This window comes from Giraffa tippelskirchi, chromosome 9, assembly GCF_054371585.1.
Source record: "Giraffa tippelskirchi isolate mGirTip1 chromosome 9, T2T-mGirTip1v1.2.pri, whole genome shotgun sequence".
NCBI classification, from domain to species: Eukaryota; Metazoa; Chordata; class Mammalia; order Artiodactyla; family Giraffidae; genus Giraffa; species Giraffa tippelskirchi.
The window spans coordinates 133,736,068-134,024,425 of record NC_137283.1 but is presented as its reverse complement, the minus strand read 5'-3'; the positions used below and the strand labels follow the sequence as shown (position 1 = coordinate 134,024,425).

The 288,358-nt window shown below is 39.2% G+C and overlaps 2 protein-coding genes, 1 long non-coding RNA gene and 1 other non-coding gene across 12 annotated transcripts; 1 reads left to right on the top strand and 3 right to left on the bottom strand.

Annotated features, from left to right (window-relative positions):
- Positions 1-114,075: 114,075 nt before the first annotated feature.
- On the bottom strand, positions 114,076-127,270 carry LOC145521296 (uncharacterized). Its single transcript, XR_014065301.1, has 3 exons — positions 127,170-127,270; positions 114,587-114,749; positions 114,076-114,502 (listed from the first exon to the last, which is right to left on the bottom strand). It is a non-coding gene; the product is annotated as an uncharacterized LOC145521296 (long non-coding RNA).
- Positions 127,271-157,098: 29,828 nt separating this feature from the next.
- AKAP7 (A-kinase anchoring protein 7) lies at positions 157,099-278,051 on the bottom strand. Of its 9 annotated transcripts, none has more exons than XR_014065103.1 (9): positions 277,963-278,051; positions 270,299-270,427; positions 263,193-263,332; positions 255,382-255,518; positions 249,652-249,812; positions 233,660-233,772; positions 214,073-214,215; positions 211,226-211,373; positions 157,099-159,110 (listed from the first exon to the last, which is right to left on the bottom strand). XR_014065103.1 is itself a non-coding variant. In XM_081529045.1 (8 exons), exons 1-8 carry the CDS (start codon positions 277,979-277,981, stop codon positions 158,914-158,916), a joined length of 1,044 nt encoding a protein of 347 aa, XP_081385171.1. In that variant the 5' UTR covers positions 277,982-278,051; the 3' UTR covers positions 157,099-158,913. The 9 variants fall into 9 exon arrangements, 7 of the variants coding, with proteins under 7 accessions (XP_081385171.1, XP_081385170.1, XP_081385173.1 ...); XR_014065102.1 differs by having other exon boundaries at positions 157,099-158,235; XM_081529045.1 differs by lacking the exon at positions 214,073-214,215.
- LOC145521919 (uncharacterized) lies at positions 277,980-280,921 on the top strand. Its single transcript, XM_081530881.1, has 3 exons — positions 277,980-278,566; positions 279,882-280,005; positions 280,772-280,921. The coding sequence occupies exons 1-3, from the start codon at positions 277,980-277,982 to the stop codon at positions 280,856-280,858; spliced, it is 798 nt and encodes a 265-aa protein (XP_081387007.1). The 3' UTR covers positions 280,859-280,921.
- A 2,021-nt stretch (positions 280,922-282,942) lies between these two features.
- TRNAE-UUC (transfer RNA glutamic acid (anticodon UUC)) lies at positions 282,943-283,014 on the bottom strand. The gene has a single exon. It is a non-coding gene; the product is annotated as a tRNA-Glu (tRNA).
- Between the last annotated feature and the right edge of the window lie 5,344 nt (positions 283,015-288,358).

The following is a 288,358-nucleotide window of genomic DNA, read 5'->3' as shown; positions in this document are numbered from 1 at the left end:
TGGTACATATTTCACAAGATTATGATAAGGATTAAATGAGGTAATGAGTACAAATAGGCAGACCACCATGCCTAACACATAGAATAACTACTATTATCATTGTTATTACCAACCCCAGTTAGTTCTGTACATTTTTGCTATCCCTAGAAAAATCCAAAAGATAATCATTAAGACTGAAAATAAAATATAATTAAATAGGGTGAAATGTTTTTAATTTTCTGAAAAATTTCCCGGAGTATATTTTATTACCTGAGGTAAAGGAAACTGCTTCTTTACCAAATATATTTTAAAATAAGACAAGAAGACAACCCACTGATTGGAATTAATGTGCTGTCTCTTCTTTTGCTAAATTTGACTGTCTTGTTATTTTACAAGTTATAAACCCTTCAGCATTAGGATAATTTGAGACTCTCAGAGTAAAATGTAAAACAAACTGCAAATATGAGAGCATCGATAGTCATTGTATCTGTGTTAGACGAAATGAGGGAAACACTATCTGACCATATTATCTCTAATTTTAAATTTACAGATTCATGCATCATACACATGAATAAATTATGTGTTGTGTTGTAAGTGTTCCCAGGGAAAGAAAGGCATTTTTGTTTATCTTTTTGTTTTTGGCACCTAATTTTACACCTACCAGATAAAAGTTTCTTGCTACTGGTCACAAAAACCAAATAAACAGTTTCTAAATGCTAAATGCTCATAACAAGTCTCATATGACCTGTGTGAACTATTAAATCAAAACCTCATGAGAGCACCATAGCCTGAGCTTTCAAGCAAAATCATAGTACATTGTTTAGTAACTCTGGCTTTATCACAAAAAAGTTAAGGCAAAACTGGATAGAATGAAACCGAATATTCTATTTATAAAGTATGTCTAATGGTCGGAATGGGACTAAGGACAGTACGTTGTCATGGTGACAGTATGTGGGTTTGTTAAGCACAATGACAGTGACAGTGTGTGAAAGGAGATTATTTGGAGAAATATTCAATTATTCTTTTCTTATTCAAGGGTCCTAACAACCATCATCCAAGAATGATGATAATGTAGCAAAGTAGCCAGGGATTTAAATTTGAGTCTGTGCTCTCTGAACTTCAATGTAACAATCGTAGAAGACTGGGTGAGTTATTCACTCAGTAGGCATTTAATGAGTGCTCCCGTGTGCCAGGTGCTTTGAGGTTGGGGACCAAAGAGCTAGGATTCTCCACTAATGTAAACCTACTGGTACTGATAAGGGAGTGTCTTAGTCCAGATGGGCTGCAGACGGGGTAGCATACAAATAAGAGAAATTTATTCCTCGCAGTTTTAGAGGCTGGAAACCCAAGATCAAAGTTCTAGCATAGTTGGATGAGGGCCCTTTCTAGAACGTAGATTTCTCACATGGCAGAAGAATGGGCAAAGAATCTCTCTAGAGTCTCTTTTATAGAGGCACTCATCTCATTTATGGGCTTCCCTGGTGGCTCAGCTGGTAAAGAATCCGCCTGCAATGCAGGAGACCTGGGTTTGATCCCTGGGTTGGGAAGATCCCTGGTTGAGAAGGGAATGGCTACCCACTCCAGTATTCTGGCCTAGAGAATTCCATGGACTATATGTCCGTGGGGTCACAGAGTCAGACACGACTGAGTGACTTTCACTTTTATCCCATTTATGAGGGCACCATTTTCATGACCTAATTACCTCCCAAAGCCATCACCTCCTAAGAGCATCACCTTCTAGGTCAAGATATCAACACATGAATTTTAGGGGTACACAAGCATTCGGGGGATAGCAGGGGGTAATGTTAGAAAGTTACTTGGTTTCTTTGAACCTCAGTTTCCTCTCTTGTTCTATCATTATACCTACAGAGGATATTGTTAGAATCCATTCAGGGCCCTGTGAGTTTCCCTTTGTCCCTGGAATCCAGTTGTCTTTAGAGTTTATGTTGTTCATTTGACATGTTACCTGTGGCCCTATACATTATAATAACCACATCATAATCATGAAATAACATGGGCTGCATGAAGTAACTGTAGTACGTAACTTGTTAAAAAAAGAAGCTAAACAAACAGATATGAGAGAGGAGGAAGATGAGCAAGGACTAACAAAAGTAGAGGACTATGCACGTGAAAGCACGATGGAGAGGCAGGCAGGTAAAGCAGAAAGGTGAAAAGAATGAACTCAAAAATGGAGGTGGGTGGCCTAAAGCAATGAGGTGGAGAGGAGCCGTTCTCCAACACGGACTATGTTTGTATTTCTGCATTCTGACCATTTCGTATTTTGACTCTCTCTTCTTCTTGCTCTTATTCCTTTAATAAACTTTTTATTTAAAAATAACTGTCAACTTACAGAAAAGTTGCAAAGATGGTACAGAGAGTTTCCATACACCTGTATTAGCCTGCTAGGGCTGCGACAATGAGATACCATGGTCTAGGTGGAAAACATTTGTTTTCTCTCAGCTCTGGAGACTAGAAGTCTGAAATCAAGGTGCTGTCAGACTTGGTTTCTGGTGAGGCCTCTCTTCTTGGTTTGTAGACAGTAGCCTTCCTGTTGTGTCCTTCATGGCCATTTTGTGTGTACAGAAAGAGAAAGATCTGGTGTCTCTTCCTCCTCTAATAGGGCTTTCCAGGTGACACTAGTGATAAAGAACCTACCTGTCAGTGCAAGAGACATAAGAGACACAGGTGCGATCCCTGGGTTGGGAAGATCCCCTGGAGGAGGGCATGGCAATCCACTCTAGTATTCTTGCCTGAAGAATCCTATGGACAGAGGAGCCTGGTGGGCTACAGTCCATAGTGTCGCAAAGAGTCAGATACAACAGAAGTGACTGAGCACACCTCTTCTAATAAGGCTACCAGTCCCATCAGATTAGAGCACCACATTTATGACCTCATTTCACCTTAATGGTCTTCCTAAAACCCTGTCTCCAAATACAGTCATGCTGGGGGTAGAAGACACAATTCATAGTCCATGGTAATACCCTGCACCCAGTTTTCTGCTATTCTTGCTGGCAGGATATAGCTCATTGGCTCACAATCTCTCTTTGGGGAAGGTGGACAAAGAAAGGGTAGAAGAAAATCCTACACACTTCCTACTAAGATTTCCTTTTAGTTGAAAAGTTATGTGCTCAGCTTAAAATCAAGATTTTCTTACTAAAGGAAAGGGGGAAGTAAATATTGTTAAGTAGGCAGTGTCTGATACAAGGTCTAATATAGTTTGGTATTTGGCAACTCCTAGTTCTTCTGACTCCGAAAGCAAGAATACATCTGAACTACATGGATACAGATGAATTTAAAAACCACTGAATCTTGAATTGGTAATGAGTGGTTACTTGTAAAGGGAAAGTGAAATTGGGGAAAAAAATTCAAAAATGGTTGAGTCCAGAATAAGCAAAAGTAGGAGGTTTAGTGATCCATGAGGAGATAATAGAATGGAAGAGAATATTGTGAGAATTTTCAGTTTAAGAGGTTTTGTGGGGTTCAGGTTCTTGGGGCCGGGGAATGAAAGATGGCGGATGTAATGAAAACTGCTGAGCGTGGCTGAGAGCAGTACATATAAATGCTTCATTTTCTGGTTTGCATGAAATGTTGGGACAAGTTTTACATGTTCTGCATTCAAATTCAGTAAAACAGACATCTGATCCCAAAGGAATCTTAATTCAAGGAGTTGCTTCTCTGTAATGGTCTATTAATTGTTGAAGCCTGAGACAGGGCCCTTCATTCCTAATTCAATCTCATTTATTCTCCATAAGTTATCAAAATGGCAGAAGGATAGATCGTGTTCCCAATGGCATAAAAACCTCTTTCTGTTCATGAGGAAACTGCCTTGTCTCAAGAAGGGAGAGATTAGACATTGTGACGTGGGAAGTTCATAGCTCTGGATGGAAGAAAACGTATCACTGAATAACAAGATCTTTCATAAATTTGAATTTAGAATTATAACCTTCTGAATAATTATTTTCCTAGAAATCATGAAGCTCCTGATTCCTGTAAAACAATTTGACAACAGTCTGAGCAGAGTAGATCTACCTAAGCACCATTAAATATACTAGTTTTATTTCCTTTCTGTCCTTTATGCTCTACTTACTCTAAACATCTTTAAATTATTCATTGCACTGCAGGGAAATCTCTCAAAATGACTGTCTTTATGTTATCACTCATACTAAATGAAAGTGGTCCCTCCTCTCCCAACTTTGTTTACGGACCATTCAGAAGTCCCTCTGTATCCAGCAGCCTCACTCTCCACCACATGCCTTGCCACCAATTTGGACATCTTTCCTACCCGTGTTGAAAATTTACCACTCAGTTATCTCGGCTTCTGGACCTTATCGGTAAATTGAGAGTACTCCACAGAGCCAAAGAAATTAATAAATTAGAAAGCAAACAGAAAAGTAGAATTGAAAAATAGAATCAGAGCTTTTTCTTCTAAAAAGACAGTAAAAAGAAAAAGGATAGCTAAGATTAACCAAGAGAAGAGATAAAACAAAAAAGGAAAAATTATCAATGAGAAAGACAGTAAAACCACAAATAAGGATACATTTGAAAGATCATAATAAAGTATCACATGTAGCCTTTTGCCAACAAATTTGAAGGTCTGGGTGGAACTGCAGATATTTCAGAAAAATACTTTTTATAATTGATTCAAGAATGAATAGAAAATCAGAATAGACCAATAGTCACTGAAAAAATGTTTAACATATCAAAGATCTACTTCTAAAAATGTGTCTTAGTCAAAGAACAGATGGCTCGTCTTTTGCTGAACATGCAAAGATAGAAATCTTTAGCATTTTGGAAAACTAGCATGTCTCATATACTAAATCTGATATAGATAGACAGCACAAGAAGTAAAACATAGATCAATTTCATTTATGAATATGGTGATTTCTTTTTTTTATTTTTATTTTTTGGTGTGCTTTCTTAAACAATGAAGTTTTGGATGGAATTTCTATGCCAAATAACTCCAGCTTTCTTCCGCTTCCCTCATAAATCCTCTATTCCCATGCTGGGGTATGATGGAAGGTTAAAGGAATAGAGAGTGGAATTTGGAACGCCAGGAAAGACAAAGGCAGACCCCAAAATGTAGTTTAAATAAATTCTGAGGTGTTTACAGATGACTTGGAAGTTATCACAGCCATGCTTTCAAAACTAAAAGCTTGTGATTGATTAGCTCACAAAGCTGTACTGATGATTAGCAGTTTGTCTAGATTCTGGAACAGAGGGTTCCTCTGGCATCTAATGCGTGATGATCTGAGGTAGAGCTGATGTAATAATAATAGAAATAAATTGCACAGTAAATGCAATGTGCTTGAATCATCCGGAAACCATCCCCCGCCCCTCCTCAATCCATGGGAAGCTGGTCCCTGGTGCCAAAATGGTTGGTTACCGTTGCTAGAGGTTGCAACCAAGAGACTCAGGTCTCCCAGGAACAAACATCTTCTGCTTCAGCTCATGCAGTCTGCATGTGATGAATTTCTATGTGCGATTCTCAATTTCAGGATCAACACATCACAGTAATCAGGTCAGTGACTGCTTCTTAGCTTGACCCAAGACAACTTATTTTTTCTGGATCATGTGCAGAAAATATGATCCAGGGAGGAGTAGATGGTAATATGAACACAGAAGTACTTCCTAACAGCTGGCTCTAAAGTGAAAGAGGAAGACTGTCAAATTCAGGTGGGAAAGCATTAGAAATCAGACACACACACACACACATTCTCTCTCCAAATCATGCAATGGCTAAGATGATCTAAACAGAGGTTAGTAGCCCACTAGGTTGCTGCAACAACCCCTCCCAGCCCACGTTCTCTCTTGTAATATAATCTGGTCATTCCCTCATCAAAATGTGGAGTCTGTTTCCTCTCCTCTTAAATCTGAGCTAATCCTGTGACTTATTTCTTTGTAAACTTTTTATTTTAAAATAATTTCAATTTGTAGAAGAACTATAAACATACTACAGTGGGTTCCTGTGTACCGACTTCACCCAGCTTCCCATGATATTAACATCCTAGATGAGCAGGATACATTTCTCTGATATATTTTGATCAGAAACCATTTGGAATTCAATGGTTTGTGTGTACTTTCTTAGACTAGGCTTGGAATTTCTTAGAGCCCAACATCCACAAAGAGAAAAGCCAGGTATCCATGTGAGAGAAGAACCAAGGCTTCAGCCAGTAATTCCAACTCAACTCCTGGCTGGCCCCTGGCGCCAACAGCCAGCAGCTTGAGAGAGGCCATTATGACCCTTCCAGCCATCCCAGTGCTCAGCTGACACACCAGAATGCAGGAGAGCCATCTGGTCAACTCATAGCATTGTGAGACAAAATAAATTGCTGTTGCTTTAAGCCTCTAAGTTTGGAGGTAATTTATTATGCACCAGTACATAACTGAAACACCAACTTTAGCTAGTTTGACATTTGTACTGAGAACTAAATAAAGCTACTGCAGGCAAGCTGGGTCCAAGAAAGAAGAGGATATGATACAAATAAAAAACAGTTTGGATAAGCAGTATTCTATCCCTCTAATTCAAGCATGCTAGTCATTCTTATTATTAGACTAAATATAAAGTCAAGGTGTTTTTAAGCGATAAATCTCAGCCTCAGTGATGGGAGACTCAAAGATAACACAACTACTGGAGAAAGGCTGATAAGAAAGTCTTTTAAATTCTGATTTGAATTAAATAATGTATATGTTTACCTATTCAAAACTTATATTTAAAAAAAGAATCTGCAGACACCTGAACTAATTTGGTTAGTCACACATTTCTTCTAAGCTTAGCAGTGAAATTAGCAGTTACAAAAATGGCAAAGAAACAGAACCCTTTGAAAATTTTCTTTCAATTACCTAGATCAGGAGCCAGCAAACTTTTTCCGTCAATAATCAGACAGTTTAGGGTTTGCAGGCCAAGAGACAAAATCAATGGTATTATATAGAAAAAGAGAGATTTTCATTAATAAAAGTCAAGGTCTACATGGCTCAGGGGTAAAGAATCCAGCTGCTAATGCAGGAGACACAGGTTCTATCCCTGAGTCAGAAAGATCCCCTGGAGTAGGAAATGGTAACCCCCTCCAGTATTCTTACCTGGAGAATCCTATGGACAGAGGAGCCTGGCAGGCTACAGTCCATGGGGTCACAAAGAGTCGGACATGACTGAGCACGCACACATACATGCAAGGTATAATCATGAAATTTTTTCTTTGTAATATAGGTCTATTAATGAGAAAGGTAGAACTGTTTTTGTGGGGCGTAGTAACTTCCTTATTAGGGGTTCAAATGTAAAACCAACCCTTAGCTCATGGATCACACAAAAACAGGTAGCAGCCAGATTTCATGCAGTGTGTAGTTTGTCACCCTCTGCTCCTTTGGGAGAAGCAATTTTGTCATGGGTCCTGAGCAGTCTTGCACATCCTTGCTTGGTATGTCAAGACTGCAAGACCCTGACTGATATTTTCTAGGCCATTTTCAGGATGGTGTTTGCAGGAAGTGATCTTGAGTAATGAGGCACATCTCCCCAAGACTAAGAGTACAGTCACTCTAAGAGTGGGAGATTCCCCAAGATCTGTGTTCTCCTGTAATGCAACTCAATGTGTCTACAGGCATCCATCAAGGGCTCTTTGCATTGCCCCCAGACTTGAAGGTTATGGGAAACTGATACAAATGAACCTGAAAGTCTATCTGCTGTTTTGTTGTAATATCTCTCACCCCAGAGTCTCACGTCTTCTGCTATCATCCATGATAACTTCTTAGCTTGTTAGTAGGATTAAAGTCTCAGACCCTTCATGGTTCTTGCTATGAATCCTAAATATAAATTAAATAAACAACAAGAACCTACTGTATAGCACAGGGAACTATACTCAATTTCTTGTAATACTCTGCAACAGAAAATAATCTGAAAAACAATATATATACATATATGTGTGTGTATGGAGAAGGCACTGGCAACCCACTCCAGTACTCTTGCCTGGTAAATCCCATGAACAGAGGAGCCTGGTAGGCTGCAGTCCATGGGGTCACTGAGAGTTGGACACGACTGAGCAAATTCACTTTCCCTTTTCACCTTCATGCATTGGAGAAGGAAATGGCAACCCACTCCAGTGTTCTTGCCTGGAGAATCCCATGGATGGGGAAGCCTGGTGGGCTGCCATCTATGGGGTCGTACAGAGTCAGACACAACAGAAGCAACTTAGCAGCAGCAGCATGTGTGTGTATATATGTATATATATATATATGACTGAATCACTTTGCTGTACACCTGAAGCACTGTAAATTGACTATACTTCAATTTTTTAAAAAGAGCTAAGGTTTTTGAGAGACAATCAGTTCCACACTGGCTGAAGTAAGAAAGCAGAGAAGAGACCGACCGAAGGGCTTTATGCCATATCAGGGTCATAATGGAGAGCTGTGGAGGTGATATTTGGTGGAGCAGAAGGGCACAGTAAACATGGCCAAGGTGTCTATATCACACACCCTCTGTCTCCCATCCCCAAGAACATCTTTCCCAGGTGGTGGTTACAGGTCCTCTTCCCCGGCTTCTGCTCAGCCCCATTTACCTGTCTCCCTACTCACTTATACGCTCTCCCTTGACCCACATCCTGGTCAACTAACACCAGCTTCAACCCCTTTCTCTTGACATCTTCCAGCCACAATACAGTCCTGACCAACAAGTGGAGGTGTGTTGAGTGGGTCATCTAGAAAAGTTTGCTAACCTAATAAAAAAGCACAGGCTCAGTTGACACAACCCATTACCCTTTCCTGAAGTTTTGGTGTGGATTTTGTGGAGCAGTTGGCAAACTTAGTATAAAGAGTTCTTATTCTTCAGATGAGTACACTGTTAACCCTAGTGCACAGCTGGTGAGAATGCAAGTTGATACCGTCACTATGGAAAACAGTATGAAGTTTCCTTGGTAGGTTGGAGATAAGGAACATAACGTACCTGCCATAGTCCTTGGCACCATAGTGTTTGCTGAGTAGATTACTTCCTGTAGGCATTATTTTTTTTCACCTTGCAAGTTGGTGATGGATGGAGAAGCCTGGCGTGCTGCAGTCCATGGGGTCACAACGAGTCGGATACAACTGAGCGACTGAACTGAACTGATAGCATGTGGGATCTTAGTTCACTGACCAGAGATCAAACCCATGCCCCTTGCAGTGGAAGCACAGAGCCTCAACCACTGGACCACCAGGGAAGTCCCTGCAGGCATATTTCTAAGTAATTTATTGTTTCATGATTTAAGTTGAATAGTCCAGACAATTTAAATCTATTGATCCTGAAGAACTGACACAACACAGGGAAAAGACAATGTTTTTCTTCGCGTGTATTAAAACGTATCTATGTTTTTGTTTTTTAGTACGTGCCCACTGATAATTGGCACTGGAAATTTCTTACTTCTTCCCATGTTGTTACTATAAGCTGGGTGTTGCTGGCGTAAGAGGTCATGTAATAATATACTGTAGGAGCATCTGTGTTGGCAGCTTCTCAAGACTTGAAGAGGAACTTCAGGAAAATTAATCAGTGTCAAATGACAGGGCGGAGAGGAGAAATAACTTAGCAGTTCTCCAGGAAAGTGATATAAACGTCAGGCCAAACTATCCCACCTACATGAGTAAGGTAAGGCTGGTCATGTTCATCCTGCAAACCCTATCTGATAAGAGTCTAAAAATTTTGGTGAAATTGTGCCTTTCTTTTACAAGTTTTTGTGTGTGTTAATCTTTTTTTTTTTTTGCAAGAGAAGACAATATTGTATCCAGGAAAGCACTGGCAGGAAAACACGTGGGACCGTGACACTTGGAAATAGCTGGAATCTTAGGGAAATACTGCTCTTATTGGTCTGGTATGCTATTAAGGAGGGGAACTAGCAATTTTTATTTTAAAATGCAGTGTTATTCTAATTTCAAGTGGACAGTTTAGAAAAAATACTATACTTAATGCTGTTATTCACTGTTGCATAAATTTTTCCAACTCATGACTATTTTGTATTCTTTTACATAAACTTTATTCTTTGGGAGAAAACAGATTCATTGTGTGTAGTAAATTCAACTATAGAAAAGTACAAGTGTTACTCTCTCAGTCATGTCCAACTCTTTGTGACCCTATGAACTGTAGCCCATCAGCCTCCTCTGTCCATAAAATTCTCCAGGCAAGAATACTGAAGTGGGGTGCCATTTCCTTCTCCAGGAGAGTTTCCTGACCCAGGGATTGAACCTGAGTCTCTTACAACTCCTGCATTGGTGAGTGGATTCCTTACCACTAAGTCACTGGAGCTTCCTTATTACATTTTAAAGTGCACCCTAATTTGTTTAACTAGCTTTCTGTTCCTAGATATATAGGTTGTTCCCAATTTTTTGCTATGGCAAACAAAACTGAAAGTAATCAGTTCAGTTCAGCCCAGTCGTTCAGTTGTGTCCGACTCTTAGCAACCCCATGGACTACAGCACACCAGGCCTCCCTGTCCATTACCAATTCCTAGAGCTTGCTCAAACTCATGTCCATAGAGTTTGTGATACTATCCAACCATCTCATCCTCTGTCCTCCCCTTAATAACCTTGTGAAAATATACTTTCACTTGTGCTCTAATTGTGCTTAGTCGCTAAGTTGTATCCAGCTCTTTTGTGACTCCATGGGCTGTAGCCTGCCAGGCTCCTCTATCCATGGGATTTCCCAGGCAAGAATACCAGAGTGGGTTGCCATGCCCTCCTCCAGGGGACCTTCCCAACCCATGGATCAAACCCAGGTCTCCAGCCTTGCAGGTGGATTCTTTATCATTGGAGCCACCAGGGAAGCCCAAGAATACTGGAGTAGGTAGCCTATTCCTTCTCTAGGGGTTTTTCCCTAACACAGGAATTGAACCAGGGTCTCCTGAATTGCAGGCAGATTCTTTACCAGCTGAGCTACCAGAGAAGTCCTAAAGAAGTGCTAATTTCACATGAGGGTAAATGTACTTCTAAGTTCAATTCCTATAACTAGAATTGCTTGATCAAAAAAGATACCAAATGACCCTTCATAAAAGTTGTACCAAGTAGATAACCATTAATAAGCATCGGGGAAGTGAACTATCTACTACTATCATGTATTGGAATGATGATGTCATTTCTCCACACTTGCCAGCACAGTGTGTTATCAAGTATTTTTGGTTTTGCCATCTGATGGAAGAAAAATAGTATAAAATAGTATAATTTTCACTTTCATTTATCTCAAGATGTGTGAAGCTAAGCCTCTTTTATATTTAAGATATATTTTTTTTGTTTGAATATGTCCATACATTGTATTTATTTGATGTGTTTCTTTTTTTTTTAATTGATTTATTTACTTTAGTTGGAGGCTAATTAGTGTTATTTCCTTTTCTGTGAATTGTCTGTTTGTGGAATTTGCTTAATTTTCTACTTGTTTGTTATTTTCTTATTGATTTGAAGAAATTCTTACTTATTAGGAAAGTAGCCCTTTGTGATGTGAATGATAAACAATTGTTTTTTAAACAATCAAAGAAAAAGTATAAAAAATGTTCACTCAAACAAGGTACGCAAAGATCAATGTGGGTTTATTTTGTTGTGACTTAACAGTACAGATGAAACATTGGTTGGAATGTAAGGATTAAACTTGACTGGGTGTGACTCTGGGCTTGCTGTACTCATATGCAAACTAGCTTAAGCAAAAAAAAAAAAAAAGCTATTTTATGTAAGAAGAATCCCAGAGATGGGCAGTTTCAGAAGTAATTCATCCTCATCAGGACCTAAGTTCTTTCTGTCCATCTAATATTCTTTTCCATACATCGTAATAAAGCTGGTTCCTTTTGCAGTTGTGAGGTGGCTACCAGTAGTGACTATGGCTATGTGCCTCCCAGTTCAACCCCACTGGGAGAGTGAGACTGGCTTTTAAAACAAATTAAGATCTTTCTTCTCAAGATTCCATTAAGCATCTCCTCATTTCTCCCTGACCAAGGATCAAACCTGCATCCCCTGCATTGCAAGGCAGATTCTTAACCGTGGGGCCACCAGGGAAGTCCCTAAAGGATGATTTTTACTATTATTTACTCATATTCTGCTATTAGAGCCCCCCTAACCCACACCTTCCTTCTCTCCTTCCTGCTTTCCTTCCTTCCTTCTTAGAATCTTTGTACATGAAAACTTATTTTACTGTTTTTTTTTTGTTTTTTTTTTTTTATAATTTAGGCACACTAGATCAGCAATCCACATTTCTCAAACTTAGTTTTTCAGGGGAAAAAAAACCCTTTCCCCCTACAAAGACTACTAACTAAAATCTCAGATTCTAGGAAATAGAAGAGAGCAGAGACCTTGGGGTTTCTCAGATGGCCACACCTAGTTTGCCTTAATGTTGAAATGCTATTTATTCATATGAATGAATTATCATTGTAGAGCTTCTGCTATTTTCTGCCCATTTTCATTTCTTGTTCTTGTTAATTTCTAGCCTCCTAAAATTAGTTAATAAATCAAAAATAGCTAGAGGCCTTCCTACCAGGAAGCCTTTTTGTTTTTAAATGGTAGCAAAACACTGACACTGCAGTCATTTAGCTGCAAGAGCATAAAGAGAAAATGCATCCACTGGGCCATGTCAAACTCCCTTGAATGGTTCCCCACCATGACACAGCTCAGCCTGCCAGGGTTTAGGACTATGAAACTCATTTCACATTTCATTCCTATCCTCTCTGTTCAGCACTCCCTTCAGATTCTTGAAACCAAGAAGCCTGCCACAACTGATCCCATTCTAAACACATTTTTTCCAAGCAAGTTGACTCTGTATGTAGAGGGTGTTTGAAAATTGAAATTATCACCCTAAATCACAGTGATCGTTTTTCCTCTTGAGCCCCCTTAACTGTGGTAGGTTATTTTCAAGAGCTGCACAAAGCACATAAGACAAAGCAATGAGAACGCGGTATTTGGAGTAGAAAGAGGGGATTGACATGGAGGTAGTATGAACTGATAAAAGGTAGGGCAACCCTGCAACTTCATCAGAGGCAGATCAAGCAAATCTCTCTCCAGACCCATATTATAGGACACAACTAGTGAGATCAAAGCCAGCTGAATGTAAGGGATGGCAACTTTGCAATATTAACACACATCAAACATTGTGCATTCTTCAGGGCATTTCACTGGAACCAAACAAAATTCTATTCCTGAGGGTATTTTACAGTAGCCACTGAAAAATGCGGGTGATAGTTTGTATGTCAGTGAGCTCGCTTTGAATTCTTAGAGTCTTAATTCTCTATTATCTTATTTAGATAGAAAAACCAGTTGGAAAACAATACAATAAATGCCTCTTTATCTGGAATCAAAATACCCAGAAAGGCAAAATGAGTTGAGTGGCAAAAACCATGATAACTGATTATTTACAATGATGACCAAAAACACTAGTGAGAATGTAAAATGCTTTCCGACCCTTGAAAAATTATGAGCAGTATAATTTTAGTGTGAAGAGCTGACTTCTTATATTCAAATTCTTTGAAATTAAACATTCAGTCAACAAGTATTTATTCAACATCTACCAATTCTTGTTTCAGTGGGGAGCAACGGACAGAATCACCCAAAAAGTAGGATCAAGATTAAGATACCTGTAGGAGTTAATCAGATAGAGTAGTGCTACTGCTGCTGTCGCTTCAATTGTGTCTGACTCTGTGTGACCCTGTGGACCGTAACTCACCAGGCTCCTCTGTCCATGGGATTCTCCCAGCAAGAATACTGGAGTGGGTGGCCATGCCCTCTTCTAGGGGATCTTTCCCACCCAGGGATCAAACCTGCATCTCCCTCATTGCAGGCGAATTCTTCACAGCTGAGCCACTGGGGAAGCCTAACCAGATAGAGTAGTAAGATAAGACAAACAAAAAAAACTTGGTCCCCAAACCTGACTGAACAAAGAAGGTTGCAGGCCTGCTTGCATCTTTTCTTAACAAACTGCTCTAAAAAATGTCTTCTCTCTATTGCTCATCTTGTCCCATTCATTTTGAATGACTTCCAAGCCATCTATACCAGATAAAATCCAAACCTTTGTTAAAATGCACTTCACTTAAAGAGTGTACTCATTCTGTATTTGTTGAATTGAGTATAGAAGAACATAAAATATTCTCCATAGCACACTTATCTGTTAGAAAAATTCAAAAAAATCGTTAATGTAAGACCAGAACATTTCACCTTTGAGTTCAAGAGGTGGCATCTGTGGCTCATTAGCAAATAAAGTACAGAAATACTCTTATACGTAATTTCATCAGGTAGAATATTCTTCCAAGGTCACTTTACCAAACGAATGACCTTTCAAAGTCATGAACAGATTGTGAGACCATGCTATGCAATATATCTAGAATTTAATCAGATGTTGTTTTTATACCTACATGTTTATAGCCTATAGGAAGTACTTGAAAATAATGCACATCAAGTCAAAGATCTTTGGAGTTAAATGGAAAAGACCTTTAATTATGCTAACAGCTCTCTGGCAGGTTTAAACTGTGGTCACATATTTGTCGACATTTCTGCCGTAGGAAGAGGGGGGTGTCTATGTGCTCTTTTCTTGAATATGGATTGGGTTGGTGGGCTGCCGTTTATGGGGTCGCACAGAGTCAGATACGACTGAAGTGACTTAGCAGCAGCAGCAGTGTGACTCTTCAACCAGTCAAGTCCAGTGGCAGGTACAGCCTTTGGGACTTCTGAGGTTAGATCACAAAAGCTTATGCAGCTTCCACGTTGCTCACAGGAGTGCTTGCTTTTGGTGCCCTTAGGGTCCATGTAAGAAGTCTGACTACCCTGAGGTCACATCGCTAGAGACCCCACATGGATACACTCCAGCTGACAGTCCCAGCTAAGCCCAGTCTTCTAGCCATTCTCCCAAAGTTTGAGACGTCGCAATGAAACCACTTTGGACTTTTCAGACCATTTTATTAGATTCAGTTTTGTGCACCAGGAATGCTGTGGGGTTCAGCTGGATAATCCTTCTCTTCCGTGTGATATTAATGGAGGTCACCTGATAGAAGAATGAACCAGTTGGTTCCTGCCCAAATTCCTGACCCATAAAAATTACAAGATATAATCAAATAGAGTTTTTCTTAGTGCCACTAAGTTTTGAAGTAGTTTATCATGTAGAAATAGGTAGCTGGTATAAGATTCCTCAACCAGAACCCCTTGGAAGAAAAAAAAAGGGATTTAAGAGAATAATTTATGTACTGCTGAATGGGAGTCTCATACTACGTGAATAGATAAAAGAATTGGGTAATATACAACCTAATCATAGGAATAGGGCCCACAAGTACCATCAGATCACCCTATTTAGAGGGTCTTGATAAAAAAAAAATGTCCTATCAATGTCATCCACAACAATCTAATCAGTGTCACTGCTGAAATCTTCCATTCTTACAGAATTTCAACAAGCAGAGATCCTTCAAAATTGCTTGCAAAGTCATAATTATTTCATTGACAGGTAAGCATTCTTTCAATTCTGTAAAGATTTAGAATTAAATATAGACATGCACAAGTAAACAAAACCATAGTATTAATATTTGTGTTAATGGAACTTGTGTATTTTTATTATTTTGTACTTGTTAAGCTTATAAGACTTTAGACAATTAAAGTAACAGATCAACCTTGTAATTTCAATTTAAAATGAATAATTGGATAATTAATTTACACTTGTGATTTCAAAAGGAAATCTTAATAAATTTACATACAGTTTGTGGACATTTAAGAAAATTTAAGTTTCTCTAATATTGTAGCTTTAATTTTTTAAATACTTTTAGAGTACTCAGGAAGGTTTCTTCTAGTTGTTACCTAGTTTATATAGCAAATGAACTTAAGTGAGCCCAAAATATTTGAAGACATTTCATTAAGTTTCCAAAATGGGACAAACACTATTTAACATCAGTGTATTTCCTAATTTAAACTCCTTTATAAAAGAATTTCCTCTTGCGGTGAATTTGCTGAGAGCTATTCTTATCCTTTCTCTCCTAGGAATTTCACTAAGCTGTCAAAGAAGTAGACTGGTCACTGCCAAGGACAAGAAAAAAAGGTTGTTCTCCCTGAACAAGGGTGAAGAAGAGCCTGTTAATTACAGGAATAGAGGCAAGCTCAGCAATTCCTGAACAAAGAAAGCTCTGCCTTGAGAGCACCCATCCCCTATGAGTGCTCTGAGCTCTGGGCTCAGGGTGCTTTCCCTGTCTCTCTGCTGCATCCAGATAAGGAGACGAGCACCTTTAAACAAGAAACACCACAAACAGCACTCGCAGAGACTACCTGAAATGGGAAAGGGACCTGTTAGCCGGTCTACCCTGTTAAGTGACAATAGCAATGTAAATCTTTGTTTCTAGAAGTCTTCTTTTCATTCCACCTCCAGAAACAAAGAACAAAAGAAGTGAAATATATATGAAAGAATTAGAATAAGGAAACAAATATATTCTTAAAATCATCAAGTCTCACTATTAGGCTTAGCCTAAAAGGAAACGGCAACCCACTCCAGTATTCTTGCCTAGAAAATGTCACGGACAGAGGAGCCTGGTAGGCTACAGTCAATAGGGTCGCAAGAGTCAGACACGATTTAGCGACTAATCCGCCACCACCACCACCCTTCCCATATGATGGCTTCCCAGGTGGCTCAGTGGGTAAAGAATCTGCCTGCAATGCAGGAGACTGGGGTTCGATCCTCAGGTGAGGGGGATCCCCTGGAGGGGGACCTGGCAACCCACTCGAGTATTCTTGCCTGGGAAATCCCATGGACAGAGGAGCCTTGTGGCTACAGTCCATGGGGTCACAAAGAGTCAGACACGACTGAGCAACCAAGCGCGGCAGCACAGCACACTCTCCATATGTTTCTAGAAACGTGAACATATCCTTTTGTGGGCCACAGCCTGATCTCTGGTGTTTGTCTAAGTTGTGCCTCTTTCCTTACATCTTTCCTAGGTTATTCAACACATTTTTCTCTGTGCTTCAGCTCTCAGCGTTTAGCTCAGGAAACATTGTTCTAATGACACATTTGGATCTGCTCTATTGTCTTTGGCACAGAAAACCAGAGATACCCACTCTCAGGTTTGCTGGCCATTGCTACTTCCAGATGCAGAGATTCACGTTGCCTGGGCAACAGAGGTAAAAACATTTTCTTCACCCATCATAGCAATAGATGACCCTTATCTTATCAGCCTACTTTCTACGTGGGTATGTTAAATATTAATTTCCTTATAACTCTTTTGACTTTATACAAACCACTATCAGTGTGGTGGGTCCCCTTCCTGTTCCTGGGAAATCACCCAAACCCCATAAGTGAGTCTATAGGAGGATTAGCCTCTTCTTAACCCAGTCACCTTGGCCCTAACTGACTGGCTCAGGGATAGTGACCAATGTCCAGTTGGGCCACTAGAGTCATTTTCTAGTTTTCTAACTGTACTTGAGGAAAAAAAAACACAGTAATCTTTGTTAGGGGTTGACTTCTGCTAAGAGTATATTCTTTAATTTCCTCAAATTTGTGAGTTTTCCAGTTTTCCTTCTGTTATTGACTTCTAGTTTTATTCCATTGTGATCAGAGAAGATACTTTGGATGATTTCAAACTTTAAAAATTTACTGAGACTTGTATTATAACATATGGTCTATCCTGGAAACTGTTCCAAATGTACATGAGAAAAACATGTATTCTGCTTTTGGGGGATGCTTTATATATGTCTCTCAGGTCTAGTTTGTTTATGCTATTGTTATTGTTTAGTCCCTAAGCCACATTCAACTCTTTTGTGACCCCATGGACTATAGCCCTCCAGGCTCCTCTGTCCATGGGATTTCCCAGACAACAATACTGAAGTGGGTTACCATTTCCTTCTGCAGGGGATCTTTCCAACCTAGGTATCAACCCATGTCTCCTGCAGGTGGATTCTTTACCACTGAGCCAACAGGGAAGCCTCCTAGTTTATTTATAGTGCTGTCCAAATCCTTAATTTCTTTATTGTCTTCTGTTTAGTTGTTCAGTCCATTATAGAAAGCAGGGTATGGAAAAAACACTCAACTATTACTGTAGAACTATTTATCCCTTTAATTCTGTCAATATTTGTTTCATATACTTTGGGTCTCTGTTGTCAGGTGTGTATATGTTTATAATGGTTATGTCTTCATCATGAAGACTATTGATACTCATTCAGAAACTTAAAGAAAAATGATAACTTTTTCTGCAAGATGCCCAGGAAATTTAATAATAGATTGGGTAGCTCTATTTTTGCAGTTTAATATTTAACATAATATTTGAGATACATATATATTAGTTGTCATAATTCAAGGTCTAGAAGCTTTTGTATAGATAATTAATTCACATAAAGGAGTTTTTTAAACAGTAAAAGAGAAAGATTAAGACAATGAAATGGATTTCTAATCAAATCTGAAATGGAAAGCAATTATAGAAATGCCTGCAGAATTTCTTCCTTTGTGAAAATGTTATCTTATGCAATTTATATGTATGCAAAAGCTTTTATATATATACAAAATATTCTTTGTAAGGCACCACTCACAGTAGATGAAATTTATGTCTGTAAATGCCTGTCATGATATCCTTAGTAATTTCATAATCCAAAAAGTGAAACTTCTATAAAGTATTTTTAAATGCATCTTCTAGCTTTCCATCATGAAAAAGTAATTTGGTCTAGTTCGAGGCAATGAAAAAAACAAAATGCTCTGTTCCTTTGCTGCTTTTTTATAGTGTCCTCCTGTGTAATTGATCCCAGAGCCTGTATGTGAGGGCTGCTGTTTCTTCAAAAGTTTAAAGAATTGGAAAATTAATTCCCTATGCTTTTGATCTCTGTAAGAAAATTTCAACAGGTGAGTTAAGAAGCCTGCATGAATCAGAGAATCTTAAATAAGAAGACAACTAAAGTTAGAAAGTATAGTTGTTTTTTTAAAGAAAAAAAGTTCTGTTTGATATTAATTTATGGACTGTATTCTGGTGCTGCAAATAGGTGGAATAATCCCCAGACTCACAAAGGTCATAGATGATCCCTAAAGATATACTGGTATGAGCTACTTTTCCTTACAATCTGCTCAGTCCATAATTCTTCCATTTGGAAATGCACTGTCCTCTCCCTGGAACAACAAGGGGAAAAGAGTGCCAGACATAGTTAGTAGCCTAATTCTTCCTTTGTCTGTCACCACTTCTCTCAACACACACACACACACACAGTCACACACATCATTTTTAGTTAGTCCTTATGGGAGACAGTAATTGCTCCAGAAATGAGCTGGGACAGGCCCAGGGCTTCCATCACCAGATCTGAGGTTGAGAAGGGACAAATTGTGGGCTTCTCTGCAAAGGAACAAATGAGTCAATCTGAAGAGGGGATAGGTGGCCTGAATCTTCCAGGGCCCTCCTGAGTTGCAGCTGACCCACGCTGCCAAAAAGCAGGTGGACAAAGAGATCAAGATCAGAGAGAGCACCAGCTGAGATGGTCTGATGGAGAAAAAAAGAGGCGGCGACTGGCCAAGCCTATGTGGGCAACATGGACATTTATGTAACACTTTATGGTTGATGAGTATTTTTTATCTTCACTATGCCTTTCTTTCTAAGCCACTGAATTACATAAGAGACAGATAATATTATTATTCTCAGATAATAGAAGTATCCTCGTTTACTTTCATGAATACAGAAATTGAGGCTTGCCCAAGATCACAATTTTAGTATGGGCAGAGCTATAACTCAAGCCTACATCAGTTCATGACTCTTAAACTTGTGTTGTTTGGACCTACCCCCAGTACACCTACTAGGTCAGCTGTGTATCAAAACACAATGCAGTAATTCAAGTCTTCCAATATGAAGTTTGCAATGGAGGTGGATGGTAAGTGGCCAGGTTGGGCTCACAGGCTGTTTTCAAGAACTTGTAATTTAGTCTAAAGGCAATGGGAAGAACATATTAAGACTCCAATTCAAGTGAGTCTGAGGATGTCTGAGATTCTAGCCTTATGGGGGAAACTCTAGGAGCATCTTCATATGAGAGTGATGGGAGCAGGATGGGAAATACATCTTAAGGGACAAGAGAATCACTGTATTGACATCTTCATCATTGATAAAGTTCGTCAATTAGTATTTCACCAAACTTACTGTGAGGCAATGAACACAAGGTATCAGCATCTTTGGCACTAAGAGTTACAATCATTTAGAGGCAAGCATTGTTCCATATCCTTGTCCTACATTTAATGCAGCAAACTTCAGAAGGCATTTGTTCCTCTTTCACAGTTGGAGAAACAGGCTTGAGAAACTGACTTTCCTAAGATCACACAGCACCAAGTTCCACGTTGGTAAAGCCAAAACTATCCTAGATACCTCTGTAATGATAGAAGCATTATCAGTCTACAAATTCAGGTGTACAAGAAATTCTTGAAGATTTCTTTAACTCAGTTCAGTTTCTATTTTAAGCCTCATATTGAAACTTCCACAACTATTAACCTGGGCCATTCAAGATTTCATCCCTCTCATTGTATCCTGAGTTAGTGACAATGTTTAGGGGCTGATGTGGCATCAAGGCATTGGGTGCGCCCTGAACCTTAGCAATCTGCCCACAGTAAGTAATATCAACACAGTCATTATTCCACTCAATGTGGCCCCTGGACTGTGGGCCAAAACTTGTCAAGTACAACAGATTGGTTTCTTTTGTGCTCATAGAGAAGGGGACGACAGAGAATGAGATGGTTGTATGGCATCCCCGACTCGGTGGACGTGAGTTTGATTAAACTCCGGGAGTTGGTGATGGACAAGGCAGCCTGGCATGCTGCAGTCCATAGGGTCACAAAGAGTCAGACATGACAGAGCGTTTGAACTGAAATGACCTGAGAATTAGATCGCCTTTGGGCAGGACACGTACTCTAGAGTACAAGCCTCACTAGTCTCCCACTCGGCTTCCCAGGTGGCACTAGTGGTAAAGAAACTGTCTGCCAATGCAGGAGATGTAGGAGACACAGGTTCTATCCCTGGATCAGTAAGATCCCCTGGAGGAGGGCATGGCAACCCACTCCAGTATTCTTCCCTGGAGAATCCCATGGACAGAGGAGCCTGGTGGGCTACAGTCCATAGGGTTCACAAAGATTTGGGCACTCTGAAGTGACTTAGCATGCACACACAGTCTCCCACTCACATCACTTCCAATCCTCACTTGTATGTTACCCACTAGGAACCTGAACACATTGAGTTTATGAGCCTGGTTAGAGAACCCACAACACCTTGGTCTCCATGGTCTTGCCTGCCTTTGTCCCTTCTGCTTGTGAGACCCAAGACCTTCTCTGCTAGTAAAACCAGGGAGTTGGGAGTGAACTCATCCATCTCTTTCTTCAGAGCCCTGGGCTCCGGGAATGTATCTCATCTGGTGGAATATTTGCTCACCATGCTTATTAAAGTCACTTTCTCTGAGCCCACAAATTTTCTCCTCCCTTGAGGGCTTAGATTTGGAAAATAAAAGCCAGGATTTCCAAGTTTATCCAGCCCCTTCCTCTCTGCAGGTGGCCAGGGCAGTGGTTGGGAGTTGGGGGGTGGGGGATGTGGAGACTTGTAAGCTGTTTCAACAAAGAAAATACAGGGAAGGAAAAATACAATAATAGAGGGTAAAATAATACCCAAATAGTATCTTGCCACTTGGAGTTCTTTAGAAGAGAAATGCCACTTAACTGTAAGGAACAAAGTATAGAATAAAGGTTTTAGGATGATTTGGATGAGGGTTCCATTAACTTTCCTTCTGGCACCAACCCAGTAACCACACAGGGGGTAAAATTTGCAAAAAACAGCACAGTGCCTTTAATATTCAAGATTAGAAGCTGAAGGAGCTAGGCTCTCACAGAAGAGCAGCTTTACAAACCTCTTCCCAGCACAAATTCGGGAGCATTGTCAGCACATGGCAAAGTGCTTTGGGGTGGCATGAGTTCACAGGGCACTGACACCATTTCATTCATTGTCCCATTTCTAATATGTGCTGCATCAACACCATCAGGGCTCTCATAAGGGGAGTCAGCTTCCTTTTAAATTACAGGTCAATTTTCTGCATCCTCTTTGCTTTTCTATTTCTCCCAAGGTGGCAGCTGGAAAAAAAGAATATTAAATAATGATGAACGACCAAATACAGGAGTAATGTAGTCTGGCATTTACAGGTTTTTGTCTACTTTTACCTAAGTATAGCTCTTCAAGGAGTCTATTATCAAGCCCTTTATATGAGATATTTTCTCCTAAAAAAACAAAAAATTGATCATTTTTTTTATTTCTTCTGCAATCTGGCACTCTCTAAAAGCCTAGATCAGCTTTCAGCTCAAGACATTGCTATCTGTACCATGGCATATATGAAAATATATCCCAGGCCTATTGCCTGAGTTCAGAAGTATGGAATGTGGAGATTTAAAAAACTCCCTAAGCAGCTGATGTGGAGGTTGGGGCAGGTAGGGGTATGGCAGGTAAAAAGACGAGACAGAGAGACAATGAGGGTCTGGGTGGACAAGTTGAGTTTAGCATCCTGGAAGTGCAGCCTTAGGGACCCAAGAGGATATGGAAGCATTGAACATGGAGAACTTCCTTAGGCAATGAATGGCAATGACACAGGAGGCAGAAACCACCCCAGCAATGGAAAACCTAGACGTTAGTCATGAGGTTGAGGCCTCTGAGCAACGGAGAAAGAATAATGGGCAACCAGACCTCACAGTGTTGTTGATTTAACCTTGCACAAACATTCTGAGTAAGCATTTTCCCTTTGTACTGAAATGAGGGAAGTAAATGTCAAAAGGGAGTTAAATGAATTGCCTGGTCATAGATTTAAGGAGGTGATTCAGACTAGAGTGCACCCCAAGTCCTTTCAAATCCACTCAAAAGCCTGAACGTTTTTCAACTTTACCAAGACTGACAGGGTACAGATCTGAGAACCTCTCAGGCAGGATTCTGTCCTAGCGGTTCTGGAGTTTGTAGAATTTCTCAAAACATGATCTGCGAACCCTGCCCCCAGTAAGAATCACTCTAGCCGCTTGTGAAAAATAGTAAGTCGTGGGACTCTTCCCCACACATTCTGATTCAGAAGGTCTGGAGTGAATTTCAAGAATTTTAACTTTCTTAGCGATCCAGATACAGGATATCCAATGCTCCATTATCCTGATCACTGAAACAAATTATGGTTGGGCATAAGACCTAAGCAGAGCCAACTGGTGTCTTCTCTTGGTGGACTATAGCCCATGGGGTCACAAAGAGTCAGACATGACTGAGCATGCATGCACACACATGCTAAGATTTATATATATATAATGTATATGTATATATACACACACATTTGAGAGTAATATTCTTTCCACTGATACTGCTAAGCTTTGAGTTTGTAAGCTGGGTTGACTGGGGTTCCTCTTGTCTACCATGTAGAAACAGAGTCTCTATAGATATTTACAAATCAGAAACAAGCTTTTGAGTCCCTTGGATGTCATGATATCTAAAGTCTACCTTGGATCTCCTACTCTTTGAGCCCATGCTCCTCTTTTTTCCTTTCTTAAACTAGCTTGAGTTGGGTCTCTGCCACTTATAACCAGGTGACCTCGCTAGAGTGTGTGCGAAAGAGACCAAACAGTTTACATGAGTGCAGTATGAGTCAGCAGTGTAATGGGACTTCTGAATTCACCAAGGTTATCCTTGGGCTTAAATGCAAATGGCCTAAGTCACATGTTTTTCTTGTACTTCTTGATCTTCACACTGTCCTTGACTGATACTGTCCACTTCGGTGCCTTCAATTATAGTGATTCAGAAACCAATATCTCCATCTACATCACTGATCTTTGGTTGTGATGCAAAGTCTGCTGAACATTTCCACTTGGGTGTCCCCAGACATCAAAAATTCAACAGGTACAAACACACACACATTAATGATATTTTTCCCCCTCAAAATATGATTCATCTCTTGCTCTTGTCTCTGTGAAAAGCACAATCATCCTCCCAGGTCGAAAGCCAGAAGCCTGGGCACTCTACTTAAACTTTCCTTCTCATCACCATCCTGACCCTTCTACTATTATGTCCAGTTTGTTCTGCCATCTAAACTCTAAATACACATCTAAATACCCAAATACAGCTTATAAAGCTGTTCATAATTTGGCTGTTGCTTATGTGGATTGTTCCAGTTTTGTCTTCCTTTCCTTTTGAATTTTTTGTGCTAGCCATTTTAAACCTTGAAAGACCATCCCATACTCTTTTGTCTCTGGCTCTTCGTATAAATTGACCAAGTTGCTTGCAAGTCTCTTCCCTCATCTTTCTCTCTGCCAAGTGAACTCCTATTCATTCTGTAAGGCCCAACTAAGATGTCATGTTTGGAAAGACTTGCCTCTGATCCTGAGTATGCCTTAAGTTCCACTATTGTAAGTTCTCACAGTGCCCCAATAATTCCTCTTTGCAGCAATACTCAGTATGTTTACCTCACTATTCAATTTTTTAAGAGATAGAAAATTCACATAAGTGGAGAGAAGTATATGTCAAGGATGGGAAACTAAATCATTTCTTATCAAATTAATTTTTAAGCTTAACCCAATATAATCATCCATAGTTGGATTTAATTGATAAAATTATCCTAAATTTCATCTAGTTGTATAACTGGGCAAAAAGAGCTTAAAATTTTCAAAAAACCGAAAAAAAAAAAAAAAAGGAAAAATAAATAACAGAAGATCAGCCTTATCAGGTATCTGAACCTGTTAAAGACATAAATGTTAGAACTCTGTTTAAATTTACTCAATGACTTTTTATTTCATTAATAGAACTCCTTAGCAAGGGCCTGAGTTGCATTTATTTGGTGGGGCCTAATTTCTGTCCAGGATCCTATCTAGAAGACTGTCTGGGAAGTATAGTGTTAGCTTTCCGGGCTGTAGAGAAAAGAGAAACAAGCTAGAAGGAGGTGAGGATTGGAGGCTGAGTTCTAATCAGCTGTATCCACCCTAAGAATTCTGCTCCTGGTTCTGAGTTTGTTCCTGGTCCCAGTCTCAAGACTGTCGTTGTAAACTATCTTCTTGGGAGGGGGCTCTTCTCCATGAACTTCTTCCATTTCTAAGCATCAACTTTTAAGGCCAAGAATTATGTCTATGTTGTTCATTATTATATCCAAAATGATAATCAATAAATTTGATTTTGATTAAAATGTAAATAAAAGAGGCCTGACTGAGCCTTGAACTATTAGATCCCCTGCTTCAGGTAGTGATCCTTTTTGAAGACATCTTAAGGGAAAAAAAAACAAATTGGGCTGAATTACAAGAAGATGGCATTGATGGTGAGAAGCTACTAGTACCTGGTCATACAAGGAATGGAGAAAGAAATATTTTACCTAGAGACAGACATGCAAGAAAAATGGGAGTCCTGACTTCAATAATTTGAAAGTCTATTATATGCAAGAAGTAGACAGGGTTTTGCTGCTTCAGAAAGTAGGACTAGAACCAACGGATGGATGTTACAGGGAATCAGAATTCAACTCAGTATCAGAAAGAATTGCTGCCTATTATATTCACCCAGGAGATGGTGACTGTCTTCCCACAGGCAATGGCCCTACTCAGGGATGTGGTTCCTAAGGATGTGGGCTGAATGATTTCTGAGGCCTCTAGGATCTTCAAATAAACTAAAAGTGCATGTGTGGGTGCGTGCATGCTAAGGCGCATCAGTCATATTGGACTCTTTGCGACCTTGTGGACTGTGGCCCTCCAAGCTACTCTGTCCATGAGATTCTCCAGGCATGAATACTGGAATCGGTTGCCATGCCCTCCTCCAGGGGATCTTCCCGCATCTCTTATATCTCTTGCATTGGCAGGCGGGTTCTTTACCACTAGCACCACCTGGGAAGCCCAAAATGAAAGGAGACATATCTTTTCCAAATTCTTATTGAAACACCTGATTATGCAAGTTGCTAATGTTCTATTTCTTTAGGATTAAAACGAGTTCTTCATGACCTTAGATCATGACAAAACATTCAAAGGATTCCAAGCTAAGCATGGCTGAACTGTAGGTCTGGAAATACACCAGGCTACTTGTCACCCCTCCACCATCTTACATCCAGTCAGTTTATCATTCCACACGGCTCTTCACACAGTATCAGCAAGGCAATATCAATTACACACATTTGCTGTTCACCCCCATACTCCTTTGGTGGGAGACCGATATTATTCTCCTCACCTTAAAAGCTAGAAAAGGTACAGACATGTGAAGTAATTTTCACAAGGTCACTGAAAATTAGATGAAGGCCCCAGGAGCTGATCCCAGTGCTTAATTTCCTAACACGCAGCCCTCACTGCTCCTCTGCAGGAGGCCTGTGCTGAGAGCTCAAGGAAACATGGCAGTGCATTTATTTCTGCTTTTTCACTCATGCTTTTTAATAGTAATGCAATCATTGTGTTTTTCGAAAACAAATTTATTTTTTCAGAAATAAAGAAACTTAGAACCAGGAGTAGAATTCTTTGACAGGAGGCTTCTTTTGCAGTACAATGCCTGAATTCTGATTACTCTGTTCTGGTTTTAGAGGATTCCAGAGAATAGAGCTTGGCTAGTAGGTGTTTTAATAAATACCTCATACACATAGTGTTTTAGTGGAGAAGTGATCTTATTCTTCCTCCCAAGAACTGCATTAACTGTGATGGAACTGGCTAGGGAGTGTTTAACAAAACGGTGCTTATATGAAGGGACACTCAGCTTGTAGCTACATGCGTCCTTCCATCTGCCCATTCGTGAATTATTCAACCAACATGAAACAGCACTGTTTGGGGGTGGTTTTTTTTTTCCAACTGGTGGAATTTAAATAAGCTCTATTCCCCAAAATAACTTAAGAAAAAACCCTACATCAGCACCTCCAACACTCCAACACAGGCAAAGCTGGCCAAGGGCTGTATTTATCATCACAAGCTCTGCAGGATTTTTAATTTTTTCCAAGAAAATTAAAGGAAGTTGGTTTTCAAAGAAAAAAAGGACATTTTAAAAAATCCATTCAATTCTTAACTGTATTATCCAACATTCATATCTTGATTTTGAGGTCATTCTCCTTGGAGGAAGATAAATGATAGATTTGTTCCCTGTAGATGTTTCCCTTAGTCAGAAAGTTCCCTATTTTTGACTAAGTTAATGACTCTAGAGAGAGTCCCACATGAAGAGAGGATCAAGGAAAGGAAAGGATGTACCAGACCTCACCCTGCCTGTAGGAGGCATGACCTGAGAGCAACAGCAAACGTGCCCAGAGACTTACCTCTCATCTCAAAAGTGAAAGTAAAACTGTTAGTCACTAAGTGATGTCCAATTCTTTATAAGTCCATGGACTATGGCCCACCTGACTCCTCTGTCCATGGAATTCTCCAGGCAAGAATACTGGAGTGGGTAGCTGTTCCCTTCTCCAGAGAATCTTCCCGACCCAGGGATCAAACCGGCTCTCCTGTATTGCAGGCTGATTCTTTACCATCTGAGCCACCAGGGAAGCCCAAAATACATTTAAATGTTTTAGGGTCAAGTGTGCATGTTACACAAAGGTGAAAACCTTTCTGGAATAACCCCAGTTTGAAAAATCAGTATAGTATGTCTTTAGAGCCACTCAAAATGCAATCCAGTTTCTGCTACTACTTTTTTCAAAGACTCAATGACAAAATTTCATAATGTGCAATATTTAACTGCTCAGAGTGTTGAAAACACTTTGTAAGATTAAGAACATCAGAATTCAACCACAAGTACCCACATGCTGAAGGGCAGTTTAATAAGATATTGTGGCATTTTTTGTTTTCTTTGCTACTCTTGCTTGCTTTCTATTTTACTTGTTTGTCTGTGGAAGAATGAGAAAGAGTGAGGAGTATTTGTCCTTCCCTCACAATCCCGACCTTGATGACGGGCAAGGATTGAAGTCCAGAAGATCCAAGGCTTCCTCTACTCATGGAAAATATTTGCCTTTTGGAAGTAGTGGATGAGGAAAGGTGGATGCTTTATGGGTTGGGAATGGGGGTGCAGGGTATTGCCTAAACTGAAAGAGCTTGCTCTGACCAGTAAAGCAGATGGGGGCCTATGGAAGGGACGAGACCCTCCATACCTAGGCAGGTGGCATTGGGCAATGGAAGGACAGAGAGAGAAGAGCTACAGGGAGATGGCAGTTCCCCATGGGGAGGGAATGTCTGTCTGGGGCATCTAGACAGCCCCTCCCTGGGAAGGAAAACTCAGTACTTGGCAAAGATCTCTCTGCCCTCAGTTGATAAACCAGCGGAACCAACACTTCTCTGTGTGTTGCCATCACAATCAGCAGTGACCATGAAGACCAAAGGGCCCTTCATATAAGACCTGGCCTGAATGAGACACTTTGGACCTTTCAATAACCCTGGTGAAAATGGGGGAGGAGAATCTGGTAACAAATGAGATTGAATTTCCCATCATTACAGCAGGATGGAGGTTTGGAAATATTACATTTTATTTAAATGATGACAGAAAATTATATATTTTGCATCCTGAAATTAAGGTATTTGGTGGTGTGTGTGTGTTTATATTTTTTCTTCCAAATTATCAGGAAATTGCAAACCAAAAGTCAATTCTAATAATATTTCAATAGTTTGGAACTATGAAGATAGTTATCCATGAAACTATGTTTAAACACAGAAAATAGATCACCAGACAGCCTTCAAAGATTTCATTTCATTTAAAATTAAAATCATTTCATTTAGAATGCTATGTATCTAAACTGGAAAACATTATTCCAATATGGTAATTAAATAAAAGAAGGAAAAGTTGGGCAAATTTTTGATTATGCTTTATTGTGAATATTGGCACTTGAGGAAAAGCAGATTGTTGGGAGTTAGGTTTTGTTCTATCTAATTTGCTCAAGAAAGTAGGAACAACTTTCAGCTTAGATAGTTAGAGCACTAGTCGCCAGATGGTGACATTGACCCATCACTGTTTGGTTTCCACTTCAGGAAGGTCATGGAAACATCGTCTGTGGGGAGTATGGCAGAGCACCGGTCTCAGGGGCAAGAGACAACCATCACCAGGTGTCCTGCAGAAGGCAAGTCTGACACGCACTCCTCTCAGGAACTTCGTGTGACTCTTTTTGCTCCATGAGCTGGGAGGCCACTGCTGTTGAACCATCACAGTCTGCACACAGTGCTGTACTTCCATTGTGCTGAGCTTTCTGGATAGCTTTATACAAAGACAGTGTGGGCAGCCATTCTGCTGTGTGATTTGAGACACATTAGGCCAGAACCTAGACAAAAAAAAAAAATCCACCCTCACCAACCCTACAGCACATAAGGTAGAGGTATTAATGTCTTTGGATCAGGGTCCCTGATAAAATGCACATATCTTCTGGGAAGATAATCCTGTTTCTGAGAATTTGTATTAGCATCTTACTTTCACATAGAATGGAAATAGGAAAACATGCATTTGTTAGATGATTAAATATTAACAATGGATATTTTATAGGGAAATTTTTCTTCTCAGTTAAAAATAGAATAAAAATTACTAATTACGCTTCATGCAGACATCTTTTTCCATCTAAACAATATTAAAATTGTGAGGACACCTCATGATAGTACCAGTCACTGAGAAGGACGTTCCTCAGCTAACAGCATGGGCAGCCTTTGAATGTTAGAGCACAGGAGCCAGCCTGTTGTAGCATCCTAGGAATACCGGTGGTTCCTTCCGCTCTCTGCATGCTACACCTGCAGGAGCAAAGATGAAGCCCTGTTGGGAGTCCGGGGGTGTGCCTGTAGATAAGGGGAAAAGTCATATTTTCATAATTCAAAAATTTATGAGATAATTACTCCAGACTTAGCCCAGGGTTCAATTATTCTCACAACAGGATTCCTATCTTCTTATTTTATATCTTAAACCGTGTTAAATAATTATGTAGGTTTTATATGAATTAACATATTCACTGGCCAATTTGAGATTGTATAAATAAGCCCTTATCTTGAACTACTACTGCACACGCATTTACTTGCCTCAAATTTTGAAATAATTCTCCTAAAGCCTTCTTCGGATCTTCAAACAAATAATTAGACTTTCACTGTATTATTTTAAGTCTCACCAAAGAACTGACCCAGATGGAAACCCAGGTAGCAACTATGAGGGCAGTAGCAGGAGGACAGGGAATTCTGTGTGCTTAAGGAAGGGGGATGGTCAAGGTCAGGGCTTATGTTAATTTTCTAGGGCAGCCGTAACAAAGTACCGGAAACTAGGTGGCTGAAAGCAACAGACATTTATTGTCTCACAGTTCTGGAGGCCGGAAGTCTGAAATCCAGTTTTGGCAGGGCCATGAAACTGATAGGGAAGGGTCCTTCCTTGCCTCTTCCTACCTCACAAAAGTTGCCAGCAATCCTTGGTGTTCCTCGGTTTATCCATGGATCACTCCAGTCCTCCATCTTCGCATGTCTGTCTTTTCTCTGTACCTGTTTGTCTCTGTGTCTAAATTTCCCCTTTTTATACAGACACTAGACAGATTCAATGAGGGTTCATCCTGATAATCTCATTTTAACTTGATTGCCTCTGTAAAGATTCTATTTCCAAATATGATGACAGTCTGATACTGTGGGTTAGGATTTTTGATATATCTCTGGGGCAGGGTGAAGGAGTATGGCCCTGCTGACATCTTGATTTTGAACTTCTTGCCTCCAAAACTGTGAGGAAATACATTTCTGTTGTTTTAAGCCACCAGTGCTGTGCTTAGTCACTCAGTCGTGTCTGACTCTTTGCAACCCCATGGACTGCAGCCTGCCAGGCTCCTCTGTCCATGGAGATTCTCCAGGCAAGAAAATTTGAGTGGGTTGCCATGCCCTCCTCCAGGGGATCTTCTCAACGCAGAGATTGAACCCAGGTCTCCTGCATTACAGGTGGATTCTTTACTATCTGAGCCACCAGGGAATCCCTTAAGCCACCTACTTTGTGGTAGTTTACTGTGGCAGCCACAGGACACTAATATACAGTTGTTTTCTGATGTAGTTTTGGAGAAAGCCAGAGGCTCCATTTTTGTAGTGTCAGTTCTGATGGTCCAACTTTGAATTATAAGGCTTTCCCACAATTTAGCTTGTAAGTCACACTCAGACTTCTGTGCACATATGAGATACTTGATGAAAACAAACAAAAATGGAAACAAGGAGGATAATATTTATTAATTCAAGAAATATTTATGGAACACTTACTAAGTGTTTGAGGTACTGGAAACAGCCACAGATAAAGCCTCTGCCCTCATGAAGCTTACTCTCAAGAGAAGGATCCAGAAAATATGCAAATAGATAAAAATGAATGCAAAGAGACACAGATGTAAAGAACAGTCTTTTGGACTCTGTGGGAGAAGGCGAGAGTGGGATGATTTGAGAAAATAGCATTGAAACATGTATATTATCATGTGTGAAACAGATCACCAGTCCAGGTTTGATGCATGAGACAGGGTGCTCAGGGCTGGTGCACTGGGATGACCCTGAGGGATGGGATGGGGAGGGAAGTGGGAGAGGGGTTCAGGATGGGGAACACATATACACCCATGGCTGATTCATGTCAACGTATGGCAAAAACCACTACATTATTGTAAAGTAATTAACCTCCAACTAAAATAAATAAATAAATTAAAAAAAAAAAAAGAATGCATCAGACAGGGACTGCTGCATTGCAATACAGCAGGATGAAGGACTACAGTGACTCGATCAAAGGGCTGGGGGCTTTTTAAAGTAAGATGGTTAACAAAGTCTCCTTTGAAGAAGAAATGGTATTAGAGCAGAGATCTGGAAGAAGTGAGAGTGAGCCTTGCACAGGTCTATGGAAAGTCATTTCTAGATAGAGAGAAAAGCAATGCACATTGGAGTACCTGTATCTTTTTGAGTTATGGTTTTCTCAGGATATATGCTCAGAAGTCAGACTGCTAAGCCATATGGTTATTTTTAGTTTTTTAAGGAACCTAGCAACCTAAATGCCTATCAACAGAGGAATGGATAAAGAAGATTTGTGGTGTATACACACACACACTGGAATATTACTCAGCCATAAAAAGGAATAAAAATGTGCCATTTGCAGAGATATGGATGGACCTAGAGACTGTCATACAGACTGAAACAAGTCAGAAAGAGAAAAACAAATAACATACAGTAATGCACGTACGTGGAAACTAGAAAAGCGGTATAAATGATTTTATTTGCAAAGCAGAAATAGAGAAACAAACATAAGGAACAAACATAGGGATACCAAGGGGGAAGGGGGGATGAATAGGGAGACTGGGTTTGATATATATACTACGTATAAAACAGATGACTAATGAGAACACTGTATAGCACAAGTAACTCTACTTGGTGCTCTGTGGTGACCTAAATAGGAAGAAACTACAAAAAAGAGGGGATATATGTAAACATTCACTTTGCTGTAAAGCAGAAACTAACACAACCTTGTAAAGCAACCGTGCTTCACTAAAAATATTAAAAAGAAAAAAAAAGATGAAAAGAAAAGCAGGTGATGAGGCTGAGAAAGGTGTGAGCTGCCTTATTTGAGTAACACTGAGAAGGCCAGTGTGGCTGGAGTGGCCCCAGCCGGGGAAGGGATCGAGGTGACGATGATATGAACCCTTAGACGGAGTAAGGACTTTGGCTCTGTTCTCAGCGTGGCGGGTAAGGGATCAGCTCTGTCCCTTCAGCAGGAGAGTCATTTGTGGGTAACAACCGCTCCTCGTTGCCCAGCAGCTCACCTCCTCCCAACTGTGGAGACAGCAGTTAGTTACCATGCCTGGTTCCCCAGACTGCATGTCTCTGCTTCACCCAGCCCAGATGTGGTGTCCCCGGATCCCATGCCTTGGAATCCTTCCATGGCCTGATTTCTTTACAGCAGGGGTCTGAAGCAGCCTGGTTGTTAAGTGAAACTTCCCTTTTACCTAACTGATTGGAGGGTTATTTAGCAGCTGGGAGCCAGAACAAAAATGTTGAGTCAGGCTTTGAATCCATTTTCTCGGAACCTAAAATGCCCCCAAATGAATTGATTATGGAATTCAGGAGAGAGTAAGAGATAAAGCAAGTTGCTTCTGGGACAAGAAGCTATGATGTTGTTCACAAGCTTCGCACTGTTGATTCTAGAAACAGGGGCACAGAAAAGGCTACCATGGGCCACAGTGGTAGTCTTGACTACCAGTCTCAAGACAGTTAGTTCAAACCCTTCCTGACAGGACAGCTTAACCTGATCTGACAGAGCTCAGAGGAAATAATTTTCCATCATAAGTAATTAATCAAATTATATCTACAAATAGGAAACTTGTATTAGTACATTTATCCAGCATTCAATAAATATTCAATAAGCACTTATACATTCAGACACAAATTGATGAACTAGATAAGTATTTGTGGCCATTCCAGTTGCAGAAAAAATTACTGGAGAGAATCATATTTGTCTCATTTAAGTTGAAGACCCAAGACAACAGATGTCAGGGTACAAAGTAAGGTCTGAAGCTACTGCACAAGATTTTAGGAAGGAATTTTCAAAGATAGTGTTATGAACACAAACTGAGGTTGGAGGCTGGAGAAGCCAGGAAGGTGGAGAGACTGTCTGGGGTCTGGTGGTTAATAGCCTAACCCTGAATAGGATGCTTGGTTCTCCCTGCCTCAAGTCTCTGGAACCTGGGGAGTTTGATGAGTATCCCCTGAACACCCAAGGACTGGTGTCCAACCCATATCAGATGAGTTTAAAAGGCAGAGGCGAGCTGGCCAGATGCTCTGTTATTGGATCCAAATTTTGGATTTTCTGTATCAATGCCTAATAATAATGGCTACCATCTACTCTAAGTCACTTACATATATCAACTAATTTGGTCCTCAGGACAACCTCATGAAGTAGTAATTATTAAGTTACTTTATTATGCAAGTATAGGTATGTTCACATGGGTCCACTCATTCTTCTCAGTGGGTAAGATGGCAAATGTGTGTCACACAAAAAGATTATTCCTCAATGACTTTTCTTATTCATTGTGCAGTCTGTTTATTTTTCTTTCCTACTGACTCACCTCTACTGAGGAAGCATTCAAATTTTCATAGAAACAACTCTCTTTTTTTGAACTCGACTGTCATTAGTTTATAAAATATTTAACTAAATCGTATATTATTAAAAGGACAAGTACAATAGGCTTAGTTTCAGGTTAGTAGTAAATACATCTGAATTATAATCACACTGCCAGACAAATGGAAGATGTGTGATTTTACCAGCTGAGTGTTTCAATTCTGTGGGAGTCCACCAGAAGGCTGAAGACAGGGCGTGTTTCACCCAGAGGGTTGAAGTTCATCCAGCAAGTCAGTTTAGACAAAGTCATTGCAGTCTTTTTTTTTTTTTTTAAATGTAATTGCCCTTTTACCTATTTTCTCTCCACGTTTGGCCTACCTACAGGAGGTCAACTTCCTGAAACACTCCATCCCTCCAAGAATTTCACAGTATCTCTAGGGGGATAGTTTATGTATTTTAATGAATGTCTTATCACTTAACACACATATGTAACAGAACACAAATCATATATGTACAGCTTAATGGGTTATTATAAAATGAACACTTTGTGTAGCCATATAAAAGGAAAGAACATCACCAGACACCCTGTACCCCATATCATTACCCCTCCCTACCCCCATCAGGTAGGCATTATCTTTGTCAGCTTGTCTAATATAACACTGAATCTATATGATGATCTCTTAATTAGTGTTTTTAAAATTTAGATTTCACAATTTCCTTTTGATTTTTTAAAATATAGTTTTCTGGTCCTCTACTGAAATTCTCCATCATATCATGTAATTTCTTGACCTTATTAATCACAGCTATTTTTCATTCTGTGTCTGCGGACTCCAAAATCCAGACCTTCTATGGGTCATTTCATGTTTTCTGTTTTTTCTCTCGGCATTTAATCATTTCATCTTATTTCCTATATGCCTGATAATGTTTAAAATTTAATGTCAGATATTGGATATGGGAAAAACCTAAGTAAAATGTAAGTTTCTCCATGGTGCTTTTCTTTCTGGCAAACAATTAGGGTGAAGATGGATCACCTTAATCTAATCATAAATTGAGTGCATTTCAGTCATTGTTGAGCCTTCTCAGTCTCGAGTTTCTCCTACTCCCAGTACATAGCATTTCTAAAATCCCATCTGAAACCTAGTCCTCCTCAGTAGATTAAGAATCTGTTTTTTTAAACTCCCATCTCTTAAGACTGGTAGGAGTTCCCAGTTTCACAGCTTCACAGTGCTGCTCATCAATTGGCAAATGCTGTAACTGGTAAAGCTGGGTGAATGTTGGACTCAGACTATTGTGCTTTTCTTCTCTCTGAGATATTGGACCCCCTAAGCCAGAGCCACCTTGGTAGGTCTCTGACACTTTCAAGGAGGTATCTTGTGATATTTCATCCAGTGTTTCTAGTTGTTCTTAGGAAAAAAACAGACAGAACAATAAAAATAAGCCTCAATGATCTCCCCAAATCCAAGTTTTCTAGCGTTTAAAAACAGTTTTGTGTAGTAAGTTATACTTGCATTGAACCCTGACTCATCACATTGTGGTTCTGTCTTCACTGGATTTGTTAAAAAAAAAAAAAAAATCAGCAAATACTCTATTATTGATAGCAGAAATCTTTATTTGGGAATTATTGTTTATTTCTCACAGTGGAATTCATTTCTAAATTGCTTGTTTCAGTGTAATGGCTGCAAAATGGTTAGATTTAAGTGTTAAAGGAATAGCAGGCTTTAGGATCTACTCAGTCTCCCAGTAAGCATGTGGAGTCCAGTCATTCCTTGTGCTTTTGCTGTTTTCCATTAGAAGCTTTACTTCTAATATTTCTATACTCTCTTGTGTGGTCCTTCAAGCACTTTTCTAGCTATGCCAGAACTTTAAACCAGGTGTTAGGAATGGCCTTGAATTGATCAAGTTCAAAGCAAAAAAATACTACCTCATTCATAACTAACGAAGTGTCAGGAAAGTGCCTCACTGACCATATTTTTCCTGCGCTTTGCTTTTTCCTTTTTTTGTGCTTCTTATCTCTGTCAGCCAACTTTCTTTTAATTATTTGTTCCCACCAAAGTGACAGAATTGGGTTATTCCAAATTCTATGCAGCCGATAAAAAAACTCTTGTACAAGCCTGAGAAGGAAAAGCCTTTGGATCCCAGGTGCTTTCAAGAGAACACAATTAACATTCAGGACTGTACTGAGCAAGACAGTGTGCCTCTTTCAGTGAGCAGAAAAATTAGGGCATTTATTTATAGCTCTTTGAAAAGAGCAGTGTCCATTTTGACAGAAAAGTTTCTCTTTCCAACTTGACGTATTTTTCTTTTAGACCAGCACTCTTTCCTAAATCACTATTGACTGCCAGTTAAGCCACGCATGTAAACTCAAATGCCAAATGATACGACAAAATTATTTCATGTAGCAATGAAGTAGAAGGATGATCTGTTTTATTTTATTCAGCATACTTTTACTGAGTCCCTGTAATATACAAGTCACTTTTCTAGAAGGGTCTGAAGGTTGCAAACATACATAAAACAGTTCTTCATCTCAAAGAGATGTACAATAACAAGAGATATAATTGAAACAACATGTAGAAGCAAAGGGTTACTGTACACAGTGGAAATAGATATTTTTGTTTGATAACAGAAATCAAGGATATAGGAAATAGAATTTGAGCTGGATTTAAAGAGTAGGTGTCCATGAATCAAGGCAAACTGGAAGTGGTCAAACAGGAGATGGCAAGAGTGAACGTTGACATTCTAGGAATCAGCGAACTAAGATGGACTGGAATGGGTGAATTTAACTCAGATGACCATTATATCTACTACTGTGGGCAAGAATCCCTTAGAAGAAATGGAGTAACCATCATGGTCAACAAAAGAGTCTGAAATGCAGTACTTGGATGCAATCTCAAAAACGACAGAATGATCTCTGTTCGCTTCCAAGGCAAACCATTCAATATCACAGTAATCCAAGTCTATGCCCCGACCAGTAACGCCGAAGAAGCTGAAGTTGAACGATTCTATGAAGACCTACAAGACCTTCTAGAACTAACACCCAAAAAAGATGTCCTTTTCATTATAAGGGACTGGAATGCAAAAGTAGGAAGTCAAGAAACACCTGGCGTAACAGGCAGGTTTGGCCTTGGAGTACAGAATGAAGCAGGGCAAAGGCTAATAGAGTTTTGCCATGAGAACACACTGGTAATAGCAAACACCCTATTCCAACAACACAAGAGAAGACTCTACACGTGGACATCACCAGATGGTCAACACTGAAATCAGATTGACTATATTCTTTGCAGCCAAAGATGGAGAAGCTCTATACAGTCAGCAAAAACAAGACCGGGAGCAGACTGTGGCTCAGATCATGAACTGCTTATTGCCAAATTCAGACTTAAATTGAAGAAAGTAGGGAAAATCACTAGACCATTCAGGTATGACCTAGATCAAATCCCTTATGAGTATATAGTGGAAGTGACAAATAGATTTAAGGGACTAGACCTGATAGACAGAATGCCTGATGAACTATGGACAGAGGTTCGTGACATTGTACAGGAGACAGGGATCAAGAAAATCCCCATGGAAAAGAAATGCAAAAAAGCAAAATGGCTGTCTGAGGAGGCCTTACAGATATCTGGGAAGAGAAGAGAAGCGAAAAGCAAAGGAGAAAAGGAAAGATATTCTCATCTGAATGCAGAGTTCCAAAGAATAGCAAGGAGAGATAAGAAAGCCTTCCTCAGCGATCAGTGCAAAGAAATAGAGGAAAACAACAGATTGGGAAAGACTAGAGACCTCTTCAAGAAAATTAGAGATACCAAGGGAACATTTCACACAAAGATAGGCTCGATAAAGGACAGAAATGGTATGGACCTAACAGAAGCAGAAGATATTAAGAAGAGGTGGCAAGAATACACAGAAGAACTGTACAAAAAAGATCTTCACGACCCAGATAATCACGATGGTGTGGTCACTCACCTAGAGCCAGACATCTTGAAATGTGAAGTCAAGTGGGCCTTAGAAAGCATCACTATGAACAAAGCCAGTGGAGGTGATGGAATTCCAGTTGAGCTTTTTCAAATCCTCAAAGGTGATGCTGTGAAAGTGCTGCATTCGATATGCCAGCAAATTTGGAAAACTCAGCAGTGGCCACAGGACTGGAAGAGGTCAGTCTTCGTTCCAATCCCAAAGAAAGGCAATGCCAAAGAATGCTCAAACTACCGCACAATTGCACTCATCTCACATGCTAGTAAAGTAATGCTCAAAATTCTCCAAGCCAGGCTTCAGCAATACGTGAACCGTGAACTTCCAGATGTTCAAGCTGGTTTTAGAAAAGGCAGAGGAACCAGAGATCAAATTGCCAATATCCGCTGGATCATCGAAAAAGCAAGAGAGTTCCAGAAAAACATCTATTTCTGCTTTATTGACTATGCCAAAGCCTTTGAGTGTGTGGATCACAATAAACTGTGGAAAATTCTGAAAGAGATGGGAATACCAGACCATCTGACCTGTCTCTTGAGAAACCTGTATGCAGATCAGGAAGCAACAGTTAGAACTGGACATGGAACAACAGACTGGTTCCAAATAGGAAAAGGAGTACGTCAAGGCTGTATATTGTCACCCTGCTTATTTAACTTATATGCAGAGTACATGATGAGAAACGCTGGGCTGGAAGAAACACAAGCTGGAATCAAGATTGCTGGGAGAAATCTCAATAACCTCAGATATGTGGATGACACCACCCTTATGGCAGAAAGTGAAGAAGAACTAAAGAGCCTCTTGATGAAGGTGAAAGAGGAGAGTGAAAAAGTTGACTTAAAGCTCAACATTCAGAAAACTAAGATCATGGCATCTGGTCCCATCACGTCATGGGAAATAGATGGGGAAACAGTGGAAACAGTGTCAGACTTTACTTTTTTGGGCTCCAAAATCACTGCTGATGGTGATTGCAGCCATGAAATTAAAAGACGCTTACTCCTTGGAAGGAAGGTTATGGCCAACCTAGATAGCATGTTTAAAAACAGAGACATTACTTTGCCAACAAAAGTCCGTCTAGTCAAGGCTATGGTTTTTCCAGTGGTCATGTATGGATGTGAGAGTTGGACGGTGAAGAAAGCTGAGTGCCGCAGAATTGATGCTTTTGAACTGCTGTGTTGGAGAAGACTCTTGAGAGTTTCTTGGACTGCAAGGAGATCCAATCAATCCATCCTAAAAGAGATCAATCCTGGGTGTTCATTGGAAGGTCTGATGTTGAAGCTGAAACTCCAATACTTTGGCCACCTCATGCGAAGGGTTGACTCATTGGAAAAGACCCTGATGCTGGGTAGGATTGGGGGCGGGAGGAGAAGGGGACGACAGAGGATGAGATGGTTGGATGGCATCACCGACTCGATGAACATGGGTTTGGGTAGACTCCGGGAGTTGGTGATGGACAGAGAGGCCTGGCGTGCTGCAATTCATGGGGTCGCAGAGAGTCGGACACGACTGAGCGACTGAACTGAACTAAAGAGTAGGTAGGATTCCACCAACCACATCTTCAGAGTCGCTTTTCTTTTTTAAATTTCTTTTTCTATGCTTTTTTGAATTTTTTCCCCATTTAGGTTATTCCAGAATATTGACCAGAGTTCTCTATACAACAGGTCCTTGTTGATTAATTATTCAGAGTCACTTTTCCATGAAGCAGTCTTTAATGCATCCCTGAGGTACAATAATTGACCTGCCTTCACACACACTCTCACACTCACACACACACACTCCCTTTATCTTCCTTAATGCCCTACTCTTCACTGAATGTATTATATACTCCTAGGACCTATAGTTTGCATCATCTAACTATACTGTAAGCTTCTTAAGGGATCTCCAGAGCCTGACAAGGACTAGGACTATTCCAGCCCAGAATAAATATTTATAAACATCTGCTTAATTAATTAATCACCTGATTAGTTAGTTATTAGAGAGAGGGAAATACAGATTCTAGTTTCATAGTGTTTTTTTACAGGTTGGGATCCCCAGAAAGCAGATTGTGATTGCACATGGAATTCACCTGGGAAGTTTTTGTAAAAAAAAAAAAAAAATTTATTAAGAAAAATTTCAAACATTTACAAAGCAGACCAAATGGTAGGATGGACATCCTTGTACTCATCATCCAGTTTCAACTGCAGCAAAAATACTGCAAAAGGGCATTCCTCAAATGTGGTTTTGCATTTTTATAGTTTTCCTTTTAAAATATGCTGCTGCTGCTAAGTCACTTTCTGTGTGACCCCATAGAGGGCAGCCCACCAGGCTCCCTCGTCCCTGGGATTCTCCAGGCAAGAACACTGGAGTGGGTTGCCATTTCCTTCTCCAATGCATGAAAGTGAAAAGTGAAAGTGAAGTGGCTCAGTCGTGTCCGACTCCTAGCGACCCCATGGACTGCAGCCTACCAGGCTCCTCCGTCCGTGGGATTTTCCAGGCAAGAGTACTGGAGTAGGTTGCCATTGCCTTCTCCGATATATGAGTCAAGTATTTATTGAGCTCGTATTACGTGGAAATTTTAATTAAGTTTTCTGCTTCTCAATTTTTGAAAATTATTAAAATTTCTTATGAGTTTTGCATGACTGCTTAAGTGTTTCAGCAATTTTATGGCTTTGGCATCTTATCAGATTCAAGGATAAAAGAACTCAATTTTCATTTTGTTATTTCATTCATACTCTCAAGCAACAAGAAGATAAAAAGCAGAGCCACATGATGAACAAAACAAAAAGATAGATAATTTACACTCTACAGCTGTATCATAGTCTAGCATAAAGCTTTGAATCTATAAGGTTCTCAGAAATTTAAAATATTCTTGAAAATGGCATATTTTTTCAACCCAAACATCACTGCATAATCCATTCTCCAAGTGTTTTGAAACCTTTAGGTGAAAGTAGTTTGATGACAGATATTCCATTAGGGTGTGAAGCATTTTTTGGTGCAAATGCTTCCGTTTTGAAATGCTGCCAATAATACTATTATCTGCTTCACAGGAAGGTGGTTTTAGATCTAAGAAAACAGTTAAGGTGGGGGAGGTGGAGGGTACAGAGAGGCAGATGTACTACTTTTATCTCCCTTTCCAAAGCTGAAAGCAGATGAATATATCAGTTAAAAGGTGACTTCTTTAGAATCTACTGTTAATTGGGGAAAATAATGGCTTGAAATAAGAACTGGTTATCCTCAAGTCACCATCAACTGTAGAGTAGAAGATAAAGTAGTATAAAGAGTAGAGTACAAAGTAAAATATAAAGGAATCTCTCTTGGATCACATCTTATAAGCTTAGTCAGTGAACTACTTCTTCAAATTAGAAGAAAAGAGATTGCATGGGTGCAGGGGTGGCTTCACTGGGAGGTTAATGAAACTTACACGACAGCATCCCTCACTTGGTGAGCTCTTTCCAGCATCCTGGGGGAGACCTTAGCAAAGTATTAATTAGACATATGCTTTGCAACATTCAGTTCAGTTCAGTTCAGTTTAGTCACTCAGTCGTGTCCAACTCTTTGCGACCCCATGAATCGCAGCACGCCAGGCCTCCCTGTCCATCACCAACCCCCAGAGTCCACCCAAACCCATGTCCATCGAGTTGGTGATGCCATCCAACCATCTCATCCTCTGTCGTCCCCTTCTCCTCTGCCCCCAATCCTTCCAAGCATTAGGGTCTTTTCCAATGAGTCAACTCTTCGCATGAGTTGGCCAAAGTATTGGAGTTTCAGCTTCAACATCAGTCCTTCCAATGAGCACCCAGGACTGATCTCCTTTAGGATGGACCAGTTGGATCTCCTTGCAGTCCAAGGGACTCTCAAGAGTCTTCTCTAACACCACAGTTCAAAAGCATCAATTCTTTGGTGTTTTGCAACATTAAGCTACTTTAATTGTAGTTGCTTCAAGTTAATTATCTCTTTCCATTCTGACATCCCCTTTGTTTTTAAATTCATCAACAGTACTTACTATTAAGATGTCATTTACAAGCTCAAGGATCAGAACTCGATATCTTTTGCTGGGCATTATTCAACCTACTAACATCATCCATGATGGTTTGATAATCAAGTGTTTTGATAATCAACATTCACTAGTTAAGGTGTCAGTAAGGCTTGAAATGGGGAATGAAAGTAAGATATGTCAGGCATGAACATGTCGTCACTGTTGAGGGACCCTGTGTACCTGTCAGGTGGGGGTGCATCCTGTCTTTACCAGGTGACTGACTCCTTCAGGGGCTTGGACTTGTCTCTGTCCTCCGTCCTCCATTTAGCGGCCCTAGAAATACTTTGCCTGAAATGAAGCTTCAAGGTCTTCCCAAGAAGTTACTGTCTCGAATTCCTATGACATACATTCTTATGCGTACGTGCTAGGTTGCTTCAGTTGTGTCTGGCTCTTTGTGACCCCATGGACTGCAGCCCTTCAGGCTCCTCTCCATGGGATTCTCCAGGCAAGAATACTGGAGTGGGTTGCCATTTCCTTCTCCAGGGAACATTCTTATAACAACTGCTAAAAGAATAAGATCATGCACTGTTATTTTTAGTTATAATTGTAGGATTTCATTATCAGCATCGACTGTGAAACAGTATACATATATGTTTTTTGTTTGTATGTTTGTGACAGAGTATTTGTTTCTTAGGTTCTTGTTCAGTGTTCACTGAATGAAGTTCAATTTACAAAACTTTTCAGCAGCCTAAAGGTATACTGTGTGTTTATAATTGGTTTAGAAATCATATTGACAGATGGCTAACATAATATTGCAGTTATGTTTGTCTATCCTAGAAAAATATTAGGAATCATCTGTGTTTATACAAAGCTATTACAGTTTAAAGTCATATAAGCACCTCACAGTTCAGTTCAGTTCAGTCGCTCTGTCGTGTCCAACTCTTTGCGACCCAATGAACCGAAGCACGCCAGGCCTCCCTGCCCATCATTAACTCCCTGAGTCCACCCAAACCCATGTCCATCGAGTCGGTGATGCCATCCAGCCATCTCATCCTCTGTTGTCCCCTTCTTCTCCTGCCCTCAATCTTTCCCAGCATCAGGGTCTTTTCAAATGAGTCAGCTCTTTGCATCAGGTGGCCAAAGTATTGGAGTTTCAGTTCAACATCAGTCTTTCCAATGATCACCCAGGACTGATCTCCTTTGGGATGCACTGGTTGGATCTCCTTGCAGTCCAAGGGACTCTCAAGAGTCTTCTCCAACACCACAGTTCAAAAGCATCAATTCTTCGGTGCTCAGCTTTCTTTATACCCCAATTCGCACATACATACACGACCACTGGAAAAACCATAGCCTTGACTAGACGGACCTTTGTTGGCAAAGTAATGTCTCTGCTTTTCAATATGCTATCTAGGCTGGTCATAACTTTCCTTCCAAGGAGTAAGCGTCTTTTAATTTCATAGCTGCAATCACCATCTGCAGTCATTTTGGAGCCCAGAAAAATAAAGTCTGACACTGTTTCCACTGTTTCCCCATCTATCTGCCATGAAGTGATGGGACCGGATGCCATGATCTTAGTTTTCTGAATGTTGAGCTTTAAGCCAACTTTTTCACTCTCCTCTTTCACTTTCATCAAGAAGCTCTTTAGTTTTTCTTCCCTTTCTGCCATAAGGGTGGTGTCATCTGCATATCTGAGGTTTTTGATATTTCTCCTGGCAAACTTGATCCCAGCTTGTGCTTCCTCCAGCCCAGCGTTTCTCATCATGTACTCTGCATATAAGTTAAATAATCAGAGTGACAATATACAGCCTTGACGTACTCCTTTTCCTATTTGGAACCAGTCTGTGTTCCATGTCCAGTTCTAACTGTTGCTTCCTGACCTGCATACAGGTTTCTCAAGAGGCAGGTCGGGTGGTCTGGTATTCCCATCTCTGTCAGAATTTTCCACAGTTTGCTGTGATCCACACAAAGGCTTTGGCATAGTCAATAAAGCAGAAATAGATGTTTTTATGGAACTCTCTGGCTTTTTCGATGATTCAGCAGATGTTGGCAATTTGATCTCTGGTTCCTCTGCCTTTTCTAAATCCAGTTTGAACATCTGGAAGTTCACGGCTCACGTATTGCTGAAGCCTGGCTTGGAGAATTTTAAGCATTACTTTACTAGCGTGTGAGATGAGTGCAATTGTGCAATAGTTGGAGCATTCTTTGGCATTGCCTTTCTTTGGGATTGAAATGAAAACTGACCTTTTCCAGTCCTGTGGCCACTGCTGAGTTTTCCATATTTGCTGGCATATTGAGTGAAGCACTTTCACAGTGTCATCTTTTAGGATTTGAAATAGCTCAACTGGAATTCCATCACCTCCACCCTGTAAATGTCTGTGCACAGTAATTATTTACTTTGTGTAGGTCATGGAGAAAATGTTTAAAACTCAGCCAATTTCCTTTGGCACAGGATTTTTATTAAATCATTCTCCATAAAAAGATAAGGATGCTAAGGATAATTTTGATATTAGCCTAAAAGAGCATAATTCAGATGTAAATAGTTTAGATGCAAATAAAATATGAAACAGTCTTTTGGGGCTTTACAGTTCAACATAACTTATTTGAAAGCAATAAATAAATACTTTGCAACATTTCTCGAGGTATTTCTTGAAAGATTAATTTTATGGTTGGTAATAAGTAGAATGTGGAAACAGAGTTGTATGACCAAGTTCAAATGGAAAACACTAAATTAAACAACCTTCTTGGTAAGGGTTTCATCTCAGACTTAAGTATAAAAATAAACATTGTGAGTCTCCAAGAAGGTAACGGCAGAGCATGAAGCATTTCCCCCAAATTATGTAAAAGTAAACCCCTCAGTGAACTAGTGTGCCACAGAACACACTGGGAAATGCTGGCATTTTTACCAGTCAGCTAATCAAGATTCCCCCATTGAAGACGGAGATGGTTCATTTCCTGAACTTGCTGTCCTCCGGTGCTTTGCTAGGGAGGAGGACGTGAGGAACAGCCTCTGAGAACATCCTCGAAGATGCAGCCAGCGACTCCCGTCTCACAGATGATGAACTAGGACTTTTATCCAAGTGTGTTCAGCTCATAAATGAAGAGTTTGTTCCACCCACATCAGTCTGCTTTGAAACTCTTAATTATCCTACCTTCTACTGCTTTTTGAAATGGTAAAAATAGTACCGCTATTATTTACTGTCCTGAAAAATTTCTGGTAGGTTTCAGGGAGAGTTTAAAGTGAATTCTTCAACCTGGAGACTAAAGAATGGAGCTTTTGCCATTTTAATAGCATTGGATTGCTTTATAGAAAACAGTTTTTCCTCTGATATTTAAAGAAGCTTTTCTCCATTTTATTAACAATTAGATACAGATTTTTAAATCGGCCTCATTTTCTTTCCTTCCCTTTCTCTAAGTTATGTTAGCGTTGGCCCTTAATTTCAATCACTCAAAGTGACCAAACCAAATGTTACTGACAAAATGGCAGAGGGTGGGGGAAAGAGGATATCTGAATGAAGAAAATCTGTTTATAGCAAGAACAGTGAGGAAAAATTAAGCTAATGTTATACCCACAATCATAACTTTTAAGGAACTGAGAAGATCCAAGCATCATAATATTAACAGTGTGGGTATCAATTTCATAGGCTATAAACTGAAGTGCTTAGGAAATGTAACTCTAATTCTTTGTAATTGGACATCTCTCTTCTTGGCCTCCATTACTGCTAGATGGTGGAAAACTTAACCTGGTCATTTCTGCATCAGTCAGTTTCAGTAACTTCATAACAACATGGTAGTTCCCCATCGCTTTATTTTTAACAAATGGACAGAACCTTGTCAAAATCAACTTTGAAAAAAGCTCCATGCTGGCCAAAATCTGACACATCTCAGTTTGTGTTCAGCCTCCCAGGGAGCAGTTTGCCACCCTGGTCATCATTTTTGAGGGTTTGAAGCTGAGTCTCCCAGCTCCCCCCAACCCCCAGTCACACACACAGACACACAGAAATCACAAATCCAACAGAGTGTCTGGCTCCAGATGACAAGCTCTTTTCTGATACATTTTGTAACTCTCATCAACTAGCTCTCTTCTATCCCTCCACCTCCCATTAAAATGAACCTGTCTATGTCTCTTTCTTTCCCTAGATTCCAGTGTGTGTTGCCATAGACATAACTAATGGTATTCTTTGTTTCAAATGAAATATTTCAGTCCACAAGAAACAAGGTTATTTTGAGCCCCTCCATGATATGGTTCTTGACTTTAAATAAAACAGTACATGTAAAACAGTTTTGGCAAATTGCAAAGCAGCTAAAATTACTTGTCTTCACTGAGTCGTAGCCATATTTTTCAAGGAATAAATAGTCTATTACAGTATGTGTCAGGATTAAATTTTGTGCAGCAGTTTCTTCCAGCCCTGCCTCTCCCTCCACAGTCAAGGAAAGACAATCTCACCCTGTATCACCACTCTAATCTTTACTCTCTGCCACTACTCTTTGGGTTTCTTCCATTCCCTTGCATGAATCTTGCTAGAGTCTCTGATCTGATGAACACCCTCCCATCCCTTTTTTGAAGAGGGGATGGGGTGGAAAGAAGGGTAATATTTTCATTCACTTCACTTCACTGCTGTAAGTGAAGTCTCATCACTACCAACCATCAATACTTTTACTCGTCCATGGTCATTTATCTTGTCCATCTCCTCTAGAAACTTTTTAGAGCTTTGCCACTTTCTTTAAGTCCTTTGTTCAGCACTCCCCCAACTTACTGTCATGCTAAGTTGCCTCAGTAATGTCCAACTCTTTGCGACTCTGTGGACTATAACCCACCAGGTTCCTCTATCCATGGGATTCTCCAGGCAAGAGTACTGAAGTGGGTTGCCATGCCCTTCTCTAGGGGATCTTCCCAACCTGGGGATTGAACCCAAATCTCTTAAGTCTCCTGCATTGGCAGGTGGGTTCTTTACCACTAGCTCCACTGCAGATGATAACTGAGGCCACTCGGCATGGTCTGTTTCAACATCCTGCCCTTTTTACCTACAAGTGTGTCTACATCTTTAGTTCTTCCATCACCTTTACATCTACTCACTCCCAAATCCTGCCAATTTTACAAATCCCCCCTCCTCTTCATCCCACTGCTATCCCCTTAGTTCAGACTCTCACCATCTCTCCTAAATGACCATTCTGCCTTCTCTGCTTTCTTTTTCAAGTACATCCTTGGTACAGCAGCCCAATTAATGCATCCAAAACAGATATAACATCATCACTCTTAAAAAAAGTTCCTTTCTCACCCACCTCTCCAGACACATTTTTCGTTTTTACTTTGGAAAATGGAAATGATCCTAGTTATACACCCTGAGGTACACAAGGCAAACCCTATGACTTTTTCATGTGGTTCCATCTCCTCAAGACATTGTCACCTGACTTGTAACCTGATTAGCTTTTAATCCTCCTCTACGTTTAAGCACAGAATCATTTCTGGGAAGTTTCTTGAATCTTCAAACTGCCTTGGGTACTCCCTGCTATTTCTACATTTCCCTATACATAGACCTCTATTACTGCTTCACAATGTTGTATTATAATTACCAGTTTGCCTATCTGATTCCCTCACTTAGACTAAGAGCTCCAAAGGATAGCAACTGCATCTGTTTTGTCTTTTCCATTACCCGGCACATTGCTGGAAAATAAATAGATAAGTAGCTGGAAGTTGTGAATCTCACATTCTGTTACAGGCTGATGAGGAAGGTCTCCTAGGGGGTGAGGTGAGGTTTCTTAATCCTTCAAATAACACTAATAACACTACAACCTAATTTTTGATCCTTCCTACTAAGAACAGATAGTGAACAATTCAATTATATTTTAAGTTATCTCAAAGGCGCAGTGTGGAAATGAACACACACTGATAAACTTCTGTTTGGTGTTCTGATGAACATCTTTTTCTTCAATGAACATCAAAAACAAAACACCTCTCCCCCTTCTGAATAGTAATATTCTGCTCCTTTTAGAAACACCCTTCTCTTTTAGTAGGGCAGCTTCATTACTAGAACCATCAGTTTCACAAGGTCATTCACAACCCAAGGACAGATTCAAAGCTTAATTCACAGGAGGGCATCACAATTCATGCCTTCAGGTTGCAGGGAGATGAGATGATACAGAACCAGAGTTTGTTAAAATACCCATACACAGTTTTAATATTCAGAAGACGTAGAATACAATCAGGTAAAATATACATGTATTGTGTATTCCGAATAAGTATCCTGAAATATTCTGCACTATATAAACATTCTTGAGGAAGAAAAATAGCCCTACGAAGATGAATTGCCTTATCCTAGTATATACCTTATTTTTTATGATCTTCATAGAAATGGATGTTAGTGGCCTACACAAAACAGTCTGAAAGGGTGGCCCAGAACTGTTCTTTTGGCCAGCATGGTATACTCACTTAATTTTTTAACAGTTGCGAAATATAACATAAGCATCATAAAAATGCATGATACATGGAAATATAGTTCAATGAATAATCATAAACTACAGATCTCTGCAACCATCTCTTAGGTCAAGAAACAGAACATCAGCATCTCCGTGTCTATTATAAGAGGAACTATACCCTCCCCAAATTCTTATGTTGAAGCCCTAAACCCTAATACTTTATAATGTGAGTGTATTTGGAGATCGGGACTTTAAAGAAATAATTCAGGTTAAAGGAGGTTATTAGGGTGGTGCCCTAACCCAGTATGACTGATGTCCTTATAAGAAGAGAGATTCTGGAGGTACAGAGAGAGCACACACGCGCAGGCATAGAGGAAAGACCGTGTGAGGACACGGGGAAAAGACAGCCATCTGCAGCCAAGCAGAGATGCCTCAGAAAAAATCAAACTTGCCAACAACCTCAATCTTGGACTTCCAGCCTCCAGAACTGTGTGAAAATTAATTTCTGCTTCTTAAGCCACCCAATCTGTGGTATTTCTTTATGGCAGTCCAAGCAAGCTAACAGCACCACCAGAAGGACCCTGTGTCCCTTTCAAATGACAACAGCCTCCCTCTCCTGCTTCAGACATGGTCACTGATTTTTTAAGCTTTTTTTTTAATTGGGATATTTGTATTGGAGTATATAGAACTGAGCCATACATATACATGTGATATAGTCACTAATTTGATTTATCATCATTAGTAAACATGTCATCAATTTTTATTGCAGTTATGCTTGCATCCAAAAAATCACCCCTGTGCTTGTATCCAAAACCTATATATATAGCTTAGCTTTGCTAGTATTTCCATATTTTTTATTAATTTGAATTTGAATGCCCTTAGGCAAAGCATCCACCCACTAACTCACAGCATCCGATACTTCCTCTTTATCTTCCCCTGAGTTGTTCTTGGACATGTGTGTCTCCCACTCCTTGGCCTCATGCCCAGCCACCTGGAATGTACCTCTTTTAATGGCCAATTATCAACTCAAGAATGACAGAGCCAATGATTCTAAAAATCACACCCCTTCATTCCCACCTGTTACAAATGCTAAATGTCAAGTTTGGGGGTTTGAATTGCAGTTGAAATCATTTTGAGAATTTCATGACATCTATTGAAATAAACAGTGTCACCCTGAGTGTCACAACCTGAGATAGAAAATAACTAGTTTAGCCAGGGCAATCTTTATTTAAAGACACAGCAACACCCAAACCCTTTCTTTGCCCATAACATTCAAGGTTCCAAAGGAAAAAAGATGAACAGTCAAATGAAACTACATCAAGAAGACTTTATTTACAAAGAAACTCATTACAAAAGTAGGAGAACCATGAGGAATAGTGCAGGAACCTAGGAACAGAGGGAGAGTGATGACAGAAGCCAAAAAGGAAGAGATTGTCAGGAAGAGAAGTCCTTGAGAGTGACCTTTTGTTAAGAGTCCCAGCCAGCCTGAGGCGACTGCTCAGGAAGGGAGCCAGAGAAGTAACAACCTGTGCTCTCTTTTCTCCCTCTGATCACTTCCTGGCTCCCCACTGACTTCACCAACTCAGAACCTGGAGGTTTTGGAAACCTGTAGACATAGTGTATAAAGGTCCCAGGGCGGAGAACAGAAAGGTAAGTCTAGAGGAGGAAATGGAAGATCTCTGGCATTTTGCCTTTGGAATGACAGTGTAAGAGAATGCAGATGTTGATTTTTCCAGGCAAGTCCATGTTTGAAACATGACAAGTCTCTAGGGAGCTCAGTGCTTCAGAAACAGGCATCTTTACCAGTGTCCTTTCTAGTTTCCCTCCCTGATGGTCCAGTTGGTAACCCAGGTTTGATCCCTGGATGGGGAAGATCCCCTAGAGAAAGAAATGGCAACCCACTCCAGTATTCTTGCCTGGAGAATTCCATGGACAGAGGAGCCTGGTGGGCTACAGTCCTTGGGGTCACAAAGAGTTGGACACGACTGAATGACTAACACTTTCACTTTTTCTGGAAGTTCACAAAACCGGGATGACCAGATAATAATAACCATGGGAAAAAAAAAAAGCAGGTCTCTTCAGTATTTAGATACAGTGTGCTTTTTAGATATCTAGCTACTGATTAGATTGTATGACATTTGAGTTTTCTAATTTTAACACTCTAGACACTCCACTGTCAAATGTCAAAAATGATTAGGGGTAGGATAGACAACAACCATCTGGAAGGGCTCGTATGCTTTTTAGGAAAGTGAGGGTGACCTGTACTCACATTTGAAACCAAAATTAGCTAATCTTAAAGCATATGTCTCATCTTAAAAAATATACACATACATATCAAATGGAATATTTTCCCCAAGTTTCCTTTCCTAAGAGAATGGCATAACAGTATCTCATTACATTTAATACAAAGGTCACCCTTATTTCTAGGTGATTTTTATTGCAATGAAATATACATTAAATATGTACTTTAATTAAATATGAAAAATATGATTTATAATATATTATACAGTCCTGTAATCCTATTTGTAAATGTGGAATTGGATATGAAGATGGTCCATCTTGAAATCCAGCCAAAAGATTTTAACTATTGAAATACCAGAGTAATCACCCAATAATCTAGAGACATAAAATGCCAAAGGAAGTGATGAATTAATCTCCTATCTGTCCTCAGAGACAGTTGACATTTGTAATCCAATAGAAGAAAAAGAAAAAAATGATGCAACAAAGAACAAGATATGCTACACAGAGTTCAGTTTGTTAAACAATAAGCCAAACCCTTGGAAGAGCTGGGGTTGGGTCTCAAATTTACCTTCATCCTTAAGTTAGACTACTTGTAAATAGCTAATGGGATGTAAAATCGTTCAGCCACTATGAAAACAGTATGGCAGTTCCTCAAAAAGTTAAACATAGAATTATTACAAGACTCTGCAATTCCATTCCTAGAAATATAATCAGAAGAATTGAAAACAGGGATTCCAAAAGATACTTGTAAACCAGTGCTCACAGCAGAATTCTTCACAGTAGTCAACCGGTGGAAACAATCTAAGAGTCTATCAGTGGACAGATGGATAAAAAAAAGTTAAGTCTATACTCACAAGGAAATATTATTGAGCAATAAAAGGAGGGAAGCCATGATATGTGCTACAACATGGATAAACTTTGAAAACATAATGCTAAGTGAATTAATCCAAATATAAAAGGACAAACATTGTCCTTACATGAAATATCTAGTATAAACAAAGTCATGGAGACAGCAAGTAAATTAGAGGTTACCAAGGGTTAGGGGAAAAGAGATGGGGGGTTATTAACTAATGGATACAGACTTTCGGTTTGGGATACCTAAAGGGTTATAGAAATACATAATTGTGATGGTCATACAACATTATCAATGCACTAATACCACTAAATTGTACATGTAAAGTGACTAAAATGAAAAATTTTACGTTATGTATATCTTGGCACAATTTAAAAAAAAATGTTCTCTACTTGCTTCCTCCCTATAGCATTGCGTTTTAACTGAGGACATCAGATAAGCCTCAGAGATATTGTTATTGTTCAGTGACTCAGTCATGTTCAACTCTTTGTGACCCCATGGACTGCAGCACACGAGGCTTCCCTGTCCATCACCAATTCCCAGAGCTTGCTCAAACTCACGTCCATTGAGTTGGTGATGTCATCCAACCATCTTGTCCTCTGTTGTCCCCTTCTTCTTCTGCCTTCTGTCTTTCCCAGCATCAAGGTCTTTTCCAATGAGTTGACTCTTTGCATCAGGTGGCCAAAGTATTGCACAGTGCAAAAAGATGAACTTGAATAAAGCCACATAATGAATAAGACTGACAATAAAGCTTCTAAAATGTTCATTATTGGTTTGAATTCAAAGCACTATAATGACCTTCCCTTCAGTTCAGTTCAGTTGCTCAATCTTGTCCGACACTTTGCAACCCCATGAACCGCAGCACGCCAGGCTTCCCTGTCCATCATCAACTCCCAGAATTTACCCAAACTCATGTCCATTGAGTTGGTGATGCCATCTAAACATCTCATCCTCTGTCGACCCCTTCTCCGTCTGCAACCATTCCCAACATCAGGGTCTTTTCAAATGAGTCAGCTCTTCGCATTAGGTGGCCAAAATATTGGAATTTCAGCTTCAACATCAGTCCTTCCAATGAACATCCAGGATTGATTTCCTTTAGGATGGACTGGTTGGATCTCCTTGCTGTCCAAGGGACTCTCAAGAGTCTTCTCCAACACCACACTTCAAAAGCATCAATTCTTCGGCGCTCAGCTTTCTTCACCGTCCAACTCTCACATCCATACATGACCACTGGAAAAACCATAGCCTTGACTAGACGGACTTTTGTTGGCAAAGTAATGTCTCTGCTTTTAAACATGCTATCTAGGTTGGCCATAACCTTCCTTCCAAGGAGTAAGCGTCTTTTAATTTCATGGCTGCAATCACCATCAGCAGTGATTTTGGAGACCAAAAAAATAAAGTCAGCCACTGTTTCCACTGTTTCCCCATCTATTTCCCATGAAGTGATGGGACTGGATGCCATGATCTTAGTTTTCTGAATGTTGAGCTTTAAGTCAACTTTTTCACTCTCCTCTTTCACTTTCATCAAGAGGCTCTTTAGTTCTTCTTCACTTTCTGCCATAAGGGTGGTGTCATCCGCATATCTGAGGTTATTGATATTTCTCCTGGCAATCTTGATTCCAGCTTGTGCTTCATCCAGCCCAGCATTTCTCATGATGTACTTTGCATATAAGTTAAATAAGTAAGGTGACAATATACAGCCTTGACATACTGCTTTTCCTATTTGGAACCAGTCTGTTGTTCCATGTCCAGTTCTAACTGTTGCTTCCTGACCTGCATACAGGTTTCTCAAGAGGCAGGTCAGGTGGTCTGGTATTCCCATCTCAGTCAGAATTTTCCACAATTTATTGTGATCCACACAGTCAAAGGCTTTGGCATAATCAATAAAGTGGAAATTGATTTTTTTCTGGAACTCTCTTGCTTTTTCGATGATCCAGGAAATGTTGGCAATTTGATCTCTGGCTCCTCCGCCTTTTCTAAAACCAGCTTGAACATCTGTAAGTTCATGGTTCACATATTGTTGAAGCCTGGCTTGGAGAATTTTGAGCATTACTTTACTAGTGTGTGAGATGAGTGCAATTGTGCAGTAGTTTGAGCATTCTTCGGCATTGCCTTTCTTTGGGATTGGAATGGAAACTGACCTTTTCCAATCCTGTGGCCACTGCTGAGTTTTCCAAATTTGCTGGCGTATTGAGTGCAGCACTTTCACAGCATTATCTTTCAGGATTTGAAATAGCTCAACTGGAATTCCATCACCTCCACTAGCTTTGTTCATAGTGATGTTTCCTAAGGCCCACTTGACTTCACATTCCAGGATGTCTGGCTCTAGGTGAATGAGAGTGATTACACCATAATGATTATCTGGGTCGTGAAGATCTTTTTTGTATAGTTCTTCTGTGTATTCTTTCCACCTCTTCTTAATATCTTCTGCTTCTGTTAGGTCCATACCATTTCTGTCCTTTATCGAGCCCATCTTTGCATGAAATATTCCTTTGGTATCTCTAATTTTCTTGAAGAGATCTCTAGTCTTTCCCATTCTATTGTTTCCCTCTATATCTTTGCAGTGATCATTGAAGAAGGCTTTCTTATCTCTCCTTGCTATTCTTTGGAACTCTGCATTCAAATGGGTATATTTTTCCTTTTCTCCTTTGCTTTTCACTTCTCTTCTTTTCACAGCTATTTGTAAGGCCTCCTCAGATAGCCATTTTGCTTTTTTGCATTTCTTTTTCTTGGGGATGGTCTTGATCCCTGTCTCCTGTACAATGTCGTGAACCTCCACCCATAGTTCATCAGGTGTTCTATCTATCAGATCTAGTCCTTTAAATCTATTTCTCACTTGTACTTATAGTCATAAGGGATTTGATTTAGGTCATACCTGAATGGTCTAGTGGTTTTCCCCACTTTCTTAAATTTAAGTCTGAATTTGGCAATAAGGAGTTGATGATCTGAGCCACAGTCAGCTCCTGGTCTTGTTTTTGCTGACTGTATAGAGCTTCTCCATCTTTGGCTGCAAAGAATATAATCAATCTGATTTCGCTGTTGACCATCTGGTGATGTCCATGTGTAGAGTCTTCTCTTGTGTTGTTGGAAGAGGGTGTTTGCTATGACCAGTGCGTTCTCTTGGCAAAACTCTATTAGCCTTTGCCCTGCTTCATTCTGTACTCCAAGACCTTCCCTTATGTCTTAGTTATGAATCAGGGGATGTTAATATATCATTAGAACATTAAAGAGTTGAAAAATGGATTATTCTTCAGTATTACTAAATTAAAGTCATCCAGCCTTTTCTTTCTAAGACCCTAAAATGAGGGTGTTTCTTAAAGGGCTAAACAGAACAATAATTTCTGGATCACTGGTACCCAAGTGGGAAATGAGGACAGAGGCCAAGTTGCCTTGTCAGAGGTGATGAAGATTTTCACCATCTGATTGGAGGAAGCATCACATCCTTCTTCCTCTGGCTGAGCCCTAAATTGGTTTCCCTCTCCCACTCTCCAGTATAATTATCAAGAATCATAGCTTTCATTTTGTTAATAAGCAGACTTTTGTCTAAGGTTTTAAAATAGTAACTACTGACGTTTCTGATTTAAAAAATAACACATTTTTATTATAATGATTTTAGAAAAAAATACAGACAAGTTCAAGGAAGGAAAAATAAATTACCCATAATTTTACCATTCAGATATAATTATGGTTAGTAGTGTGATGTGTTTGCTTAATGTGAGACTTACTCGATTAATTTTAGTCAAAAATCATAGTGCCCAACTTTTCTACATTATGAAACAAACAGTTTTGGGTTGGAAAAGTACAATATACATAGAGCAATCTTCTCACTCACCTAGAGCCAGACATCCTGGAATGTGAAGTCAAGTGGGCCTTAGAAGCATCACTACAAACAAAACTAGTGGAGGTGATAGAATTCCAGTTGAGCTATTTCAAATCCTCAAAGGTGATGCTGTGAAAGTGCTGCACTCGATATGCCAGCAAATTTGGAAAACTCAGCAGTGGCCACAGGACTGGAAGAGGTCAGTCTTCGTTCCAATCCCAAAGAAAGGCAATGCCAAAGAATGCTCAAACTACCGCACAACTGCACTCATCTCATATGCTAGTAAAGTAATGCTCAAAATTCTCCAAGCCAGGCTTCAGTAATACGTGAACCGTGAACTTCCAGATGTTCAAGCTGGTTTTAGAAAAGGCAGAGGAACCAGAGATCAAATTGCCAATATCCGCTGGATCATCGAAAAAGCAAGAGAGTTCCGGAAAAACATCATTTTCTGCTTTATTGACTATGCCAAAGCCTTTGAGTGTGTGGATCACAATAAACTGTGGAAAATTCTGGAAGAGATGGGAATACCAGACCATCTGACCTGTCTCTTGAGAAACCTGTATGCAGGTCAGGAAGCAACAGTTAGAACTGGACATGGAACAACAGACTGGTTCCAAATAGGAAAAGGAGTACGTCAAGGCTGTATATTGTCACCCTGCTTATTTAACTTATATGCAGAGTACATGATGAGAAACGCTGGGCTGGAAGAAACACAAGCTGGAATCAAGATTGCCGGGAGAAATCTCAATAACCTCAGATATGCGGATGACACCACCCTTATGGCAGAAAGTGAAGAAGAACTAAAGAGCCTCTTGATGAAGGTGAAGGAGGAGAGTGAAAAAGTTGGCTTAAAGCTCAACGTTCAGAAAACTAAGATCATGGCATCTGGTCCCATCACTTCATGGGAAATAGATGGGGAAACAGTGGAAACAGTGTCAGACTTTATTTTTTTGGGCTCCAAAATCACTGCTGATGGTGATTGCAGCCATGAAATTAAAAGACGCTTACTCCTTGGAAGGAAGGTTATGGCCAACCTAGATAGCATGTTTAAAAGCAGAGACATTACTTTGCCAACAAAAGTCCATCTAGTCAAGGCTATGGTTTTTCCAGTGGTCATGTATGGATGTGAGAGTTGGACGGTGAAGAAAGCTGAGCGCCGAAGAATTGATGCTTTTGAAGTGTGGTGTTGGAGAAGACTCTTGAGAGTCCCTTGGACTGCAAGGAGATCCAATCAATCCATCCTAAAAGAGATCAATCCTGGGTGTTCATTGGAAGGTCTGATGTTGAAGCTGAAACTCCAATACTTTGGCCACCTCATGCTAAGGGTTGACTCATTAGAAAAGACCCTAATGCTGGGCAGGATTGGGGGCGGAAGGAGAAGGGGACGACAGAGGATGAGATGGTTGGATGGCATAACCGACTCGATGGACATGGGTTTGGGTGGACTCCGGGAGTTGGTGATGGACAGAGAGGCCTGGCGTGCTGCGGTTCATGGGGTCGCAAGGAGTCGGACACGACTGAGCGACTGAACTGAACTGAATCTTCTCACATGAAAATGGTCTCCTTTACCATTTTTATGTGTTGTAACCCAATCAGCCAAAGGCTGCTAACAGAGAAAACTGTAGTCTGAAAAGTCACATCTATTGATTTTTTTTTTTTAACCATAAGGGAGACCACAAACCACAGGAACCATGGGATGTCTCACTGAGGAAAGAAAGAAATGGGGTTATTACAGGATTTAAGAGAAGCAATGCTTTGATAGGCTCAGAGAAAAGCAGAGCTGTGGATGAAAGAGTCAACATGAAGTCTGGTCTGCAAAGTAGACCCAGAGTCCTTTTTCCTTGAAAACCATAAAGTGAAGATAGATGTGAAATGATGTGTCCAGAAATCCCTGTTCTGAAACTGCATATGGGTTGGACGTCAAGGCTGCTTCTCTGGGTCAAACGACTGAAATCTTTCCAGCTAGAAGAACGGGGCACTTCATTGTCATTCTTATGATTTCAAAGAGCAAATTTTCTGACTGTCTAGAGATTAGAAAGCAAGATTTTTCAGTAAGACAGTAAGTGTCCCTTGAAGAAGGAGCTGTTACGACATTTATAGCTGTAGCACAGCCTCGGGAGAAATGTTTTCTGTTAACTTAGCTGCTGTTTTGATCTTGATTTGTACCTGTCATTCCATTCCACCCGGATGAGTGGCAGTACCTTCTCAGCGAGAGCTCGTTTTTATTTTTTCAGGAGTTTCTCTCTGTTTTTTTTTTTTAATGCCTGAGTTTTTCTTTCTTTTGGTCTAAATTGTGGCAATTTTGTGTATCCACTTAAGGATCAATTATTTTACGCTTAATGCTATTTGTTAGACTTTTTATTTAATTACCTAGTCTTTAATACACGTGATTTTAATAGCTAAATAGCAGGCCCTCTTATAAGTGGACCAAAGATCACTTACCAAATCCAAATTGGTTATTGCCAATTTTTATTTATCATCAATTCCTAATTTTATTTCAAGTTATATTGTGATAGACATCTGCATGAATATAACTTGATGCAAGCAATTACTTGATCTGTTTTTCTAATATTTATTATTTATTTTTTATTGGCTGCACCAGATCTTCATTGCAGTATGCAGGATATTTAGTTGCAGCATGCAAACTCTTAGTTGCCTCATGTGGGATCTAGTTTCCTGATCAGGGATAGAACCCTGGGCCCTTTCACTGGGAGTGTGGAGTCTTAGTCACTAGACCACCAGAAAAGTCTCTACTGGGCCTAAATTTAATTTGAAATTTTTATATTATTAGTTTAGATTTAAGTTTTCCTATATTGATTACTAATTCCAGTTGAAGCTTCTATTTTTTCTGAAACTTTTCCTCAATGAAGTATTAAGGAGCTTAGAGTGTTTCTCATCAAACCATATTAACTCTTTACTTTGTGAAAATACTATGTATTCAAATACTGATTTACTCTGTGGTAATAGATGTTAACTAGACTTATTGTAGTGATCATTTTACAATATATACAAACACTGAATCATTATGCTGGTCATCTGAAACTAATATGTCTATATCTCAACTTCTTAAAAGTTAAAATATTGATTCTTTGTCATGTCAGCAGCAATTATTTTGCTTCTTGCATATAGTTTACAACAAGCCTTTGTGAGGCTGTTCGTTTATTCTTCTGAAATTCTTAACTACCACCGAACCTAAAGTTGGCAACCAGAAATCTAGATCATCAGGTTTCAGGAATCACCTACTGATGGAAACTGGTTTGTCATGATTGGTTGCAGAGTTTGACATCAATAATCTGTTGCAAATTAGAAATACAGCTTTGGATCATTGTTTCTTTAAAAAATAAATTCTAACAAATTCAAAGTTCTTCTATAATATTGCTCCTCATCTCCAGTGTTCTTTCTTAAGAGCAATGAGCAGAGTTCTAATTAAGTCACATGGTGACAGGATACAGTAGGAAAATCAAAGCCACCAAAACCAATGGACATGGTGGCTGTGAAATATTGTAGTGTTTTTCCACATGTGATTCATGTTTTGTATGTATCTCAGACAAAGAAGGGAAGAAAGACTGAGTTAAATCACAATATATCCTAATGCTGGATCAATGAGTAACTCAGAAAAAGAAGGCTTAACACAGAAACACTTGCTACCATTTAAAGTATCCATTCTGATCCTTTTTTGCATCCTATGTGCTTTATTTTGTGTGTGTGTGTTAAGTCGCTTCAGTCGTGTCCGACTCTTTGTGACCCTGTGGACTGTAGCCCACCAGGTTCCTCTGTCCCTGGTATTCTCCAGGCAAGAATACTGGAGTGGGTTGCCATTTCCTCCTCCAGGGGATCTTCCCTACTCAGGGATTGAACCCACATCTCTTATGTCTCCAGCATTGGCACATGGATTCTTTACCACTGCGCCACATGGGAAGCCATGCTTTATTTTAGGTGTGGGATAATATCATTCTCACATTGCTCTTGGGGCCATAGTTAATTTGAATAGTTACCTCAGTGATTTCTTTAAAGCCTTTGTCATTGTAGCTGTCACAGTGATTTTAATTTGTCCTTTCCCCATATTTCTCTGTTCCCTCCATTCTTATCACTGCTAACTGGATATACAAAGTTCAAGAACTTGAAATATCTCAAACATCTTATCTTCATTTTTTAATGCCCTTGATTCATTTAATCATTTAATAATTGATGGGGTAAAAACGGCCGTGGTTGAAAATTCACTTTGGAAAATGACATGGCTTAATAAAGGTGAGGGCTGACTTGTGGAAAGAGCTAAACTTTTGTGCTAAACTTCAACATTTCTCTTATTTCATACCAAACTTGAGAGCTACACTGTTCAAACAGTGCAGATAAACTGTGTTTGCAGAATGGTTGATAACCTTGCAAATCAGGGATCACTGAAAACATGATAAAGAAACAAATGTGACGAGGGTTTGGCTGGGGTGGGCAGGGTGGGCAGTGAGGCTTCTCAGTCTATATCCAGGGACGTATGGGATGTCAAAGCCATTCTTAAGCCCTTCCTCCCAACTTCAACCTTTTTATACAGATGGAAGAAGCATAATGTGACCATCTGGAGTGGTCTTGAAAAAGGAGGGAGAAACCACATCACAAAGAAACAAAATAAGTAGTTTAAGTTTGTAAAAGATGCATGAGGAAGTTTGTCCTAATTGCCTCCTTTGTTGACATTGCGGGATACCACTTGGCCCACCACCTCTGCCTAAGTCTTTCTTCTTGTAACTTCTTCTTGATGATCTGACAGTAAGAAGCCTTAGAAATTACATTTAAATTGCTTTTACAGATTAATTATGTAAGTGGTGGGTTCACTTGCATTGTTTTTCTTTAATTTCACGGATCTATTTGCAGTCATGGTAATGAGGACTACTAGGTATTAGTCAAGAATAATGACAATCTTTTTTTTTTAAAGAAAATTAAAAAGACAGTCACGTACAGAATTAAGAACCATTAGCATTTGCTCATATTTGCTTTTCTTCCTCATTAGAGGAAGAAAATATCACAATGTAGTTGAAATTTCCTTTACACCAACTTCCAGTCTCATTTCCTTTCTCTTCCCCAGAGGCAACTATTACATTTTCATTTCATCTCTATGTATATTAGCATCTCTCTATTTTGGAGAGATATTTATATACCTTTGTGTGACAGAGTATTTCTAATTTACATAAATAGTAATAGATGTATGATATACCTGGACAAAAACATTAGGTTTTTAAAAATTTATCCGAGGCAAAATGAGCTATTTTATAGATATTATGTATAAAATCTTATCTCTTTTAGTGGCTATGTGGTATTCAGTTGTACAAATATTTAATTTATGTATTTCTCCTTGACATATTTTGAGTGTCACATTCTTGCTATTATGCTGCTGCTGCTGTTGCTGCTAAGTCTCTTCAGTCGTGTCCGACTCTGTGTGACCCCATGGACTGCAGCCTACCAGGCTCCTCCATCCATGGGATTTTCCAGGCAAGAGTATTGGAGTGGGATGCCATCGCCTTCTCCTGTTATTGTGAGAAATCCTCAAATATCCTTTTATATGCTTCCTTTGCTTGCATGCAAAAGATATTTCACAGAGTACACAGGAAGTGGGTTATTAGGTTGTAGATGAATACATTTTCAAATTTACTCAATATAAACAAATTTAGCTTCATAGGAATTTTATCAGTTAAGCTCTACCAGTGATTGTAAATTCCTACTTCTCCTCATTTTGACCAATATTCAATATTGGCACACTTCACAATCTTTGTCAATCTGAGGCAAACTGTATTATTTGAATGTGCTCTTCCCTACTTGGGCTTCTCTGATAGCTCAGCTGGTAAAGTATCTGCCTGCAATGCAGGAGACCCTGGTTTGATTCCTAGGTCGGGAAGATCTGCTGGAGAAAGGATAGGCTACCCACTCCAGTATTCTTGGGCTTCCCTGGTGGCTCAGCTGATAAAGAATCTGCTTGCAATGCAGGAGACCTGGGGTCTATCCCTTGGTTGGGAAGATCCCCTGGAGAAGGGAAAGGCTACCCACTCCTGTATTCTGGCCTGGAGAATTCCATGGACAACAGTCCACGTGGTCACAATGAGTCGAACATGACTGAACGACTTTCACTTTGCTTCCCTACTTATCAGTGCAGTTGGTTATCATCTCATGTTTATTCACCATTCAGGTTTGTTTTTGCTTTCCTTTCTGAAAACTGTCTATTCACTTCCAAATTTACTTGGAAGGTTTACTATTTGCACTTAGGAAACAGAGGCTCAGAGAAGCCAAGTGATCTGATCAAACTCATGGAATGAGAGGGAACCTCAAGCAGGATTTAACCTCAGCTTCCCCCTTCAAACCATTTCTCTTTTCCCAGCACTTCTCCAGACCCCGATCAATCCATTTTAATCCTTTTTGTCTCACTGTCCTCAACCTCCTCATCTGGGATGATTATCTAAGACACTCATGAAGCAAGTGACTCGTCTGTTTTGAGGTTCTGGCCAATCCTTTCCAGAACAGTGACCTGGTGGTGCCTGGAATCCCTCCAGGGTCTAAATGCTTTTCTATTTCCAGTCAAGCTTTCACAACAATCTTTTAAGTTATGCACTATTATCACCATCCTTTTACGCATGAGCGTTACACACTTGTTTAATGTGACCAGACCAGGAAGGGAAACCAAGAAAAGCATTTAAAGATCTTCTAAGTTAGAGGAAGACTGATCAGATTTGTTTAGGAAAAGCTTTCTGGAGAAAATGAAAGTAAATGTCAATGACAGTTTCTTTCTTCATTCAACATTCCCCCAGATTCAGCCTTTGTAGAGTCGCAGAGCAATGTAACTGGAAAGATCTTTCACAGTATGTTTTAAAATGTTTTGTCTCTCTCCTGTAAAGAAGCTAAGGTCATTACCTAACCTACAGGAGTTAAGTAATTACAAGAAATCACTGGCAGCCACCCTAGCCGGGACTGGGAGGCTAGGACGTATGCGGGTCACAGAAGAATATGAACACATTTCAAAGCATGATGAAACTTCATCTTGTGAGCCTTTCAATTGAACTTTTTTTTTAACAAAGACTCTCAGTTAATAAGGAGCATAGCCCCACTCCAAATCTAGATAAAGCAGAGATAATGGTTTAAAGAGTCTTTGAGTGAGTGAGTGTGTGTGTGTGTGTGTGTGTGTGTGTGTGTACGTGTGTTTGTAGATTTAATCTTCTGCATACAGTTGTATATCTTTTGATTTCCCAGCAGTAAGAATCCACTTTCTCATTCTGATATATATCATCCAATCCTGATACCTTTTTAAAATTGGAGGCTGATCCCCCCCACACACACATTCCCCCTAGCCTTATAGCGCCAGAGAAAAGAACAGGTTAAGTATGACCAGTGGAAAGTGGAGTATATGATGTAGGAGGGTGTTAAGAAGGATGGAGAGAAGAAAGACCATCCCTTCTGATTCTGGTGGCTTGAGAGAAGTAGAAAGGGAAAAAAGCAAGTCCCTGGTAAGACACAATGCTGCACCTCCTCTCTGGCCAAAGTCCTGGAAGGAGGGGCAAGAGAGTGGACTTGAAGAGCAGGGCCCTTGCCCACTTTCTATTTGGAAGTGTAGGAGAGGTCATCCTACAGGTGGTCCCCACTTCCTGCTGAAACAGGCAGACAGCAGACCTGAGTTTGATTCTCCCAAGCCATCCTCTATGTCTACATGGCAGGGATGGGATCCCAGAATCTTCTGAATGTCCCCAAGTGTGTTCCACAGTGAGTCAGCCTTTATCTAGATACTTGATGAAAGAGATCACCATCTCTAGCATAAACAGACTCTGGACCTAGAATGGGAAACACAACAAAAATTTCAAGTGCTGACCACAAGAACAAGAGCTGAGGAAGAAATGAGTCAATAGGCAGGGTTTACCACACTAGCAAGGGCTTCCCAGGTGGCACTAGTGGTAAAGAATGATAAAGAAACTGCCTGCCAATGCAGGAGACATAAGAGAATCAGATTCATCTCCAGGTTGGGAAGATCCCTTGGAGGAGGGCATGGCAACCCACTCCAGTATTCTTGCCTGGAGAATGCCATGGACAGAGGAGCCTGGCAGGCTATAGTCCATAGGGTCACAAAGAGTCAAACAAAGCTGAAGTGACTTAATACACACACACCAGGCTAGCTAAACAACGCAAAAACAGGCCTTGAGCTATGCTGGCTTGCACATTTCAGCAATGGATGCCAGAAGGACACTGAGTTGAGTAAGCCCTCTAAATCCCCAGACACTGTTTAAAAAAGAGGAGTGAGGGGGAAGCAAATCTAAAATATAAAACACTAAGACATTTGTGGAATATGATAACTGTAGTCTCTTTAATAAAGTCATCAGATTACACTGCATTTACTGAATACGTCTAAAACACAGTTTTCTCACTAACCAGGGAAACTCTTAAAGAAGATTAGACCTATTTTCAAGATGAAAAGTATCTATATTTTCTCTGCTTATCTAATTGTAACATGAGCAATTTTCAATGCAATGACTTCAGCTTACATGGAAAGGCAAAGAATTGACCCATAAGGGCCTGGAAATAGCACTTGAAGCCATCAGGGAATCCAGGCATCTGTGTGTTTCTCCTCCACCCTCTCTCCCCCTCCCAGCTTCATGTTCACATAGCTACTTGTTTGGCCAATCAAGAAAACTATCCTTCAATCTCAATCTTAATCACAAACTCCATAGGTAGTGAGTCAGAGTCACAGAAACTAAATATGGCTGCTAAAGGGCATCCCTGTGCAGCTGAGAGCATGGTTATTACAGAATTGAATTCATCATCATGGTTGTCTACTAGTCCTTACCTTTTCTTTCTAACTTAACATTAAAATTGGCTCATATAATAAACTATTTCATGAAAATATTTTATGCATATGTCTGCACAATTGTCCATTCTGCTCTTGTTGGTTATTTCATTTTTAACCCCAAGTATATTTAGTATTATATAAATACTACTATGTTGAAATGCTTACACAAATTTTTGTCCTCATATTTGATTATTTACTTAGGACCATTTCATACAAATGAAAATGCTGATTCCTAAGGATCTGGAATTTTTAACTATGTCTAGTAGTGAAAATTCTTAAACTCTTATTGTTTATAAAATATCATTTATAAATAATGGCAGTAATTGTCAAACATCCAAAATATTCACTCATATATATGGCAAAATTATTATATTAATTAGGATTTGTAAATTAGTGTAAATTGACATAGTTTTCCATTTCAAAATGTAATATTTTAGGGTTGTGATTGTCTTTTGGTCACATAGAATTCATTTTAGTATTGCAAGTATCAAAAGCTGACACTTTTTTTAAAACTCAGTAAGTTCTTTTCAGTTCAAGACTTTGCTGTAAATATCTGCAAGTACCACGCTTCATTAGTGAAGGCCGTGAAGATGCTTCACTTTGGAGAAAGCATCTCGCAGAGTAAAGCATCACCTTGTTTAAACATGAAGGAGTCTGCAGCATCTAAGAGAATAAAAGATACACACATTTGAAAATGTAAACACTTCAAGATCTGTCATAGGCAGATACAAGCCCCGAAAGGAGCACGAAGCATGTTCAGGAGGGAGGGGGCATTGGGCCACTAATAGAATATATGTTAATGCATCTCCCATCTAACATCTTCCCTCCCAATGAGACAGGCATCCTGCCTTGTTTATCTACTTATCCTTCATCTAGAATGAGAATTCAATATGTGTTTGTTTTTTAAAGAGTTTTTTGATGTGGACCATTTTTAAAGTCTTTAATGAATTTGTTACAACATTGCTTCTGTTTTATGCTTTAGGTTTTGTGGGGTTTTTTTTTTTTTGGTCATGGGGCATGTGGGATCTTAGCTCTCTGACTAGGAATTGAACCCCTACCTCCTGCATTGGAAAGCAAAGTCCCTCAACATGTGTTTGTTGACTTGCTCAGTAGACCAATGAACAGATGGTGAAAGGGATGGTAGTGATTGCTGAGCACTTGAGTCGTGCTCCTTAAGGAGCTGGGTGACAACTGTACTTCTCATGGTCAGACGTAGAAAGGAAATCTGCAAGAGAAAGAGGAGGGGTGTCTGGTCTTCTGAACCATTTCGTTGATCTTTATTATCCTTGGAAGGACTCAACCACGGATAGGATGGATAGAAGCTGAATTTTTCCACACCTGTACATCCATTGAACATTGACATTTTGTACCTGTTCATTTATACCGTGGTGAAGAGGCCAAGCTCTGGATCCAGCGAGGTCATTATTAACCTCTAAGGCTCTAAACTTCATCTATAAAACAGGGATAATAATAGAATTGACCTCATAGTGATCTGAGGCTTGAAAGAGAGAAGGAAGAATGGTACTCAGCCTAGAGCCAGGCCCACAGAAAGCATCAGTCAGCACCAGCCGTCATGACATCCAGAATCAATATGATTCTTCCTCTGTCGCTTTTCACATTTTCAAATTTATATTTTCAGCTTTTTTTTTTTTCAGGTCAAAACCCCATGCTGACTCAACTGAGGGAGGTTGATTTAAAATGGAAATGACATTTGATGAATGTGTTTATTATCTAAGATTCATGAAATGCTGAAAAACATTTTTAAAAAGCTAAGATTTCTTTCCAACTGGATTCAAAAATTCTCCTGAGGTTGTATGAAAACCTCCAGAAAAATGAAGTCCTCTGGAAGTATTTTCAGCTTCCAGATCTTTATTAAGAACATTCATCTACTCTCTAAAATTGTTATTTGCTTGGACATAAAATATAACCTGTGTGCATGTGCTAAGTTGCTCAATCATGTCCGATTCTTTGTGACCCCGTGGACTGTAGCCTGCCAAACTCCTGTCCATGGGATTCTCCAGGCACAAATACTAGAGTGGGTTGCCATTTCCTCCTCTAGGGGATCTTCCCTATCTGGGGATCAAACCCATATCTCTTATGTGTCCTGTATTGTGGGTTCTTTACCACTAGCACCACTTGGGAATATAATATAACCTACCCTCTTTTTAAAAGATAAAAAGGAAACCTCTATTGCCCTTATATTTTAACCAATAACCCACTGAACATTCCAGGTAATGTATGTCTACATCAATTTCCTTCTAAATAAATTGTAAATCTAGGCTTCTTAAGATAATAGCTGTGGCCATTCTCTTGCTAGTAGCACCTCGGGGAGAAATCTTACCAAAGAGGTAAGGTTGGTCAGGTTTTGTTGATCTTTCCTCAGCTTTGATGCCGTGGGCTGCTATCAAGTACAAACTAAGGTCTTTGAATTCAAACTATAACTTCAACTATTGATTTTAATAGAGAACTAGCTTCTTATCAGCACAAGTGTCAGGGCCTCTGGGAGCATTCTACACATGGATCTGATAACAATGTTTTTGTGTGAGTGTGAAGTCGCTCAGTCGTGTCCGACTCTTTGCGACCCCATGGACTGTAGCCTACCAGGCTCCTCTGTCCATGGGATTTTTCAGGCAAGAGTACTGGAGTGGGGTGCCATTTCCTTCCCCAGAGGATCTTCCCCACCCAGGGATCAAACCTGGGTCTCCCACATTGTAGGCAGATGCTTTACCATCTGAGCCACCAGGGGATAACAATGTTTACTGAGAACATAAGGAGCATGCCTTGCCCCTAGGGCCCAAATAACTTGAGATCACTTTTGGATGAACTGGATGCATATATAATAAAACAATAAGCATTTTTCCGTGTGCAGGCAACGTGATTCATTGTCACACAACAGTAATTCTCTTAACAGAGCCTGGCCCTGCTATGTATAGCCTGATTAGAAATAAGAGCTAAAGCCCAATATTTCCAAAGCAAAAGCTATAATTTTTGGAAATTAACTTTTAACATTTTGAATCTATAACTCATTCAGTTAACTAAGAGTACATTTTGCAAGTACAGAAAGTATCTAACAAGAAGTTGTATAATTGAAAGTTAATCTCTGAGAATACTTGGTTGCAGGTTTTTTAATGACATGAAACAGTCATGTTGACACTGATTTTGAATTTTTTTTAAAAGATAGAAACAATAGTCATTGTCTGGGACAGTGTTTCTCTATCTTGGCTTGTATGTAGACCCCTTGTAAATGATTAAATTATGCTATACTTGGTACATACAAAATAATATATAAAACAAAAGATGTAAAAGGCAAAGGAGAAAATGAAAGGTGTACCCATTTGAATGCAGAGTTCCAAAGAATATTAAGGAGAGATAAGAAAGCCTTCCTCAGTGATCAATGCAAAGAAATAGAGGAAACAACTGAATAGGAAAGACTAGAGATCTCTTCAAGAAAATTAGAGATACCGAGGGAACATTTCATGCAAAGACGGGCACAGTAAAGGATGGAAATGGTATGAACCTAACAGAAGTAGAAGATATTAAGAAGAGGTGGCAAGAATACACAGAAGAACTGTACAAAAAAGATCTTCATGACCCAGATAATCACGATGTTGTGATCACTCACCTAGAGCCAGACTTCCTGGGTGTGAAGTCAAGTGGGCCTTAGGATACATCACTACAAACAAAGCTAGTGGAGGTGATGGAATTCAAGTTGACCTATTTCAAATTCTAAAAGATGATGCTGTGAAAGTGCTTCACTCAATATGCCAGCAAATTTGGAAAACTCAGCAGTGGCCACAGGACTGGAAAAGATCAGTTTTCATTCCAATCCCAAAGAAAGGCAATGCCAAAGAATGTTCAAACTATCACACAATTGCACTCATCTCACATGCAAGCAATTAATGCTCAAAATTCTCCAAAGCAGGCTTCAACAGTATGTGAACCATGAAATTCCAGATGTTCAAGCTGGATTTAGAAAAGGCAGAGGAACCAGAGATCAAATTGCCAATATCCATTGGATCATCGAAAAAGCAAGAGAGTTCCAGAAAAACATCTATTTCTGCTTTACTGACTATGCCAAAGCCTTTAGCTGTGTGGATCACAATAAACTGGAAAATTCTTCAAGAGATAGGAATACCAGGAATACCTGCCTCTTGAGAAATCTGTACACAGATCAAGAAGCAACAGTTAGAACTGGACATGGAACAACAGACTGGTTCCAAACAGAAAAAGGAATACGTCAAGGCTGTATATTGTCACCCTGCTTATTTAACTTATATACAGAGTACATCATGAGAAATGCTGGACTGGATAAAGCACAAGCTGGAATCAAGATTGCTGGGAGAAATATCAATAACCTCAGGTATGCAGATGACACCACCCTTATGGCAGAAAGAGAAGAAGAACTAAAGAGCCTCTTGATGAAAGCGAAAGAGGAGAGTGAAAAAGTTGACTTAAAGCTCAACATTCAGAAAACTAAGATCATGGCATCTGGTCCCATCACTTCCTGGCAAATCGATGGGGAAACAGTGGAAACAGTGAGAGATTTTATTTTGGGGGGCTCCAAAATCACTGAAGACGGTGACTGCAGCCATGAAATTAAAAGATGCTTGCTCCTTGGAAGAAAAGCTATGACCAACCTAGACAGCATATTAAAAAAGCAGAGACATTACTTTGCCAACAAAGGTCTGTCTAGTCAAAGCTATGGTTTTTCCAGTGGTCATGTATGGATGTGAGAGTTGGACTATAAAGAAAACTGAGCCCTGAAGAACTGATGCTTTTGAACTGTGGTGCTGGAAAAGACTCTTGAGAGTCCCTTGGACTGCAAGGAGATCCAACCAGTCCATCCTAAAGGAAATCAGTCCTGAATACTCATTGGAAGGACTGATACTGAAACTGAAACCCCAGTACTTTGGCCACCTGATGTGAAGAACTGACTCACTGGAAAAGACCCTGAGGCTGGGAAAGATTGAAGGCGGGAGGAGAAGGGGATGTCAGAGGATGAGGTGATTGGATAGCATCATCGACTCTACGGACATGATTTTGAGTAAGCTCTGGGAGTTGGTGATGGACAGGGGAGCCTGGTGTGCTGTAGTACATGGGGTCATAAAGAGTCGTATACGATTGAGTGACTGAACTAACTAACTAACGAAGTAAATTGCCAACTATTATTGTTTAATGAAACCATTACCTAACTTAAGAACTCAGACATGGCTCCACTATGATGAAGTCCATCTGCAGGTTCCCCACCTTCTACCCCAGGCCCCTGGAAAATCCACTATCCTGATCCTCCACTAGAATTCTCCCTCCAGGTAATGACAGCTTCATCCACTTCAATCCTAAAACCAGAAATTCTGGCACATCTTTAACTCTTTCCTTTCCCTCAGCCCCTGTGTCCCTAACCCACAACTCCAGAATTCTTGACTCTGTGTCCCAGAGCACGGTGGAATTCAGCTTCATCTTCCTATTGCCAGAGCCACTGCCTGGCTTTCACTGGATTTTATGAAAGCTGCCTGATTGCCCTTCAGTGCATCCACCTTCCTGCAACCAGAAGAATATTCTTAAATGCAAAGCTGACCGTGTTACTTCCCCACTTAAAACTCTTCAGTGTCTTCCCATCACATTTAAGTGAATCTTGGAAGGCCTGTCTTGATCTCAACCCCACTTACCTCTGGTGCCTCTTCTTGAGCCACTCTCCAAGTCTCACTAGATTCTCCAGCCATAGCCATACAACACTTACTTCAGTTTTTTAAGCATGTCATGTACTCTATGGCATATGTGTTGTGCTCAGTCACTCAGTTGTGTGCAACTCTTTGCGACCCCATGGACTGTAGCCCACCAGTCTCCTCTGTCCATGGGATTCTGCAGGCAAGAATACTGGAGTGGTTAGCCATTTCTTTCCCCAGGTGATCGTCCTGACCCAGAGATTGAACCCATGTCTCCTGCATTGGCAGGCAGATTCTTTACCCATGTGCCACATAGACAGACGCTCTAAATTGTCCCCAGCATCCATTGTCTTCATTTTAGTAATAGAACCAACCCCAATCACCCCTGGATTTAATATGACACATGAAACCCAGCTAGTGACTACTTTTGTCAGTCTCCCATGCCATTAGATGTGATGCTGTGGCCAGATTTTTGTGACTGGATTGTGAGAAAGAGCAATATGTGCAACTTTAACTTAGTGGCTCAAATGGTAAAGAATCTGCCTGCAAAGTGGGAGACCCAGTCGGGAAGATTCCCTGGAGAAGGAAATAGCAACCCACTCCAGTATTCTTGCCTGCAGAATTCCATGGACAGAGGAGCCTGGTGGGCTACAGTCTATGGAGTCACAAAGACTCAGACACAACAGAGTGAATACCTATAACTTTACTTCCCTATAAGTAAACTGATTGCCCTTTGCTTCTTCCTTAGGGCTAGAATGCAGAAGTGGAGCTAGAGGAGAATCTTTAACCATGTGGATGAGGATATGGGAAAGCTATAAAATGGAAGGAACCTGTGACTATGAATGTCCAGGTGCATATGGATATTTGAAAAAGTTAAGCTGTGCATTATTCAGGACAGTTTGGGTGATGCTGTAACAAATGACTCTCAAATCATGGAGGCTTAACATAACAGAGTTTTATTTTTCACTTATGCTCCATGTCCAACCCAGATCAGTAGAGTGGCTCTGCTGAGGGACCTAGCCTTACCGAGGGCTTCATCTAAATATGCTCTTTAATGAGTACACAGGAGGCCAACCGTGTTCTGTAGCTTCAAGTTTCCAGCTGGGAGTCAACCACATCTCTCTACTCAACAGTTCAAGTCACACAGTCTCACCTCATTCAAAGAGGGTTGAGGATGGATAATCCTATTGTGTTCCCAGAAGGAAGAGAAACCCAGAATATTTGTGACTAGTCCTAAAGACTCTCAGCTTCTGGCTTAGTATATCTTAGCTTGTGCTCCCCTCAAAAAGGTAAACTCTCTTTCTCTTGCTCAAACGTTTATAGGATATTTTTTGTTTCAAAATTTATATTTTAAAAATTTCACAAGACTATGTCTTCCCATTAATTCTTCCCACAATCTTTACCCTTGGGAATCCTAAAGTAACTATTTCCTTTGCATAAAGGCTCCCAAATATTTATTTAAGTATCTGATCTCTTTCCAAAGCTCCAGGACTAGGTTTCTGACTGCCTCCAACCTGTCAAATTTGACAAGCTAAAAACAATTGACTGTATTAATTTTATTCTCCTCTTAAATTTGATTCTTCTAACTGCATTTATAGTCTTTTTATTTTTATTTCTTTTATCTTTGCATCCCCAGTCCCTAGAATAGTGCCTGGCTTGAAAAGGGGCATTGTATACTTGGTGAATGAATGAATGAATAAATGTATATTGTCATGATCCATCAATGGCTCCCCAAACCTGCAATCACCCCTGACTCCAATCCCCTCCTTACATGTCTGCAGCATGGCCTTACTACCTGTCACGTCTGTGTATTTAAATGCCCATCACCTATCAACTAGATTATTCCAATAGTTATCATCATCTCCAAGTTTTCCATTCTCCCATCCATTTTATGCAGTATTCTTGTATTAATTTCCTTGAAGCATGTGTCTATTCTATCACTTATTCTATAATCCTATAAGGACCATGTATCTTATGCAAGTATCTAAAGATAAAAACGAGTGAAGCACAGTCTTCATGCTTGAGCAGCTCATGTTCCAGAGGGAGGGAGAGATGTGTCTAGAGACGCAGAGCAGGGAGAACAGGGCCAAGACAGAGAAGCACAGAAGCAAGCGACAGATGTGACAGCCGCTGAACCAGTCAAGAAGTCACAGGAGAGAGGACATTTACGTCACATGCTAATAGACAATTAGACATTTTCAAGCTTGCCATTAGACAGAAATAGGGACTATTCATCATTTGAGTCAGGAGAGAAAAAGGAAAGAATGTATGCTAACCGAGGTTAGTTTAGAAGTGGGGGTTGAGGAAGAAAATTGACAGCGATTTTATCTGTGGACCTCTATTTTCTCTCTGACACATAAGAGGGATGAAGAACGAGTCACTGGGCTGTGTCATCTTCCAGTGAGATATGCTGCCAGCTGGTGAGGATGACTTCCAGCTCCCCACACCTGCTGGAACTCTCTAGCTATTTCCACGACATTTGATTTCTGCTGACAGGTATTGAATTCGGCCACATTAGGAAGCTGACGTTCCTTGCTCTTCCTTGCACATTCCCACCATTCAGGTTGCAGTCTGGCTTTCCCCGGAATGCTTAGATAGACATTGCTTTCCAGGGGAGGGAGCCTTTAGTCGAGTAAATTGCTGCATGGGTTTCATAAATTCACAGCAGACCCAATTGCTTGGAAGCCATAGCACTCTTTTTATTTACCTAAGCCAGGCTTTTTTGAGAGAGAAAATAGGAGAATTTTCTTCTGGCAGGGTGGGAGTATGTGGAGAATATTATTTTTGGAATTCCAAGGGATGATCTTTGAATATAGTGCCAAAGCCTGGAAAATCAAAAGCATAGATTTTATAAATAAGTCACAAAGAACAGAAAGCTCACAAAATAACAGTTTTTGCCAAATGACATCATTTCTGCAATATACACACACACCATCAAAAAGAATACTGTCTGACCAGCAGGCAGAAAGAAGTGGAGTTTTATAATTTACTTTAAGTGCCTCTTGTATGCAAGGCTCTTGGGGGATAAAAGAAAATTAGGGAGGGGGCGGTTCAAGAGGGAGGGGACATATGTATGCTTATGGCTGATTCGTGTTGTAGGGCAGAAACCAACATAATATTGTAAAGTAACTATGCTCCAATTAAAAATAATTTTTAAAAAAAGGATCATATAATCCAACGAGTGATGGACAAACCCTCTTCACAGAAACACATAAGGAGTGTCCTTTGCCTTCATATTGATCTAGACTTTGCTGTGATTCTTGGCTCTGTGCTTGGGCTTCCAGAGAGCATACAGTTTTTGATAAAATCTTCCAGAAATGTTCACAGACCTTCCCCTGATGAATTTCCAGGAGAACTAGAAGTGTAACCAAAATACACAGATCATCCAGATAAACTATCAAACACCAGCAGAAACAGGGGGATGGATTGAGCACAACATCTCCCATCATTTGATAAATATTTAGAAACAGAAAACTGGAGGCTTTTAAAGAGAAAACTTAAGCCCTAACAGTTCTCCAAGGCATATGTTTGAAAAGCCTTTGTAGCTAAGTAATAATTATTAGGCAAATTAATTAAATTACCTTTACAATCAGAAGTACACTATTTGCTTACTCTAAGAATTATACAGGATTACCTTGAAGTCTCCTTGAAGTTGGTCTAGAATTGCTTTCTGGTAAAGAAATTCTGAAAGACAGGGGTTTTCCTTTTCATTGTGTTTTTTTGGTTAGTTTGGTTGTTTGTTTTCTTATTTTGTGGGCAGATCAGTGAGAAAAAAATGAATGCCATGAAATTAGCTTCTCTTTTGAAAGGATTAATACCCACCCCCCACCACCTTTCTGCAATATAAATTTTACTATTGCTCAAGAAAACATAAACCTGCCAAGGTGTCTTTTTTAAAAAATCCTTTTGATTGAAAGAAAGAAAAATAACCTAGACAGATGAGAAAATATCACAAAGCCTTTAACCTTAATTAATAATTATTGGAACTGAGAGAAAAGCTTAGAGTGCTATTCAAGTTCCCTCAAGGAAACGTCAACCTCTCATTACCAGAGAAGACCTTTACTCAACACCCAGGACTCCAAAAGAAGGAAGGACATGAGGAATTTCACAAGCTATTTCAGTTACTTGGAATTTTCTTAGGCAATCCCAGTCAATTCTGAGCATGAGCGTTATGGGTACAGCCAGGGTCCCGCCCGAATCCCCATCAGCTGACTGCAGCACCCACGTCCCAGCAGCTGGGAGCGTTGGCCTCGGACGTAGTGATGGTCACCCTCTTCCCAAGCACAGCTGTCTCAACTGACTGACAGTGACCTGTCAGGAAGGTTGTGCCCCACCCCGGGAGGGAGGATACAACTGCTGGCAACCAATGACGGTCTGATACGGAGACGTAAAGGCTGGGCTCTGCCTCACTGTGAGAAAAACTCCATGGGACACTTGTGGCCCAGAGCATCCAGTGGGGCCTGGCTGAAACTAGTCTGCAGGAGAACTTTTCTTCAAGCAGCCTTCCGCACCTGTCAGTTCTTGCTCTCCCAATTTTTCTTTTCCTGAGAGCATTCCCTCAACAAATCTCTTCCACAAGAATCCTTGTTTCAGGCACTGCTTCTGAGGAAGCCAATCTGAGACAGTTCAACTAAATAAAATCTGAAACACTTTTACACCATTTCTACAATCCCCTTTCTGCTTCCTTTTCTCTATGCCAGCCAATATTCCAGTTTTTTTATACTTTCTTTCTTTCTATATTTTTAATCAATCTCTTCCCTCAGAAAAGGATCTGACAGAGTCAGCTTCTTACACTTTTAAAAAAAATCTATTTATTTGACTGCACCATATGGAATCTAGTTCCCCGACTAGGGATTGAACCCAGGTCCACTGCATTGGAAGTGTGGAGTCTTAGCCACTGGACCACCAGGGAAGTCCCAACTTCAAACACTTTTAGGATAGCAGGTTTCAGGGTTTCTCTGTCTCTCCTGGGGTATTGCATTATATTGCATTTTAACAAGATGCAAAGAACATGACTGGAATTAAGGTATTCATTGTTAATAGCTAAAGACTTTTGAGGGAGTGGAGTTAACTTTTCAGCCCCTAAAGCAATACATCACAGGCCTGTACACACTCCACCTAAACACAAATTTCACCTTAATTAGAAAGGTTTGGTGTCATTTGTTTTTATAAATAGATAACCCCTGTTCAGTTCAGTTCAGTTCAGTCGCTCAGTCGTGTCCGACTCTTTGCGACCCCGTGAATTGCAGCACGCCAGGCCTCCCTGTCCATCACCAACTCCCGGAGTCCACCCAAACCCATGTCCATCGAGTCGGTGATGCCATCCAACCATCTCATCCTCTGTCGTCCCCTTCTCCTCCCGCCCCCAATCCTACCCAGCATTAGGGTCTTTTCCAATGAGTCAACCCTTCGCATGAGGTGGCCAAAGTATTGGAGTTTCAGCTTCAACATCAGACCTTCCAATGAACACCCAGGATTGATCTCTTTTAGGATGGATTGATTGGATCTCCTTGCAGTCCAAGGGACTCTCAAGAGTCTTCTCCAACACCACAGTTCAAAAGCATCAATTCTTCCCCTGACATCACTGCAAATACACCGAAGAACCCTTCCGCTTCCCCCATTCTTAGGAAGGCATGGAGGGCGTTCTGAAAGCAGGAGCCAAGGATCTCTCTCTTTCCCTCACTCCCGTGTTTCCTGGACTCATCCTATCCTAGGAATCACAGACAATGAGCTGATCAGTTCAGCATCGTCCCTTGGAATCTTATCTGTACTGAGGGAGGGGGGAGGGAGTCACAATATCGTTGATACAGTAAATCCAAAAACTACAGAGGTAAAAAATCCTATTTAACTTACTAAATCCAGACTTCTTAAACTTACCTCTAGAATCGGATTTTTATGACTCATAGTTTAGGAAACACCAATATGATCCAATGTCCTCATTTTACACATAAGAACTTGAGCCTCCTCCCTCCCTCTACCCTGAATTTCCCTTCTCTGTTTTGCCAGCTCCCTGGGTGTGGACCAGCCCCAACTCTGCAGGGATGTGTGGCATCCTAGAGCCCGTGCTGTGTCCCTGCTGACCTCGTGCTCCACGCCCTCGCCAGTTGCTGCGCCGCTCTCGCTGGTGGACAAGGCTGACTGCACGTCCCACCTTCGAAGATGACTTTCCCTGGTTCCCAAGTCAGTGTTTGCAATGTGAGAATCAGGCCTCCTGCTGTATGTGTATGAACAGACAACATTGTCCCAGACCCAAGTTGACCAAACAAGTGACCTGTTTGCTTTTATTGGAGGTGTTGCTGCGGAGCTGAAATGCGCCCTCACAGGTCCTTTTTGTGGGATTACACCTGTTTGAATTCACAACAATTCTCTGTTCCAGTGACTTTGAGGATTCAAGGTATCTGTTTCTGTCAACATTTTTTTTTAATGATTCACATTTTTTAAACATTTAGTGATTCTAGATACTTCTCCCTCCTTGTATAGACTATCAGCAATCACTGTTTAATAACAGCTTGACTTTTTGATCAATGAAGTCAAACTGAAAGGCGCTTATTCTATGAAAAAGCAAAGAGTTTACATTCAAAATCCATTGGCTTATCTTTCAGCTCTAATCATGAGAAAAGGACACAGGGTTCTTCAGAGACATGTCATACTGTCTGCATATTTATAAATAAATGAGAGCCACGAGGGTTAGGGGGGACGTCTTTAGAAATAAACTCTCAGACTTCAAGTTCAGCTAAGGAAACTGTAGCAAAATGCGCCTATGGCTGAAAAGAAAATCAGTCATTTTATACCCTGTTTAGTATTCAGCCTTTTATCTGGAGCTAAGCAGTATTCTTACCTGGAGAATCCCATGGACAGAGGAGCCTGGTGGGCTACAGTCCATGGTGTTGCACAGAGTCGGACATGACTGAAGCAACTTAGCACGCACACTTGCATGTTTATAAAGAAACTATTAGGAAAACTTGCTTTTTCTCCACTCAAATTGTCCCAGCATCATGAATGGGCAGACAGCAGTGGGGCCTCCCAAGGCCACTCTGTTGCAGCCCACAGCCACCTTCACTAAGCACAGCCTCCCTCAAAGTTTTATGGAGGGCAGCCATGTGTGCACGGGCACAAGCCTCAATGCTGGTCACTATTAGGGCCTGCTAATCTGTTTGGGGCTTCATACCCCTCTTCCCTTCCAACAACATGAACAAGAATGATTTCCTAACCAGTCATGCTCCTAATTCATTCTCTCTGCATATAGGGTGAAGAGAGGAGTAAAGTGAAATATAATTCCCCATAATTATATACAGAGATATAATATTTGAAAGTTAAAGGGGACCTTAAACATAGTCTTGACAAGTACTTTGCTTTTCACCCAGGAAAATTCTGCTGTTTCAGGAAGGCATGTCATCATTGTTTCTCTCCATACACTTCTGGAGCAGGTGTGTTTTGTAGTCATTAGCAATGTAGCCAGCCTCTCCCTTTGTACAACTTCAGTAAGGATTTGAGTCTACACACATGCACACACATACGTTGATCTAGGGAGTGGGAATGAAAGGCAATATGAAATAAAAGGAAAAATAAAGGATGTTGATGAATGGAGTTCAGAGTCAACTGAGCAACTCTTTGGGTCCCATGGAAGATTCCAGAAGCACCATGTTTAGAGGTTTGATAGGCCACTGGCTAAGGCTGAGGCTCAACAGGCTTCAGCTGGCACAATCCGTCTCCCCAGTGTGCTTCGAGATCCCTTCCTGCTCCAACACACACCTCACTCCTTTTATTTACAAATTTAATTTAAAGTAGTGCATGTGGGTCTTCAAGAAAATTGTTAAACAGCTGGAAGAACAGATGTTGTAAACTGAAAAGAAAGTGTTCATTTTGGCAAAGTGTATTTGTGTGTGTGTGTGTGTGTGTGTGTGTGTGTGTGGCCAGAGCTAATTCTGAGCAGATTTTGCTTTAGACTTCTCCAGGAAAATATTTATTTTCTTTGGAGTGTGGAATTACTGTTCATTCCTGGCAAGAGCTGATTGTTTGCTTATATTAGTTTGCCAGGGCTACCATAACATAGTACTCTGGACTGGGTGGTTTAAACAACAGAAATTTATTTTCTCCCAGCCTGGAGGCTAGAAATCCAAGATCAAGGTATCCACAGGATTGTTTTCTTCTGAGAAAGAAAATGAACTGTCGTTGACAGTTACCAAATCTGAATTCTTGTGCCATTAGCTTTCAGGTTAAGCTCAATGGAAAATTTCTTCAATTTAGGATTCTCCAAGAAGAAAGGAAATCTAAACTATATAATAATCCATAGGGTCTTCTTTTTAAGTGCTTTTTCACATTGCAAATGTGTCTTTTCAGGAACAGTTTGGCTTATGTCTATAAAAGGTATTAAGCAGTAATGCATCTCACACTTTATGATTGGTTTTCTCTTGGCCTCACCTTCAGTCTGCAACTTAGCAGAATGTATCTACACTTTTCAACGGAAGATGTTAGGGGCATAGTTCTACCGGGGTTGAACATGAAGTTAATAAGCCTTTCCTCACTACCCAACACACCAAAGCTTTGTGGCAGAGAACACCATTTGCGACTTGACTCTTAAGCTCAATTATGCTTTATTTTGTTTTCTTCCTCAGGACAAGACCCTTTTAAAAAAAAATACAGCTGGGTTTGAAGCAAGTTGAGAAACCTGTAATGTGTATTATTGATTCTTTTCCCATCTCTGCAAAGGCAAAGATACTCAAAATAGTGAAGCCACTTATCACAGCCCCCTCCAAGGCCCTGTGCTGAATTTTGCATTTGTACTTTCCTATTCTTGAAGAGGACTTCCCCACTGCATAATATGCAGGCATTCTAAAACCTGGATTCATTCTTGAACCTGTGAAAATCAGGCCACACCAGCCTGGGAATAAAGTCAGAGACAAAAGAATATTTTTCTAATTCTGCAGCTTCTTGTTATGTTTAAAATAAATTAACAGAATTTGATTTGGTTTGGTTCCTTTCTTTTTTTTAGTATATTACAAATGTGTAAAAATCTTCCCTCAAATGCTGCTAAAGTGGGCAGCAAGAACCATGAGACATTTATCTTTGTTTTTCTTTCTAAAAATGAGTGAAGAAAAACTGTTGCAAAAAATTTGTGCAACAAAGCTGAATCGTAATGATTCAGCTGCAGCTTAAAAACTTTCGATAATTACAGTGTAATCTTGGGCGTGGGAAGCCTTTTTGCACCCTTATATTAGTGTCATACGGCTGTCAGAACAAATCACCACTAACTTGGTGGCTTAAGGCAACAGAAATTTATGCTGTCACAGTTCTGGAGACTAGAAGTCCAAAATTGAGGCATCGGCAAGACTCCCTACATAGGCTCTCGGGGAGAATCTTTCCTTGTCTCCTCTAGCTTCTGGTACCTTCTGGCCTTCCATGTCTTATGGCAGCATAACTCTGCCTCTGTCTTCATGTGGCCTTCTTCTGTGTCTCTCCGTGTCCAAATCTCTTTCACCTTTCTCTTAAAAGACACAGGTCTTTGGATTTAGGCTCACTCTAAATCTAGTGTGATTTCACCTGGAGACTTGAATGAATTCTATCTGCAAAGATGTCATTTCCAATAAGGTCACATTCTGAGACTCTGGGTGGGCATGGGTTTCGGGGGACAATATTCAACTCTCGACAACTTTTGGGATAATATTATTAGCTATCTGTATTTAATTGACTATGGTTAAAGCCTTTGACCATATGGATCACAACAAACTGTGGAAAGTTCTTAAAGAGATAGAAATACCAGACCACCTATTCTGCCTCCTAAGAAACCCATATGCAAATCAAGAAGCAACAGTTAGAGCCAGATAAGGAACAATGGACTGGTTCAAAATTGGGAAAGGAGTATGTCAAGACTGTATATTATCACCCAGCTTGTTAAACTTATATGCAGAGTACATCATGCAAAGTGCAGGACTGGATGAAGCACAAGCTGGAATCAAGATTGCCGAGAGAAACATCGATAACCTCAGATATGCAGATCAGTTCAGTTCAGTTGCTCAGTCATGTCTGACACTTTCTGACCCCTTGGACTGCAGCATGCCAGGCTTCACTGTCCATCATCAACTCCCAGAATTTACTCAAACTCATGCCCACTGAGTCGATGATGCCATCCAACCACCTCATCCTCTGCCATCCCCTTCTCCTCCTACCTTCAATCTTTCCCAGTATCAGAGTCTTTTCAAATGAGTCAGCTCTTCAAATCAGGTGGCCAAAGTATTGGAGTTTCAGCTTCAACATCAGTCCTTCCAATGAACACTCAGGACTGATCTCCTTTAGGATGGACTGGTTGGATCTCCTTGCTGTCCAAGGGATTCTCAAGAGTCTTCTCCAACACCACAGTTCAAAAGCATCAATTCTTCTGTACTCAGCTTTCTTTATAGCCCAACTCTCACGTCCATACATGACTACTGGAAAAACCATAGCCTTGACTAGATGGATGTTTGTTGACTAAGTAATGTCTCTGCTTTTAAATATGCTGTCTAGGTTTGTCATAACTTTTCTTCCAAGGAGCAAGAGTCTTTTAATTTCACAGCTGCAGTCACCATCTGCAGTGATTTTGGAGCCCCCCCAAAATAAGGTCTGACACTGTTTCCACAATTTCCCCATCGATTCGCCATGAAGTGATGGGACCAGATGCCATGATCTTAGTTTTCTGAATGTTGAGCTTTAAGCCAACTTTTTCACTCTCCTCTTTCACTTTCATCAAGAGGCTCTTTAGTTCTTCTTCACTTTCTGTCATAAGGGTGGTGTCATCTGCATATCTGAGATTATTGAGATTTCTCATGGAAGTCTTGATTCCAGCTTGTGCTTCATCCAGCCAGCATTTCTCATGATGAACTCTACATATAAGTTAAATACGCACAGTGACAATATACAGCCTTGATGTACTCCTTGTCCTATTTGGAACCAGTCTGTTATTCCATGTCCAGTTCTAACTGTTGCTTCTTGACCTGCATACAGATTCCTCAAGAGGCAGGTCAGGTGGTCTGACATTCCCATCTCTTGAAGAATTTTCCACGGTTTGTTGTGATCCACACAGTTAAAGGCTTTAGCATAGTCAATAAAGTAGAAATAGATGTTTTTCTGGAACTCTCTGGCTTTTTTTGATTTTCCAGTGGATGCTGGCAATTTGATCTCTGGTTCCTCTGCCTTTTCTAAAACCAGCTTGAACATCTGGAAGTTCACGGTTCACATATTGTTGAAGCCTGGCTTGGAGAATTTTGAGCATTACTTTACTAGTGTGTGAGATGAGTGCAATTGTGCAGTAGTTTGAACATTCTTTGGCATTGCCTTTCTTTGGGATTGGAATGAAAATTGACCTTTTCCAGTCCTGTGGCCACAGCTGAGTTTCCCAAATTTGCTGGCATATTGAGTGAAGCACTTTCACAGCACCATCTTTTAGGATTTGAAATAGCTCAACTGGAATTCCATCTCTTCCACTTGCTTTGTTCGTAGTGATGCTTTCTAAGGCCCACTTGACTTTGCATTCCAGGATGTCTGGCTCTAGGTGAGTGATCACACCATCGTGATTATTTGGGTCATGAAGATATTTTTGTACAGTTCTTCTGTGTATTCTTGCCACCTCTTCTTAATATCTTCAGCTTCTGTTAGGTCCATATCATTTCTGTCCTTTATCGAGCCCATTTTTGCATAAAATGTTCCCTTGGTATCTCTAATTTTCTTTAAGAGGTCTCTAGTCTTTCCCATTCTACTGTTTTCCTCTTTTTTTTTTTTTTGCACCAATCACTGAGGAAGGCTTTCTTATCTCTCCTTGCTATTCTTTGGAACTCTGCATTCAAATGGGTATAGCTTTCCTTTTCTCCTTTGCTTTGCTTCTCTTCTTTTCACAGCTATTTGTAAGGCCTCCTCAGACAGCCAGTTTGCTTTTTTGCATTTCTTTTTCTTGAGGATGGTCTTGATCCCTGTCTCCTGTACAATGTCACAAGCCTCCATCCATAGTTCTTCAGGCACTCTGTGTATGAGATTGAGTCCCTTAAATCTATTTCTCACTTCCATGGTATAATCATAAGGGATTTTATTTAGGTCATGCCTGAATGGTCTAGTGGTTTTCCCCACTTTCTTCAATTTAAGTCTGAATTTGGCAATAAGGAGTTCATGATCTGAGCCACAGTCTGCTCCCGGTCTTGTTTTTGCTGACTGTATAGAGCTTCTCCATCTTTGGCTGCAAAGAATACAACCATTCTGATTTTGGTGTTGGCCGTCTGGTGACGTCTATGTGTAGAGTCTCCTCTTGTGTTGTTGAAAGAGGGTGTTTACTATGACCAGTGTGTTCTTTTGGCAGACTCTATTAGCCTTTGCCCTGCTTCATTCCAAAGCCAAATTTGCCTGTTACTCCAGGTATTTCTTGACTTCCTACTTTTGCATTCCAGTCCCCTTTAATGAAAAGGACATCTTTTTTGGGTGTTAGTCCTAAAAGGTCCTGTAGGTCTTCATATAACCATTCAACTTCAGTTTCTTCAGCATTACTGGTTGTGGCATAGACTTGGATTACTATGATATTGAACGGTTTGCTTTGGAAACAAACAGAGATCATTCTGTCATTTTTGCGATTGCATCCAAGTACTGCATTTCGGACTCTTTTGCTGACTGTGATGGCTACTCCATTTCTTCTAAGGGATTCTTGCCCGCAGTAGTAGATATAATGGTCATCTGAGTTCAATTCACCCATTCCAGCCCATTTTAGTTCGCTGATTTCTAAAATGCTGACGTTCATTCTTGCCATCTCCTGTTTGACCACTTCCAATTTGCCTTGATTCATGGACCTGACATTCCAGGGTCCTATGCAATATTGCTTTTTACAACATTGGACCTTGCTTCTATCACCGGTCACATCCACAACTGAGTGTTGTTTTTGCTTTGGCTCCATCTCTTTATTCTTTCTGGAGCTATTTCTCCACTAGCATATCTCCAGTAGCATATTGGGCACCTATCAACCTGGGGAGTTCATCTTTCAATGTCCTATCTTTTTACCTTTTCATACTCTTCATGAGGTTCTCAAGGCAAGCATACTGAAGTGGTTTGCCATTCCCTTCTCTGGTGGACCACATTTTGTCAGAACTCTCCACCATGACCCATCTGTCTTGGATGACCCTGCACAGCATGGCTTAGTTTCATTGAGTTAGACGAGGCTGTGGTCCACATGACTAAGATATGCAGGTGACACCACCCTAAGGGCAGAAAGCAAAAGGAAACTAAAGAGAAGATGGCGGAGGAATAGGACGGGGAGACCACTCTCTCCTCCACAAATTTATCGAAAGAACATCTGAACGCTGACCAAACTTCACAAAACTACTTCTGAAGGCTGGCTGAGGACGTCAGGCTTTCACAAAAACTGCGCATTATCTTCAAAAGAGGTAGGAGAAATTATAAAAGATAAAAAGAGAGACAAAAGAGTTAGGGACGGAGACCCGTCCCGGGGAGGGAGTCGTAAAAGAGGAGGAATTTCCAAGCACCAGGAAACCCTCTCACCGGCGGGTGTGGGGGAGGATTTTTTATCTCGGAGGGCAACGTAACTGGGAGGAAAAAATAAATAAAATCCACAGATTACGTGCCTAAAGCAACTCCCAGCAAAGAACCCCAGACGCTCGCATCATCCGCCACCAGCAAGTGGGGGCTGAACGGAGAGGAGCGGGCGGCATTGCCTAGGGTAAGGACCGGGCCCGAGTGCCCCGAGGGCAATCTGAGGGAGCTAACGTGAGATAGTAACCTAAACTGTGGGACAGCGAAAGAGAGAGAACTATCCCGCGAAAAGCCCAACTCTAAGGCACTGCCGGCCCGCTCACAGAACAAAGGACTGAGCGATACCAGAGGAGAGCTAGCCGGCTGCGGATCGCCCCATCCCCCGCGGGACACAGCGGGCAGGCGGGGCCCGCCAGAGCCGGAAAGGGGCAAACTCGGCTCCAGAGAGGGCACCCCCTACCAAACTGCAAATAGGCTCCCAGTTTCTAAGCAAAGACTGCCTGAGATCCCGGAGGGTCGACAGCCGCCGGGAGGGTCGCAGCCAGAGACCAGCTCCCCAGAACCGACACAAAGCACACCGGAGCCGGGCGCGCCCGTAAACCGAGGCGGGGACCAGGGAGGTGATAAGCTGCACCGCCCCAACAGGGGACAGCGCCCTCGCCAAACTCCTGGCCGCCTGGGCAGCTCCGACCGGGAACGGCACAAGCCGCCGGCGAAACCGAGTCTGCGCCCTTGTGGAGTAACCGGGAGCCTGAACCTGAGCGGCTTAGACCTGGGAAGTGCACGCAGCTCAGGGCCCGCTCCCCGGCCGAGTAACCTGAAGCCTGAGCAGGGTAGACGGGGAAAGCACACACGCCGTGAGCGGGGGCGAACCCAGTGCGGCCGAGACACTGCGAGCTTACCACACACACGCCAGAATTGCAGTGTTCCTTCCTCCCCACAGCACGATTGAACAAGCGAACCTAAAGAGATCACCTCCACTACTTTGTTGCAGGGCGGAAATTAGATACTGAAGAGATCTCCAAACAGAAGCCAAATAAACAGAGGGAAGCGCTTTGGAAGGGACAGGCCAACAGATTAAGATCCCTGTAGTTAATACCGACTGCATTAAAAAGGACCTATAGATCTTGAAATGTATAAGCAGGAATAAGGATCTATCTAAAACTGAGCAGATCCCACACTGCTCACAACAGCTCCAGAGAAAGTCCGGGATATATATATTTTTTACTATTATTATTTTATTTTATTTTTTTAATTTTTTTTTGTTTTTAATTAAAAAAAAAATTTTTTTTTCTCTTCTTTCCTTTTTCTTCAAGTCCTCTATTACACCTTTAACTTTCATCTTCATAACCCACTATTAACTTGCAAAAAAAAAAAAAAAAAAAACCCTATTTTTGAAGCAAACTACATACATATATCTTATTCCTTTTGTGTTTTCTTTTTTTTTAATGTTTTTTTCCTGTTCTACATTTTTTTACTGTTTCTTTTTTTACTGTTTTACTGTTTTTTTTTCTTTTTACACTGTTTCCTTTTTTCTTTTTTTTTTTTAGATTGTAAGTTTTATAAGAGTCTAACCTCTACTCTAGATTTTTAATCTTTGTTTTACATATTTGATATCAACTTTGTACATTTAAGAACCCAATCTTTAGGACCCATTTTTACTCAGGAGTGTGATCACTGGCCTGATCACTCTCTCCCCCTATTGATGCTCTTTCTTCTCCCCCAGGGAACCTCTATCTCCCACCCTCCTCCTTCTCTTCTCAACCCAATTCTGTGAATCTCTGAGGGTGTTCTGGGTACCAGAGAACACTTCAGGAACAGGATACTGCCCAGATCTCTCTCTCCCCTCTCAATTCCTCCCTTTCTACTCATGCTCACCTCTGTTACCTTCCTCCCCCCCCTCTATGTATCTCTGTGAATCACTCTGAGGGTTCCAAACTGTGGAAAGCACAGAGGGAAGTGCTTACTGGCTAGATTGCTCTCTCCACATTTGAATTCCCCTCTTCCCCTCCTGGTCACCTCAACCCACCCACCCCCACCTCATCTCTCCATGTAACTCAGTGAACCTTTCTGGGTATCCCTCACTGTGGAGAATCTTTTCACCATTAACCTAACAGTTTTATTATTGAGGCTGTATGGAAGGAGAAGTCTTGAGGCTACTGCAAGAATAAGACTGAAAGCCAGGGGAAACATTAATTAATAAGAGGCCATCCAATAGCCTCCATAAATTCACTGAAACCAAGCTCCACCCAAGAGACAATAAGTTCCAGAGCAAGACATACCACGCAAATTCTCCAACAACGCAGGAACATAGACCTGAGCATCAATATACAGGCTGCCCAGAGGCACACCAAATCCATAGACATCTCAAAAATTAATACTGGTCACTCCATTACACTCTAGAGAGCAGAAATCCAGCTCCACCCACCAGAACACCGACACAAGCTCCCCCAACCAGGAAACCTTGACAAGCCACCTGTCCAACCCCAACCGCAGTGAGGAACCTCCACAACAAAGAGGAACTTCATACTACCAGAATACAGAAGGGCCACGCCTGACACAGCAATCTAAACAAGATGAAAAGGCAGAGAAATACTCAGCAAGTAAAGGAAAATGAGAAATGCCCACAAAGCCAAACAAAAGAGGAGGAGATAGGGAATCTATCTGAAAAAGAATTTAGAATAAGGATAATAAAAATGATCCAAAATCTTGAAAGCAAAATGGAGTTACAGATAAATAGCCTGGAGACAAAGATTGAGAAGATGCAAGAAATGTTTATCAAGGACTTAGAAGAAATAAAAAGGAATCAATATAGAATGAATAATGAAATAAAGGAGATAAAAGACACTCTGGAGGGAACCAACAGTAGAATAACGGAGGCAGAAGATAGGATAAGTGAGGTAGAAGATAGAATGATGGAAATAAACGAAGCAGAGAGGAAAAAAGAAAAAAGAATCAAAAGAAATGAGGAAAACCTCCGGGACCTCTGGGACAATATGAAACGCCCCAACATTCGAATCATAGGAGTCCCAGAAGAAGAAGATAAAAGGAAAGGCCATGAAAAAATACTCGAGGAGATAATAGTTGAGAATTTCCCTAAATTGAGGAAAGAAATAGTCACAGAAGTTCAAGAAACCCAGAGAGTTCCAAACAGGATAAACCCAAGGCGAAACACCCCAAGACACATATTAATCAAATTAACAAAGATCAAACACAAAGAACAAATATTAAAAGCAGCAAGGGAAAAACAACAAATAACACACAAGGGGATCCCCATAAGGATAACAGCTGATCTTTCAATAGAAACCCTTCAGGCTAGAAGGGAATGGCAGGACATACTTAAAGTAATGAAAGAGAATAATCTACAACCCAGATTACTGTACCCAGCAAGGATCTCATTCAGATATGAAGGAGAATTCAAAAGCTTTACAGACAAGCAAGAGCTGAGGGAATTCAGCACCACCAAACCAGCTCTCCAGCAAATGCTAAAGGATCTTCTCTAAACAGGAAACACAGAAAGGATGTTTCAACACGAACTCAAAACAACAAAGTAAATGGCAACGGGATCATACTTATCAATAATTACCTTAAATGTAAATGGGTTGAATGCCCCAACCAAAAGACAAAGGGTTGCTGAATGGATACAAAAACAAGACCCCTATATATGCTGTCTACAAGAGACCCACCTCAAAACTAGGGACACACACAGGCTGAAAGTGAAAGGATGGAAAAACATATTCCATGCAAACGGAGACCAAAAGAAAGCAGGAGTCGCAATACTCATTTCAGATAAAATAGACTTTAAAATAAAGGATGTGAAAAGGGACAAAGAAGGACGCTACATAAAGATCAAAGGATCAATTCAAGAAGAAGACGTAACAATCATAAATATATATGCACCCAACATTGGAGCACCACAATATATAAGGCAAATACTAACAAGTATGAAAGGGGAAATTAACAATAACACAATAATAGTGGGAGACTTTAATACTCCACTCACGCATATGGATAGATCAACTAAACAGAAAATTAACAAGGAAACACAAACTTTAAATGATACAATAGACAAATTAGATTTAATTGATATTTACAGGAGTTTCCACCCCAAAACAATCAATTTTACCTTTTTCTCAAGTGCACATGGAACTTTCTCCAGGATAGATCACATCCTGGGCCATAAATCTAGCCTTGGTAAATTCAAAAAAATTGAAATCATCCCAGCCATCTTCTCTGACCACAATGCAGTAAGATTAGACCTCAATTACAGGAAAAAAACTATTAAAAGTTCCAACATATGGAGGCTAAACAACACGCTTCTGAATAACCAACAAATCACAGAAGAAATCAAAAAAGAAATCAAATTATGCATAGAAACGAATGAAAATGAAAACACAACAACCCAAAACCTATGGGACACTGTAAAAGCAATACTAAGGGGAAGGTTCATAGCAATACAGGCGTACCTCAAGAAACAAGAAAAAAATCAAATAAATCAACTAACTCTACACCTAAAGCAACTAGAGAAGGAAGAAATGAAGAACCCCAGGGTCAGTAGAAGGAAAGAAATCTTAAAAATTAGGGCAGAAATAAATGCAAAAGAAACAAAAGAGACCATAGCAAAAATCAACAAAACTAAAAGCTGGTTTTTCGAGAAGATAAACAAAATTGATAAGCCATTAGCCAGACTCATCAAGAAACAAAGGGAGAAGAATCAGATCAACAAAATTAGAAATGAAAATGGAGAGATCACAACAGACTCCACAGAAATACAAAGGATCATAAGAGACTACTACCAACAGCTATATGCCAATAAAATGGACAACTTGGAAGAAATGGACAAATTCTTAGAAAAGTATAACTTTCCAAAACTGAACCAGGAAGAAATAGAAGATCTTAACAGACCCATCACAAGCACGGAAATCGAAACTGTAATCAGAAATCTTCCAGCAAACAAAAGCCCAGGACCAGACGGCTTCACAGCGGAATTCTACCAAAAATTTAGAGAAGAGCTAACACCTATCCTACTCAAACTCTTCCAGAAAATTGCAGAAGATGGTAAACTTCCAAACTCATTCTATGAGGCCACCATCACCCTAATTCCAAAACCAGACAAAGATGTCACAAAAAAGGAAAACTACAGGCCAATATCACTGATGAACATAGATGCAAAAATCCTTAATAAAATTCTAGCAAACAGAATCCAACATCATATTAAAAAGATCATACATCATGACCAAGTGGGCTTTATCCCAGGAATGCAAGGTTTTTTTAACATCCGCAAATCAATCAATGTAATACACCACATTAACAAATTGAAAGAAAAAAACCATATGGTTATCTCAATAGATGCAGAAAAAGCCTTTGACAAAATTCAGCATCCATTTATGATTAAAACCCTCCAGAAAGCAGGAATAGAAGGAACATATCTCAACATAATAAAAGCTATATATGACAAACCCACAGCAAACATTATCCTCAATGGTGAAAAATTGAAAGCATTTCCCCTAAAGTCAGGAACAAGGCAAGGATGCCCACTTTCACCACTACTATTCAACATAGTTTTGGAAGTTTTGGCCACAGCAATCAGAGCTGAAAAAGAAATAAAAGGAATACAGATAGGAAAAGAAGAAGTAAAACTCTCACTGTTTGCAGATGACATGATCCTCTACATAGAAAACCCTAAAGACTCTACTAGAAAATTACTAGAGTTGATCAATAAATATAGTAAAGTTGCAGGATATAAAATTAGCACACAGAAATCCCTTGCATTCCTATACTCCAATAATGAGAAAACAGAAAGAGAAATTAAGGAAACAATACCATTCACCATTGCATCAAAAAGAATAAAATACTTAGGAATATATCTACCTAAAGAAACAAAAGACTTATATATAGAAAACTATAAAACACTGATGAAAGAAATCAAAGAGGACACAAACAGATGGAGAAATATACCGTGTTCATGGATTGGAAGAATTAATATAGTGAAAATGAGTATTCTACCCAAAGCAATCTACAGATTCAATGCAATCCCTATCAAGCTACCAATGGTATTTTTCACAGAACTAGAACAAATCATCTCACAATTTGTATGGAAATATAAGAAACCTCGAATAGCCAAAGCAATTTTGAGGAAGAAGAATGGAACTGGAGGAATCAACCTGCCTGACTTCAGGCTCTACTACAAAGCCACAGTCATCAAGACAGTATGGTATTGGCACAAGGATAGAAATATAGATCAATGGAACAAAATAGAAAGCCCAGAGATAAACCCACGCACATATGGACACCTTATCTTCGACAAAGGAGGCAAGAATATACAATGGAGAAAAGACAATCTCTTTAACAAGTGGTGCTGGGAAAACTGGTCAACCACTTGTAAAAGAATGAAACTAGAACACTTCCTAACACCGTACACAAAAATAAACTCAAAATGGATTAAAGATCTAAACGTAAGACCAGAAACAATAAAACTCCTAGAGGAAAACATAGGCAAAACACTCTCCGACATAAATCACAGCAGGATCCTCCATGACCCACCTCCCAGAATATTGGAAATAAAAGCAAAAATAAACAAATGGGACCTAATTAAAATTAAAAGCTTTTGCACAACAAAGGAAACTATAAACAAGGTGAAAAGACAGCCTTCAGAATGGGAGAAAATAATAGCAAATGAAGCAACAGACAAACAATTAATCTCAAAAATATACAAGCAACTTCTGCAGCTGAATTCCCGAAAAATAAACGACCCAATCAAAAAATGGGCCAAAGAACTAAACAGACATTTCTCCAAAGAAGACATACAGATGGCTAACAAACACATGAAAAGATGCTCAACATCACTCATTATTAGAGAAATGCAAATCAAAACCTCAATGAGGTATCATTTCACACCAGTCAGAATGGCTGCTATCCAAAAGTCTACAAGCAATAAATGCTGGAGAGGGTGTGGAGAAAAGGGAACCCTCTTACACTGTTGGTGGGAATGCAAACTAGTACAGCCACTATGGAGAACAGTGTGGAGATTCCTTAAAAAACTGGGAATAGAACTGCCATATGACCCAGCAATCCCACTGCTGGGCATATACACCGAGGAAACCAGAATTGAAAGAGACGCGTGTACCCCAATGTTCATCGCAGCACTGTTTACAATAGCCAGGACATGGAAGCAACCTAGATGTCCATCAGCAGACGAATGGATAAGGAAGCTGTGGTACATATACACAATGGAATATTACTCAGCCATTAAAAAAAATACATTTGAATCGGTTCTACTGAGATGGATGAAACTGGAGCCCATTATACAGAGTGAAGTAAGCCAGAAAGAAAAACAACAATACAGTATACTAATGCATATATATGGAATTTGAAAGATGGTAACGATAACCCTACATGCGAGACAGAATAAGAGACACAGATGCATGGAACAATTTTATGGACTCTGAGGGAGAAGGTGAGGGTGGGACGTTCTGGGAGAATGGCATTGAGACATGTGTATTGTCATATGTGAAACAGAGCACCATTCCATGTTCGATGCATGTGACAAGGGCTCAGGGCCGGGGCAATGGGATGATCCAGAAGGATGGGATGGGGAGGGAGGTGGGTGGGGGGTCCGGGAAGGGGAACACATGTAAACCCATGGCTGATTCATGTCAATGTATGGCAAAAACTATTACAATATTGTAAAGTAATTAGCCCCCAACTAAAATAAATAAATTTATAAAAAAAAATAAAAAAAATAAAAAATAAAAAGTCGTTAAATATAAAAAAAAAAAAAAAAAAAAAAAAAAAAAAAAAAAAGAAAAAAAAAAAAAGGAAACTAAAGAGCCTCTTGATGAAGGTAAAAGAGGAGAGTGAGAAAACTGACTTAAAACTCAACATTCAAAAAAGCTAAGATCATGGCATCTGGTTCCATCACTTCTTGGCAAATAGAGAGAGTAAAAAATGGAAACATTGACAGACTTTATTTTCTTGGTCTCCAAAATCACTTTCATGGATTCAGTGACTGAATCCATGAAATTAAAAGACACATGCTCCTTGGAAGAAAAGCTATGCTGAATCTAGACAGCATATTAAATAGCAGAGACTTCACTTTGCCGACAATGGTCCATCTAATCAAAGCTATGGTTTTTCCACTAGTCATGTATGGATATGACTCATGTATGGAACTGACTCATTTGAAAAGACCCTGATGCTGGGAAAGATTGAAGACAGGAGGAGAAAGGGATGACAGAGGACGAGATGGTTGGATAGCAGCATTGACTCAATGGACATGAGTTAGTAAACTCCGGGAGTTGGTGATGGACAGGGAGGCCTGGTTTGCTGCAGTCCATGAGGTTGCAAAGAGTTGGACACGACTGAGCGACTGAACTGAACTGAATTGAACTGATGTATGGATATGAGAGCTGGACCATAAAGAAGGCTGAGAGCTGAAGAATTGATGCTTTTGAACTGTGGTGTTGGAGAAGACTCTGGAGAGTCCCTTGAATAGCAGGGAGATCAAACCAGTCAGTCCTAAAGGAAATCAAGTCTGAATATTCATTTGAAGGACTGATGCTGAAGCTGAAACTCTAATACTTTGGCTACTTGATGTGAATAGCTGACTCATTAGAAAAGATCCTGATATTGGGAATGACTGAAGGCAGAAAGAGAAGGGGACAACAGAGGATGAGATAGTTGGATGGCATCACTAACTCAATGGACATGAGTTTGAGCAAATTCCAGCAGACAATGAAGCCCAGGGAAGCCTGGTGTGCTGCAGTCCATGGGGTGGAAAAGAGTCAGACACGATTGAGCCACTGAACAGCAACAACATCTGTATTTAATAAGTACTGCATGTAGAGTATGAAAATGAAAGTGAAAGTCATTCAGTCGTGTCTGACTCTACAGTCCGTGGGATTCTCCAGGCCAGAATACTGGAATGGGTAGCTGTTTCCTTCTCCAAGGGATCTTCCCAACCCAGGTCTCCCACATTTCAGGCAGATTCTTTACCAACTGAGCCACCAGGGAAGCCCACATAAACCAAGATAAAAGTAATTTCTATATCTGAATTCATATCGTCAGTTCATTTCATCTGCTGAAGGTGACAAGATGATTTAACACGTTGACTGTCAGTATTTTTTATTTTTTAAAGGACATTATTATCCTAATTTCTCCAAGTCAGACAGGTAAATAATTGTAGCACTAACAATTATACCTTCTGCATCAAACATAAGTCAAGCAGCAAGTCCTAAAGTGTACATGAGTTTCTTTTCATGAGCACAGAGTGAGCTAAAACAAATATGATTGTCTCACATTCCCATAAGCTCTTTGCTTGTAGCAAAATACCTAAGACTAAATGTGAACTTGTGCGGTCTGGCCCCTGGGTCTGGCCAATTCCCTGAAGAGGTCTCCTATGTTTCCATGCACACCTGTGCTGATACACCTATTTGGATGATTAAATAATATCAATGAGCATAATGAAGGCAGAAACCCAGTCTGGTTTCCATTGTGTCTCCAGCATTCAGCACAGAGTATGTCACATAATCACTATTCAAGCTACAGATTCGTTGAATGAATTAACAAATGACAAGATCACTATGCCCATTCAAACTTTCTCATCTCGCTTTGTTGGCTGGTGTCCCTAGATACAATCCCAAGTATACCTGCATTGGATTCAGGACAAAAATCCTTTGGTAATCTAAGCAGCCTTGTCCCCACTGAGAAAATGATAAACCTGAACAAAAGCTGAGGCTTGAGAAATCAAACATGGCTTTTGAACGGTCAACAGAGATTTTCACAGTGTGCTATTACTTTTTTCCCCTTTGGAAAAATTAGCAATCTGCTATTGCCCAAGTAGGAGGTATGCAATGGAGAGAAATGGCCAGGGACTGGGAAGGGGGCCATGGTGAATAGCAGGGTATAGGATCAATTGACAACTTATGAGCCCATCCTCAGAGTCCCCCCACCAGGTTGGATTTGAATTGGTCACATCTTCCCCAACAGCAGGCATCCCCCTTCTGTGCAGGAAACTGATGGAGTCCCATGCTTGCAGCTGCCTACCAACTCACAGCCAGGCTTTGTTGGCCCGGGCACCAGGAAGTCTTGGTTTCTTAAAGGCAAGCAACCTGTTGTTTAAACTTATGTTGGCCTTCAACTGCCACAAAGGCGATCTGCCGAAAGGTTTCTTTCAAGTAGAAATAGAAACGAAACGTCTTAAATGAACCCAGCTGTTTGTTTCAGTTCTCATTTTTTAACTAGTTGAGTCAAGCACACTAATTTTCAAGGGGAAATAAAGGTTACAAATGTGTACAGCCTGGGGTATTGATTTGGGGAGGGAAATTGAATCAAATAACCAAAAAGTCATTTCTGGGTCCCCATCTCTTCAGATTTTTTGGGGAAGTGATGAAACCCTCCCTCCAGTGGACTGAGGAAGGAAGAGGAAATGATTTTCCCTCCTCTCTAGAGCAAGTATTCCCTTAGAAACTAGAGGGCAAGAAAACCCTGGGGAGATCTCTTTTTGTTCATTACTCTCCCGTGGTTATGGTTTTGTTTTTGGTCACTGGACTGTGAAGGAAAGTAGAAATGTCTTTTTCATACTATAGAAAATTCTAGATCAGCAAGTTTAAAAAAAAATGCAGATTCTCAGGTCTCCTAACAAGAGATCTTACTGTAGTAGATTTAGGATGAGAACCAGGAACCTGCATTTTCAACACACTTGGCATCGAGCTCTGAGTGTGAAAGACATCCTTTTAAACAGCTGTCACAGCACTTCCCTGCCTTGTTAATGTCGTGGCACATGTTAAAAATGAGTCTTCCCACCGCACACTGGAATGAAGAAATGTAGTTTTTTTAAGGGTTAACTGAGGTAACAAGGGGAGGAAAATTTCTGGATTATCATGGTAATTCTACCATAATTAACTGAATTCTGCAGAGAAGAAGCAAATATGGACTTTGCTAGAAGCTGGGACTCTATCCTCTTTCCTACACTGCACCCCCATCACAGGCATCTACACCCACAACCATCTGCTAGCCAAGCTCTCTTGAATTACTGGCTGAAGCTCTAAGGCTGAGGCTGGGTCACGGATGGGTGGGGCCCCCCAGCAAAGATGATGGTCAATGAACTATATGTAACCAAGAACACCCAGGTGTCACTGTGCTTCAGTGATTCTCAATCCAATGACTTTGTAACCTCCTCCAAGCACCTACTCTCTTCTATGCCATGGGACATTTAGCAATGTCTGGAGACATTTTGATTGTTGCTACTGGCATCTATGAGTAAAGGCTATGCATATGTGCTAAGTCACTTCAGTTGCATCTGACTCTGTGTGACCCTATGGACCATAGCCAGCCAGGCTCCTCTGCCCATGGGATTCTCCAGGCAATAATACTGGAGTGAGTTGCCATTTCCTTCTCCAGGGGATCTTCCTGACCCAGGGATTGAACCCAGGTCTCCATTGCAGGCAGATTCTTTACCATCTAAGTCACCAGGGAAGCCCCCAAATATACCATACAGTTTTATTAACCATGGTCTCCCCACATTGTATGTAACGTTCTCAGAACTTATTTACTTTGCAACTGGAAGTTTGTACCTTTAGATACCTTCACCTTTTCCCCTACCTTCCTCTCTTCCCCTCTGGAAACCACCAGTCCTCTGTTTCTAGGAGTTTGGTTTTTTTTAGATTCCACACATAAATGAAATCATACAGTACTATTCTTAAAAGCATGTATCCTTTGTCCTGCCTTATAACCTACTATTTATTCCATGCTAGTCAATCCTTCTGAAGGACATTATGGAATTTCTTGTTTTTAGAGTGAAGAAATAATGGCCGCCAAAAGATTTTCCAAAAGAGAAAATTCACTAATAAAAACAGAAATCTATTTTCACAAGGAAAAGCAAACATATTCAATTAGATGTAGAATTTCCAAATCTAAATCTCCACCTCTGACCCCTATGCATCTTTTGGATACCTCTGTCCACCTAGAGCCCTCAGTTTTGAGGAGACTGGTAAAATTCCCAGCCATGCATCTTCCCGCCATGGGCAGCCTAGGGGCTCTGCCTGATTACACTGTGCACAAGTTTCTTTGATAGGACCACTCAGGACAGGGCTAGACCAGCTGGCAGGGGGATTTCCTTTCAGCATAAAAGCAAATGGAGGCAAATAGAAGACCTTTGGAACCTGGGCTCACCCACATCCCTTCCACCCTAAGAAGATGGAAGAAGAAAAGAAAAACTTTGCTTTTGACCTTTTCCTCCACTTCCATTTCCCTTTTTAACCCCTCAAGCCAGAAGATGAAGGGTACATTTTTACTTCCCTTTCCCATGAGAGATTCTTCCTTTGCAACACCCACAACAGAAGGACAGCCTGTATTCCTTCTTCTTCCCCATTTCCATGTCAAGGCTAAACTTAAGGCCATGGAGTTGAGGAAGGAAAACCCACAGAGTACCTCAGATGAGAGATGATTTTTAATATCACACCCATTATGTTAGATATGATTATCACTTTTTTACTTCTGAGAAAAGGAGGGTCAAAAGGACATAGTTACCTAGTTAGTAGGTAGTGAAGGCAGGATTCAAACTCAGTTCTCTTTCATCAGACCTGTTTTCTTCCTGTTACATCTATGGAAAAACTCCAATGGGAGGATTCAAGTCCACCTCTCATTAGCTATGTGAACTCTCTATCCCTCAGTTTTCTTATCTATAAAATGTAAACAATTATAGTAATGCCTCTTCCCTGGGAATGTTATAAAGATCAACTGAGTTAATATGTGACAAGTGGAAAGCATAATGCAAATGTCAGGAGGAATTATTATTGTATAAATTCTGCAACTATCACATTGGTGATAAGAGAATTTGCTTTCACTTACAGGTAATGCTGGGTTTTTTTTTTTCTACTGCTTTTAGAAATTATGCTGCCTAATTAAAATCTCCATTAACTGTATTAATCTCTGGAGCCATTATCTAAAGAGATTTGCTGTTACAACTCTACCTTATAGACTTCAATCTAAGTTCAAAAAAAAAAATGTATCTTGTTCCTAATAGCTTCAGGTGAACTGGGTTAGTCACTACATACTGCATACACGCTCAGTCATGTCCTACTCTTATCAACCCCATGGACTGTAGCCCTTCAGGCTCCTCTGTCTATGGGATAATCCAGGCAAGAAAACTGGTGCAGGCTGCCCTTTCCTACTCCAGGGGATCTTCTTAACTCAGGGATTGAACCCAGGTCTCCTGAATTGGCAGCAGAGTCTTCACCAGTCAGCCACCAGGCTCCTCTATCCATGGAATTTTACAGGCAAGAATACTGGAGTGGGTAGCCATTCCCTTCTCCAGGGAATCTTTCCAACTGAGAGATCGAACCCAGGTCTCCTTCACTGCAGGCAGATTCTTTAACATCTGAGACATGAGGGAAGCCCCTAGTCACTACAACTACCCCTAGAAACATATGTCATAAAATATTGTCTTTGTGAATATAGTTTGAGTTTTCTTAAAAGGAGATTTCCTTTTCCATTAGACTTTATTAAGTCTATTATTAGAGCTTCCCAGGTGGTGCTAGTGGTAAAGAACCTGCCTGCCAAGGCAGGAGATCCAAGAGACATGGGTTCAATCCCTGGGTTGGGAAAATCCCCTGGAGGAGGGCATGGCAACCCACCCCAGTATTCTTGTCTGCAGAATCCCCATGGACAGAGGAGCCTGACAGGCCACAGTCGATCGCGTCTCAAAGAGTCAGACATGACTGAAGCGACTTAGCACAGCACAGTCTATTATTAACAGAATTTTATATTACCCTAGGATGGGCTTCCCTGGTGGCTCAGACAGTAAAGAATCTTCGTGCAATATAAGAGATCTGGGTTCGATCCCTTGGGTCACGAAGATCTCCTGGAGAAGAGAATGGCAACCCACTCCAGTACTCTTGCCTGGAGAATTCCATGGACAGAGGAGCCTGGTAGACGACAGTCCATGGTGTCACAAAGAGTCTGACATGACTGAGCAACAAACTCTCACACTTTCAGGGTGTGTCATCACCTAAATTCTCTGGGAAAACGGAGCTAGCAGCCTTATTATTATACTTCTCTCTCCTTTTGTATTTATCGTCTGTATTACATGGTCAGTACTTAGGTCATCGGCACTATATCCCATAGTATACACCTGATGAGCACCCTCTCCCCTTTTCCCAGCCATTCTATTAATAGGACACCTCTTTACCAAGGGAAATCCTTTTCAGGTGGTTAGGAATCCCCGAAGAACCAGATTCTCTTCCAAAAGAGCCTGACTCGGGGACAAGCATATGCAGAGTCTGGAGAATAAGCATCTTTCTTTCCAGGGACTTTTCTGCCAGAGCTTTCCAAGGAGACATCTCCAAGGAGTTCATAAACAGTCAGGTATGAGTCTTGATATCCAGAAGCTATCTTGTCAAGTACCTGGGGAACACCTGCGCAAGGAATGAAGTCAAGCAGAGACACAGTGAGACGGAAAGATGTAACTAGAGCCCTGACAACAGCATCTAGGTTTCTAGAATCTGTCGGTCTTAAAGCCTGTGACTTCCCAATTATGTGTCAACAAATTCCTTCCCTCTTTGTTTTGTTATGATTTGAGTTGAGTTTCTGTTGCTTACAACTGAAAGCATCCTGACTAATTCACAGTCCAATTGAACATTTGATTTTTATTTTTACGAAAGTGATATACATGGATAACATCATATAGGGTCTGACATCACAGATATAATTACTACGTGTGTGTACTATGTTGCTTCAGTCATGTCCAACTCTTTGCAACCCCATGGACTATAGCCAGCCAGGATCTTCTGTCCATGGGATTCTCCAAGCAAGAACACTGGAGTGGGTTGCCAGTGCCCTCCTCCAGGGGATCTTCCCAACCCAAGGGATCAAACCTGTGTCTCCTGCATCTCCTGAGTTGCAGGAGACTAACTACTATAGACAGTGGGACACAACCAATGATGGTGGTTTCAGTGGTTGAAGGACTCCACAGACTTGTCACCTACTGAAGAAGAGTCACAGCCCAGGGTATTGTTATTAACGAGCCTCCTCTTCCCTTCTCCCTTTAACTCTTTCACAGAGGCTGAAATGGGTTTCCTTTTAGATTTTCTGTAATACATGGCATTTTTACAGTTCAGTGAAACTGGGAGACCTGGGTCCTTGTTCCTACATCCTTGCGTGTTATTGGAAAAATCACTTATTCTCTCAGCTTCATTTTCACCACCTACCAAATTAAAGTGGTGGACTAACCTTAGAAAATCACTATTAATCTTATGAAATTATTATGATTCTTACATCCTAGTTGTCCCTTGAATTCGTTTCATCTTACCACACAAATTATAAACTCTTTATATGCAGAAATAACATATTAAACTTCTTTTGTGTCTTCAGCATGTTTGGTTTTATATCACTCAGAATATTTTGGCAGGCTAGATTAAATGTTTTTGAAATAAAATTACTGTTTTTATTAATAAAACAATTGACAGTAAAGTGGTGAGAAAGTACAGGGATCCTTCATTTCTTTCAGAGAAAATGGAGTTGAGGAACTTGGAAACTTCTAGTTATTAATACTAGAGTAAAATCTCTCAGACTGGCAGTAATTGTTGAAGCAGGAACCCCATCAAAAATATGAAAATGTAAACCACAGAAGAATAATCAAGGCTAGTAATTTTTTAGCACAAGTTACTTAAACATTTTTTAACTGTACTTATTTTTCTTCATTATAGAATTAGGAGCAATTTTTTTTTAAGTTTGAAATAACATTTTTTAAGAAAAATCTTTTATAATAATTTTATGCAGAAAAATTAAACATTATAATTTGGTCTATTCTTTTCAATCTTTATGTCAAAATTGGCTATTTTTTTAGTCCTCAACTAGGGAGGAAATGGTATGCCCTACCATTTCTTTTTCACTTAAATTTAGGAACAATTTTTCATATCATTAGCCTTTGAAGTCATGATTTTCAATAATCAAAAACATTTCACCATGTAAACAAACCATAATTGAATTTCAACTCCTACAAAGAAGGATTAAAGTCATTTCTAATTTTACCTTATTATAAATAACACTCCAATGAGCATTCTAATATACAAATCTTTATGTGTATCTTCTGTTATTTCCTTAGTCGATATTAAGTTATACTAATGATTATGATTATGATGTATGATGATTAGTTAATTAAATGCATTTACTCAAATAAAAAAAAACTGAGATATTTAATGGCCAAAGTTTGAAACAAGTTTCACAGCAAATGCAGACACAGTTTGTATGCTGTTTCTTATAAAGACCCTAATTTAAAGCCAAGTGTAGAACATTAGGGTTCTATTTAGTCAAGGTGATTTTGAGACAGACATCAGTGCCACATTCTTTGTCATGTCCTGCAGAATCTGGTAGAAAAATATACTCAGGACTAAATGCTTTAGAGGTTCAGAAATGTGCTGTCTGCCCAATATTCATTCTCACAAAAGTTTCACTATTTGATTTTACTATCATGTGACATGAATAAATATTTCACATGATAACTTGAGGTATAACTTACCAGGCACTTTCCCATACACTATTTGATTCCTACATCAACTGTCATAGCAGGAATATTTTATCTCATTTCTAGCTGAAGTAGCTGAGGATCAGCATTATCTTTCAAGAAAGTAAACCTAACTGTGTCAAGTCCTGTCCCCTTGGTTTGAAATATCCCATCTCTGAGATGGGACATTGTATTAGGTATATTCTTACCTTCACAATAAAACCCTCTGTAGTAAAAGCGCTCTTCAGCATGCAACCTAAGACCTTCCCCCACTGACTCCAAGCTCTCTCTCTCTACTCTCTTCTCCCACCTTATCAACTTCTTGTCCCTCAGTCCAGCCATGCTCTATGCAGCTCCCCATGGGCCCTTCCTCATACCTTGAAGGCCTCTCCCTCCCTCACCTGGTAAACTACACTCATCCTCTTAGACTGTTTCAAATGGTACTTTGCAAGAAGGCGCTCGTGAAGGGATTTATTTCTCATTCAGAGTCAAGTTCCTCTATTCATATTGGGCCCCTGTTACCAAGCTTACTGCATCATCTGTAGAGTATATTTGATTTTATGTGCTTTTCTCCAACTCAACAAAGCCCCATTTGCAGCAAAAATCACTCACTTCTTATTTATCTCTATAATCCCAGTAGCTAGGACACTGCTTGGTGCTTTGTTGAATGAATGAGTTCAGCGAAAGAGCTCAGATCCTTCTCATCTATTGATGCAGTCTAAGTATTCAGTGGAATCACTCAAATCATGAGAATAAAAACATTTGGAGAAAAGCAGTGATGGAAAAATATAAACATTTTGAGTATTTTGATTATATGTTTCTGCCCTCTATCTAAAGTTTTATAATTTGAAGCAAAGCTGGATTTTATAATTAATTCTTAAAGGAATTTTAAGAAAGAATAGGCTAAATATACTGAAGAATAATTTCACATGGCACGTGGTAGAAAAAGTCCTTGTCTGGAAACATGTCTTGTTTTGGCCACTGTCTAGCAATGAATGAATACATTGACAAACACAGCACCTTTCTAGTCTTGATTTCATCATCTAAGAACAAAGGATCTGGATTAGGTGACTAAAACATCTATTTCTGCTTTATTGATTATGCCAAAGCCTTTGAGTGTGTGGATCACAAAAAACTGTGGAACATTCTTAAAGAGATGGGAATACCAGACCACCTGACCTGCCTCTTGAGAAACCTCTATGCAGGTCAGGAAGCAACAGTTAGAACTGGACATGGAACAACAGACTGGTTCCAAACAGGAAAAGGAGTGTGTCAAGGTTGTATATTGTCACCCTGCTTATTTAACTTATATGTAGAGCACATCATGAGAAACGCTGGGCTGGAGGAAGCACAAGCTGGAATCAAGATTGCCAGGAGAAATATCAATAACCTCAGATATGCAGATGACACCACCCTTATGGCAAAAAGGGAAGAGGAACTAAAAAGCCTCTTGATGAAAGTGAAAGAGGAGAGTGAAAAAGTTGGCTTAAAGCTCAACATTCAGAAAACTAAGATCATGGCATCTGGTCCCATCACTTCATGGCAAATCGATGGGGAAATTGTGGAAACAGTGTCAGACCTTATTTTGGGGGGCTGCAAAATCACTGCAGATGGTGATTGCAGCCATGAAATTAAAAAACTCTTACTCCTTGGAAGGAAAGTTATGACCAGCCTAGATAGCATGTTTAAAAGCAGAGACATTACTTTGCCAAAGGTCCATCTAGTCAAGGCTATGGTTTTTCCAGGAGTCATGTATGAATGTGAGAGTTGGACGGTCAAGAAAGCTGAGCACTGAAGAATTGATGCTTTTGAAGTGTGGTGTTGGAGAAGACTCTTGAGAGTCCCTTGGACTGTAAGAAGATCCAACCAGTCCATCCTAAAGGAGATCAGTCCTGGGTGTTCATTGGAAGGACTGATGTTGAAACTGAAACTCCAATACTTTGGCCATCTCATGCGAAGACCTGACTCATTGGAAAAGACCCTAATGCTGGGAAGGATTGGGGGCAGGAGGAGAAGGGGACAACAGAGGATGAGATGGCTGGATAACATTACTGACTCGATGGACTGGTAGTTTGGGTAGACTCCGGGAGTTGGTGATGGACAGGGAGGCCTGGCGTACTGTGGTTTATGGGGTCGCAAAGAGTCAGACATGACTGAGCAACTGAACTGAACTGAACTGAACCCTATTTCACCTGTCTTAATTAACTATGAAAACACTCTGATGTGTCCACATAATATTGATAAGTATATTATTTTATAATTTTGTTTTCTCATAATTCTTGGTCACTAAATTTTCACTAAAATTACCTGATTCAAATCTGTTAAAGGCTTTTCTGTATCAGAGGGGAAAAAATAAAGACTTCACAAGGGTCTCCTTCTGAATTCTCTAAAGTAGTTCCCTCTGTCCAGGACAGGAACCTAAGGATTTCAGCTTAGAGGTGTGCGAAATAGATCAGGTATGGCTCAAATTCAGAGGTGCTTCTCCTACAAGAAAGGACTAATAATCCTTGTGGTTTAGTCAGATTTGCCAAATGAATCTGTTACAACAGAGCCGATCATAGTCTGAGTTAGCTTGGGAGCTGCCCAGAAACTGATCTATTAGTAACATTATATCATCATAGAGTAAAATTAAATACGCAACATAACTGAAGAAATGAAAATTGTCTCCACTGGAATTGAAGTAGACAGTGCATTTATGGGAGGAAAAAGAAAATCACCCATCAAGTATTTTTGCTGCAAACCCAAGAGGCGCACCATCTGTTGGCCTCATCATTGCACTAAGTCAGCAGTAGACAGTTACCTGAGATCAGCAGGGTCAGACAGCTGACATTCTGAAAGATAACAGTATCATCAGCCCTCCATAGCCTTGGGTTCTATATCCCAGGTTCAACAAACTGTGAATCAAAAATATTCCCCCTGAAATTTCAGAAAGTTCCAAAAAGCAAAACTTGATTTTGCAATGTGCAGCAACTATTGATATAGCATTTACAATGTATTAGGTATCATAATAATCTAGAGGTGATTTAAAGTATATGGGAGGATTGCATAGATTTTAACCAAATCCCATGCCATTTTATAAAATGGAATTGAGAATCCACAGATTTTGGTATCCTCAAAGGTCATGGAACAAATTCCCTGTGGATCCCAAGGAGCAACTATACATGATGTTGCACTCTTCACAGAAATGACTCGTTCATTCTAATATTGCACTTTTGGACAATTTACTATGCCCTCAAGTAGTCACCTAGTTGGAAGAATAGCATGTAATTTGTCACATACATTAAATAAGGCATATAGCTTTCATAAATTTCAGATTAGCTCCTCCATATGTGACAGTTACTTTTATGTGTTGGTTGACTAGGCTATGGTGTCCAGCTGTTTGGTCAAGCACCAGTCTAGACGTTGCCGTGAGGGTATCTTTTAGATGTGATTAATGTTTATGACCAACCAAGACAGCATATTAAAAAACAGAGACATTACTTTTCCAACAAAGGTCCACCTAGTCAAAGCTATGGTTTTTCCAGTAGTCATGTATGGATGTGAGAGTTGGACTATAAAGAAAGCCGAGTGCTGAAGAATTGATGCTTTTGAACTGTGGTGTTGGAGAAGACTCTTGAAAGTCCCTTGGATTGCAAGGAGATCAAACCAGTCCATCCTATAGGAAATCAGTCCTGAATATTCATTGGAAGGACTGATGTTGAAGCTGAAACTCTCATACTTTGGCCACCTGATACGAAGAACTGACTCATTTGAAAAGATTGAAGGCAGGAGGAGAAGGGGATAACAGAGGATGAAATGGTTGGATGGCATCACTGACTCGATGGACATGAGTTTGAGCAAGCTTTGGGAGTTGATGATGGACAGGGAAGCCTGGTGTGTTGCAGTCCATGGGGTCGCAAAGAGTTGTACACAACTGAGCAGCTGAACTGAACGTTTTAAAGGGTAGAGTTTGAGTGAAGGTGGCTCAGACAGTAAAGAATCTGCCTGAAATACAGGAAACCCGGGTTCAATCCCTGGGTTGGGAAGATCTCCTGGAGAGGGGAATGGCAACCCACTCCAGTATTCTTGCCTGCAGAATTCCATAGACAGAGGGGCCTGGTGGGCTACCATCCATGGTGTCGCAAAGAGTCAGACATGATTGAGCGACTAACACTTCCTTCCGTTGAGTGAAGCAGATTACTCTCCAAGACAGGGGTGGGCCTCATCCAATCAAAGGCCTTAAGAGCAAAGACTGAGGTTTCTCAAAGAAGGAAGGAAGGAATTTAACCTTAAGACTGCAACATAGAAACCCTACCTGAGTTTCCAGACTGCAGATTTTAGACTCAAAACTTGAATGCCAACTCTCTGAATTCCCTACCTACCAACTTGCCCTATAGATTTCACACTTGCCAGCCTCCACATTTGTTGTCATTGTTCAGTCATTCAGTCATGTCCAACTCTTTGCAACCCCGTGGACTGCAGCATGCCAGGCTTCCCTGTCCTTCACCATCTCCTGGAGTTTGCTCAAAATCATGTCGATTGAAGTGGTGATGCATAAACCAATGCTTTAGACTAAATCTATTTCTTTCTCTCTACTTCTCCATATGTGGGTGTGTGTATGTATATATCCTATTGATTATGTTTCTCTGGAGAACCCTAGTACACTATACCTCTAAGCAAATTCAGTTGGAACTTAAATTCAAAGTGTGCCCACTTACTGAGACATTAAACTCTCCACCAATGAAGGAGTATGGGGTGAAGGATGGAAAGGCAAGATCAGGGGCAGCAACTCTAGGACTCTAGGGCTAGGGCTCGAGGGCTAATTCTATGGAGAAGAAATAGCTCCTAGGTATGGTCCCCAGGTGTTAGGATAATCCCTGCATCTCGTCCAACAGATAATTACTGTCCCCGATGAGCACTTTCCCTAGGTCAGGCACAATTCCAAGCTCTACGAATGCTAACTCATTAATCAGGACGGCAGCCCTAGGGCAGTAGGAATACTTGTATCCTGTAACACATTTGCGGAAAGTGAGTCTTAAGGACCCTGAGTAATTTACTGACCTAATTGTGGATCCAGAGCCTAGCCCTAGATTGTCTGACTCCAGAAATTAGCCTCTTAACCAGGATGCTAAAACTGTTTCCACAAAAAAGAAACAAGATATGTCGAAGGAGCAACTGAAGAAAAAAATAACCATTTTAATGGCAAAGAAATTAGGATGTGCGAGGGATCTTCTCATAATTGGAATCAGAGCTTAGCTAATTTGGTCTGAAGGCTTTGACATACCAACTTTAGTGCTCTTGGCCTTCTCATTGATCAAGAGAGGTCAAGAGTAGGGAAGGGGAAAGAAAATGACACTTATTGAGTGCCTGCTGTGTGACAATTATTTTACATAAATTTTCTCATTTAATTCTGACAACACTTCTATGGGAGTTGGGGGGACATATTATTACCCCATTTTTCAGATGAGAAATCTGAAACATAAAGAGATGCAGTAATTTGCTCCAGGATGAACCTGTTGGTATAGCATACCTGAAGTTCAAAACCAGGTCCCCTGATCTTAGTTTATACATTTTTCAATCACTGCACTGCCAACCTCCTATAAACAAAATGTGCAGAAGAGCACAGTTAATCATGTACTAGTTGTAGTTAGCAGTCAGAAGTCTAGATGTGGTATGTTTTGGTATAAATGTCTTTGTGCTTATCCTTTTTGGAATTTATTCAGCTTCTGAAATCTATAGATTTATGGCTTTTTGCCAAATCTGGGGGCTTTTCGACTATTATTTCTTTGAGTACTATTTCAGTCTCACTCTTTCTCTCCTCTTCTCCCAGACCTCCAAAATAACAAATGTTAAATCTTTTGTTGTAGCCCCATAGATCCCTGAGAATTAGAGCTTTTTCCCAGTCTATTTTCTCTCTATTGCTCACATTGGGCGATTTTTACTGTTCTTTCTTCCAGTTCATTGATTCTTTTCTCTGACTCTTCCATTTTCTGTTGAACCCATGCACTGAGTTTTTTATTTATTTCATATAAATGTTATATTTTATATTTTTATTGTATTTTTTGCTTACAAAGTTTCCACTTAGTTCTTCTTTACAACTTCTCTTGCATTGTTGAGACTTTTATTTCTTTGTTGAGACTTCATTCTTTATGTTTCAAGTATGTTCATAACTGCTTACTGAAGCATTTTTGATGGCTGCATTTTCAGTCATTAATTCTAAAATTTCTGACATCTTAATGTGGCAGGAAATGGCAACCCACTCCAGTGTTCTTGCCTGGAGAATCCCAGGGACGGGGGAGCCTGGTGGGCTGCCGTCTATGGAGTCGCACAGACTCGGACACGACTGAAGCGACTTAGCAGCAGCAGCAGCATTATGTGATGATAGCACCTTCCTAAATTTATTTGTTGAAGTCTCAACCTCCAGCACCTCAGAATTTAACTGTATTTGGAAATAGGACATTTAAGGAACTAATTAATGTTAAATGAGGTCTTACAGGTGGCCCTAATCCATGTGACCATATTTAGAAATAGGGTCTTCAAAGAGGTGATTGTCCTGCTCTTTGCAACTCCATGGACTGTAGCCCACCAGGCTCCCCTGTCCATAGAATTTTCCAAGCAAGAAGCATATTGGAGTGGGTTGCCATTTCCTACTCCAGGGGATCTTCTCAACCTAGGGATGGAACCCAGGTCTCCTGCATCTCCTGCATTGGCAGGCAATTCTTTACCACTGCTCCACCTGGGAAAGGCTAATAGAGTGGAGCCTTAATCTAATAGGATGGCATCCTTACAAGATGAGGAAGAGGCATGAGGGGTGTGTGTGCATAAAGTAAAGGCCATGTGAGGATACAACAAGAAGATGGCCATGTGCAAGCCAAAGAGAGAGATGTCGGGAGAAACCAAACCTGCCAACACTTTGATCTTGGACTTCTAGCCTCCAGAATTCTGAGAAATAAATATCTGTTGTTTAAGCCACCCAGTCTCTGAGATTGTGTTATGGCAGCCCTAGCAAAATACAGTATCTATTTATTGTCTTTTTTCACTGATTGAGACCTTCCTGTTTCTTGATATAATGAGTGATTATAGATTGAAACCCGTTCATTTTGGGTATTACATTATGAGACTCCAGCCCTTAAGCTTTCTGTTTTAGCTGGCTTTCATTGACACCATTCCAGCATAGGAAGCAGGGGCACCACCTCCAGGTGGGGGAAGAAGTTCAAGTTCCCCACTTGGTCTCCATTAAAGGTGAGGAGGCTCTTCATCACTACTGGCCACAGCCAGGATATCCAGGTACCCACCCGGCCTCCATGGATACTTCCCTGGCTGGGAGCGTTGGACTGCTTTGATTCTATTCCCCATGTGGCTTCCACTAACACCACAGGGAAGGGAGTGGCCTTGTTACTCCTGGACGTTGATGAAAGGCCTGCCTCTCCAGTAAACGTTCTCTTCGCTATTGGGTGGGGTAGAAGTCCAGGCCCTCCACTGGCCATTACTGATACTGTGAAGAAAGAGTCTTGTACTAAAAGGGGATGAAAGCCTTCATTCCCTCATCAGCATTCTCTGACACCATCCTAGTGGGGGAATTAACACCTTATAGCCTAACAGAGATAGAGTCTAGACTCCCCACTCAACCTGATGGATGATGGATGGGTAGGAGTGAGGCTGAAGTAGAATAATTATTGTCTAAAAGTTTTGGTTTTGCTAGGCTGCTCCTCTCCTTATTCTTCGGCTAGAGAGAGCAGACTTTTGTCAGGGCTTTTTTTTTTTTTTTTTTTTTGAGTGGGTTAATATACACCCATGGGCTTTTCTGGGTGATGGTTCTCTCAGCTCCTGGTCTGAGATACATGAAACTAAAAGAAAATCCAAAGAACTCACCATGTATCTTTCTTTCCTGTGTCCTGAGGTCCCTAGGCAGTCTGCCTTCTTCTTTCCATATTTCAGAGTCTGCTTGTGTTTGCTATAAACATCATGTCCAGGACTTTTAGTTGTAATTTCAAGAGAAATAGGGAGAAATGTGCCTATTCCATCTTTCTGAAAGCAAAAATTTTGACTCATTTTTGAATATCCAAAAACCCAATTTGTCTAAACATTTCACAAATAACTTAAAGTGAAAGAGGCGTCAGTTCAGTTCAGTCTCTCAGTCGTGTCCAACTCTTTGCAACCCCATGGACTGCAGCATACACATCTATCACCAACTCCCAGAGCTTACTCAAACTCATGTCCACTGAGTCAGTGATGCCATCCCACCTTCTCATCCTCTGTTGTCCCCTTCTCCTCCTGCCTTCAAAAGATTGTTGAAAGATTGTTGCTTCAATCTTTCCCAGCATCAGGGTCTTTTCCAATGAGTCAGCTCTTTGCATCAGGTGGCCAAAATATTGGAGTTTCAGTTTCAACATCAGTCCTTCCAATGAATATTCAGGACTGATCTCCTTTAGGATGGACTGGTTGGATCCCCTTCCAGTCCAAGGGACTCTCAAGAGTCTTCTCCAACACCACAGTTCAAAAGCATCAATTCTTCGGCGCTCAGCTTTCTCACAACCATACATGATTACTGGAAAAACCATAGCTTTGACTAGATGGACCTTTGTTGGCAGAGTAATGTCTCTGCTTTTTAATATGCTATCTAAGTTGGACATACCTTTTCTTCCAAGGAGTAAGCGTCTTTTAATTTCATTGCTGCAATCACCATCTGCAGTGATTTTGGAGCCCCCCAAAATAAAGTCTCTGTTTCCACTGTTTCCTCATCGATTTGCCATGAAGTAATGGGACCAGATGCCATGATCTTAGTTTTCTGAAGGTTGAGCTTTAAGCCAACTTTTTCACTCTCCTCTTTCACTTCATCAAGAGGCCCTTTAGTTCTTCTTCACTTTTTGCCATAAGGGTGGTGTCATCTGCATACCTAAGGTTATTGATATTTCTCCCAGCAATCTTGATTCCAGCTTGTGCTTCATCCAGTCCAGCATTTCTCATGATGTACTCTGCATATAAGTTAAATAAGCATGGTGACAATATACAGCCTTGATGGACTCTTTTCCCAATTTGGAACCAGTCTGTTGTTCCATATCTGGTTCTAGCTGTTGCTTCCTGACCTGCATACAGATTTCTCAGGAGGTAGGTCAGGTGGTCTGGTATGCCCATCTCTTTCAGAATTTTCCACAGCTTGTGGTGATCCACACAATCAAAGGTTTTTGCATAGACAATAAAGCAGAAATAGATGTTTTTCTGGAACTCTCTCGCTTTTTCGATGATCCAGCAGATGTTAGCAATTTGATCTCTGGCTCCTCTGCCTTTTCTAAAACCAGCTTGAACAATTGGAAGCTGACGATTTACGTACTGTTGAAGCCTGGCTTGGAGAATTTTAAGCATTACTTTACTAGCGTGTGAGATGAGTGCAGTTGTGCAGTAGAGTCGTCACCCCAATCTTAAAAACATTTCTCTATCCACTAGTGAGCATTTTCACCTAATGTATAACCAGCTTACCATGATCTTTCTGGATCTCTTTTTATCTCCCTTTTCCTTTTCTGTTCACTAATCTTCCCCTTTTCCATTTAGAGAAAACCAACAAATCATCTTTCCCACCTTTCCCCAAAATTTTTGGGACATTTATTGAGCCTTGTGTCTCAGCTGGTAAAGAATCTGCCTGCAATGTGGGAGACCTGGGTTTGATCCCTGGGTTTGGAAGATCCCCTGGAGAAGGGAAAGGCTACCTACTCCAGTATTCTGGAGAATTCCATGGACTGTATAGTCCATAGGATCACAAAGAGTAGGACAAAACTGAGCAACATTCACTTTCATTGAGAGACTGCCATGTCCCCAGTAATGTAGAATGTGTTTGGCTAAAATCTTCCTTCAGCCCTGAACAGAGGGAAAGCTGCTAAGGCATTTCTACCTTGTTGTTTACTAAGTGATACTGTTCAGTTCAGCTCAGTCACTCAGTCGTGTGCGACTCCTTGCGACCCCATGAACCGCAGCACGCCAGGCCTCTCTGTCCATCACCAACTCCCGGAGTCCACCCAAACCCATGTCCATCGAGTCGGTTATGCCATCCAACCATTTCATCCTCTGTCGTCCCCTTCTTCTTCTGCCCCCAATCCTACCCAGCATTAGGGTCTTTTCCAATGAGTCAACTCTTCGCATGAGGTGGCCAAAGTATTGGAGTTTCAGATTCAACATCAGTCCCTCCAATGAACACCCAGGACTGATCTCTTTTAGGATGGATTGATTGGATCTCCTTGCAGTCCAAGGGACTCTCAAGAGTCTTCTCCAACACCACAGTTCAAAAGCACCAATTCTTCGGCGCTCAGCTTTCTTCACCGTCCAACTCTCACATCCATACATGACCACTGGAAAAACCATAGCCTTGACTAGACGGACTTTTGTTGGCAAAGTAATGTCTCTGCTTTTAAATATGCTATCTAGGTTGGCCATAACCTTCCTTCCAAGGAGTAAGCGTCTTTTAATTTCATGGCTGCTATCACCATCAGCAGTGATTTTGGAGCTCCCAAAAATAAAGTCTGACACTGTTTCCACTGTTTCCCCATCTATTTCCCATGAAGTGATGGGACCAGATGCCATGATCTTAGTTTTCTGAATGTTGAGCTTTAAGCCAACTTTTTCACTCTCCTCTTTCACTTTCATCAAGAGGCTCTTTAGTTCTTCTTCACTTTCTGCCATAAGGGTGGTGTCATCCGCATATCTGAGGTTATTGAGATTTCTCCCAGCAATCTTGATTCCAGCTTGTGTTTCTTCCAGCCCAGTGTTTCTCATGATGTACTCTGCATATAAGTTAAATAAGCAGGGTGACAATATACAACCTTGACGTACTCCTTTTCCTATTTGGAACCAGTCTGTTGTTCCATGTCCAGTTCTAACTGTTGCTTCCTGACATGCATACAGGTTTCTCAAGAGACAGGTCAGATGGTCTGGTATTCTCATCTCTTTCAGAATTTTCCACAGTTTATTGTGATCCACACACTCAAAGGCTTTGGCATAGTCAATAAAGCAGAAATAGATGTTTTTCTGGAACTCTCTTGCTTTTTCGATGAGCCAGCGGATATTGGCAATTTGATCTCTGGTTCCTCTGCCTTTTCTAAAACCAGCTTGAACATCTGGAAGTTCACAGTTCACGTATTGCTAAAGCCTGGCTTGGAGAATTTTGAGCATCACTTTACTAGCATGTGAGATGAGTGCAATTGTGCGGTAGTTTGAGCATTCTTTGGCATTGCCTTTCTTTGGGATTGGAACAAAGACTGACCTCTTCCAGTCCTGTGGCCACTGCTGAGTTTTCCAAATTTGCTGGCATATCGAGTGCAGCACTTTCACAGCATCACCTTTGAGGATTTGAAATAGCTCAACTGGAATTCCATCACCTCCACTAGTTTTGTTTGTAGTGATGCTTTCTAAGGCCCACTTGACTTCACATTCCAAGATGTCTGGCTCTAGGTGAGTGATCACACCATCGTGATTATCTGGGTCGTGAAGATCTTTTTTGTACAGTTCTTCTGTGTATTCTTGCCACCTCTTCTTAATATCTTCTGCTTCTGTTAGGTCCATACCATTTCTGTCCTTTATCGAGCCTATCTTTGCATGAAATGTTCCTTTGGTATCTCTAATTTTCTTGAAGAGATCTCTAGTCTTTCCTAATCTGTTGTTTTCCTCTATTTCTTTGCACTGATCACTGAGGAAGGCTTTCTTATATCTCCTTGCTATTCTTTGGAACTCTGCATTCAGATGGACTAGTTCCTAAATTAAGTCATTGATAATGATTTTTTCAGATTCATTTCATATTATCTTCTAAAATATTTCCATCTTAGAAGAGACCACTGTGTGCTTTAAAGGTCAGCCATTCCAAGTCATCTTTAGAAAAAAAGCAACAAAATGAGATTTGTGCTTGGTGCCTTCTTTGCTTAAGGGATATTATTGAAGTAATGGATTAAACCAATCATGCTTCAAAACATCCTTCTCCTTTATTCCCCTCAGAGTACTCGGCATCCCCTGGAAAGATCTTACCTATTTGTTTACACATCTGCAGTCTTGCCACCACAGAAAGCAGGAGCTAAGCAGCTCTCTTGTCAGTGGTTACTTCCCAGGGGTAAGACTGTGCTGCACTGAGATTTACATGCCAAACTCAGTATGCTGACCCAGTAAATCTGTCCACTGTGGCACTCCACCCTCTTCCACCACAGACATGGGCTAGCTCATCAGAATCCTGCCCAGAAAGATGGGCTTCAGAGTTTGGGGGAAATACTCTTTATACTTTTGTCATTAAACTGTCTGGGATTATAGACAGACAGGAGAAGGAAATGGCAACCCACTCCAGTATTCTTGCTTGAAAAATTCCACGGACAGAGGAGCCTGGTGGGCCACAGTCCAAAGGGTCGCCAAGACTCAGACACGACCGAGCATCTAAGCATAGGCAGACAACCATTTGCTTGGCAAGTAGAGAGACCCATTAAGGGAGTAAATGACAGAAAAAAGAAGAAGAAGAAAATTGCTCAGTCATGTCCAATTCTTTGTGACCCCATGGCATGTAGCCTGCCAGGCTCCTCTGTCCATGGAATTCTCCAGATCAAGAATACTGGAGTGGGTTGTCATTCCCTTCTCCTGGTGGTCTTCCTGACCCAGGTATCAAACCCCAGGTCTCTTCCATTGCAGGAGGACTCTTTACTGTCTGAGCCATCAGGGAAGCCCAAGCCCTGGTTATACTGTTGGAGCACCTGGATTTAGCCATGCCATATTGAAGCCATATTCATCCTCAGGAGTCACAGAATTCTTTAGTTGGCGTGAGCCAGATTTCAGTCACTGTCAGCCAAAAGCATCTTGACTCTTTCATAAATATTTTCACAGTGATTGTAATATAAAAAAAAATCAAGTGAGATTTATAGTTTGGCACATTGAAAATCTATGAAAAGAAAATTGGAGACAGCAGAGGAAGGGGATGCTATGGAATTCAGTTGGTGTCTCATTGATAGGACCAAGCTCTCTGTTCCTGACAGTGAGCTCTGGGTTTTGCACTCTTTCATAGTCTGTTATCTTCACAGTCATATCTGTAGTAGGTACTTGATGCATGGGCGTGAGGACCAGGTGATGTTGGGAAAGCAATGACATTAGTTGGTCTAGTAGCAAGTGTCAAGCCAGGCTCAGTCACACGGTGAAACCTTACAGACATAATTTTAGTTCCTTGGAACAAGTGTGAGAGAGAAGTTCTTTGGAAGACAAGGCAAGGAATGTTCTTGGAAGAAATTGGAGACTAATGTAGCTTGATGGAAACAAACAAAAAAGCTCAGTTGGCACTCAAATCAGTTTGAGTTAATCTTTACAAGCAATAGAAACTATATCTAGCTAAATTAGGCAGAAAGAGGATTCATTACAATGGTGTTGGATGACTCACAGAATCTCTGGGTAAGCCAGAGAAGCAGGCTTGGGGGCATTCAGACAGGGCCACCTGCCAAATCACAAGGTAAACCTGGTCCAGGGAAGATGCCAAGCACTGCTTGTGTCTCAGACACTACCAGCTGCAGATAATATATGGAGCTGCCACTGTCTCCAGAGTGTGTTATATATGGCTTCTGCTTCTTTATGTCAGTAGCTTCCAAAGCAACATCTGTGTGACTTTAGAGGCATTGATGGGGTTGCAAGTAGAGGGCAGGCAGTGGAGTAGGACTGGCAGTGCCAAGTTCACATGCCATGCCCTAGCTGAAAGCGATGCTGCAAAAGTGGATGTAGGCACTGTCACCTTCTATCATAGCACATGAACTCAGCAAAATAATGTGGAGTATTCTCAGATACAAGGACATTCAAATGATGGGTGGCCAAGAATAATGGCAAACATACCAGCCACATTAAAGTTCCATGTGGGCAGTTATGAAGGGTGTAGGCTTTGGAATAAAATGGCCTGCATTCAAGTTCAGAGTCTGATACTTCCTTGCTCTTTAATTTGTCTAAGCCTCATTTTACTCATCTGAAAATGGAGATAAGAATAGAACCTAGCCCAGAGCTGGTGTCAGGATTGAGAAAGGCAACGCTCACGTGAGGAGCAATTTATCATCCTAAGAATGCCCAGCCGGTCCCCTTCTTCATCTGCTAAAGGAGATTCTGCTGGTAGCCTCTCAGTTTATTTTGCTCCCATATCCTCCAAGGAATGCTTGTTATTGTCAAAGCTGTCCCTAGAATTTTTGTGATACAGAATTGGGATAGAAGATAAGGAGGAATATAACTAAGATGTGCCTACACTAGGACAAAGACAAGAGAAGAAATTTTCGAGAATTTTGGAAAAGAGAGAGACTAGAGATATGGTGATACTAGAAAAGTGGATAGGAGGGAAAGGGGCTTTTAATAATATTGCCTTTAAAAAGATAGATAGGGAACTTCCCAGGTGGTCCAGTGGTTAAGACTCCATGCTTCCAAAGCAGGGAGCACGTAGTTTCATTCCTAGTTGGAGAACTAAGATCCCACATGCCATGTAGTGTGGCCAAAAAAATAAAATTAGAACAAAAACATAAATAGAAAATCTTATACACATAATTGTACATATTGTATATAATCTCTTATGGTATTGAGGAAATTCTAGTCATGAGTATGGTAATTTTACAATTATATTGTGATGGCTGACCATGTTTCTTTTAGGTAACACTGCCTTAAGAGTGAATTAAGTGGATCCTGGAGTCATCAAGAAGGAAACTGAAATACAAGTAAAACACTTAGCATAGTGCCTGGCACATAGGAAGTTGCTGTATACAAGGTAGATGCTATTATTGTCAGAACTGTATCAAAAAGTCAGAGAAAGAGTGATATGATGCAAGCAGTCACTTGAGCTATTGAACCAGAACTTCATAAAATCCTCTGAGGGAGAACAGGATTGATGCCAAACCTCGAGGCAATACTGAGCTGAATCTGCTGACAGCTGACTGCAGTGCCTTCATCCTTATATTCCATCTTCCACCTAGAAAGCAAAACTCTTTGTTATGAGCTGAACTGTGCCCCCTGCCCTCTCCCTTTCCTATGTTGAAGTCCCAGCCCTCAGTACCTCAGAATGTGACTTATTCAAAGCTAGAGCCTTCAGTGTAGTAATTAAGGTAGAATGAGGAGGTATGTATGTGTCCTAATCCAGTAGGTTTGAAGGAAGAGATGATGTCACAGACAGACACAGGTAGAGGGTAAATCATGTGAAGCCATCAGAAGACATCTACCTAGAAGCCAAAGAAAAAGATCCTCAGAAGAAACCAACCCTGTGGACACTGCGACCTTGAACTTCTAGCCTCTACAACTGTGAGGAAATAAATTTCTGTTGTTTAAACCATCCATCTGTGGTCCTTGTTATGGCAGCCTTACCAAACAATTACACCTGTAAATCAGTATCATCCAAGTTCAGAGCATCCTCAGTAAGCCCCATTGTACCAGCCAATGTGCTTAGGAGGCAGGGGGCAGATGCTCAGTAAGTACTGGCGGTGTCACCCAGGTTGGTAAATGTCAGTCTGGAGAAATAATCCAGAAGCTGTTAAATGCTAGAAATGAGTTTGGCAATATTCACTAATAATCATTATCATCAAGTAATTCTAAAATTTTTTTGTCTTTTTTTTTAAGTCACTAAGTAAAAACTATTAATAGCCAATAGCTGTTGAAGGTTTTAGCCTACTAGATGCTGTTAATTTGCTATATTAACTGATTTAATGTTCACAACCACCCAATTTATATTCAAATGTCAAAATATTCAGTTTTCGTTGAGTATGATCAGCACTATGATTATATTCTGATGTTAAACCCCATGTACAGATGAATAGATGAGACACAGAGAATTGAGGTAATTTCCCCAAGTTCCCAAAGCAGTCATTGGCAGAGTCTAGCTATGACTTGAGCTCCAGTGTCTGCACTCTTACTTATACTGCCTCATCATACAATGTGCTTCTTATAAGATATCTAGAAAATATTAAAAGAAACATAAAGAAAATAAAAAGCACCAAGAGGGTCTCTGAGTTTGTGTGTGTACTTGTATGACCTTGATAACCTAGGAAGTAATCCTCTCACTTTCTGCCACTTGAATCCTTGACCGGTCAGAGGTAAATATTGTAAATGACCTTTTGCCCTGATAAATATCAATGTGAGACATTTTAAAATATCTTAACCAAAAAGATATTAATGTGACTATTCCTTCAATAATGGTCAATGTTAGAGGAAAAAATAATATTTGCTGAGCTTTAATTATCCTTCCATGTAAACCAACTCCTTTGTCATCCTTTCCTTAATATGAATATGCTCATTATTAGTGTGAATAAGATTAGCATTCTAATTATACATTTGCACAAAGATCTCTTTTTCACTTTTTTCCCACCCATGGTTTTCAGTATTTGGCAATCTTGGTGCTGAGAGTCAGAGTCTGAAAGCTACTCTGGACCCCCCACCTCCTTTATTCACAACTTCCCACAGTTCCCAGTAGCCATAGATAGGTCCTTAGGCCTTGTCTATCATAGATTTCTTTCTGAAGTGCATGAGGAGTGACCCAGATTTTTTAAATGCCCACAGTCTCCTCTGAGATAGCAGTTACTTCAAAGGAAGGATTTGTTATGGAGAATACAAACAATTTCAGCTGGGAGCTACTCAGAGATTTTATAATTTGCCATTAAATAGGATTCTTAGCACTGGCAACAGAAGGCATTCTGCCATAGTGAACTGTTTCAAATGATCAGAGTTCATCATCATGTGGACTAAGAAAGTAGAAATAATCTTACCCTCCATCTAATAAGTAAATCAGACAGAATGCGTTATAACACAACTCAAGCATGCTAATGTAGGTTGTGATAGAAGATAAGACCTTTGTGATATACTGAAATCACTGCTAATTTTTCCAAGTCATTGGTCAAATGATTTTTTTCTAGGTACTATGTGAGAGCAAAAACCCTATTTCTAAATTCCTTTTGGAAGTGGGATATTAAAAAAAATTACCCATCTTATTGGAAATTTTGTTAGTGTCTTTCTGGGACACTCTTTGACTTAAAACAGCATAATATACCCTGCAGACAGATCAAATTTATAGAGTGGGACTTTTTAATCTTAATCTACCCAACTGTGTTGGGAATAGTACCTTGAATTCATTGTGTTTTCAAATTAAATTTAAATCCATAAATTTCTTATGCATGCAGTGCAAAACAATCCATGCCATGATATATATTTGTTAAATATTTGTGCTGTGCTTGCTGGAAATCACAAAAGGCAAGGTTGTTGTTCTTGACTCATACAAAGAGATTTGTTAAGTGAAAAGTTAGGGTTTAAAAAGACCAAACAGGGAAAAAATAATTATACTCCATTTGGAACTCAAGCATGTTGTTTGTACACAGACTGCATTAAAATAAAAATCTGAGTCATTGCTAGCTAGTATACACACCTTCAAATTGTATTTAGTATTTTACATTAATTTCAGTACTCCTAACAGCTTTATTGGGGCTTCCCAGATGGCTCAGGAGTAAGAATCTACCTGCAATTTGATCCCTGAGTTGGAAAAATCCCCTGGAGAAGGAAATGGCAACCCACTCCAGTATTCTTGCCTGGAGAATCCCACGGACAGAGGAGCCTAGAGGGCTACTACAGTCTATAGGATTGCACAGAGTCAGACACAACTGAAGTGACTTAGCACGCACGCACCCATTATTTAGGATATTCTGGTTATTTGAAAGCTGCTGAAGAAAGTAAAAATGTGAATATGGTTGCTTACATAACTAATTTATTCTAAGGCCCAGCCAGTCAACAAATCCCTGCTCTGGCATGGGCTTGGCAGTGGATAATCTCCTGTGTTGCATCACACACTGTGATGTTGTTACAGAGCCCCTACACCCTTGCCCTCGTATCCCTAGAAACACAGCATATTTCCTGGCAAGAGACCATCATCCTTAAAGTTGAGAGGCAAATACAGACTTTTTCCTACACTTGATGGCACCTCTTAATCTCCATATCCCCATTACTCTCTATAGTTCTTTTTGCTGTACCCAGGAGACGAGTCAGGAACAGAGAGAACTTTTGCGATAATAAAACACTTAAGTACTCTCCATTTTCAAAATACTTGCAATCAACTAAAGAAGCAGCATGGTATAGTGGATTTGAATCTTGACTATGCTTTTTACTAGCTTTTTTATTTTGGAAAAGTTCCACATCCTGCATGCAAAATGGGGTTAGTGATAACTGCTTTCAGCCGTTTTTGGAATGATGGTCAATGTATTGAAGTACCTAGTGGTCCCTGGCACATGAAAAGTACTCAACAAATGGCCACATATTATTTCTAGGGGTATCAGAAAAAGTATAGGACACAAGGCAAATTTTAATTTCAGATAGATAACCAATAATTTTAAAGTATTTTTAGTATATTGCATGGGGCATAGTTAAATTAACTTCATTTTTATTTGCTAAATCCGACAACCCTAATTATTTCATTTGATCTTTAGGATGACCATGTAAGTAGGTATCGTTCACATTTCACCGGTAAGGACACAAACTCAAAAAAATAAGTGATGTAAAATCATCATAAACATAAGTAGTAGGACCTGTTGTATTTTAAGACAGGTTTGGGATTTGTTTTTTCTCAAAAAAGAATGCTCTTTTGTGTTTTGTGTCTTTTACTTTCCTCTCTCTTTACTCTCAGTTCACCCACAAAAAGCTTACCACAACCACCTAAACATGGATGCTCTATGTATGGACTGTCTACATGGACAGAGAATAAGGGGTAGCATGCGGGACTTCCCTGGAGGTCCAGTGGTTAGGATTCCATGCTTCCACCGCAGGGGGCACAGGTTCAATATCTGGTAGGGGAACTAACATTCTGCATGCCACATGGTGAGGCAGCCCCAAATAAAGGGGGTGGCATGAGATTGAATTACATGTGGTAGAGTAAGAGATCAAACAAGATCTTACTCCGAAGAGGAGAACTGTCTTTAAACACAAGGCTTAAGAAATTATACTTCAATTGAAAAATACAAACAAAACACAAGGGTTGAGATGAGATGAATTAAAAAGAAAGATAGATTTTAATTCTATTATTACTCAATATTGATATTTCTAGTTCAGTCGCTCAGTTGTGTCCAACTCTTTGTGACCCCGTGGACTGCAGCACGCCAGACTTCCCTGTCCATCACCAACTCCCAAAGTTTGCTCAAACTCATGTCCATCGAGTCTGTGATGCCATCCAGCCATCTCATCCTCTATTGTCTGCTTCTCCTCCTGCCTTCAATCTTTCCCAGCATCAAGGTCTTTTCTAATGAATGAGTTCTTCGTAACAGGTGGCCAAATATTAGAGTTTCAGCTTCAGCATCAGTTCTTCCAATGAATATTCAGGACTGATTTCCTTCAGGATGGACTGGCTGGATCTCTTTTCAGTCCAAGGGACTCTCAGACTTTTCCAACATCACAAGTCAAAAGCATCAATTCTTCAGTTCTCAACTTTCTTTATAATTCAACTCTCACATCCATACATGACTACTGGAAAAACCATAGCCTTGACTGGATGGACCTTTGTTGGCAAAGTAATGCCTCTGCTTTTTAATATGCTGTCTAGGTTGGTCATAACTTTTCTTCCAAGGAGTAAGTGTCTTTTAATTTCATGGCTGAAGTCACCATCTGCAGTGATTTTGGAGCCCCCCAAAATAAAGTCTGCCACTGTTTCCCCATCTATTTGCCATGAAGCAATGGGAACAGATGCCATGATCTTAGTTTTCTGAATGTTGAGCTTTAAGTGAGCTTTTTCACTCTCCTCTTTCACTTTCATCAAGAGGCTTTTTAGCTCTTCTTTGCTTTCTGCCATAAGAGTGGTGTCATCTGCATATCTGAGGTTATTGATATTTCTCCCGGCAATCTTGACTCCAGCTTGTGCTTCATCCAGCCTGGCATTTCACATGATGTACTCTGCATATAAGTTAAATAAGTGGGGTGACAATATACAGCCTTGACATACTCCTTTCCCAGTTTTGAACCAGTCTGTAACTTTCAGGGGCTTCGCTGGTGGCTCAGACAGTAAAGAATCTGCCTGCAATGCAGGAGACCTAGGTTTGATCCTTGGATCAAGAAGATCCTGTGGAGAAAGGAATGGCTACTCACTCCTGTATTCTTGCCTGGAGAATTCCATGGACAGAGGAGCATGGGGGGCTACAGTCCATGGGGTTGCAAAGAGTCAGACACAATTGAGTGACTAACACCAACAAAACATAGTAACTTTCCAGCAATATCTAGTAAAGCTCTACTTACTAGAAGGTGCATATGAAGTAGTGAGCTCCCTCAACATAGATGTGAAGTTGGGGGTCAGCGAGATACCATAGATACCCCATTAAGATCCACAAAGTCAGGAATCAGGATTTGTTGTATCTTATCAACATATATTTCCCACTTGTCTCACTTTTTCTGTGTCTTGTTCCTCATGGTTTATCAGCATCTTCATCAAACAGTGACTGAAGAAGATAAAGCTCAAACTAAGTAATGTCAGCTAGCACATCATTACAGATGAGGTTTAGGTTGTGGGAGAGATTTCGCTAAGCCAGGTCAGAGTTACAATAACCAAGAGATGGCCCTATCAATAATGATATTAGAGGAGGTAGGAGAAGAACTTCAAAATCAGCTTTGAATTGCCTTTTTTCAGGGATGCACCAATTTAAAAACATCCACCATTAATGTAGAGGTCAAGAGGGATAAATCTCCTGATCCCCAAGGTAGGGAAGCTTCACATAGTGTCATCTCCATAAAGTATTCTGACCTCCATTTGTTAAGGTCTCTTGAGAAGAACTTTGATTTATTTCAGCCAGCACACCAAAGACTTTTTCCTATTGTAGATATATACTCAGAAAAAATGTAACACACTAGCATTTATATATGGTGTTAATTTGAGTGCCTGAGACAGGTACTTGCTCACAGAAAGAACCGAGTCCTGCGTGTCTTCAATTTACCATGCACCCAGGAGGCCCATGCTGCTGTTCCTGGAATGCATTTTGCTGACATTTTCACAACTATTCCCACTGCCTCTTTTACCGTACAGTGGTATCCTCTTCTGCATATTTTAGTTTTTATTTTTATTGATTTACTTGGAGTGCTAGAGAGGCTGAACTTGGGGTATGATTTTTAATCTGCATGAACATATTTCCCTTTCCATATTTATGAAAGCCTTACTTGGCATCTCTGAGAAGGAAATCACTATACAGTGTGGGAAACCCGAAGAGTGACAGGCCAATTGGGCCCCAAAACTCTGCGTATTGACAACACCTGCTATCTCAGCTCATATCTACACACCTGGACTGGAAATAGCCACCGTGAAATTTCAATTGTTTACTCTGCAATAAATCTGCAAACTGCTTAGCTCAAGATCTAGTTTTCTCCAAGCAGCATTTCTCAAACTGTTGACCATGGACCCCCTGCATTATGCTCATCTGAGGAGCTTAGAGAGAAGGCAATTTCTGGGCCCCTGCTGCAGACCTCTTACTGAATTAGAATCTGTAGTTGACAACAATGAGTCTTTAAACCCTCACCTTAGGGGACTTCCTTGGCAGTCCAGTAGATAAGACTCCATGTTCCCAAAGCAGGGAGTCCAAGTTCTATCCCTAGTCAGAGAACTAAGACCCCATAAGCGGTAACTAAGCCCTTGCACCACAATGAAAACTGTGCAGGCCTGGGTATTAAGTCGCTTCAGTGGTGTCCAACTCCATGTGACCCTGTGGACTATAGCCTGCCAGGCTCCTCTGTCCATGGGATTCTCCAGGTAAGAATACTGGAATGGGTTGCCATGCCTTCCTCCAGAAGAGCTTCCCAACTCAGGGATCAAGCCCGCATCTCAATGTCTCTGGCACCGGCAGGCGGGTTCTTTACTACTAGCGCCACCTGGGAAGCTCACAATGAAGCCTAAGTGCGGCCAAAAGAAACCTTGCCTTAGAAAATGTACAAATGAGACCTGAACTGAACTTGATCAACTACTATGGTGTAGCTAATTACTGCCTGTGATTTCATCGTTTCCCTGCCTCCTCTGGCCCATGCCTCTGAGTGGAAGGAGCTATATAGTGACCATGTCTGAGAGGAACACCGAGCAGCTCCGAGGACCCAGGCTGGGTGAGGCCAGCAGTCTGTCAGCTTCATCGAGGCCAGTACCGCTGTGTGTGATTCTCTTGCATCTCTATACTGGGTTCAGTACCTGCGGGACCATCTGGCAAAGATGCCTCCACTTACCTTACACCTGTGGAGAGAGACACCCTGGGTGCTCTGTGCTCAGTCACTCAGACTCTGCAACCCCGTGAACTGTAACCTACCAAGCTCCTTGGTCCATGGGATTTTTCCAGACAAGAATACTGGAGTGGGCTGCTATGCCCTCCTTCAGGAGAGCTTCCTGACCCAGGGATCTAACCTGCATCTCTTGTGTCTCCTTCATTGGCAGGTGGTTTCTTTACCACTGCACCACCTGGGAAGCCCTTGGAAAGAGACACACATGCATTAATTGTTCTCACAAATAACATGTATCCTAATTCATTGAAACTACAAATTGAATATCCTGTGGTTTTTCTATTAGCTTTCAATTCCTCCTCATTGGGAATCAGTAAAATCATTAGTCAGAGATGGTTAAAGGAATTATCTTTTTCCTGGTCTGGTCTGGTCTGAGTCTTTTTTTCCCCCATCTGTCTGGCACCTGCACGTTGCCCTGATCCTCTTCTATTTTAGGCTAGTCCTGTTGGAATGGTCATTTCCTCATTAAATGACATTTAATGCCAGCATCCCAACAATTCCAGGCTTCCTATAATAGCTCAAAGCCTGGCTCTCAGACACGGCAACTGTTCAATTGAATTTCTGTGGTCTATCTCACTCCCTAATTACACAGAATTAAAGTGGTTCCCTCAGGGTCCCGATCTCTCTGAAAAATGTCTCTCCCCAGAGGAAAATGAGCAGTTCATCGTCTACTCCTCAGCTCTGAGCCTCCTGTGGATTGCCTGTCACTGGTTCAGGGAGGCTGTGTGTTCCCTCAGTCTGGCAGGTAATAAGACCTTCTAAATTGAGCTTCCCTCCCATCGCCTGGAAAAATTCTCTATCTGCACAAAAACTCTCGCATTGTACCGTATTTTCTATGACCAAACACTCTCGAAGACACCTGAGGTGATCCTGCCTCTATTGTGTGAACTACCCTACCAACGTCTGCATAAGCCTCCCAACCTGTTTGCAGGTGGGAGATAAAGTGACTGCTCCCTTCTCAGAGGGCACAGCCATCCTGTCGTGCTCCCAGACTGGACAGGAACCTGGGAATTGGGAGAAGCAGGAGTTCATGGATACTTCTTTGTCTAGTAAGTGTTCCACCTTCATGGAGCAGCCAGGAGGTGAGGCTCAGGGTCTCACATTATCTCCAGAGACTATCCTGCTCCTGTGTGCTGTGTGAGTGATGAAGAACTCACCATCCAGGGTATAAGTAATAGGAGCTTTGGGTGCTAAAGAAGAGGCCATCATGGAGGAGGAGGAGCCTCTCCCCTTCTCTCTTGACAATAAGGATCATAAATGACCACCTAGCTTCAAATAGTGATAATCGTGGGTGGGAAGAACTAGAATTTTCATCAAAATTTAAGCCACGGTTGTCTTCAGGTGATAAAAATAACACAATGAATAGAAACATGGACTCTTACTGGGTACACTGTTAGTATTTGATGGGTTTTATAATGAAGTCCTCCAAAGCAAGAAGTTGAATTTTAAACTGTTCTTGGATTTTGTTCAAATTCCATTTTCAAAAGGATGCAGTGCTAACTACAAGATTTTAATCACTCCAGAAAACTTGCTCTCGAAAATGGTCTATTCCTAAAGGAAAACATTTTATAATGAAAGGTGATAAAGTGCTATAATTGCATGAAATGAGAATTTGCTAGTCAATTTGGGCAGAAAAATTGAATCGAGCTGGAAAATCTGTGCTGCAAATCTTCAATCCTCCAACTAAATAAAACAGCAGTAGAGATGTTTACATTTTACTGTTTCTTGTTTTTTACTAGAATTATTTTGATGATACTACATAGGCCTGAATTATCCAAATAGAAACCTGATTTACTGGAATGACCTTTCTCAGGGAAAGAATAAAAGTATTATCCCAATGATTTTTTAAAAATGGATTTAACTGAAGAAATCTCAGGCTCCCTTGATCCAATATATTCATTTGTTCATTCAATAGATAATTACTTGATCAGGATGTGGACTAGCCAGCACATATAATGGACATCCCTTTTTTTTCGTCTTTGGATCAAACACCTATACTGGCTTACAGAAACATTTCCAAAGATGAAGATGCTTGTCAAGTAAAATTAAGTTTCTCTCCCATCTCATCTCAAGTGGGTGTTAATAACACTTTGTTAATCCCACTGAAAATTTCAAATGATTCCTTCTATATTTCATTTAAATAATCATATGCACATATATTTATCATTTTCTTTATACTATTCATAAAACAAATAACAATATATATATGCTTATTATTCTGTAACTTTTCCCCTCTTATTATATACTGAATGATAGCCAAGACAAGGTACAGAGGATATGCCTTGTTATTTTCCTTTATTACATGGAATTCGATAGACTAAAATTTCATCATTTAAAAATTCAATCATTGCCTTATTGACAGGTTTTGAGATTTTTTTCTAGCTTTTGTAAATAGGAAAATTGCCACAATAAATGCTCTTTAATGTATATATTTATATGCAATTTTTTCTACTTTATATATTGTCAGAAGTATACACAGCTATGTTAAAGATATATGCATTTTCAACTTTAATAAAAATGCCAGATAACTTTTGTACAAATTATGGCAGTATACAGTCACACCAACAATGTATCTGAGTTCCTCATACACTAGCTAATGTTTGATATTATCATTTTTAATTTTGGAATCTAATAGTTAGGCATGATAGCTTGCTTTTGTTTTAGTTTGTATTTCCCAGATGACAAAGGTCCATATATTTATTGGACATTTTCCCTTTCTTTTCTGTGGACTGCCTGTGGATATCCTTAGGCCATTTTTCTATTGGATTGTTTATAAGTTGCTTGCACATTTGCTAGAAGCTCTTTGAAATACAATCCTTTGCTATGTTGATTGCAAGCATCTTTCCCAGACTGTTTGACTTTTGACTTCTTTGATGTTTTCTTTTGCCATACTGAAGCTTTTAATTTCTATGTAGAAAAACTCTGTCAAATTTTATTATTCTCTTTTCTAAGAAGTTTACCCCACAAACAATCTCCACCCCAATAGTACCCAGACCACCTCTGTATTATGTAGGCTTTACAGCTGCAGGTTCCTATGACATCTTTTGGAACCAACCTCTGGTTTTGGGTTTTTTCCCCTCAACCTTTCCTGCATGGTCTCTTGCTCTGCTCTGCTCTCTAAATCACTCTGGGTTTTATGGGGAGGAGGGGTTGTATCTTTTCCCTGTGTTTTTGTTTTATCTTTTGTTTACAGACAACGTGTTTTGTCAAAGAAGAAAACTATATGGAAATATTACTGTTAGGATACTTTATAAAAGGGCTAGAGAAAGAAAGCGCATAGTGCTAGGAGGACAAATTCAAGCGAACCAGGGTTCCATCACGTGTCACCTTCTGCCACACACACCTACACCTACACGTTAAAGCTTTACAGCATGGGACTTCCCTAGCAGTCCAGAGGTTAGAACTCTGTGATTCCACTGCCAGGTGCCGGGTTAGATCCTTGACTGAGGAAATAAGATCACACAAACTGAGCAGCTTGGCCAGAAATACCCAAACAAACAAAACAGAAAAAAAAAACAAAACCAGAAACAAATAAACAAAAAACCACTTACAGCATTCCTATACACCCTGGGCCCTAAAATCCTTACAATAAAGCACAGGCAGCAGATGGCATTTCTCAAAGAGGACCACAACAATATCTCTCATCTCATGTGTTTCTTAGAACCTTGTTGCTCCCCCACCAAGAGGTGGGGTTTAATTCCCCTCCTCTTGCATCTAGGTAGATTTGTGACTCACTTGTAACCAACACCACGTAGCAGATGCAACTCTGCTGGCCTTCCAAGGTTGAGTCATAAAAGGTGACACAGAATCTGCCTTCTTCGCTGAAACACTCGCTCTTGAAGGTGGGATACACATCCTTGAGGTCTTTAGCCATTCGGTTGTCCTGAGGCCACCGTGCAGTTAGGAAGGCTTGCGGAAGACCGCGTATATATAAAAAGAGAGAGAGATGCTCTGCCAGTCCCCAGCTGCTCCAGACCTCTGCTGCCCCAGCCACTGTCTGACTGATCCACATGGGAGACCTCAAGCCAGACTCAACCAGCTGAGCCCTTCCTGAATGCCTGTTCTACAGATACGAAGAGTCATAAGAAAATGTTTACTGTTGTCTTAAGCCTCTAGGTGTTGGGATGGTTTGATACACGGCCGTAAATAATTAGAATGGCACACTAGATAGTGGCAACCCAATTCAAGGGGGTGTCCATGAATTGAAATCTATCAACTACCCTTTGCCTAATTATAGGTGGAATTTTAGGCATCTGTAAGTAAGATTTTTTTAAACAGAGAACTTTTCATAGGTTTCTTAAGTCACTCAGTGACTTTTTTTTTTTAATTCTTGGATATAATTCTGGGTCTGCTACTTTTCCAGAAAACTGTTCCCTACATTATCATCATGTCTCCTCCTCTATTAAAAAAAAAAAAAAGCATAAGAAATCTGTGGGGTGAAGATCTAGAACTGAATGCTGGGGCTGCAAGGAACAGTCTACATATTTTATTCTGGTTCCTATTAGGCCTTCACTCCAAGCGCCCAGGCAAAAACCCTGTCAACAAGAGCCTAGGGGTTGTCTGTGCTACGTAAGCCCCCTCAAAGGTATGAAGGAGAGTTAATATCTGTACACATCTTTCCATAATCTTAGAGACATTCAAGACGGTGATGGCATCCATGCTTATTTTTTATTATTTGGCTCCTGAGAGACTTTCTTCCCTCCTTCCCCTATATAACCCCATCTCCAAGGTAACCCATGTTAGCCACTTTACATGTATCCATGTGTCCTATCATTTTTTGTTGTTGTGTCATTTTTGGTCACTTGGCTTGCCGGATCTTAGTTCCCTGACCAGGGATCGAACTCAGGGCTCCAGCAGTGGAAGCACTAAGTCCTAACCACTGGACTGCCAGGGAATTCCCTCCTGCCATATTTTAATCTGAGTTTAATTAGTGATACACAGCCAGAGGGGCATCACCAGCATTACCATATGGAAAGCTAATGTGTGTAGTCTTGTTAACCACATAGACTGTGTCAGCTGCCACACAGCTCAGAGCCAGCTACAGTACCTCCATGCCTTACACCTGGATCCCATTCCCACTGCTTTTCTCTCCCTTCCCACAGAGCTTGCTTCACTTCACATCATTTGAAGCCAAGACATTGCTACTTATGTTTTCATCTCCCCAGCCCTCTTTCTTTCCTTCTGCCATGTTCTCCCTAGCAATGTTTACTGATGTTCTTTATATTTCTTCTCAAGAAATTTAGGCGTCACACAGGTAACGGTTGGACACATGCAGTAACTCGAGACTAACTATTGGCAAAAGCCCTTATTCTTGTTGATTTGAAACAGAAACTGTGCCTTGCTGGGTTGCCTTGCTGTGCCTGGATGGGTTCACTGACCTCTCCCTTTAGTAAACGCTTTGCTGCTGCTTCCATGTCCACTACACATTCCAGAAGGCAAGTTGGAAAAACACTATTAGTTTTCCGGCTATCATTGTTCTATTGTCACCATAGCGACAGATGTTATGTGAAATCAGCTGCTTTATTGTGAAAACAGTGTAGGCTGAAAGCTGGCCTTGGGGAAGTTGCAAAGAACATGAGATTCAATTCTGATATATTATCTTGTGGATTTTCTTTTCTATATTAGTTTTTCTTTGAAATATACTTTATTGCAAGGCAATAATATAAAAAATCAAAGGGTCATTTTCTGAATTTCTTCAGTGGTTACTCAATTCCAATAGTATAAGAACAGGTCTTGGTGGATGCCTTGAGAACAAAATCAAATATGTGCAAATTCGAAGAACTTCAGAGCAGCCAAAGAAACCATAATGGTTAATGTGTTGTGTACTAAAACCTTAGGTGATTTCACTCTTCTGAACATTAAAATCTATTCCTGGACCAAAATTAGAAGTGAAAACACATACTTTTGAAATCTGGCACCTTTTGGGTTAACTATAGATAATTAGAATCCTGATTCAGTGTAACTGAGATATTCAGAATTCAAATGGCTGCTGATAAACTAAATAATGGCACTATCAACCTTTGAATTCACCCAAAGTTACATACATATCCAGGAGACAATAGTACAATGAGGTCAAAAGACAGGAATAAGAAACTCATGTTATCAACAAAGCATGTTTCTGCAAGTGACTAGAGTGTATCATTTGTTGAATAAGCAATCAAGGTCAGAGGGACTTTAAAGCAGATTTGATTTCTAAGATATGAAAAATTCGTGGTTTTTGCATGAAATTCCCCAGGAAGGAATCAGGCATAAGACAAAGAAGTTTATGCCTTCTGGAAACCTTAGGAATTAGAGTCAAATAATTCGATAGTTAGACACAAAGTGTAGTTTCCATGTCCAGTCATGTCATTTCAACCACAAATTAGAATTTAGATATATTGCCAAGACAAACTTATGAATTCTCAAAAAATTATGGATAGCAAGTAGAGTACTTATACTAACTATCAGCCTGTTTCCTTGATGCTAAATATCATCATGTATGGCCATTTGTAAAGACAACATTTTAAATTAGGAAATTAGAAAATTGTGAAAATCAAAGAATGAGATCTAATGAATCTTGAGGAAAGGCAAGACTACATTTATGTATTTATGAGTCTAAATCTGACTAAGGAGACTTTCTTGGAAGACAAGGTACTAGTACCAAAAACCTGAGTTCAAATCTTGAATCTGCTTCCTACTAGCTATGGGATTTTTTATCTATAACATCCACCTCTCAATGCATTGTGAGGATTAAGTGGGAGAAGGCATGAAAAGAGATGAATTCAACTCCTGGGACACAGAACTGTTACTATCGCTACTGTTGTCTGTACGGTCCACCCCAAAATTTTAACAGCTTTTTTCAAACCTTAGGAGTTTATAGATAATAATCAATATAGATTTTAAAGCTCACTTTATTAGTGTTTGCTTTGAACTAGTATGAAAGATACATTTGTTATGTTTCACATTGACGCCAAATAAGGCCTGAAATGTATATATTTCATCATCTGGTATTTCTAGATTAGAAATTGTTGTAGGAAATATTTGAGTTCAATCTGAAAAGAGTTTCCCTAGAGAGGCTGCAGTAATCTGAGAGATATCAGAATAAAATAGATGTTGAAGCACTGAGAGGAAAAGAAATTGGAAATAAACCCATGTGTATAAAATATCTATTTGCATGATAAATATTAACCCTACATTTGTAGGATCATGTTGAAAGAAGATAAATGTCAATTTATTTGGAGACGAAGTTGCCTAGGATTTAAATCAACAAATTAATATCATTGGTAAATGCTCCTTCAGCAATCTGAAGCAAAAGAAGAATAACTGGAAAATAGTGAAGAATTATACAATTATACTACATTTGTCTAATCTAATGAAATTGACAGATAACTATTTACCTCTGAAACTGGTTTCTGAGAAATGAAAAGAACACAGGGAACATGTATAAAAATTAAATTAGCTTTGGTTAAGAGCTTTTCAAAAGGTACTTTTATTCAGAAAGCTCAAGTACTTCTATCCTGAGCCTTGTTATTTCAGAACCATGATTTGTATCTGAAGTAACAGGGAAACCAAGCAGGATCCTGTGGGGTCCTCTGGGGGTAACAAAGCCCCTCTGTGTCTTCCATTTCTTGTTTGCAGAAAAGGCTTTAGTCTCCTAGGTGTTCCCTGAGTTCCAAAGAGCAAATTCAAGGAGTTACTAATTAGGGAAGTGAGGGAAGACAACAAAGTCCGTCTAGTCAAAGCTATGGTTTTTCCAGTGGTCACGTATGGATGTGAGAGTTGGACTATAAAGAAAGCTGAGCACCGAAGAATTGATGCTTTTGAACTGTGGTGTTGGAGAAGACTCTTGAGAGTCCCTTGGACGGCAAGGAGATCAAACAAGTCAATCCTAAAGGAAATCAATCTTGAATATTCATTGGAAGGACTGATGCTGAAGCTGAATCTCTAAAACTCTGGCCACTTGACGCGAAGAACTGACTCATTGGAAAAGACCCTGATGTTGGGAAAAATTGAGGAGAAAGTAGGAGGAGAAGGGGGTGACAGAGGATGAGATGATTGTCCATCCCTGACTCAATGGACATGAGTTTGAGCAAGCTCCGGGAATTGGTGATGGACAGGGAAGCCTGGTGTGCTGCAGTCCATGGGGTCGCAAACAGTCAGACACAACTGAGCGACTGAACTGAAGTGAGGGAAGGCAGAAACAAAGAAAAAGCAATTAAGCAAGAAAAGTAATAACGGTTCAGCAATAAAACAGAATCCTTGTTCCTCCCCAAGAGATACACTAACAATCTGACATTTGTCTTTGAGTGGTTCTGAAGGAACTAAGACCTCCACCCAGGTGGAAGTTAGTGACTATGTGACCCCAGATTGATTGGAACCAGAAGGTTGATGATTGAGTTTCCTGAAACACCACCCTTTATCTCACCACCAGCTAACCAGAAGAGAGCCATGCATGCCACAGCCCTCACCCTAGATGTTGCCTTTAAAAACCCTTCCCTGGGACTTTCCTAGTGGTCCACTGATTGAGAATCCACCTTCCAATGCAGGGGACACAGGTTCGATTCCTGGTCTGGGAAGATTCTACATGCCGCAGGGTAACTAAGCCCATGTGCCACAACCACTGAGCCCTAGAGTCCATGCTCTGCAACAAGAGAAGCCCAAGCACCACAACTAAAGAGCAGCCCCCACTTGCTGCAACTAGAGAAAGCCCATGAACAGTAACAAAGACCCACCACAGCCAGTAAATAAGTAAATACATTTTTTTAAAAAAACCCTTCCCTGAAAGCCATTTGAGAGTTTGGATCTTTTGCCCATGAGCTGTCTGTTCTCTTTGCTAAGCCCTGCAGTAAACATGGTACTTTCCTTCACCACAACCCAGTGTCAATAAATTGGCTTTGCTGCTCAGCAAGTGGGCAGACCCAAGTTCAGTTGGTAACAACATGATTTGGAAACAATAGAACTCAGACCTTTCAGACATTACTGTTTTCTAAAGACTTCCCAGAATGTCCTCTAGATCATACCCACTACTCACAAGAAAACATCTTTGGCATTTTCTTCTGACTGTCACATCAGATTTGGAAAGACTGAAGGGCAAATATTCAGGGAAGAGCCTGGAGGTACAGGTCTATCTCCAGTTCTTGTTACCCAAGATGCTTCATTGTCTCCATGGGTCACTGGGCAGGGACACTCCCTCCCCTGCCAGTACTGACCTGGAGTGCTCTCTGTGACTCCCAAGGACTCTTGATCACACCCTCTGAGCAACAGTTCTCTTCTCTATCACCCCAACCTAAAAAGCACACTGCTTAGCTTCCATTTTCCATCCTTCACGTGTGTTTCCTCTGTGATAGAAAGGCAGTAAAATGTAAGGCAACCCTTAAATTACGTGATTGTCCACCTGTCTAGGGTTAGATTAAATCTGATGCCTGGTGTGGAGAAAACATACTCAGTTACTTGTTTTGAGAAATAAGCCGTCTCAACTTTTATCATCTCTTTCACAGACACAAATCCTGCTCTTACCTAATCTTAAAACAAATAATTATATTTCTAATTTCCCAGGGTACAAACTCATTATATATGACCCCATTCAGAAAAAGCCTTTAGGAGTCTGGGTTGGCCCAGTATCTCCTCTAAAGCATTTCTTCATGTGGCTCTCCTACTCTTCTGTCTCTGGCTGGCACTATGATAGCAATACCCCAGGGGACTGTGGGTAGCTCCAGGGTTTCTCTGGGTCCCCAGGGTCTGTTATGCCTGTGATGTTATCCCAACCCAAGTGCTGGGCTGGAACACTGGGCTGGTCTTAGTGAGTGCAGAAGCAAGGGGTAACACATTAGGTAGATTCCTATGAATGGTGAACTTCAAGGAAAATGGATTTCCTCAAGAAAATCAGATAGAGAAGCTTAGAGAAAATCATTGTTCATGGATTCCCCTGATGGTCCAGTGGTTAAGACTCTGCACTTCCAATGAAGGGATGCAGAGGGTGTGGATTTGATCCCTGGGTGGGGAACTAAGATCCCACATGCTGTGGGGCATGGCCAAAAAAAAAAAAAAAAACCACCTCATTATTCTGTGTTTCCTTTTCTTCAGTTGAAATGTTTTTCATGGGAATTTAGATATACAGAGTACTTAGAGTTGGGGAGAGTAAGAATTCTACGGCTCACTGCATGTTTACACACGGACCCCATCTGTTCATTGCATTAAAGCCACACCCAGGTGTCATAAAACTATATTCTAGAGTAGGCAGAAATCTCGACCCTTCAAACTCTCGTTGTTATTTGAGCTTTACTCTGGATTCAATTTTAATTTCTGACCAGACCTGTCTTTTTGTCTTGAAAATGTCTCAGTTTAGAAATCTTTAGTATTCCAGACCTGAGGTCCGGCCCTTTGACCAAAGAGGATATTCTTGAACAAATTTGCAAGAAAGCCTTTCTTACAACACTCCAAACCCCACGCCAAAGTGGCTTGGCTCATTAGGGAAAATTTCTGGTAAACATCCCCCAACATCTGGATATTCGAGCACTGAGGTTAACGATTTCAGTGACCCTTTGGTTGTTGTTCACCTTAATAGTTATGAAAGCCTGGAACATGTTTAAGAATCAGAAGGAGCTAAGTGCTTTTAGTGGAAATTCAGAAAACACCCAAAAGAAGAATAACATGCAGTTCCTAGAACAGCTTTAAGAGGGGTATGTTTTTCCAAACATAGGTCTGATATCAGGTTAGGCATTTGGTGAGATGGGAGCACAGCCCCCTGGATTCACTGATTTTTCAGCCATCCCCTGCTTATCTCCTCCTCTTTTCTCTGCCTGGTTCCCCCCTCCCTGGGGAAAAAATACTGGGGCAAAGTCTGCCTAGTCTACCATCAGACTCTTAGGTTTGTTCAAGTTTGAGCATTATCAATGAGTTTACACTAATTAATATATGTATTTTCATCCCAACTTGAGATCACTCTGGGCCTAAATGGAAATAGAAAGCTATGAGGTGTTCAAGACAGTGTCAATGCTTTCACTCCATTAAATAGTCTTTGCCAACAAAAAGGAAATGCATTTAACTTCTTTCTGAGAGCCCTGGATTCTCCACCCTGCTCTGTCTCTGCCTCTCTTCTTAGTTCTTAGAGCCCTAAACAGACTTCCAGCAGCCCACTCTGTCTGGATTTTATGACATCTCTCACTGACTATTAGAATAAATATTCATAAAGCACTGAAAGATTGTAAACCTGGGAGTAGTAACAGCAGTGTTATAGGGCTTTTCCTTATAGTGAACTTTAAGGAATCACAAATCTAGAGAATTTACATTTTTCATGCCTTGAAAATAGAAGTAAGTTTTTGATGGATAAGATAAAGGAAACTGCCGTGTTATACACACTTCAAAATATGTACTGACAAAAAAATTTGAAGCTCACCTAGTTTTTTCTTTATTATTTAACTCAGGAAATGTTTTAACTCTCATTATAAAAATAGATTATGGTTTAATGGAGGAAAAGATATTGCTGAAATTTAGGTGTTCTCTGGGTTATTTATTTGCGCCAGGCCATAATTAACTATGAAAGTGTTATTTGCTCAGTCGTGTCCAACTCTTTGTGACCCCATTGACTGTAGATCGCCAGGCTCCACTGTCCATGGGATTCTACAGGCAAGAATACTGGAGTGGGTGGCCATTTCCTTCTTCAAGGGATCATCCTGACCCAGGGATCAAATCAGGGTCTTCTGCATTGCAGGTGAATTCTTTACCATCTGAGCCACCAGGGAAGCCAGGCTATGATTAGGTGTTCCAGAACTGGACAGTCATCCCAGCATATTAATTAGATCAGTTAGAAAATAAATATTGCCAACCCTACTCAGGTTGAGTCTCAAATAAGACAATCTGCCTTTAATATGTAATACATGGGAGTGGGAAAGGAATGGGTTAGGAGTTTGAGATTAGCAGATGCAAACTTTTATTCATAGACTGGATAAACAACAAGGTAGTACTATAAGCACAGGGAACTATATTCAATATCCTGTAATAAATCATAATAGAAAAGAATATGAAAAATGTATATATATATATATTTGTATATAACTACATTATAAATCAACTATAGGGCTCCCATATGGCTCAATGGCACAGAATTCACCTGTCAATGCAGAAGATGCAGAAAGCACAAGTTAGATCCCTGGGTTGGAAAGGAAAATGGCAACCTACTCCAGTATCCTTGCCTGGAAAATTCCATGGACAGAGGAGCCTGGCAGGCTGCAGTCGATAGGATCACAAAGAGTAAGATACAACTGAACAACTGAGCACACATGCACACAAATCAACTACACTACAATAAAATAAATTTCTTCAACAATACATAATGCAGCAAATTATCTATCACCAACTCTAAGTTCTTTCCTTCTCAAAATTTTTGTTATACATTTTCATCAATTTCTCCTTTTTTATTACATGGATGAGTCACTCCTATTGGGAATCACTAGGGGGAAAGTGGATTTGAAGAATTAAAATGGGTATTCTCATGTTCTGTGGAGGTATAAACTGGTATAAAATTTCTGGAGGGCAACTGAGCAGTGTCTAACAAATGTCTTTAAAATGATAATTTTGACAGGGAAATTTCATTTGTACAGTTATAATTCAACAAAATGCAAAGGCTTAGCCAGAAAATATTTAATACATTTAATACAGCATTTTTTTTCTTAAAAGGAAACAAATTAGCAGCAACATCAGCATCCTACAGCAAGAGAATATATTGAGTAAACTAGCTGTAGTCCACACAACAGGATAATATACAATCGTTAGAAAATTATAGTGCAAATGGTTAGTGTTAGAGTATGACTTTCAAAAGGTTTTTAAAAAATGAACATGTCAAAACTTTTAGTTAACTCATTACTTAACAAGGGAAAAGTAAGATTAAAACTGGACCAAAGGGCATTTAAGACAGTAGGCATTTATGGGCAATTTAACAAAGACTTGGGTAAGAGGTAGATTAGAAACAAAATTAGTTAATATCTAAGAGGACAATAAACCATAACCTTTGGGATCATCACTATCCCCATGCCCTCTAGACCACCAATCCAATAGAAATCTCAAGTTACATCTCAACACAAATCTACAAGTTAACCTCTGCCGGTACAAAGTGTAAAACAGTCTACTCAGGCAATAGGAAATCAAACGTGCAATCCCAGCAATACCTTGGAAAGACACCATTGATCTCTTTTATGTATTTCTAAGTTTTAGATAATTTTTCTGATACTACCTCTAGGGCTGACATGAGAACTGCACGTGTTAATACATGCCAAGGACACACTCTGGCACAGAGTAATCATTCCCAATCATTATCATCATCACAGCTGTACTTTTGGACTTTTATTTTTTTTAAATAGTAGTAGTAGCAATATAGTTGCTCAGCTGTGTCTGACTCTTTGCAACCCTGTGGACTGTAGCCCACCAGGCTCCTTGTCCGTGGGATTCTCCAGGCAAGAATACTGTAGTGGGTTTACTTATAAAAAGAACAGAGACAAAGTGAATGACAGAATAGAAGTTTTCTAACGAAACCATATCCTGCATTGCAGGCAGATTCTTTACCATCTGAGCTACCAGGGAAGCCCTGTGATTTATTGGAAGCTGAGAAAAAAAGTCGTCACAGACCCAAGTCTTAGAAATAAGAGAGGGTATTAAAGCATTCTTAAGTGCTATTTCACTCTATTTGTACATAGAACACTGTTGGCTTGGGGGGTGGGAATCAACAACTTCAAGTGACAAAATTTAAAAGGTCTTGAACATTTGGACCAAGATTGAGGCAAACCAGGCAGTGGGAGGCAGGATTCTAAGAGCTTTTTAGAATGCATATTATCAGCAGCAAAGCCAATGAATTTGAAAGCAGCTCAATGGGGGATAATGAATAAGTTTCTCCTATTAGAAAAGGTAAATGGAAATTAATTTTACAGTGCCCATAATTACTCTTTTAAGACATAAAATGTTACTTTCACTTGCTGTATTTAACATGTCACCACTATTATGTTGCCTTAATAACTTTACAGCATATTGTAACAGCTTTCATGGTTTCACTTGCCACCTCAATTTTCCCAACTCTGCTTTCCTATAAAGGCTTATTTTCCTTCGAGTTACAAATTCTTACATCACAATGATTTCAAGAATCATCATGGTTTGGCAAATCTCATTTGTACTTCAGGGTCTGTGCAAGAGATCATAGCCTCAAGAACTCTATTTTCCAATTTCAATTATAAACATTAATTGCAAAAAATAATCTTCACAGAGGGTTGGCTAAAGGTTGTGCTGTGCTGTGCTTAGTCGTGTCCAACTGCGACCCCATGGACTGCAGCCTGCTAGGCTCCTCTGTCCATGGGGATTCTCCAGGCAAGAATACTGGAGTGGGTTGCTATGGGATCTTCCTAAACCGGGATCAAACCCAGGTCTCCTGCATTGCAGGCAGATTCTTTATGTCTGAGCCACCGGGGAAGCCCAAGAATACTGGGGTGGGTAACCTATCCCTTCTCCAGGGGATCTTTCCAATCCAGGAATTGAACTGGGGTCTCCTGCCTTGTAGGTGGAGTCTTTACCAGCTGAGGTACCAGGGAAGATTAGCTAAAGATTAGGAAAGCTATTTACTCCGGTTGCTCTGATGTTAGCAAAATAGACTCCTAAGAATCTGATCAGAGTTTGCGACCGCCTCCCTAGGAAAAGTCCATGTAAGTTCATCCACACAACATTTTGTATATGATTCCAGGAGGGTTATTGAGTCACTGAAATCCCTCAGTGGCTTAGTTGAGCTTATGTTAGGAACTACTGTTTTAGTTTTGTTTGCTTAATCTTTTATCAAAGAAAATTTCAAACACTCACAAGAGTAGAGAAGAATAGACAGAATAGTTTAATGAACCTCTTTGTATATATCACTCAACACCAAAAGCTATTCCTCCCAGGCCAGTTCTGTGCTCCTTCTCTCTTAATCTGTCTTTAAATCAAGCTAGACCATCAGATAACCATATATTTGAGATATATTATTGGCCCTTTCACTGCTTTCACCATACAGCCACTAGGCATGATTATAACTTAGGAAAACCTTGATGAATACTTAAAATGACCTCTAGAAAAAATTTGCTTTTGTACTTCTCACAAATTCTTGTTGAGGAAGTTACCCACACCTTACCACTCCACCCCTCCCCAGAGCTCAATACTAGGACAATCTGCATTTTTCTTAAACTACTTCTTTGGGATTATTTTATCAATACTAAAAAGTACAATTATTTTATCAATACTATGAACAATACTAAGTTCTTTGGTGGATATTTTAAATATTGGTTGCAATTGTAAATGACACTTCTTTTTTATTATATTAAAATTCATTTCTGACATAAAGGTTGATTTTTGGTGTGATTATCACGCATTCTGCCATTTCATTGAACTTTAAAATTAATTCCTGGAATTTTTATGTCAAGTCTTTTGAGTTGTCTATTTATAAAAATGTACAATAAGTGTGTGATAATGCCATCTAAAAATAATAATGTTGAGACTTCCTTTCTAATTATTAGTCCAGTTTCATATCTTATAATATTGACCTGAAATTATAAAATATTATTAAATAATAATTTTGATAAAGGATCATCTATTTTTTTTTATTTTAAAGGGAATATTTTTGAGTTTCACTTAAATAAGCTCTACTTCATTGATTTCATACTGATATGTTTTGTCACTTTTTAAAAAATGTGCCTTTCATTTTTACTTTACAAAGATTTTGCTTTATTTTATTGAAATGATAAAAATTAGGGGGTTCTCTCAAATACTTATTTGACCTACTTTGAGATAAACTTATTTCATTCTTAATTATTCATGTTATGTTATTTTGGAAAGCTTCCTCATATTAGATTTAACTCTCAATGTATTCCTAGAATAAATCCCATTATATATGGTAGGTTATTATTGTACAAGCTACTAAATTCTATTTGATTTTTTGTTTGTAATTTTTTGTATGTATATGTATGTGTATGAGATTCATCTACAGAATCTTATCTGTATCTATTTGATATTGGGGTTGTGCTTATCTTATAAAAATAAAGTAATATTTAATCTTCTTCTCTATTTCAAATTCCTTTCTATAGTATAGGAATTAACTGATCCTTAAAAGTAGTAAGCAGTACATCAATAAATCAATCCAAGTTTAAAGTCTTTGGAAAATATGATAGCTTTCCCAAGTTATTCCATATTCATGTTTTATGAAATTTTTAAAAAATCTTAATAAGTGGTTTTACTTTCTAATTTATTTTGGTTTTTGTTAAAATGTAAAGATGTAAACTATGCCCTTAAAATGGGTGAATTTTACAGTATATAAATTATACTTCAATTTAAAAAGTGAATTGGGGTGGGGGAGGAGGAACATACAAGGAGAAATCAGAACTCTTTTGGATTTCCTAATGCTTAAAAAATATTTAAGCCTTTACACTTAAAGGCAGTTTGTTGGTGTTCAATGATATTTTATTTTTCTTCTGTGGTTGTAAGAAGAGACAACTTGAAAGGTTGTTGTTTAAAATAGTTATAGTAAGTGTTTTTATAAGAATCCAATGCTATCTTGTGCTTTCATAATGAAAGCAACACAGAGACTGGGATATATCGGCGGCCAAACTTCCACAGTCACTTGTTAATTATTGTAGCATGGAAAAAATCCTAAATTCGGTGCCAATTCCTGGAGCTAATCTTTTTGAGTCTCTGCTACGGTGTATTATATTAAAATCTATGGTACATGGTAAGTATTCAGTGATCGTAGATTCTATTCATTTATTCACATAATTCTGGTGTTATATTGAGGAAGGTATTTTCAAAATATTCAGAAGGCTATCAAAGGAAATGGAAAAACCAATTGATCTCTTTGGTAAAGTAAAGAGCACCATCTTAACTTATTCTTTCCACTGCTGATGCCAAATCTGGAAAAAGAGAGTTGATGACCAGAATAGACAGATAGCAGAATTCCGAGTAAAAGTAATTACATTAGCTATGTGCCTGGTACAGGATTTCTTATCCAGTCCCTGCTCAATCTAATAGAATCCAGGCTTCAGCCATGACTTCAAGTGTCACTAGAGAGAGTTAACAAAACATGTGGGAGACCTTTGAAGCCTTCTGAGGACTGGTCGGAAATGACCGTCAGCATTACCTAGTCACCAAGGAACTCCTGCTGCCAATTAAGTCTGGTACCTGAATCATTATAGAAAGCATATACTTAGAGTTATATTTCATAACTTAGAGTTATCATCAAACAAGATTACCTAGTTCACTGAAGAGTCTTTTTATACCTTAGTACAGATTTGGCTTGTTGCTGTTGTTCAGTCACCTAGTCATGTCCAACTCTTTGCAACCCCATGGCCTGCAGCACGCCAGGCTTCCCTGTCCTTAACCATCTCGTGGAGCTTGCCCAAGCTTGTATCCATTGCATCAGTGATGCCATCCAATCATCTCATCCTCTGTCACCCTCTTCTCCTTCTGCCTTCAATCTTTCCCAGCATCAGGATCTTTTCCAACAGATTCAGCTAGATTTGAGAATAACATGAATTGACATCAAAATTATTGGCCCAAGGCTATGGGCAAGCAGGGCCCAGCAGAGATCTGTCTCCAAAGGTAGCAGGAATGAGAATCACTAGGAAAAGGAAAATAAGAGAGGGTGAATAGAAAAGGAGCATCTGGTAGAAATGGGAAAAACTGTAGAACAACGATCTTTACAGCTCTGTACACCTTCAACTCATCACAGGACACAATCCCTGGGTTTGAGACTGGATAATCAATATCCATATTTTACTATAGAGCCTACTGCCAACTTTCTGTTTATAGAGTTTTGGTCTCCAAGCTAGCGGAGACTAGTACCTAACAAAGCATTATGTGTTCTCAGAAGGCAAGCTACATTAACAAGGATTCCAGCTTCTCGGAGTATCACATGGATATTTTCCAACACTCCTTTCAGTGCTACACACTTAGTGGGGCTCTGGCATAATCTGAGAGCTCTCCATTGGTTTGGTGAGTCATGTAGAATTTTTGTGCATGCAAGTTGATCACTCTGGCATCTAGGGAACATATTTCTTCAGGAATCCACTAAGAAAACCTCAGAATCCCAGCCCTCCCCATGATCTGTCCAGGGTTTAAAATACAAGAGCGTGCCCCTTTACCCAAGGCCAAATCTACATGTGCTCCGCATCCCGTACCTCAACTGTACCTCAAGTAGTGCTTCTCAACTGGGCCTCAACTAGTATCTCAACTCGTGAGAATCCCCTTCCTTCCCTCTCCTATGTCTTCAATCTCTGCCTCTTCACTCTGTTTTTTCTCTTTTAAAAACAAAAAAGGTGGGTGGGGGGTCCAGGAAGGGGAACACATGCAAACCCATGGCTGATTCATGTCAATGTATGGCAAAAACTATTACAATATTGTAAAGTAATTAGCCCCCAACTAAAATAAATTAAAAAAAAAAGAGAGATTAGAAAATAAAAAAAAATAAAAAATAAAAACAAAAAAGAACATCAACCAATTTCCTCCCCATCTAGTTCCCTCTTTCCCTCCTCCTTTTCATAACCAAACTTCTCAAAATGGTGCCCATTCTCATCACACCCATGGCTTCAACTCCTCGACAACCCTCCCCACCTGCTCAGCTGTGGCTGCTGTCTCACTACTCCTCCAAAGAGAGAAGCTCACTGGAGCTCAGCAACATTGTTAAACCCCAATGTCAGTTTTAGATTGCATTTTACAAGTCCTGTCAGCTGTGGTCAGTCTCTCAGCCACATGCTCCATGACCCTGCCCTCACTCTCCACATCCTAATCACAGAGGCTGCCTTCAGTTTTTCCAAATCTAGATTTCATACTTCCTGTCCTTCCTTGAGGGCTTCCCTTGTGGCTCGGCTGGTAAAGAATCCACCTGCAAAGCAGCAGACCTGGGTTTGATCCCTGGGTTGGGAAGTTCCCCTGGAGAAGGGAAAGGCTACTCATGCCATTATTCTGGCCTGGAGAATTCCATGGACTATATAGTCCATGGGGCCGCAAAGAGTTGGACATGACTGAGTGAGGTTCACTTTCACGTCCTTCCTTGAACTAAGCCCCCTAATAAAGGGGCTTCTCATAAACTTATAAGTTTCTTGCATAACTGTTTTATTCATCCCATAACCCAGAGGCCTAGCACACTAGATGCATTCAATATATATTTGCTGAAAAAATATTTCAAATTACAGCACTTTTAGCAGGAGCCTTTGGGGCTTTCCTGGTGGCTCAGTGATAAAGAACCCACTGCCACAGCAGGGGATAGGGGTTCAATCCCTGGGTCAGGAAGATTCCCTGGAGAAGGAAATGGCAGCCCACTTCAGTATTCTTGCCTGGAAAATTCCATGGACAGAGAAGCCTGGCGGTCTATAGTACGTGGGGTTGCAAAAGTCAGATACAACTTACAGAGACTAAACAACAGCAGCAGTAAAAGCTGTGGTCTTTCTTTGAGCATCTTCATTGTTCACAACGCTCCAATTTCTGCAAACCTACCACTGTAATCACTCATGAAATCTGAGAAAAACTAGTCTTTGAGAATCAAAAAGAGAATAGTGGTTATACATGGAAGCATAAAGTCAAAATCCCTAGAGACTATCTAGAAATACAACCCTCACCCCACTGAAAGGTGACTGTCAGCTGTGGGGAATACTGAGCTCTGGAAAGGTTAACTGGATTCTGTAACGTCTAGTAGATCCTGGGTGGCAGAGTTCAAGACAGATGGTCCACTGGGGCCGAATACCAGCACACACATTGCATATGCAGTTGCTTTATGTTCCCTTTGACTACTTTGATTAAAAATTTGATCAAACTTCAATCCTGTATGGAAATGGAATCCCAAATATGGAATCTGCCAGGTATCATCCACGCAACAAGATCTAGATAAGAGGTCTAAATCTGGCTTTTTGGTATCATTTGTTGTAACTTTTTCATCTCAAGGTTGTGCTACTAAGCTGAGCAGCATCAATTTATCTCCAGGTTTGCAGCCATGAGCTTTCATTCTGCTTTTGTTTCACATTGCTCTCTGTGTGACCTTAGGCACATCACCACAGCGTTCCTTCACCCATTCGTTCTTTCACTCATTTGCTCACTTAACAGCCCTCTCTTGAGCACTTTGCATTTGCAGGACATTGTGTTGGGTGCTGTGGATGAAGTAATGATGCATGAGATGTTGTCTAGTCCTCAACAAACTTGGAAAACAAATGAGAGAGGAAAAGCAATTTGCATATATGTGTGCACTCAGTCACTCAGTCATATCTGTCTCTTTGTGACCCCACGGACTGTAGCCCTTCAGGCTCACCCATCCATGTAATTTTCCAGGCAAGAATATTGGAGTGGGTTGCCATTTCCTACTCCAGGGGATCTTCCTGCCCTAGGGATTGAACCCATGTATCTTGCATCTCCTGCATTGGCAGGTGGATTCTTTACCACTGCACCACCTGGGAAGCCATTTGCTTATGCATGGTCACTCAGTCATGTCCAATTCCTCTGTTCAAGGGATTTTCCAGGCAAGAGTACTAGAGTGGGTTGCCATTTCCTCTTCCAGGGGATCTTCCTGACCCAGGGATCGAAATTGAATTTGCTGTATCTCCTGCATTCCAGGCAGATTCTTTACCCACTGCACCATCAGGGAAACCCGCTATTTGCATATATCAGGATGTCAATAGCATATAATCCAAAGACTTGCAGGAAAAGAATGAGACAGAAGAGAGAGAAATCCTAAGAAAGAAGGGAAAGCTACTCTGAAATTTCTTCATCCTGGATGAGTGGTTTTTCTCAAAGACTAGGTCATATTGGCACTGAGACCTAAGAGTGATTAGTGAGGTTCTTGACTATGATGTAACAGAAAGAGCAGGAGACAAAGATGGAGTTTCAGGGCTGCTGCACACTTATTTTGCATCCTTTGGGCCAGTCAGCCTCATACAGCTTCAGTTTCTTCTTCCATCAAACATTGTTAACAGTACTGTAACCTATTTTACAAGTTTGCTGCAATATATGTAAAGTGGTCTTTAAATTCTAATGACCACATAGATGTATTATTTCACGGCATACCTTGCTTTCCCATAGGATAATGTTAGAACCAGATTCCAGATAGTTTGCTAACTACAAGTCAGGGACCACTCCTACAAGATTCTTTAGCCTGAGATTCAGGACAGTATAATTAGTTTTTTACTAACTATCTATGAGGCCCTATATAAGGCACTAGAGTCTATGAGCCTCTGTCTTCATGCCTATAAAATAAAAGTAATGATACTTATGTTACTAGATTCAAGGGTTGACATGAGAATCAAGAAAAGTACTATGTTTTAGCTGCCTTAAAAGGGTATATAACTGTTAAATATTAAGGAACGGAAAGAAACTTGTCTGCTCTTCAAATGAGAAATATTTTATTTTAGATCTACTCATTTTCCCTACAATGCCAATACCCTGAGATAGCACTATTCACATTTTGATGGCCATCCTTTCACAACTCTCTTTATGTCTATAAAGCCCCTGTACATTCACACAACCCTCTATACACACACACACAATATATCACATGAATGGACTTTAACAATATATGGCTTTCAAAACACATGGTCACCTTCTCTACAAACTGACCCCCTCCCCAAAAATTGACCCCCTCCCCAATGTATTTTCAACAGTCAACTCAAGCTGTGTCTCCTCTCTTGAGCTCCTCTTAAACACTGCCTCCACAAGGCAGAATTTCTCCTTAGCCCGAGACTATGCTGATGCCACCATCATGGTACCCAATGCTTTATGGTACTTCCTTCCTTTCAAGCTGTTTTATCCCTACTTCATATCCCTGGCACCTGATACACTGTAGGTAATAAATAATCAAGGAATGAATGAGGGAATAAATAGATGAATGAACAAATGAGTGAACTGTTACCTAGGATATACAGGAATTTTTTATTTTCCTTTATAAATTAGAAGGCAAGTCATAAAATTATTTTTATTATCTATGTCCCAATTATATGTAGAGGTTTCACTAAGCATATGTAATTTGAAATTATATATATTTTCAAATATATATAATTGGGAAACCTCAATAATATATTTTGTTGTTGTTTAGTCACTAAGTTGTGTCTGACTCTTTTGCAACCCCATGGACTACGGCCTGCCAGGCTCCTCTGTCCATGGAATTTCCCAGCAAGAATACTAGTGTGGGTTTCCATTTCCTTCTCCAGGAGATCTTCCCAACTCTGGGATCGAACCCATGTCTCCTGCATTGGCAGGTGGATTCTTTACCGCCGAGCCACCAGGGACATCCTCAATAATACATTAACTGAGAATAATTCCTTATGATTCTAAATCTTGTCAAGGAAAACAGTGAATCAAAGTCATTGGAGATCACCGTAACAACCTAGAGGGGTGTGATGGGAGGGAGATGGGAGGAAGTTTAAAGAGGGAAGGGACATAGGTGTACCTATGGCTGATTCATATTGATGTTTGGCAGAAATCAACACAACACTGTAAAGCAATTGCCTTTCAATTAAAAATTAAAAAAAAATTTTTTTAAGTCATTGGAGATTTCATGTGCTAAGTCTGAACAGAGGTTGTCCTGGTGATATTATAATACTTATTGATAATACTCTCACTATTCATTCCTCTCCAGGACAAAATGTGCCAGCCCAGATTGGCAGGAGGCTTTGTAATAGAAAACAGATGTGCAACGCTTTTAAAATTTTAACATACATGGAATCACTTATGAGTCATTTGAAAATGCAGATTCTAATGGAATCGATCTGGGATAGGGTCTGAGGTTCTGCATTCTAACATGCACCCTGGGGTTATCCATTTTTCCGGTCTATGAACTACTCTTTAAGAAACAAGGCAATAAAAATTAAGACAACAATATTACTGTCAACTTCATTTCCAAAGACAATATTCTGAGTCTTAAATCACTATGAACTTAACCACTGCCAATTGAGACCATAGTTACTGGACTTGTCTAATGAAAAGGAGGAATAAAGGTATGTTTTGGCAGTTAGTGTAACAAATGACCTTGAAATAACTGAACTCAAATACTGATTACTAGTTCACTCACCTATTTTGTTTCTTGAATGGTTTCTATGGAAGCCTAATTTAAAACCAGAAAATCCTCATAATTTAATTTTAAAGTAGCATCTTTTCTACCAAACAAAACATTCTACCCAGACAAGTATATTTCCAAGATATCAAATTTCATAAAAGATAAGTAAAAGAAAATTATGTTCTATCTACATGCAGCACAAATTCCAGAGACAATGAACTCAACATTGGCATTCCAGCTCAGCAGAACATACAGATGAACATCTCAAAGGGAAAGTCTTGCCCACCTGAAGTGAAAGCAAACATTACCTAAAAAGATTGCATTGAATCCATAAATCAATATGGGGAGAACCAACTTCTGAATAGTACTGATTCATAAACATGATATATTTCTATTTATTTGAGTCTTCTTTAATTTCTTTAATGTCAATGTTTTATAGTTTTCACTGTATCAGTCTTATACATATTTTATAAAACTTATTCCTAAGCATTTCATGTTTTTGAATGCTATTGTAAATGACTTTTTAAATTTTAGTATCTAATTGTTATTGCTAATACATTAAAGATACAATTGAATTTTACATATTGACCTTGTATCCTAGGACCTTGCCAAACTTATTAGTCCTTCTAGTTTCTTAATAGATTCTAACTGAATTTCTCTCTATATAAACATGCCATCTGTGAATTAAAACCATTTAAATTATTCCTTTCTTGTCTGTATTACTTTATTTTTTCCTTACCTACTATATAGGCTAGAACCCCCAGTACAAAGATGAGCAGATGTCATCTTGAGTGTGGGCATGCTTATTTCTGGTCCTATGGGGAAAGCATTCAGTCTTACACCATTAAAGATGATGTTAGTGACGTCTTTTTAATAACTGCCCTTTATAAGAAAGTTCCTGTTTTTCCTAGCTTACTGAGAAATTTTTTAATAATGCAAGTGTTGAATTTTGTCAAGTGCTTTTTCTGCATCTCTTGAAATGATCATACAGTTTCTCCCTTATTTTGTTAACATGGTAAATTACATTGATTTCCAAATATTAAATCAACCTTTCAATTTTAATGTAAATTACACTTGGTTATACTTAATACACAAACATACACACACAAAGCTAGTTTTTATTTGTTAAGTTTTTGTTATTTTTGTGTCTGTTCATGAGGCATATTCATCTGTGGTGGTTTTTTTTTCTCCTTGCATTTTCTTTTGTTTTGGTATAATAGTTATGCTGGCTTCATAAAATGAATTGAAAACTATTTTTATAGCAGACTAGATCCACAAACTTTCATTTTCAAAGCCATCGTATATTGCCTTTTAAGTCTAGAAACAATGGAAAGAAAACTATAATTCTCAATATGTAAATATTTATTCAAAAATATTTACTGAACTTCTGTGTTTACAAAGAAAAGTCCCTGTCATTGAAGGCCTCCAAGACGCCCAAGGGAGAAACAGGTGTGTTAAGCCAATGCTTGTAAGAGTATGTTCAAGGTGTAATGAGAGCACAAAGAAGCAATTTTTGCCATTTGGATAGTAGCCAAACCTATACAACTCAAAACAGATCTTTCATTACAACCTTTTTGATTTCAAAACAGGGTAGCCCAGCCACAAGAAATGCAGTCAATCTGATTTTCCTATACAACTCAAAACAGATCTTTCATTACAACCTTTTTGATTTCAAAACAGGGTAGCCCAGCCACAAGAAATGCAGTCAATCTGATTTTCCTATACAATTCAAAACAGATCTTTCATTACAACCTTCCTGATTTCAAAACAGGGTAGCCCAGCCACAAGAAATGCAGTCAATCTGATTTTCCTATACAATTCAAAACAGATCTTTCATTACAACCTTCCTGATTTCAAAACAGGGTAGCCCAGCCACAAAAAATGCAGTCAATCTGATTTTCCTATACAATTCAAAACAGATCTTTCATTACAACCTTCCTGATTTCAAAACAGGGTAGCCCAGCCACAAGAAGTGTAGTCAATCTGATTTTCCAATGAGATACAAACAATAATCTACTCATGTTTTAGTCTTTGATGCAGTATTTTATCTTTCTGCTGTATGAAAGACAAACCAGGGAAGGGTTTCCCAGTCTGCTTGGCACAACACTGGGGATAAAAATAGAAATCATATTTCAATGTTCTGCTTGGTTATTGAACTACTCTGCTTCTTGATCACAAACGTTTCGTAATTTCAAACTGAAGCATTTAATACACAAATAGAGAATACAGTCAACCTCAAAGGAAATGCAATCGAAAATTAAAACTGAAAACAAATTCATGTGTAGTTGTAATACATTTTAAAGAAAATCCTAGCAAGTACAGAACTGAGCTCACTGGAAAGAGCAATTCAAATGGCCTGACATTAACCATCTGAAGAAAGCCAGATTTCTTCATTTCTTCATTCAAGGCTACATTTTCATATAGCCATTCTCTAGGCTCTAGTCCATCTTATGTGCATGTGTGCTAAGTCACCTCAGTCGTGTCTGACTCTGTGTGACCCTGTGGATGGTAGCCCCCCAGGCTCCTCTGTCCGTGGAGATTCTTCAGGCAAGAATACTGGAGTGGGTTGCCATGCTCTCTCCCAAGGGATCTTCCCAACCCAGGGATCAAACCTGCATCTCTTATGTCTCCTGCATTGGCATGCGGGTTCTTTACCACTAGCGCCACCTGGGAAGCCCAGTCTTATACATCTCACAATACGTCTGCTTCTTTATGGGAGCATACCACTAGAAACACAATAGTGAATCCTTTTGCAATGTACATTGTTCCCTGAAAGTCACCTCTCCCCAACTCCCACAGCACATATGAATGTGTGTGTGTGTGTGTGTGTGTGTGTGTGTGTGTGTGTGTGTTTACAGCTGGAAATGGACATTGCTGCTTTTATTTACTCAGCATGTATGAACTCGATCTGCTAAATATGTTCATTGCTATGGGAATTCTAAAGCACGGTATTACTTTCCTCCGTAAATAATGGTTTCCATCATATGAAAGAGCAGAGCTCAGCAGCAGAGAAAATGCATTGCTTATAATGGCAGTGGAAGCACATTGATGGAAGCTGGCGATGCCCCACAGGCAGTAAAATACAAGCCACGGCTCCTCTCACCTCTCATAGATCCAACTCGATTATGTGTTGCACATAAATGTGCTATGCCACACAGCCTAAGCTGAATAAACTTATGACAGTTTAGAAGGTCAGTATTTTTCCAGGGAACAAGGAAATACGCTGCTAAGGATTTATCTCACTAGCCATAAAGTGCCCAGCTAAAAAATTTAGTTAAGCACTGAATAATTATGTCTCCATATGCAGAGACTAAGGGAAGGCTGCAAGGAGGTGAATTTTCTTTCATTATGCATCTAGAGGACACATATTTGAACATGCCCAAAATAGAAAAGGCAAACCCAAACCCATCTGCTTTAAACAGAAGAAGCTCTCCTTATATATGAAGGAAAACAGTGTTTCTGCAGTGTCTTAATTACTTCTCCATTTCTTTAAGAATGTCAAGATGCTATCCATTTAAGTCCTGCAGTAACTGAGTCTTTTTTGTCTTCTTCCTTTATCTAGTATTTAGCAAAAATAAACATTCTTTTAAAAATAAAAAACATTTCTGTATTTGGTAAGTGAAAGAACTCAGTCTCAAATGGGTAGGACTCTCGAACTCATACTGTATGATTTCACTTCTGTGGCATTTTGAAAAGGCAGAAATATAATAACAGAGAACAGACATGTGATTGCCAGGGGTTTGGAGTGAAGGGAGGGTCTAAGAAGAAAGGGGTAGCTGGAAGGTATTCTTTGGGATATTAAAATCATTCGGTATCTTAGCTATGGTGGTCATTACAAGCATCTGTATGGGTAAAAACTTACAAAACTGCATATAAAAAAAGTGAATTTTGTGAAATTTTTAGTTGGTTTAGAAGTAATTTGAGTCCCTATTTTGTAGCAATACAATGAGATTCTCCTTGTTATAATGATGCTGAGTTTTAATAAGCATCATTATAGCATTATTGTTTCACATCATTAGAATGTTATTACAGCAGTATTTTCAGTATCACTACACCATTGTTAATTCAGCATCACTTGAGCTTCTTAAGCCTCTTACCTAAAGAATTTAATCAAACTAATGGTTGGTGTGAAGCATCCAATTTTTCCATTTTCCTGGCTTTCGCTTGTTTCTCTCACTTTGCAGCCACCATTCTAAAATACACAACTAGCAAGATACAGACATAACAGGATATTTTTGTTATCTTACACCAAAATGGTATGCCTCACCACAATTTGTCTTAATTTTTCTTTCATTCTTCCTTCTTTAAAAGAATCACTAGAAATTGTAATAAAATAATTACTGTTTGCTTTTTTTTGAGAAGCAGTTTGTCCTATAACTGGGTATCAATGATGCCAGGACATACGAACCTGGACAACATTCTGCTGAGTGAAATGAGCCAAATGCCTGTGTGCATGTGTGCTAAGTCGCTTCAGTCATGTCTGACTCGTTGCGACCTCGTGGACGGTAGCCCTCAGGCTCCTCTGTCCATGAGATTCTCCAGGCAAAAATACTGGAGTGGGCTGCCATGCCCTCTTCCAGGGGATCTTCCAGACCTAGGGGATTGAACCTGAGTCTCTTACAATCCCTGCACTGGCAGGCAGGTTCTTTACCACTAGCGTACCTGGGAAGCCCAATATGAGCCAAATAGAGAAAGTCAAATACTGTATGGTGTCACTTATATGGAGTCCGTTTTTTAAGCTGATTTTATAGAAATGAAGAGTAAGTAGAATGATAGTAGCCAGGGGTTGAGGAAGAAAGAAACAAGGAGATGTAAATCAAAGGATACAAACTTGCAGTTACAAGATGAATAAATCCTGAGGATCAAATGTACAGGATGGTGATTATAGTTAATAACACTGTATTGTATACTTGACATTTGATCAGACTAGATCTTAAGCATTCTCCCACAAAAAAGTTAAACATGCAAATTTAGGGATATGCTAATTTTCTTGATCTTGGTCATCATTCCACAATGTACATGTATTCAAATCACCACATTATACACTTTAATTATAGTCATCAATTATTTCTCAATAAAGTTGGAAAAAATAAAAACTAATATTTGGCAACCTTGATCCTTTCCAGACAGGAACTGCCAGGGGTATAGGTCACCATGGGGACATAACCTTAGACCACTAGAAGCCATGGCAGAGTTTGGTCACGTCTCTTAGCGCCGGTGTTTGGAAGAAGCTGTTTATACTAAAAGTTTCTGCAGTACTCAGCAGGCCCTCCCCACCAGGAAGAGCATAAGGTTTAAAGCACAGCTTGCTCCAAATATTTCCCCCTCACAAAATCCTTTTTTACCCCTTTCTTGTGTTCTTGACCTCACTGAGGGGTCTGAGTGTTTCTCCCTTTGTACATATATCCTTCTTCTGTATCTAGCTTCCTAGTGCCTCAGTGGAAATGAGAGCAGACAGAGAAAAACTCCAACAACCGTTATGTTGCCAAACCTAAGGCTTATACCAAGAATTGGGCCATTAGGAGCAGAAAAGCCAGAACTATGAAAATCGGCCCTTTGCTTCTCTTTCTATTTTGATTGTAGCCTCCCACTAAAGACAAGGTCTTACTGAAAATGAGGGAAACAGATTATAGAGAGAGGAATAAATACACCTATATCAATATGTTGTGTATCATTCCAACATAGATATTTTTGTATACCGAGCACCCAGCTCAATATCTGGCCCAGAGGAAATGTTAAAAAAGTGAGTGAACACATGAGTGAATGGGGTGAGTTTTGTGAGTAAGGTGATCTTTAGGCAGTAATTTCTTACAGCTGCAATGCAATGAATTGTGTGATATCTGAATAGATTAGTTTTATTTTAAAGTAGCATTTAAGATTTTATTTATAAGAATAAATGCTTAATATAGATTGTAAAATTACTAAAATCTCTATTATTCTTGCCTGGAGAACGTCATGGACAGAGAGGCCTGGCAGGCTACAGTCCAAGGAGTCACAAAGAGTTGACTACAACTTAGCAACTTAGCAACAACAATAGATAGCAAAATTACTAAAATGCAAAAATTAGGAAGTAATTTCACTTGTAATCCCACTTAGAACTTATCACTGTTAATATTTAAAAGCATTTATAAACATATTATGTATATTTTTATAAACAAAAATACCATAAATTATATAATACTGAACGAAATTATATAATACGAAATCCATACAGCCCCAAAATGGTACATCCTCTCTGGATGCTACTGCCTTTTTTAAAAGCACAATTTAGCTCAAGTTTGCTGTTGTGTTTCAGTTTGACTTGTAGATCCTACACTAGTTAGCTTTTGCTACAATACTGCTGCATAACAAAAAAAGCAGGTGGCATAGAACAACAGGCATATGGTTCTCACTCACCCGTCTGCAGGGGTGGGTCTGCTAGTCATGATTGCACTTGGCAGGGCCTGGCTCCAGGCTGCAGGTCTGGCTCAGGTTTGCTTCACAAGTCTTCACATTTCAAGCCTTTGCCGGTTTCATGTTCACATACATCCCATTGGTCAAAGCAAGTCACATGGCCAAGTAAGGTATCATCAGCAGAGCAGAGACATACACTCTGCCTCTGGTGAGATTCACTGTAAAGTCATATGAACAGGCAGTCACATGAGAAGGATACAGGCAAGGAGAAGAACTGGAAGCAATAATCTCCCCCAGGCCTAGCCATTCTTGTTTATATCACTTCCTTCTAATTAGGCCTAGGATATTCACTGATTTGGGGGGTAATACTTCTCTATGGTAAACAACAAACTACAACAGCTATTTAGCATAAATATTTAAGACACATTCTGAATCCACTAAAGACTAGTAATTTCTCTTAAAACATAAAGTTTGAATTCTCCACAATTTATCGCTAATGTATTCATTTTCTTGTGTCTATTTATTATATTCCTGTGATTTGAATGCTCCACTGAACTTTTCTCTGTTTTCATGTGTCACTTAACTCAGGAAGCCACTCTTCTCCAGGTTTGTATAGCCCTATAGGAACAGTGCTTTCCCATTCTATAGCTGAAATCTTTCTACCATATCTGCTCAGGGAAAATTAATATTTTTGGTATATTAAAACATTTTTATATTTCAAACATATCTCTCAGGTTTCTTAGATTAAAATACCTTTACATCTGTTTATTATAAACTTTTGCTCTTCAGCATACTATGTAAAATATTTATTTTTGAATAAAATAAATGAGAAATAGCCCTTTTATTATAACAATATGTTAATCATGCCACATAGCTTTCAAATTGGAGGTCATCTTTTTTCATTCTCGAAGTGTGCCAAAGAATCACAATGGTGATTCAACAATGGTGTCCTTATCATCACAATTGATGCTTTCACCATTTTCCTCCTGCAGCAACTAGATGTTTCGATCCATGTCACTTAAAACATGCAGGTGGCTTCATTGTCCTGCTTCTATCCAGGAATGTAATAGTGTACAAAGCCCCAATGAGCACGTCCTTTTTAAGACCTAAATTACCTCTTGATAGAATGGGCATGAGAGGAAGCATGTGAACTCTTTTATGCTGCTAGGAGAGCACATGGTATGCTTCCCTTCATCTAGAGGGGATTTGAGAAATGTGCGGGGATGTTTAGTTGTCACAGTAACTGGAGTCTGCTACTGACATTTAGTCCGTGGGGGTCAGGAATGGCAACTTCTTACATCACAAATAGCCATCTCACGCTAGGAGAGATGTCCAATTCAAAATGCCAAGTCGTGCCCTGTGTTGAAATACCGACTTAGTGGAGTGTGGCCTGTATCAGTTAGGACTTTTAGTTGCAAACAGCAGAATCAGTTTAGCTAGTTTAAGTGGAAAGGGAACTTTCTAGCAAAGGATACTCAGTAACTCACAGAATTCCCAGAATGTCCACAGAATCAGGCTGGGTGGCCAAGTAGCAGGAAAGATGCCTCATTCCACTGTCAGATGCTCCAAGCGAACACTCCCGCCTCTACCCTCTGCCAGCATGTGACACCTACATAGGGCACAGGATCCCCAAATACCAACTTTGCCCCTGCAGCATGCAGGGTCTCTCTCTTGCTTGGTGGAGCCCAAGGCTTATGGCTGAACCCCAGTAATAAAGGAGACTGAGAAGGAGAGTTCCTGGCCTCTACTGCATACCTCTCCCTGGAAAAGTGGGGATCACAAGGTAGGGGATTCCTTAAATAAAAAAGAGTGTTCAAAAGATGCTGTGCAGTCACTAACTGTGAGAAATGCCCACAAAACCATCAAAAGCCCTCACGACATCCTCTTCTATAAAGACATTTCCCAAGCTCGGACCTGATAAAAATAGCCTCCAAAACTGTCTTCCAGAATCTTAAAAGGATATACTTAGTCTCTCCCACTGTTTCATATTCATTCTGTTTTCCCTATCTCAATTAGCATATCAGATAATTCTTGGTGTGTACATATCACTTGTTTCTTTCCTCAGCACTGTAATTTCTATCCAACTGTAAGTCTCTTTTTTTGTCCTCTCACCTTCAACTTTATATATATTATGTGAGCATTTACCAAAAAACTTAAATATGGGGAGAGATAATATACTTGTGGTTAAAAAAAGAAAAAAAAAAAGAAGTAAGTGTTCTTTGGTTCAAAGACATAACCATGGTGATTTTGTGCCCATTTGGTTTTTGGCAGGAAGCATGGGGAGTAATTGAAAATGTCGCACCCATTTACTATATAGTTACCTAAAAACAAGCATGCCATACAGTGAAGCAGCTTAAATGGACGAGACTGCAAACAGATGGGTCAAAAAATTTTACATATAGATATATAGGGCAGTGTCATAAAAGAGTGGGCTTTCAGAAATCATTTGAACCACTAAAGGGAAACCAACATGTTTCCTCAAAACAATGAATAAATTTCTCAGTTTAGTGTATCTATCTTTGATGCTCTAATAGAACTTCATAACCTTTCAATGAGTATTGCAGTTTACATTTTAAAATCATTCCAAATTTCCTGAATTTATCAGTTACATTTAATGACTGCAAATAAGTAGTTTTGAGGACATTACACAAGAGATTATAATAGCACCTTCTTTTGTCTCTGAAATTACCTTATAAACAAGCTTTCTTATTCCCCAAATAGTGTTTCAGGAAAGAAATGTTGTGAATTTTAAATTCACTGACTCAAGAGCGAGTTGCTCTAATATTCATTTTTACTGTGAATGAATAATCTAGGGGTCTGTCTTGTTAAGAATGTGTGCTGCCATCAAATCGATATAAGGACTTGTAAACTATTTTTTAAAGTACACTGAGTTTATTTCTTTTTTATATGAATACCTGGAAAAGTTGGAATTCAGGAATGCATCCACAATTTGTTCAAAGATAAAACTGATATTAGGTTTGGAGATATTATAGGTTTATTTTGAGTATATAATGAAATACATTTTTAATGTTATATAACATGGTAACTGGTTTATGAATTGGTGATCAACTATAGAGGTGCAAACATATTGTGTTAGTCTTACGTCTGAAAGGACATCTAGAATATGAAATTAAAACTACTTTAATTATCTCCTTATGGGAACATCTGGCTGCTGAGATGACACGCAGAAGCACACTGGGGTTTTAAAGGGAATGGTTTGAATCTTAAGTATGCTCTAACTATAACTAGTATATCTCAAAGGTCTGAAGTTTAGAATGAAAAGTTGAGTAATACAACAATCATCTAAGATGCTATTGTTTCTATTGTTCAGTTGCACAGTTGTGTTTGACTCAGTGACCTCATGGACTGCAACACACCAATTCTCCCTGTTCCTCACCATATCCCAGAGTTTGCCCAGGTTCATGTTCATTGCATCGGTGATGCCATCCAGCCATCTCATCCTCTGATGCCCTCTTCTCCTTCTGCCCTCAATCATTCCCAGCATCAGGGACTTCCAATGAGTCGGCTGTTCTCATCAGGTGACCAAAATACTGAAGCTTCAGCTTCAGCATCAGTCCTTCCAATGAGTATTCAGAGATTTCCTTTAAGATTGAACGGTTTGATCTCCTTGCTGTCCAAGGGAGTCTCAGGAGTGTTTTCCAGCACCACAGTTCAAAGGCATCAATTCCTTGGCACTCTGTCTTTTTTACCATCCAGCTCTCATAACCACACATGACCACTGGAAAGACCATAGCCCTGACTATACAGACCTTTGTTGGCAGAGTAATGTCTCTGCTTTTCAACACACAGTCTATGTTTGTTGTGGCTATCTATGCTATAAATAGGACCAAGTTCAAAGCTAGCAGAATCTTCTCCTGCTATTGAAAATATTACTTTTTTGACATTTTAAAAAATATTCATATAGGGTCTACTATTTTACCAGTGACAGAAAATGTTGGAATCTGGTCATAAAAGTAAATTTGTGCCTACATGATACTGACAAAGCCTTCTAGAAATCTCAGTCTCTTGTGGACAACAGATGTACTAGAATGGCCTAAGCAAGGTCTCACATGTGGGTAGCTGGTTGAGACGTGGCATCAACATGAATAGCATCGAAATAAAGTCACAAAGAGACTAGGATCCTTGGAAATCACCTAGCACCAAACTGTTTCAATTCAGAAAAGGGAACTGGTTTGTTTAGAATCACTGTTGGTGTGGTCCAGCTCTAGAGACCACAGTCTGCCTCCTGGACCAAACGGACCCTCTTTCACCAACCACGCAGCCTCCTTGTCAGAAGACAAGGCTATATAACATACTACACCAATCAAGGACAACACAGTCTGTCTCGGTGACCCAACAAATGATTCTTCTCCAGTTCTGACTAAATGGGGAAAAAGTCATTTGGAATATTTCCCATCACAAACTTTAATTTTTTCAAGCTAATGTCATACTTAGATTTTTTAAATGGAAACAACAAGATTTATTTTATTGTACACTTTTCATTGTCTTTGTAAACCTGATTAAATGAAAATTTCACTAGTAATATTATATTATTATAATCTTTAATCCCTAAAATAATACCTGGGTTTTTTTCCTCCAGTTCCATCACATCAGCTGACCACTCTCCTATATTCACAGAACTTCAGGGCTGCAAGGGAGATGATTTAGTCAAAAGAAAATGACTTCCCTTTGTTCCACATTCTTAACTTGTGAAATGACTTGTACTCAGTGGAGAGAGGAACTGCTGGGACGTGGAAACAGCATGGCTTTGAGGTAGAATAGACCCAAGTCTAAATTGAGCCCTACCTTTTATTAGCTTTATAAATAGCCATTTAACCATTTAGAGCCCCACTTTCCTAATTTCCTAATGTGTAAAACAGTATTAGTAACTTCCTAACAGGGTCACTGAAGGGAAGAAATGTAATAATGTGCCTAAATCACTTGGCTGGGGCCAGGTATGTAACACCTGGGAGGTATGATGCTTAATTAAAAAACCACTAAGTCGCGTAACTCCAGATTGCAAAAAGGATACTTTTTTAGCTTTTCAAATTGTTGGGAAGTGTTGAAGTAGCTCCTTGAGGATAAAGAGATCTATAGATATGCTATAAGACGTGCTGTTTCTCCTAGAATACTAATAACTTAGCATGCTGTTTCTCCTAAAATACTATTATTAATAAGTTATTGAACAGTGGATGTTGAGATGGGGCCCTAGGTCCCAGCACAGGTCCAATTGCCTAGCAGCAGTGTGGCCTTGGATAAAGCACTTTATCTCCTTATGACTGTTTCCTCTCTTAAAGAATAAGGCAAGCTCCCAAATATCTTTGCTTCCCATCTCAAGGGTTGCCTCAAGGAAGTCGTCTACATACAATAAAACCTCTACCCTCGGAGAGGCTCACGGTAAGCAGCACCCAGGTCTCTACATCTGGACGCACAGGCTCTCTTCATCTCTCCTGCTGACATGCTGGAGTGACCCACTGTGAGCAGTCTATGAGGTGCTACGGAGATTTTCTCTGCCTTTAACGTTCTGTTGATATTCTCTGTGAAGCTGACTGATCTGAAGTGATTTAAAAGTCTAAGGTTAAAGGTGCTCTGACAATTGTGCTATCTTAGCAAGTAGGATAAGAACACAAAAGTTAAGAAACACTGAACAAGGACCTGCTGTACAGCACAGGGAACTCTGCTCAATGTTATGTAACAACCTAAGTGAGAAAAGAATTTGAAAAAGAATAGGCACATGGATATGTACAACTGAATCACTTTACTGTACACCTGAAACTATCACAACATTGTTATTCAACTATAGCTAATACAAAATAGTTTTATAAAACACTGAAACTATCAGAGCCCCTATTTCCGACTTCACTACATTCAGATTCGAAGAAGAAAAAAATAAATGAAGAAAGGCAACAAGGGAAAACAATACATTTATTAAGAGGCATGAAAATGCATAAACTTACTTATAAATAAATGTAATATAATCTACCCAGTGAAAAAATAGCAAAAATCCATGAGTAAACTGGATTTTATCTTTGAAATGATTACATATTTGATCTCTAATAATTTCCCCCTCCATCATGATCTGTTAGTAGCAGCAATTTTACAATTGCTGTTACCATTGATTATCATATGGGAAGGAAAATTTTCAAGGATATTCTTTAAAAATGAACCAGTGCAAGCAAATTCAGATTATAAGGGATACAGTAAGACATGGGCTAGCTTATCTTCAGAAAAGTAGAAAATAAAAACCCCAAACATTCAGTAAGAAATTAAAATGCAAACTACGTTTCAATCATTGAAAAATAATACATATGGACATTATAAAACATTCTTAACCAGTGACTGCCATAATTACATTTATAATTGTTCATTCAAGTACTAGTGACCAATAAACATTCAAAGTCTCATTAAAAGTAACACTAGATATAGATACATGTGAACAATGCTTCTTTTGACTGAACAATAACAAAAGTCATGTCAACAGGAAACAAATGACCCTTAAAATACTGGGTTTTATTTTTTTTTTTTAAGTAAATGATTTTTCACAGTCTGTATATTTTATCTGTGAGGACTCAAGGAACATCTCACAACAGCTAATTAAGAAGTCCTTTCTTAATGAATGAATCTTGATATTACAGAGATAAACATTCTAAAACACAAGTTTAGCTTAAAAATAACTGCAGAATTCAGTTTTCTTTGGAAAGAAATTGTTCATTCCTTACCAAATGTTGGTTTGCTGTTGTACAAACTATCAGAATACTTCTTTGGTATTCACCAAAGAGCTATTTAATGAGCTGAAAAGATTTCATAAACTCTAGTACCATGACAGCAATGTAGAGTTTATGTCAAAGTTGCACTGAAATCCACACCGTTTCCTTGATTACTGTTCTTAATGAATCTTCCTTCAAAGAGCTCCCTCCTGATTTTGGCCTGAATCTCAGGCTTTAATAAAAGTGCTTTTATCTCCTTCACTTTGGACTGCAGACCCATCCTCTCTCGACGCAAAGCTTCATTAATTAAGTCCCGGATTCCAATAGGTTTCGGGCCTACGGGAAAAAAATTATATGATACATTTCACGTACAAATGCCAATGAAAAACATTAAATATGGCACACTGACTTATCAAAAGAAGGTTAAAAAGAAATCTTTAAAATGCTGCCCACATTTTATAGAAAAGTTTGCATTTCACCAAAATATATCATTTACAAGAATCAAACTTACTGTAAGTAATGCATAGCAACAACACACATAGGACAAACATGAAACACTGTGGACCAACTTTATGGATAATAATTTCAACAGTGATCATTTTAATCGTAGCACTTGTTAGCTCTGTGTGTGTTTTGGCTTCAGATAAGGTAGTAAATGCCCTGCTAAGCAATTGAAATGGCAGTATTCCATTTACGTCAAGGCCTCTTCTATGGCCTTTAATTTGAGTCCACAAGTCATAACCCAAAGTCCCCTCTCCCTCAGCCATGGCTGAGGGCAGGTGAAACCTGCGCCACTCTTCCTTTGTAGACTGATTTCCTCTGATAGTCCCAGTTCTCCATTCCTCTTCTGTTGTGCTTCAGAAACGCAAACACATCAATCATGAAAAGTATTAGGCAATCTTCACGGACTGGACAAGACACTTAGGCAGCACGATGCAAATTAGTCCATTGACTCGGCAGAGGAGGGCAGGGGTGCTTCTCACGGAGCAGCGGGGTCCTGCCTGCACTTGGGTCTCATTTCCTGTTGTTGTCACTGTCAGTGCCATTCCTATCAGCCTCTTCAGTTTTCACAGAGCTCCCATCCCCTGGCTTGTTTTTGTTCTGTGTTTCTTCCAGATACTGCTGGACAGCCTTGAGCACTGCATTCTCCACCAGCCTCTTACTGAGCCTTACCAGTTCAGCATCATCGGGCTCACCTCCATTCTTATCACCTACATTCCACAACAGAGAAGAAAGGTCACTGAGATCATATTGCCATAGAAACTCGGCATGCAGGGGCCAGCTAGTTCAGTTAGTTACAAAGAGCAAGTGTCCTTCAATCTGGTAAATCGGATCTATAAATTCAAGAATACTGGCTTGGCTTTTCATTTGGTACTTGCAGACTGCCTGTCCCTGAAGACTTCAGATTGAAAAGCAGTTCATTAGCCCCAATCTAAAAATAATCTACCTAGCAAAGCTAGAAGTTCCCCAGTTCTACATGGGATTTTTGTTTTTCTTTCATCCAAGGCTGATCATTACTACAAAGTCCATGTACCCACCACCAGGAGACTCAGACATGTGAAATCACCAGCAAGATGTATCTGTTCGTACTTCACCACTATCAAATGTTAGGTAACCGAGATTTCCTAATTAAGCACACAGGATCAGTGATTTTATAATACTTGGCCTGGACAGTTGTTAACAAAGTCTCAGCACTCCCATGAAGACAAAGGTGGTTACTATTGCTAGGAACTAGTTTAGAATAAGCATGTTAAACTAGCATTCTTTTTAATTTCAGAATTATCACTGCAATTTAAAAAACAGGAAACTCTTACAGAAGAATTAGGATTATGACAGTAAATTACTAGATGTTAGTATTTTACGGTCATTTTGCTTCCCTGCTAGTGATGATCAAGGTTTAATTATCTTCTCCTATTTCTGTAAAAGAGCTGGTTCTCTTCTGCTTGAATGCTGCACATTTCACATTCACTCTCATTCCTGTCTGCCTTAACTGAGTAAAAGAAAAAAACTAGAGGCTCACCTCTCAGGCCCCATTCAGTCCTTCATTTCCTTCCACTGAACTGTGGACCCAGGAAGGCAGATGAGTGACAGCGGCAAAGACATCTAAGCACCTGAGTACATTAAGTAAATACTAACAGATTCAACGGAGTGATAGACATCAATGTAATAATAGTAGGGGATTTTAGTACTCTACTTTCAACAATGGATAGATCATTCAGATGGAACATCAATAAGAAAACACTGGACTTGAACTACACTAGAGGCCAAATGGACCCAAGAGACATATAAAGAACATTCTATCCAACAGCACCAGAATATACATTCTTCTCAAGCACATATGAAACATTCTCCAGGATAGACTGTTAGGTCACAAAACAAGTCTCAGAAAATTTTTAAAAACTGAAATCAAACCAAGTATCTTTTCTGACTACAATGGTATAAAACTAGATATCAATAGCAAGAGGAAAACTGGAAAATTCACAAATATGTAGAAATTAAACAAACACTCATGAACAACCAACGAGTCAAAGATGAAATCAAAAGAGAAATTAAAAACATGTATCTTGAAACAAACAAAAATGGAAACACAACATACCAAACCTTATGATCCAGCAAAAGCAGAGCTAAAAGGGAAGTTTATGGTAATATATGTTTGCATTAAGGAAAAAGAATAATCTCAAGTAATCAACCTAACTTGATATCTCAAGGAACTAGAAAAATAAGAACAACCTAAGCCCAAAGTTAGCAGAAAGAACATTGAAATCAGAGCAGAAATAAATAAAATAGAGAATAGAAAAACAGTAGAAAAGATCAATGAAACAGAGGGTTGTCTTTTTGAAAAGATAAAACAAAAAAAAAACAGATCTTTAAATAGACTTATGAAGATAAAGAGAATTCAAAACTATAAATGAAAGCAGAAACATTGTAACTAATAGCACAGAAATTAAAAAAATGTCATAAGAGACTACTATGAACAATTATAGGCCACAAATCAGACAACCTAGAAACATACAACCTTCCCCAGACCAATAACAAATTTAAGATTACATCAGTAATCAAAAACCTCCAACAAACAAAAGCCCAGGACAGTCTGGGTTTATGGCTAAATTTTACCAAACATTTAAAGAAGAAGAATTAATAACAATTCTTCTCAAAACCTGCCAGAAAGAAAAAAAAAAACTAAAGAGGATATAACACTCCCAAACTCTTTTATGAGATCAACATTACCCTGATACCAAAGTCACATAAGGATACTATCAGGGAGAAAAAAAAGGGCAGGCAAACACCCTTATGAATTTGGATGCAAAAGACTCAACAAGACACTAGCAAACCAAATTCAACAGTATGTTAAAAGGATCATACGTCACACTCAAGGGATATTTATCCCTGAGATATAAAAATGGCTCAACATATGCAAATATATCAATGTGATATACCACATTAACAACATGAAGGTTAAAAATCACACAATCATTTCAATGCATAGTAAAAAAAAAAAAACACACATACAAAATTTAACATCCCTTCGTGACAAAAACTCTCTCAACAAACTAGATATGGAGGAACATGTATGTGCATGCCAAGTCGCTTCAGTTGTGCCTGACTCTTTGTGATCCAATGGACTACAGCCTGCCAGGCTCCTCTGTCCATGGGATTCTCTAGGCAAGAACACTGGAGTGGGTTTCCCTGCCCTCCTCCAGGGGATCTTCCCGACCCAGGGATTGAACCCCGGGTTTTTTTTTTAACGTCTCCTGCACTGGCAGGCAGGGCTCTTTACCACTAGCACCACCTGGGAAGCCCATGGAGGAACATACCTCAACATAATAAAGGCCATATATGACAATGGTGAAAGTTTGAAAGCTTTCCCTCCAAAATCAGAAACAAGGCAAGAGCGCCTACCTCACCACTCTTATTTCACATAGTAATGGAAGAACAAGCAAGAGCAATCAGGCAAGAAAAAGGAAAAAAAGACATCCGTATCAGAAAGAAAAATGCCTCTGCTGATAGCATAATCTTGTGTACAGAAAATACTAAAAATTGTTAGACCTAATAAGTGAATTCAGTGAAGTTTACAGATACAAAATCAACATACAAAAATCAGCTGCATTTCTATACAGAACAACAAACTATCGGAAAAAGAAATTTTAAAAATAATATCATTTAAAATAGTATCAGAAACAATGAAATATTAAGGAATAAATTTAACCAAGGAAGTGAAATATCTATATATTAAAAAACTGCAAGACTCTGATCAAAGAAAATAAAGACACAAATAAATGAAAAAAAATATCCCATGTACATGGATTGGAAGAGTGAATATCATTAATATGTCCATACTACCAAAAGCCATCTATAGATTCAATGCAATCTTTATCAAAATTACAATGGCATTTATTTACAGAAATTTAAAAAAATTCTAAAATTCATATGAAAACACAAAAGATCCCAAATATCCAAAGCAATCATGAGAAAGAACAAAGCTGGAAACATCACACGTCCTGATTTCAAAATAGTAGGGTAGTGGCATAAAAACAGACAGACCAATGGGATGGAGTTAAAAGCCCAGAAATAAACTCCCACATATACGGTCAACTAATATTTGACAATGACAATGATACAAGAATACATAATGGGGAAAGGACAGTCACTTTAATAAGTGGTATTGGTAAAACTGGATATCCACATGCAAAAAAAATTGAAATTTGACCCCTATCTTACATTATTCACAAACATTAACTCAAAATGAATTAAGGACTTAAGTGTAAGACCTGAAACCATAACACTCCTAGAAGAAAACACAGGAGAAAAAGCTCCTTGACATTGGTTTTAGCAATGATTGTTTTTGAATGTGACATCAGAAGAACAAGTGACAAAAGCAGAAATCAACAAGTGGGACTAAATCAAACTAAAAAGCTTGTGCACAACAAAAGAGGCGATCAACAAAATGAAGAGGCAACCTATAGAATAGGAGAAAATATTTGCAAGTCACCTGTCTGATTTCATATTCAAAACATCATGACAAAAATACAAACAATCCTATTAAAAAGTGGGTAGACAATTTGAGAAAAGCCACATTCTTCTGCAAATAAAAAAATTTGATGATTAAAAAAATAAATAAATAAATAACAAGTGGGTAGAGAATCTGAATATTTTTCCAACGAAGACATGCAAATGGCCAACAAGTACAGGCAAAGGTGTTCAAATCACTAATTGTCAGGAAAGGCAAATCAAAACCACAGTGAGGTACACTTCACCCATGTCAGAATGGTTATGATGAAAAAACAGAAAATAACAAATGCTGGTGAGGATGTAGAGAAAAGGGAACCCTTGCGTACTACTGGTAAAAATGCAAATTGATGCAGTTATTATGGAAAACACTATGAAGAGTCCTAAAAAAATTAAAAATATAATTATCATATGATCCAGCAATCCCACTTCTGGGTATATATATGAAGAAAATGAAATCACTATCTCGAACAGGTATCTGTGCTCACTGTAATATGTTCACTGTAATATATTTCACATGTAATATATTTCATGTTCATTGTAATATATTTCACAATAGCGAGAAATGGAAACAACCTAAGTGTCCATCAACAGTTGAACAGATAAAGAAAATGTGGTGTGTGTCTATTAAAAAGAAAGAAATCCTGCCATTTGTGACATGGATAAACCTTGAGGCCTTATGTTAAGTGAAATAAGTTAGAGAAAGACAAATACTGCATGACCTCACTCACCTATGGAATCTGAAAACACTGAACTTACAGAAACAGAGAGTAGAATGGAGGTTGCCAGGAACTAAGGTCAGGGGGGTGAGGCAGGGAAATATGTTGGTCAAAGGGAACAAACTTTCAAATATAAGATGAATAAGTTCTGATGATCTGATGTACAGCATTGTGACTATAGGTAACAATACCGTATCCTAAACTTGAAACGTGCTTTGAGAATAGAGTTTTAACGTTCTCAACATAAAAACAAAACTATAATTATTGAAGCGAAAGATGTGTTAACTAATCTTGTAGAAAACATTTCATTCTATTTATAGATATAGATATGTATCAAATCATCACCACTGAACACCTTAAACCTACATAATGTTATATGTCAATTATATCTCAGTAAAGCTGGGAAAAAAAGAAGTAATTAGAATCCTCACACAGTAAATGTCAGCTCAGTTTTTGGAATAACACCCATGACCTCCAGAAGCCAAAAGCCCAATGTTACACTTACAACCTTGGGTCTGGGTCAGGAAGACACAAAGGGTGTGAGCAGGAAGATGGACATTATTTTCTATCCTCACATGTAATAGGGATTGGAATGCAAAAGCATATATGCCAAGAGTGAGAACTGGCTCCTAAACCGTCCTTCTGAGCCCCACCACTTCTACTGAACACATGTCTAAGGCCAATTATGCTGATATCATCATTCCTAGCAACATCCAAGCAGAAGAGAGATGGGTTACAGGTCCATCTGGACATGCTACCAGTGAGGGACTTAGCAACTGTTGCCTCCTCAAAAGTGACAATATGGCATGCCAGAGCTATGCTAAAAAATTCCTAGATAGAATATTTGCAGTGTAAAATATGCTTAAAATTGAGTACGCTTCAACTCAGTGATATCCACACTGAACTTTTTAAGCATAAATATGTCAAGATATTATTAAAAGAAAAATAAATAAATTATTATTAATGTGGCATTATTAATACCACATTTGGGAGCAAGAACTGTGGGGCTAGAGAAGACTCTTGAGAGTTCCTTGGACAGCAAGATCAAACCAGTCAATCCTAAAGGAAATCAATCCTGAATAGTCATTGGAAGGACTGATACTGAAGCTGAAAGTCCAATACTTTAGCCACTTGATGCAAAGAGATGACTCATGAGAAAAGACCCTGATGCTGGGAAAGATTGAAGGCAGGAGACGAAGGGGACAACAGATGGCTGGATGGCATCACTGACTCAATGGACATGAGTTTGAGTAAGCTCCGGGAGATGGTGAAGGACAGGGAAACCTGGCGTGCTGCAGTCCAAGGGGCCACAAAAAGTCAGATACGACTGAGCAACTGAACAACAACAACAATAAGCCTATTTTTATTAGTAAGAATGACTGTACATTGCCTAATATTTAAAGGGTTCCATCAATCTTATAACACAGTGTTTATACTGTATTGGAGAAGGAAATGGCAAACCACTCCAGTATTCTTGCCTGGAGAATCCCATGGACGGAGGAGCCTGGTAGGCTACAGTCCACGGGGTCGCAAAGAGTCGGACACGACTGAGCGACTTCCCTATACTGTATAGATACCTCCGGGTGTGTTACCTGGAACTATTTTATAGTGGCTCTTCAAATTTAAGAGGGGAAACCAAACTTCCAAGTGAAGGAGTACTTCTTAAGTACCCTTCAATACACTGTAAATGACTCTCCACATCTGCCACCCTGTTCGTGCTCTGCATCTAAGCCAGAGACTGCATTCCTGGGGCTCTTTCTGACCCAGGCGGCTCTAAGATAACATCACTCATCACATACTGATACATCATCAATAAGATAACAGGGTTGGACTGGAGTCTAATCATAACTCAGTCTCCAAGATGCCTCTCAGGTCAAAAAGATCTGTGCTTCTGTGATTTCTCTCAGTCCGCAATGAAGTGTCCCTGTTATTTTAAACATTAAAAAATTTAAAACAGAAAAATTTTCCCATAAAACATTAATTTTCCTTTCTGATTTTCCTTTTTTCGTTTATGCTTTTACTATTACATTATCCAAGTCAACCGAGCTCAAAACAAGAATGTCACCATCTTTAACTCCTTCCTTTTCCTCATCAATCCACTTCATCACCAAGCCTTATCCATGGGCTTTTTACAACTTCTCCCCTCTTCAATGCATCTAGTATAACACCTCTAAATTCCTATTTCTAAAACATCCCTTTTCACACTCCATTGTCTCTACAGGAAAATTTAAACTTGCCATCCAAGGCTTTTCAAAATCTACCTTTGGTGACCACCCACCCCTGCCACACTTCCACTGTTAGCTTGCGGCATCTCCTCAGGAACGTCTTCATAATCCCTTTTCTCTAGGCAGTCCTTCCTATCTCAGTAACTATATCCCCTGCTTTACAAAGCCTTCCTTGGCTAAGCTTGCCAGAAGGGATGAACTTCTACTGGATTACAATAGCTTTGACTGCATGTATAATACACGGTTGCTTGGTCATTCATTCAACAAGGGTGCATAGAGGACTTACTATACCTGGCTATTTTAGCCTATGGTGATACAGGAGAGAGACAAAACTAAGTCCCACTGGTTTTCCTTTTTAAATTTCATTACAAATTATGAGCGTTACTTATCAATGTATTTATTCACCAACTACTGATTCAGTTATCTGCTCTGCTAAAGACACATCTTGAGTGCAGAAACCATGTCCTACTTTTCTGTTATCTCTTGCTCTGTTACTCCACGGCGCAGTTTATTGAATGCAATAAGAGTTCAATAAATATCTGTCAGTCAAGAGAAGAGCTGATTAAAGTCCTCGCAGGCAGTAGCAAAACTTTTTAAATGTTACTATTTTCCCAATAAGGATAGCACACAGTGGCCAGACATTTAAACTTAATATTACATTTAAATTGAGTGCAGAGAACTCCATTAATCCAAATATCCATATGAAAAATCGCCACCCTCTCCGCTTGATGAACCTGGTCAGTCTGCCAAAATATCCAGTCAATGGGTCAAATATTAACAATTTACAATAACAAACGAATTAACCAATTGACAAAAAATACATTTATAAATGAATCTTCCAGATCTATCCTGGATCCCTGCCTCACCTACAATTTCCACAAAGCATCCTCAGACTATCAGCATTAGCCCAGGGAAGAGGCTATGGGAAGGCTCATCCTAGAGCCCTGTAAGAACACAGTGACTCAAAAATGTGCATCTTCATTCCAGTGAGACATTATTTGTGTTTCTACTTTTAGGTTCTTTATTCAGATTAATCAGAAGAGGCATTTTAGGAATAAAGTTATGTTATATTCCTTTTCTGCCTACTACTTGAATAAAGGTATCTATCTCCCACAGAGACCTCTAAGATAAATGACTGGATTCATCTTCCCTGAAGCCTAGTTAATAATGGAAGTTCAATGTGTCACTGCAAGGTGTACGATTTATCATTTGATATTCCAACAAAGGGGCTTTCCTGGTGGCTTACCAGTAAAGAATCTGCCTTCAGTGTGGGAGACGAGGGTTTGATCTCTGAGTTGGTAAGATACCTTGGAGAAGAAAATGGCAACCGACTCCAGTATTCCCGCCTGGGCAATCCCCTTGATAGAGAAGCCTGGTGGGCTACAGCGCATGGAGTTGCAAAAGAGTTGGACGTGATTCGAGACTAAACACCAACAACATTTTCCAACAAAAGTACACACAAAATATATTACCAATGTTGCAGCAACCTCTCAACAAAAATATTCTTTCTGGTTCTACCTAGGTTATTTACTATCATACATATTTAAAATGACAGATTAATCTTTGTCTTTGACACTGTTTTTTTCTTTTCTTTTTTTTAGAAATCCTCCCCAGAATATCCTTAATTGACTTCTTAGGAGTATTCTAAAAATATAAAGGAAAGGTAATGAGAAATGCTATCAAGTCCACCAAATACAATACTTTCCCTAAAAGAACAGACTTAAGAAACTTTTCAATAAACTTGAAGTAAGCAATTCCACTCTCCATAAGAGTTGTAACACCATTAGTCCATGGTATACACCCAAGATTTAGTTTTTGAAATTCTGGTAACAAGTCAGCACTTAAATAAAATTTTTATTTGTGATTATGAAAAAGAAAATAAGTGACCTCCTTTGTGGCAGCAAGGAGAGTAGCAATTATACCTACTGGTATAATTTAAGGTCAGTATTAATGTGGGTCAGCTGTTTTTATGTGTGAATTCACCCAATAATTCCTTAACGGATATCACATGAAGAGCTCCAGAAACCATCACTACCCTCCACCCACTGCCAAAATCTAGGTGCCTGTTTGTCCTGACAAGAATAAGTCATGCTAATAGATTTTTTTTTTAAGAACCAAAAAAATTTTCATTACAACATCATGTAAGACCTAAGGGAGAGAACGCAACTACATTAAAAGTTCTCATTTGTTTCAATTTGCAGCATAATGTGTCCTCCTTAGAAGCAAAATTTTTTATTAGCTGAGCTTACCTTTTCTTTCACCTACCTAGACTAAAAGAAACACTAAATATAGATCCACAGGCCATTCAAAAAGTTGAGGTGGTATACTTAGCTTCCTTGCACACCCCTTGCAACTCTTCTGAGATGAGGGACAGGTCAGGAATTGTCCCCAAGTGCACATTTAAACTGACATTGTCTTCAGACCCTAGTGTACCAACACTGTGGAAAACAGAGTTGCTGTGACAAAAGTTCCCCTTCTTTTGTCAAATACCAAAGCTCTCCACCCTCAACATACACAGCAGAAAATTTTAGAATTAAAACACCAAAACCATAGTTTAACTATTTTCTAGAATATAAAGTCCAAAGAGGAAAGAACCATGCCTTTGTAAATTTTACTCTGAATTCAGTAGTACAAAATAAATTTTAAAATTATGGTATTTATGTACAAAAGGATAAACCCTGCAGCTTCTGGAGATCACTACATTCCAATACCCTACCCTCAACATTTTTAAATTGGAGGGGTGGGGGTGGGTTGCAATTAGGCTAAAAATCAATGGTCGCCTTGAGAGGAACTTAAGGGGAGATAAGGTCCAACAGGCAGTGACCTGCAGCTGACTGGGTGGAGGCATGTGGCCCCAGCCAAAGCTGTCATGATGACAAAGGGTTCTGAGCCCCTTGAATCTTTTGTTAGCACAGCTGGCACCTCCAGAGTCTTTCCTTCCCTTCACTGTTCCCCAAGTCACTGCCTAAAGCCTCTTCATCCCTCCCTGTAGGAAACTCCACAACCCATGGCTTGGGATGATTTCTATGACTTGTTACCTCAAGACTGCCGATCACATGGCCACATGAGAGATGAGACAAGATATAAGCACTGGATGTTTGTAGGCCAAACAGTCTACCAAAGAACTCTTTCCAGACATACACAATAGCCTTTTAGATAGACTTCTTTTTTGTCTGTAACATCAGTTTTCTGAGTCCATACTATGATCCATGCTGTTCTCTACACAATTTCTGCTGTAACTCTCTTATTGGAAACCTAGATAATATGATAGAACTATCATTAGTGACGTGGCAGAACTCCTCATATGCGTGTAAGGAGGGAAAAATATGACATACACATGAATTTGAAATCCAATTCTGCATTTTCTATCTACACAGCCTTGTTCATAATCTCTTCAAACTTAAATTCCCCATGAGTGGGCCACTCATGAGGATAATACACCTTGTACCACTGTTGTAAACACAAGAGGTAAGGTATGGAACGTGCCTAACATTGTGCCTGTAACATAGTAGGCTCTCAAAATATTATTGTATTAGTACTTTTTATATATGTGTTATGTTTAAATTTGAGTTCAATTTATTTGAAGAAGAATGGTCTCAATACCTATTAAATACCAATAATCAATCTACTCAAACACCTTACTACGTGCCATTACTAAGTATTTAACAAGAAATACAATATAGTCTCTACCCACACATAAGTCAGCCTAGAGGATGACTAATAAACAACGACCTCAAGACAACAGAGCATGTTCAAGGTCCAAAGGAGTTGGAAAGGGATGACAAGGTTATTATGCTTCACAGAGGAGGTATGTCAACTTGATGAGTAGGCGTTTATAGGCACAAGGTAAGGGAGGAAGGAAGGTTTCATAACAAAGGCATGAGTGTGTACATAGATGGAAATGCACAATGCACGTGGGGAACTGCAGGCACTTCCGTGGTACTGCCATAAAGAGTTCAGAGTGCCATCACTGGGGTGGGGGTGGTACAGGGAAAAGGCTACAGAGCAGGGAGGGATGAAGGGCTCTACAGACCATGCTACGGAGGCTAAGTGCATTCTATAGGCAATAGGCAACCTCTAGTACTCTTGCCTGGAAAATCCCATGGACGGAGGAGCCTGGTGGGCTGCAGCCCATGGGGTCGCTAAGAGTCGGACACAACTGAGTGACTTCACTTTCACTTTTCCCTTTCTTGCACTGGAGAAGGAAATGGCAACCCACTCCAGTATTCTTGCCTGGAGAATCCCAGGGACGGCGGAGCCTGGTGGGCTGCCGTCTATGGGGTCGCACAGAGTCGGACACGACTGAAGCAACTTAGCAGCAGCAGCAGCAGCGGGTTTTAAGCATAGCACATTTCAGAAAACTCACTGTGATAGACCATGTGGAATATAGAAGAAGGACAGAGAGGGGCAAAAAAAAGACAAGTTTTTGCAACAGACAAAAAGAGAAACAATGAGGACCTGAACTGTGGTAAATGCAACAGGAAACAAAGGGACACATGATAAAGAGTGAAGAACTAGGAATTAAACGCCACTGTGGGCCGATTTAATCAGCAGAGGGTGTTAAGGAATGAGAAAAGGGAGGGCAAAATATACATCTATATAAGGAAATATATGTAATATATAAAAATAAATAATGGGCCAAATGTTTGAAATGCAATAAAAACCATAACCTTAAAATCAAGAAGCTCAGAAAATATCAAGTATAAGAAATGTGAAGAAAATCACACCAACATGCTGATCAAACTGCTGAAAACCAGCATTAAAAGAAAATCATAAAAGCAGCCAAAGGAAAAAGGATACATTACACAGAGGAACAAAGACAAGGATGACAGCAGATCCACACATCAGAAACAATGCAAGCCAAAAGACATTAGCACAACATCTTTACTAAAAGAAAAGGAAAAGGAAACCCAGAATTCTTTACCTGGATACATTATCTTTTAAAAGTGAGGGTGAAAGACTTTTTCAGACATGTAAATGCTAAATTAATCCATCATCAGCCAACTAGCACTAGAAGAAGTGTTACAGGAAAAATTTAAGGCAGGAGGGAAATGCGACCAGATGGAAATTTGGATCATTTCAAAGATGAGAACTAAAACCTGTACATATACAGATAAAAATAAAAAGCTTTCTCTCATTCTTAATCTCCTTAAAAGACATAACCATTTTAAATGGAGTTTATAAAATACATAGAAATAAAGTATATGGTAACAATAGCACAAAGACTAAGAGGGGAAATGGAAATAATTGTCATAAGATGCTTATGTTAAATGTGATAAGAAGAAATAATATTATTTGAAGTCAAACCATCTTAAGGATGTATGTTTTAAAACCCAAGAGTAACTACTAAAGTAAAAATAAGAAAGCATAACTAATAAATAATGAACCTAAGATGAAATCCTAATACTTTTAAATATAAAATAACATAGTGAAAGAGAAGAAAAAGGAACAAAGAGCAGAGGAGACAAGCAGAAAACAATAAAGTGGATGATTTAAACTCACCCATATTGATAATCATATAAAACAGAAGATGCTCTAAATACACCAGTAAAAAGTCAAAGATTGTTCATTTGGATAAGAAAACATGAATCAACTATGATGTCAACAAAAAATTTACTTCAAATATACAGAAACAGAAAGGTTAAAGGTAAAAGGATGGAAAAGGATGTACCACACTAACACTCATCAAAAGAAAGCTAGAGAATCGATACCAGACAAGGTAGATGTCAGAAAAAAAAGGATATTATCTGCCATAAAGAGGAACATTTTATAATTATAATGGAGTCAAGTTTATCAACAGGATATAAAAATCATAAATGTGTATGCACCTAATAACAAGAGCTTCAGAGTACCTGAAGCAAAAACCAACAGAACTAAAAGTATAACAGATAATCCACAATTACAGTTTGAGATTTCAAGACCACTTCTATAGTTGACAGAACAAGGAGGGAAAAATTCACCAGAAACAGAGAAGACTTGAATGCTAGTAACCAAATCCTCCTAACTATCCACAGATAATTATAGAACACTTTACCCAACAATAGCAACAAACACATTCTTCTCTGATGTATAGAAAACAGTTATAAAAGGACATCATATTCTGAGTCATAAAACAAGTCTCAACAAATTTTAAATTACTGAATTCATCCAGTGCATGTGGTCAAAGTACAACGGTGTCAAATAAGAAATTAATAAGCAAGATATCTTTAAAAGATGTTTTTAAAGTCAACTGTATTGCTATATATTAGTCATAACAACTAGAAACTGAAATTCAAAAATATCATTTTTAATAACATAACATGTGAGACAGTTAGGGACAATTCAACAAAGTATATGCAACACCTAAATGCTAATAACTGCAAAATTTCCTGCAAGAAATGAAATAAGACCTAAATAGATAAACTATACTAATTTTTCAAAAGACTCAATATCATTCAGAGGTCAATTATCCATCAACTGCTCTGTAAATGCAAAAACTACAGAGTTCTGCAATCCAAACCCCACCTGCCCTTTTCATAGAAATTGATGAGTTCTAAAATGTATATGAATATGTAAAGAAACTAGAACAGCTGAAACAATTTTGTAAAAAAGAACAAAGTTGGAAAACTTATACTACCTGATTTTAAGACTCATATAAAGCTACAGAAATAGAGACAATGTGGTATTGGCCTAAAGACAACCATATAGATCAATGAAACAAAACACAATCCAGAAATAGATTTACAAACATGCGGCCAACTGATTTTCAACAAAGGCACCAAGACAGTTCAACACAGAGAGAATAATCTTTTTAAGAATTGGTGTTTAGAATGATGGTCTATATAAAAAAAGAACCTCAAACCTTATCTCATACTATATACAGAAATGAACTCAAAATGAACAGCAGACTTATTGTAAGAGCTAAACTATAAAGTGTCTAGAAGAAAATATAGAACTTCTCAGTGACCTCGGATTAGGCAAAGATTTTTAACCAGGAGAGGAAAACCACAATGTATTCCCTAAAAAGGATAAATTGGACATCATCAAAATGTAAAACTTTTGCTTTTCTTAAGACACTGTTAAGGCAAAAAAAGCAAACCACAGGCTGGGAGAAAGTATTTGCAAAATATATATACATAATATATATAAAGAAAGTGCATTCAGAATACAAAAATAATTCCAACAACTTAGTAAGACAAAATAAAATAAAAAACGACCCAAAAGAATTGAAGTGTTACTTTCCAAGTGATATACAGATGGCAAATAAACATATGAAAATATACTCAACATTATTAGCCATTAGGAAAATGCAAATTAAAGCCCCAATGAGATACTACTACTCATCCACTAAAATTAAAATTTTAAAGATAAACAATATCAAGTGTTGGTGAGGATTTGAAGCAAGTGGAACTCCTGTTGCTAATGGGAATGCAAAAATGGCATAGTCAGCTTATAAAAAGTTTGGAAATTTCAAATAAAATTTTATCTTATGGAAGTTGGTCATACTCTTACCATGCAACCCTGCAATCTCATTCCTCACTAGAATTGAAAACAAGTGATATGAAAGCATATACTCACATGAAAATCTACACATGAATGTTTATAGTAGCTTTATTCACAAATGCCCCAAACCTGAAACAACTGAAACACCTTCAACTGGTGAATGGATCGATAAGCTGTGGTATATCCACCCAATGGACTAGTACTCAGCAAAACAAAAGGAATGAATACTGATTCAGGCCCCAGCACAGATGAATCTAAGGTGCATTAATGCTAAGTGAAAGAGGCCAGAGTCAAAAGGCTGCATACTGCCTGATCTCATCTTTATGACATCCTAAGAAAGGGAAAACCATCAGTACTGAAACAGACCAGTGGTTTCCAGGGGCTGGGGATGACAGGCGTTACAAAGGGGCCCGAGAACATATGAAGGGTAATGCAACTCTTCCCACTGTTGACTGTGGTGGTAGTTATATGACTCTCTGTGTTGATTAAAACTCATAGAACTATACACACAAAAAAGTGAATTTTTCTGTATGCAAATTATACCTCAATTAATAAAATACTAATGAGAACAATTTCCTCCCCACGATGAGGGACTATTGAGGGGTTTATTCAACATGTGAACTCGCTGAATGGACTGGCACCCTGTCACTCTTTGCAATTAGCATGAAGTAAGCGATAAGGATGACCCTCTCAGTTCTTCTCTCTAAGAGTCACATCTCAACCATGAGATCTGTGCTCTCTCCCAGCTGCAGGCTTCAGAGTCTCAGGTGCTCTCTTTCTGAATCATGCTTTTTTCTCTAGTGCTCAATATCAAAATTTGAAAATAATTTCCAGAGAAAGAAACTGGGGTAGTTTCTGAGCAGGAATAAACCCAAATCATTTTCATTCTCCTCTTCAGTGTTTCAGACACGTATCACTTGCATCAATACGTTCAAAGACTGCAAACTAAACTGCTACCCAGTACTTGATTGACAAGTGATTATCATCACTCTGTTGTTGAAATCTATTTCCAAGGGGCACTCTACTCTCGGTGGTGTGTTTCACTCACTTGTTTTGCCTTGTGTTATCTGTAGGTGTCTATCTGCTGTTCCATATCATAAATTGCTCTCTATTAAATAGAAACTGTGGTTGTTTCCTCCTGAATTTTGATTCCTGTATTTGCTCAGGTGGAAATATAAGGAGTTCCCTATACCCCCTTGATGGTCTGCTCAGGACCACTCGATGTCATTTTGTACAAAGCTGATTGTGGAGTGCCGTTTGAGTAGTGATAAAAGAAGTAGACCTTCCAAACCCAAGTCCTGGTGCAAAGAAGTCTCAACTTCTTTGGCTATCATTGGAAAATGATTCTCATGGCAAAGAAGAAATGAACATGTTTCAAACATGTATGGAGCATAAATTTTCAAATAATCATGCTCTTATCTGGCAGAGAAACAAGAAGGCTAGAAAATGAGCACTGCTTTGAATCTTAAAATTATTATGTTTATGTTATTCATTATCTTTTATTTAGGGCTTTCCTGGAGGCTCAGAGGCTAAGCAATCTGCCTGCAATGCAGGAGATACGGGTTTGATCCCTGGGTTGGGCAGATCCCCTGGAGAAGGGAATGGAAACCCACTCCAGTATTCTTTCCTGGAGAATTCCATGTACAGAGGAGTCTGGTGGGCTATGGTCCATGGGGTCGCAAAGAGCAGGACACGACTGAGCAAATAACACCACATAAAACTTAAAGGTACGACTAACTAGAATTAATTTTCACGTGTTTGACCAACACATCTGCCCATGATAAACTATACTTTTCATTCCTAGGCTGATCTTCCAGGGTAGCAGCAGATTCAAGCAGAAATAAAGGTCACTTTCCTGTTTTGAAGGTAATGTTCCACCAATGTAATCAGCAGCATAAGTGTTGCCATCAACCTAACTGGTGAAATAAATCATAATTGTAGATATCACTTCACCTCTTTTATAAGCAATAAGGACACACCCAGATCAAGAGATTCCACAGGCTGAGAAAAACCCTAAGGTACCAGGTCACTAACAGCAATAGCAGGAATATATCCTTCCATCTGTTTAGATAACACTTCACCCTTTCCAAAGTGCTTTCAGAAACATTCTTTTATTTGGTCCTCAAAGAAATCTCATGAGGTAAAACAAGTGTTATTCTTCCATTATTACAAGCAAGAACATGGAGATACAAGAGCTAGATAAAATGCCTACCAATACCACGTAGAAGTGATGACAATCCACAGCTCCCACTTGAAATCAGAAAGAGGAGTTGATACATGACACCCAACCACCCCCAGCAGATTCTCCACAACTCCCTGATGTAGCCTCGTCCTGGAGAAATGAAGGTATACATGTGAGAAATACTGTATCATTTAACAACTGGTTGACTGGGAAACAAAGATTCAGAAGGTTTCGCTAGCAGATTGAAATTTCTAATATTTTTTTTAAACTTTTAGACTAAATAATGGATGTTGGGGCTTCACTGGTGGCTGAGCAGTAAAGAATCTGCCTGCCAATTCAGAAGACATGGGTTCAAACCCTGGGTCGGGAAGATCCCCTGCAAAAAGAAAAGGCAACCCACTCCAGTATTCTTGCCTGGAAAATTCCATTGACAGAGGAGCCTGATGGGCTACAGTCCATGGGATTGCAAAGGAGTCGGATACAACTTAGCAACTAAACAACAACAATGGATGTTGATGAATGGGGTGTAATTCCATCCTTCCATGTTCCTTTCTTCTTTTCCCCTTGCTCTCCTCTCTCCTTCCTTTCATCTTTCCAGCCACACAGTCATTGAGCACCCTCTATTTGTGATAAGCAATGTTGCGATGAATACAGAAATGAATCCGGCATGGACCCTGCCTTCAGAAAACCTGCAACTGAGTAGAGGTAGAAGTTATGTGTTAATAAATAAGGGAAACTTCACAACGCATCTCATAGGTGGTGACGGAGGAGGAGACAGAGATGGAGAAGGATGAGACTGAGAATGTGTGTGTGAGGGACCACGGAGGCTACTGCAGGGCATGTTGTGGAATTTGCTCATCTCTTGTTTCCAGAGCATCTACTGTGATCAAATTATACTTCTCAATTCTGAGATACACAGAAATTATTATGGCTGGTCTTCAAGGAATTGCTTATTTCAACCCATGAGGTATAATGGTAAAGAAAATCAGATTTTTACAATCCTGCTAACACTTCAAAATGTAAGCTTGGGTCTCAGAACATTTCTATTATTTTATAGGAAAACATCAGCTATGCCACCAACCAGTGATTTTGCTTCGTTTTAGGCCTGATGCAAATAACCAGTCATTAAGCTTAGTGAGAGGGACAAAACCTAAGCTTAACTATAATATGATCAAGAGCTCCATGTGTACTAAGTTGCTTCACTCATGTCCGACTCTTTACGACCCTATGGACTGTAACCTGCCAGATTCCTCTGTCCATGGGATTCTCCAAGCAAGAATACTGGAGTGGGCTGCCATTTCCTCCTCCCAGGGATCTTCCCGACCCAGGGATCTAATGAACCCTGCATTGTCTCCTGCATTGGCGGGCGGGTTCTTCACCACTAACGCCACCTGGGAAGCCTTAAGGGCACCAATAAATACTTGAAATATCACACACGGGTTGAAAGAAATCAGATTTTTTAAAAGGATTCAAAACCTATCTCTGTTTAACTCAGCTAACTCCCCAATCTTAAAGCAAATGCTCTTGGTATGATCATGTAGAGTGTGTTTCATGGTAAAAAAGTTTCCATCTAATGATTCAAGTAGCCAACACAGAAAGTAGAGTAAACTGCTTCTATTATCTTTCTTTCATGGCTCCCAAAACCTAATTTTCAAAGTCTGACCAAGGAAATCCAGATGCACAGGATGATGTATTTGGCTTGTAAGCACTGAGAAAACTGTGGACTGAGTCTAATGGCTATTATTCCAGCAATGCTGCTGGGTCAAAAAGAGCATTTCCAGGCTAAACAAAACGTGAAGATGAGACGGTTAACCGTTAAAACAAAATCAAGAGAAAACTGACAATTTACGGTCATCCTTGGCCATTCTTCTGGGCATATAATAAAAACAAAGAAACAGAGAACACATTCAAACACTGAGTTCTGAGCAAAAAGAACTATTCCCCCACTGCAAAATGGGGCAAGTCCCTCTGCTCTGCCGTCCCCACGGAACTTCAGGGAGGCTCTGAGGGGGACAGATGGGCCTGTAGAGAGGTGTGGGGGGCCAAAGGCATTCTCACTGCTCCCCCACCGCCACCATTACAGTCCTAACCACCCCCGTTCATCTGAGCCCCAGAGCCCTCGCCTGTGCGGCCAACTGTTCATTACACATGGTCTTGCCCTATTTTAAAAAAATGAAGCTTAGTGAACTCATAAATTGATTGCTTCAGCCTCAGGAAAAATGGCTGAGAAAAGTAAATATAAAAGCATATCCTAAAGGTAATGTAGGATATACTTTTCTTTTCTCAAGACCATGAATTTACTAGAGGCTTCCAAAAAGACAAAAATGAAATGATTTTTTTTTTAATTTCTCTCTGGTGATACCCACTACTTGTTCAAGTTCTCTGACTATGTAAATTCATACTATAGGCAGTTAAATGAGCAGGTGAACTTGTTGAGTAATCACTGGTGGTCTGTGAGGGTAAATTCATTTCTTCCAGAGGTGGAGGTTTGCTTCTCAAGCTCTTGATGTCTAAATGGGGAAGAACTGCTCCTAGTCAAAGGAATTTCAGGAATTGGGTAGAAAGGTACATGTGGTACAGGGGTGGACAAAAGACAATCACTACCACACTGGACTCCCTCTCCAGCTCCCACAAAGGCAAGCTTGATGTTCCTGGGGAAACCGGGCACTGAAAAGATACTTAGAAGAAGGAGATCAGAGATGATCTCCACGACGTCACCATTCCTCTCTGAGGATGAAACCAGAGCTGCCCCCACTACCACTGCTTCAAGTCTCCTCCCAGGAGTTTAGAGGCTGAAGAGCCACGTTCCTGCATCACCAGCTTCTTCTAAGACCTAGTAAAGTCCTGTATCACAAGACTTTGCATACTTATGTTTCCATGACACACAGCATATAACTCTGGCTGTAATAATTGTATTTACGAATCCTTTTAATAATAATAAAAACAACCTAACATTAATTGCCTATTATGTGCCTGGCTTTTTTCCTCACACATTTAAATCAAAAGCTTACTATTGTTATTGCTATTTTACCCCCACCCTGAAAACAAAAGATCAGAAAAGCCATGAGACTTGCCCAAGTCTACACAACTAAAGGATGACAAGGTTGTGACTCAAATCACACTTCTGCCATTATACCTCCATGCTTCTTTATGTCTGAAAGTGAAAGTGTTAGTCGCTCAGTCACGTCCTACTCTTTGTGACCCCATGGACTGTAGACCACCAGGCTCCTCTGTCCATGGGATTCTCCAGGCAAGAATACTGGAATGGGTAGCTATTCCCTTCTCCACAGGATCTTCTCGACCCAGGGATCAAACCTGGGTCTCTCATGTTGCAGGCAAATTCTTTACTGTCTGAGCCACCAGGGAAGTCCCCATGTCTAGCAACTAGAAATTATTCCTATGATATGTTCTATGATATTTTTAGCTCTAAAAATGAGTCTTCCAACCAGAAAATACTTAGAATGCTTCCTTTTTAGTTATAGAGTCAGAATACCTGGACTGGAATTCTCACTTTCCCATTCACTAGCTCTGTATCCCTGTGAAACTTGCTTAACCCCTCTGAGGGTCATTTTCTTTATTTATAAACCAGGAATAACAGTAGTGCTGTACCAGAATAAAGGGCTGTGAAAATTAAATGAGATAATAACACAAAGCACTTAGCACAGTGCTCCCCTTAGCACAGTGCTCCCCTTACAGTATTCAATAAAATTAGCTACAATTATAGTTTTGATTTAAATGAAATCGATACTACAACCCTCTTTCAATTTATCAGGCTATAAGGCTATTTGTTTATGAGCTCCCTGCCTAGGGCTTTATAAGCAAATATGATACGGGCAACCTATTCACTTTATACAATAGGAATGACTGCAAATAAGAAATGTATGCATCGTCCTATATAGCTTACATTCATATTCTTTTGCAAACAAATAATGTTCCTTCTTAGGTAAAGAGAAGGGCTACTGCTCATGAATCTGATAAAAAGCCTTCAAGCAGACATATAAACAGACAGTAGCTGAAACAGAACATACAGATGGTTTTAAGTTTCTATCAAGCTATTAGGGCTTCCCTGATAGCTCAGTTTGGTAAAGAATCTACCTGCAGTGCAGGAGACCCTGGTTCGATTCCAGGGTTGGTAAGACTTGAGATAATTAATGGCAAAAAAAAAAAAAATACAGTAAACGGTACACTATAAGTAAAAAATAAAAATCAGGATGAAGAAAACACATAAATTACAGTAGCAAGTAAAGAACTGAAGGAAATACAGATAACAGAAAGGCAGATCATGAGAGCCATGAAATGGATTTGAACTTCCTGAGATTCAGTGAAAGGGGAAGCATGGTAGTTCCTCTTGTCAAGAGGAGAAAGAGCAAATCATGGTTCCTTTAAGGATCAGACTGACTGCCCCACTGCTGACTGCTCCCACAGGGCTCAGGCCACATCTACTCCCCCAAACCCTTTCCTCAACTATTCCTTCAGCCTTTCTGGGAAGAGCATCCCCTTCACTTCTCCCCTTCAGCTAATTGCCCATCTCACATTCTATATGGCTCCAGTGGGACTGCTGGTCTACCAGGGCTACCTCTGGATCACATGATACATGTATTCATTTTTTTTAAGTATCTTCCTCAACATACTTCACTTCTAGCTTTCAAAAATTTTTCATAAGATACTTGTTTTAGTATACAAAGGTACTTTATGCCCTAATACATAAATTGTAATGTCTCTGATATGTTCAATGCCCTCTAGGGTCGTGTACCTTACAACCTGTGTCTTCCCTTAGATTTTATATATGAAAATTAGAAGAGAAGAACTTATTCTACTGGAATGCTGAAAAATGCTCCCCAGAGCTGATAGAAGTCCTGTCCCCACTGAGCAAAGCCTGAGAAGGTGAGGACACAGAGGTCGCCTGAAGCCACAGCCCCCACTATGTATTCCATACATGAAGGCAAATTTATTTTTTTTATTAAAAGGGAAAATTTATTGGGTCACATATGCAAACAAGGAAAGCAGAGAGCTGACCTTGAGATGGACCTAGAGACACCGTCAGCCTTCTGTCTCTCCTTCTCTTCTTTCAGCTTCTGCATTCTCACACTCTCAGGCTTCACTTGCTGATAGGGGCTGTGGCTTCAGGCAACCTCTGTGTCCTCACCTTCTCAGGCTTTACTCAGTGGGGACAGGACTTCCAGCAGCTCTGGGGAGCATTTTCAGCATTCCAGTAGAATAAGTTCTTCTCTTCTAATTCCCATATATGAAATCTCAGGGAAGATACAGGCTGTAAACTACATGACCCTAGAGGGCATTGTACGTATCAGAGATGCTGCAATCTATGTATTATGGCATAAAGTACCTTCAGGTATGTGACATCCTGGGTAGCTGAGCTGGTAAAGAATCCACCTGGAATGCAGGAGACCCCGGTTCAATTCCTGGGTCAGGAAGATCCCCTGGAACAGGGATAGGCTACCCACTCCAGTATTCTTGGGTTTCCCTGGTGGCTCAGCCAGTAAAAAAATTCTCCTGCAATGCGGGAGAACTAGGTTCAATCCCTGGGTTGAGAAGATCCCCTGGAGGAGGGCACTGCAACCCCACTCCAGTATTCTTGCTTAAAGAATCCCCATGGACAGAGGAGCCTGGCGGCTACAATCTGCAGGGTAGCAAAGAGTCAGACACAACCCAGCGACCAAGCACAGCAGCATGTGACTCCCCAGCGTCTGGCCTCTCACTGCCTTGACTTTCTTTGCTGCCCTTCTCTATCTCTGCTCTGACTGACTGGTTCCCAGATCCCTGAAAGAATTCCTCAGATTTTCGAACAGTTTACTGACTGCCTTGTCTCCTGGCATCTAAGCCTTTGGTTCCCCTTAATCCCCAAAGTCATGAGAGCACAGCTGATCACTCCCAAACACTCATCCCCACCTGCCTGAAGGTTTAACTCCCACCTAATTCACTAACCTGTCCCTATATCTGTGCTGACTGTGAATACCATTGATTTCCAATGAGTCTATGTGAGAAAAGCCTTAAAAAAAAAAAACAAAAAACAAAACAGAAGTAGAATCACAGATATAGAAAACAAATGTATGGTTATCAGGGGCAGGAGGATAAATTGGGAGACTGAGACTGACATATCATAACACTACATATAAAACAGATAACTAATAAGAATCTACTATATAGCACAGGGAACTCTACTCAATACTCTGTATTTGCCTGTAAGGGAAAAGAATCTTAAGAAAGAGTGGGTATATGTATATGTATAACTGATATACTTTGCTGTACACCTGAAACTAACACAGCATTGGATATCAACCATGCTCCAATAAATTTTTTTTTTGTTTCAAATAAGTGAACTGGTTAAAAGAAATATTTGCCAAAATTATGTCAATTTTATCTCAATAAAACTGCAGGGAAAAAAAATATTCACCAAAGAAATCACAGTAAAGACTGCAGAATACATACTTAACAAACTTCAACAGAACATATTATTTTTAAAGCATTTCCATGAACTGTAAACTAGTCTAAAATAACTTGCTGTTTTTAAGTTAAATTGATCTGGGTGAGGGTCTTCCTTAGAAACATCTTATTAACAATTAGTCTGAATTACTGTAACAAATCTAATTTTTAAAAAAAGTTCCTTCAAAACATGTTTAACTAATTCCCTGTGTTAAATACTCTGTTAAAATAATTGGTGTAATTCCTATTTTCTTGACTGTATCCTATCTGACACAAACTATTTCCCCCCACAATGTTGTATTTACAGAGGCCTAAGTCATGAAAGACAAAGATAACAGGTACAAAGTTAAAAGCAGCTAGGAGTCTGATTTTTAAAAAATTAAAACTGCATATTTCATGAACTTGTTTCCTCATAAAACAATTTGTTTAATATGTTTTTTAATTTAATATTCAAACTTCATATAGTTTTACATACCTTTTTAGGTTTTCTTTATAAAGCCTAAAAATCTGTGTATCTAATTTTATATTGAAGTATAGTGTATGTTATACAGTAGTGGGTATACAACGGCATCACAATGAATTTTTATCTTAAATTCACTATACCCATATTATAGAAAATTAATTTAAAATTGATGTAAATCTGGACAAAATGCTTTCATAAAAATTTCATTCATAAAGACAATCATACAACACACAGTATGCCTTGGCTTGTTATCTCTAGGACTTACTGATACCAAATACTCGCTATTAATGGGCTTCCCTTGTGGCTCAGCTGGTAAAGAATCTGCCTGCAATGTGGGAGACCTGGGTTTGATCCCTGGGTTGGGAACATTCCCTGGAGAAGGAAACGGCTACCCACTCCAGCATTCCGGCCTAGAAAATTCCATGGACTCTACAGTCCATGGGGTCGCAAAGAGTCCGACATGACTGAGTGACTCTCACTTCACTTCACTTCTTCACTCACTATTACTATGGAGTTCAATATTCAATATTTTATGTGGTGCTTAGGTAAAATAACAATGTACCTAGACAAGAACCCAAAGTTGTCTATTTCTATTTTAAAGCAAGCTTGTTGATCCTAAAGGTACTAATTTAAAATAGGCATTAATAGTTATTATAAAATATGAATTAATAAAGAGGCATTTTTTTTCCATAAAAATTTTGGTCTTCCATTTAAAGAAAGACTTCCCTGGTCGCTCAGATGGTAAAGCATCTGCCTACAATGTGGGAGACCTGGGTTCGATCCCTGGGTCGGGAAGATCCTCTGGAGAAGGAAATGGCAACCCACTCCAGTACTCTTGCCTGGAAAATACCATGGACGGAGGAGCCTGGTAAGCTACAGTCCATGGGGTCGCAAAGAGTCGGACATGACCGAGCAACTTCACTTCAGTTCACTTTAAAGAAAAAGTTTGATGGCTAAGAACAGTCTGAAAACTCTGCCTTAAACTATCTTCTTTTAGGCAACGTATTAAGAATTATTAAGGTAAAATCTGATTATAACTTCTTTCTGCTTTAGGGCTTCACTTCAGTATTTTCATTATTTAAAACAAGAGCTGTGCAAATATAATTAGAATACTACTGGGTTTAATGTAGCTTTACCATTTGGCTCCTAAAATCACCAAAAGAAAATGGGTTAAAATGAACACTCATTGTCTTAATTCTACCACCCTGGAGCCATAGAGAATATCTTCTTTCCCTTCCACATTAAAGAATCCTCCAAATATTTTAAGACAATTAATTGGCCATCCTAGCTAAGCAGCTGGAGTCTGTAAGCCTTCCCCTTATGATGTGGTTTCCAGCCTCCTCACCATCCTGGCCTCCTCAGGACACAATCCTGATTGTCAGAATTCTAAATACGGTCTGACTGCTACAGATCTAGATAGAAAGTTTCAGATTAACAGATCATCTGCTTGCCAGTTTATTAGTTATCATAAACATCAATCAAAACTCTGCAAAAGCTAAGCTTCATAGCTAAATTTAGCTGAATATTTTAAATGCTTAGAAAGTGTGAATTTTATTTTTGCTCTAACAGTCAGATGTAAGATATCAAATTGAAACTTGGTGTAATTCACATGGCAAATGCCAACACCAGCTATCTTACCACAAAGTTGGGGTAGGGGGACACAGGCTGCTGAGATGCATTAAAAAAAAGTGAATCACCCTTTTCCATCGGATTCTTACCAACTGGGTGAGTTCTTTCTTGGGAATGTGAAACTCTCTCTCCATGTATTCAAAGCATCCTGTGTTTACACCACTTTCTCCCAGCACTCTAATTTTTATGTATACATGTTTGAGGTTAACAAATGTCCTTGACTAAAGTCCTAAGTTTTGGGGGACAGTGTGCAGAAACAGAAAATTGTAAGCCTCAAATATCTTTGACTCAGCCTTTAGTAAAATTAACATTATTTATATCCTAGTTGGCACAGACTATACTGACTCTTTATGTTTTCATTATATAATTAAAACTATACTTATTCTTTATATTTTCATCATATAGTTCAGTTTTTGCCTATGACTATTTGCTAAGGGCAAACAACATTACTATATGACAGAAAGGTTGGCTTTGTAGTTCCAAAGTCTGCTAACTTGTACCTTTGACATTATAAATGTTTGTTAAGGAAAACTCTATTTGCTAAAATGTCTGTTGTAGAAACTGTGATTGCCTGAGTCAAGCTGTAACCACTGCCTGTGATAAGAGCTTGAGGTAACTTCTACTCTGGGTGGTAACTAACTCACTTTCACTGGACTTGGCTGGTAACTTCCCTGAAATGAATGGGTGTGGCTTTGCTTGTTAGACTGAGAGCATCATGATCTTTCATCCCCAACTTTCTCCCTTCCCGGCATGATAAATACTGGAACCCAACACATCTCTTTTTAAAGAATGAAGTGAATTTAAAAAGGAATCCTCCAACAATAAGGACCATGTATCATCATTGTATCTTCCTAACACTTGGCTCAAAGCTTTCCAAATGTGATGTGCTTAACAGTATTTATCAGTTGAAGTGAACTGAACTACTCTTCCTAACAGCTCTCATAAATTTCATTGCCACTACAATGGAACATGAAAGTTCAGAAGAAATCAAAGACTTTTGGCTTCTTCACTAGGTTTAGAAATATTTGTTCCAGAATGGATGTACTCTTAGACACACTGAGTATCTTCCAGAATGTATCTGAAGCCTTTTGGTTGCAGGTGATAGCAATTTAATCCAAGCAAGTTAAACAGAAAAAGAGGGGAAGGATTTATTGCTCCACAAAATACAGGTCTTAGCCACGGCTGAACTCAGAAACTCAAACAATATCATCAGGACTGTCTCCTTCTCTCTCCTTCTCTGGCCTCTTTCTTCTGTGCTCCACTCTCAGGAAGATTCCCCCTAACTCCCTATCAGCTAGCAATCTTGTGCTTACATCCCTTTCACTCACAACCCAAAAGGAAGACAGATCCTTGATCAACTCTTAAGAAAGACTCTGGTCAACTTCACATGGACCACATGTCCCTTGAACATGTCCACATGTCCCAGGGCAAGGAAGCCTAACATCATGATGGACAGACCCCACAGAGAAAGGGAGGGAGTCCCTCAGAGGAAGGGCAGCTACACAGATAAATGCTGTAAGGCTGCTCAACAATTAAAGGTCTGATATCCTGAGTCCCTTTCTTCCCTTCCTGGCCATGATGGAAATAAAAACAGAGTCTTTCAGGCTGACATCTAAGGTGACTACAGTTGTACAGTACAGTCTCATTCATTATAGAGGAATTGTATTTACTGGGTCTATAATGAGCCGATAATCAAATTCCAAATCATCAGAAACAAACTATCTTCAGATTTGACTCATATTTATAAAATAGTACAACTGATCTGTTTAACTCATCCCACACAGAAAGACTCAGCTATCTGTCAGCACTACTTTGCCGACAAAGGTCTATCTAGTCAAAACTATGGTTTTTTCAGTAGTCATATATGGATGTGAGAGTTGGACCATAAAGAAAGCTGAACGCCAAAGAACTGATGCTTTTGAACTGTGGTGTTGGAGAAGACTCTTGAGAGTCTCTTGGACTGCAAGGAGATCAAACCCGTCAATCCTAAAGGAAATCAACCCTGAATACTCACTGGAAAGACTGATGTTGAGCTGCAGCTCCAATATTTTGGTCACCTCGTTTGCGAAGAGCTGACTCATTGGAAAAGACCCTGATGCTGAGAAAGATTGAGGGCAGGAGCAGAAGGGGGCAATAGAGGATGAAATGAAAGGATGGCATGATTGACTCAATCAACATGAGTTTCAGCAGGCTCCAGGAGTTGGTGATGGACAGGGAAGCCTGGCATGCTGCAGTCCATGGGGTCTCAAAGAGTCAGACACAACTGAGCAACTGAACTGAACACAGAATGACTGTATTGAAACATATTTCATATATAATAGTAAAATGTCTATGTATTATTTAAACACACACTTATAAAATTAAGATATGTTTCTTGTTAAAATACATATTCTGTGTGTGTGTGTGTATGCACGCGTGTGCTTAGTTGCTCAATCATGTCCAACTCTAAGCAACCCCATGCACTGTAGCCTGCCAGGCTCTTCTGCCGGGCAAGAATACTGGAGTGGGTTGCCATTTCCTACTCCAGCAGATTCTTTACCACTGAGCCACCTGGGAAGCCCTAAAATACATACTAATGCTCTTATTTTCAGCATCCTAGAAGGTCAGGGCTAGAAAGTAACTGAGCTGTCAGTGCACCCAACCATTAGCTGTTCTATCCTCCCCTAACACATGTCCCTTTGACACCGCTGGATGGACATTCACCTGTTTCATTCTACATAAAACAAATGTACTTCAAAATGGGAAAATCTGCAACAGGAAAGGAGCAAGTAAAATGCCTTTTGAATTAGCTATAGGGGTATCTCTGATAGTGATTAAAGCTTCCTTTTCAGGTTTTTTAGTGAGACTGACAAACTGCAGGGGCCAGTAAGCTTGTATTCCTGTTCAAGAACAGTCCCTTCAGGAAGCTCACTATGAGACAATGAGGTAAAATTCAAAGAACCCAAGTACTATAAAAGATTTCAGCAAAAACTTCATCAGAGACTATTTACAACATTGATTAATCCTACAACATCTGCAGAAATGTTTCATGGTAAGTATGGTCCTGTGTAGCAAGAGAAAGTGCTTAATCTGCCAAGAAATATGCATTTATTGTCAGTCTATTCTACCTATTGTGGCCAAAAAGCATACAGTTTGAGAAAATGTTCCACTTCTGGGCTTTAAACAAAAATGGTCTAGCTGCTTCATGCTGCATTTACTGAAAAATAAACCATGATGAGTTCTACTATATTTGACTACTCACCCCGTTATCAAGATTTCTGGCTGTGCATACAGTTAACTTTTCACACAAACACAGCCCTTGCACAAGTTGATTTTTTTTTTTAAATCATTTTGCTTGATTAAAATAGTAGCACTAGTAAATCAATGAGATGAGAATACTTTCTCTCTACCACCACCAAGGGCAAAGGCAGGATAAAACAGCAGCAGGAGGGGAGAGGGGCCATTTGACTCTTACCACTTGGCCAGCTGGGTCCCTCCCTTCTGTATCTCTGCAGGGCTATAGAGGATGGGCTTTCCAACTCACCTGTGTTTTGGGAATGACAACCACAAATGTAAACATTTACCAGAAACTCATTTAATTCCTCATTCGAGCTGCTCTCAGAAGGTACGTTCTGGGGCCATCACCTTTTACAATGGAATTAGAAGGGTGTGGGCAGCACTCTTGTGCTCTGCTCCTTGGAGGTCCTCACTGAGCATACTGCTCAGAGCAGGCTAACAAGGCTACTAGGTGGGCTCACAAAAATGAGTAAGACCCAGAAGCTTACTGCACAATCCAGTAGCAAGATCGCGCCTCCCAAACATCTAATATAGGTTCTTTTACATGCAATCAACACAGCTTATGAACTGGATATTTATGTTAGTGCTAATTTACATGTTTCTTGAAGCATGCTGGCTAAGGATTTCTCTGCCTTTTTTTGCAAGTCCCCCTTTTAAGGACCGGTAGACCATCAGCATAGCAATGCCTGGCAGAGAACCTTCTCTTTAGACCACCCTGTAGCAAAGAAATTAAATACAACACCAGACAACAGCTGATGGGGTATGTGAATAGAGTGTGAAGAAAACAGTGAAGCAATGACAAAATCAAAGACAGATGAAAGAATAATAGGGAGAAAATGGGGACGATCCAGGGGCCAGCAGGTATGAATGAGAGGAGAGGGGGCACAAACGCTTTGATTCTAACCCTAATTTGCACTTTGGGATTGAACTTCACTTCAGACACAGTGTCTTGTCTTCATTTTCTTTTTAAAATTTTGTAACTTGAGACAGGAAGCCCCCCAGAGTACTTCCTGTTGATCAATACTGAGAGGTGCTGTATGTAAAACAAAAGACCTTGCATTCCAAGGGTCCCAGGTGAGAAAGAGAACAGCAAATTCCTCATCAAGGTAAAGCCTGGCTTCTACATTAGAGAAGAGAAGGCTGCTCACAGACAGGGGAAGAAGAGAAAAGAGAATAGAAGGAAAGCAGGAACTCTAGGAAAACCTGGAGCAGTGGACTAGAAGTGGGGAAAGGAAAGAATTCACTCTCCCTACATCTGTCCAGGCCAAGGTTTTTCCTATGCAGATCTACCTTGAGGAATCAATCAATCAACCAAAACCCTCAGGACTACAAATGGATCATTCGAAAAATATCTGAAAAGTTTCATGGTGCCGAATGAATATCAGTGCTCACTGTTAGAAAATGGACAACTCTGTTGTAAAGTCATGTCAGGTTTTCAGCTCAGGACCACTATATACTACAGAGTATCATTTTCACCAGTAAAATTTAGAGCACAGCTGTGGACTCTTATTAACAAGCAAATACTCCAAAGTCTCCTAATATTTATTCCAAAGCATTCCCAGAAGATTTCTTATAAAACCTGGCTTATTTTCCCAAGTGCATAGGTATAAAATATGTATTCATTACTTTTAAACCTGTCCCTGGCTAGTTTCCTGCGGAACAGGAAATAAAAGCCAGATGTGAACCTTTGAGTATCTGAATCTGATATTGAGAGATTCTGTTGACCTATTTAAATTTCAATAAAGCACTGATGTAAGAGAAATGTGGCTGCAAATTTTAATAAGCACGTCTGTGAACATTTTTACTGAAAAAGAAGTAAAAATTCAATACTTGGGGGTAACTAGTGTAAGGCAAATCTATTCGGAATGTTAATTACAACGTGGGTACTGTTTTTAACAAAGTTGAAATGTAAGTGAATACACTTAAGTCAGGGAGGAAAACATTTCAGTGCAAATGTCATCACTTTAAGTTCTGTTTTCTGGGCCATAAGCAGATGTGGAACCTGACTGACATTAGTTTAAGAATATTCAGTGAGGTTTTTGCAGAAGTCAAAGTGGCATCCCTCGTCTGGAGGGATCTTACAGTTACACCCAAATTCCCTCCACGGAGAACAAAGCAGAGGACACACGAAAATATCTGCAAATGTATAACATGTGTCATTTTCGAGCCAGCTTTACTTCTCTATATGTTATTATTGAGCACTGCTCTGAAAACATCTCAATTTCAGAGAACACAAATGAAGTCTGGCCTGTATAATTTGTCGAATGGCATGCAGTGACATGCAAAGAAACTCAAAACTAAGACTCTAGATAGTGTGATAAAAATAAGCTGTAAAATACCAACAGAAGGAAAGATGAAATTCTAGATCCTTAACACAGCCCTATTCATTGAGTGACTGTACTCTGACAGTTAATTATTAACTATACACCTACCCACCCTTTTAAGAAACACACATGAAAAATCACAACTCCTTATTCTCCTATTTCCCATAAGAAAAAAAAAAAACAAACACTATCCCTAGAAGAAGACAGTCACTCTAAATAGCCAAGCACTTAGGATTCAGCACAGTGCAAATCCCACTTACTGATTTTTTCCTCGTCTCTTGAGAAAGGAAAGCAGCAGAGCTGGCCCATGGCACTGGCGCTCTCTCTCCCTCCTGGTGTTCTTCTCCCCGGGCTCCCCAAAGAGCAACTGCAGTTTATCCCACGGTCCGCGAGCACACCCTGCCTCCTCCACTCCTCGGAGCAGCAGAAGAGCAGAGAGCGGCGGCGGGGATGCTCTCCGATGAGGGGGCACTCGCAGCCGCTAGGAGCAGACAGGCTCCACCTCCCCGGGCCCCAGCCCCACGCAGCTGATACGGGGCTGGCTTTCGGGGAAGCGGGACTGGCTTTCGGGGAAAGAAGCGGCCCTACGCTCGCCTAATTCTCATAAAACTGGGAGCTCTCGCCCTGAGATGAGTGCCACGTGCGCGGTGCGGCTCTGCAGATTCGTCTCTAAGAAAGGTAGTGGAGAACAAACCACAAGGAGTCCTTTCTCCTGCAGACAGATACGGTAATTACACAGGGAAATTCAAGGGGGGAGAGGGGGCCGTATATTCTGTCTGCTACTTAAAGAGGAAGAGCTTTCTTTTATCCCCAGGAAATTTTTATTTTTTTGTTTCAGAAACAGGGAACCTGACTGCACAACACGGAAAACACAAGTTGGAGTACCAGGAACTTCAAGCTGCAAGAAGGGTAGAAATGGCGAAGTGGAGGAGGGGTATAAAAGAGACCATCAATTGTCATCAGCACTTTACAGTTTATCATTTAAATATCTGCTTTTTTAGACACTGCTGTGTTTCTCTACTAAAGCATTCAATCAATACCATGAATTTTTAAATTAGAGCATCAAAGTATGTCAGTAGCCCAGAAAATGCCCCAAATCACTGAGAAAAAGATAAGTGATAATAGCATCTTTTCTGAATAAAAACAAGGTGGTTAAGATGGTTAAGCAAATTCAGGGATGGCAAAATAGTTGATTTCCAGACACGATATATTTTGAACTTCACGGAATCGTTCATGTGAAGAGTTCATGCAATCATTCCAAATCTGTTATCGTGCATAGGGAAAAGCTTTATCTTGCAACACTGGGAAGGAAAGACTGCTCATGGTGCCAGGAATACCACCCAAATCCTTCCTCTATTCCTCGACTTTCCAGCTAGGCACTCACACCCATTCACCGGGCACTGGAAGGAGAAGGCATTGGGTGATGATGAAAATTTCCCTGGTTTTGAATGCAGTGTGTCTATTTTCCTACTCATCTGAAGAAAAAGAAAAAAAACTATTTTTTAAATCCTAAGCATTACTTTGTGTGTTAAAGAAACATCTGCAGTGAACACACTTCACTGAGGAACATGAGTAACTCCGGGCATCCCCTAATCCTGGCACTGGTGTAGGGATAGAACCTTTAGAAATAAAAAGCCAGAGGTCTGAACCTCGGATCCGTCCGGTATTAACAGTTCTGAAACGTTGACCTCTCTGTCTGAGTTTTGATATCTTCATCTGTAAATCTGGTAAACTCACTATAAAATTTTAATTTGTTATTGCAGACTAGGTGGTGTTTGGGAGGAGGGAGAGAAGAGAATAGACTGAACATCTCAGTCTTTCCAGCACCAGCTAGCAATCTCACCTCCGCCTCTCCCAATTCTGGCGCCCTCTAGCTGCCATCTTGAGTTACTGCTTACACCCGTCACGTCCAAGCAAATAGCCCCCTCACTCCAATACAACCTCCAGGGGATAACGTCCTGTGATGAACTCTACCAACTTGACTTTATTAATTAGTCCCTGTTGGCACTACTACTGAAAACGTACAATTAAGAATGAAACCTATAAAATGTATTGTTAGTTAAGTAACAGTGTGTATTCCAGGATGTCCTGCAATCCAAAGTGGGGGGTGGGGGGTGGGGAAGGGATGGAGTTATAAAATGTTAGAGGCTTTTTTTCCCCATAAGCATTAAAAGTGAATTAACCATAATAAAAGATTAGAAAACTACTGAGAAACTCAAGAAAGGAATTTTAAAACTGGCTTATAATTGTGCAAATAATTAGCACATCAGTTAACCTCAAAGAGGGGAGGGAGTCTGTGCTCAAGGTCACTAAGGTTTTTCTCAGTTCTAAAAGGCTGCAATTTCACACTGTAGGTTTATGGCTACTTCTAGCTCCAATCAGTCAATCCTAAAGGAAATCAGTCCTGAATATTCACTGGAAGGACTGATGCTGAAGCTGAAACTCCAATACTTTGCCACCTGATGCGAAGAACTGACACATTGGAAAAGACCCTGATGCTGGGAAAGATTAAAGGCAGAAGGAGAAGGGGACGAGAGAGGATGAGATGGTTGGATGGCATCACCGACATGATGCACATGAGTTTGAGTAGGCTCCGGGAGTTGGTGATGGACAGGGAAACTTGGCGTGTTGCAGTCCATGGGGTCTCAAGAGTCGGACACGACTGAGCAACTGAACTGACTGACTGAGCTTGGGAGCTCTAAGAATGGTTTTTACACTGCATAGTTGTAAGTTTTTTCAATAAAGATGATTCCTTCAACATAAAATTAAATGTGATTTCACTCCTATAGATTTCATAAGAGCTTCCTATACATAAATTTTCAATTCAAAATAACTAAGAAATTCATGTGTCTGGATTTTTTTCATTTAGGAAACGAACTATTTCATACGTATATGAAATTCTGGTCAAAAAATAGAATTTTTCCCCCTGTCATTCCATGCCCCCCTCCCAAATGTGAATAAGTATCATGCAGAAGGATCTAGAAAGTAGTCATATTTTACCCAATTATTTGGGAATACAATAGTATGTAATTAAGTTGAATAGTTTAAGGTGGAAGCCCCACCTCAGGTCAGTTCACTCGCTCGGTAGTGTCGGACTCTTTGTGACCCCATGAATCGCAGCACACCAGGCCTCCCTATCCATCACCAACTCCCGGAGTTTACTCAAACTCATGTCCATTGAATCAGTGATGCCATCTAATCATCTCATCCTCTGTCGTCCCCTTCTCCTTCTGCCTTTAATCTTTCCCAGCATCAGGGTCTTTTCAAATGAGTCAGTTCTTCACATCAGGCAGCCAAAGTATTGGAGTTTCAGCTTCAGCATCAGTCCTTCCAATGAATATTCAGGACTGATTTCCTTCAGGATGGACTGGATCTCCTTGCTGTCCAAGGGACTCTCAAGAGTCCTCTCCAACACCACAGTTCAAAAGCATCAATTCTTTGGCGCTCAGCTTTCTTTATAGTCCAAGTCTCACATCCATACATGACTACTGGAAAACACACAGCTTTGACTGGATGGACCTTTGTTGGCAAAATAATGTCTCTGCTTTTTAATATGCTGTCTAGGTTGGACATACCTTTTCTTTCAAGGAGCAAGCATCTTTTAATTTCATGGCTGCAGTCACCATCTGCAGTGATTTTCGAGCCCCCAAAAATAGTCTGTCACTGTTTCCATTGTTTCCCCATCTATTTGCCATGAAGTGATGGGACCGGACACTATGATCTTAGTTTTCTGAATGTTGAGTTTTAAGCCAACTTTTTCACTCTCCTCTTTCACTTTCATCAAGAGGCTCTCTAGTTCTTCACTTTTTGCCATACCTCACTCTTCCCTAACACACAAAAACAATCAAGTAGTAATTTAAATTATAAAATAATCACTGACAGCAAAGGAAACTATAAACAAGATGAAAAGACAATCCTCAAAATGGGAGAAAATAGTGGCAAACAGAGCAACTGACAGAGGGTCAATCTCCAAAATATACAAGCAGCTCATGCAGCTCAATATCAGAAGAAACAAACAACCCAATCAAAAAATGGGCAGAAGACCTAAACAGACATTTCTCCAAAGAAGACATACAGATGGCCAACAAACGCATGAAAAGATGCTCAACACTGTTCATTATTAGAGAAATGCAAATCAAAACTACAGGAGGTATCACGATATATCTGAAAGAATGGCCATTATCAAAAAATCTACAATAAATGCTGGAGAGGATGTGGAGAAAAGGGAACCCTCTTGCACTGTTGGTGGGAATGTAAATTGATACAGCCACCATGGAAAACAGTATGGAGAATCCTTTAAAAAGCTAGGAATAAAACTACCATATGACCAAGCAATCCCACTACTGGGCATACATCTTGAGAAAACCATTAACCAAAAAAGACACATGTACCCCAATGTTCACTGCAGCACTATTTACAATAATCAGGACATGGAAGCAACCTAGATATCCATTGAGAGATGAATGGATAAAGAAGTTGTGGTACATATATACAATGGAATATTGCTCAGCCGTAAAAAGGAACAAAGCTGAGTCAGTTCTAGTGATGTGGACAAACCTAGAGCTTGTCATATAAAGTAAGTCAGGAAGAGAAAAACAAATATGTACATTAATGCATATATAGAGGATATAGAAAAATGGTACTGATGAATCTCTTTGCAGGGCAGGAACAGAGACGCAGATGTAGAGAACAGACTTGTGGACACAGCGGGGAAGGAGAGGGTGAGATGAACTGAGAGAGTAGCAATGAAATATACACATTACTGTGTGTAAAAGAGACGGCTAGTGGGACGCTGCTGTACAGCACAGGGAGCTCAGCTTGGTGCTCTGCGACGAACTACAGGGGTGGGATGGGGGAGTGGAGGGGGGGTTCAAGAAGGAGGGGATATATGTATACTTATGGACAGAGGAGTTTGGCGAGCTACAGTCCATGGGGTTGTAAAGAGTCAGATATGCCCAAGCAACTAACCCATGGCTGATTTGCACTGTTGTATGGCGGAAACCAACACGACAATGTAAAGCAATCATCCTCCAATTAAACATAAATTTGAAAAAATAAAATAAAAATAATCACTAACACTTACTGGACACCTGCCAGGCACATGTTAAGTGCTTTACATTTACTCATTCATTTAATCCTTACCACAGCTCTGAGGTAGCTACTATTAATACTAACCCCATTACACAGGTGAAAAAACTTCAGAAAAAACAGAAAAGTAACTTGGCCAAAATCTCCCAGACAGCATGTGACAATAATGGGATCTGGACTCAATTTGTCTGGATGCATAAGCCCTGAGCATCTAATTGCAGAATTCCATGTTATTTCATACAATTTGTGTGTAGTATCAAGTATATATTGGGTTGGCCAGAAAGTTCATTCAGGTTTTTACATAACATCTTATGGAAAAACTTTTTGGCCAATGCAAATACTTTATGAAACCTCTTACAATTTCAGAATATTGTTCAGAAAAACAGCTATTTAACCAAGCTCTATGGCAATATGTTTTAAATGCCTTGGTTTCTTATGTTTTGTCACCAGACCCTTTTACTAATGGTGCAAGAGTAATATAATCCTATTTGAAAACAAAGGACCTAAAGACAGATACCTTATTGGAGCTGGAGCCTCGCCCTGCTGCCTGCCATGCCTTGGGGAAATGATTCAATGAAGAACACAGGGCACCAGAATGATCCCAGGAAGCATTCATCTTCCAGGAAAAAAGAGCAACTCAGACCATTCACAAGTGACCCCCCAAAATATTAGTGGGGTTTTATTAAGGGGTTAAACAGACTCCTTTCAGTAACATATAGAGATCTACTATAACTAGATTAAAAAAAGAAGTTTAACGTCAATGATAAAAAATAACCGCTATGATATCATGTTCATAAATTTAAAAACATAACCTTTTCATGTTATCTTTTCTCACAGGCCTGGCTACAAACCAACCATGGTGAAGACAGTTGCCCATATCAGCTATAGCTGTTTGAATTTTTATTATAATGGTGACAATGGCAAGAACACAACTAAAAGTATGAGAGGGTGGCAGCTGTCTCTTCTTCATGTACTTTGAAATATCAGCTCTGGTTACTGTCTCCAATGAAAAACATAATTCTTAACTATGACCAAAGACTCTATTCTCTGTGGCATTGTTTGGCTTTATGTTCTATCTATAACTGAAAACATGTATATGTGGATTTCTGAGCAACCTTGCTTTATATAAAAGTCTGACTCAAGATAAAGGAAAAAATCTCACTGTAATATTCTGACTCTATAAAACTGTAGAAATGACCAATTCTTTTGAGACCTCCAGTTCATTAAGAAAGGAAATCTGAGTTTAACAACTTATAGAAACAAATGAGAAAGAAAATAAAAGGTAAATGTTCCTTTATTCAAAAGAATGGAGACAAAGAGAACATAAAATCATGAAATGTAAACAGAGGGGGGAAAATGCTTTATCCCTCCAAATTCCGCAACCAAGCCTTAGGAGATGTGCCTTTAAGCACAGAAGACACACTTTAGGAAGACTTCCTTATAAAGCAGGTAGCACGCTTATGGAAACTGTTATGCCAAGAAATGTCACCGTTTCAGTGAAAAGGTACATAAGTTCAAGAAGTGCTTGACAATTGATGGAAACACAATTCACGAAAATTGGGAAGTCTTGGAATACATCACAATTTTTTATGTTGACATCAGGGTACCAAAAAAACAAACAGCTAATCTGGGTTTGAAGAAAGCTGGATGGACTTACTCAATACTGGTTTGTTTCTCTATGTTCCCGTAAAACCCAATTTCAGTTTTCAATAATCAATCCACAGTAAGCATATACCTATCATACAGATGTGCTTCCATTTCTCAATCACACTACATCTGTGTAGTCATTCTGTACACAAAGGGCAAGGTTCTGAAACTACAACATTATATACTGATGTCTGAAACCTGTTCTTATGAGTATCTGTCTGCAAGGGAAAAATTATAACTGAAAAACCTTAAGGATGATCTGTAAATCTCACTGGTGAAGTCCTTTTAAATTACTAGGTAAAAGAACCTTGATCTAACTGAAATTTGGGAGCCAAGAATTATTTTTTACCATTATTCCTGTTTAGTCATATTTTCAACGACGACTTTTTAACTTCTCTCTACAGGGCTTTAGCTGGTTTTCTCAAAAACTAAAAGTTATAGGTATTTCAAACTGCCATATGCTCTACAATTTCAGTATGTAATTGGAAAGAGAAAGTGTTTTTTCATATATGTGAAAAACATACCATATTCAGCATATGTGCATTTAGGAAAGGAGAGGAAACAAGCAGACGATCGGAGCTGCACAACAAGTCCTTCCTTATCAGTCCCAACGTCCTTCCCAACCTCGGTTGACGCAGGCCTGCCGACTGCCAAGTTTCAAATGCCTCCTCCATGCTTATCATTCAGTCAGTTCTTTTCTAAGTATGTGGCCCAACCTTCAACAGTGGATGTAGTTGAAGCCCTTTCCTTAACTGTGAGAATAAATTAGGGCGGATGATCTATTTCCCTGCTCTGAGAACAGACAGCAGTAGGGCTGGGAGAAGGCTGAGAAGTTACAATGTATTTATACACAGACACCTTGAATTTACATTACACCGTTTTATCAAATCTATCTGATTCCAGGCACTACTTATGAAGCACTGAGTATGTGCTAACATGATAATCACATCAGCTCTTGGCATGAAGGTAACTCTTGAGTCGAGGGGTGCTGCCAGAGTAGGTGAGAGAGAAAGCCTGGGCCAAAGAAGGCAGGAGGCCCACATCTGTAGGCACAATGAAGGGAGCAGGAGAAAGCCCAGAATTCACATTGTGGTAAATCCTATTCGGCAGTTTTATGAAGGCAAAGCAGCAGCAGGGGGACAAAGGCCTGTAACAGTCATCTACTCTAGACAGATACTCTTCAGGTCTGCGTTTTACAGTCCTTCTTTGCAGGCATTAACAATGAATTCACAAAAGCTGACGTGAGTTACTTACTCACAGGCAAGTTCAATGTTTGCATGTTAAAACCTATTTTAAAAAAAGAAAGAAGAGCAGAGAATACACTTAATCTGCTGGCCGGTATTTGTATTATCCGACATGGCTGTTTTCTCATTCAAGTGCCTTTAATCCTCTAATGCCATGTACCTTTCAGAGAGGAAGAAACATCCTTCACGGGAAGAAAAAAAAATATTTCAAAAAGCTAACCAACAAGTAATGAGTTTATTTGTAGTTTAACAACGTAAACAACACAAAATGTGGTTTTACAGTTCTCAGCTTATTGGGGTTTTTTCCCACAGGTCCTAATTCTTTACGTACAATATCCTCAAATCTACATTTAGTTCTGAAAGTGGTTCACTGTTTGTCTTGATTTACTGACAGCACAACAGTCAGTCACATTTCCTGTGATGTAAAGCATCTGAAGACTTCAAATAAAGGGTACTTTAATGACTCAGGATATAATTATTAATTCTTTTCCCTCTAATAACACAAAGTAATACAGAAGAGTGAAAGGGAATCCCCAAGATAATGAAAAGAAAATTTTCTTACACTAGATGAAATGCAGTTAAATCAAGGTTGGTTTTGGCAGGACTTAGGACCTGTCATGATCCACCAGGGCCTAAGCTGACGTTTATCTGGTACACTATGTCAGTATTCTTTCTGATTATAGATTCAACCATAAAGTTTTGGTAACTATCAGAACTGTATTTAAATATACATAAAACACTGAGTCTATCTTCTACTAATACATTCTGTAATTCACATCCAAAATGTGTTATATCTGTTAGGATGCATTCAGCTGCAAGTAACAAGAAACTCTTGATTCAGATGGTTAAGAATTTTTTTAAATGTCACTACCCCCTATAATCTAAGGTAGAGTTGCTCTAGGTTGGTTAATTCTGTGGCTTAAATAGATCATCAAGGGAGGCGGGGGAGGTTGGGAAGCAGGTTCAAGAGGGAGGAGATATATGTATACTTATGGCTGACTCATGCTGTTGTATGGTGGAAACCAACACATTGTAAAGCAATTATCCTCAAATTAAAAATAAATTTAAAAAAGAAGATCATCAAGAGTCATGTTCTAGTCTCCCATACTCAGCACATCAGGCTTGAAGTCCCCTAGTGTCCCTGTGTGGTTAAGATGCTGCTAAGTCTGGGGTCACATGTATATTCAACAACTTCCAGCTAAAAATAATGATGTCCTCTTCCCAACAAATTATGTATCATCAAACTTTTCTCTGGGATCCCAAGCAGACTTGCCCTCACTTATCAGAACTGGGTCACATGCCACTTCCTAAACTAATCACTGGCAAGAAGAATGGGACCCATCACCTGAAGGGCTAGAGTGGAGCCTATGTGCTCTGAACCTCACTGTCTCACAGGGAAGGAAAGACTCTGCCAATCAGGAAGCAAGGTGGGAAGAGAATGGACTCAGAACAGGCAAACCCCTGTGGCCTCTAGAGTTTTATATTTAACTTTTAATAGAAATGTGGTAGCTACTGTTTGGTCTGTTTAAAATTAGAAAAGTGGGACTTCCCTGGTGGTCCAGTGGTTAAGAATCCACCTGTCAATACAGGGGACATGGGTTCAATCCCTGGTCCAGGAAGATTTCACATGCTGCGGGGCAGCTAAGCCCGTGTGCCACAAATACTGAAGCCCCTGCACTCTAGAGCCCATGGTCTGCAACAAGAGAAGCCACCACAACGAGAAGCCCTCGCACAGAAACTAGACAGTAGCCCTGGCTTACCGCAACTAGAGAAAGCCCACTCACAGCAATGAAGACCCAGTGCAGCCAAAAATAAAATAATAAAAAAAATTTTTTTAATTAGAAAAATGATTGAAAAGGTCTAAATAATTCTGAGCAAAGAAAAAGTCCTGAAAAGTAAATCATTGATAAAGGGTGGTATGCTAATTTTTTTAAACAACTATCCTATATAGATAAATGTGTGCTATACTCAGGGCTTCCCTGGTGGCTCAGCTGGTAAAGAATATGCCTGTGATGCGGGAGACCTGGGTTCGATTCCTGGGGTGGGAAGATCCCCTGGAGAAGGGAACAGCGATCCACTCCAGTATTCTAGCCTGGAGAATTCCATGGACTGTACAGTCCATGGGGTCACAAAGAGTCGGACACGACTGAGTGACTTTCACTCACTCATGCCATACTTATAAACTAAATTCTTGCTAAAAATGCATAGTTGGAGCACAACTGTGAACTCTCTCTCTCTAAAGTGTATTAGATTAAGACTGACTTAAGTAAAAGCTCTGGCTTTTATGGGAGCTGTTAGCAATGAAAATATATTTGGCAGCTACGGTTCCCTGGTATGAACCATGTGATACTCAAATGTAGTTTCCTTTACTCATAGCCAGAACCAAAACAAAATATTTCCCTGAATACCTTAGTCAATATAAGATCAAATAGAGCCACAATTCATGAACTGACAAAATGCCGTTCTTTCTGTTAGCGACAGTTATTGCTTTAGGTATTTTATACAAAACATAAATAACACTATACTGTGTTTTTCCCATAGCCCCCAAAATAATAAAGTCTATTTTCTATCTTTACTATTGTATTTATATACATAAATTACACATAAATATGTATATGCAATATAAAATATTGCAGCTCAGTGGTAAAAAATCCGCCTGCCAATGTGGGAGACACAGGAGACACAGGTTCGATTCCTGGGTCAGGAAGATAGCCTAGAGTAGGAAATGGCAACCCACTCCAGTATTCTTGCCCGGGAAATTCCATGGACAGAGGAGCCTGGCAGGCTGCAGTCCTTGGGGTCGCAAAGAGCTGGACATGACTGAGTGACTGAGCACGCAGACAAAGGTATCTGATGGATAAACACATGTATGTGTATGCATGTGTGTATATACATGCATTTTATTTATATACAGTATTTTTATTTTTGAAATATACCAGTGTTAACACCATGCCAATTTAAGGAAAGCATTAGGAATAAAGAAAATTTATAATAATCTGAGTGAGTGTTCTGATGTCAGGAGTAAGTACTGTTACAATAAGTATTCTAATATAACTATTACTGCTGTTAATCTTAATAACTAACATTTTTATAACTTTATGTCAGACACTGTGCTAAGTACTTTAAAACATTAATATACTAGCTTGGTAAAAAAAAAAAAAAATATGTTCAGAGGCAATTAGGTGAAGTGATGGGCCAGTTACTCATGTTTACCAATCAGAAGGCTTTCCTAACATTAATTTCCTATATCTTAATGGTCCCCTTTGACTGCAGACTCTGCCCTCTAATCATTTCATTCATTTATTTTTCTTTTTAGTTGGAATTCAGCATTTACTTTCATGTTTCCTAAAATACACTTAAAATCAAAGGCTGTACACATATATCATAAAATACCACAAATTATCACTATATCATTCTAGCAGTGATGTTTACTTTGTCAGTTAAATTTACCACATAGCACTACCCCTTTCATATGTAAGAGTCCCAAGGCATCTAATATAAATCATAAGGTTTGAAACCAGGCCAACAGATGGCTGGATTTTCAAAACACCCTGAGCCACAGCTGCCACTTTGTGTTAGCATCAGATTAATAACTGATACACCCGTTAAAATACAGTGAGCCATCACTAAGATTAATTTGCTCAGTTACTCATCTTGCAACTTCCTCTAATTCAAGCAGATGTAAAAAAATAAGCTGGGAGTTCCAACTATTAGTTCTCTTTCATTTTTATTTGGGCATAACAATGAAATTTCAAATACTTTCTTTTTCATCAGGGAAACTTCTTACAGGTTTCATCAAGAAAGAGAAGAGAACTCTGTAAGAAGAGAACTATTAGATTACAAAAAGGAACAAGACTGGCACTTGAAATATAATATTCCACCACGTCAAAGGTTCTGCTTTTCAAGAACATTATGATTTCTAGGTAGGATGACATAAGTCTCAGTTAAACCAGGATACTCTTGGTTTTCCTCTAACTCAGCAAAGTACACTTCCAAGGGTACCATTTGGATGATAAATTACATGGTCACACAATTTATGTGCAAGAGAGTAAATAATTAAATACCTTGCACTCAGCTCTTATTAAATTACACGATAATTTTGAACAGGGAAAATTTCTAGCCACTAAAGTTTTCAAGTGAAAAAACAATGTACAGTTCCCTTAGGTGATAAACTGTCTTTTTACTTTTCCTTCTTCTAACATGCTTGAAACAGATTCACCTTAACCAGTCTAAGTACAGATGAAATTTTCTTACTCATTTCCCTGTCAGTCTGTGCAAAAGAAAACAAGACAAAAATTTTTGGCCCTGCCCACCACAAAAGAGGCATTCCTATATTCCTATGGAATATAAATTTCACATAATAATGATTTTAACATATCATTTCACATAGACATGCTATTGTCAGTCTTGGGTATTTTTCTGCTTGTCACATTTTTAACCACAGGATGCTAAAATGGAAATTTAAAAGGGATGAACAAAAAAATTAAGGAGAGAGGAATCAAACCAGTTTATATTTTATAGAAAGATAACTGAGTAGCCATCAAAATTAATCTGTTCAAAGGAATGGTTGGAAATATTGATCAAAATTAAACCTGGAGAGTTGTCTGAGGAATAAATTTTTTCATAGTTTTCATGGATGCATGAACTGAAGCAGAAGTTCTTAAATGTTTTGGCCTCAAGACTCTGTTACACTGTTAACACTTATCTACAATCTCTCCCTACCAAGAGCTTTTGTTTATTTGGTATATTTACTACATTAGAAATTAAAAGTCAATATTTACTACACTAGAAATTAAAAGATTTTTAAATGTATTTCATTCTTTTCAAATTATCAATGATAAATTCACTATATATAATGGCATCACAAATGTTTTGTGAAAATAACTATATTTTTAATTAAAAATTTTACAGTGAGATGAACGGCATTATTTTACACTCTTGTGACTTTCTTTAATGTCTGGCTTAATCAAAGACAGATTTATCCTCATATCTGTTTCTGCATTCAATCTGTTGCAATATGTTGTTTCATTTGAAGTGTAAGAAAAATCCAGCCTACAGCCTTTTCAGATAACTGTGGACATTCTTCTTTGATATTACACTGAAACTCGACAAGTTGTAGTTTCTTAAAGCTTAGTTGCAATGTTGAATCTTAAAATGGATCAATAAACTTTCATACTCTTTACAGTCAAATCTTTTGGTCTATCTTGAATATTAATGGATCTTTTATCCACACATGTCTTTGTAACAACACACATCAGTCATTTAAAAAATACAAATTCACTGAGTTACAAAGATTCTCCATATTTTGACATATTTCATTATATAACATCAAAAAATTCATTAATATCACATCTTCTTACTAGGAAAGTCTTTATGGATTACCAAGAGGAGCAAGTAAATGTCTGAGGGAAAGGAAATTTTCAGTATCTTGATGATGATAATGGTTTCACAGGTGCACACATATGTTAAAAATTCATCAACTTATACACTTTAAATAGGTACAAATTTTGAGCATAAGTTATACCTCAAAAAAATAAAAACAAAGTTTGATAGATAAAAACAACCTGGGAAAATCGAGTTCCTTATTCTACTCTGTTCTCTTTCCGTATAAAATTTTCCATTAAAAAAAGTGCGGAAGTTTAGGAATCTGTCTACTCACAGTAATAGATTAGTTTTCTTAAATTTTTATTATTGTCTGAAAGCTTGAATTTTATTATTAGCAGTAAACCATGTCAGTTTTCTTTGATGTGACAGGTTTATTTCTTTTTAAGAAAATGTCTGCCAAATACCCAAATGTGAAAACAAAAAATGTCTAAGGGTCCTTTTTTGAGAAAGAATGGTGTTCCATGAAGGGAAGTGGCTACTTTAGCCAGCAGCTTAAACAACCACACTATGCTTTTCCTTGAGTCAACCTCCCACTTCAGTATACAGATGTGCTTTATGAGCACCTCTCATTTTTGTTACATGAATATTAAAAAGATACATTCTCAAAGGTTGACATTAAATACAATTAATAATTATTACTACTCAGCAAGAACATTCTTAGTTAAATTGGCTTTTTTTTTTTGCAACTGCTTTGATTCACACTGGTCACCCACAGTTTTACCCATCAATGCTATTGCATCATCAGTGTAAATCTTAATCCCAAAAGAAAAGGCAAATAATATCTTAGTATTATTATAAAAATAGTTTTGCCCTCACACAGACCCTAAAAGTATCTTAGGGCCTGTCAGGGGATCCATGGATCAATCTTTGAGAACTAGTGAACTAAAGTCATTTTAAAAGAGTTTAAAGCTCAACAAAAGTATAACCTTACAAATTATTAGACTATTAAATCACTCAGAAGATAAGGACAATGAAACACATTTTTACTAATAAAAATAAATGATTTGATGAGGGAAAAAAACAGATATTTAAACAAATATATTTTGCCAATACCCCTACCTACTAAGCAGACCTTTAAGCAGATGTATGACATTTCAGCAATATAAACACTTACAAATTAAATATTTTAGAAATTTATTACTTATCACTTAAATGACAAAAGCTCAGATTTAAGGATTCTAGAAAGCTTAAAGATTGGTGTCCTAGCTATGCTTCTCACCCAAGGAAGAAAAACTGCTGACTTCCTTTTCCCTCCCACTCCTGACCCGTCAATCAATGGGTCAATTATCATGACAACATTACCTTCCATAGAGAAGATAACCATGCTTACATACCAAACTGCAGAAGATCCAGAGCTTTTGGAGCTCTGCCTTGGCTGCAAATGGTAAATGAACATTTAAAATGAGGACACCAAAGTCAAATCTGAGGGTCTCCTTGGACATAACCCCCAAAAGTCCTTTTCATTTGGCTGAACCACCACCTACATAGGACCAATGGGAATCACTGGATGGACCATGACAAGCCTTTTAAGACTGACAAGATCGGCCTGAGCTGTCTAGGTCTTTTAACAGTGATTCTCAAAAAGCAGGGACATCTGGATAGAATAAAGTCATTGACTCAGCTCACCCAGAATTCTCCCCTAGTGTTTCAGCCCATAAAATCTGAGTCTGGTATCTTGTTAGTCTGACCAGTTTGACATTGGATACATACTGCTGACTACAGCTGTGATGACTCTAACCTACTGACCCTGACTCTTCTCGTCTATCACCACATCTGCATAGGCCTGTTTGCTTCCACTTCAGCCAATCCCCTCACTGCCTCTTCTACAGTCTGGAACTATTTGAAGGTCTCATCTTTTAAGATCCAATCTTGTGTCCTTATGTTGCGTATTCAACTCCACCCTGTTTTTATCCCACATCTATCTACTCAGTCTCCTTTATCACATATTCACTGACTTAGTATATTCAACTGTGCCCATCTCCTTTCCCAGCTCCCTCACCAACTCCTCAAACACATAAACCTTCCCCATATAGCTTCCTCAGCTAACTAGACTATAAACTCAAAGTTCCTCCTATCACTAATATTATTATTATTTCTATCACTTAATATTATCACTAATATTACCTCTGCTCTGCCCTGCCTCCTAATGTACTGCTTCTCTCCCCTGTAAACTGTACCTATTGTTCCTGGACAGTGTTCTTTCTCTACTATCCATCTCATCCTATTTATACAAGCTCTGAAACTCCCCATCCCCAGCTCTCCTATAAGCTAAAGTTATATGCTTCTTCCACTGTGTCCTAGCAAAGCCCATCATTGTTATGGACGAAGCTCTATTCATCTACTCCTCCTCCCTCTCCATTTTTCAGATGCAATCTTAGCTCCCCAGTGACACTGTATACTCTTAAGGACTATGTCTTACACTTGTCTGTATTCCGTGATACCCAAGAGGAGTACACACATTGTACACACTCAATAACATTCATTAAATTAATGATGAGTAATTACTATTAAACAGCTGGGGTTCCCAGAAAATCATATTTGTACCTCTGCTTGCCGAAGTTATAAAGAAGTACATTGGCCTGAAAAAAAAAAAAAACACCTTCTAGACCTTTCCAAATTCGCACTGCTTCCTATGAGAAATATCTGACAGCTGAAAGCAAACGAGTCTTTGCAAGCACTAAATTGCTCATCCATCTTCCAAAGGATGTCATTTAGTCAATTACTTTCCCAAAGGAAATATAAATGGAACAGAGCTGCCAGGAAAAAATTAATACACCCAACTCTAGTAAGTAGCTCACAGAGAAGAGCTTTCACCACCCTAGGACATCTGAGCTATATTCCATTCCTGGATTCACCAGGAAGGACTGGTTTTACACTTTAAAAAAAAATCATATTTTAAATGATTAATGCAGTCTGGTTTGCAAGAAGTTACAGCCCAATATTAAGTAAGCATATTATCAACCAAATTTTTGATGAGAATTAAAAAGTAGTCCTTTTTTGTTGCATCTGAATGTATGACTATTGCCTCCATAACCTACCAAACTCCCCCCTAACACTCCACATAAAGATGCACAATGACAGAAGCTGGAGAGGAAATTGCTCAGCATGGAAACGTAAAGCGCCCAGGGAACAGCAACAGCTGCCAGGAGATCCAAACTTAGATGCTGTCAGGAACCACAGAAGTAGTGTGACTGAGTTAAGCACATTGCAAAAGAACAAGAGTGAGGGGGTAATGAAAGGCAGCTACTTTCAAGGTGTACCTACTACCCACCCAGGAAATCACCGCATGCAAGATCGTGAAACAGGTGTGGCCATATTTTTTGATTGTCCAAAGGCACCAGAAACCCAGATCTTTTTAAGTAAAATTACCCCAAAATTGGCAACAATCACAAAAACAAACAAACGAACAAAAACCCTGAGTTAGTCTAGTATTAATACAACATGTTGTAGTTGTTGTTTAGTCACTAACTCGTGTCCGACTCTTTTACAACCCCATGAACTGTAGCCTGCCAGGCTCCTCTGCCCGTGGGATTTCCCAGGCAAGAATACTGGAGTGGGATGCCATTTCCTTCTCCAGAGGATCTTTCCCACCCAGAGATCAAACCTGCATCTCCTGCAATGGCAGGCAGATTCTTTACAACTGAGCCACCAGGGAAGCCCAAGACAACATGAAGGGTTGCTAAGTAGTGATCTTTGGAACACACAGTAAGGTTGGTGGGGTGCAAAAAAAATTCTAAAAAAAACTTCCTAAAACTAAATCTCTATTTCATACCCACTTTTAGTAACTGAATTTCTTTCTTAATCTGAGTGTCTGAGTACTTAATTAATGATCACACCAAATAGATGAAAAGCTCAAATGTAAAAATAACCAAAAAAGCAGAGGAAAACATAAATGAAAGTGTATCAGATTTTTAGTTTGGAGATGACTCTAGTCACAGTAATTAAAGAAATCACAGAATTTTTGTATCTATAATTTTACAAAACTAAAAAACACCTAACATGAAAAATTTCTTGTGACCAAAACTGAATGCAAAATAAAACCTGGAAAATATCTGAAGCCAATATTGCACAAGGCTAATAATCTTTACTCTTAAAAAAAAAAAAATCCTCACAAACTATTAAGAGACACAAGAAAAATGAAATCCAACTCCTTATGGACAAAAATAGCTTGCTGCTGCCAGTTCCTAATACAAAGCAATTACCCTGTGGGACCAGGGCTGAGACATCTGCAAAACCACACATGGGGTTATGAGTGAGAAACATACACAGTTAAATGAGTTCTCAAAAAAACTTTAAAAGCACCATAGGAAATCAAGTGCCACAAAAGACCCAACAAATAGAAGAATTCATACCCAAGGAACAGTATCTTCAAATATGATAAGAATATTCAAAATTAATTATATTGAAATCATCAAAGAGATAAATGAAGGAATAGCATCCATAAGCAAAGAGCCAAGCAGGAAAATATGAAAAAAATCAACTGCAAATCTCGGAAATGAAGCATATAGTCATTGGTATTTTTTAAATGTCTTAAATAGTATAACCAGTCCATCCTAAAGGAGATCAGTCCTGGGTGTTCATTGGAAGGACTGATGTTGAAGCTGAAACTCCAATCCTTTGGCCACCTCATGCAAAGAGTTGACTCATTGGAAAAGACACTGATGCTGGGAAGGACTGGGGACAGGAGGAGAAGGGGACGACAGAGGATGAGATGGCTGGATGGCATCACCGACTTGATGGACATGGGTTTGGGTAGACTCCGGGAGTTGGTGATGGACAGGGAGGCCTGGCGTGCTGCGATTCATGGGGTCGCAAAGAGTTGGACACAACTGAATGACTGAACTGAACTGAAATAGTATAACTTAGACAGCTGAAAAGAAAACCAGTGATTTGAAATCCAGTATTATTCAAGAATGCACCATTAACAAATTAAGATAAGAAATACGCAAATCTAAAAATTCTCTCCCCACAAAATTTCACATATGTATCTATATATAAAGTTTTATGAATAATTTCAGGAGGTTCCCAGAGTTCCTGAAGCCCAAATTCTACTCTAGAATTATGAACACAAAATATCTTATGATTATCTGAAATCTGTCCCATTCTTTAATGTATACAACACAATACTGGTTTCAAGGTTCAGGAAACAGACATATTTGAATTAGGATAAAATTAAAGAGCAATCATATCAAATGTAAACCAATTAAATCTGAACAAAAGGGTGGAAGATCTAAAAACATCTTTCTCCAAAGAAGGCACCCATATGGCTAAAAAGCACATGAAAAGATGTTCAACATCACTAATTATTTGATCAAAACTACAAATAAGATATCACCTCACACTGGCCAGGGGGGCTTCCCTAGTGGCTCAGACAGTAAAGAATCCACCTGCAATGAGGGAGACCTGGGTTGATCCCTGGGTTGGAAAGATCCCCTGGAGGAGGGCATGGCAACCCACTCCAGTATTCTTGCCTAAAGAATTCCATGGACAGAGGAGTCTGGTGGGTTACAGTCCATGGGGTTGCAAAGAGTCGGACAAGAATGAGAGACTTTCACTTTCACACTGGTCAGAATGGCCATCATCAAAAATCTATTATACAAACAATAAATGCTGGAGAGGGTGTGGAAAAAAGAGAACCCTCCTCCACTGACGGTGGGAATGTCAACTGGTACACCCACTATGAAGAACAGTATGGAGACTCATTAAAAAACTGAAAATAGAGCTACCATATGATCCTGCAATCTCACTCCTTGATATATATCAGGAAAAAACCATAATTCAAAAAGATACTTGCTCTCCCATGTTCACAATAGCACTATTTACAAGAGCCAGGACACAGAAGCAACCCAAATGTCCATCAACAGAGGAACAGATAAAGAAGATGTGCAACATAAGACACAATGGAGTATCACTAAGCCACAAAAAAAAAAGAAGGAAATAATGCCACTTGCAGGAACATGGATGGACCCAGAAATTGTAGAACTGAGTGAAGCAAGTCAGACAGAGAAAGACAAATATCATATTACAGATATCATTTATATGTGAAATCTAAAAAAAAAAAGGGTACAAATGTACAAATGAACTTATCTCCAAAACAGAAATAGAGTTACAAATGTAGAAAACAAACTTATGGTTACCAGAGGGTAAAGGAAGGGGAGGAATAAATTGGGAGATTGGGATTGACATATACACACTACTATATATAAAATATGTAACTAATAAGGAGCCATTGTATAGCACAGGGAACTCTACTCAACACTCTGCAATGGCTTAAATGGGAAAAGAATCTAAAAGAGTGATATATATATATATATATATATATGCATAACTGATTCACTTCACTGTACACCTGAAACTAACACAACATCGTAAATCAAGTATACTCCAATAAAAAAAATTTTTAAAGATAATTCAAAAAAAATCTGAATAAGAAATGAAACCCACAAAGAAAGAGTCCTGAATCCTGCCCAATATTTTCTGCTGTAAAACTCGGGTAAGATCAAGAAAATCACTTATTATCCACAGCAAATATAAGACTCTAGTGTGTATTAAAATTGGTTAATGATTATAAAATAATTATCATTTTCAATGTTGACATTAATGTTCAGAATGGTAGGAGAATACAGATTATGTGTAATAGGCAAAAGCCATTTTTTTAAATAATGTTAATGATCCGTATGGGTGAAATTTGAAAGAAGCTAGCTAAATTGCTCTGAATTAGAAAAGGATGAGAGATAAAGAGCCTGAGAGAAAAAATCGAGAGAAATTGCCTAGGATAAGAGGAGTTTTAGAAACCAAGCTGGAAAAGAACAGTAAAAGAAAATTCAATGAGTAGAGCATAGTAATTTGGGGTAAGCTGAACAGAGCTGTACAATGGCAATACTGGAGATCCATGCTGTGAGCTGCATAATGCAGGCCCACAATACCTTCAGTAAAATCTACATACTGCTCTTTTTTTAAAAAATGGGAGTGGGAGAGGCAATGAAGCACCGAATTCTCCTTCAAGGTTGGTCTAAAGTAATTACAGAGAAGATATGGAAAGCCAGCCAAAATCTGTATTATGCGAGAAGGATTTAAATTTGCTTTTTACAGTGAACGTAAAGAGAAATGTTTGGTCCGCATCAAAACTTTGATGGAAGCCAGCTCTCTTACAGAGGTTCCGAGAACAAAAAAGTCTTCCTTAAAACACACTTGACATGTTTCAGAACACAGAATTCAAATGACATACTGAGTATCTTCTGTTTAAGAAGGCTAAGATCTTTGGAAGGTAAAATGGCTTCTCTGATGAGAATTTAGAAATAAAATTGTCTTCTTGAACATTTCTAAAATACTTTCTGTATAAAGATTCTTTCAGGATGTATATTTCCATAGGTTTTCTTCAAGCTGACCTTGGTGGTGAAGAGCAAGTACCTTGGTTGAAGATCCTTGAGATATTTAGATACATGTTTTTATCTTCTCTATTTTCACGTCACTTAAAAGGTATACAAATGATGTTGTCTTGAAGTTCACAATATTATAAGAAGATTGTCCAGTAAATTTCAATCACAACAGATCAGGTTTCTTTGAAACAAAGCCACATTGCAAACAACAAATACCCCTGTTCCAGTTTTTCACATTCTTCTTTTGGTGTACATGCTCTGTACTTGGAAACATAACTGTGTATGAATCTGTCTCATCACAAGCCATCTCCCTCATAAGATGACAGAGCATTTATGCATGAATCTTGGTCTCCCCTCAAAACATGTTTTTCTTAAGGAAGAAATCGAAAGACAAGTTTTCGATCTCTGCAGGCCACCTATGCTTTCTCTTCTCAGAGTGAAACTTTATGGCCTGGCACATTCTATTCCTAATTAAAAGCAGCAAAGATGAAAATACCTGGCATAGAAGGCTGTGATCATATAGGCCTTCACTGATGAAAACACTTTCTTCATATTCACAAAATAAAATTACACTGAAATGAATTTTGAATAAACATTTCAAGACTTCATGATGATTATATTTTAAAGCACAGAAGTATAAAAACTATAGGTACTAAAATCTTGGCTGATAAATATAAATACTAAATACATTCCACAAAATTTTTAATGTATTATTGTCAAAACATAATGTTTAGGAAAATATGTCAGAGAAAAACATACAACATAAACATTTGCCAAAACAAAATAACGCTGAAGAAATGAAAACCAAAGATAATAATTTTTAAATGCCACTCACCAATCACAATTGAAGACTCACAGTGATAATAGCCACTACTTTGCTTTTTCTTCAGCATGGAGCAAAGATCTATATAATGTACCACTTCTTCTCCAAATCTATGGCCGATAAATTTTTCATACAATTTGGGGTCTATTTTTTTCACTCCCTTGAAATGACAAGACAAAATCACACAATCAATCATTTCACTTAGGCAACCGATTCATATCTTTATCACTTTCTTAGAACCTGATAGTACATTTTGACATACAGTCCTGCCTACTGGCATCTGAAAATGGATACCACAAAATTGCTGTAAAGTTGTTTTTAAAGTCTCTCTGCCTGGAATGAGTTGTATTTTTTTAAAAAAATTGAAGAGTGTTGAGCAAAAATAATAAGGTATATCAAGTTGAAATTTGAGATATCAAGGAAAGAGTAATGATCTCCAAAGACAATGGAGAAATGGGAGAATTTTTCAGTGACATTCAGTGTAACATTTTATAGTGTGTAGAATGTAACATTTGCATCCATTTGATAAATGGATGCAATTTTTAAACTCCTTGTGTAAGAATCATCTGAAAGACAATTAAAGGCTATTCAAATTGGAGTCAATAGGTCTTTCAAGTTTTTCTCTACCTGCCCCTCCTGATTCTGTGTGCTTTCATAGCAGAAATAGGGCTGGTTGTTGAAAAATTAGTAACTTGGTAGTTCCCCCAAACATGGGAAAGAATGTCTCCCTCTCCCCTTTCTATACATGGTCCTATACCTGCCTCATAGTCCCAAAACATAGTTGTTGAGATGAAGATATAGTACTTTACAGGGCAAGTTTACTAGCGGGCCATGTGCAAACTTTTCCTTTAAATTTATATATATAAATATTTACATTGCCCTGGAAATACCTGTCATTTCTAAAACTCAGAAAATATAAAGAATATATAAAAAAAAGAAAATGAAAAGTCATTTATGACCCTGTTATTTATATAGTAATAAAATACATTAACCCTATGATATATACATCCTTCAAGTCTTTCTCTATGCATGTATGTTATTTTCAAATTATACTTATATAAATCTTACTAAAGTACAATTAGAATATGTACTTTCCTTTTTTATTCACAAAAATCACAAAAAAATTTTAAATGCAGAAATAAAAAAAATTAAAATCACTCCAAACTACTACCAAAATTTTATCTATTTTATTTTTCCTATGCATGAGTTGTACCATGAGTACTACTTGATAATCAGCATTTTTCAATTAATATGTCATAGTGATAAATAATAAATAAATGTGAAAAATATTTTTATATTTTCATAGTATTCCATTGTATGGAGATATAATTTATTCACTCAATTCTTTATTGTTGAACATGTCGGGGAGTTAAGATCCCACATGCCTCAGCCAAAAAAAAAAATATATATATATATATATAAAATATGTTTTTATTGAGATATGTGTTTCTCTTACATGCAAACTGAGCTCCTGATCTTTCCTAACCACTTCACTCAGACTTCCCACCTCAATTAACAGCAACCATGTTCGACTTGATCAGGCTGAAAACCTTGGGGTCATCCTTGATCCCCCTCCTTCCTTTAGCCTTACTTCCAATCATATCATGTTGGCTCTACCTTCAAAATACACCCAGTTCTCACCACTCCCCTGCCACCTCTGTCCAAGCACTTCTGTTTCTTTCACTTGGATTATCCCAAGAGCTTCCTGACTGTTTTCCCACTGTTTTCTCTTTGGAAGTCAAAGTGATCCTATGAAAACATACGCCCAGATCATGTCATCCTCTGCTCAAAATTCTCCAAAAGGTCTCCATTTCTCTCAGAGGAGCCAAACTGCCCCAACCAGCCTGCAGGGTCCTGGTCTGCCGTCCCTGGACCTCATGGGCCTCGTGTCCACCACTCTCGCCTTCACCCCTCAGCAGCCTCCCCAACCTCCTCGCTCTTCTGTGAACAAGCCAGGCAAAGCCTACCTCACAGTCCCCGTGCTACTCGTCCCCTCTTCCTGGAATGCTCCTCCCCGCAGATATCTTCATCGTCCATCCCCATCTCCTTTAATTCTCTACTCAAATATTACTTTCTTAATAGGGCTTCACTTTTTACCTTTTTATATAAAAAGGTGCCTAAGAATTGATTGATGCTTTTGAATTGTGGTGCGAGAGAAGACTCTTGAGAGCCCTTTGGACAGCAAGGAGATCAAACCAGTCAATCCTAAGAGAAATCAACCCTGAATGCTCAATGGAAGGACTGATGCTGAAGCTGAAGCTCCAATACTTTGGCCACCTGATACAAACAGATGACTCACTGGAAAAGACCCTGATGCTGGCAAGGATTGAAGGCAAAACAAGAGGGCAGCAGAGGATGAGATGGTTGGATAGTATCACCGATTCAACGGACATGAACTTGGGCAAACTCCAGCAGACAGTGAGGGACAGGGAGGTCTGGTGGGCTGCAGTCCATAGGGTTGTAAAGAGTCAGATACGACTTAGCAATTGATCAACAACAGGGCTTCACTTAACCACGCTATCCCTCCTCCCCAAGCAGTCCTCCCAAATCCTCTCTTTCTCCCCCTATACATACTTATGTTTCTCCATAGCACTTACCATCTTCTAACATACTATGTAGTTCATGTTTATGTTCATTGTCTGTCTTTAGCTGTCTCTTTCCATTAGAATAGGAGCTCCACACAAGGATTTTTCTCTGATTTTTATTCTCTGAAATATCCTCAGTCCCTTGTAGCTTATGGGCTTCCCTTATGGCTTAGTCGGTAAAGAATCTGCCTGCAGTGCAGGAGACCCGGGTTCAATTCCTGGGTTGGGAAGCTCCCCTGGAGAAGGAAATGGCAACCCACTCCAGTATACTTGCCTGGAGAATCCCATGGATAGAGGAGCTTGGCGGGCTACAGTCCATGGGGTCGCAAGAGTCGGACATGACTTAGCGACTACACCACCACCACCGTCCTCAGTTCCTAGAACAGTGCTTGACATGAAGCAGGGCTCGATAAATAACTGTCACAAATGCAAAGGAGGATAAAGTTTCAAGAGGATAGCTGACAACATCAAATGCTGTTCATTCAAAGTTCAGCAAGAAAGAAAATGAATGGATTTCTTTTGATTTGGTGAGCAGAAGTCCACGAGGGACAGCAGAGCCTAATGCTGAGGGTCAGCTAGTACATGAGTACTTGGTCCTTGCTTGGTCACTTCTCAGCCATGTGGTTTCATTTCAGTTTCCTCATCTGTAAAATGAGGCTAACAATCATACCTACCTCTAAGTGCTATATGCACTAAATGAGTCAATTTATAAAAGTGCTTAAAACAGTGAAATATGGTAAATGCTACAATATATTATAAATAATTATTATTAGTAAAGACCAGTGAAAATCATAGGTAAGATCTCAGGGGAGAAAAAGTTCTGAGTAAATGGAAACTGATCATCTTATTTCTCTTTCAAATGCTTTTTCATTTGTGTGTGTTTGCTGTGTGGGGATGGGATGGGGAAAGGGTGCCATTCATTCCCTTTGAACAGACAAAAGATTAGTGATAACTTAGCAGAAAAATCAAGACCTTTAGTTTCCAAGATACCATTGGCAGCATTGTATGACCACTATAATCTCCATTTCAGTTTTGTAATATGTCATTACTTTTTTAAAAAAATAAGGAATAAAGGAAACATAAAAGCTACTCTAATCTGTTAGGCTAATTAATTTAATTTTAGCAAAAAGTAAGTACCAACTGTTTTGCAAGAATTCTCCACAGATGACTTCCAACATGAATCTTAAGGAGCTATTTTTTACTAGAGAGTGAAATGAACTTAGTTCTTTAACCCATAACTTACAGAGAGAGCTGTGGTTCAAAGAGGCAGGAGACCTTAGGAGGCACTAAAGTTATATGCTCTGATCAGAAAACATCTTCAATAATAAAAGTATCCAGAACAGATGCTTTGTCTGGTATATAATATTAGCATGGCCCTTGTTCTCCAGGGAATTTTTTGTTTGACAATATATTCTGCAGGACTTTTTTTAGGCTCTTTTGTACCTTGGAAATATATTCCTTTTCTAGTAAAATCTATGTGAATTAGTCTCACAACCCAGCTGCAGCAAGTGTTATTTCTCCTTCATAATAAGGAAAGGACTTTCATTCAAAGAAAATAAACAAGTGCATCAAAATTGGGTATATACAGAGTAAGACTAAGCAGCCTCTAATTTTCCAAATGGATCCACTGGGTTGCCAAACTAGTACCAGAGACATCAGATTGCAAAGCTATATTTTAAAGCTAAAAAGGATGGTTTTCAGGTTTTGGACCACAAATTAGTCTTTGCTTCCCTTCTTCATAGCCCAGACTCTGTCCAAGGTACCTCATCATTTAAAGAAAAATGGAAGTTTAACATGTTGTTGTTGTTGAGTCTTTAAGTCATGTCAGACTCTTTGCGACCCCATGGACTATAGCCCACCAGGCTCCTCTGTCCATGGGACTTCCCAGGCAAGAATACTGGAGTGGGCTGCCATTTTCTTCTTCAGGGGATCTTCCCCACCCAGGGATTGAACCCAGGTCTCCTGCATTACAGGTGGATTCTTTACCATCTGAACCACCAGGGAAGCCCATAACATATGAGGAGAGTGCAAAGAAAAGCCTCAAAAATGGTTACAGGCAGGAAAATCTGACCTGTAAAGGCTGAGAGAGTTGGGATTCTTTCAAACAACATGTAGCATATCTTCAGCAAAACCATGCTAAGGGTGCTGCATCCTGGAATGCTGAATATGCCCGGTGACTGTCCAGTACTATGCTTGAAAATTATTTTTCCCTTGGACCTAACAGGAACAGGGTGTATTTTTAAGGCTTTGTATTGATAACTGTAACCAACATAACTGACTTATCAATTATACATCATAACAATGAAGGAGAAAATAGGAATTTAAAGACAGAATGTCACACTTTGAAACAATAAATTAGTTGCAAGAAACATCAAACAAAATTTTTTCAAGACTATCTTAATTAATCATCAGAAATGACTGAAGTTTTACTTCCATTTGGCCTAGTTTCGGGTATAGTTTAGGTAGAATTATCAGTGTATCAGTGCTGTTCACTGCCACATGATAATTTCTGATACAATGGACCATGAAACCCCGAGGAACTTCATTCTTGATTGTTAGTTGGCAGCCAAACAGCCAATACAGGAAAAATGCCATTGAGAGTAAGTATTTTTAGAACCATCTGATGGCTGCTTCTGATAAGTCATGGAAATTATTTACTCAGGAAGCATTCATCATATCATTTACATTTAGTTAAATGATGTGCAAAATTTAATAGGTACCAAAGAGGGCTCAGTCTTATACTCCTGTGCATCCATCTCTATTTTCAATATAGGAAGTAAACAGCCACAAAACAAGAAAATTCATATTAGTTAACAATCTGAATGTGAAAATCATTCAGCTAAGGTTCTGAAAGATAAAATACTTATTATTCAAATTTAGTTTCTACAACAAAGTTATTGTGATCAGAAAAACAATGGGATGCCAGTTTTGTTAAGACGGTTAATTCTTTTGTAATAAAAGATAATTTCATATTGTTACTTGTTATCTTATTATAATAATTACAACTTCCATTATGAAAAAATGAACAGGCTGCATATCAGACCAAAAAAAAAAAAATGTGTCCTTATGAGGTTAAGTTTGATATTCCTGGAGCTCTGTTATTTTCCAATAGTTTATTTCTGTCACCCAGCAGCTATGAAAGAAATGCATGTTTTCCGTGATAATGGCATGAAACCAAAATTCAAGATGCAAATTAAGACCCAATCCAAACTGGCCTGTCATTTTAGGCATCAGCTGATAAAAGAATGGTAATCTTTTATGTTTATTTTCATAAGTGAAAAAAAGTTACATATCTTTAGTGATATGATACCGGTTAGAAAACTAAACATTTTTTTTTTAAAGTGGGTTTTCAGTGACTTTCTGTTTCCCAGAGAGCCCACACATTTTCTTTTTTTTAATATTCATTCATTTCTCTGTTTATTTATTTATTTTGCTGTGCCAAATTTTAGTTGCAGCATGCAGGATCTAGTTCCCTGGCCAGGAATTGAACCTGTGACCCTTGCATTGGAAACAGGAGTCTTAGCCACTAGACCATCACGGAAAGTCCCTAAAATTATTCTAATGACCACTATTCCTAGTGAAAAGTTACATATTGGTGATTCAAAGTTATAAAAAGATTCTCTTTTTATAAGGGTCTTCCCTGAAGCAAATCTTACTTTACAATTAATTCTTAATGACTCCGTCTCTTGGCAAAACCACATTTTTCACTTATTTGTACTGTTTTACTTCCATCTTTCCCCGGACACAGACACTTGATGACCTCCTTGTCGGCTACAGCCTTCCCCTCAGCCCCTCTCAGTGGGAAACATGGAGACCCTTCCCATTCAGGCTCAGTCCATCCAAGCCTGTTCATGACAGGGACGGAAAGACATGAGGAGTCTCCACCGCACAGCCAGTGTGCTCTTGAATAGCATGGTGGTTTCAGATCCAGTGCCTAGCATCCCTGGCTGAGAACTGCCTTGCAGCTTTCCTATCTCCTCCTCCTGCTGCTCTCAGCCAGCCTGTCAGCCTGGGCTCTGCCTGGACCCTCTGTCCAGCAATGCCTATTTCCTACCTGGCTGGAGCCCTAACACCCTGCCTCAGGCCTGTCAGTAACTTCAGAGATGAAAAAGTTAACAAGTGATGGGAAATAGAAAAAGCGGTGCTACTTTGCTCATTGTTTTGTACCAATCTGAAAAAAAATGATACTTTCTACCATCAGTTTCACAATACTAGAAAATACTTACCTAGTATTTACTATGTACCGGCACTACTCTAAGAACTTATTAGCTTATTTAATAAATGCAATAACCCTTTGAGACTAGTATCATTATTATCCCCCAATAAGGAAACTGATTCACAGAGAAATCAGGTCATTTACTGAAGGACACACAGCCAGTAAGAGAGAGAGCTTGGATTCAGATTCAGGGTAAGCGGAGAGCATAAATAAATTGAAAAAGAACAGAATGATAATATTCAAGCTCTTTCACTATTTAAAATATTAAAATTCTAAGAATACTAATCATTCCTAAGATATAATCATATATACTATCATATCACTAAAACCAATGTGAAAATTGCTTTGAGAATTTCTAGCATCTAAAACCGGAGAAGGCAATGGCACCCCACTCCAGTACTCTTGCCTGGAAAATCCCATGGACGGAGGAGCCTGGTAGGCTACAGTCCACGGGGTCGCTAAGAGTCGGACACGACTGAGCGACTTCACTTTAACTTTTCCCTTTCATGCACTGGAGAAGGAAATGGCAACTCACTCCAGTATTCTTGCCTGGAGAATCCTAGGGATGGCAGAGCCTGGTGGGCTGCCATCTATAGGGTCGCACAGAGTCGGACACGACTAAAGTGACTTAGCAGCAGTAACAGCAGCATCTAAAACACCTACATTTAATATGCTGCATTAGTATTAATAAATAAAGTGATAATTATACATCCATAGTAAATGAATTTCATAAAGGGAGATGGCAAAGAGTTCATAAAGTTACTTACACACAGTAAAAATTATCCAAAGTATCCAGACTGTAAGAAGAATTCTTCTACTGCTAACGTGCAAATAATCAACTAAAACACTGACAGAGATTATCTGAATTTTTTAAATCAGCTGTTTATTTGAGCATCCAGTATTTCTCAGTTCTTCTTTTTAAGTTACTTAATGCTGGAGCATCTATGCATCTCACCATGGGGCTTTTCAGAGAGGTCATCCCCTTAATCCCTCTATTTATATACTTGCATTTAGCACTACTGCTTTGTTTAATCTTGAGGCTTTAGAGAAAGAAAAGTTCTTTACTCTTTACCCCAGCATTATATCTAACATTTACAATATTGCACCTTTCAGCAAGTAATAAGTAGAAACAAAGCCGCTAGAGCCATGTTTTGAATCTATTGTTGACACCTCCCTCTCACTGTCCTAACACCGAGAAGAGATGGATGTTCCTTGGGGGTGTCAAGTGGCAAGGAAAGCTGTCACAGAGAAGAGGTGATAGACAAATCCCAGTAGGACAAGCCACTTCACAAAAAGCACCAAAAGAATATGCTGTATTGCTTCCTGGTATTGTTTTTATGAGTTGCTAGCATCAAAAAGATCAGAGGCAGAAACATGAATTTGGTTGCAAACATTTAGCCCATTTATAGTGACTAATGAATGACATGTTAACTGGAAGAGAACATTTTGAGGGCACTCAGGGAAGTTCTCAAAGTCACAGACTCAGTGCAAAAGCACAGGGACATTACAATACCTTTATGAACAACACAGACTGTTCCCATCTAGGCTCATTCTTTGTCTACTTAGGAAATCTCAATTCCTCCTCAAGCTTTCTCAAGTACAGCATAAGAAATCATATGCTGTTTGGCCATATAACTGTTTCTGATATTTGCATGTGGCTTTTCTCGTTTCTCATGTGGAAAACTCAGCAGTAGCCACAGGACTGGAAGAGGTCAGTTTTCATTCCAATCTCAAAGAAAGGCAATGCCAAAGAATGTTCAAACTACCACAAAATTGCACTTATCTCACACGCTAGTAAAGTAATGCTCAAAATTCTCCAAGCCAGGCTTCAACACCACATGAATCGTGAATTTCCAGATGTTCAAGCTGGATTTAGAAAAGGCAGGGGAAGAAGAGATCAAATTCCCAACCCCCATTGGATCATTGAAAAAACATGGGAGTTCCAGAAAAACATCTACTTCTGCTTTACTGACTGTGCCAAAGTCTTTGACTGTGTGAATCACAACAAGCTGCGAAAAATTCTTCAAGAGATGGGAATACCAGACCACCTGACCTGCCTCTTGAGAAATCTGTATGCATGTCAGGAAGCAACAGTTAGAACTGGACATGGAACAAGACTGGTTCCAAACTGGGAAAGGAATATGTCAAGGCTGTATACTGTCACCCTACTTATTTAACTTATATGCAGAGTACATCATGAGAAATGCTGGGCTGGAGGAAGCACAAGCTGGAATCAAGATTGCCGGGAGAAATATCAATAACCTCAGATATGCAGATGACACCACCCTTATGGCAGAAAGTGAAGAAGAACTAAAGAGCCTCTTGATGAAAGTGAAAGAGGAGAGTGAAAAAGCTGGCTTACACCTCAACATTCAGAAATCTAAGATGATGGCATCCGGTCCTATCACTACATGGCAAATAGATGGAGAAACAGTGGAAACAGTGACAGACTTTATTTTTGGGGGCTCCAAAATCACTGCAGATGGTGACTGCAGCCATGAAATTAAAAGACGCTTGCTCCGTGGAAGAAAAGCTATGACAAACCTAGACAGCATATTAAAAAGCAGAGACATTACTTTGCCGACAAAGGTCCATCTAGTCAAAGTTATGGTTTTTCCAGTAGTCATGTACGGATGTGAGAGTCGGACTATAAAGAAAACTGAGTGCTGAAGAACTGATGCTTTTGAACTGTGGTGCTGGAGAAGACTCTTGAGAGTCCCTTGGACTTCAAGGAGATCCAACCAGTCCATCCTAAAGGAAATCAGTCTTGAATATTCATTGGAAGGACTGAAGTTGAAGCTGAAACTCCAGTATTTGGTTACCTTATGGGAAGAACTGACTCATTGGAAAAGACCCTGATGCTGGGAAAGACTGAAAGCAGGAGGAGAAGGGAATGACAGAGGAGGAGATGCTTGGATGGCATCACTGGCTCAATGGACATGAGTTTGAGTAAGCTCTGGGAGTGAGTAATGGACAGGGAAGCCTGGTGTGCTGTAGTCCATGGGGTTGCAAAGAGTCAGACTCGACTGAGTGACTGAACTGAACTTTTTCATTTCAATGAAGTAGAGACCCATAACTAAGGCATCTAGGAATGCTCCCTAGACAGCCCAATCTCAGCTGGAACCTCAACTCCCCTTGATCAAAGTCCAGCTGTGTTCTTGGCTCAGTGCAGCCTGGAGTCACTCAAGTGTAAACAAGTTACATCCTACTCCTCCTAATCACATCTGTTTTTCTAATATTTTGCTCTTTGGAGCAAATAATGACATGTTCTCCTGAATTCACCAATGTAACCATTTATTTCTATAAACTAAAGATAAAACATAAAATATCCCGTCTCACCAAATTTCTCCCCAAATATGAACTAAGACTTATAACTCAATCTAAGATGTTTTCTTCTTTCATTTCAATAGCTTTCCATTTAATCAACAATTCTCTCAACATTAAGTAAGTTAATATTAGCAAGTCACAGGTGCAAGAAATTCTCAGGATCTCAACAATGAAAGATGACAGTGAAGCTATTCTGCAAAAGCTCATTCAGAAATAAGTTCATGAGATACAGGGAGCTTGGGCTGGTGCACTGGGATGACCCAGAGGGATGGGATGGGAAGGGAGATGGGAGGGGGGTTCAGGATGGGGAACACATGTACACCCATGGCTGATTCATGTCAATGTATGGCAAAACCAATACAATATTGTAAAGTAATAAACAAATAAATAAAACTGGGAGAAAAAAAAGAAATACGTTCATGAAAAATCCTAATGAATAATTTTAACTTGTCTTGTAACACTGGCCTATATACTGCAACATACTTATATTGTGGTTGAATGTGTTCTGTTTTTATAGCCTAGAGATCAGAAGTATGGAATCATTCATATAAATTGATTGGATTATCCACAGACAGAATTTTAGACTAAACTATAGCCTCAGATCCAACCTAAATGAGAACTGAAAATCTAGACAATGTAGCAGGGATTATACATTGGCAAAATCTTTTACATGCATCCACAGACATCACTGATGCTGGGTAAGACCGAAGGCGGGAGGAGAATGTGATGGACAGGGAGGCCTGGCATGCTGCAGTCCATGGGGCTGCAAAGAGTCAGACATGACTGAGCGACTGAACTGATAGACATCACTAACTGCAGCCTAATGTTAAGCAAGAAAAATCTAGAGTGTTTTTTTTAGCTCATCCTGCTCCTAGGCATCAAGTACTTTCTTCTTTTCCCACTTTCTTATGAATTATTATTAATCAATTTCCTTGACTCCCTTCCCATCAACATCATTCCTCCCTCCCTCCCTTCATTCTCAGAGAACACTTCACTTCCCCTAACTCATCCTCTTTCAACTCTCCAGGCATATTCCCTGCACACCACTTGCAACAAAGCCCCTCCCTCACAGGAAGGTATCCAAACAAGCAAATATGACACGAACTAAGCTAAGGAATGGGAAAGAAATAATGACAACAAGATTCACACTAAGTGGGTTACATGGTAGGAAATGGGACAAGGGAGAAAGGTGTTCACTGATAGAAGCCTTTTCACTTAATTTGGCTGGAAACATTCCCTGGATATCATATTAGATAAAAGGAGATAGGAAAAAAAAAAAATAACTGGATATTGAACCATCATTAAATGTATGTCCTGGGAATCATGTGTAGCCCTTACATCAATTTCAAAATGAATATTTCTCCCCAAGTGGAGCAAGAAATATATTCACAGATTTTCATTTTCAATGTGACACATATTACTGTATAAAATAATTTTATATAGTAAAATTATTGGATTAAGCAAACACTAATAAAGTAACTGGAGTCTTTCTTTTGATATTTAAAACAATCTAAATTTTAATTGGGAAATATCCCCTATGTAAACTCTTGAAATACAAATTAAAAGGACTATAGGAATTCTCTGGTAGTCCAGTGGCTAGGGTTCAGTTCCTGGTTGGGGAACTAAGATCCCTCAAGACACAAGGCATAGCCAATAAATAAATGAAAGGATTACATACTTTTTCTAATGGCTTCATAGTCAGTATAATATACAAATACTCTTACATTTTGCTCTCCAAAAAAGTACAGTAAAAAAAAGATGTCAGGCCAGCCAGTAATTTTCACATAATTTTCTCTTTTAGAGATTTTAAAAATAAAAAATCTTTTCAAAATTTCAGAAGCACTTCCAGACTATTAAAATAAATGGAGGGTTTAGTAGACAAAATAAAAATGAAAAATACAAAAGTTAATAAGAAACAGGGAATCTTGGGATGATAGTTTGCCAAAGATCATAAACACTGGCATATTCCACTTGCTTTTCTGCTCTACCCAGTACGTTCATCACCCAGGAAACCTAGACCAGCCAAACCTGACACCATTCCCTCATGTAGACTTCATCCCCACTGTGTACAATCTAAGCACATGCCTGTAGGGATACACCTGGTAGAAAGTTACAATCTGTTGGGAAGTATGTTGCACGTGACTTCCATATCCACTCAGCTAATTCCCAGGAGACTACTGCCCCCATCTGGTTCCTCTGAATTAAGTTCTAGAAATATCTGCACTGGAAGTTCAAGAGCACAAGGTCCTGTTTACCATTCTCTGATTACCAGGATAGGTCAGAGAGGATGAGGAGCAAGATGGAATCCAAAGGGACCAAGTCATGAAAACAGGATGGGGTATGAAGGTGGGGGAGAGGGGATGCTACTAAAGGTCTAGGACCACTAGAGAAAGTCACAGAACATTCTCCCAGGTAATGGCTGATTAAGATCCCACAGCTGTGCTGAAGACAAAAGTGAAACCACTCTGAATGAAATGTTCTGCTCTAAATACAGTTATGTAACAAATCAGAATCAAATTCAGCTGTAGAGAAGGCTGTAGCCAAGGAAGGAAGAAAAGTACCTTCATACACTGGCCATCAGCTTGAGGTCAATGTAAAGACACAGCTGTACTTAGAAGGCCTTAAAGATGGGTCTCCAAAATGGTGTCATAGAGTTAACTAACAATTAAAAACGTTGGACTTTCCTGGTGGTACAGTGGATGGGAATCTGCCTGCCAATACAGGGGACATGGGTTCGATCCCTGGTCCAGGAAGATTCCACATGCCACAGAGCAACTAAGCCTATGCACGAAAACTACTGAGACTATGTGCTGCAACTACTGAAACCCATGCACTAAGCGCCCATGTTCTGCAACAAGAGAAGCCACCGCAATGAGATGCCTGAGTACTCCAACTAAAAAGTAGCCGTGCTTTCTGCAGCTAGAGAAAGCCCATGAAAGGAAGGCCCAGTGTAACCAAAAATAAAATAAACAATAAATATATAAAATGTTGCTATCAGGTAGGGTACAGAGAAAGAACCCTAACTGCCCTTAGGTGATATGAGCTAGATTTGTTAAGTCTTTAACTACAGATAATGTGAAGTTTTGCCCTTGCAAAGAGAAAACAACAATATTATTCATCTTTAATTTATAGGGCTAATCAGTTGGAAGAATTGAGCAATTTAGTATTATTCTATTTTTGAGGTACCTTTCCTTGGAGAATACGGTTCTAATGAATGGTCAAAGTAAATCCTTTCATATTTAGGATTGGAAATAAAATTCCAGTGTAAACTCGTTTAGGCATCATCTAAAACTAGTTACACTTCTGGCTAAATGGGGCTCTCAAGAAAAATATAGCTTTACCTTCTTTTATTATGCAGTTAATTATAGTTAACAAGAGGTGACTGGCCAATGGAGTCTGACCACTCTAGTGGTAGAGAAAAATCTTACTATCATTCAAATAATCTTAGCTTGATTTGCTTTTATGTGACTATTCAGGTGGGTTGGCAATTAGCCGTTACCTATTATACAAGTTAATTTTACATCAACACCATTTTGGAATAAAGTTTTGGAATAAAGTTTTTTTGATCATATGTTCCATTTTGCCTTTAACCATAATCAACCCTCCGTGGGGCTTGCCAGTTTCGTATAAGATCATTATGCTCCATTCTGTCCTTTCTGACTAGAAAAATGAAATCAACAGAGGTCTCAAAATGTCTAAAAATGACTTGAGAAAAATGTTCCCCATTACTAATAGCAATAGTTGAGACAGAGGGAACATTCATATTTTAATATAGGTAAGGCAAACCCATGCAACTCTAATTACCTCAAATACTTCATTATTGCATCTTTTAATCCTAGCTCTAAAACTCTGTTTTTTAAATGGCATTTAAATCAGAATCTTGCCTTTGGATACAAATGCTAGACAGTAAGTAAACTGTCCACTGAGTCTGTATGTTTGAAGAAAAAGTATTATTCTAGCCTGAATGATCAAGACCAGCAGTGCCTAAACGATGTGCTACAACATCGGAGATGAAAAAAAAAGGCCATGCTTATAAAGTACATTTAGGAAACGATCCTCAGGTAGAAGGTATAATGTTCAAAATATTCACTGCCCTTCTTGTGATGTCCTTGGCTGCAAGTGGGTTATATATCCTGCTCCGTTGAACCTGGAAAGGACCATGTGACCTTCTTTAGCCAATAAGACGTGAACAGGAATGACATGCATCACTTTTTTAGCAGAAACTTTCAGCTGTCAATCACTCTCTCTCTCTTCCTTCAGCCAAAGACCAGTGAAGTCCTAGATGTAAGGTGCTAAACCAAGGTCTTGAATAAAGACAGCGTGGAACAGAGCCACAGATGACCCAGAGGCAAAAAATTAAACTTTTGTTGTTGGAAGCTCTTAAGATTCACAGTAAACATTCATGTTTTGGAGATCCTAAGAAATCCTGAAATAAAGACTCAGATTAACTTTAACCCATCACTGCTAACATGCACTTGATCACAGAATCCTTACCTCACATAAAATCCTAAGAGATGTCCTGAGAGAAAACTTTCAGGAAATGTCAATGAAAACACTTGAAATCTCCATTCCACTCTGCACAGACTTAATAATATTAGGTTGACTGGGTCATTTCTTCTAGAGTTTTCAAATTTTTCAAAATCTCTTAACAGAATAAAGGTCAACCAGGAGCCATTTTGGTATTCTGACATGAATCAAATCCCATAATTCTTCCTCAAAAATAATTTCGCTGTCTGCTTATTATTTCCTATATGTTTCAGTGTTCAAAGATGTACAAATTACTGAAAGGTTACAAATGAACATTTGGTGAGTCTACCTTTGAAGATAGCATTTCCAATTTTTAAACAATTAAAAGGTATACTTAGGTTTATCTCAAAATACAGAAACAGACAACAGAACAGCATGAAGCTGAAAAATGCCTTAGAAACAAAGCTGAAGTCAGTTGCTATATATAGTGCTCTGACACACAATAGATGACACAATTGACTAATGGCACCTTGACTCTCAGAAGAAATTACAATTCCATCTCACAGTACATTTCACTGCATTTTTAGCTTTAAAAAAAAATAAAACAAAAAGAGATATTGTGTTGTGTTTTCTTCATTTATTGATTTTTAACTAAGAAAAATCCAAAGAGAATTCCATATTATAGCCTCAGAGCTAAGTGCACTTGATCATATGAAAAGAGTCTCAAAAACAACTAAAAATTTTAAGTTATTAGGCATCGGGAGATTCAGGAATAGGTTACTGAAACAACCTGCTTTAATATCAGTTCAGATCAGTTGCTCAGTCAGGTCCAACTCTTTGCAACCCCAAGGACTGCAGCACGCCAGGCTTTCCTGTCCATCACCCACTCCCAGAGCTTACTCAAACTCATGTCCATCGAGTCAGTGATGCAATCCAACCATCTCATACTCTTTCGTCCCCTTCTCCTCCTGCCTTCAATCTTTCTCACATCAGGGTCTTTTCTAATGAGTCAATACTTTGCATCAGGTGACCAAAGTATCAGAGCTTCAGCATCAGTATCAATCCTTCTAATGAATATTCAGGACTGATTTCCTCTAGGATGGACTGGTTGGATCTCCTTGCAGTCCAAGGGACTCTCAAGAGTCCTCTCCAACACCACAGTTCAAAAGTATCATTTCTTCAACGCTCAGCTTTCTTTATGATCGAATTCTCACATCCATACGTGACTACTGGAAAAACCATAGCTTAGACTAGATGGGCCTTTGTTGGTAAAGTAATGTCTCTGCTTTTTAATATGCTGTCTAAGTTGGTCATAGCTTTTCTTCCAAGGAGCAAGGGTCTTTTAATTTCATAGTTGCAGTCACCATCTGCAGTGATTCTGGAGCCCAAGAAAATAAAGTCTCTCACTGTTTCCATCGTTTCCCCATCTATTTGCCATGAAGTGATGGGACCGGATGCTATGATCTCCCTTTTCTGAATGTTGAGTTTTAAGCCAGCTTTTTCACTCTCCTCTTTCACTTTCATCAAGAGGCTCTTCAGTTCCTCTTGGCTTTCTGCCATAAGGGTGGTGTCATCTGCATTTCTGAGGTTATTGATATTTCTCCTGGAAATCTTAATTCCAGTTTGTACTTCATCCAGTCCAGCATTTCACATCATGTACTCTGCATGTAAGTTAAATAAGCAGGGTGACAATATACAGCCTTGGCATATTCCTTTCCCAATTTGGAACCAGTCTGTTGTTCCATGTCCAGTTCTAACTGCTGCTTCTTGACTGCATACAGATTACTCAGGAGGCAGGTCAGATGGTCTTGTATTCCCATCTCTTTAAGAATTTCCACAGTTTGCTGTGATCCGCACAGTCAAAGGCTTTAACGTAGTCAATAAAACAGAATTAGATGTTTTCCAGAACTCTCTTGCTTTTTCTATGTTCTAACAGATGTTGTCAATTTGATCTCTAGTTCCTCTGCCTTTTCTAAATCCACCTTGAACTTCTGAAAGTTCACAATTCACATACTGTTGAAGCCTGGCTTGGAGAATTTTGAGCATTACTTTGCTAGTGTGTGAAATAAATGCAATTATGCGGTAGTCTGAATATTTTTGGCATTGCCTTTCTTTGGGATTGGAATGAAAACTGAACTTCTCCAGTCCTGTGGCCACTGCTGAGTTTTCCAAATTTGCTGGCATATTGAGTGCAGCATTTTCACAGCATCATCTTTTAGGACTTGAAAGAGCTCAGCTGGAATTTCATCATCTCCAATAGCTTTGTTCGTAGTGATGCTTTCTAAGGCCCACTTGAATTTGCATTCCAGGATGTCTGGCTCTAGGTGAGTGATCACACCATCATGATCTGAGTCGTGAAAATCTTTTTTGTACAGTTCTTCTGTGTATTCTTGCCACCTCTTCTTAATATCTTCTGCTTCTGTTAGGTCCATACCATTTCTGTCCTTTATTGTGCCCATCTTTGCAAGAAATAATCCCTTGGTATCTCTAATTTTCTTGAAGAGATCTCTAGTCTTCCCCATTTTATTCTTTTCCTCTATTTCTTTGCATTGATCACTGAGGAAGGCTTTCTTATCTCTCCTTGCTCTTCTTTGAAACTCTGCATCCAGATGGATTTATCTTTCCTTTTCTCCTTTGCCTTTTACTTCTATTCTTTTTTCAGCTATTTGTAAGGCCTCCTCAGACAACCATTTTGCCTTTTTGCATTTCTTCTTTTTGGGGATGGTCTTGATCAACGCCTCCTGTACAATGTTATGAACTTCTATCCATAGTTCTTCACGCACTCTATGTATCAGATCTAATCCCTTCAATCTATTTCTCATTTCCACTGTATAATCATAGGGATTTGATTTAAGTCATACCTGAATGGTCCAGTGGTTTTCCCCACTTTCTTCAACTTAAATCTGAATTTGGCAATAAGGAGTTCATGATCTGAGCCACAGTCAGCTCCCAGTGTTTTTTTGCTGACTGTATAGAGTTTCTCCATCTTTGGCTGCAAAAAATATAATCAATCTGATTTCAGTATTGACCATCTGGTGATGTTCACATGTAGAGTTATCTCTTGTGTTGTTAGAAGAGGGTGTTTACTATGACCAGCGCGTTCTCTTGGCAAAACTCTGTTAGCTTTTGCCCTGCTTCATTCTGTACTCCAAGGCCAAACTTGGCTGTTACTCCAGGTATCTCTTGACTTCCTACTTTTGCATTTCAGTCCCCTATGATGAAAAGGACATATTTTTGGGTGTTAGTTCTAGAAGGTCTTGTAGGTCATTACAGATCCATTCAACTTCAACTTCTTCAACATTAGTGGTTGGGCATAGACTTGGATTACCGTGATATTGAATGGTTTGCCTTGCAAACAAACAGAGATCATTCTGTCATTTTTGAGATTGCACCCAAGTACTGCATTTTGGACTCTTTTGTTGACTATGAGGGCTATTCCATTCCTTTGAAGAGATTCTTGCCCACAGTAGTAGATACAATGGTAATCTGAATTAAATTCACCTATTCCAGTCCATTCCAGTCCATTCCAAGGGTTGCCATGCCCTTCTCCAGGGGATCTTCCCTGCTTCCCCCAACCTCATCATCATGATTCTGAATGCACGCAGCATGATTCCTAAAACGTCAGTGTTCACTCTTGCCATCTCCTGTTTAACCACTTCCAATTTACCTTGATTCAAGGACTTAACATTCCAGGTTCCTATGAGATATTGTTCTTTACAGTATTGGACTTTACTTCCATTACCAGTCACATCCACAACTGAGTGCTATTTTCACTTTGCCTCAGCCTCTGCATTCTTTCTGGAACTATTTCTCCACTCTTCTCCAGTAGCATATTGGCCATACTGACCTGGGGAGTTCATCTTTCAATGTCATATCTTTTTTGCCTTTGCATACTGTTCATGGGGTTCTCAAGTCAAGAACACTAAAGTGGTTTGCCATTCCCTTCTTCAGTGGACCACATTTTGTCAGTACCTTACACCATGACCTGTCCATGTTGGGTGGCTATACATGGCATGGCTCAGAGTTTCATTGAGTTAGACAAGGCTGTGATCCAAGTGATCAGTCATTCTCCTGTTGATCGATTTTCAACAGTTAGTTGCAATTTTGGAGTTCTCACAGGAGAAGACGAGCACATGTCCTTCTACTCTGCCATCTTGTGAGTCAGACTTGCTTTAACTTATACCAAGGATATTTCTAAGACCAGTTTTTGTCTGGAATAATAAAAGCCTGGTCTTACCAAGGGCACCTAAAGTGCCTTCTTTCAGAAAAGAAGACAGCGGCAGTGCAACCTGGCAGGCCCTCTTTTGCTGCGTGCATTCAGAATAATGTGCAACTTCTGTGACTTGATGGATTGTAGCCCACCAGGTTCCTCTGTCCATGTGATTTCCCAGGCAAGAATACTGGAGCGGGTTGCCATGCCCTTCTCCAGGGATCTTCCCTGTTTCCCCCAACCTCATCATCATAGGGTCCAATAACTACCCCTCTGTCCTTAGCTATGTGCATATCAAACTCTGCACTCAAAACAAACCAGTCCAAGTGAAAAAGGGAGCAAACAACTTCAAAGAAGATTATTTCTTTCATTCTAAACTTCTCTCATTGTCTGACTTTGTGAAAAACTGCTACAAGAAAGGGCCAACTAATGACCTATAACTTTGACAGTTTAAGCGCTACATTAGTAATTTGAAAGAGTTATAACTCAGGAAAAATATCTAAGAAGTCCAGAAAATAATTTATGATTAAAAACAACTGTTCTATTCATGAAACGATTGCCTTTATTTCTTGAAGAATCTGGATCTGCCTTAAGACGCATATTTGATTTGAAACTGGTCTTCTTCTGCCACCAAGTGTTAGCACACACTTCTAACAAACCGGTTTCTACCATGTTCAAATCACAGAAATACCAATACAAGGTCACTCGGTGTGAAACCCCACTCCAGTACTCTTGCCTGGAAAATCCCATGGACGGAGGAGCCTGGTAGGCTGCAGTCCATGGGGTCGCGAAGAGTCAGACATGACTGAGTGACTTCACTTTCACTTTTCACTTTCATGGTTTGGAGAAGGAAATGGCAACCCACTCCAGTGTTCTTGCCTGGAGAATCCCAGGGATGGCGGAGCCTGGTGGGCTGCCATCTGTGGGGTCGCACAGAGTCGGACACGACTGAAGCGACTCAGCAGCAGCAGCAGCAGCAGTGTGAAAAATAAACCCAAAATAAAGCACTGTGAAAAGCACTGACCTAAACAAATAGACTCTAACCATGTGAAACAAATATACTCTGAAGAAATGATACAAACAAGTTGAATTTTAGCTATTTCAGAGACAAAGTAATTTAAAGAAGCTTTTCTGAGGCTTCATTCACTTGATTTAAAAAACTACCATTTTAAAAACACAGTGATAATCAAAATAGCTTGAAGATACACAAAACTACTTTCAAGGGAATTCCCTGGCAGTCCAGTGCATAAGACTCCATTCTTTCACTGATGAGGGTATGGGTTCAATCCCTGGTCAGCAAACTAAGATTCTGCAAGCTGTACAGCCCAGTCAAAAAAAAAAAGCAAACTACTTTTACTACTCTCTTATGAGATATATTCCAATAGAATTTCATGAAACTAAGAATATGGAAAACTAACATATATATATATATATATATACACATATATATATATAAATGCCTCCTGGTGTTAGAAAAATATATAATTGTCAAAAAACAAAAAGTCTTATGTTTCCCAGAATCTCAGTTAGAAAACTTATTTCTCTAGTTTGGGAACCAGAATACCATATTGTAGCAGAGGAAGTTCCATATCAGGAAATTTGAAGGAGAGTTTCTTTATATGTTTGCAGTGAACAAGAAAAGGCCGAAGGATATACTAGTAACAGTACCTAAATGAGAGAAATGATATTGGGAGGAAGGGAGTGAGAGATTGGTGATAAGGGAAGAAAATCTATCTTTCACTCTGTAGGTCTGTATGTAGCTAGATTTTTTTCAGTGAGCATACATTCATCTAATACTTTTATAATTAAAATAACTTTTTAAAATACAAGTACTTGAAATGACACAAACTTCTTAATATGAGTAAAAAATAATTATTCAACATCCCTCTACCCTGCCCCTTTTATTTCATTATCAACCTTAAGTAAACTGAATGTTGGTAATACGTTCCATTATTGACTTTATCAATGGTCTCACCCTTGTAAATGAGTGGACCCAGAATGAAAACCCAGAAGAGAATTAGTGCTGAGAGAGGAAAATAGATTCTGGATGGGGCTCTGCAACTGAGAACAGTGTGATCTCATTTCAGCCACTGAACATCTGAGTCTCAGATCCCCTTTCTATAAAGTAAAAAGAGCAGATTCCATTAAATCATCTGTCAAGAAATCACTTAAAATGCATGCAGTCTGAAATGTCGAAATATAAATTCTAGAGTTAATTTAAGCATCCCTTTGATAAACGTCCTTGGGTGCTCTCATTTCAAAGTTAATAAAGACAGAAACATTTTTGAAATGTGGGTATTACCTTTACCACTGATTTGTCATTCTGGGATTAAATTTGAAACCACTGGGAAGAGGACAATCCACGTGAAAGCAAGGTAAGAAAGATAACGAGTAAAAGAGTAAACTGTCAGTCTACAAGTTTTGTCAGTTTTTATCATTCCTAATTCCAAAATCTATGATTTACACAAATTATTTCTACCTAAATATTCTAGAATGGTATCTAATATAGTTATTATTTAATTTGAGCATAGGGATAAAAAAAACATGCAAGATACTGGGGGATAGGGTGAGTTTTACAAAAGTTTGTAGTAAACTCATAACCACAGGATGGCTAACCACCCAAACACATGTTTTACAGGACCAAAAAGACTTTCTGAGCACAGACATTAAATACAAACTGTGTCAAATTTAGAAAAAAGATCTACTTACTAATAAACATGACCTTCATTTATAGAGCTGCAAATCAGTCTGAACTGCAGCAAAGGGTCATGGAGAGCAGGAGCGAATACTAATCTGCATGCCCATCTCCAAAACTCTGTACATCAGAGCAGCTCAGCAGATGTCTTAATTCGCATGACAACCTCCCTAGGCTGAAATGGGAGAAACAAGGAAGGGTGCCCTTAGGATTCCAGGAGAGCTGCTGTGACTTCAGATACAAGTCCAAAGTGCCTCCAGCCTCTGAGGGAGGAGGAGGCAGCGGCCTAGGAAGGCAGCAAGTCACCCTGAGATAGGGGAAGTCAAAAGACATGTCCCCTGGTTTGTGTCACTGCTGACCATTCCCAGGGAGAAGTACTTTCAAATACTGAGCTGGGGAGGGCGGCCCTTCTGTTACCCTCTTGCCCAGTCCCTGCAATACCTGCTCCACACCCTCAGTGGAGACAACTGCTGAAAGAGCAGTGGCTTTGTGGAAACCTCAAAAAGAACTACATAAAAGGGGGGAGGGGAGCAGAGCGTGTCCCACCTTGAAAAACCCAGCTACATGGAGCAGTACCAGTGTATGCAGGCCAGTGGAGGAAGCTTTGAAGGCAGCAGGCTGCAAACAATCAGAAGAAAAGAATGCAGCAAAACCCAACCCTGGCTCCACCCCCCAAGGCTTTTCAAGGGATGAAGCAAGATGTGGCAACAGATGAAGCAGCAGTAAGTGATAGTCAGAGTGTACAGCTAACAGCCACAGAGGTGAAGGAGGAGACAGCAGTAATGGCCTCCATGGAGCCTCATGAGACAAATCAGCATCCTTGGGAGTTGGAACCAAATCCATTTGGAATCCCAGGAGCAGTAGTGGCAGGGGTGTCGAAAACCACTGCGAATGTCACTCATGCTGCAGGTGGTAAAACAAGGCTGATAATAAAATGTCCACTCACCTTCTTCCAGAGCCATGGTGACTTGGACAATTTCATGAAGGTCAAATGAGGCTTAAAAGTTCTGCTTTCTCCTGCCAAGATACCTTTTTCTTGAAAAGTCCTTTTTGCAGCATCTGAAGAAAATAAAAAGAAGCATAAAAATGCTACTATGTGATACCCTATATGAGAAAAGAATCTAAAAAGGAATAAATAATATGTTAACTGAATCACTCTGCTATACACCTGAAACTAACTGATTTACAAGAATGTAAACCAACTATACTCCGATAAAATTAAAATGTAAACAAAAAATGCTACTGTGGCTGTCTTTAATCATAAAAATAGCAACTCAAAAACTAAATTATTCTACAATGACGATAATAGACTGGCTTGAGATATTATTTTTAAGAGAGGAAAAACTACAACGTGCATGATGCCAAATACATTATGATGGTTAAATCTGCAATAATGTCAAAGTTTGGCATATGGCAGAAATCAACACAACTTTGTAAAGCAATTACCCTCCAACTGAAGATTTAAAAACATAAATTAAAAGAAAAAAAAACTTTGGGTAAAGCACACAAAAGCAACAATTGGAAAAGGAAATATTTAATAAATAAAATAACTGACTGATATGATGCTGATTTCATGCAATATCCCAGTGGCACCCATATATATATATAAAGGACTAGTTTATCTGTAACTCCTCATATCCAAAACTTCTGCTTCTAACCAAGATAGAATAACAGGAATCTGATTTACCCTCCCATCTGAGATGACTGAAAAATAAAAGGACAAAATATATGAAACAATGGTTTGCAAGACATTGTACACCTGGCAGTGAAGGTGAGTGATCCCTTAGAAATGAGAAAAAAACAAGGTGAACACTTTGATTGACCAGCTTACATCCCTGGGTGTCTAGGCCGCTGTTCAAGGAAGATAAACCCAGATGGAGCCCAGTCATCACACTAGGTTCAGAAAAAAAAAAGCCAAGAGTAGAAAGACCAAGGCATCTGGAGCTCATGGAACAGAGTGCCAGAGAAGTGAGGGCTGCACAGAGAGAAAAGTCCAGAGATCTGCAAAGGCTCCCCTTAGTGGCTTCAGTGGAGAAGTGACCAGCATGGGGACGTGAGCAAACTACCTGAAGCTGAAAAACACATTTGAAAGGATTAGAGAGAACACTCCCAGCTCTCACCCAAGATCAGGAATTGTGTCTGTTTCCATCAGCCAGACTGGAAAGCCTCAAGATGCATGGGACATTGGGAAGAATAGTCTAAGGATTTTGCCTCCGTGGAAAGGAAAAATGAGCTCTGCCCTGGTACTGCTCTAGTCCCTCCTAACAAATATTAGAAGCAAAACTCAAGAGGAAAAACCTGTTTCAAAGTAATTAGTTGTGTCCCAGTACAAAGCCCAGGTATAATTATAGAAAGACAAAACTATCCAGCATCCAACAAGTGCCTGATACCGGACACACAGGCACATAACAAACAGGAAAATATGACCCATGAAGAAGAAATAAATCAATTAATCAAAAGCCACTCATAACTAACACAGATGTTAGAATGAGCAGGTAAGGGCTTCAGAGCAGTTATTCTAATTGTATTCTTTATGTTTAAAAAGTTGAGACATGTTAGTGATCAAAAAGACCCACATTAAACTTTTAGAGATTAAAAACTGCAAGGTCTGGGAAAAATAGATGAGACACTACAGAACAACAACAAAAACAATAGTGAACTTCAGAGACATAACAATAAAAACCATACAAAATAAAACAGAGGAAAAAAAGAAATAACAACAACAAGAACAAAAAAGAAATATAGTTCGTCAGTGAGACGTGAGGCAACTTAGGTTGCCTAATACGTGTGTAAGTGGAGTTCCCTGAAAAAGAGGTAAGAGAAGTAGAGAAGATACTTGAAGAACTAATGGCTGTTGGAGAGTGAGAGCTACCACAACCACAAAGGAAGATAATCTGGGCAGTAACTACTAAAATTTAAGCTGCACAAGCATTTTGACAGCAATTTCAATATTAGGAAAACACACAAAATAAACAAAAGTACCAATACACAAGATTCTATATAAAAGATATTTAACATTGCTTGAATTACCACATGCTGAAAACAACCTTCAACAATAAAGAAATGGTTGCTATTGGGCCTCCCAGGTGGAACAGTTCAGTTCAGTTCAGTCGCTCAGTCGTGTCCGATTCTTTGCAACCCCATGAACCACAGCACACCAGGCCTCCCTGTCCATCATCAGCTCCCTGAGTCTACCCAAACCCGTGTCCATTGAGTCGATGATGCCATCCAGCCATCTCATCCTCTGTCGTCCCCTTCTCTTACTACCCTCAATCTTTCCCAGCATCAGGGTCTTTTCTAATGAGTCAGCTCTTCACATCAGGTGGCCAAAGTATTGGAGTTTCAACTTCAACATCAGCCCTTCCAATGAACACCCAGGACTGATCTCCTTTAGGATGGACTGGTTGGATCTCCTTGCAGTCCAAGGGACTCTCAAGAGTCTTCTCCAACACCACAGTTCAAAACCATCAATTCTTTGGCACTCAGCTTTCTTTATAGTCCACCTCTCACATCCATACATGACCACTGGAAAAACCATAGCCTTGACTAGACGGACCTTTGTTGGCAAAGTGATGTCTCTGCTTTTTAATATACTATCTAGGTTGGTCATAACAGTGGTAAAGAATTCCCTGCCAATGCAGGAGACGCAGGAGATGCCAGTTTGATCCCTGGGTCGGGAAGATCTCCTGGAGGAGGCCATGACAACCCACACTCCAGTATTCTTGCCTGGAGAATCCCATGGAGAGGGAGCCTGGTGGGCTACAGTCCCATGGGTCACAAAGAGTCAGACACAACCGAGTGACTAAGCATGTATGCATGCATACTAAAAACTGCTATAATCAAAAGAATGAATTCAAGTTACATATATTAACCTAAAAAGACATCTGTGGCACCTGTTAAGCAAAAAAAAAAAAAAAAGGCAAACTGCATGGTTACTATATCTGAAACATGATTCCATGATTTAAAAGACAGATGAAGAAACAACAAGGATCTACTGTATAGCATAGGGAACTATATTCAATATCCTGTGATAAACCATAATGGAAAAGAATATATGTGCATAACTGAATCACTTTGCTATATAGTAGAAATTAATTCAATACTGTAAATCAACTATACCTCACTAAAACAATTTTTAAATAAAATATTCAAAAAGACAAAGAAAATAAATTCTATATATTTAAATTTTTATCAGCACAGAATAGTATAGAATACTTTAGGATGGAAGTTGATATTGAATAGAGGTAGGAGAGAATAGTAATGCTTTCTTTACACCTCTTTAATTGTATGAATGATTATAATGAGCATGCATTATTTTTAATAAAAAGTTTAAAAATAAGTATGGTAACAAATTGACAATACATGAGCAATATAAGATGGCTACATGTGCATAAGCATCATTGTAGAATACACAAGCAAGAGAGGAGATGACTTTGCCAGACGTGAAAAATCCATCCCTTTCAAAGACCTTCAGTAAATAACTTCTCATTTGGTCTTTTTAATCTTAAAATCAGGGCTAATGCATAAGTCAACTTTAAAGATAAGAAAACTGAAACATAAGGAACTGATGCTCAAGGTCCCACTCCTTGTGAGCAGTAGACAAGGAAGTGAAATCCAGGCACCCTAACTTCTACCCTGGTCATGCTTCAAGCTGGCTGAAACCTCAACTCGAACCCAGGGGGCAGGGAAGGGCACAGAAGCTGCCTCTACAACTTCAAGGGGAAGAGGAAGGCAGGGGATTCTGCTGTCTCCCATCATGCCTACACACACTGGTTTCATTCAGAGAAGTTCCCTTGTTCTACGTGTTGAGCTCCCAAGTACCATTTCATTTTTTTTTTTTTTAAGAACTCCAAAATATACCAAAAAAAAAAGTCTGAAAATCAATGATCAAAAAACTTGCATAGGGTCCCTTCAGTAGAAATAATCCCACCAATAATGTCCATTTTAAAAAAATGGAAACCGTAGGACTTCCCTGCTGGCCCAGTGGTTAAGAATCTGCCTGCCAATGCAGGGGGTGTGAGTTTTATCTCTGGTCTGGGAAAATCCCACATGCCAAGGTGCGGCTAAGCCTGTGTGCCACAACTTCTGAGCTTGCATGCCTAGAGTCTGTGCTTTGTAACAAGAAGCCATCACAATGAGAAGCCAGCCCACTGCAACTAGAGTAGCTCCCACTCACCACAACTAGAGAAAGCCCGCACACAGTGACGAAGACCCAGCACAGCTAAAAGTAAATAATTTTTTTGAATGGAAACTGGTAAAATATAGGACACAGAATATACCTTCGAATCTCAAAGAAGACCACATTCAATCTAAATATTCGGTGAGAAGCTGTCCTTTTTAAGTTCAGCTAAATCTTATCAATGTTAAATATGTCTTAATTTTTCTAACAGCTAAAACCATGAACTTAATGAAAGATGAGCTAATGATTCAAGGAAATGTGTCCTTAAAAATAAAAGACACACCAGATACTGTTCTGGGTGCTGGGGATACAATGGACAAAAAAACCCCTCTGTCCTCATGGAGCATCCATATATAGATAGATAGAGAGAGAGAGAGAGAGCGACAGAGCCACAAACAAATAAACACGCAGCATCAGGAATCAATAAGTGATACAAAGAAAAATAAAGTGATAGGGGTATACAAAGTGATGTGGAAGAAAGGGGGTTGCTATTTCAGAGAAGGTGGTCTCGAAATCCTGTTCTGAAGGTGAGACATTGAAGAAGCCACCTGGAGAAGAGAATTGTGTATGTTTCTGGGACGAAGGAGCTCATAGCAGAAGGAATAACTTTCAGAGTGAAGAGCGGTGAGTAGGTCAAAGAGCAGTAAAAAGGGTAGGTAACTGCAGCAGGGAGGGGGTCTTGGGTAAGAGGTAAGAAATAGGTTTAGAGAAGCAGTCAAGGGCCTTACAAAGCATGGTAAATAAAACCTTCAGATTGTATTCTCAGTATGGTAGAAAATTTTGAGTGTTTTAAGCAAGGGAAATTTATGTATGATAGTGACTTTCTTTACTCAGCTATATTTCTGCTGGAAAATACATGTCTTCCTGATGGAAGAAATTGAGGTTTGAGAGACTCAAAGTGCTCCTCTCTTTCCCTGGGGAAAAGTTGAAGGGAAGACAGCTAAATGGGGTGTCAGAGTGTTTAAGAGCGGGGAGACATGTACCAGGCTTGGGGTTTTTTTAATATTTTATTTCTTTATTAGCTGTGCCAGGTCTTAGTTGCAGCATGCGGGATAGTCAATCTTTGTTGCAGCACATGGAATTTTTGGTTACAGCATGCAAATTCTTGTTTCTGGCATGCGGGATCTAGTTCCATGACCAGGGATGGAACCCGGGCCTTCTGCATTGAGAGTACAGCGTCTTAACCACTGGACAACCAGGGAAGTCCCCAAGTTTGGTTTTTGAAGCTGGATCCTTCCTTGTTCCCATATATAGTTATTTTCTGTAACTATTCTTGGGTATACGAGATTTCACTCTATTGCTCATAAACTCAATGGAGCTGTCTGAGGACCCTTTCCACCCTTCCACTACTCTTGAACACAAAGAAAAAGCAGAATTCCCTGAGGCCAAGGTGGAATGGATAAGAATACTGTACAGCCATCCATCACACAGCGTCATCCTAGCTCCACCTCCACTCCGAGGGCACAGGGTATTCTGGCTTTGCTGCCTCTATGGACACGTCTCAGAAACAAAGCATAGGTCACTCCTGCTGTCAGCCTTGTGTGACTTTCTGTTGCTTTATTCATAGGATGATGGAGGGACAAGAATTCACACTCTAGTTCGGCCTCTAACTCTCTTCTTCATCCAAACGAGGGAATTTTTCCTAGCACTGGGGCAGGAAAAAACACCATTATGCTTAGTTGCTGAAACCTCAAAGTCCTTTCTCTATTTTTTCTGCTGTATTCTCTCTTCTGAACACATGAGTGCCACTGCTTACAGGGAGGCTAGGCATAAAAGAAAAGAAGAGAAGAGAGAAAAGAGAGAAGAAGAAACACACAGATAAAAGTTCAATAGCTCAAAATACTATTTCACCGCATTTTCAAAATCTTACTTTGTTATTTTGTCGAGTATCTACCAAATGCTAGTATGTGCTAAATATGATGTTTTGATCACACTTTGTAAATTTGGGGCATGTCCTAAAAACCTTTCACTGCGACTCACTGCCACCGTATGATTTTTCCCCTCTCTTCTATAGTAATAAAAAAGGTTAAGCAATAGACCATTAAAATACCAAGAAAACATTAATTCTTATTTGAAACCAACAGATAACAGTTTTGGCTGAGTTAAGCAGGAAAGGAATTTATATAATAACACTGGGTGGACTAAAGTTCCAGGCTGGAAGGCCAGGAAGCTAAGATGTCCCATGTTCCAGTCCAGAGACACCACGACCTCTCCCAGCTGGCATTACTGAAGCCACGCACGCACGCGCACACACACACACACACACACACACACACACACACACACACGAAGGGCGAGAACTCTGCCACCTGCCTTCGACAGTGATGACACCACCTATCCCCACAATGGATTCCGCACAGACCTCTTTTTCCTCAAGTTGCCAGCTTCTGACGCAAAGTCTGAGCCAAAGCAAGAAGATGTAGAAGTGAAAAAGCAAAACCTGTTACAGAAGGTATGTGACATGAGAGTGCAGGAAGCGTTTAGATGCTGGGCAGCCTAAACAAAAGACAACAGTCCAGCATACACGTTTTAAAGAAGACTGTATTTATAACAATCACGGGTGTGCCTTGGAGATTCTTACAGTTCAGTTCCAAACCATCACAATAAAGCAAATACCACAATAGAATCACACAAATTTGAGGGGACGTATAAAAGTTACATTTACCCTACTTTATTGCTAAAAATGGCTAACCACCATCTGAGTCTTCGGTGAGTAGTAATTTCTTTGCTGGTAGAGGGTCTTGCTGTGAAGTTGATGGCTGTTGACTGATCAGGTTGGTGGCTACTGAAGGTGGGGGCGGCTGTAGCAATTAAAATAAGACAATGAAGTCTGCCATATTGATTAACTCTTCCTTTCACTTAACAGTTAAGAGGCCACTGTAGGATTATTAACTGGCTTAATTTCAATATTATTCTGTTCAAGGAACAGGGAGGCCCAAAGAGTGAGTGAGAGATGGGGAAACGGCCAGTCGGTGAAGCGGTCAGAACACACACATTTATTCAGTTGGCTGCCTTATATGGGCGTGGTTCACCACACCCTGAAGGTCACTGACCACAGGATACTATAACAAATACAATAATGAAAAGTTTGAAATATTGAGAAAATTATCAAAATGTGACATACAGACACTATGTGAACAAATGTTAGAAAAGTGTCACTGATAGACTTGCTCTACACAAGGTCACCACCGACCTTCAATTTGTAAAGCAAACAAAAACAAGGCCAGAGCATGTGAAAACACAATAAAAGGAAGAACAATAAAAACAAGTTTGCCTGTACTGTTATAATTAACTTATCATCTTTTGGTTCCTATAAATTGCTTTTGTTGTTTAATCACTAAGTTATGTCTGACAGTTTTGCAACTGCATAGACAGTAGCCCGCCCAGGCCTCTCTGTCCATGGGATTCTCCAGGCAAGAATACTGGAGTGGGTTGCCATTTCCTCCTCCAGGGGATCTTCTCAACACAGGGATCGAACCCAGGTCTCCGGCATTGCAGGCGGATTCTTTACCACTGAGGCACCAGGGAAGCCGTCATATAAATTACAAACAGGTATATCTTTTCTCAACTACCCTATCACATAACAGCTTTGATCCTCTCTCTTCTGACATATTCTCAACTGTTTTAAATGGAACTAAAAAAATTTTAATAGAACAATAATAAATACTTAAAATCAAAACATTAAACTGAGTATTATAAAACTCACTTTTATTGCTCAAAAATAGTCAAACATTGGCAATGTCTTAGGGTTTAATATATTCTATGATGGAGAAACTTACTAAACTCCCAAAATTTGACTAACGAGACTGAAGAGATGAGGGCATATTTTCTAAGTCTTCAAGTATTTGAAGAATTACCACATAGAAGAACTTCGGATGGCAGATTAGCAACATGTTCAAATCAGCCTTCAAAACAGAAATGGCATGAAGGTGTAAAAGGTAAAATTTATTTGTTCAGTTAGTTACTGAGCAGCTGCCACATTTGTCAGATACATAATGTCCTGAAGACAGTAAGCATGTCCCTGCTTTCATGGAGCTTTTAGTCTCAGGGGACAGATTTTAGCCCAATAAGGAGAAAGACTTAATGCTAAGAATTATCAAAAAATACAAGAGCTTCAAGGAAAAAAATACAAGAAATCGGGGATTTGTTAACAGAAATGAAAACAGTAGGCATTTATATGGTTCATTAACTCTCTATATTCATTGTTACACATTATTTTATTCATATATCATTATGTTCAATTGATTCTAAAGAAACAAAATTTACTAAATTATTGGCTTCAGTAACATCAAATTTTGACTCAATAGTTCTCATTATTCACTGGACCTTGATGAGCATCTATCCACAATACTGGCTTAAATAATACTTGTCACAAAGCACATTTCATTTCTATTAATGTGTTTTTTCATCACAGTATATTCTCTACAAGGATGGAGATAAGGGGGAAAAATGCCACCTTCATTTGGCATTTTTGATACTTCTTAGTATTGATTTTATATTCCTAATAGTGTAATCTATTGCTTAGCCAGAGTACTGGGTAACAGTTTCAGAAATATTATTCTTGAGATCAGAAAAGCTTTTGCTAGTGTTGAAAACCACATGTCATTTTTCATTTATGTTAACTCATGTTCCAGAAGAGAAGTTTATGAATATTTTAAGAAATTGTTCAATCCCTCCTAGTACCACAGACATTCCTTCAATCACTAAGTAGAAAAGCACATAGCAAATACATCAGATATCCCTCAAAAGTCAGCTAAAAATGCTCCCTGAATAATATAATTCACCTCAGCTAAAGAAGCAAACTGTCAGAGGAACAAGTTTTTAACGTGTATTTTAAACACAAGGAAACTTTGCTATATAAAAGAACAGCAAAATGAATAATAAAGATACTTTTGTAATCCTAAGTAATACAATTTCATCTGTTTTTTTATTTTTTGCATTTATTCAATTCCTTTCCCACTGAAAGGAAGCAGTCTAACTGGAGAACAGTGAGCAAAAAAGAGAGAACCACAGTTAAGACAGGAGACCTCAGCCAGAGACCAGAACACAAGGACACCGTGGGCTGAAGCAAGGTGTCTGGGAAGTTGTAATAAACAGCCCTACCTGATTTAAGGTCTCAGAGTAGTTCTGGCAGATGAACAGTCAAAGATTTCACTATGCTTATGAACTGCTAGAGTGGAATATTGGAGGCCACTGTCAAAGAAGGCAAGGGATCTCAAGAAAAGTAGTTGTTGTAATGGTAGTAAGTGGGGATAATTATTATTATTTTTTACTAATGATAATAGCTGCTCTCTTATTTAACATTGTACATGTGCCAAACACTATACCAAAGCACTTCACATGTTATCTCATTTTGAGAATAGTTACAATTATGTTCATTCTACAAATAAGGTAATTAAGTAAGGAATCAGATATATTGCTTAAAGTCACTCAGCTGATCACTGCTGAGGCTGCGTTGGGGAAAGGGGTGGGGGACAGCGGGAGTCAGCTCTGACTGACTCCACAGCTCACTTTGAGCCAGGATGGTTGGATGGCTGTGCTCACCAAGTTGCAGCAAGAGAGGGAACGAAGCCCTCATGCACAAGAGGAAATATTCAGACAACTGCAGAAAGGAGAGGGAGAGGGTAAAAAAACCTGACACCATGAAACACCAATAAGAAAAGGCTTCTGTGTGAGGGCAAAACAGAAACAGCAAGAGAGAACTAAGAGAAAGTGGGTGACATCTCTGGGTTCCACGTTGCAAGGCATTTGGTGAAACGAGGAAGCTATGATCTCGGACTGGAGCTGGGCTTCAGCTTAGGCAGGAAGGTGCTTCCACAAGCTGGTTAGGAGTCCCATTGTTAATTTACAGTGTAACAGACGAGCAAAGTGATTAAGAACACAGGATCTGGTGAGAGTGGCAAGACGGCTGAAGGAGGTCAAAAGATGCAAACTTTCACTTCTTAAAAAAATAAGTGCTGGAGATGTAATATACAGCATATTGCCTACAGTTAACAATACTGTCTTACATATCTGAAGGCTGCTAAAACAGTAATCTTACACATTCTCATCACAAGAAAAAAAAATTTTGTAACTTTGTGTGCTGATGGATGTTAACTATGCTTATTATGGTGATCGTTTTACAATATACACAAATATCAAATCATTACACTGAACACCAGAAACAAATATAATGTTACATATAAATTGTACCTCAATTTTTTAAAAAAGCCTAACAACAAGGGAAAAGTACACTGGGATGACCCTATGGGGAGGGAGGTGGAAGGGGGGTTCAGGATGGGGAACACACGTACACCCATGGCTGATTCATGTCAATGTATGGCAAAAAACCACTACAATACTGTAAACTAATTAGCCTCCAATTAAAATAAATAACTTTAAAAAATAAAAATAAAAATTCAAAAAAAAAAAATGGTGCAACAGAATATTATACAACCAGTAAAAGGAATATTTTTGGAGACATTTCATAACAATGATAATGAGAGTGAACATTTCTTGATTGAGCATTTATTCTGTACCAAATATTGTTCCTTATGTGTATTGTATATCACACATACACTATAATAAATAATAATAACAATTTAAAAACAGAATATGGAATCGGGAGCCAGACTGCTTGGATTTGAGTCCTGGCTCTATCACTTACTAACAAATTATTTAGCCTCTCTGTCTCTCAGTTTCCCTACTGAAAAATGGAGGTAATCATAATCATCCCTGTCTCATAGAGTTGTTAAGATTAAAAGAATTAACATTTGTAAGATGACTAGAATAAAGCCCCATACAAGGTAAATTCATTTAAGTATTTGATTGAAAATCAAGTAAAATAAAAGATATAGGGGATCAGAATATGCCCTCCGGAAATACGTCACTTGGGCATAAGGCATACTTTGAGTAGAGACAAAGAGAATCAACAGCTGCAGAAAGAAATTTTCCCCAAGCTTCCCTTGTCTGAACAAAAGCAGACACTTGTGAAAAATGAGGACTGCCAAAAATCCCCTCTCGTGGGGAATTCCTACGGCCAAAGTGGACCTATGCAAACAAACCTTATTCCACTGGAGTCCCCACCCCACACATTTACTTCCCCACAATCTGCCACCCATGAAAGCTTAGAACCCTTTTCCTTTGTCTTGTCACTTCTCTACAAATTTATTGTTCTTCTGTTAAGATGTCATTTAAGCCCACATTCTAGTCACCCCACTGAGTTACTCTTCATTGTGGTTTCTCCCACAGGATGTGTACTGGACACATTAATCAACTTGCTGCTTTTCCCTTGCTAATCTGTTGTCAGTGTAAGTCTACAGGGTCCCTTGGGAAGAAGCTAGGAGGGCAGAAAGAAAAACAATTTCCCCCTTCTGTGGGACAATAGAAAGGGTAAAAAGAGAGATGAAAGGGGAGAATAGGCGAATGTGTGCCTGGGGGCCTGCACAGAGGCAGGGCGTGTGACAGAGGCTCTGATGGTCCTCCAGGGAGTGTGTGTGTGATTCAGACATTCTGGCTGGGGAGAAGAGCTCTCTTTGCTTAGTTCTAAATGATGTGCAGCTACGGTGTTCTGATGTGTCTGAAGACAGCTTAGCCCAGGCCATTCAACAGGATGGTCAGCAGGGCCACTGGGATGTCCATCTGCCTGTAGTGGTTAGAAGTCCAAGAGCCCAGCACCTGAACAGATTCCCCACAAGGAGAAGCACAGGGCATATACTCTCCACCTTTTGGGGGACGTGATAGTCGTAATAAGAGAAACAGTAATGTTCAAATGAACATCCTAAAAAACTTTCATTTTTCCTTTTATGAGATAAATGCACTCGGAATCTTTTATCATGCTAACCAAGCACTCTTTTCTCATTTTAAAAAAAGATTTGCAAGAACTATTATAATCCGGGCAGGCTAAACTTTTAGCAATCTCTCAATCTAACATACTTTTTAGCAAAATTACATTTCATGAAAAAAAAAATGAATGAAATCACATATTAATTTCTATGCAAAAAGCTTTCAGTGCAATTTAATCACTGTAAAATGTGCAGAAATGACATATAAATGCATAATTTTCAATACTGTCTTAGCTAAGACAAGTATGAGCTATTGTGTACTGCTAGGAAAAGAGAAGGTACTGTTTTATTCTGGAAAAACAGGATCATTCAAGGTCAAGTAGGAAACTGAGACACACAGCCTTGGATGCCTAAATCTTACCAGCTCCCTCAAGCGGCTAACACCATAAGGCTACTATACACAATGTGCAAAGATGGCTGTGGTCTCTTCAGCCCATCAGCATCTACCAAAAACATCTAGTAGTACTAGTAGTTCATTGATTCAGAATTTACTAGTTCAAAATGCGTAATAACTTTCTTTAATTTTACATATTAATTCTAAATTACTCTTTATCTTATAATTTTTCAATGAGTTCAAATATTACTTCTAAAATTCAGTCTTTTTTTCATACCAACTGTATAGTTTGAATTTTAAGAATTTGTTTCCTTTAACTTAAAAATTGAAAAACTCCATGAAAATTACATAAATCAGACTTGCATGAACTATATTTGTCATTATTTTTCAATCTCACTTCATAATATGGACTTCTTTATCAACACTTTAATAATTAAATATATGTTCTTTAAAATTTTTCCTGCTTTATAGTAAGTCAAATTAGGTCTGCCTCCATTATGCTGAACAAGTAAGATTTTAATATACTGGTATAAGCATATATTAATATACATACATAGTTTACATCAATTTCTAAGAAATGTGTTACCCTGGTCAATAGAATATATTCTTCTGAAAGTTGTAATATATTTGAATAAATAGTTTATTAAATATGACACAAAACAGATGTGACATTATTTTACTGATCATATTGGACTAAAGCAATACTAATACTGAGGCATTCTTTAAAAAAATAAATTTAATGAAGTAAAATACTGACCAAAATTCCACATATTGAACATCTGGACACTACACAAATTGAGGCTGCAACTAAACTGCAATGAAATTTTCCATATACATATTCAAATATTTAGATTCCTTAAACAGCATAAAAGGGGGGCTTCCCTGATAGCTCAGTTGGTAAAGAATCCGCCTGCAATGCAGGAGACCACAGTATGATTTCTGGGTCAGGAAGATCCACTGGAGAAGGGACAGGCTACACATTCCAGTATTCTTGCATTTCCCTTGCGGCTCAGCTGGTAAAGAAAGTGAAAGTGAAAGTCGCTCAGTCGTGTCCCACTCTTTGCGACCCCAAGGACTATATAGCCCATAGAATTCTCAAGGCTAGAATACTGGAGTGGGTAGCCTTTCTCTTCTCCAGGGGATCTTCCCATCCCAGGGATGGAACCTAGGTCTCCCACATCGCAGGCGGATTCTGTACCAGCTAAGCCACAAGGAAAGCCCCAGCTGGTAAAGAATCTACCTGCAATGTGGGAGACCTGGGTTCCATCCCTGGGTTGGAAAGATCCCCTGGAGAAGGGAAAGGCTACCTACTCCAGTATTCTGGCCTGGAGAACCCCATGGACTATATTATACAGTCCATGGTGTCACAAACAGTCAGATACGACTGAGCAACTTTCACTTTCAAACTGCATAAAAAATATAATCCAAAGCAACAGCGCAGTTTACACACAAAAAACCAAAAGCAATTGATTATATGAGGGAGACAGAATGCTATTCTCCCTCCATTTTCCATTTCTTGTAATGTTTTGTTTAAATGTTTAGAAAAGTAAACATAGTTTTAGGAAACAGTCTCTGGCATCTAGAAGGGAATTACAGGGGCAGTGGCCTTTTCTAAAATGACAAGCCAACACTCTTGGGCTCATAGTCACGCTAAAGTTGGCGAGATTTCACATTCCTCTGCACACAATGGATCTTTCATCAATACTGGAAACTGCTTTTATTAGACTATGTGCTAAGAATGGATGGAATTCTCAGTGTTGCAAGCACCCATTGAATTATTTAAAAGAACAATGAATGAATGACTAATTAGAAATGTTTCTTGAGCTCAGAGATATTTATATTACAAAAAGAAAGACGTGAATCTAGCATTCTCTCCAGAGCAGTTCAGGAGGAACAGCTAAGTCTGTTCAAAGGAAGGCATGGGTTCCCAAATGCTTTGCCATCAAAACTGTTGGAGTTGCCTTCTCCTTGGCCAACTGATGATTTTAAGTCCTACTTGACTCAGAAATATTGTTTAACTGTTTGCTTGTTATTTATATATACTTTGCTCCACAAAAGTAAAACTTAACAATGAAATGAAATCTGACTCTCATGTCTCTCTCCTCTCAAAAACAGGTGCAATTTTGAATGGGCAGCTATAAAATTACATAAAGACAGTATGATATTGAGTTTTTCTAAAAAGTATGTCTCAAAAGATCACATACAATATGATATCCTTTTATTGAATATAAGGTTAAAGCTGATTAAAAATACACATATAGTCTGGGTGAATACAACCAAATAATAAACTCTGACTTCGGGATGATGGTTAGCTTAAATGAAGGAAGGCCAAAGGACAGATTGATGAAAAGGACAATGTGGTGAGATTACTACCAAGGTTCCCGCTTGTGTTTTAGGTGGTAGATTCCCAGATTATATTGTTTTAAGACAGATAGATAAAAATAAGCCCAGCATGGAGCCATGATGAGAGAGTGTTATGAATTAAGAATTATTGAACCTGAAATGGGATGACATGAAATGATCTGACATGAGAGAAAAAAATAAAAATTGTTTACAATACGTACACGAACACCCAAACTATGATCTCTCGATCATCTCAAAAAAGCACTCTTCCAGGTTTTATAATTTTCTGCTTCTATTTCCCTAGAAGGCTGGCTGCCAAAGAATTGAGGCTTTCAAACTATGATGTTGGAGAAGACTCCTGAGAATCCCTTGGACAGAAAGGAAATCAAACCAGTCAGTCCTAAAGAAAATCAACCCTGAATATTCATTGGAAGGACTGATGCTGAAGCTGAAGCTCCAATACTTTGGTCACCTGAGCAAAGAGCCCACTCATTGGAAAAGACCCTGATGCTGGGAAAGACAGAAGGCAGGAGAAGGAGATGACAGAGGACAAGATGGTTAGATGGCATCACCAACTTGATGGATATGAGCTTAAGCAAGCTCTGGGAGATGGTGAAGGACAGGGAAGCCTGATGTGCTACAGTCCATGGGGTTGCAGATCAGGACATGACTGAAAGACTGAACAACAACAAATTTCCCTAACATGTTCAATTGTGCTGCACAAAGCAGCATGTTCTCCAATGGATGTTAGACCTTCTACCACCACCATTGGGCCTTCTGCCTAAAGAGTGGTACCTAACAGGAAGGAAAAAAGGTAGCACAGAGGGAAATGTCACTGATTCATCTACTGACTCTCCCAAATGGGGCTGACAATCCCCAAAAGCTTCTGAACAGGCAACTGATAGTTCTAATTAACTCATTTAATATTTACTTAATGCCAGCTATATGTCATGATAAGCACTGGATCCTTCAAACTTATGATTAGGATAGTCTAATCAAATACCTGAGTCCAGTCCATCATCTTCCAGAATCAATATATTCCCCGAGTCAAAGGATCAAGATACAATAACTGTTCTGGCCTTTTATTTGGCTACTTATCTACAGAAGCAAATGCTGAAGTAGGTCACCTATAAAGTGAGGCTACATTGCCCCCACCCCCTAAAGTTGAAAGATGTCAAATCTCTACTATAAGACTTGGGAGAAAAAAATTTCTTCTTCAACAATGAGATTTCATGTAAGTATATCGCTGTTTGTTTTACCTGCTATCTCCAAAAGTGAGTTTATGTGATCTCCTTCTGCCAGCTTCACAAATCCAACCTGATTTCCGAAAGTGTCAACCCCTTCAAAGGGCAAAGTCAAAGGTTTTCCTTGGAGGATTTCTTCTACAAATGGTTTTAATTCCAAAAGAGCATCAATACCACTGGCAAGAGACAATATATTTTTTAGTAATATAATAAGTAGTAAAATATACAAAACCAAATGAGAAAGAGTTTTAGAAAGATAAATTAATTTTTCTATTTTTACTAATTATTTTAATGCTTGGAATACCTTCAAAATCAAATCCATATGATCAAAATAAAACAAATACTAATTTTAAACAAAATTTACATAAGTGAATTAATCTTTACCTAATTATAATTTATTTTATATTAAAGATACAAAAAAAGATACTATGTTATAGTTTACCAAAAGGTTTTAAACCAAGGAGATACTGCATGTACAACTAAAGAAAAAAAATACTGACAAAATATTGCAGAAAAACCTAATACCTACAAAAGTTTATATCAGATTATGTGAAAGTTCAAGGTTCTTGTTAAAAGTACTAATACTTACACAGTATTTACTATTTGTGAAGCACTTTACTAAAAATTACAAAATATTATCTCTTTAAAATATAACAGTCTCCATAATAAGATAATTTATTATATTTGGACTTGACCAAAGTACAAGTTTACAACTACAGCGACATAAATTTGCTGTATATGTTTAGTCTATCTGATTAAAGGGCTATTCTGTGTTTCAAATGCACTATTTCTTCTTTATAAAAATAAATGTTTACTGTATTAGTGAATTAGACATTATCAGGTTTGGAATATTTTGAAAATTAAGATCAATTATTTCCATACTAAGAGGATTTTAGTACAGGGACTTAATAATGAGAAAAAAACTAAAATTTCACTAGAGGGCAGCAATCACTCAAGAAAGAAAGACAGACATTTTACATTACGGAGAGAGGTTTAAAATACCCTTCTGGTGAAACACCTTAATTTAAATTATCTTGATCAGCAATTTGTTCATCAATAGTAATAAGATGTCAAACGTGTGAAAAGAAACTTAGACATTTTTCTAGACGTTTCATATTTCTACACTAGCTTTAAGTTTTTAACTGATTTTCATCCATAGTTTCCACACTGGGTTTTACTTCTCTGTCAAACAATACACAATCCTTCAAAACAGCTTTAGAAATGTCAACATTTCTCACTGGACCTCCAAATTCACATCCAAAATCCAATTTTTCCTGATTGTATTTATGTTCATCCAAAAAGACACGCTGCTACTGCAGTACTATCTTCACCATGGGCTGAATTCAAGCATGTGAAACAGAACAGCTACTCTGGCTCATCTTCCATAAACCAGGGGATGAATATTAAGATACTCACTTTAAATATAACTCTGTAACAAAGCAGGCCATCCTAAAGGTCAGGAGTTTTCAGAAACAGTGAATTCTACATTCCATTTTTCTTTAAAGAAATATAAATGATCCAAATTCAGTCCAGTTTTTCTACTCTGTAGTAATATGAACCAATAAGTTTATCCTAATGAGATGTCACTGGTCACAGAGTGAAAATGAGTTACAGTGCCTGTTGGTAAATATCACTGACTTGCAAATTCTTTTAAATAGAATATCTTTTCATGAACTGTTTATGGAAAGATTTCTTTATAGTAAACTGAACAGAGTATAGGCATGTAGGAAACAGAATTCTGAAACTAGAATTCAGACCCAAAGGTTGTACTAGAAACAAAGACAGGACAGCCATCTTGCGATTTTTCTTCTGCACTGTGAAGACACAAAGCGTGCTATCTACCTGAAGAAATTCACTATGTAAAAAAAAAACAAAAACGTTTCTGCACACTCTTTATCGGACCCATTGATCAGTACTTTATATTAAATACTTAAAATACGATACTAGACTTTGAAATGTAAGGATATAGAACAAGAAACTGACAATACGGATGTCTAGCATATTATACTGTATGGGATGAAAGATAAAATTAAAAGATTAGGGACTCAGAAAACCCTTCACATAAACAATGTCTTGCAGAAAACCCAATCAGTTTCACTCACTATACAGCTACCCAAAATGAAGCCACACCTTGAATCTCATCATCACTTAAAAGTTGACACTTTGGTCACACTTACTTCCCTGGTTCCTCAAACTAGAAGCAAATCTTCTTGCCTTTGAAATTCCATTAATATTTTATACCTAATGAAACATACCACTTTTTTTACATTTTTCTATTACAGTTATTTGGATCCATATGACCCAGTCAACTAATGTATAATACATGAGCACAAGATCCATTCATGATTCATCTTTATTTCCTCCAAAGCACTTAGTTCAGTATCTTATATGTGGTTGATAAATAATGTTGGTTGAACTGCAAAATACTATCTTGTCTGTATAGCAAACTTCAAATACTTCTTAATTTTTCATTGCAACTTAGTCGAAAATAATTGCTAAGTTGCAAGTATCTGGTCATCATTTTCTAGCAGAGCTATAACTCCCAGTACTATAAAGTAGCACAAGGATGTGACTTTAATTTCTCAAACACCAAGCAGACTTGCTAACCATTTAATTTTTTACACAAAATTGAAAAATTTGCAAATACACATTGTAAAACACAGGGCTAAATGACTCAGAGTGTCACTATGCTCTGGACATGAACTCTTCAACAAATGATACCATGATTTAGGGCAAGACAATGCTTCCTAGTTCAGGACTGTTCCATGTACTTACTGCAGGTGGTTTAGTAACACTGACCCCTGAGCATAAAATGCCCATGGCACTCCTTAGTAACTGTGACAACCAAAATCAACCCCCCTCCCAAATAATTCTAAAAGTCTCCTAGAGAAGGCAGTCTTACCTCCAATGAGAAATGTAGACATTATAATACATTGAGAACATACACCCTCACCCCAACCCAACTGCATAGCACTTGAGAGTATTTCTAGCCAGTTCATCAGGAGAGGCCACTGAGTTACATGCTGCTGCTGCTGCTAAGTCGCTTCAGTTGTGTCCAACTCTGTGTGGTCCCATAGATGGCAGCCCACCAGGCTCCTCTGTCCCTGGGATTCTCCAGGCAAGAATACTGGAGTGGGTTGCCATTTCCTTCTCCAATGCATGCATGCATGCTAAGTCGCTTCAGTCATGTCTAACTCTATGCGACCCCATAGACGGCAGCCCACCAGGCTCCGTTGTCCACAGGATTCTCCAGGCAAGAATACTGGAGTGGGTTGCCATTTCCTCCTCCAACTGAGCTACATACAGGAGGCCATTCATACTTGCAGCAGACTCATCTCTCCCACCTCTCTCATGAACCTGTGCTCATCTTCTCCCTCCTGTCTTCATCCCACCCCCTCCCTCAATCACACTCCGTGGAACAATAATAAAGAAAACCAACTAGTTCTGGTTTCTCCACTGACCAGCATTCGCTGAATTCCTAGAACTCTCAGCTTCTTCATATGTATAAGAAAGATGACCTTCCTTTGTGGCCAGACTCACAACACTTGTTAAGGAAATAAAATAATACTTGTTTGGGAAATAGAGGCTGAGGAGCAGAGACTGAAATATATATACATGCCATGGCCAACATGCATTTTTGATGATAGAGCTAAAACTTAAACTTATCAATCAATGGTAACTCAGTCTTCTCTGGTTTAAAAAGGCCTCTTTGGGGTACAATTATTCTTTAATTCAAACTTCCTTTCAGGATTGCTTTTCCCTTCCCTCTCCCCTCCTCCTTCCCAGGGAACCCAGCATACTTGTGTATAAAGATCGAAGAAGGTCTTTGGTTTGCTTGCTCTTTGGGTTCTCAGAGATGCCCGTTTCAGGGGCCTGTTCTGGTCATATCCCCAGGTGCCCTTCGCTGGTGTCCACAAAAGATCACGTGTTCCTTCTGGGCACTGCACTGGCAGGCCCTGCCGAAGTATGAGACCTCTGCAGGGGTCTCTGATCAGGAAACACGGATACCTGGCATTGCCACTGTCCCTCATCCCGCCCCTACTGATCCACCGATTCTCTGTGAACTTCCAAGTCTACCTACCAGGGAACAGGTAAATTTCTAGATTCATCTATTAATATATAACCTGATAGGCAAAGGGGAATTGAAGGAAGTACCTGAGGTCCCTGTGTTAGAAATCTCCCTCGATGCTAACCTCCTGGCTGTGTGGAAGCACATTCTTCTTTGAGGTCCCCCAGGGAAGAAGGAATTCTTCCTCCAGACTGCCTTCGGACTTCAGACTATACTAAATCAACTCTCACCTGGGTCTCCAGTCTGGGAGACTGCCCTGTAGATTTGAAATTCGTCAGTCCCCATAATCACCTGAGCTAATTCCTTAAAACAAAGCTCTACATATAGCTATAGTGTACATATAGATACATCAATATATCTAGATATACAAATGAAGATCCATCTATTGGTTCTGTTTCCCTGGGGAACCCTAACTCGTCCACCATTCTAACATACAGAGTGCCATCCATTTTCTCTTGGGCTTGCATCTTCTTGTGTCACATTTTCTCTGACTTCTTTTAAGAGCATCAGAGTATTTCTTTTTTTTCTTCTGATTGGCAAAGCGAACAGTGAACACGAGTTAAGTAAAACCTTCCAATCCTCTCTGTCACTGTTTCTGCTCTTGGGTGGAGCACATTGGGACAGATGAGAAGACTGATCCCTAAAAATATGCAGTTCTACTATTTAAAAGATATCACCACCAGAATCACAATCTGACTGTATTTTTTGAGTTACTAACTTTATTCTTTTCTCCCTTATATTTCCCCTTTTCCTCGCCCCCTCCCCATCCAAGTCTTATTCTTCGTTCCCTCAGGAGACTATACGTCAGGGTACAAAACAGAAGTAAGCTGTAACCTGTAATTCTGGCTTTGGCTATCCAAAGAGCTTAAGCTTGAACTTAATCCAGAGAGCTACACAGAGGGTAACAGAACAAGGGGCGCTCATTCCAACAGCGTCCCAGAAAAGTGAAGGATGAGCAAGGTTTCTCCACTGTGGGCTGGAAAACAGCAATCGAAGACTCATACTCAACTTCTGTGGCACAATTCTGGGTTTTGGGAGTGCAGGGTATACAGTATTCTAGTAATGGGGGAGGTGAGACTGAAATTGTCCACTGATCTAGTAAATGACAGCTCTAATAGCTAATAATATTAAGTGCCTACTATGTGCCAGGCCCTATACTAAGAGTGTTTACATGTGTCAGTCAGCACTATTATTTTCTCCATTTACTTAAAAAATGATGTGCCCAAAATTGAGCAGCTATTAAGACACGGTTCCAGAATCTTTACCTGGAATCCTAACCTAAATGGTCAGACTCCATAGTGCTTACATAATTAACATGGACAAAATAACTGCATAACCAATGCATCTGATAACAGTAACATAGTTCAAAAGTATAGATTGGGGCAATTCCCTGGTGGTCCAGTGGTTAGGGTTCTGCACTTCCACTCCAGGGTACAAAGGTTCAATCCCTGGTTGGGGAACTAGGATCCAACAAGCCATGTGTCACAGCGGAAAAAAAAAAATACAGATTAGGAAGAATATTGTACAGATAATTCTGTACACTGGCTTGTTGATTGCATCAAATTATAACAAAGAATGCTTCTTTAGAATCTCAATGCCTCTTTGGATTCTGTTATGCTTACTCACATTAACGTAATAACTTGGAAAATAATATTCCAGAAAGATGTAGTACTCACATGTTTACTTCATCTTCATTCAATAACTGCATCACTAGTAGGGTAATATGAAAAGAACCATCACTGCTCATTGCTCTGGCCAGTCGCTCATCTTGTTGTATTATTGCATTTTGCAGGATCTTAATTCCTTTTGTAATCTAATCACACAAAGACAAAACAGAGTTTAGGTAAGCAACATTTCCTTACAGCAACATTTAAATTGAGAAGAAAATAAGTAACGACTAAAATGAGAACACTGTCAGGTTTTCAGTCAAATCATGCTTGTCTACCTATTCTTAAATATCCTGGAGGGATAACTCAGAAAGTTGAATGGAATGTATAAATGTTTTAAGAATTACACAATGCTTTTCCATCTTAAGAGCATCAAGCCCAACATCCTTCTTTTACAGACTGGGTCCCTGATTGAATGAAAAAACTCAATGGTTACGTATCTTTTCAGAAACTTATCCTTGGAATATACAGTATGACTCACTTATCATTATGATCTTTCCTAAAAATAAAAGTTTTATTCTTGCCACAGAAAGGTCAAATCAGCAGACAACATTCCATTTCTGCTGGCAGTAACATTTATTTGTCTCCAAATGAATGTGTCTGAGAACCCATTCTTCATGGCCTTTAAGATTTTTCAGGACAGCAATAATTCAACAGGAATGACTACTGTCATTTCCCCAGACATGGGAGGCGGGGCATAACCATGGTGAGAGAGCTGCACAGAAGGCTAAGTGTGTATGTTTAAAAAACTGTACAGTCTTTATCCAAGCAAAATTCTTGGTCCCTCATCAGCTCGCTCCTCTCAACCTACTGAGAACAAAGAGGAATGATGGCTTTTCCCTCCTCTATTTCCAGCTAGAGACAATACTGTGTGTGCTAAGTCACTTCAGTCGTGTCTGATTCTTTGCAGCACTGTGGACTACAGCCAGCCGGGCTCCTCTGTCCATGGGATTCTCCAAGTAAGAATACTGGAGAGGGTTGCCATTCCTTTCTTCAGGGGATCTTCCTGCCAGAGGGATCAAACCTGTGTCTCTTACGTCTCCTGCACTGGCAGGCGGGTTCTTTATCACTAGTACCACCTGGGAAGCCCAGAGACAATATTAGCCAACTTCTAAATGGAAAATAGCTTGAATATAAACTAGCAAACCAAGCAATCCCCAGAGAAGAGAGTGCACACAGAAGCCTGGAGACAGCAGGATTAGAGAGAAAAAGACAAGAGAGGAGACTGGCAATAGCAGCAGAACCCCAAAAAGACAGCAGAGATAAGAAGGAGCTGAATCACAAGCACAGCAGGCTGTTCCAAGACAGACAAGCTGTTTCATACTGAACAATCTTTCCATTATCTGCAAACTATGACTGGGCAAATCATGAGGTGCTGGCCTGGGATCTGACTTCCCACAGATCTTTACAATAAATCTTCCTCACCCAAATAACCTCAGCATTTCTCTATTCCTTGCAACCTGGAGAACAGTAACATGGGAAACAGTGTTTTCCTGGTAGGATGATATGCAATAACACCTAAGATTTCCCAAAGTAAGATGCCACTTCCGAGACACCCAACAAAAGAATAGTGATAGCCTGGTAGTTAAAATGCTCCTAACATAATAATACACAAAGGTCTTACAGAGTTTCCTCTACCTCTACATTGATCAAATTAATGATGTCCCCGAGGGCATACTTCCTCTCTGCGTCTCACCACAGTTCTTGTACTACAAATAAACATAACGTTGAAACAACAACAGTCCCCTTCTTGTGTGGTCACTAGGTTTCAGGCACTAGAGTAAGCATTTTACATCTATTAGTTCACTAAGCCTCCCACCAATTCTGTGAAGTATTATCTCCATTAAAACAAATTAAAACACAGAAGATTTAAAAAAAACTTGTCAAGACCTTACACTACCCACTCCAGTATTCTTGGGCTTCGCTGGTGGCTCAGCTAGTAAAGAATATGCCTGCAATGCGGGAGATCTGGGTTTGATCCCTGGGTTCGGAAGATCCCCTGGAGAAGGGAAAGGCTACCCACTCCAGTATTCTGGCCTGGAGAATTCTATGGACTGTATAGTTCATGGGGTCACAAACAGTGGGGCACAACTGAGTGACTTTCACTTTCAACAGCCACTTTCAATACCCAAAATAGCACAGAGAACTTGAGAAAAAGATAAATTACAATAGATGAGAAAAGATGAGGGAAATATCTGGAGGAAAAGATCCAGAAGTGAGGAGGAGGAGGAAAATTGGCCAGAGAATTGTGGGAGAAAAGGTACAAGGAATGTGTTTTTGAGAGGAGACAAGGAGAGGGGTGACATGAGGGTATTGACTCAAGTCATGAAACATCAAGGGAAAAAAGACATTTTAAAGGAGATTCTGAGGGAGTCTTACTGGATCCTGTGTAATAGAACACGTGTATGTGTTAGTCACTCAGTTGAGTCCTACTCTTTACAACCCCACAGACTGTAGCACACGAAGCTCCTCTGTCCATGAGATTCTCCAGGCAAGAATACTAGAGTGAGTTGCCATTTCCTTCTCCAGGGGATCTTCCTGACCCAGGGATCGAACCCGGGTCTCCTGCACTGAAGGCAGATTCTTTACCATCTGAGCTATAGGGAAATCCCAACAGAACACATGGGCTCAAAAAAGCCTATGGTGTAAGCCCACATGACTCCTTGAGGATTTTACAGGTGAACTTTTGAGAGATTCTTCCAGGTGCAGTGAAGTTGTGGACTGGTTTCCAGGAATACTGAAGCAGCTGAAGAAGGTCCATGTTCATGTGGGAAGAATCTAGCCCAGTGCTGAGTAAATCATGCATGCTCTAGAATGTCAGACCTCAGAACAGTATAACTGCACCTTCAAATATTAGCTGACACAAATGGTAATTTTGGCTTAAATAATCGTGAAAAAGTGGTTTAGGAAGAGAACTTTTTAATACAAAGTGAAGCAAATTAAGGGTGCTGGACTTGTATCAGAAATCCTGGATTTTAATCGCAGGTCAGCCACAGGTGTAACCCCACAGACATCACCTAGTCTCATCGAGTCTTGGTTTCTTTTCAATTGTAAAGCACTGCCAAAGTTACGGGGATGTGTTAAAGGTCAACACACAAGCTACAGGAAGGCAGACAAGCTAAAGGAAAGCACTTTACCACATTTGCCTAACATAAGGTCTGCAACACTGCCAACATTATCAAAATCAGGGGTTCTCTACCCCAGGGGACATCTGTCAATGTCTAGAGACATTTTCATTGTCACACCTGGGGTTTGCCATTGCACTTAGTGGGTAGAGTATCTGCATTTTCATAAAAATTTAGTCTTTATTCTAAGCTCAGATACTAATTATATATAAATTCAGGGCAATGCTCAAAAATTTCCATCCATTGGTATATTCAGCATTTTAGTGCAATGTCCTATTATTTAGTGCAAAAGAGTTATAGACCATTCATATCTTTGAATTACACAGTAGCTTATAAAACTGCAAATCAAAATTCATAAAACTTTTGAAGACTATTTCTCTGAAGTCACACAGTACTTAAAATGCAAAATTAACCTCAACCTATGAAAATTCTAAAAGATAACCTAATCAAGTAATGTATATCTAACTATGCTTTGATGCCTCTGATTAATTTATATATTCTTTGATATCATCTTTAAAAAATTTTAATACTTTTATTCCTAATTACATTCTTAAAAGATAAAAAGAAAAAAGGAAACTACTTCAGAGTCTTCTCTGTATGCCATTTTTAAAAGTACCAATGTCATTAAAGGCCAAAGGAAACTAATTTTTATAGCCACTATTTAAATTTCTACAAAGCCATTGAAGCTTATCTGTTATTATAATCCCCAGCCGCTGGCAGTATTGAACAATGCACATTTTTTAAGCCTAACATTACAGAGCCATATTTAAATAGAATATTGAAAGAAACTTTAAAAAATAAAAGCTTATTAAAATCTTAAATATTTCATTCATTGAGTAATTTCTTTGTATTTACAGAATAAAAACAGACATGCAACTGCTAAACCTCACCATGAAGCCACATTCCACATGCCTAAAAGTAAAAGCAATAAGAAATTTCATTTTTTTATGTTAAGCTTTCTAGTTGATTCAAAGCATAAATGAGCTCAAAGAAAATGCCTTCAAGTTAGTATGTGAGGGAAAGTGGTTATAGTCTAGCACACAGAAGGACAGTGTCCTTTACCTCATCTTTTGACATAATTTTTGGATTTTTCCTAAGCTGTTAACATACATCATTCCTAAATTTGCTGCCTCATTAAGGTTTAACAAAATTATCACATCAATTTGCTACCTAACATCTCTTCAAAGATGAATATAGTCATTTTTCTTGCTTGTCTACAGGATGAAAAAAAACTTGAAAATTTGATGATAAAGCAGTAAGTAGAGTAAAAGTAAAACATCATCTGAAGATAGGAGAATTTTCTGTATCTACCAAAGTGTCTAACATGCATGATGACATCATGTACTTTCACAATTACATTTCCCAGAAAGGAACAGAATGCATAAATCATATTTCATCTTTTCATAAGACCAGTAATTTTCACATTACAAAATGAAATACAGAATTAAATGTAACAAATGTCTTTTAAAACTCCTAAAGAGTATCATATTTTTCCCTTGGTACAGAACAGTCATCTTACCAAAAAATTAATGCATTCTTAATTTCAATTAGCTTCCCTTGCATTTTTTAATGTTGACTTATATTATTACCTCTTATAAGAAAGTATATAAAACCAACATATGGGCAAATCCACCTAGAACTAATAATTAAGCAATTCTAGCCAGTTAAGAAATATTTAGGATTCACTAAAATACCATTCAATTTCTCCTCTTTATTTTTAATTTTAAATTAATGTGTAATCGTAGGTAGTGGGGAAACACATTCTCATATACATGCAATTAGGATATTTTTATGCAGTCATTCTAATTCATTTTCCAAATCTATCTCTTAAAAATACGAAAATCATGACCTTCCAAAACTAAAGCATTCCAAATGTCTACTGATGTGTTTAAAAATCAAAGACCCATGTAAGTCTGAATCCTTTTTCCTTTAAAACTAGATGCCAACGAGTAGAGGCCAAAAGTAGAGCAGCTCATTGTCAATGTGCTAGCTTCGAAAAGCTTGTTTGCAGGTCACTTAATTGGAACTTGGAATACAGTCTCCCATTGAAACAATGTTATAAATGCTGCTCCTTTTCCCAGGACTCCCCACAAAGGCCCATAAGCAGTTCCAAAAGAAAATTAACATTAGATACTTTCAAACAAACAAACAAAAAAGGTACTCATACAAAAGATATAAAAAGGATCTTCCTCATTTTGTCCTAGTCCCTAATCCTCCTCCCCATATAGGCATTAAGCTTTCTGTTACCCACAAATCAGTCTCTTGAGAGAGAAACATTAAATTCTTCGGTTTCCAGGTTACTTGAAACTTGTATGCCCCACTATTACCAGTCATGGACCTCCTGGAAAACAAATTATCACTGAACCTATATTATAGAAAACCAGCATGTGTAACACTGTATCTATTATTTGTAAATTTGTTCTGGTTGGAATTTGGTATGCCGGAAACATCTTCTGCCCTGAAATGTCAGTATTTTGCGTGTGCGCGCCTCTATTCCTGCCAAACTCTGTTCTAGGTACTGGGAAGGAGCTGTAAAACTGTGAGGAGGACTAACAAGTGTCAGATTTCAAGGATGACGATGGTGGGGGGGGAGGGGAAGACTTAGTCAGGGTGCTCACGGGTGGGAGAAGTTTAAGCTGAGATTTCGGCATTAACAAAACCAAAAGGAGAGAAAAGAAAACTTCTAGCCAGAGAAAGCTTTCCTGCGGGGAGGGGGAACTGGCAAGTTCAAATAAGGCCAGAGGGGCTGAGGTGGAGAAGGTCAAACCATATAGAACCTTCTAGAATATGGTAAAGCCTTTGCCTTTATCCAAGTATCAATGGGAAGATACTGAAGTGCATAAGGATGAAGGGGATGTGTCCAAATTTGGGTTTAGAAAATAATCATTATCACCTTCACTTTACACCTCAAGAAACTGAAACTACAAAAATTAGGTAATGTGACCAACATCCACAGTGGCATTTGTGATCCAGCTGGTATCTGAGCAAGGTTGGTCAGGCTCCAAAGCCTGTACTATACCCACTTTCTACAGAACCTGCCAGTGGCAGAGAGGCAGAAACAAAGGCTACAGTGACTTACAGGGTAAAAACTAAGGGTTGCAGATGGTTCTCTTTCATCTCCTCCTTCCATCTTTGTAAACAGAATCCCAATCTAAGTGTCAGAAGAAAAGAATCTCTCCACCCTCTCTCCCCTCAGCGCACCCTTCCCCACTGGCCTTATCCTAGCACATCACCCCACCAATCTTTACTGGAGGAGGTGGGAAGCCGGCCCAGCGCTGGCAGGGGCTGGGGCAGGCTGGAGGGAATGCAGAGCTGCTGCTCGGACCAGGGAAACCAAGAACAGCTATTTAGAGAAGAGCTCACCCAACTTCTACACACACAGACTCTGGAGTGGAACAATTTCTAAGCAAGAAACCAAAATAAGGAAACTGGCATCTCTTCCAATCACAAAACATGTGGGGATGTCACTTGGCCTGTTTCACGTGCAGTTTCCTCAGAACCTAACCTGCTCTCCTATAATGCCCGTAGGTACACATGATCCTAAATCTTATAGAAAACCTGTATGAATAACTTACAAGTATTTTAATATAATCTACAGTTGTCAAAAACATTAAACTTGCCATCGGCGAAACACTTAAGGGCTATTTTACAGTTAACCTACCACTACATACCAGTAAAATCAAAGTTTGATTCTTTACTGTATCAAACTCTAAAATTCTGTATTGCTAGATAATTCCACTTATCTTTCTATGTATCTTTTCTTCCCAAGTGAACTGTACCTCACAGACTAGAAGTTTCCTAGAATGCCCCAACAGAATTTGTTCTCTTTTATATTTATTTCTTTGTTTTCAATTTTGCTTTTTTTAAAATTCATTAGCATTCTGTAGAAATATTCTAGTTAAATACAGGGAGAAACAACCTGAAAATATGCCCAGTTAAGAGATCAGAGTCCACAATCAAACAGGAAATCAGATCTAGCTCTGAAGATATAAAACTGGGCCAAGTATAGAAACAATCAGTCTTCCAAATGAGGCGTTCTTTCCTAAGGCGTTATAATTCCTATCTCACTGCTCTAAAAGGCTTAGCTACTACAGTTTTCTGCCTCAGCCATATGTTAGGGTATCTTACTGTGGGCCAAATGGCTGGTTTCATTTACTATTATTGATACCACATTAAATTTTCAGACTTTTAACAGATTTCTACCAAGTTAATCGTACACCATTAAGTTGGTACAACAATGAGTAATTTTTGAAGAAACTATATTGCAATAATCATTACCATAAACTGGACTAAGCAGCAACAAATCCCAGTTTACTTTCCCCACAGAGATTTCAGAATCTTTTTTTTTTTTTACCAGCTCTCTGCTTCTGAAAGATGCTTCCATTACGATGAACAAAACTTTAGAAAGAACCTTGACATGCTATCTGGCAACATTTTTTTAAGTGGCTTTTGTAAAAGTGTCATTTAAATATGATTGCTTAAATAATATTTTCCAAAATTATTGTTTAAATATATTCTATATCCCCTGTATTTTATATCCCCTATGTGTGTGTGTATACTCCATATTTCCTGCCCAGCTAAAATGCCACTGAAGACTCTTAAAAGCTGAAAGTAAAAGAGCTTATGAGCATTTAGTGCACCTTAAATATAATTTAGAATAAAATCTAGCAAAAATACTTTTTTAAAAAATAGCACCTCTTTGTTGGTGATTGGAATGGATAGGAAATAGTTGGGTTGATAATCTTTTCGCCTTTTTTTCCTCTTCTTTATTTGATCTTTATTGTTGCATTCATTTTCTTTACTTCTCTCCAAATTTACTTTAGGAACATCAGTGACTAGAGAAAAAAAGTCAAACAATAATATGTGTAATGCATTTAAACAAAGATAATATAATCAGTAAAAAAAAAAAACAACAACAACAAAACAAGCACTATACAACTAGCAATCATTCATAATTGTCATTTTCAAATCTAAAATAGGAATTGGCAAATTCTTCTGTAAAAGACTTCATAATAAATATTTTAGGCCTCGCAGATCATACAGTCTTAACTACCCAAGTCAGCTGTAGACAACAGCTGAGTGGGTACAAATGTTTTCCAATAAAACTTTATTTACAAAGCAGATAGTCAGATCTGGCCCATGGGCCACGGTGCACTAACCTCTGATCTGAAGCATAACTAACAACCATTCTCTTCCCCTTGCCACAATTTTCATGATGTTAGGAAAAATCATTTATTCTCCATCCTGTAATATGTATATTCCTAACTTTTACAACAAAATCACTTGCAGCAGTGCCACCGAAAGTTCAATTTCTGGCTAATGTCACACTACAGACAATTAGCAAAAACTGACAGGATGCTTTATAAACTTGCAGAGGAAGTAGGCAAAGTAATTTTGTCTGTTAAATTCTGGCTTCTGTTTTGCAGATCTTTTTCTTTAATTTTTTTTCTAATAATTCATGTTTTATTATATATTTTACAAAAGTATCAGCCAGCAACAAATAAGAAACTAAAGAAAAAAAAAACAGTCCTTGACCATAGCTAACTTGAGAAACACTTAGCATGCTTTTTAAAGTCATCTTCAAAAGACATTTCTAACAACCAACAATTCTTATTATGAAACTATACTCCTAGAAGTAATTTCCAAATCAGTGTGAAATGCTTTTTTTTTTTTTAACAGATTCTATCAGGGGCTTCCACATGCATGGAAAACTACCATTAATTTATATTTCAGGTTGTGTCTTCTTGAACAGTAGAGTACCTCATAGCGGCTTTGTAAACTGCAACTATAACTACATCGTCCGAGGTATGATTTTGGAAAAGAGGAGGAAGTACTTTGCCTTAGATGTAGTCTTATGAAGTTGGTCTCATTTTTGAGATCAGCTCTAACAAACCATAGTGACCAAGAGCACAAGATCTGTGCATATCTAACTAAACTCCTTATTTTACATACAATGAACAGAAGAGAAAAAAAAGTTTTAAAAACAGCTCAGTGTCACAGAGTCAAACTTGGTATCTGGACCTTTCAAAGCTCTCCTTCTAGTGTAATTTCCACTGGAACAAATTGCTTCCCTCTTGTGGTTCTAGATAAGTAGTTACTACTATGAACAAAATCAAAGAGCAGAAGAAACTGTCCTTATTCTGTTTTTCTTTGAAATATTAATAGTAAATAATTTTAAATAAATGTTGCAAATAATATTTTAATGCAAACTTCTAAGAGAAATAGTAGAAAATGTTTAAAATTTTAAAATTAAGCATCTGTGGGAACAGACATGCTTTCTTTCTAGGAACAACATATCTGTGAACCCTAGAAGGAGACGTAGAAGATGGGTCAATTAAGAACAAAGTGATCTGGGTAATAAGTCTGACTGTATTGTTACAGGTTAAGACAGAATTAACTGGTCTATTTGTGCAACCATTTCTCTATTATTCTTCTCAACAATATGCATAATGATTAATATGGTTAAAATGACATACTTTCACAGAGAATACAAATTTGAAATATAAATTAGCTTCTTTTATACACATGAGCTTGTCAGAACTTTTATAAAAAGTTCACAGCACTCTCATCCGCATTGTCTTATGTGTGTATGCTGAGTCGTGTCCAACTCTGCGGCCTCATGGACTGAAGCCTAGCAGGCTCCTCTGTCTATGAGATTTCCCAAGCAAGAATACTGGAGTGGGTTGCCATTTCCTCCTCTAGGGGATCTTCCCAACCCAGGAATCAAACCTGTGTCCCGTGTCTCCTGCATTGGTAGGCAGATTCTTTACCACTAGCACCACCTGTCAAGTATGAGCAGTATCTGAATTGCCTCATGTGATGCCCCTGGGTTTTATATCCATGCAGCTTTTTTCATTTGGAAAATCAAATATGTTGAGCTGCTTGTAATTTCAGATACATATAAGAAACAGTCCTTACTTTGTAGTAACATGAACTAAACAAACTAACTTTAAACAGAAGCCACAATATAATATGCTAATGAAGTACCACATATTTTAAATCCACTTCTAAATACATTCCAAGCCCACCTCCATCTGCTGTTAGTAAACTGGCACTCAGGAAAAGGAAACCAATTTTAATATAATCTGTGATCTGGAATAACAGAGCCAACTGCTATTACATCTGTACTAATTAAGATATTTTATGTTGAAACTGGGCTTCCGAGGTGACGCAATTGGTAAAGAATCTGTCTGCCAATGCAGGAGACACAAGAGATGCAGAAATTAAATAAAGAACAGTGGCCAAACTAATAATCCAGTTGATTTTATAACCTTTAGTTCATCTCAAAATTAACACAGTAGAAAGAGAATCCAGAACCTATAGTCCATCTTTTCATTTTTCAAACTCTTAAGTATCAACCCATTAGTGGGTTATGAAATCACCATAGAAAATTTCAAAAAGTACTTTTTAATAACCAGAATGGACAGATTGAAATGGAAAAGGAAGCAAAACAAAATAACAGAATGGTAAACAGTATACTGCTTCCGGTATATGTAAGTATTACTTCATGAAATTTCAGTTTTTTACATATATATGTATATTGGGTGGCACTGCAAAATCTATTTCTTACTTTGAACATAAGACATAGTTTTGCTGTATTTTACTCAATATAAACAGTACTAAGCAGAGGAACAGACCACTGAAGTCTTCAGTATTTTAAGTTGTTTTATACCTTACCTGTTTAAAACTAAAGAGTCCTCATGTCTGTAACTACTTATTTTTGCCATTTAAAATGTTCTATAAGTCCATTTTGCAGATATTCAGAGAAGGAAAATCATAATCTCTGAAGGTAATAGTTATAATTTATAATAGCTCTAACAATTCCAGTATCATGAGAATGATACAGCATAAGCCCCCAGTTCAGAATACAACCTCTTGGTAAAAATAAAGAAGTATAGCATTTTTCTAAATTCCCTTAGTTTCCTCTTATCAATAACTATTAAGTTTTCCTTTGAACTGGATTATCTAAATTTTTTCTTTTGTTAGACATTACAAACAGGGTAAAGTTTAAAATAATCTGATGTGAGCTGGACAAATAAAGGGGGGAAATAATCCTGTATTTATTGTTATAGTACAGTTTAATTTACACTTATAAGTAGTATGCTTGTGTTTTTCTATTTCAGTGAGTCCTGCTGACTTATGGTCAACTTGCTAGACACTGTGTGCATATCTTCTATGCCTTTCATTAGCAGGTTTGCTTGTATGACCAGAATATAAAATCCCTTTTTTCCTTATTGAACTTCATTTTATTTATAACTTTAATATCATAATCTAAGTTCTAAAATACAATTTACTATTATCTTTTTATTTTCCTTAGGTTAGGAAGATCCCCTGGAGAAGGGAATGACCACTCCATTATTCTTGACTGGAGAATTCCATGGACAGAGTAACCTGGTGGGCTACAGTCCATGGGGTCACAAAGAGTCAGACACGACTGAATGACTAATACTTTTATTTAATGTATATGAAAATACAATGAGCAAAGTATTCAAGTAACATCAAGTTTACAATAAAAACATTAAAGATAATGACAATAGAAGCAAAATGTAGAAAGCTTTGGCCATGCGCCCTTGATCTTTCTCTGGATTATTTAGAGTAACTTTTACTGTTCAGCAGAAAAAAAAGTATTAGTTGCAGTAAAGCTTGTAAACCCATCCCGTAAATTTAATTTATTATACTTGTTAATTTTCATAATGATTTCAGTAGCCATTTTAATGCGCTCTAATGAATCTGGTCTTGTTGACAAAGGCTGTAACTCATCTACGCATTGACTTTTTTTTACCTAAAGCACCACGTGTGTCATTTTAATGTAAATTATCTAATTTTCTTAAAGGCTTTTTAATTCTCTCAAAAAACTACAAGGAAATGAATTATGAGAGAAATTAATGTAATGTAGTCCATCTGTTATTGTTGGTTGACTGTTTTTACACTTGCTGTTAGCCAAAAGACTGAGTGAATTCAATTTTGCTTTTATATTCTTTTTCTTGTTTTCTTGCTACTTAAGCCATCAAATCTCTGAAGTAACCATTCTTAAAATTTAAGTATAGACTATTACCTTCTATATTTCATAGATTTACACTGAATAAGAAGGAAACGGCAACCCACTCCAGGACTCCTGCTTGGAAAATCCCATGAACAGAGAAGCCTGGTAGGCTACAGTCCATGGGGTCGCAAAGAGTCGGACACGACGGAGTGACTTCACTTCACTCATTTCATACTTTCTCACTGGAGAAGGAAATGGCAACCCACTCCAGTATTCTTGCCTGGAGAATCCCATGGACAGAGGAGCCTGGCGGACCATGGTCCATGGGGTCGCAGAGAGTCGGACATGACTGGAGTGGCTAAGCACTCTGAATAATCTTTAGCAAATTACTAAAACTTTCTAAAAAAATAGTTCACCCCTCTAATTTTCTGTGACAATTAAGCAAAGAAATCTAAAGCATTTATGATGGGCTAGAAGCACTCAATGATATTATTAGAAAATACTGCTTTCGAGGGACACATTTTTTAATACGTATTTTGACAAATTTATTTAGGCAAAAAATTTTGGTAAGATTAAATTAATAAAAATTTATGGAGGCAAGTTCTTTGCCACACACAATTGGAAGGACTTTACATTATTAATAAGTTAGTTGAATCCTGTCAACAATCTTATGAGACAGCTACCATTTTATACCAATTTTTGAGATAGTGATAGTAAGCCCAGACACCTGCTCAAAGCACACAACAGGAAAGTGTAGGAGTAAATTCTGTCCCTTGACAGTCTGACTCCACAGCCCACGTTTGTAACCGCCTCAGTTTAATACTATTAGTTAAAATCTTTGGGGATAACATCAAAGAAAATTGAGTTTCTCTAGCTCCCTGTTTACTGAATCGATGAAGCACACATCTTTAAAAGCAAGTTTCTAACCACAATTCAAAATTTTAATCGTATTTTTTCATGAAAAGAATCAAGAGCTCATAAAGTTTGAAGATTAGAAAAAGTAATAAAGAAAAAAAATGTTCAGAAACCTACTATCTTAACACAATCACTATGAATTTTGATGACAGATCACCTAAAGTATTTACACAATTGTAAACTAACATTACATATATATTTCCCCCCTAATTTTTTACTTTGCATTTTACATAGGAAATATTCCCTATTATACAGTTTTCAGAAATATTTTCATAATATGCAATTCGATACTATGTGAGCTTCCCAGGTGGCCCTAGTGGTAAAGAGCCCACCTGCTAATGCAGCAGGCCATGGGTAAGAACCGTGGGTTCCATCCCTGGGTCGGGAAAATCCCCTGAAGAAGGGCATGGGAATCCATTCCAGTATTCTTGCCTGGACAAGAATCCCATGGACAGAGCAGCCTGGAGGGCTACAGTCCATATAGTTGCAAAGAGTTGCACACAACTGAAGTGACTTAGAAATGTTCCCCATTATATAGTTTCCAGAAATATTTTCATAATATATAATTCAATACTATGTAACCTAAAGGCACTGGTATAGCTTATTCAGCCACAGTCTAATGGACATTTGGGTTTTCTGGCAATATTTTTACTACTTAAAAACACTGTGACACATGTTTATAAATAAAATTTCTTCCCACACATAAGACTATGTCCTTACATTAGGAATTCCATGAGTAACTCCACCCCATGTATGAACATTGCTTAAGATCCCAATAAACCCCATTCTAAAAGGACTACTACAACAATACACTGTCAGAAGTCACAAAGATATAACCTTAAAATCACAGAGTATTATTTTTGAGTGATATTGCCAATCTGATAAATTCCAATCATATTTTAATGTGCATCCTTTGATACTTACAAAGTTGAATAATTTTCCATATATTTATTTACTAACTGAGCTTTATCTTTTACATCCTTTGCCAGGCACCAATCATTTTTTCTTATTTGGGACAAATATTTGCCTTAAGTCCTTTAATAATAAAATTTGGAATAAACATTATAGACTTCTCCAATAAATTACAGAGAAATACAGGACACAATTTACACTTTTTTAAAAACTGACTTAAGACAATCACTTACTATACCAAGTACTAAGATTCAATCTTTATTTGATATACATTTTTCTGTTAAAAATTTTTTTCAAGTAAATGAGGTTTTAATCAATACTTTAAAATACTTAAGATCTGAAGTATTTTTAATATGCAACTTAATAGTAATAGCTAATGAGTAAATAATAAGATGGTGATTTCCAGTATCTCTAAAATCTCCAATAATTACAAAGCTAGACTTAGAACTTGGTGAAGTAAAACAAGTATTATGATAATTTCAATGAGGAGAACTGAATGCCCCATTTAGGAAAGACGTATGACTGAAAGAAAGCTAGCTCACTGAACTACTCTGTTTTGAACTTTGATTTAAGTAAGTTAAGGTTAACTTAACCTTATCATTTAACTTAACCTTAGGTTCATAGTTAAGGATTACAATCATCTTGAGAGTTCTTACTGTTGTTGTTTAGTCACTAAATCGTGTCCGTCTCTTTTGCAACCCCACAGACTGTAGCCCACTGGGCTCCTCGGTCCATGAGATTTCCCAGGCAAGAATACTGAAGTGGGTTGCCATTTACTTCTCCATGGGATCTTCCTGACCCTGGGATCAAATTCACATCTCCTGCATTGGCAGGCGGATTCTTTACTTTGGAGCCAAACAATTATTAATTAACAACCCAAACTCAAAAACATAACAATACTTAAGGTAAAATAATTTATTGAGAAAAAATAATGTATCACTACATTTACTGTTCATTACTTCTAAACACATTTATTTAATAAAGTACTTACTTTCACTATCATCGTTAATATCTATGGTAGCAAATGGAAAATCTACCAGAGAATCCATGGTGTTGGCTTCCAATTCTTCTGACATTTCTTGTTTGCTTGATAAACTTTCACACTCATTGGAATTCACCCCTATAACATCACAAAAAGAAAACTATTATTTTATTTATTTTTTAATTCATATCCTAAGCTAAAGCAACTCAACTAACTGAACTCAATATAAATTAACATCTGTTAAGAAATGGTAAAACTGGTATTCAAATATACTGTAAGCTACTTATATAGCTATACCATTTTCTACATTTCTATAAATCCATTTTTATGTTAAACAGCTTTAATAATTTCCTGAAGCACAGTACTCAACTCAGGGTTAAAGTTGAGTTAATCAACAAACCTCAAGATCCTTTAAAAGACACATTTTCTTAACTCCAAAACTACATTTTTGAACTTGTGAACACAAGCCAAGATTTTGGCAATCTCTTCCATGTTTATTTGTTAACAACATCAATTATGTGTTCTCATCTGTACAAGCTCTAACTTTTATCTTTCCTTCAGAAAAGATTTAAATTTTTTTTCATTCCATTATTATATTAACATGGGAAATTCAAACATTAAAATTCACACATTTAAAATACATAGCTCTAAATATGCTTTTCTAGAAATTCAATGGTTAAAAGCAAAAAGATCTTATAGTTTCCCTGACAGCTCTTCCAAGGACATGTACTAATACTAGAGTGACATTTCACACTTGGTCCTTGTTTTTTTATTTTCTTATTATGGTAGAACAATTATATGCCTCAGGAGGTGGTTAACGGAAAAAGGGTGTCTGTTTAAACTGATAAAGTCAATTGCTAAATTTATCAGCTGGTGGTCTCCCCATACCATTATCCTCCATGCCTTTAGACACAAATGTTGTTTGAACCAGAACTGAACAAAATCCTGGGATACTTACATAATTTTTATTCTATATATTGACTAACGATTAATTTACCATTGAAGATATTAAAGAAGTCATTTATTTCTTGTTATAATCCTCTATTTTCATATATCAGATCTTTAAAAACACACTCCATTAAGAATATGGCTTACAATATGCAAGATAATAAATATTCATGATAAGTTATAGTTAACATAAGGCAAAAAAACTAAATTGTTATTGTAATTTCAGTAATCTTTAATATTATTTACAGACACACACCCTACACACAGGCACACACACATACCTGTTTTGTAGATAAAAGCAAAAAATGTTTTATTGTTGATTTTTTGGTATCAACTAGTCAAGTTCAACACCAAAACCAAAAAAATTAATAATACACTCTTAATAATGCTATTTATTTATATTACAGTTCAAATCTTACTAAGCTTGAGTGCCTGGCATGTAGGTGTTCAACAAGTGTTAGTTTACCATGAATCTATTCACAGCTACTGAAATATGTGAGAACAAGTAAATGTTTCCTTTCTATTTTTACACTTGTGTTGAAAAATACACAGTTTACATTTAAACAAAAGTTTTAATAAATCAATACATATCTTATATTTGGGGCAAATACACCTACATAGAAAAGATCATCACTGGTCACTTAGCTTACACTTGAAAGCTAGCAACAAAGAGTACTTGTACAATTACAAATGCACAGAACTGAAAGAAAATCTGAACAAAGTGAAATAAATCCATCTTTTGTTTTTTTCTATTTTATTCTTATTATAAGAACTTAGTAATAAGTTCTAAGGATTTAATGTACAGCAGAGTGAATAAAGTTAATAATACTGTATTATATATTTGAAATTTGCTATGAGAGTGGATCTCAAGAATTCTAACCAAAAAAACAAGTGTGGATATGTTAATAACTTGATTGTGGCCATCATCTCACAATGTATGCATATATCAAATCATCATGCTGTATACTTTATATATATATAATCTTATTTGTCAATTGTACTTCAGTAAAGCTGTAGGAGTGATAAATTAGTGATATAAAATTATCCCATTTAACACTGACATCTCAATACTCGCTCCAAAGTGCCCCTTGGAAACATACTGGATTCTTGGCAATATGTGGGATGGAGAAGAAAGGCTGAATTCTATGCTCACATTCTGAAAGCAAGAGGAAAAATTAAGTATCATGATGAATTAAATTTAGTCATTTTTAAATGAAAAATGTTCCTGAAATAATTTAATGTTCAGTTTATCATGAGTTCACTTAACCAACAACCATTGGAGAACAAGTGCTATGCGGATCACTCTGGCTATACCAAAAGGACAATCAAGCAGTGACAATGATAACGGTGGCATCTGAATAACCATGCAAGGCAAGCTGGCTACCAAAAAAGACAGGCTTGGGACTAGAAATCAGGAGACTGCTATCCTACTGATAGTACTGGCCCTGCCACTCACTAGCTGTGTGATATTGGGCAAGTCATGCGAATTCTCTAGGCCCCAGTAATTATCTCCTCTACTGGATGACAAGGTTGTCCTAATTGAAAATTCTAGAGCTTGGCCATACATTAAAATCACCTGAAGAGCTTTTTCACATGATCACCATTCGGTTCTCACCCCAGGCCACCTAAATCAGAATCTCTGGAGATGAGGCCAGTCTCTAGCATTTTTTTAAAAGCCTCACAGGGTGAGTAATGTGCAATGGAAATTTGAAAACCACTCTCCTCTTTCACTTATTCCATGCCTTGATTTTATGCTAGACTAAGAAATTATGATAACAGTTGAGAACAATCAACTTAAAAGTAAAAACTCAGATTAATCGTCTACTGCCAGGGAAAACTTTCCTGATGACCAGCTCAGGGCTGAATGAGGTAATCCAATCTCCTTCCAGGTACCGAGCGAGCGCTTCCTCCAATCACAGCATGAATACATCCCATTACAGATGTTCTCTTAAATGTCTTCTCCATTAGACTCTAAGCTAAAGAGCCTACCCAAACCAGGATTCCTGGTTCTTTACCACCCAAACCAGGATTCCTTTGAAACTGAAAGGGGAAACTTTTCACAAGGACACCCCTACTCATCTGTATGGTTGCCCTACTCCAAGTGCCTTAAGTGCTATGTCTTATCCTCTCAAAGCCTAGCACAGTGTTCGGCTCACAGGAGGTGTTCAATACACTTGTACTGAACAACAAAGGTAGGCACCCATTTGGGAGTGGCTAATAAATCACTCAAGCTCCATAGCCACACAGCTATCTCATAGCCCCTAAAAATAATACCTGGTATCTAATAGCATTCTTAGCACATCACATATTAATTTTCACAGGGTAAATGATATCCTATCCAAAATAAAAATAAAAATTGAGCATGACTTGACTTGCTCAACGTCATTCTACATCTTGTTAAATAAAGCATATATAAATTCTTGAAGCTTAGGATTAACATACACACACTAAACAGATAATCAACAAGGGGCTACTGTTTAGTACAGAGAACTCTACTCAGCTGAAAAAGAATGAACAATATGTATATGTATAACTGGATCACTTTGCGGTACACCTGAAACTAACACAACACTGTAAATACGATGTTAAAAGATTTTAAAATTTTTTTTAAAATAAATAAAATTCTTGAATGCAAAGGTATGTCAAAATCAACAAGAGTCTAGAACTTGAAACACAAAATTTTTTCTATTAAATTACCAAATAGCTGAAAACCTTTTTGTAGATATCAATTAGTAACAGGCTTTCCTGGTGGCTCAGACTTAGTAAAGAATCTGCCCACATTGTGGGAGACCTGGGTTCGATCCCCAGGTTGGGAAGATTACCTAGAGAAGGAAAAGGCAACCTACTCCAGTATTCTTGCCTGGGAAATCCCATGTACAGAGGAGCCTGGTGGCCTACAGTCCATGGTGTCAAATGAATTATTAACTCAGAAATAAGAGAATACCACTTTCAAGTAACTCTTGGAACTCCATGTTCTATGGTCATCCTATAGAATAATGTTTCTCAACAGGGGTCAAATCTGAAAGACTTCCTCCAGTGTTCCCTCTAAGGGAACACTTAGCTTCCTCTAAGCTCCAGTGTTTCAGCAAAGGCTGGCAGACATGAATTAAACACATCCACATCCAGCCCTATCACTTCATGGCAAATAGAAGGGGAAAAGTGGAAATAGTAACAGACTTTATTTTCTTGGGCTCCAAAATCACTGCAGAAGGTGACTGCAGCCATGAAATTAGAAGACGATTGCTCCTTGGAAGAAAAGCTATGACAAACCTAGAGAGACAACACTTTGTCAACAAAGGTCCCTATAGTCAAAGCTAGGATTTTTCCAGTAGTCATGTATTGATGTGCGAGTTGGACTTTAAGAAGGCTGAGTGCCAAAGAATTGATGCTTTTGAACTGTGGTGTTGGAGAAGACTCTTGAGAGCCCCTGGGACTGCAAGGAGATCCAACCAGTCAATCCTAAATGAAATCAACCGTGAATATTCATTGGAAGGACTGATGCTGAAGCTGAAGCTCCAATACTTGGACCACCTGATGCAAAGAGCCGACTCACTGGAAAAGACCCTGATGCTGAGAAAGACTGAAGGCAGGAAGAGAAGGGGGCGACAGAGGATGAGATGTTTGGATGGCATCACTGACTCAATGAACATGAGTTTGAGCAAACACCAAAAGATAGTTGAAAGACAGGGAATCCTGGCTGCAGTCCCTGGGGTCGCAAAGAGTCAGACACACCTGAACAAGCCACTGAACAACAATCATAACTACAGTTTCTTTTACAGAACTACAAATTTTTGTTTTGGGAAAACTGCCTTAAAATAACCAACCTTTGGACTTCCCTGGTGGTACAGTTTTGGGTAAGAATCTGCCTGCCAATGGAGGGGGCATGGGTTCAATCCCTGGTCCAGGAAAATTCCACACGCCTCGGGGCAACTAAACTCAACTCATGTGCCACAAGCAACAGTGCCCGTGTGCCAGGACCATTGAGCTGGAGCTCTAGAACCTGCTAGCAGCAACTACTAAGCCTGTACTCTTTAGGACCTCTGAGCCACAACTACTGAGCCCGTGCACCGTAACTACTGAAGCCCGGGTGCCTATAGCCTGTGCTAAACAAAAAGAGAAAGTACCACAATGAGAAGCCTGTGCACCACAACAGAGTAGCCTCGGCTCTCTGCAACTAAAGAAAGCCTGCGTGCAATAACAGAGACCCAGCATAGCCAGAAATAAATAAATAAAATAATAACCAAAATAAAAGACTTAAACTATAAATTGATCATTGTGAGTACTTAAAATTTGGTCTAACTATTTTTAAAATTCTTTTGTACAAATCCAAGTAAAAGTAATGTTGCTAAAGTGAATTAATATCATAAAGATAAGGTGAGAGGGACTTCCCTGCAGTTCAGTGGCTAAGACTCTGAGATGCCAAAGTAGGGGTAAGGGTTCGATCCCTGGTCTGGGAGCTAGGATCCCACAAGCTGGATGGTGTGGCCAAAAACAAAAGAGGTAAAACTGGTTAACCACTACTAGTAGTAACAACAACATCTAACATCTGAGCAAGTGTCTATGCCAGGCATTGCTGGAAGCACTTTACAGAAGATGGTAACTCCCTTATCAGGGTAATATTAAACTCTTTTCACAGACTAGCCAATTAAAACACTTGCCTCAGGTTACAGGTCTTGGGGCTAGAATTTGAATCCAGTTACTCAACCACCAAAACCTGCCAGCAGCAGCACTGCTGGAAAGTTCACATACAGTTTATAAATTATGCCCAGATATCTGTCTGGTATCTGTTCTGGTTAAGAAGAGCATTTTCATTTTAAAGAGCAGATATAAGAATGCATATGCACTTGTATTATGTGTACAATTATATATGAAAAGGCCGACATAGTTGTACTCGATACATTTCTGCTATTCAAATGTTTCAAATAGAATCATTACTTTTATAAGAAAACAATTAATGCATACATTTAAAATACATTATAAAATTGTACATGTAGTATACACTAATATTCAAATATATGTGTACTTCCACAAATGACTTCACCAAAGACAGACCAATAGAAGAAAAAACAATAGTCTGCCCTTCCTCACACAAACTGTAAGTTTCCTATCTGGATAACAAAGCACAACTTTATTAAGCAAAATTCTCTTCTACTCACTCTACTAGGTAGGTATATTCCCGGAGAAGGCATATCCAATATTCCTGCCTGGGAAATCCCATGGACAGAGGAGCCTGTTGGGCTACAGTCCATGGGGTCACAAAACAGTCGACAGGACTTAGCAACTAAACAATAGATACATAGTAAGTATAGTCCCCAAGAGTCAGTGGAAAGGGTCATTTCGACCATCCATGCCAGTTCTGGCCTAAAAATAGAAACATCTTACAGCTGGAGAAATGTTGACAGCTGTCAACAAGTCACCTGACCTCCATGCTTTGGTTTCCACATCATGAAAAAAAAGAACAAAAGTACAACCCAAATTACTAGCCAGAAATGGACAAAGTAAGCTAATAATATCTGAAAGGCAATGTAAAAAGGCATTAAACTCCACAAACATCTTTAACGTATGCTATCAGCATCCTCAATTAAAAGGCCACACACTGAAGGAACTGAGGTGGGAAACCCTTCTCTTTGACACTAACAATCCCCTACACGTTTCCCTTTATAACTGCATCTCAAAAATTCCCACCCTCAGCACTGACCTCCCAAGGTCTTCATCATCTCATTCCCTCAACAACTGTAAACATATTGACACTAGTTAACGGGTTATTACATAACATTTTAAGATTTTCATGCTTTTTATATCTTTCTATGCGGTGGCTCTGACGGTAAAGCGTCTGCCTACAATGCGGGAAACCAGGGTTCAAACCCTGGGTCAGGAAGAGCTCCTGGAAAAGGAGAGTCGGACAAGACTGAGCGACTTCACTTTCACTTTCATTTTCATGCGCTTATACTTCAAAAATTTCACATGAAGAAAACTTAAGTCTCTCAGTTGTGTCCCACTCTTTGTGACACCGTGGACTGTAGCCCACCAGGCTCCTCCGTCCATGGGATTCTCCAGGCAAGAATACTAGACTGGGTTGACATTTCCTTCACATAAGAGCATCTCTTCTCTAATTGGCTTGTTGGTGCCTTTCACCAAAAGTCCAACCCCTAACTCGCTCTGCCCACCAACTTCACAGTAAATGCTCTCATAAACTGGAAACTCATTCTGAGCCCTACTGCAGATCTGGCGCCAGTTTAGAGAGGTCACTTCCACACCGAAAATAAAATCCTACAAGGAAAACCTAAGTGCGGTGGTTCAAGCCTTTGTTTGTGATAAAGTATAAAAACGGAGCTGTTTCTAGATTTTGCTGATCACACAAACACCGTCGGAAGGTATGTGTCGGCATGAAGTTTCTAAAAGGTTAGATCATAGAGAAAGAAAAGTGAAACTTAGAATGGGTTCACACTCCCGGCCTCCCGTCGCACCAACAGTGCGTGCACTAACGAAAACACTCGCTGACTAGCAGCACCGATCATACCCGGTTGTACCGGGTTCCTTGCGGCTACACCGAATTCCGCGCAGGGCGGGGAGAGGAGCCCCAGGGCAGGGTGGGCGTGGGATCGCGCTCCGAGCGCTGGGGGCGCAGGCTGGGCGGCGAGGCCCGGCCCTCCCCGCGGCCGAGCAGAGCCCACGCCCCGAGACTCCAGTCGCTCCACACCGCCCTCTCGGCCGCCCGAGCTCACCGGCTCCGGGGCTCTCCATGCAGGCGGCGGTGGCGGGCGGCAGGTCTCTGCAGGCTACGACGGCTGGGCGCCGCGACCCCGGGCTAAGCGCCAGGAGGGGGCGGAGGCGGGGCCAAGGACTGGCGGGCAGCGCGCGGGGGCGGGGCAGGGGGCGGTGGCAGCGGCTGGCGCCGGGGGCTCGGGCCGCGGCGACCAGGCCTGCGGAGGCGCCGAGCCCCCAGAGCCGCAGTCCTCGAAGTAGCTGCATGCCCAGGCCGGGCGCCCGGAACGAGCGGAAAGGGCCGAGCCGATGTGCCCGTAGTACCCGGATTCCGGCGAGCGACGCAGGCCAATTGCGGGGAGGGCGGGGGGCTCCTCTCTGCGCGGCGACGCTCCGCCCCCCGACCCCGCCTCCGCCCTCGACCCCGCCTCCGCCCTCGATCCCGCCTCCGCCCTCGACCCCGCCTCCGCCCTCGACCCCGCCTCCGCCCTCGACCCCGCCTCCGCCCTCGATCCCGCCTCCGCCCTCGACCCCGCCTCCGCTCCCGGAAGGGGCCCTCTTCAGTCTTTGGCAGGGCTCAATTATCTCCAGAGGTGCTGGCTTTCCCATCCCAGGCTTTGAGGGGTGAGATTGATTGGTCGCTGGCTGAAAGCATTCCCTGATTGGAGTCTCCTGAGGATCCATGTTTTTAGTTTTGCAAAGAGCTTTCAAAACACAGAATTCTGATTACAGAATATTTGAGAAGAGCCAGATATATACAGGAACGAGACCTTGTCTGTCTGTATAATTAATTCGCTTTACAGAAAAAAAAAAAGCCAAATTGTGGCAGTCTCAAAGTTTTAACAGTGGTTTCATGCCTAGAAATTAAATGGAAAACAGCTACTTGTGTTTGCAGATTGAAGCAATAATATGAGTAAAATGGAAGGAAAAGTACTTGTTAGTGTTTTTTTTTTAAGACTTTTAGCTTTAGATCAGAATTTTACTGGAGGTTTCTTTTAAGTGCAAAGAAACCTTGCAGTAAGAAAATTAGGTGTGTCTCTCAACAAATTAATGTAGCCTATTTTACGAGTGACAACACTTATCTTGAATGCACCCTAAAATGGAGATGAAGTAAAGACCTCAGTTATAATAGTTGACATTAAAACTGTACACAAAAAGTCATAAACCTCATTATCCTGGTTGCAAAATAATTCTAGCAAATTGGATATTTGGTTTGCATGCCCATAGTAATTATGAACTGATTCCACTAAAGTCTGCTCCGTTCTGAGGGTGTGCAGGTGAATAAGACAAATCTTTTTCTCAAGGAGTTGGTCATCTAATAGAAGAGAATTAAACATGAGTAATTGCAATAGGCAACAAACTAAAAGCTGCTAAAAAAGAAATCCACAGTCAACAGTTGAAGGGGCTTAAAATATGCCAGTTTAGCAGTAAGATTATTTTTGGTGGGAACCAAGAAACATACTGAAGAACTCTCTGCCCTTCCCTTTCTGCCTAATACCAGAGCATCAATTTTACTTTGTGAAACTGACATAAATTTCCACTTGTAAAGGCAGTCCTAAGTACTGGCTCGCTAGGCAATTCCCCTTGAAGGCAGGGACTGTTTTAGTGTTTGATCTCCCAAGGGCATAGAGGTTGTCCAATGAATAGTTGTTGAATGAATGAATAAAAGTTTTATAACCATCAGATCTGTGCTCATATTTTAAAAAAAAAAGCAACACACCCAAATGAATTAAAAAACAAACAGTATCATGGGTAATCTTAGCGTCATAAAGCTTCACCAGCCTGAGGAGAAAAATCAGTTGCTATTAACATTAATATCTAAATCTGGATAGTTGAATTAACATATTTGCTCAAGCCAGAACTCTAGCCCTTAGTGAAATCCCTCCAGAATACATCTGGTGTTCTACACTGTGCCTGACATCACTAATGAATCTTCCAGGCTGCCACCCATGCCCAAGCCTCATCTCACTGATCCAGTCTTCTTTTCAGAAGTCCTCTGTCCTCACCAGAGATCAGCTGATTGGTGGTTCACTTGGTCCTGGTGGATCCTCTCCGTCCTCAAGGTGACAATCTCTTGCAAATGAACTAGACCAATTCATCCTGCATGCTGCATAGTAGATAGGGCACAGTGACTGATGTCAGGAAGATGATTGGACCTCTGAGAGTTACAGAATTCATTGAGATAGCGTGTTCCTTTTGTTAAAAACAAAACAACAGACCCAGAATGGAGTTGCTTATATTAAGCCCCATGTTACCAGAGATTTAGAGTTTCTACTCTCCCAGAAATGGAATATTAAACCAGTCAGTTAGGAACCGTCTGATCAGGACTAGCTAGGTAATCTGCCTGATAAATCCCTGCCATCCCCTGAAGGAAAGTAACCTTGCAATTTGTAATTGTTGTTTAGTCCCTAAGTCGTGTCCAACTCTTTTGTGACACCATGGACTATATCTCGCCAGGCTCCTTGGTCCATGGGATTTCCCAGGTAAGAATACTAGAGTGGGTTGCCATTTCCTTCTCCAGGGGATCTTCCCCACCCAGGGATCAAACTCACATCTCCTGTATTGGCAGGCAGATTCTTTATCACTGAGCCACCAGGGAAGCCCAACCTTGTAATAACCAACTCAATTTTTTGTGTGGTATAACTTTCTTGTTCCCACGCCTTCTACTTGTAAAAATCTTTCATTTTGTACCATTCCTTGGAGCTCCTTTCTAACTCCTAGATTAGTTGTTGCTAGATTTGGATCAATTTTTGCTCCAAAAACTCAAAATTTGTAATATGCCTCAGTTTATCTTTAAACAGTTCACATACACCTCTTTTTCTTCCCCAGATAACAGTGTACACTGTCAAGATAACTAGATTGGAAGGGTTCCAGTTCAAGCTGCCACACTTTTCCTGTACCTGCACCCACCTCTGACCTCCGACCTTCAAGACCTGCTGTTAAATTGGCGTATTTGTTCTGCAAGTCTTCTTCTGTGTGGTGAGTTCTCTCTTTAGTTCCCTCATTCTCTTTTGTGATACTGAAACAGGACAGAAGAGGGTAGGCACAACCTTTAAAAGAATGGCATAGCCCAAGGACATATAAACTGATTAAAACCAAATAGGTCCAAAATGATGGACAAGTTGACTTCCACTAGACCTTGGGCCACTATTCTCCTTGCTTGGCCCTTCAATAAACCTTTCCCTGCTCCTAACTCTGATGTTTTGGTTTGTTTGGCCTCACTCTGCATCAGGCACATGAACTTGCATTTGGTAACAGGAGAATAAAGTCATGCAGTTCTATAGAAAAGTGAAAGTGAAGTTGCTCAGTCATGTCCAACTCTTTGTGACCCTATGGACTGTAGCCCACCAGGCTCCTCCGTCCATGTGATTTTCTAGACAAGAATACTGAAGTGGGTTGCCATTTCCTTCTCCAGGGAATCTTCCCGACCCAGAGATGGAACCCAGGTCTCCCACACCACAGGCAGATTCTTTACCACCTGCGCCACCCAATAGAAAGTCAACTGAGACTTTTGGTAACCCACAGTGACTCCGGATGACATTTCATTTTGTTGGAAGAGGGACATATGCTTAACAATAAAACGTGTATGCTTTTCAACTAATGCTTGAGTATAGAATTTAAGAAATCACTGTTTAGTACATTAAAAAATAGTAAAGGGGCAGCGGTGGGAGATAGGAGGTTCAAGAGACAGGGCATATATGTAAACCTATGGCTGATACATGTTGAGTATGCCAGAAACCAACACAATTTGTAAAGCAATTATCCTTCAGTTAAAAATAAATAATTTTTTTAAAATAATAATAAAGGGACAAAGGGAGGTCATGTTTATTACATTAGAAAAAAAAAAGAAATCACTACCCCTATTTCATAAGGGCTTCCTAGGTGGTGCTAGTGGTAAAGAACAAGTTGGCAAATGCAGGAGACATAAGAGACGGGATTCAATCCTTGGGTCAGGAAGATCCTCTGGAAAAGGAAATGGCAACCCACTCCAGGATTTTTGCTTGGAGAATCCCATTGACAGTAGAGCCTGGCAGATTACAGTCGATAGGGTCGCAAAGAATCAGACACGACTGAAGTGACTTAGCATCCCTATTTCATAATAGATTTATGTCAGTAGCCAAATAGTTAAAGGATCTGATAATATTAAGTATCAGGATGACCATTTTAAATTATTTTAAATATTTCTGACTTCAAATTTCTAATTTATGTAAATAAATTTTACTGTTTTATCTAATTTTTCAATTCAGAAAAGCTCATGGAATAACTAAAATTATCTATAATACATCAACCAGAAGTCTATCTCTCTAGATACATATGATATGCATACACACATCACTATAGTATATATTTATAAAAATAGAATTATATTGTATATTGCTTTGTAGCCTGCTTTGTTTCTAACAACATATTGTGACAAATATTTCATGTCATTAAATTCTATATTTTCAATGACTGCATATTGAATCTTTATATAAATGTATCACATTTATATATGTATTTGATCAATTACCTATGGATTATCATTGTTCAGCTTCATTTAAACACATCTCAGTTTTTTCATTACTAAAAATAGCTCTATGATAAAACTTTATTCTATAAATCTTTGTATATATATATATATATTTTATTATTTCCTTAAAATTTCCAGAAAGAGACTTGATAGGTAAAAGATTATAAATCATTGTAAGGCTTTTGAAATATATATTGCCAAATTGTCCACCAATTTTCATGCTTACAAGCAGTTTATGATCTAATTCTTTCTTCATTTTTCATTTGAAAGGTATAAAGGCTTGTTATTTTAACTTGAACTTTTTTCATTGTAAATGAATTTGAATATTGTTTTATGTATTTAATAACCATTTGCTTGTCTTTTATAAAAAAGAGTTTTGCTTATTTTTCTTCCAGGTTGTTTATCTTTTTCGACTATATCATAAAAACCTGTGTATTTATTAATGATTTTTTGGGGAGGGGGCCATGCTGTGTGGCTTTCATGATCTTAATTCCCTGACCAGGGAATGAACCTGGGCCCCAGCAGTGAAACTGCCAAGTCCTAACCACTGGACCATCAGGGAATTCCCTATTTATTAAAAATTCTTTTAATGATTTTAAAGCCTTTGTCATATATATTGAAAACATTTTCTCTAATTTGTTATTTGCATTTTAATTTCTGTGCAGTAGTTTTTAGAATGGAGAATTTGAAAGTTTGCATATAGCCTTATGTATTAATTTTCCTTAGTGATTATATTTATTTGCTGTAACAATTAAAAATGTTTTCCTTTCTCAGGACTATTTATAGAGACTTCTCCATATTTATTTCTTTAATATTTCACTCTTTCTGAATCTGGAACATATGTTATTTATTCTATGAGATAAGTACATTTTTCCCTCCAAAGTCGCCAACTGCTCCATTGCCATTTCTTTTTTTATATATATTTGTTTGTTTGGTTGTGCCAGGTCTTAGCTGCAGCATGCATGATCTTTAGTTGCAGCATTAGAACTCTTAGTTGCAGAATGTAGGATCTAGTTCACCGACCAACGATCGAACCTGGGCCCCCTGCATTGGGAGCACAGAGTCTTAGCCACTGGGGTGCCAGGGAAGCCATCCCATTGCTATTTCTTGACAAAAAATCCACAGTAAAGCACTTCCAGGTTCTTTCTCCACACAAAACATCCTTTTTTAGTCAGATCTTGTCAGGTCATACGTTCAGTCAGTTAATCTCACAACTAAACTGTGCTAATGTACTAATAATTCTCTATGAATTATTTTGTGAAAATACTGTATACACCACAGCCGCCGTAGTAGTATTTAACTGCTTAATTTCTATTTAACAATTAGCATTATCTAAATTGTATTATTCAGCTACTCACTTTTCATCTGTCTTTCCCACTAGAATGCAAATTCCATGAGAGTGAGGATTTTGTAGTACTCACTCAGAGTCTAGCACACAGACATATCCAATAAAATATTCATTGAATGAGTTATTTATTTAATAAATTGACTAAAGATTGAACCTGATCCTGAGGAGATGAATAACGGGAGTCAAGGATGGAGATTTGGGAGGTCTGACAGCCTTTGCCTGCTGTTTTGCCCACTCATTAAGATTAGCAATGCCTGTGGACATTTACTTCAATCATCGTAAAGTTACTACATTTTTGGATATTAAGTCTGCATTCACATAGCTAATTCACCTCCAAAGCATGACTTCTGAAACACAGAAATACAGTAAATAATTAGTAATTTCAAGCACTAATGATTGGCACTCTGCTTCTTCCCAACCATTAAAAAAAAAAAAATAGAAAAGAAAATAAGCAAATCCCATTAAAACTATTGTCACAAGTTGTAGATAATCTGGGCAACCAATAATATGCCACAAATCTGTTGACCAAAATAATTATATACTGTCTCAAGCTTCAAATTTGTGCAGAAATAGAACTTATTTATTAAAGTGAATACTTATTTAATAACAGAATGCCAACTGGAGAAGGACATCTTTGTGAAAGATGAATGTTTTTCTGAAATTGTGTCCTACAGGAAATTATCTTGATACAAGTGGCCTTCGAGTCTTCTACTGGGCAAGCTAGCTCAGAGGTCATGGAACAGAAACCTTCCTAACCCAAATTAAAATGCTCATGTCACAGAGCTTATCTAATCAATTTAAAACTACAGTGAGGCACAAGGGGAAAGAAAAGGAGTTAACAGTCAACATTAATAGACTTAGAGTTGGATGTGACTTGGGTGAATGGGCTGCACTACCTGTGTCTTAGAGTGTGCAGTATTCATGCATGCTGTCTCTCTCTGCTGCTCCATCAGCTTTCTCTCCTTATGGTGTGGTTTCTCTTCATATGAGAACCAGAATTGAGGATCAAGCAATCTCTAGCATATTCCTTAAGCCACTGACACACCTGCTATGGTGGAAAGATAGAGGGACAAATATTCCTGGCCACAGGTTCCTGGTTTACATCTAATGCCTCATGATTGTTAGATACTTCTTGGTTTTTCCATCCCTTTTAACATGCATCTACATTTAACATGTACATGCTTCGTTTGCTAACCACTGATCTGTACATAATACATCTTCATTCATTCATTCCATCTTTTCTTCTGTAACAGAGGAAACAATTATACTGTAATTGTTCTATAATAGATCTGAATATTCTTAAACAATACAACATGGACATGTTAGAAATCTGTAACCCAATTCTCTGACTGGTTAATATGCTGCTGTATTACCAAACCTTCATAACTCACCTTGGATTTCAACTTGGCATCAGAAAACCTCCAGAAAGTCTGACCTTAACTTCTAAGTTTCATTTAATTCTCCTGGTAGTGAATAGCTCTGATTCTGTTTCCAAGGAAACAATAAAAGGAAAAAGTTGTTTACCTGTTTAAATTTTCCCTTCAGTTCTAAGATTTGTGATTTTCCCACCCAGTTGGCTCCTTATTAAAACTCTTTTACTCAGAATGTATCTTTTTATTCCTCCTTGTTTTTCTTAATTCCTTAAAAAGAGAGAGAAAATGAGGGAAACTGCTGCAGTGGAGTCCCTTTGGCTGTGTGTATATCTGAAGGTCTTAGACCACTTGGCCTATCCTTAGATCCAAAAAATGTTCTTATCAGGGACCTCCCTAGTGGCCTAGTGGTTGAGACTCCAAGCTTCCAACACACATGGTGCAGATTTGATCCCTGGTCAGGGAAATAAGGTCTCACATGCTGTGTGGGCATGGCCAAAAGATATATGTTATGAAAAGAGAAAAGAGTCCTTACCACCTTCCTTTTCCCTCCCTGGAGTTTTTTCCCTCCCTGGAGTTTTTTGTGGCCAGCCCTGCCATCTAAATTTCCACAGTCGGCATGTACAAAAAGCATGGCCTTCCTTTCCTGCCCCAGATCCCTTGCCATATATATTGCAAGTACCATATATATTACAGGTAGAGTGACCAACTGTTCCAGTGTACCCAGGACTATTCATTTTTAGCACTGAAAAGTCCCATGTCCTGGGAAACCACTCAGCCCCGGCAAACAGAGACGATTATCGTTCTCATACAAGTGGAAAGAAATGAGATCACATGTCCAAAGATTTCTATGGTCTTAGAGAACCAGGAAAGTCTTGAAAGACAAAGCAATATTTGAAACCAGATCTGAAAATGAATGGATTAAGAAAGCTGGAGCATGGAGGGGTGGTGTGAATAACACATTCAACGTTTGGGAGGCAAGATGGTAGAAGTAGATGCAAAAGACAGTGGGTCTACCAGTTTGACTGGATCAGGTGTCAGAGGACTGGGAGATAAGGTGAGAAAATCAGTTTAGGACCATATAATTGAAGGTCTTAAATGTGAGACTAAGCAATTGGGATTTTTATTACATAAGAATTGGGGTTTGTTAAAGAACTGCCCTTGGAAGTGACTTGGTGAAGTGTGACTTTACAAAGACACATCGTTAAGGTCTGTGTGGGATGTATGAGGGAGAGCAGAGTCAAAACCCCATGTCATTAGTTCACTGAAGAGTTCCAGTAATCCACGTGTGAGGGTCAGAAACCCAACCTAAGGTGATGTCCTAGAAATAAAATCAAAAGTCATAGATTTAAGAGATTTCAAGACAATAGTAGGTGAAACTTAGCAATCAGCAATGTGGAGAAAGAGAAAATTGATTGGCTGGCACAAAGATGTAGAAGTGAGGTGAACTGGGTGCTCCCAAGCAACCCAGAAAAGGACATGCAGTGAGATGATGGGCACAGGGGTGAGTTGAGTGAGCAGGATGGCAACAAGTGTGTGCTGGCTAGTGGGACCTGTCCTCCATCTCTCAGACATCCTCAGGAGAGTCAATAATTGAATTCACTGATCTCAAGTGTGAGTGCGTCTGTTGTGAAACTGAAGAAAAGGCTGAGGAACAGAGAGCACACAAGGATTCCTGGGCTCAGAGGCTGGAAGGGTTGGTCCTATGGCTGCAAGCACCTAAGAATTTGAATTCTCAAAGAGGCCTTCATGTGAAAGCCAGTTTCACTGAATCTTGAGGGGTAGGAGTGACATTCAACTGGGTCCCATTTAAATGCTTATGGAAAGAGAGAGATACATTAAAGGAGATATGTGGGTTTCCTATGTGGTCCTAGTGGTGAAGAACCTGCCGGCCAATGCAGGAGATGTAAGAGATGCAAGTTCGATCCCTGGGTTCTGAATAACCCCTTGGAGGAGGGCAGGGCAATCCATTCCAGTATTCTTGTCTGGAGAATCCCATGGACAGAGGAGCCTGGCAGGCTACAGTCCATAGGGTTGCACAGGGTTAGACACGACTGAAACGACTTAGCTTGCATGCATAGCTGATTCATTTTGCTATACAGCAGAAACTAATACAACATTAAATCAACTATACTTCAATAAAAATTAATTTAAAAAGCAATAAAGACAAAATTCGATTGAGTAACTTTAGGAGTATAAAGTCAGGACAAAATGAAAGCATTGATCTTAGATAAGAGAGAGAAGTGGGAAGCAAGTTCGTGTAGGTGGGTCTTGGTAGGTATTTGGATGAGGATGTGGTTAAGGAAACAACTTCCTAAAGACGTCAGTTTTTCTAATGAAAATAGGTGAAGTTATTTGCTGGAAGGAGAAGATGACGCTGAAGGAAGGATCTTGGTGATTTGGAAGTTTTATATATGTCATTGAAACTATGGGTTTATTCATTCAGAAAGAGTGTATGGACTTGGGGGACTATGGATGAAACACTTTCATCATCTTTGTGATAATGATTGAAATTTTTTAAAAAATACATTTCATCAACTGTCTGGATATTACATGAAAGTAAAAAAAGTGAGAGTTCCATCCAACTCTTCAGACCATACAGTCCATGGGATTCTCCAGGCCAGAATACTGGAGAATACTATCCCTTCTCCAGCAGATCTTCCTGACCTAGGAATCAAACCCAGGTCTCCTGCATTGCAGGTGGATTCTTTACCAACTGAGCTATCAGGGAAGCCTAACTTATTACATTTCTTTCATTCTGGGTAAGGATAAGAAAGAATCATTGTAAGAAGAAATTCAAGATCGTGATTCTTCTTCAGTCAAGTGAAAAGGAAACTTTTACTTATCATAATGAATATGCTAGTTTGTATCATTACTCAGAGGTAATGATGTTCTTAAATTGTTGGTTTTGAGACCATGTCTATTTTTATACCCTAAAGCAGTCAGTGCTCCTGACCTCATTTTGGGCACAAGCCAAATTGGAAGATTAAACTTAACAGCTCTAATTATGCTTCCTGAATTTGATTAGTGCTGGGGATTAGTTTCTCATTTGATAGTTTATAAGATTTCTTAGCTTAAAGCTGTATGTTTTCTTGGCTATTTTTGGTATCATACACATCATGTAAGCCACCATTATACTTTTCAATAGAGCATTCTTCATTAATTTGTTGTTATTATTCGCTGGTAAG

Excerpts from the sequence above, each read along its gene's own strand:
- AKAP7 (XM_081529046.1), bottom strand. The coding sequence starts at position 276,681 with ATGTGGAAACCAAAGCATGGAG. Across the intron at positions 263,333-270,298 it reads TATTAACGATGATAGTGAAA|TCACTGATGTTCCTAAAGTA; the intron begins GTAAGTACTTTA and ends TTTTTTCTCTAG. Across the intron at positions 233,773-249,651 it reads CTCACTTTTGGAGATAGCAG|ATGCTGCAAAAAGGACTTTT; the intron begins GTAAAACAAACA and ends TATTTTCTTCAG.
- LOC145521919 (XM_081530881.1), top strand. The coding sequence starts at position 277,980 with ATGCAGGCGGCGGTGGCGGGCGGCAGGTCTCTGCAGGCTACGACGGCT. Across the intron at positions 278,567-279,881 it reads CCCATCCCAGGCTTTGAGGG|GCTGCCACCCATGCCCAAGC; the intron begins GTGAGATTGATT and ends TGAATCTTCCAG. Across the intron at positions 280,006-280,771 it reads GGATCCTCTCCGTCCTCAAG|ATAACAGTGTACACTGTCAA; the intron begins GTGACAATCTCT and ends TTTCTTCCCCAG.